Source organism: Mobula hypostoma, chromosome 8 (assembly GCF_963921235.1).
Source record: "Mobula hypostoma chromosome 8, sMobHyp1.1, whole genome shotgun sequence".
Taxonomy (NCBI): Eukaryota; Metazoa; Chordata; class Chondrichthyes; order Myliobatiformes; family Myliobatidae; genus Mobula; species Mobula hypostoma.
Genome location: NC_086104.1, coordinates 64,617,331 through 64,905,688, shown reverse-complemented (window position 1 = coordinate 64,905,688; position 288,358 = coordinate 64,617,331). Strand labels below are relative to the sequence as shown.

The 288,358-nt window shown below is 41.3% G+C and overlaps 2 protein-coding genes across 12 annotated transcripts in view; both read right to left on the bottom strand.

Moving 5' to 3' along the window:
* The window catches only part of ipcef1 (interaction protein for cytohesin exchange factors 1), a 112,429-nt gene extending 26,163 nt beyond the window's left edge, over positions 1 to 86,266 (bottom strand). Inside the window, exons 1-12 of one of the 9 annotated variants that reach the window (XM_063056002.1) lie at positions 47,828 to 47,964; positions 47,313 to 47,424; positions 44,780 to 44,856; positions 43,570 to 43,725; positions 31,556 to 31,606; positions 31,268 to 31,301; positions 30,852 to 31,021; positions 27,289 to 27,362; positions 24,160 to 24,231; positions 18,572 to 18,639; positions 18,364 to 18,455; positions 15,698 to 16,052 (exon numbers count right to left, since the gene is read on the bottom strand). In XM_063056002.1, coding sequence (XP_062912072.1) covers positions 15,698 to 16,052; positions 18,364 to 18,455; positions 18,572 to 18,639; positions 24,160 to 24,231; positions 27,289 to 27,362; positions 30,852 to 31,021; positions 31,268 to 31,301; positions 31,556 to 31,606; positions 43,570 to 43,572 — 919 coding nt within the window. In that variant the 5' untranslated portion in view covers positions 43,573 to 43,725; positions 44,780 to 44,856; positions 47,313 to 47,424; positions 47,828 to 47,964. Of the gene's footprint in view, positions 1 to 15,697; positions 16,053 to 18,363; positions 18,456 to 18,571; positions 18,640 to 24,159; positions 24,232 to 27,288; positions 27,363 to 30,851; positions 31,022 to 31,267; positions 31,302 to 31,555; positions 31,607 to 43,569; positions 43,726 to 44,779; positions 44,857 to 47,312; positions 47,425 to 47,827; positions 47,965 to 48,659; positions 48,675 to 76,545; positions 76,738 to 85,954 lie in introns of those variants that run through there. The other 8 variants (XM_063056003.1, XM_063056005.1, XM_063056004.1 and 5 more) reach the window with 8 other exon arrangements.
* Positions 86,267 to 133,679: 47,413 nt separating this feature from the next.
* cnksr3 (cnksr family member 3) lies at positions 133,680 to 259,514 on the bottom strand. 3 transcript variants are annotated; one of them, XM_063055997.1, is made up of 14 exons: positions 259,118 to 259,514; positions 206,739 to 206,902; positions 188,898 to 189,100; positions 186,154 to 186,241; positions 180,276 to 180,317; positions 178,816 to 178,935; positions 160,926 to 160,985; positions 160,452 to 160,520; positions 156,801 to 156,947; positions 156,348 to 156,472; positions 143,781 to 143,986; positions 136,687 to 136,776; positions 136,321 to 136,556; positions 133,680 to 134,807 (listed from the first exon to the last, which is right to left on the bottom strand). In XM_063055997.1, the coding sequence occupies exons 1-14, from the start codon at positions 259,428 to 259,430 to the stop codon at positions 134,799 to 134,801; spliced, it is 1,872 nt and encodes a 623-aa protein (XP_062912067.1). In that variant the 5' UTR covers positions 259,431 to 259,514; the 3' UTR covers positions 133,680 to 134,798. The 3 variants fall into 3 exon arrangements, with proteins under 3 accessions (XP_062912067.1, XP_062912066.1, XP_062912068.1); XM_063055996.1 differs by having other exon boundaries at positions 133,680 to 136,556; XM_063055998.1 differs by lacking the exon at positions 160,926 to 160,985 and having other exon boundaries at positions 133,680 to 136,556.
* Between the last annotated feature and the right edge of the window lie 28,844 nt (positions 259,515 to 288,358).

Below are 288,358 nucleotides of genomic sequence, written 5' to 3'. Positions count from 1 at the left end.
TCTGATACGTTCTTCAAAGCTGAACTGAGTTTAGTCCTGCAGACTTTCCTTGGTTACTTGGGTGGGCTTCACTAGCATGAAGTCCAAGTTCTGATCACCTATGACCATTGTTCCCAGCTAAGGGTTGACACTTTGGTATAATCAAGGTGCCAAGAATAATAGGCCTGTTGAAAATGACATCAGCTGTGAATCTTGCCACAGTGCATGTAGTGCAAGGATTTGCAACATTAATTCCAGTGTAATTTAAGTGAACTGAAGGATTCCTGCCTCTTCCAGGCAAAATAGATTGTTACTCATATTCTGACCTGTTTGATATGAATATCGGTAAACTGTTCTGTTACTATTGGTTGCTTACAAGAATCTTTGTAGATTCTAGCAGTAATTATTGGAAAATGTAAACGCATACATTGTATTTTCTATGTATTACAATATTTATTCAACAGTATTTCAGTATTTACTCAAATGCACACATTATATTTTCTATATTTACTATGTAACCACTGCTAGCCGAATAGAGGGTATTCACTATGTAGCCATGACTTTTGACCTAATCACTATTAATTCATGAAGAGAACTAGAATGAAACCAAGTAGAAAGATAACGGTGGCGAGTAAGGTAATGAAATATGTGGCAGTATGTCACAACAAGACTAATTAAGAAGTAACTGTGGTTAGGGATGAGGAGACACCTGGTCTAAAATGTAAACTAGGACATAATTAAGTTGGGGAGTAAAACAATAGTGGAAAGTCAAGAGCGGATATATTGATGATATGTAATCACAGGCTGACTAGATATGATAATGTAGCTAAGATAGGAAATTGCTATAAAAATGCTATATACAAGCCTCAAGGGGCAGTCAGCAACTACATTTCTGATTGTCTCAGCTTTGATTTGCAAATTAAAGTTTAAAACTTCTTGAAGGATTTTCTGCGTCTCCTTGTCGTTTGTGAGAAACGAGAAACCACGACATAATCTACTGTAATTATCTTACGTTTCAAATACGTTAAGCAAAAGTCATATCTCTGATTAAATACGGTAAACCTAAATAATATTTTCGAAAAGATAAGTGGCCAATGAGTGAGTGGGCCAGTGAAGGAGTGGAGCTTTGAGGCTTTGACTCGAGAGATTCTGGCAGTTTTGGCAGTTGGACTGTGCAATCAAGTCAATCAAGATTTGAATAGCTCAGCAGAAAGCCGTTGATTAGACAATCAAGATCTGGGCAATCAAGGTCAGGTGACCAAGTGGTTTGAAAAACTCAAACAAATAGAGGCGTAGCTCAAGTGGAGCAGCCTGTGGAAAGCGGCCAGTGAGTGAGTGGGCATGTGAAGGAGTGGAACTTCGAGGTTTTGACAAGAAGAGGCGGAGGACGAGCTTGCTCCCAGTTAGGCTTTACAATGCCTCCTGAGATGGTTATGTGCCTCTCATGTGAGATGTGGCAGTCTTGGGGGAACTCCCCTCTCCCGCAGAGTCACATCTGCCAGAAGTGCATACGGCTGGGCGATCTGGAAGACCGTGCAAGGAATCTGGAGCAGCAGCTGGATAACCTTTGACTCATAAGGGAGAATGAGGCAGTCATAGATGAGAGCTACAGGGAGGTAGTCACACCTAGGTTGCTGGAAGCAGGTTGTTGGGTGACAGTCAGAAGGGGGGAAAGGGAAGGTGAGTAGACAAGTAGTGCAGAGCACCCCTGTAGCCATTCCCCTGAATAATAAGTATACCATCCTGTATATTGTTGGTGGGGACAGCTGACCAGGGGTGAGCCACGGTGGCAGGGCCTCTGGCACTGAGCCTGACCTTGTGGTGCAGAAGGGTGGGATGGAGAAGAGGAGAGCTGTCATCATTGGAGACTCTATTGTCAGGGGAGCAGACAGGAGATTTTATGGACGTGAGAAGGACACCAAAAGTTTTGTTGCCTCCTGGGTGCCAGGGTCTGGGATATCTCTGACTGGTTGCATGACATCCTGGTACAAGAGGGAAAGCAACCAGAAGTCGTGATACATGTTGGGACCAACGACACAGCCAGGAAGAGGGATGAGGTCCTGAAGTGTGAGTTTTGGGAACTAGGCAGAAGGCTGAAGAACAGGACCTCACGGGTGGTGTTCTCAGGATTGCTGCCAGCGCTACGTGATAGTGATGGTAAGAATTGGAGGAGATGACAGTTGGATGTGTGGCTGAGGAGTTGGTACAGGGGGCAGGGTTTTAGATTTTTGGATCATTAGATTTGGGGAAGGTGGGACCTGTACAGATTGGATGGGTTGCACCTGAACTCGAGGGGGAGCAATATTCTTGCGGGTAGGTTAGCTGGGATGGTTTGGGAGGGTTTAAACTAATGTGCAAAGGGGATGGGACTCAGAGCGATAGAACAGTGGAAGAAGTGTATGGAGTAAAGCCAGATCTAACATATAGAGAGGCTTTGAGGAAAGAGAAGCAGAATAAAGTGCATAAAGGTAGAAGGGCTAAAGTGCATGTACTTCAATGCAAGAAGCATCAGGAACAAAGGTGATGAACTGAGAGCTTGGATAGGTACATGGAATTATGATGTAGTGGCCACTACAGAGACTTGGCTGGCACCAGGGCAGGAATGGATTCTCAATATTCCTGGATTTCAGTGTTTTAAAAGGGATTGGGGGGTGGGGAGGGGAGGAGGGGTGGCATTACTGGGCATTCTGTACTATTACAGCTACAGAAAGGGTGGGTAATATAGTAGGATCCTCTTCTGGGTCAGTATGGGTAGAAGTCAGGAACAGGAAGGGAGCAGTTACTCTGTTGGGAGTATTCTATGGGCCCTCTGGTAGCAGCAGAGATACTGAGGAGCAGATTGGGAGGCAGATTTTGGAAAGGTTAAAAAATAACAGGGTTGTTTTCATGGGTGACTTTAACTTCCCTAATATTGATTGGCACCTGAGCAGTTCCAATGGTTCAGATGGGGCAGAGTTTAAGTGTGTCCAGGATGGATTCCTGTCACAGTATGTTGACCAGCCGACTAGAGGGAATGTCATACTAGATCTAGTATTAGGTAACGAACCAGGTCAGGTCACAGATCTCTCAGTGGGTGAGCATCTGTGTGACAGTGACCACCGCTCCCTGGCCTTTAGCATTATCATGGAAAAGGATAGAATCAGAGAGGACAGGAAAATTTTTAATTGGGGAAGGGCAAATTATGAGGCTAGAACTTGTGGGTGTGAATTGGGATGATGTTTTTGCAGGGAAATGTACTATGGACATGTGGTCGATGTTTAGGGATCTCTTGCAGGATGTCAGGGATAAATTTGTCCCGGTGAGGAAGGTAAAGAATGGTAGAGTGAAGGAACCATGGGTGACAAGTGAGGTGGAGAATCTGGTCAGGAGGAAGAAGGCAGCATACATGAGGTTTAGGAAGCAAGGATCAGATGGGTCTATTGAAGAATATAGGGTAGCAAGAAAGGAGCTCAAGAAGGGGCTGAGAAGAGCAAGAAGGGGACATGAGAAGGCCTTGGCGAGTAGGGTAAAGGAAAACCCCAAGGCATTCTTCAATTATGTGAAGAAAAAAAGGATGACAGGAGTGAAGGTAGGACCCATTAGCACAAGGATCAGTTCTGGGACCTCTACTTTTCGTGATTTTTAATAACGACCTGGATGTTGGGGTAGAAGGGCGGGTTGGCAAGTTTTCAGACGACACAATGGTTGGTGGTGTTGTGGATAGTGTAGAGGATTGTCAAAGATTGCAGAGAGACATTGATAGGATGCAGAAGTGGGCTGAGAAGTGGCAGATGGAGTTCAACCCGGAGAAGTGTGAGGTTGTGCACTTTGGACGGACAAACTCCAAGGCAGAGTACAAAGTAAATGGCAGGATACTTGGTAGTGTGGAGGAGCAGAAGGATCTGGGGGTACATGTCCACAGATCCCTGAAAGTTACCTCACAGGTAGACAGGGTAGTTAAGAAAGCTTATGGGGTGTTAGCTTTCATAAGTCGAGGGATAGAGTTTAAGAGTCGCGAGGTAATGATGAAGCTCTATAAAACTCTGGTTAGGCCACACTTGGAGTACTGTGTCCAGTTCTGGTCGTCTCACTATAGGAAGGATGTGGAAGCATTGGAAAGGGTACAGAGGAGATTTACCAGGATGCTGCCTGGTTTAGAGAGTATGGATTATGATCAGAGATTAAGGGAGCTAGGGCTTTACTCTTTGGAGAGAAGGAGGATGAGAGGAGACATGATAGATGTATACAAGATATTAAGAGGAATAGATAGAGTGGACAGCCAACACCTCTTCCCCAGGGCACCACTGCTCAATACAAGAGGACATGGTTTTAAGGTAAGGGGTGGGAAGTTCAAGGGGGATATTAGAGCAACACACATCAAAGTTGCTGGTGAACGCAGCAGGCCAGGAAGCATCTCTAGGAAGAGGTACAGTCGACGTTTCAGGTCGAGACTCTTCGTCAGGACTAACTGAAGGAAGAGTTAGTAAGAGATTAGAGGAAGGTTTTTTTACTCAGAGAGTGGTTGGTGCGTGGAATGCACTGCCTGAGTCAGTGGTGGAGGCAGATACACTAGTGAAATTTAAGAGACTACTAGACAGGTATATGGAGGAATTTAATGTGGAGGCTTATATGGGAGGCAGGGTTTGAGGGTCGGCACAACATTGTGGGCCAAAAGGCCTGTACTGTGCTGTACTATTCTATGTTCTTAATTACATCTGATTTCTGTTCTTGAAACTTCAGGTCATCTGAAGCTTTTACTTTTGGATAGTCTTGGCCACTCTGTGCAGTAACCTTCATTTTGGACTGATGGTTTTCCCCGTACCTCCGAGATTTTATTTATATTTTTATATTTCCATATGACATGGAAAGAGGTCCATTCCTTCTGCATGTCATAGCTGCTTTATCTGATGTTTGAAGCTGCTGACTGCCGCATGCATGCATCATGTTTTAGTTCCTTTTAGTCTGAAAGCCAACCACTGAATTTAACCAACTTCCTGCCAGTGCTGCCACACTTTCTTCAGCAGAATTTGTTTTTATTCTCATATACATCAAAACAATACAAATCTTTCTTGCAGACAAATGAGTGGATTTTACGCTATCAAAACAAATGCGTTGGGGTTGGGTGGGGTATAAAATGCTTTTAAGTCTCAAAATTGTACTTGCTTTGTACCTGGCCCATCTCCAGTTTTGAGCTTTACAATCTCACAGCTTGTAACCGCTCAGTCCATTGAATCTATCCTGTCTCCTGGTGAATCAGTTCCAGTCCTCTCATCCTTGATCTTGACAAACTCTCTCTCAATTGGCTGTCTGCTTCTCTTCAGGCTTTGACATATTTTTGTTTACAGAGTTCCAGATCCAATCTATTCTCTCAGTAAAGAAGCATTTCCTTACACTCCCTTGAATCTCTTCACAAAAATGTTATAACTGTGTCCCTAGTATTTGAACTTTTCACTAATGGCAATAACTTCCCTTCAGTTATCCTACTTGGGGTCACTCATAATATTGTACATATCCTTTAATTCTCCTCTCAAATTCCTTTATTTCCTATGAAAACATGCTCAAACAAAAAGGTGAGTAGTTGCACAACACTTAAAGCTAACAATGTTTGTATTCAAGATTTTTTAAACAATGTATAAGTTAATATGGATTTTATATTTTTGTGTAATTTAAAAATCATAGACATAGATAATGCAAGCAACACACACAAAATGCTGGTGGAATGCAGCAGGCCAGGCCAGGACTACCTGAGGAAGGGTCCTGGCCCGAAATGTCGACTGTACCTCTTCCTATAGATGCTGCCTGGCCTGCTGCGTTCCACCAGCACTTTTTGTGTGTGTTGCTTGTATTTCCAGCATCTGCAGATTCCCTCGTGTCTGCATGGATAATGCAGTTCCTTTTATCTCAGAGGGAAATACATAATTGATATTGCACTTGATTTTCTCTTCAGAAACAGCCAAAGTTAATTGGGGAATGAAACTGATCGGAAAATTGGTTTTCTCTTTATTGTAGATTGTTTGCTGAAATTGGGAGATCTTTATAGGCATCATAGAAGTATACTAATGAATTAGCATCAAAGCAGAAGTATTCCCAACATTGCCAAAAGGTAAATGCATTCTTATTATAAATCTTGCCAATGATCAAATTGCTAGGTGTACTGAAACTTGCCAACAATAATGTTGACTGTGCAAAGCTGATAAAATGAAGGCAACAAGGTTATGCCATTGAGAAGATGATGGATTTATGCAGCATCTTAAATATAAGGAAATCTTAAAATACTTTACAGGAATCAATACAAAAGTGTGAAAATCTGAGGAATTTGGGCAAATCTTGGAGAGAAACGTGATTTCTGAAAATGTTTTAAAAGTGAGGAGAAAGTCTGAGAACTGAAATCTCTGTTACTGCTGCTGGGAGGAAGAGAGAGACAGATACACACACAAGGCTGATGTCAGAAGATCTGAGGTTGTGGACTAAGATCTGACGGTTTTGGATGAGCTGAGGTTGTCACGTATCTGAAGGAGGGAATGACAATTTTCACTCCATGTACATTCATGATTGTGAAGTCAGATTCTGTTCAACTCCATCTTCAATTTTACAGTTGATATCACCGCAGTGTTATATCTGTAATAATGATTCATTGGAGTAAAAGAAGGAGATAGAGCTCAGAAACATGGTGTCATTGCAACAATCTTTCCCTCACTGCCAGCAATACATTGAATTCAGGAAGTGGGGTTGATGCATCTGCTTGTCTCTCCATCAAAGGTGCTGAAATGGAGGAGGTTCAGACCTTCATGCACCTAGGAGTGAACATAACAGTCCAACCATTGTGACAACATGGTCAAGAAAGCTCACCAATACCTCTACTTGCTAAGGATGCTAAAAAAAAAACATAATCTAGCATGCCTCCATTGACCCATAGAAATTTTTATCAATGTACCATAGAAGGCATCCTATCTGGATGCATCGTGGTTTGGTAAGGCAACTGTTTGGCTCATGACTATAAGAAACTGCAGAGAATTTTGGAAGCAAAATTGAGGGTGGTAAAATTTCTGAGGGGTTGAGTGGGGAGATAGTAAAAAAGTGTGAAGATGGTAAAAGCAAAGATAAAGGCTTCAGTGGAACTAGGACGAGGTAGGAATGAGGGTGGACAATACCACATGGATGAAAGAAGTAATTTTGGTGATGATGAAATCACATTTAGGCTACAAGTACTTTTTTCCCTCTGGCTTGGAATGAGCAAACTGTTAAGATGGGAACAGATACAAAGGCAAGGAAAGGCGTTTATGATGGAGAATAAAGTGAACGTTTCAGGCATCCTGATGTTTAGTTGTAGAAGATTTATGACATGCATTTTGATGTCTTTCAGGCAATGCAAGAGCACAAAGTTGATCATGGGATTGATGGAAATGGCGGAATTGATTGTGAATTTCAGGAATGGGAAGTCGAGGGAACACACCAGTCCTCATTGAAGGATCAGAAGTAGAAAGAGTGAACAGTTTCAAGTTCCTGGGTGTCAATATCTCTGAGGAACTATCCTGGGCCCAACATATTGATGCAATTATAAAGAAGGCACAACAGTGGCTATATTTCATTAGGAGTTTGTGGAGGTATAGCAACTCACAAAAGACAGATGTACCTTGGAGGGCACTGTAACTGGTTGCATCCATCTAGTGTGGAGGGGCCACTGCACAGGATTTAAATATGCTGTAGAAACTTGTAAACTCAGCCAGTCCTATCATGGACACTAGCCTCCCCAGCACTGAAGGCACCTTTAAAAGGTGATGTCTCAAAAAGGTGGCATCAATATTGGGGACCCCCATCACCCAGGACATGCCCACTTCTCATTGATACCATCAAGGAGGTGACACAGGAGCCCGAGGACAGGGTCTCAGGAACAGTTTCTTCCCCACTGTCATCAGATTTCTGAAAGGACCATCAACACTACCTCAGTATTATTTTCCCTCTCCTGTTGTGCTATTATTTAATTTATATTCTAATATATACTTACTGTAATTTATGGGTTTTATTATCATGTATTGTAATGTACTGCCAAATAAAGTTCACAAATTATGCCAGTGATATTAAACTGGATTCTGAAAGGTGGGGCTGGGTATAATGGACATACACAATAGCTAATGTTGTATCTGTAATCACTGAGAGGTTGCTTAAAAATGTTGACAAAAACTGGCATAAATAGACCATTAGTTAACCAATCAGTGGCAGCATGAGGTGGAACAAGGAGCCATAGCTGCACGAGTGTATCCAGACATTTGGGAGCTACTGGAAGACAACAGCACATAAACCAATCCTGAAGGCATGTCGCCATTCTTGTAAACAACTGCAGAAAGGACGATGCCAGGGATAATGTAAACTTGAACATGGCCATTACTGAGGGTCAGTTGTTAAATAGAATGAACTAGCCTATGCCTGGACATAGAAGGGAGGCTCATGGTTTGAGATGGAGAGAAGGTACAGTAGCATATGTGCATTATTGGAAGGAGCAAGTGGAGAGCAGTTCACTGGATAGGGTTTAAAATAAAATAAGGCTTCCAAGTTTAGATTATTTATTGGTCAGGTCAAAGAAGAGCACTTGTTAGCTCTCCTTCCACGTAATGTGTGGGACAATGCTGACAGGGTGAGCCAAGAAATTGTTTCATTTCTTGCCTCAATGCCAGCACCAAAGTACGGTCCTACACTAGTGACTCAGTCTAGAAGAACAGTGGTTTGGATTGGAATCTGAATTCACAAACCTATGATTAGGAAGCGATAGTACCACTAATAGACCCATTTAACACATCCTGAGTGCAAGATGGAAGAGGGTGGCTTAGAAAGGGTGGTGGGAAATAAGAGGGAATTTGCAGAGTGGAAGGGTTTCGGAGGTAAGAGTCTGAAGAGAATCCAGGGGAAGTGGAAGCGTTGGCTGAATTTTGGATGGTGACGAGGAGACGTACAGAGGTGAGATAGATCAGCTGGTAGAGTGGTGTCACAACAACAACCTTGCACTCATCATCAGTTAGACCAAGGAATTGATTGTGGAGTTCAGGAAAGGGCAGTCAAAGGAACACACACCAGTTCTCATCCAGGGATCAGCAGTGGATAGGGTGAGCAGTTTCTAGTTCCTGGGAGTCAATATCGCTGAAGATCTATCCTCATATTGATGTAATTACAAACAAGGCATGGCAGCTCTATTTAATTAGGGGCTTTGAGAAGATTTGGTACATCACCAAAGACTCAAAGACGCAAATTTCCACAGATGTACCGTGGGGAGCATTCTAACTGGTTGTATCACCGTCTGGTATGGAGGGGCCACTGCACAGGATTAGAAAAATTCTGCAAAAATTGTAAACTCAGCTCCATCATAGCCTTCCCAACATCAAGGACACCTTCAAAAGAAGATGCCTCAAAAAGGCAGCACCCATCATTGTAGACCCCATCACCCAGGACATGCCCTCTTCTCATTGCTACCATCAGGGAGGTGGTTACAGGAGCCTGAAGACACCCAGACAATGTTTCAGGAACAGCTTCTTCACTTCTGTCATCAGATTTCTGAATGGACAATGAACCCATGAACATGACCTCTCTATTTCCCCCCTCTCTTTTTGCACTACTTACCTAATTGAATTTCCTTTTTTATGCTTCTTGTTGTAATTTATTGTTATCAACATTATGAATTGCAAAGTAGTGCTGCAAAACAACAAATTTCATGATGGATGCCAGTGATATGAAACCTGATTCTGAGAGTGGAGAAGGAGGCAAAAGCTGTGTCCTCAAAATCCAGGAGCTCTTTTCTTTGGGGTTTGAAAGGGAGGCTGGAGAACCAAAAAGCTGGGGAGGCACTTGAGTGATTTTTATTTGGTTGTAAAAATTTCTGATTACAATGATAGTGGGCAAAGTTGTTTTGGGGGTTGGGACGTGCATAGGGTGGGAGTAGGGTTGGTATCCATGTGAACAGGGTCAGTTTTCTGTATCAGGCAGATTCAAGGGGATGGGAACTTGGGCTCACACAAAAAAATCCAGAAGAAATCCAGGGCAAATGTTATCGGTCAGAACCTAACATTATAATACTATGAATGGTGTACTCCAAAGGATCATCAATAAAAATTAAACTAATAACAGAAAATATTCATGAAACAATATTGCTGTAAATTGAGCTTGCTTCCACAGTTTAGAAAACTGCTCAATACATTGTCTCCTGAAGGGTAGCCTTTTGGTAAGTACAAGAAATAAGATTGTTTTTAAAATGGATTTTTCTGCTCTTTCATTAAATCAAACTGAAATATAATGAACTAAGTCATTTAAAAACTTTCAACTCCTAAGATCTCCAACTTCCTCATCAGATGGTCCGCAAACCAAGATAGTTCTTAAGGACTGAAGAGAGTGGTTGTATTCTCAGGCTGAATGTTAAATTCCATTTTCAGTTTGATTGAATGGAATTGACTTTATCACTTACATCCTTCATTACATGAGGAGTAATAATCTTTGTTATGTCTCTGTCTAAATGTGCAATTTATAGTAATTTATAATTAGTATGTACAACAGGACAGTCAATATAACACAGAAATACAGTTGTGTCAGCATGAATTAATCAGTCTGATGGCCCAGTGGAAGAAGATGTCCCAGAGCCTGTTGGTCCTGGCTTTTATGCTGCGGTACCGTTTTCCAGGTGGTAGCAGCTGGAACAGTTTGTGGTTGGGGTGACGCGGGTCCCCAATGATCCTTCGGGCCTTTTTTTTCACACCTGTCTTTCTAAATGTCCTGAGTAGGGGGAAGTTCACATCTACAGATGCACTGGGCTGTCCACACCACTCTCAGCAGAGTCTTGCGATTGAGGGAAGTACAGTTCCCATACCAGGCAGTGATGCAGCCAGTCAGGATGCTCTCAATTGTGCCCCTATAGAATGCTTGTACAGTTCATGAATATTTAATAGCAAATCTTTATTGGGAGTACCTGTTTTGCCTAACTCTGAAGATACCACATAAAAATAGTATCAGAGTGGATTAATTCAGTGCATTAAGAAGAGGCATCATTTTCACTTCACTGATATGAATGCTCTTCATTCCATGCTGTAACTATAATTCACAATGTTTCAAATGTTGAAAGCCAACATTTTCACAGCTACGTGCACTAAAAGGGGTAATCCATTGATCAGTGTTGAGAAAGTGTCCAAGAGGGAGGGTCTAGCAGACATGGGTGAGAAAATGGGGCAGAGACAGCTGCATATCATCAGGAGGACCGGACCAGCAAACATGATAATCAGTCTGAAAAAAATAATGAAAGGAGACAACAAAGTAATAGATTGGGTTCAGTATCGCTTTACCAGTGGTGGGAAGAGTAAAGCATCTTGTGATCAGAGCTCTTTTCAAAAGAAGAACTAATATTTACACTGCATTTATCATTTCAATATCCAAACCTGCTTCACAGCCACTGAAATATTTTTGGAATGTGGTTGATGTTGTAAAGCTGTAAAGAATTCACACAAATGTTATTTTATATATGATGTGCGCTATGAAGGCTTGTACTTTCTTAATAAATATTAACACTTCTGACTGTACTTCACACTGAGCTATCAGGAAGTACAGGACTCTTGTAAATGAGTAACTTCCGGGGGGGGGGGGGAAGGGGAGGCTCGTTGTTGTCATTCTGATTGTGATCTGAATTTCTGTCTATTTATGGTATTCCACTGGAAGTTCAGCTTGTATAACAGAGAGATTTATCATCAGATTTGAGATGTGAAAAGTTAGCTATTAAGCTGGAGTCTCCCAGTGTTTGGGATGTGTGTTTGATTTAGACTTTTCAGTTGAATTCTACCACTCTCTGCGACTTTTGATCATTATGTTGTCTCTTGGGAAATACATATTCTCTTTGCTTCATAGTGTCTCAGAACTTGTGTTGATAAAAAGAAAGCTTTTGCGCAGCTTAAGAAAGAAAAGCTGAAAGCAAGGGAAAGGGGGAACAGAGAAAATTGTACTGATTGGATTGGACAGGGCCAATTATGGTTTTGATGTGGAATGACTATATGATTATCATCTGATCTTGACTCACTGGTGCTTCAACAGGCTACTTCGAAAAGATTAAAGAAGCAATCTTGCAGCAGGGACCAAGTGCCCTTTTGATATAATCAAGGGGCTGTATTGGTACAAGCCCCCCATGACATTCATATTTTGAGTAGTATGGGTGTGTGTCCTGCTCACCAGCTAATGACTGTGGCTATCATAATTCAGAATCACACAAAGGTGGCAGTATGGAAGGAACCATGCAGCTGATGAAGTCTGTGTTGGCACCATGCAAAAGAAATCTAGCTAGATCCATCTTCCTGCTCTCTCCCAAACAGATCTCCAATTCTAGGTAGTTAACCAGTTCACTTTGGGATGTCATGGCTGAACTTCCACCTCCTGGCAGTGAACTCCATATTCTGCTCATTGCCGCATAATAAAAATTTACCACATTCACTTTGTTTTTCCAATCAGCTTTGTTCTATTCTGTGTTTCTTGACACTTTCCTCACTGGATTAGGGTTTCTATTCATCTACTGACACTATGCTTTAAATTTCAGACCTCTCAACCTTCTTTTGTACTGAAGAGAACTATCCCAACTCCTCTGTATAACAAAAGACTCCCATCTCTGATTGTTATGGGTAAAATCTCTTCAGCAACTTTTACATTTCCCTTTGAGCATGGCACACAAAGATGAGCACAATACTTCATTCATGAGAACCAGGCACAATGTTTCAGGTATGTACTACAGAAGATATCTTAAGCAAGACTGAATATGGAATAGTTGTTTATAATATCAGGATCCAACTCAAAGACACTACCAACAAAAACCAAACTAAATTTTAGGGAACAAATAATTTAGAACATTTTGTTACCCTGGAAGAGCAAGAACAAACATGATCAGACAATGCATATTCCTCTTTGAAAAGTAAATACCTTAAACAAAGTTTTCAGTACCAGATGTATGTGGCATGCTCTTACTCAAAATATCCAATTAATTGATGTTGATCAATGCTAAATTTATAAAACCTTTTCTCTACTGAAATCATATGAGAAACTTTTACAAGTAGTTCTATTCATAGTTAAATAGCTGGAGTCTTGTGCCATCAACATCCTTGATTCTACTTTCAATTCCCTACTTGTATAGCAAGGGTACTGCTTTTATAAATCAGTCACTTCATGAACAAGTTGCAGACGTTCTCACGAACCATGAGTGATATTATCCTGTGTTCTGCATGCAATTAAATTATAAAACTCTCCACAAGTCATCTACTTTTGTTTTGCACTTCTTTTGCACACAGAAGTACTTTTCTCTCTAACCCAATCCTCTAGAAATTTTCCCAAAAGTTTTATTGAATTCATTGATGTTACATATATATAGGATAATACTAGGGGTTTCTGTTGTAGTTATGAAGGATAAGATATTAGCTGATCACCAATGTTGATCTTTAGTCATTACCTTCACTCACTTTATTCATATTTGCTTAGTTATTTGTTTATACCCAGCTATAGAATGCACATTCTTTATATTGTTGCTAACGTTTTTAGCTGAAATAAAGAACTGCGGATGCTTGTGGTACAAAACATTGACTCAGTTTCTTCCTTAACAGATGACCCCTCTCATTGACCTGAAATGTTAACTGTTTCTCTCCCCACAGATGCTACCCAATCTACGTGTTTATAGCATTTTCTGTCTTTGTTATTTTAATTAAGCAGGACTAGATCTTTCTTGTTTAATTTTGTGAAATTTGACAATTTTACTTTCTTCATGGCACAAACTTCTACTGCTGATTTCCACAGAAATTAGCTGACTTTGGTTTTATTTGCTACTCATAGTGAAACCATCTGTTCAGCTGACTCTTTGGTTTCCCTTCTTATCCAGCTCACAGGCTAAACCTCCTACTAGATTCTGCTCTGCCTGGAGATCTGAACTTGTGTCTGCTTGGACAGTTCCTGAAAAAGCCTGCCTTATTAAGTAGGAAGTTAAGTGTCCATTACATTTTCTTGAGACTCATTTTCCTCAGTGACTAGCACCACTTAACGCCAGCCTGCACTATTGAAGTGAGATGATCCCTCAGAAGGTTTGGGGTGGGGAAGATGGGTTGTGATGTCAGGTAGGTGCTCAAGATTGCACTCTGACCTCAGAGACATGGGAGGGAGTGAACTCCAGGGTTTAATAACGTCACGGCAAAGGCTTTGGAAAAGGATGTACCAGGTAGAAGAGACTTCTTTTTTATGCACAAGAACCCAGATGTAGATATCTCTTCAAATGATCAGAGGAATACAAGAAATAGAATTGGATGCATCGCTTTACCCTTATGGAGAAGACATTGTTTTTCATTATTGGAGCAAATATTGCAAAGTTTGTAGCAGGTAATGGGGCTGAAATCATTGATGACAATATCCTTTTAAGGAACTCTCCTTCCCACATCTTTGCTGAGTTATTGGTTAACCAGAGAGCAGGAGAACAGGGATGTGCATAAAAATTTCAATATGATCTCTTCTTGAGGCACAAGTCAAATAGTTTTTAATACATGAGGCTACTAAAGCATGTGTTTTTGACATGCTTAATGTTTATTTGATGCAGGGATGGGGGAGTGGTGGGAGATGAGGAAGGGTGGAAGCCATAGCCCTGCTCGATTCTTTTCACATATCATTATTGGAAAGACAACACAATTTCCATGTCCCTCTAAGTAACTCCTATTTCTATGAAATGCAAATAATAAAAGATTTTCAAAGAATACATGCTGTTTGGTGCACACTTAGCAATATTCTTGGTCATGCCTACTCAGGGTTTCATCTACAAGTTCAGAGAGATGCATCCAGATTAGACACTGCTGCAGATTGTCATATATGATTAAATACAACTCGTTCCCACTTTAACTAGAGAATGACAAAGCAAAACCCTGCATTTTGATTTGAAAGGCAGTTGTGTAAATGCGTACAAGTTCTTGTTATACATATAACTTATTTTGTGTTTAAGATTACGCAAAAACCAATCTCTAATATTTAATCATTAAAATTAATAAAATTCATTAAATTACCCTTGACGTATTGCAGACATTCCTCATAATAACTCCAATTAATTCTATGTGTTTTGTACAAACTCCTTAAAACTGCCATTGTGAAGATTTGTTCACAATACAACTAGCCCTAAACCAGCATTTCAGCACCATCTTCACAGTCAAAATGAATCACATCGAAGTAACCACCTTTGGTTTCCAGGTACTTTTAGTTAGTTTTAAATTTGAACTTAATTACTTATCTTTTTTTGCAAACTTTTTGTAAACTGTTTGTAAACTTTTCCCACAATGAAAGACCAAATGCCAAACTGATCATCATGTGCATCTTCTTCATGGAGGGAGAACATGAACAGAAATAAGGCTTAGGCACTCTCACTGGTTGCATACATTTGCTATTATGGATGAAAATGCTCTTTGCAGTCTTAATGTTTTGGTGGATTTAACTAACTGCAGATCATGTCACCATGAATAAATGTTCAGTGAGGCACCACATGTACAGTATATACTGCAATGCTACAATCCATTCACATTGGGAAGACTTGGCCATGATGCCCCAGTAATAATTAAGATACTTCCAGTATTCTTGGCTTTCAGATTCATTCATTAGTGTTTTCAAAGAGCAGCTGCTGCCCATGCAATCTTACTTCCAACAGAAACTTAGACATTCAGAAGCAAATAGAGGAAAGATCTTTGGAAAATAAAATGAACTAAATGGATAGTCTTACCTTTCTCACAAGTGTTTAAAACATCCGAGTGTCCTGAATTTTCAGTACCTTCTCCAGCAACAACAGACTGTGTTATGACTGCAGTCATATTCTCATCTGATCCAGAAGTAATCCTGTTCAGCTCATCTTTAGCATTTTCACATGTTACTTGCTGTAATGATCCCTCACTGTTTTGTACATCAGATATTAAGGACTGTCTTTCAATATCATTATGTGATAAATTAACAACATCAGGCCAGGATCGACTTCCCTGAGAGGAACATTGCGACAGTGAAGCTGCTGGTGTAGATGTGGATGGTGAATAAAACGAAAGTGATGTTTCGCTGGATGCGAATGGAGATTGAAGTGAAGGTTCCTGTGGGGTTGGAAAATTCAGGGCAAAACCCAGTTTATTCTAAATCATGCATATTATCTGCATTATAAAAGGTATTTAATCTATGACCATATGTATTCCTGCAATATCATATCATAATTCTCAAAAAATTTCACATAAACTAAAGTTGGGCGAAAGTTTGGTCAATAAGTTACTACCAAACAGGGTGGAAGGGAAGGATGATTCAGGACAGTAGGTGAAATTTTCTCCTTTGACTGAATGTCTGGAATGTTTTTCATCTAGTGGAACCACAGAAATGAAATCTTAAAATCTTAGTCGAAGACAATAATGTCCAGTTTATAATAGTGCACCTACAGTACACACTCAAGTCTAGGAGTGGAACTCGAATCACTAAGATAGCACTGCTGAGTTTCCTTTCAACTTTGCTCTATTAATGCTGTGATTATCTATTCATTATAAGACAGCTTTACCATTAACATCATATGCCAGTTCAGTACATTTATGATTTTTTTTCTGGTTTACATTAACATGTTTGTTCTCTTCTTGCAAGGTATGGTGTTGCTGCTGCAGGAAGGGTTTTTTCCAAAGAAAGAGCTGCTTTCATTTCTTTCAGTGAATAGTTATCCTATATCCTAATGGTTTTGTTCTTTATGGCTTTTCTACCATGTTGTAGACATTATCATTTCATCTAACCTCATGGTTAGCTCTAGATATTCCTCCACTTCTAAACTGCATTCAAGCTTTGTATAAAAAGCTCATGTAGTGAAACACATATCTTTCAATATTTGCAAAATGCTGTCATCAAGAATATGGCTAATTTCATAAGTACAGTATTACACATATGTGCACAAACACACAACTTGGAGCAGGAGTAGGCCACTCTATTCCTTAGGTCTGTTCCACTTACCCACCTGCAATCTAAACTCTGAATCCCATCTACCAAGGGTACACTTTCACCCTCTTATCTGGAACCTGTCTACCTCTGCCTAAGATAACTCAAAGACTATCTACCTCAAAGTAGATAAGAAGCAAAGTTTAAAAGATCATAATCCTCAGAAATAAAAGAAAATCTGCCTTAAGAGGGGGGAGGGGGGAGGGGGGACTCTTATTGATTGAACCCTGGTTCTTGATTGGCTTCCAAGAGGAAAAATCCTCACCCTTTCCTTCTTGTCAAGGCCCATCAGGATCTTGGGTACCAGCCTAACCTGTCCAATATTTCCCCATAAGTCAATTTGCTTGTTCCAGGTATGAGTCTAGTAAACCCTCTCTTTCCTTGCATAAGGAGACCAATATTATACTTTTCTTGCATTCCTGTATCAGATGTTAGAAAAAGGATGTGTCTGACATGTGAAGTATTGCATTACTACCAGGTTTAAATGGCCTACTTCTATTTCACTTCTTTAGTGCCCTTCATTGTTGTCGTGGTGTCCACTGTAATATTCCCTTGTTCCTCAGAAACGTCCTTTGCACTCACCTTCTTAGCTTCTCATCTCTAAAGCTGAAATTTAAGCCTGCATAATCTCTCACTCAGAGCCTTTTCTATGACCCTTGATGTCAGAGTATTAACTTTCTCAATCTGTCAGTTTTATAACCAAATATCACTAAATACCACAATATCACCAAATCATGAAATCTTGATGACCTGGTTTTAACTTTACATTTTATAACTTTGATTAAGCTATAACTGGGCCAAAAGAAAATTTGTTGCACTGTGATGGCAGATCAATGTAAATCTAAAAGCTTGGGCATGTTCTTCATGAGAATGGCTGAATAAATTTTCCTTCACTAAAATACAGAAGTTTTACATGTTCAAATTGAAAAATAGCAGCAAAATACTTTAGGACTTCAGATAGGCTGGACAAATAGTGACAACCCCAATATGGACTCATTTTGATCAAAGTTGCAAGCTTGGGTGTGACAATGCTGTGGCTAGTAGAATCACTACCTCACAGTACCAGAGAAGCAGGTTACAATCCTGACTTTGGGCACTGCCTGTGTGGAATTTCCATACTTTCACTGTGATTCATCCAGGTGCTCCTGGTTCCTCCCATGTCCCGAGGAGGCGTGGGTTAGGAGATTAACTGGTGACTTTGAAATGTCCCCAGAGTGTCGGAGAGTTGTAGAATATGGATGATATTGTTGGGAACGTTAGAAGAATAAATTGGGATTGATCTACGTGGGTGCTCAATGATTAGCACATACTCGAAGGGATGAAGGGCCTGTTTGTGCGCTTTATCGCTCCGTTCTGCCCAAATCTAAGCAGGAGAAATTCATCTGGGTACTAAAACCGTCATATAGGACTTTCTTCATCTGGACGTAAATTGACACTCACATGATGTACTTGTAGTTGCGATGCCTGTGATGGGGAAGGTGGCTCTGTCGTAGCTTCTCCATCTTCCTGCTCACTCTCACTCCAACATTCTGCTACAAGGAGGAATTCATTTTTTCCAGTCAGCTAGGCTTATAGAACATCAGAAAACAGATAATAAAACATAATGGGAACTTCAGTGATTGTTGTTGTTACCGAAAAGAGCATATACCTTCAGTTTTTGTTTCCGAGGCTGGTAGGACATACTCAATGGCAGCTAATCCCATTTTATTAATCCATCTGAAAGAATAATGAGAATTGTGAGCATCTTCAATGCAACAAAATACTGTCAAGTAGCAATGAATTTACCAACTTACCTCCTAATTGTAAATTTGCTATCAATGAAATAGGTGCATTATTCTCTTTCAAATCTTTAAAAGTCTAGTCAAAAACTTTTGGCATTGTGCCCAGATCTCAGCAATAACAATATCAAACTGTTTGTATGATCAACATACAGTGTGCACCAGGGTTTCTCAACTGGGGTTCTGTGAGAGATGATTAAAAAAAATAAACATTGTTGTTTGAATGCGTGATGTGCAATGCCAGCACTTGCAGTGACCAAGCAGACCTGTTAGCACCCTTGTTAGAAGTCTCTCTGCCCAGTGTGGCAGTCCACAATGGGGCCGTGTTTATTTGGTGAGCACTGTATTGCACAGAGGGGAGGACAGTAGGAATGTGAGGAGCATGAAGTGTGTTTTATGAGCATTGAATGGACTTGCCCTGTTTTTATATTTTATTAACCCCTGTGTTTTACAGACATATCTGATGGTCCAATGTGGCAATTTTTGAATTACAATCTTTTGAGCCATTTCACTGCACTAGTGCAACAACGGATACAAAAAAAGTGTCCGTCTTTACAATGAAAACTACTTATCAATGGGCTTTACATAGACTGGTGACCCAAATTGTCCTATTCCTTTGTGCCTAGTCTGTGACAAATAACTTACGAATGTAGCAATCGCTCCAGCAAAATTGAAAAGACACTTAACTACAAATCATAGCCATATGACAGGTAAAAGTGCTGATTATTTTAAATGGCTATTGGTATCTCAAAACGAACAGAGTAAAGCTTTTGCTAATAAAGTCAGTCAATAAAAAGACCAAGGAAGCAAGTTATTTAGTAGCAGAACTTATTACCGAGAATAGAAAAAGTCACACAATTGGTGAGAACCTAATAATGCCAGCATGTAAATTTATAGTGAGTAAAATGCTAGGACAAAATTCTGTACAAGAAATTTAAAAGGTTTCATGCTCAATGATAAAGACTAATTCTTCACTTGTGAAGATCAGGAGGGAAGAAGATTCCTCAGGAGCAATGGCACAATCATTGGTGACTGTAGAGGCCAGTTTTGGAGCAGTAGGGACAGGAAACAGCTGGTGCTTGGGTAGTAGAATCATTTTCTTTTCAGCAATCACTCTTCTGGATTCCTCAAATTTCTCGGCTGTGTTGTGGATCAGTGTTCTCCAGCAGCCTCCATCAAAAGCCAGCTTCTGCCACTCATTGACCTCTATATTTGCCTGCGAGAGCTGCTGCTTAAGTTGGTCTTTGTGCCTCTTATGCAGGGCACCATGATCTCTCTTGCCCTGAGAGAGTTCTCCATAGTGAACTACTTTTGGTAACCTGGAGCTGTCCATAGCTTGGCCAGCGGAGCTGCCTGAGCAGCAAAGTGGCTTCAATGCTTGGAGGTTGAGCCTTCTCCAGGACCCCGTTGTTGGAGGCACGAACCTTCCAGCTGATAGCCATGATGGAGCGGAGGCAGCACTGATGGAAGCGCTTGAGCAAATGAGCAGGACCCAGGCTTTGGAGCAGTATAGCGATGTTGCGATGGCAGCAGACCTGTACACCTGGATTTTTGTGGACAGACACAGCTGGCGGTTCTTCCGCACATGTTTCTGGAGACACCCGAAGGCACTGCTGGCTCTTCTGAGTCGATTGTTAACGTCCCTTACCACTGTAGCATCGTTGGAGATGAAGCTGCCCAGGTGGGTGAATTTTTTAACTGTGGTGAGAGGGTGGTCGTCATTGATGATCTGTGGTGGGTGGTAATTGCCATGAGGGGTCTTTTGATGGACGATTATTGTTTTCTTCGGATGGACCATTAACCAGAAAGCTCTTGCAGCCTTGGCGAACTGTGACTGCAGCCTGTAGCGTGTCCTCTGTCCTTTGAAGATGAAGAATGGCTGCAGAAACTAGTCTACTTGGCAGAAGAGCATAGTTGTCTGCATGTAGTAGCTCAAGAATGGCTCTTGCATGGATTTTGTTCAGGCGAGAAGGTGGCTACTCTCAAACAGTACGATAAGTTAACATGTTAATGACATCTTACAGGAGGCTGAAGAGGTTTTGGGTGATAAACTGAAAAACAACAGCTTCTCTATCTACGTTAATGAGTCAACAGATTTCAATAAAAATGTCATGTTGTAGTATTTGTAAGATTTGTAAATGATGGTGAAGTTCAATAATTTTTTTTTCTGTTGCAAAGAGCTGCCAGAAACAAGCAAAGTCCAAGATGTACTTAATGCTTTGTCTCATATCTGGAAACAAAAGATTTGTCTTGGAGGAACTGTGTTGGCATCTCTACTGATGGTGCCCCATCAATAGTGGCTTCCATGAGAGGTTTGAATTCTCTTGTGAAAAATCCTGACATTGTCACAACACACTGCTTTCTTCACAGAGAAGTGGTGATGTTAAAAAACTCTTGGAGATGAAATAAAAAAAGTTCTGGATGATGCTACAAAATTGGTTAACTTTATTAAACAAAGAACAGTTCAACTGACAATTTTTTAAAAACTGTGTGAAAACCTGGACAAAGAGCACACCAATCTTCTGCTATATACAGAAATCTGGTGGCTTCGCAGAGGAAGATTTCTCGACAGGGTGTTTTGAAAGGTGAATTGCAGGAGTACTTTCAAGAAAACAGTCAGCCAGATTTTGCTGAGTCCTTTGAAGGTGAAGAATGGCTGCAGAAACTAGTCTACTTAGCAGACATTTTTCATCATACGAACCAGTTAACTAGTCTCTGTAAGGCCCGAGAGAAAATGTTTTGACTTCAAGTGACAACATTCTTGGATTTAAAAGGAAACTGAATCTTTGGAAAAATCATGTTGCAGAAGGAAATCTTGAAATGTTTCTACTGCTGCTTGGGCTTGATGTGAGGAAGGATCAGAAAGTCTGAAGTCTTATTGAAAACCTCCTGGAGGAACTGCAGGACAAAATTGAACAGTATTTTACCTTCCTTTCAACACAAGTGTATGGCTGGGTGAGGGACCCTTTCTCTAAATCTCCTGCTCAGCCTGAGAACTTGACTTTGAAAGAAGAGGAAGAACTTTGTGAGCTGCAGTCTGATCATGCACACAATTTGAGATTTACTGATCTTCCCCCGGACAAGTATTGGATTTCTGTGAAGGAGTATCCTGACATTCATAGGAAAGCAATGAACATTTTGCTGCAGTTTTCAACTTCTTACATGTATGAACAAATTTTTTCTTGTTTAACAAGCATCAAGAGCAAGGATAGAGATCGTCTCATTTCAGTTGAAGGTGAAATCCGTGTGTGCTTATCTCACATTCGGCCCAGAATTGAGCATTTGTGCAGCAAAAAACAAGCACAGGTTTCACATGCTAGGATGATATTTGAGCCTGATCATGTCACTTAGTAAGAAAATGTTTTTCAAAGCCTTGTATAAAATTGTGTCTTAGGCTATATTTTTATTCATATTGCTTTGGCTTCTGGTTTTTAGAAACTTTACTACTTAACATTGTCAATACATTTTCATGTTGTAAGTCGCATGAAGTAAAATCAGTTTACAGCCTTTATTTAAATTAAATCTACTGAGCCTACCTTTAGAAAAATACAATCCCATTTTGCCTTAAGCCAGTTATTTAAAAGAAATTTATTATATTTGCCTCATGAATCATTAAAATTTATGAAAAGGAACAAAGAGATTAATTTTAAGAAAGGTAAACTAAGCTTAACTACCTGTTTTTTTCAAGAAAGGTTGGCTAAAAATTTATTCTCTACTCAAAAGAGCATTGACAATTATTTTTGTATTATTATATCCACAACTTACTGATCACGCTATCATACCAGAAGCTGTAGATTTAATCATTTTTGTGCAGGGGTCCCTGAGACCTGAAACTTATTTCAAGGGTTCCTCCAGGGCAAAAAGGTTGAGAAAGGCTGGTGTATTCTCTTAGAACGCTCTATTGGACACTGAGTATAGACTAAAGGACACTTCTAATGCATCTTAATTTGGATTAACATTTTAAAATTTGCTTGCCAGAAACATTCTATGTTTCCATGGCATTAACTGGGAGTCCAACTGAGTGATCCCTGCAGGGAAATGAATGTGTTTGAACATCAGGTAAAGACAAGACTAGAGTTTTCGGTTTCATTCCCAATATCAGCAGGTACTGGTGTTGTGATGTAAGTCGTGCCTAATTATTGTGATGTCTAAGGACTCTTCTGGACCCTTATTTATTTGGCATTGCTTTGAGGACCTCAACAGCTTCTTTGGCTTTTTCGTTTCCATCAGTAGGTTGTGTAGTATAATTCAGCTGGCAAATGGTAGTGAAGATCAAGGAAGTAAATCTACGAAAACCACGACTATAAGTGCAACAGGAAAAACTTCTGAACAACTACCGTATGCTCATTCTGCCTTTAATCTTACAGAATTATTGCTTTTGCTTGAAAGTAAGATTTCAGCATCATGCACTTCAATCAAGCAACTCCCATTTCACCACCAACCATCAATATTTTGTGAGTGAGTAATTTTTCCCTAAAAATTTCTGTAAAGCCATTTTTCTATTTTTATATTACTTCATCAACAAGTTTTCTTGCTCCTAGTAATCATGGAAATTGGCACAGAGACAAAACTGTGGGATAGACAACAGCCAGCCAAACAAATTGGGTGTCTATGAAGGAGTGGTCCATTCACTGAAATACTAGCACCAATGAGTTGGACAGTAACAAGTTGTACCATTGGGAAAGCTTGCATCAGAAGGGAGTTAAAACTACGGCCCCGTGGGAAGTGTAAACCATGTCACTGCAAGAGCAGGTGGTTCTATCTTTTGTTTTGTTTTATCTAACACATTTCTTGTTAAGACCCAAGCTGCCACAGGGAACAGATTTTTTAAAAAAGGACTTTCATGTAACTATCTATTTAAAGAGATACTTCTGAAGAGAATACTAGAAGAAACTTTTGTCTAAGAGACGATCCTGTCACCTCTAACTTTTATTTTTCTATTATTTACTTTTCATCCTTTTTTTTAATAAAATCTGTCATAACAAACTCACTTTTTTATTGAATTCTATTCTCCTTATTTATTGGTTTCTCAAAAAAAGCATTCATACACAGTATGTAATTTTGAATAAGCAGAGTAATTGTAAGTTTAACTCTGCACTATACATCTTATTAAAATGTTCTGCACAATCTCTTCTCTTCAAATTCTCACTAGTGATGAAATTACGTTTAATTTCGTAGCCAACTCCTCTGATTTATTCTTTTATACAATCTCATTGCCTTGAAAATCTATGCACTTCTCAATCTTCACTCTCCCACTGAATTTTAAGATTGCAAGCTAACAATCCCTAACCACACCATACTTCTCTGTATTTTCCAACTCACCTAAATTGGGTTAGCATGCGCCTTGGACTGCTTAGAACATAGATGAAAACTGAAAGATACACTGAACCCACCATATAATAAACACACTACAGTATTGCCTCCCAACCTACGAAGTGCGTCACCACAGGCTACTCACGTGCTCATGTCTTCAGCATTCTCTGCAGCAAAGTAGAAGCTCTTGAGTTTAGAATGGCTGGCCTTTATTGCACTTGATTTCAAAAAAAAAACATAAATTATATTAAAAGGAAAAACTTTAAGTGGATAGAATTTGTCAAGTTTTACTATTATACCATGGATTGTCAAACTAACAGATTACTTCCAGTATTGGTCTTGACCTAAAAATTAACACAATCTGTAAAAACATTCTGAAATTTGTTTGTTTCAAATGAAATCAAATTGACAATTCCTAAATGTTATAGTTAAAATATCTGCATCAATGTTTATTGCATTTTTATAGGGCTCTTTATTGTCATCACATTTGGACATAAACAAGCTGATCCGGATATGCATTTTATCTTTACCCATGTAGAAATATTGTACTTGTACTTGCCTTACATGGTTTACACTTATTAATCTATTTTTCCAAAAAAATTTGGCAAAGTCTGTTCATTGAGTGTAACTCCTTTCTTCCAGCTTATTTAGGAAATTGATTTTGTATTTGGTTTGAGATAACTCATTGCCTTTGTTTCCTCCCTTGCTGTGACCTGCACCTCCATTTTGCAAAGATGTTGAGAGTATATATATGCACTGTCATTGTGCAGTTGCAGCTCAATTTGCAAGTTGTTTTCAAGTGACACTTAGTTCTGAATAAGCCCAACTCACATCACCATTGCTTTATGTTTATTGTTCCATATTTCCATGCATTCATGATTACGTTATGAAAACCTTACTAGACTCTTCACATTGAGCATAGTAATGACTAATATCACGGGGAGGAACAGCTCTTTGTGAGAAATTGAGCATTATCAGCAGAAACCCACTCGCTGTCTATTGCCTGACCAGTAACATTTATTCTTAACTGTGGCCTGGTTACAAGTAGCTCTATTTTTTTAAAATTTAGAATAATTCCACTTCCAGTTTCATTTTTAGTGTCTTGGTTTCTTTCTGTGGTGGAAAACAACATTACATTAAGTTGTGGATTGATTTTAAAGTTAGAGTGTTACATTGCATTTTAGATTATATACTTCTACCATATTAGTACAGATAGGAGAGCTGCTCCCCTGCAGCTCACGCAATTTAGGTTCAATCCCTGTCTGTGTGGAGTCTGCACGTTTTCCCTGCGATCATGTGGGTTTCATCCAGGTGCTCCAGTTTCATCATGCAGCCATTTTGTGCAGGCAAAAGATAGAATTTGTGGGAAGTTGATGAGATTCATGGGAAGAATGAAACGAGACTAGTGCTCATCTGTGTAAATGTGTTTAGAAGTGGTTAGTGTGAATTTGGTGGGCCAAAGGGACTAATTTGTAGACCATCACTTCAGTACATCTTTGACCCAGAGAATTATTTCTTCATAACTTGACTCTGTCCTTAATATCTCATCTATTCTGCTCCTACCAACGTCTCTGCAGCCTCTGACATCCTCCACAACTCTGACAGCTTCCTGGGCCTAAGAACTCATTTTCATCTTGGACATCCCAGCTCCTTAAACCTCTAAGACCCACAAGGAACCAAACAGGAATGGGCCATTGGGTTCTTCTGTTGACTCTGCTAATCAATATGATCATTCGTGACATTTTACTTCAGTGTCTGTGTAGATATTTAAAGAATCAAAGGATATGGGGTTATTGTAGGAAAGAGATGCTAAGGTAAAGAGTTAGTCATGGTTTTACTGAATATACTCGTGACTGTCTCTCCTCTCCTAGGCATTTCCGAAGACTCACCACTCTCAGAATCAAGATATTTCTTCCCGCCTTGATCATGTATGCCTAGCCCTTGTTCTAAGACCGTGATCTCTGGTTTCAGATACCATTGGTATTTCTACTTTGACAAGTTCCATGAGCATTTTCACGGTTCAAGGAAATCATCTCTGATTTTTCTAAACTAATTGTGATGAGCATCGGTCTGTTTAATCACTCTGGAAAGGACAACTCAGCAAACCCCATCTAATTAATTCTTCATATCAACTGTGAAACTTTGTGTCGCTCTCACTCTAGTAATCATGTTCTTACCTTGGTAAGAAGGCCAGGCTTGGAAAATAATCCAGATTTAGTATTACAAAGTCTCTATACAAAAGGAATATGACACCTTCATTTTAGACTTAGCTTCCATTCATTCTTCCTTGAATAGAAGCCCAGTCAGTCCTCCTCAAAACCAACCTCCTTCACCTAGCTGAACTACTTGCATTACAGCTAGTTATGACAATGCAATCAACATGGACTCTGTTCCTCACTCCAAAGATCGTGCCCAAACAGTATTTCCAGTTTTGTGTTATTATTTTTAAATCAGATTTCCAGCATCTGCATTGTTTTAGTTCTCTAGTGTGCAGTTCCAGCATTCTTTTACCCTCTATCTTTTAAGACCGTAAGATATAAGGGCAGAATTAGGCCATTTGGCCCATCCAGTCTGTTCCACCATTTCATCATGGCTGATCCAATTTTCCTCTCAGCCCCAATCTCCTGCCTTCTCACCCATATTCCTTCATGCCTGACCAATCAAGAATCTATCAACCGCTGCCTTAAATATACATTAAAAACTTGGCCTCCACAGCTGCCCGTTGCAATGAATTCCATAGATTCACCACTCTCTGGCTAAAGAAATTCTTCATCATCTGTGTTCTAAAAGAACAACCCTCTATTCTGAGGCTTTGTCCTCTGGTCCTAGACTCTCCCACTAAAGAAATATTTTCTCCACATCGGTTCTATCGAGGCCTTTCAACATTCAATAGGTTTCAATTAGATCACTCCTCATTCTTCAGAATTCTTCTTCTTTCTCCTCCTGTTTCAATTCAATTCACATTTCGTTTGGGCAGATAATTTACAATTAACAAACCTTCAGTTCCCTCTCTCAGCTGGCATCACCACTACTTATATTATTCAGTCTTTCTTGGTCTCCATAATATGTACACTCCCTTTGTTCTCTCCACCCCTTCCTTCTCTGTAACATAAAAAGAAGTTGGGTTTCTAACTCAGTGAACTGTTACTGATTTAAAATATCAGCTTCTCAGGGGTACAGGATACTGCCTCATATACAGTACTAAGTATTTCCTGTATTTTTTGTTTTCATATAAAACAGTGTGTCTTGCTTTGTAAATCTGTACACAACTTACTGTTTCTTTTTGCACTCTGTGCCTTGATCAATTTTGAACTCTGGTAAATTAATGAAGCCTTCAGCTTTCTCTGCCTGTGGAAAAGGAAAAAAGAATGGCTTGATTTCCTGAAGACAGGCATAATTATTATCTCATTTGTCAAGGCCTGTGTTTCGATTAATTAAAACTTCAAAATTAGTCAAACACAGACTCCTGACCAGAGCAAAAGTTGTGTGAATGCAAATTATACCAAACTTCTATAATGTCAGAAAACTCCCCTTCACCTCACAGTGTAACTGTTTTGTACACATCTATTTTTCACAAATACAGTAGAACAGTCAAAGTCCTTTAATTTTTGCCCATGCCATGCCTTAACAATCCAGAACACAAATACTGATATAAAGTTTTGAATTAATGCTTGTCACACAATTCTCTCCCTCCACAAAGCTCTCTGCAGAGAATTCATCCTGTCGTTTTAAACATAACTTATAGCACTTGTCTCACCCCTTCTTTATGGTTTATGAACTTAATGCTGCATTCAGATGGTAATGAGAGAACCATTTGTAGAACATGTTGAGCGTTATGCAAATATTTTAATAGATGAGGAAGGTAATTATCACGCAAATTAGCATTCATTGGCCAGAGGAATGAATACTATTAACTTTTATGAACTGATCTATTAAGTACATTCAAAATGTTCAAGATAGTCATGGAAGTGAGAAGAATGGGAAGACAACTTTTTCAAAAACAATGCTATCATGGAATATCTTAATTCCTGAATGATATTGCATTCTTAACGACTCTTTATCTGCTTTGTGCATAGGAACATGTATTGTATTAAAATGATAAAATATTATAACTAACATTTTTATAACTTTACACACTTTAAAAGCTTACTCTGTAAGTAATGTGTCTGTTGAAAAATTGAACCATTACCAGAATAAAAACTTGGAAGCTACAAATTCATATCAATAACATTAACACAAAAGATTCTGCAAAAGCTGGAAATCTTGACTAATATACAGAAAATGATTGATGAACTCAGCAAGTCAAGCAGCATCTTTGGAGGTGGCGGTGGGGGGGGGTGCAATAACCAGTCAATAGTTTGGGCCAAGACTTTTCATCAGGAGGGTGAAGAAGGAAGAATAAGAAGGCGGGAGAAGGAGAAGGAGTACAAGTTGGCCAGTGATAGGTGAAGCCAGCTGAGGGGAAAGGTGAGTTGGTGGGGGAGGGAGAATGCAGTAAGAAGCTGGGAAGTGACAGGTGGAAGATCAAATGGTTTGAAGAAGAGGAATCTGATAGGAGAGGATAGTGGACCATGGATGAAAGGGGAGAATGAGGGGCACCAGAAGGAAGTGATGGGCAGTAGAGGAGAACAGAACTGAGAGACAGAAGAGGCCACAGGGGCTGAAATTTTGAGCAACACAGAAAATGTTGGAGCAACTCAGCAGATCAGGCAGCATTTATGGAGAAAAATGGGCAGTCAATGTTTTGGGTCTAGACCCTTCATCTGTTCGCTAGTCCAGATCATTTAGACAGTCCAGACAAAATGTCTCAACCCGAGACATCCACTGTCCATTTCCCTCCAAAGATGCTGCCTGACCCATTATGTGTGTAATTCTCAGAACTAGCATAATTTCCAGAAGATTGACTCGTGAACATGGCAACACTGTCATTAAAGTCATGAGTAATTGGCCTTTGCAATTCTGCCTTCTATCCTGCTATAAAGAGTATGTACACATTACAAATGCTATACCAGTGCGAATGATTTTGCTTCTCACCAAAATCCTACACAAGTGTAAATACAGATTGAATTGACTGTCAAAGCACAATAATTCGGTGGTGAAGTCTCACCTAACATTTTTCTGGTGTTGGTCTGCGCCTGCACACCCTACTTAAACTTTAGATTTAGATCAGGTGTTAGTAACTAATCTGCTTTGCACCATCTTAAACTTCCAAAATCACAATGCATCATTAAAAAAGTGTTCATGTCCGAAAAATCAATTAACTTGTTTGCCTTTTACTTTAAAATTTTGATTTTTGTCTTCTACCTGATAGGGATAACCTACTTACGTAGAATGGTGACTAACCTCAGCTATATGATTTAATATTTAGAAATAAATGAATACCATACTCATTAAATGTGGGAATGCTTATTGTTGGGTATTCTTGAATACTGGAGGTCACAAAAATATATATACACACACACACACACACACACACACTTACATATACATTGCACAAAAACATTGACGTCATTTACCTTTAAAAATCTACAAATCAGGAACCAAATTAGTTTCGTTACTTCACTGTGCTACAGATTTGTCCAATTTTCATGCACCAGACTTCTCAAATTAATTTAAAAGACTCAAAAATGAGCATGGGTTATATGCCCAGTATTCCAGCTAATATTTACTCCTCATTCAACGCCACCAGGACCAATTTTTCAGCTCCTTGTGAGAGTGTTGCCAATGTAAATTGACTGCTGTGTTTATCATGCTGCAATCATAAAGACTGCTTAAAATGACTTATTGGCCTGAATGTACTTTATGGCATCCTGAGGTCCTGCCACGTTCTCTGTAAATGCCAGTCTTTATTTCTATACAAGATATATGGCCAAGCTTCTGGACCTACCTGCATTTGTGGAAACTCTTCATACAAAATATATCTTCCTTGAGTACTTTTTTTTTTTGGTCAGAAACTTGGAGTTTCTGACAAAAGACATGCTCTCTAATCCAGGAGTCATCCTACTTAATTTCCTCTGCACCCTTTTAGAAAGCTTCCACATCCTTCCCATAATGTGGAGACGGGAATTGAACACAAAACTCCAAGTGTGGTCTAACTAGGCTTTTAGAGAGCTGCAACATTACCTTGTGAACTCAATCCCCCAACTAATGAAGGTTAACACCATCTGCCTTCTTAACAACCCAAATAACTTGTGAGGCAACCTTGTGAAACCTGTGGATGTGGTCCCCAAGAGCCCTCTGTTCATCCATACTGCTAAGAATCCTACCTTCAATTTGACTTTCTAAAGCATGTCACATCAAACTTCAGATTGAACGCCATCTGCCACTTCTCAGCCCAGATTTGCATCCTATCAATGTCTCTTTGTAACCCATGGCAACCTTCTACTCTATCCACAACACCACTAATTGTCAAGTCATCTTACTAACCCACCCTTCCACTTCCTCGTCCAAGTCATTTATGAAAATCACAAAGAGCAGTGGTCCCAGAACATGCCCTTGCTGAACACCATTGGCCACCGATCTCCAGGCAGAATACGCTCCATCTACTATCACACTCTGCCTTCCATGAGCAAACCAAACTTGAATCCATGCAGCCAAGTTCTGCTGGATCCCATGCCTCCCGACTTTCTTAATAAGTTTACAATGGGGAACCTTAATCAATCCCTTACTAAAATCCATACACCACATTCGAAACTCTACTTTCAATCAGTTTGCTTTATTCACAGATTAGTTTTTCTTTATATTGACCTTAAAACAGTATATTGCACAGCATAATTCAAGTCTGGACTAAAGGGAAAACACAGGAACATCAGGGCAATTAGAACTGAATATACTCACAGCCTGGTTGGTATACCAATACAGGTAGGTCCCTTTCAGCACAAACCAGTACTTTTTCCATTTGTTGCCAATAAGGCCCTTGTTGGTTTTCTTCTTAAACAGCCATCCCTGGAAGTCTGCACGGCCAAGGTCTTTGCAGGAAATTCTTCTTCTGCTCATTGTTGAGCTTCCTACAAAGAGCAAGTCTGCTTAAGCCCTCTGCAGCTACAGAATTTGAAACCAAATTCACACTTTGAATTTATTCCACTGTGGGTTGAGAAGGTACTTTTAAATAAAACGTTTTTAAATAACCATTTAACTTCAAGCCATTATAATTACAAAAGCAGCTCAAATCAGGCGTATTCAACAGAGCATTTCTTTTTTTTTGTGATCTTTATCAGCTACACTACATGGGATGAGCAGCACAGCAAAGTTACCTCGAGTCTTCCTTCTTGTTGAACGCAGTGAAACCTATGAAGATAAAATGAACAGCATGTATCATTTGCTTTTATGGAGCACTAAATGTTCGAAGCTCTGCTACGCAAGCAGTCAGCACAGTCATGAGCTCTTTTACTAATATCTAGCAGCCGCTACTGTGGCAAAATGCAGAAACAAAATCAATTATGAGGATTGAAGTGAACATCCTGTGGACCGGCCTTCACACTGATCTCACGCTTAGGCTGATATCGGGTCAGAGCACTTTCCAAATGCAAATGCATACTTACGGCTGGGCTGCCATTAGCTGCTCCTGCAGATGAGGCTGAACTCGAGGAAGACTGCAAGGAAAAATAAATTTTAAAGCAACTTCGAAAATGTTAGTTTCAGTTAACACATCATAAACTGAGCTTGGCTGTGAGCTGCAAACAGGAAGCAGAGCAAGGAGGTGGGAAACAATCTGGTGAGTTTGAGTTGTGTTATTATACTTCAAAACACATTGTACTTTATAGCAAGTTTGTTTTCTTTTACAGTCTTAACAATCTTTGCAAAATCATAAAATTGTTGTCCAAATGCAGATGAAAATGAATGATCTAGTCTTTGCAACCTAAAATATCTTTGTTTCCTGACCTTGGAAGTTCATGCAACTTTAAAACTATTTTCTCAGAACTAGCTAAAGCAGATCCCAGTTTGTAGTGTGTCCTTGTAAGCCTCTTAACCAAACATGAACCTCGTTCAACCACCAAGCAAAACACAAATTTGCAAGTTGTTGAAGAACTCCATTAAGTAACTTATTCGAATGCAATGCAATGTTAATGTGCACAGATATTGTGATATTCAGATTTCATTCACTACTTCAACTGGATGATGCCAAGTTCTTTGACAGAGTTTGTTCTGGGTCAAACGTCGGCAAAGCCAAATCAATTTATCCCAAAAGAACTTTAGAGGTTTATGTACTTAGAAGAGTAAAGTTCCTCATTTCTCTGTATTTATTAGTTTTTCCCATTTATAAAGTTCAGATCGTCTTGCAGCATTATGGACCTCGCATCTCTATGTTAAACTACTTCTTCCACAGGTTTTCCCACTCAATTTCTTTAACATCCTTCTGTGATATTCTACCTCCTGAGCATAGTCTTTGCATGACCTTTGATCTTGTCATCTGGCAATGCAGATGTTTGGCACTCGATCCTTTATGAACCTTAGACAGCTGAAGGCTCAACAGAAGTATTTTAGAGTTGCCACCACAATATAGCGTTTATATTTTTTCCTTTCACAATCTCTTGAAATTCCGATGTGGAGGTAATATGTTACCAAGTACTGCAGTATTGCCAAAGTGGACCATAAGTAGTATATACTAATGAGCAGGTAATTAGTTTAAAGATGCTGTTTAAAGGCTAAATGATAGAAAAGTTACAGCACAGAGCTAGCTTTTTAGCCCATAGTCCCTATCGACTCTTTGTAGTGCAGTTAAAGCAGTCCTATTTCCTCACTTGTTTCCTGTAGCACAACAAATAGTTTCTCATAAGTGCCTATCAAATCCTTCCTTAAAAACTTCAGCTGACTGTATTTTCACTAATTTTTCAGAACAAGCCTCTGTTTAAAGAAGTTTTACCTCCATCTATTTTTCACCAGGATATTTGGGATAACTCTACCTTTCCATGAAACAATTCCCATTTGGGTATATATATCCTTTCCCTACCGTCTGACCATAAGTTGTTTGTGTCAATTAATTTATACCTGTTGTGCATCCAGTTTCATGCCTTCATAAAGTTCCACATTAAAAAAAACAAAATTAACAAATACTGTATTATGTTTCCACATTAATATTTGGAACCTTCTCTGTGTTAAATTATTGAAAACTTAACTGATACAAATCCACCTCTCCAATCATTTCTTATTCATTCAGATGTCTAGCAGCTCCTCCATAAACAGCAAACTAATTCACCTATAATTAATTGGTTTCTCTTCCCCCTTCTTAATAAAGTGTGTACCACTGGCAAATTTCCAAACCAAAGTTTTATGAATTGAGATAAGATAAATAGAAAGATATACTTTAATATAAGTATATTAGTGTCATGGTAGCATTACAAGTGCACAGATGTACAAATATTAGAAGAAAAGTAAGAAGGAATAAAAAAAAGTTACCTCAAACAGTCTAACAGGAAGGTCATTATTTTCCCCTGCTATGGGTTGATTTATTATAGAACCTGGCTGAGGGTAAGAATGACCTCATATCACACTATTTGGAGCAGTGTAGTTGTCTTAGTCTTTAACTAAAAGTGCTCCTCTGTTTAGCCAAAGTCACAAGCAGAGGGTGAGATACATTGTCCAGAGTTGCCAGGATATTAAATAAGGTTCTTTGTTTTACCACAGCCTCCAGTGTGTTCAGTTTGAATCCTATAACAGACCCAGCCTTTCTAATCCATTTATTGAGCCTATCAGCATCACACGTTTTGATGCCATTACCCCAACATACCAGCACGGAGAAGATTGTACTGGCAATGACAGACTGGTAGAAGATGTGAAGAAGAGGCCTGCATACTCCAAAGGACCTCCGTCTTCTCAGGAAGTAGAGGTGACTATGGCCCTTCTTATACACAGGCTCTGTGTTGGTGCTCCACTCAAGTCTGTCATCCAGGTGCACCCCCAGATACTTGTAGGTTCTCAACTCATCCATAGTAACATGGAGCAGTGCAGGCTTGGTCTTTCTAAAGTCCATCACAATCTCCTTTGCCTTACTGATGTTGAGCTGCATATGATTCAGCTTGGATAAATTTGACAGATCTAATTTAAATATCTACAATTACATCATAAACTACTTTTACAACTCTGGGTGGAAAACCATCTGGTCCTGGAGATTTGTCCATTTTCAGTCTTATTATTTTGTTAATCACTATTCTTGTTAAGTTATATTATTTTCTCCTATCCCAACCCTGATTTAGATTGCTCTTTCTAGGTGTATATTCAATAGGTACATTTAATGTTAGGGAAATGTATACAATATGAGAGAAAAAAAGACAAATACAACTGCCAAGTGAACAATTTCCAAAACTTTAATTACATCACTTGCTATTTTTCATGAGTTCCAGGTTTCATTCACCATTCTCTATGGGTGGGCTTACCAGTAAACATCTTTAGTATTCTCCTTGAGATCCTTGGTAAGTTTTTCTTCATAATCATTTTTGAAGCTGAAGCATAAACTGACCCTGCTCCTGACTTAGTGCATTTATCACGAGTCCACATCATTGAACTTACCATCTCCTGACATGACAAGCACAATGCAATTCTGACCCGACTCTTCTACTACTAAATTCCAATTGCTCTTAAGTTCTGCTGTTTGAATCTTATCTCTCACAATGTGATACCACTGTCATACTCTCACTGCGCATCCCAGCATTGCCAAACTAAACATGTATCTTTGTTTTTAATCCCTCTGTAATTTTCCTCTTGTTTGCCCTAACCCCATTCAACACAGATATATCTTTCCAAAATCTCAAAGACTTGAATCTACCCATTTTGTGCATTCACTCCATTTAATGCATGATTGGGGCATGTACCTTCTATTGCTCAGGCCCAACTTGGAATTCCCTACTAAAGCCTGTTGATGTCTTTGATTCTATCTCCTGGTTATAAAACCTTTCTAAGCACATTTCTAATACAAGAAAGGTCACCCTGCACCCCTAACTTCATTCAACTTGGATTCTTTATTTCTGATAGTGTCTCTGTGAAATACCGGGCACCTTAAAAGGCATCATGTTAATGCAGGTGGTGAATGTTCCATTTCCATCACTCAACCCTTCATCACTTCCACTACTTCACCATTCTGAATGCACTAAATTCCACCTTCGCCATGTATTCAACCTGAGCCTGAGGCTCCGGAGGGTTCCTGTACTGTGGAAGACGCCGCGCCCCAGCGGCCTCAATGACTACAGACCGGTGGCATTGACCTCCCACATCCTGAAGACCCTGGAGAGACTTGTTCTGGAGCTGCTCCGGCCTATGGTCAGGCCACACTTAGATCCCCTCCAGTTTGCCTACCAGCCCTGACTAGGAGTTGAGGATGCCATCGTCTACCTGCTGAACCGCGTCTATGCCCACCTGGACAAGCCAGCAAGCACAGTGAGGGTCATGTTTTTTGACTTCTCCAGTGCGTTCAACACCATCTGCCCTGCTCTGCTGGGGGAGAAGCTGACAGCGATGCAGGTGGATGCTTCCCTGGTGTCATGGATTCTTGATTACCTGAGTGGCAGACCACAGTACGTGTGCTTGCAACACTGTGTGTCCGACAGAGTGATCAGCAGCACTGGGGCTCCACAGGGGACTGTCTTGTCTCCCTTTCTCCTCACCATTTACACCTCGGACTTCAACTACTGCACAGAGTCTTGTCATCTTCAGAAGTTTTCGGATGACTCTGCCATAGTTGGATGCATCAGCAAGGGAGATGAGGCTGAGTACAGGGCTACAGTAGGAAACTTTGTCACATGGTGTGAGCAGAATTATCTGCAGCTTAATGTGAAAAAGACTAAGGAGCTGGTGGTAGACCTGAGGAGAGCTAAGGTACCGGTGACCCCTGTTTCCATCCAGGGGTCAGTGTGGACATGGTGGAGGATTACAAATACCTGGGAATACGAATTGACAATAAACTGGAGTGGTCTAAGAACACTGAGGCTGTCTACAAGAAGGGTCTGAGCCGTCTCTATTTCCTGAGGAGACTGAGGTCCTTTAACATCTACCGGACGATGCTGAGGATGTTCTACGAGTCTGTGGTGGCCAGTGCTATCATGTTTGCTGTTGTGTGCTGGGGCAGCAGGCTGAGGGTAGCAGACACCAACAGAATCAACAAACTCATTCGTAAGGCCAGTGATGTTGTGGGGTTGGAACTGGACTCTCTGATGGTGGTGTCTGAAAAGAGGATGCTGTCTAAGTTGCATGCCATCTTGGTCAATGTCTCCCAACCACTACATAATGTACTGGGTGGGCACAGGAGTACATTCAGCCAGAGACTCATTCCTCCCAGATGCAGCACAGAGCATCATAGGAAGTCATTCCGGCCTGTGGCCATCAAACTTTACAACTCCTCCCTTGGAGGGCCAGACACCCTGAGCCAATAGGCTGGTCCTGGACTTACTTCATAATTTACATATTACTATTTACTATTTATGGTTCTATTACTATTTATTATTTATGGAGCAACTGTAACGAAAACCAGTTTCCCCCGGGATTAATAAAGTATGACTATGACTTCACCATTCCGAATGCACTAAACTCCACCTTCACCATTCTGAATGCACTAAATTCCATAAATTCAGGAATGGAATCAGCAATTCATGTTGAGCTGTGGTTTGTCAGTAGAAGGAATCCCCCACCATCTGTAAACTCACAACCCAACATATCCTTTACTGTCACTATGAAGCTGAAGAACTAACACAAAGTCAACTAGGATTGCAAAAGTATGCACCAAAAAGGAAATGGATATACTTGAAAATGAGGCTTCTTACTATTGAAGGTACACATTAGTGATAAATGGCATGATTTGAGCTCCACGCCATTAGTGCACAAGATTAGCCTCTGTCCACAAACAGATAGAGGAAAAAGATAAGCTGCCTATCAGTGCATAAAGGTGGGGCTGAATTGTTTTCAGCCACCTTCAGTCAGAAGTGTTGAAGAAATGATACATTTCAACATTATACCCATCAGCACAAATGGCAGCTCCGTCCAGACTGCAGCTTGATTCACTCCGAATGTCACTGTATGTAGTAAAGATTGTGGACCCCAACAAAGTCTTATCTGTATTTCTTTAGACGTATGCACCACTATCCAATGGTTTCAGTGCAGTTACACAAATGGTATCAGCTTGGCCATCTGGAAAGTTGTCAAAAAGTAGTGTAAAATTTAGTTCAGCTAAATATCACCATTCCAGTGATAGAAGCTGTCAGGAGTAAAACTATCAAGCAGCAATGGAATTTCGCAAACTACCATGTGGTCTGGATTCAGGCACAACCACCTGACTCCTGACCTTATTATGATGCTGGAGTCATCCCCAGTGTAAAGGAAAATAGCTTACATTATTGGATGCCAACCCTTCAAGTCCCATGAAATTACATATAGCTTTGGAGCAGTGTGCTAGGGCTAACCCTGTTTAGCTTTTCAAGGAAATTTAGGCAACTATGAAACTAACAATATCTCTTCGATCTATCCTCGGCATTGGAATTCTACTGCCCTTGACAACTATTTCTTCGACACCATTGGTTTATTTTTTTGAAATATTTATTTAGATGTTAAGACCCAATACATTTCCTTCCCTTTGGCAACGTGTAAGGGCAATGCAATCATTAGTAGAAAATACAGAGTGCAGTTACAACCCTGGTCCCAGAAGTAAATGGATACAACATATTTTGATGTATCCTAGTATTGACAGTGAAGTTAAGTGTGAAAGTAGTCAATAACCCAGAGTGTTTCCAGGCTTTAGTGATATAAAATAAATGCTGTTAGAAATAGAGACTTCAAGGAGCTATTTGGCAAAGTCAGTTGTTGATGCCATCCACTTGACCCAAAGAAAATTCTGAAGAAATTCGAAACGTGAAGCAAGTCATCATCAAGAATTAGTTTAATTCATAACCCCTTATTGGCATAGCAACAAACCTTACAAATGCTCGAGTTTGTTGGCAAAACAGGTCAACTTAAAAACCTCCCTCAAGTGCTAATATTGTCAGTCCACTTGTCTGAACCAGGGTCTACAGGAATGATAAATCTCTGGGGCGCTGTGAGCAACAGCAGTAGTGCAAAAACAAACTGAGGCTTACTTAACTAGCTTCTATTATTAATTATGTGAACAAGGCCTGTTTTATTATGCTGGGCTGTGAGAACCTCCTCAGTTGTATTCAAACAGATGATCACCCAACAAAATCAGTTTACTTCTAATTAGCTGGCATTGAACTTTACTTCCAATTCAAGGAACCAGATGCCAGCATCTGCAAGGTGGCAGACAGAGCGGTTGCCTGGCAAGGCAAGAGCCCAATTTAACTGTTACGGATGAGCTCAGTGTCAGACACCAGGCTCTCAGAATCTTAACACAAACATAGGAACAACAAGTGACTCATGCAGGGCAGTGTGATTTTTTTCAGAATTAGAAAATTAAACCCGCACAAAGCACAGGCTTTCATTGGTTGCAATTATACCAAAATGGAACATCTGCAATATCCAAGAATGGCTGACCTAAGCAAGTGCCAGCCACACACATTCTTTACATCTTATGCAAAAAAAAGGGCCCCAGCGATACAGTACGACTGCGCATCGGTTACACAGACAGAGAAAGTGGTTTCATGGCTGTTACTTCTTTCCAGGACAAGCAGTTCATGCATCTATAACAAAGGAAAACCCTAATACTTCCAATATGTATTTTCTAAAAGGAGCTGGTGTAAGAGATTCATAGCTTGTCACCAAATATACAATGTTGATTATCACTAACGTCAAACTGTGCATTTGCTCAGTACTAATTATGGCAATTCCAATGCTTCTAGAATACACGTACTGTTCAGGGTTCAGAGGAGGTTCACAAGAATGACCACATGAATGAAAGGGTTACTGTACGAGGAGCATTTGATGGTACCCACTGGAGTTTAAAAGACTGAGAGAGATCAAAGTTCAAAGTAAACTTATTATCAAAGTACATATATGTTTCCTTATGCAAACCTGATTAACCTCATTGAAACCTTTTGAATATTGAAAGTCCCAGATGGAGTGAATGTGGAGAGTGTGTGTCCTATAGCGGGGGAGTCTAGGAACAGAGGGCACAGCCTCTGAGTGAAAGGTCATTCCTTCGGAAGCTATGTGGAGGCATTTCTTTACCCAGACAGTGGTGAATCTGGAAGCCATTTCCACAGACAGCTGTGGAAACCAAGTTATTGGATATATTTAAAGCGGAAGTTTATAGTCCTTGATTAGTCAGGGTGTCAAAGATGAGGAGGAGCAGGAAGGAGAGTGGGGTTGAGAGGGTGAATAAATCAGCAGTGGTGGAACGGTGGAGCAGACTCCATGGACTGACTGGCTTTATTCTGCTCCAGTGTCTAAACTTCCTTCATCTGACTCCACCCCTCAGCTTTCCTATCAGCTTCCACAATCTCCACCGATCACCTCCCAGCTTCAATCTCCATTCTGCCTTTTCCCACTCTGCTCTTGGATCCAGCTATTGATTTCCAGCTACCGCCTCGCCCTCCCCTGAACCTCTTTATATTGGCTTTCTACCTTTTACTCTCTCAATCATAAATCAGGGTCTTGGGCTGAAACATCACCTCCAGAGACGCTGCCTGGTTCCAGCGCCTGCAATCTCCTGTGTCCTCCAACATACAGTAGCGGCAACAACAAAGAGCCACCAGGCAAGCAATAAAGAAAAGGAAGGTATATTACAAAAGTAAACTAGCACAAATAATAAAAACAGGACGTAAAAACGCTTTGATTATATAAAGCAGAAAAGGGTGGCTAAGGTGATAAGTGGGAATTAATATTGGGTAATGCAACTATTGAGCAACTATTGTGTGTCACTCTTTGTATTAGCAGAAATACCTAACATACCAAAGAGAAATGTATTGATACAATGGGAGGTGACAACCCCAGTATAACCATTATCACTACAGAGGAACACAAATAAAAATTGCTGGTGAACGCAGCAGGCCAGGCAGCATCTATAGGAAGAGGTACAGTCGATGTTTTGGGCCGAGACCCTTCGTCAGGACTAACTGAAAGAAGAGATAGTAAGAGATTTGAAAAATCTTCTATCTTACTATCTCTTCTTTCAGTCAGTCCTGACAAAGGGTCTCGGCCCGAAACATCGACTGTACTTCTTCCTATAGATGCTGCCTGGCCTGCTGTGTTCACCGACATTTTTTATGTGTGTTGCTTGACATTCCAGCATCTGCAGATTTCCTCGTGTTTGCGTTTTTAAAATCACTACAGAAGGAATGCCGAGCAAACTAGTGGGCCTAAAGGTAAACACATCCCTGGTCCTGATGGAATGCATCCCAAAGTACTGAAAGAAATGGTGGAGGTTATATTAGAGGCATTAGTGATAATTTACAAGAATTTTCTGGATTCTGGGCAGGTCCCTGTGGAATGGAAGACAGAGAATGTCACACCACTGTTCAAAAGAAGATGTAGGCAGAAGGCAGTAAGTATAAGGCCAGTTAATTTAACGTCTGCAGTCAGAACAATGCTTGAAGCTATCAGTAAGGAAGAAATAGTGAGACATCTCAATAAATTTACTTCAGTTATTTGAGGATATAGCAAACACAGTGGATAGGAAGGAATAGGTAGATATTGTATACTTGGATTTCCAGAAGGCATTCAATATGGTGCCTGCTTAAAGGACTTATCCATAAGATAAGAATGCATGGAGTTGAGGGTAATGTATTAGCATGGAGAGGTAGTCCATGTAGGTCCATTGCCTCTGCCTGCTCCTGCCCCACTGAACTCGTGTCCTCATACCTCAATTCCATTCTATCCACTCGGCTCAGTCACTTCCCACCTACACCCTCGACACTTCTCATGCTCCCGATCTCCTCACCGGCCTTCAATTCTCTGGCCCTGACTGACCCATCTTCACCATGTATGTCTATTCCCTGCACACTCCTATCCGCCATAAAGAAGGCCTTAAAGCTTTCTGCTTCTTTCTCAATAAAAGAACCAACGAGTTCCCCTCCACCACTACTCTCCTCCGTCTGGCAGAACTGATCCCCACCTCAACAACATTTTCTTCAGCTCCTCCCACTTTCTCCAGACTCAGGGTGTAGCTGTGGGCACTCACATGCGTCCCAGCTATGCCTATGTTTTTGTTGGCTATGTAAAACAGTCCTTCTCCTTTCTTCTTCCACCCACCCCCCCGCAACACTCTGACATCTTACCTCTTCTCATCTCCCTTTCACCTCCCCCTATGTTCCCTCCTCCTTCCCTTTCTCCTATGGTCCACTCTTCTCTCCTATCAGATTCCTTTCTCTCCGGCCCTTTACCTTTCCCACCCACCTGGCTTCACCTATCACTTTCTAGCTATCTCCCCACCTTCCTCTCTCCCACCTTTTTATTCTGGCATCTTCCCCACCCCCTTTCATTTCCAGTCCTGAAGAAGGGTTTTGACCAGAAACGACTGTTTATTCATTTCCATAGATGCTGCCTGACCTGCAGAGTTCCTCCAGCATTTTATGTGTGCTGCATGGATAGAGGACTGGCTAACCATTGGAAAGTAGAGAGTTGAGATGAATGCTTTGTTTTGTGGTTGGCAATCAGCAGTGAGCGGGGTGCTACTGGGGTCAGTGCTGGGCTCACACAACATACTTTAATGATTTGGAAGAGCCCTGACCAAGTGTAGCAAAGCTAAGTTTGCTGACATCACTAAATTGTTGAAATCAACTAGTTCAGATGATGCAGAGAGTCTGCGGAGCGATATAGGTAGGTTAAGTGAATGGGCAAGAGTTTTGACAGATGGAGTACAATGTTGGTGAATGTGAGCTGCTATACTTTGGAAGGAAAAACAGAAGATCAGAGTTTTATTTAAATGCTGTTGTGCCGAGGGACTTGGGAGTGCTGGTGGAAGAATTACAGAAGGCAGGTGCTGGTTTGCAGATGCAATAGGTTAGACCGTAAGACCATAAGACAAAGGAGCAGAAGTCGGCCATTCAGCCCATCGAGTCTGCTCCACCATTTTATCATGAGCTGATCCATTCTCCCATTTAGTCCCACTCCCCCGTCTTCTCACCATAACCTTTGATGCCCTGGCTACTCAGATACCTATCAATCTCTGCCTTAAATACACCCAATGACTTGGCCTCCACTGCTGCCCGTGGCAACAAATTCCATAGATTTACCACCATCTGACTAAAAAAATTTCTTCACATCTCTGTTCTGAATGGGCGCCCTTCAATCCTTAAGTCATGCCCTCTCGTACTAGACTCCCCCAGCATGGGAAACAACTTTGCCACATCCACTCTGTCCATGCCTTTCAACATTCGAAATGTTTCTATGAGGTCCCTCCTCATTCTTCTAAACTCCAAGGAATACAGTCCAAGAGCGGACAAACGTTCCTCATATGTTAACCCTCTCATTCCCAGAATCATTCCAGTGAATCTTCTCTGTACTGTCTCCAACATCAGTACATCCTTTCTTAAATAAGAAGACCAAAACTGCCCACAGTACTCCAAGTGAGGTCTTACCAGCGCCTCATAGATCCTCAACATCACATCCCTGCTCCTATACTCTATTCCTCTCGAAACGAATGCCAACATTGCATTCGCCTTCTTCAAGGAGGCAAATAGAATATTGGCCTTCATTACTAGAGGGATTGGATTGAAGAGCAGGGTTGTTATGCTGATACTCTACAGGGTACTGGTGAGGCTGCACTTGGAGCACTATGTGCAATTCTGGACTCCAAACTTGAGAAAAGATATACTGGCTTTGGACACAGTGCCAGTGAGGTTCACCAGTTTGATTCCAGAAATGAAGGGATTCTGGAAATTAGCCTATGAGGAAAGATAGAGTTGCCCGGCACTATAATCACAGGAATTCAGAAGAATGAGAGGCATGTTATGAAAACATATGGAATTATGAAAAGGATTAATAACATGGAGGCAGAAAAGTTATTTCTGCTGGAGGTGAGACTAGAACTAAGGGCCATAGCCTCAAGATTTTGGAGAATAGATTGGAAATGAAGAGAAATTGCGTTTTCCGATGAGTAGTGTATCTGTGGAATTCTCTGCCTAAGGAAGCAATAGAGGCAACCTCATTAAACAAACTTAAGTCACAAGGAGATAGATTTTTGCATAGTAGGGGAATGAAGGATTATGGGACAGAAGGTAGGTAGGTGGAGCTGAGCCCACGGCCACATCAGCCATGATCTTATTGAATGGTTGTGCAAGCTCACTTGGCCGGAAGGCCTACCCCTGTTCCTATGTCTTACATTCTTATGGCAAATTACCACTTTGGGAGGCCAAACCACCCATTGTGCCTTAAAGGCTTCTTATTACGTTAACTCAAACTCGTCAGCTGATCGGAAATGACAGAAGGTGGTCAGTGGAGAAATTTATTAATGTGGAAAAGGAAGAGTTGTAAATAGAACAGGAGAGTTCTGTAACTGGATTCAAAAGAACCAGAAGCAGAGGTACAAGGGAGCTGGATGATCTCGGATACCGTTAGTAGTGAACCGTTAGTACTCAAGGTTGTGGAGGGCAGAGAGAACTTCAAGATAGCTGATGGGAATGGAGGGAGGAGGGTGAACAGGCACATTTGGATGGCTGAGCTGGTCAGCTGGTTCTGGACTTACCATTGAACAGCAGAGTTCAGGGCTGCACTGCCGCTTCAACAGTTAAACATCGGCAGTACAGTCTGTAGACATTGCCTAGAGAGCTCCAAGCCATCACATTTAGCCGTGTGAGTTAGAGTGGGTTACTGGGCCACTTCAGAGATCAGTTAGGAGTCACTGCAAAACAAATATAGCTCACTTAGGGGAAGGATGGAGGACTTCCTTCCCTAAAGTATATCTCCGAGAAATATATACAGTTCCTTCATCACTTCTCATACACCCTACTCAGCATCAGAAAAACACAAAGCACTTCAAGTGCACAGCTCATCACCAACTTCTCAAGGGCAGTAATGATTGGGCAATGCTCACAGCACAAAATATATAAAGACATTGGTGAATCGGATTGTTTAATGCTAACTTGTAATTCCGTGGTCACTATTACCGATTGGCTGAGTTGAATTCCTGGCATGAGGAGATTTGACATTATGTTTGTAAACCATTTGTTTCGGCTTCTAGATTACCCGCCCAGGGACACAACTAACACACAGAAAATGCTGGAGGAGCTCAGCAGGCAGAAAAGAGTACAGCCAAAGGGTTTCAGCCCAAAATGTCGACTGTACTCTTTTTCATAGATGCTGCCTGGCCTGCTGAGTTCCTTCAGCATTTTGTGCTTGGGTTTCCAGCATCTGTAGATTTTCTCTTGTTTGTGCAGGGACAGAACTAGCTGATATTTATATGTTAATTTGAACTTTGTGGCTGTCGACTGGCTTTCATGAATTGCAGTTCTGAATATTATTTGCTTACTTATATTGTTTGCGCTATTTGTTAATTTGCTGCACATCGGGTGTTTAACGGACTTTTTTTTAAAACGTGGGTTCCACTGGGTTTCTTTATTTTGTGGCTGCCTGTATGAATCTCAAGGTTGTAAATAGCATACATACTTGGAAAATAAATGTACCTTGAATTTTGAATCATTGCCGCTTACTCCATTTCCCCCATGTTACCCTCAACTCCATGAAGCCTTATCTAATGGATAAGTCTTTTAAGCAGGCACCTTATTGAATTCCTTCTGGAAATCTAAATATCTAACATCTATCTGTTCCCTCCTATCCACTCTGTTTGTGATATCCTCAAAGAACTCCAGTAAATTTGTTGAGATGTCTCTCTATTTCTTCCTTAATGATAGCTTCAAGCATTTTCCTGACTCCAAACTAACTGGCCATATCCTTACCTCCTTTTACTTACATCTTTTTTTGAACAGTGGTGTGACATTTTCTGTCTTCCACTCCACAGGGACCTGCCCAGAATCTGGAAGACATTTGTAAATTATCACTAATGCCTCTAATATAATTTCTGCCATTTTTTTTCAGTACTTTGGGATGCATTCCATCAGGACCAGGGATGTGTTTACCTTTAAGCCCACTAGTTTGCTCGGCATTCCCCCTGTAGTGATAAAGGTTGTACTGGGGTTGTCACCTCCCATTGTATCAATAACTTCTCTTTGGTATGTTAGATATTTCCGCCAATACAAAGACTGACAGACAATAGTTGCTCAAAGTGTCAGTCATGTCTGCATTACCCAATATTAATTCCCATTTCTCATCTTCCAAAGAGCATATGATCACTTTAGCCATCCTTTTCTGCTTTATATAATCAAAGCCTTTTTACCACCCTTTTTTATTTTTTGTGCTAGTTTACTTTTGTAATATATCTTCCTCTTCTTTATTGCTTGCTTGGTGGCTCTTTGTTGTTGTGCCATCACTGTATGTTGGGAGACACAGGAGATTGCAGGAGGTGGAATCAGGAGGTGACGTTTCAGGCCAAGACCCTGATTTATGATTGAGAGAGTAAAAGGTAGAAAGCCAATATAATGAGGTTCGGGGGTGGGTGAGGCAGGAACTGGCAATCAGTAGCTGGATCCAAGTGAGGAGGGGCAGATAGAGCAGGGTGGGAAAAGGCAGAATGGAGATTGAAGCTGGGAGCTGATTGTTGGAGATCACAAATGCTGAAGTTTGTAGAAAAGTGCATTCACTAAAAGATATGTAAATTTTAAATTAAAATTGTAGTGCAAAATGTAGTGCCAGTGATTCACTGCTGAACAGCAATTTAAACTCAAACATGCATTCCTCAAAGTTTTTCTTGGAAGCTGGGTCAACCTCAAGAACTTGATGGCAACTGGGATTTAAATGGAAGTCAATAGCTGGAAAAATCTCAGCATTAGTTTACCAATAGAAAGTAAATTTTTGCTTAGACATTATTAAAACGTTGTTTGTAAATCTTTAATATTATTTACTGTCATAGAAAGAGGCCCTTTGGCCCATCTAATCTATACCATCAACCTACATCTGGACCAAAGCTTGTCATACCTCTCCCATTCATGTACCTATCCAAATTTCCATTAAATGCTGAAATCAAAAATGTGGATGCATTTTAATTAATTACAAGAATTTTAATGATAGCATTTTAAGAAATGAATTTCTCATGATTTAAAATGATACTCAACTTTAAGTTTTAAAGTAAAGTGGATTCAATTTAATTGGGACACATCGAGACCAGTACATTTTAGCCCAATTTCATGGCTGCTCCAATTAGCCAAAGTTTCAATGAAATAGTTAAAAGGTATAAAAAAAGACAAACTACTGTCTTACTAAGGAACAAATTATGTATTTAAAAACAAATTAGAACACTATCAATTCTACTGCAGTACTATAAATCTGTGCATTAGTTTCCAATACTTATCGAAGGAAGAAATCATGTGCATTGTGTTCTTCCGACTGTAAGTGAACATAATCAGACACCTAGTACAGACAATTGACTGCCTATACATAATGATAAAAATTAAAAGTGTAAAAGGTAGAAAGCCAATATAAAGAGATTCAGTGCTTTAATTTTCACTGTAACATTCAAGATAATTGATGCAACCTTCAAATTGTTCATAGTTTGTAACCTGAAGAAGTGAACTCATTTCATTTTCACTCCTGGCCAGTTCTGTCATCTCCAAGCCTGAATCCTTGAAAGTGACGTGAACAAAACGGTTCTGAATTGTCTTACTGATTAGTAATCACCAACTAAGTCACTGCATTTTGAACAGGAACACACAAATGTGATGCTAGTTAAAAACTGTACGGTCTGAGCATAGTTAACTGTCGAACAGTCAAATGATAAGCACGTGACCTATGCTCATTAAAAACTTTGGCAACAGGCTCCTGCCCCAGCTAAGCGACATGGTATCCTGAATAAAAAAAGGGAATCCCAGCTGCTTTCTAGATTTTTAAAAAATTTCACAGTTGTCCCAAATAACTAGCTGCCTTGATTAACCAATGGCCCAATTAACCATAATCCACTGTTCTTCCATAGAAAATTCTTGGAATTAATTTATAATTCCAAGAATTTGTTATAAATATAATTTCTAATAGAGTTGAAGTGTTTTTAAGTTCCTTAAGTTTAAAAATATGCATAATTATACATTTCAGTTATTGGTTGAATGGTTTTCAATGTTTTTAGTGTCTCAAAAATATTGAGAGATTCTAAAAATATAAAGGCTGGCAATTCTGGGTATGTGACATTCAGCTGCTGGTCAACTGTCAATTCTCTTTCACAGTTTGTAGGCAGGGCTAGTTTCTCACTACCCATGTGATACTCATTTAAACGTGATGGACTAGGGTCTTACTGTGGAGCATCTTCCCAAGGGCTACCTGCTGGAAACGTAACCAAATGTTAACTTGCTTTTAAACCAAGGTCTGTGGAGAATTGACAATGCTCACCGCTGGTAGAAAACTAAAACCATCCACTTATGCTGCTGATCCCACTGTCTCAAACTGTCCTCACAATAGGCAATTTCAGTAATTTCCTCAATTTGTATTAACCCTGTAAGAACTGAAAGAAAACCAAAATGCAATTAGATACACAGAAAGATATCTGCACAAGATGAACTAATATGCTGCTTTCAGTACTGAATAGTGACAATAGTTTTGTGCAACATTACTATACTGACCACTGCTCACAGTCCTCACCACCATTCCCAACACTGACCACCACTCACAGTCCTCACCACCATTCCCAACACTAACCACCACTCACAGTCCTCACCAGCATTCCCAACACTGACCACCACCCACTGTCCTCACCACCATTCCCAACACTAACCACCACTCACAGTCCTCACCACCATTCCCAACACTGACCACCACTCACAGTCCTCACCACCATTCCCAACACTGACCACCACTCACAGTCCTCACCACCATTCCCAACACTGACCACCACTCACAGTCCTCACCTCCATTCCCAACACTGACCACCACTCGCAGCCTCCATCCTCTGGTGTCTTCTGTAACTCTTCCCCTCTGTCGGCTTCCTTCCTTTGCTATGAATAGTTTACTTCAAATCCCAGGAAGAGGTGGCATGTAGAATTCAAATTAATTAAAGCTGTGTGACAAAGCCATGAGCATAAATACTCAAGTAGTGAGTGCAATGTTAATGAGACAACTGCACTATTGGAGATGGCTTGATGTCCTGTAATTAAATCTTTTAAAATACTTCCAACTGGAGTTGCCAAAAGGTGCCTGTCTCATTTGCTCCCTGTGGAAAGCTTTCAAAATTCCCACTAGAATAATTTCATTTACAGTCTCCAAGGCAATATTTAGCATTTATGTTTGGCCCAAAATCCACAAAAGAAACAAATAAATTGGCATTTTCTCATCACTATGTACCCAATCTTTTCTTCTCATTATTTGATCTTCATTTCCCAAGGAAAGAGAGCATAAATCCATTTTCAGCTCTTTCTGCATTCCGCTAATCACCATCATCTCCACCACTAATATCTAGAAATGTTGGCCTGACAACCTAAAATGGAGTTCTTGAGTCATCTTGCTTTTCCTAACAGCCGCATCCCAATATCAGAGGGGAAATAATTAAGAGGTAGGTTGAGGAATTTGTGCATAACAACATAATGTCTCACAAAGATAGGATTAAAGCAACTGTACTAAAACCAGACCCAACTGAATTGCCAAAAATAGCTGCAAGGCACAATATTAAAAAGTGAGCTAAGATTAAAAATGTATCCACTTTTACATCAGTTATCAATATGGAGTCATCAGCAGAGAACTTACCTAACATAAACTAATAGAGTCCGAACTAAACCTGCAGATGTTCACACAGCATGATTCAATGTGCTGTAAAGTTTCTGTGAAGAAAGTAACTTTATCAGGCTTGCACTCTTCCCCTTTTTTACATTTGGGTGGTGCAATGTATTGAGACAGACAGTTTCAAATTTAATATATAGTGTAAAATAATTTGAAAAAAATGATCAGAATGTAAAAAGATCATTGAGAAAAGAAAGAATGAAAACTACGTACCAAGTCCTTCAAGTCACTGACCCTCTTGAAAGTTATATTGGTTAATGGCACACTATCAAAATGTACAGGAAGCTTTAGCTCAAACTGGTCAGCACTGCAAATAACTTGAGCAGAAAGGAACATGCAAGAACATATTTTCAGACATTGGCTAAAATGCTTTCCTGTAACTGTTAGATAAGTCCTCAACACCAGAAGTGGATCCATTTTTATCTCTTAAAGCAGCCCAAACTTTAAAATACTATTTTGGATTAACATGTGTTGTCTTCTTTGGGCTATTCCTCTTTTCTAGTTTTAACAACCCTTGCAGCTAGATCCAATGTAGAGCTCAGGGCAAAATGGCAAACTTGCTGTGATTCAGTGCAGGAGGAAATTATGAAATCCATCCAGGGGGCACAATTTTGGATTTACGACCTGGTGTGAACAGCAAAATTTGTCAGCCACATAGACTTGGAGACAATGTCTCACCAAGTTCAAAAGGCACAGGATAGATATCTCCTGCAGAATATGAAGTTCTCAAATGGCAGGGGTAGGCAACTGTGGCTGACAAGGGAAGTTAAGGACTGCATAAAAGCCAAGGAAAGAGCATATAAGGTAGCAAAAGTGAGTGGGAAGTTGGATGATTGGGAAGCTTTTAAAATCCAACAAAAGGCAACTAAAAAGCTATAAGGGAAAAGAAGAAATATCAGGGCAAACTAGCCAATAATATAAAGCAGGATACCAAAAAAATTTTTCAGTTATATAAAGGGTAAAAGGGAGGTGAGAGTTGATATTGCATCACTGGAAAATGATACTGGTGAAGTAGTAATTGGGGACTAAGAAATGGCAGATGAACTTAATGGGTACAACAGGAATTCTGCAGATGCTGGAAATTCAAGCAACACACATCAAAGTTGCTGGTGAACGCAGCAGGCCAGGCAGCATCTGTAGGAAGAGGTGCAGTCAACGTTTCAGGCCGAGACCCTTCGTCAGCACTAACTGAAGGAAGAGTGAGTAAGGGATTTGAAAGTTGGAGGGGGAGGGGGAGATGCAAAATGATAGGAGAAGACAGGAGGGGGAGGGATAGAGCCAAGAGCTGGACAGGTGATAGGCAAAAGGGGATAGGAGAGGATCATGGGACAGGAGGTCCGGGAAGAAAGACGGGGGGGGGGGGGACCCAGAGGATGGGCAAGAGGTATATTCAGAGGGACAGAGGGAGAAAAAGGAGAGTGAGAGAAAGAATGTGTGCATAAAAATGAGTAGCAGATGGGGTATGAGGGGGAGGTGGGGCCTTAGCGGAAGTTAGAGAAGTCGATGTTCATGCCATCAGGTTGGAGGCTACCCAGACGGAATATAAGGTGTTGTTCCTCCAACCTGAGTGTGGCTTCATCTTTACAGTAGAGGAGGCCGTGGATGGACATGTCAGAATGGGAATGGGATGTGGAATTAAAATGTGTGGCCCCTGGGAGATCCTGCTTTCTCTGGTGGACAGAGCGTAGACGTTCAGCAAAGTGGTCTCCCAGTCTGCGTCGGGTCTCGCCAATATATAAAAGGCCACATCGGGAGCACCAGACGCAGTATATCACCCAGTCGACTCACAGGTGAAGTGTTGCCTCACCTGGAAGGACTGTTTGGGGCCCTGAATGGTGGTAAGGGAGGAAGTGTAAGGGCATGTGTAGCACTTGTTCCGCTTACACGGATAAGTGCCAGGAGGGAGATCAGTGGGGAGGGATGGGGGGGACGAATGGACAAGGGAGTTGTGTAGGGAGCGATCCCTGCGGAATGCAGAGAGAGCAGGGGAGGGAAAGATGTGCTTAGTGGTGGGATCCCGTTGGAGGTGGCAGAAGTTACGGAGAATAATATGTTGGACCCGGAGGCTGGTGGGGTGGTAGGTGAGGACCAGGGGAACCCTATTCCTAGTGGGGTGGCGGGAGGATGGAGTGAGAGCAGATGTACGTGAAATGGGGGAGATGCGTTTAAGAGCAGTGTTGATAGTGGAGGAAGGGAAGCCCCTTTCTTTAAAAAAGGAAGACATCTCCCTCGTCCTAGAATGAAAAGCCTCATCCTGAGAGCAGATGCGGCGGAGACGGAGGAATTGCGAGAAGGGGATGGCGTTTTTGCAAGAGACAGGGTGAGAAGAATAGTCCAGATAGCTGTGAGACTCAGTAGGCTTATAGTAGACATCAGTGGATAAGCTGTCTCCAGAGACAGAGACAGAAAGATCTAGAAAGGGGAGGGAGGTGTCGGAAATGGACCAGGTAAACTTGAGGGCATCGTGAAACTTAATGGGTACTTTGCATCTGTCTTCACTGTGGAAGACACTAGCAGTGTGCTAGAAGTCCGTGAGTGCCATTGCTATTCCAAAGGGAAAAAGCGCTAGGCAAGCTCAAAGGTCTTAAGATGGATAAGTCATCTGGACCAGATGGACTACATCCCAGAGACCTGAGAGGGGTTGCTGAAGAGATAACGGATACATTGGTCATGTTCTTTCAAGAATCACTTGATTCTGGCATGGTCTCAGAGGACTGGAAGATTGCAAATGTTACTCCACTCTTTAAGAAGGGAGGAAGGCAAAAGCAAGGAAATTATAAGCCAATTAGCCTAATCTCAGTGGCTGGGAAAGTGTTGGAGTCTATTATTAAGGATGAGGTTTTGGGGTACTTGGAGACTAATGATAAACTAAGTCAAAGTCAGCATGGTTTCTGTAAAGGTAAATCTTGCCTGACAAATCTGTTGCAGTTCTTCGACGATGGTGGACAAAGAAAAGGTAGTTGATGTCATTTACTTGGATTTTCAGAAGGCATTTGATAAGGTGCCACACATGAGACTGCTTAACAAGATAAAATCCTATGTCGTTACAGGAAAGATACTGACACGGATAGAGGAATGGCTGACAAGAGGAGGCAGTAAGAAAGAATAAAAGGGGCCTTTTCTGTTTGACTGCCTGTGATTAGTGGTATTCCTCAGGGGTCAGTATTGGGGCCGCTATTTTTCACATTGTTCGTCAATGATTTGGATAATGGAATTGATGGCCTTGTGGCAAAGTTTGCGGATAATATGAAGGTAGGTGGACAGGTAGGTAGTGCTGAGGAAGCAATGCAATTGCAGCAAGACTTAGACAAGTTGGAAGAATAGGGAAAAAGGTGGCAGATGGAATACAGTGTTGGGAAATGTCTGATACTGCATTTTGGTAAAAGGAACAATAGTGCGGACTATTATCGAAATGGGGAGAAGGTTCAAACATCAGAGGTGCAGAGGGACTTAGGAGTCCTCGTGCAAGACTCCCAGAGGGTTAATTTACAGGTTGAGTCTGTGGTAAAGGCGGCAAATTCAGTGTTGGCATTTATTTCAAGGGGAATAGAATATAAAAGCAAGGAGATAATGCTGAGCCTTTATAAGACACTAGACAGGCCTCACTTGGAGTATTGTCAACAGTTTTGGGCCCCATATCTCAGAAACTATGTGATGTCATTGGAGAGAGTCCAGGAGGTTCACAAGGATGATTCCGGGAATGAAGGGGTTAATATATGAGGAGTACTTGGCAGCTTTGGGCCTGTACTGACTGGAATTTAAAAGAATGTGTGGGGATCTCATTGAAACCTACTAAACATTGAAAGGACCAGAGAGGGTGGATGAGGAGAGGATGATTTCTATGGTAGGGGTATCCAGAACTAGAGGGACCTACCTCAAAATTGAGGAGCGACCTTTTAGAATAGAGGCAAGGAGGGATTTTTTTTAGTCAAAGAGTAGTGAATCTGTAGAATGCTCTGCCAGAGACTGTGGTGGAGGTCAAGTTTGTGGGTAAATTTATGGACAAAGTTGATCATTTCCTGATTGGTCAGAGCATCAAAAGATTTGGCAAGAATGCAGGTGTACAGGGTTGAGTGGAATCTGGGATCAGCCATGATGGAATGGTGGAGCAGACTCGATGGGCTGAATGGCCTAATTCTGCTATGTCTTATGGTCTTGCAGCTTATGTCTGGGCTGAATATTTCATACATTTGAAGTCACTTATGAAACAGATTAATTAATTATAACTCAAAACAGAATTGCTTGTTCTAGAAGCAGCTGAGGCCAATCATGAAAATATTGGATTGAGGTAAATTATGTTGGAGATAATCAATATTTCCATTCTTTTTAGGTGCCACAGTCAGCTGAAGTGCATTTAATTACAGCAAGAAAGCTTTGCTTTCAACCAATTTTCTACTTGACCGCAGTTGAAAGGAAACTGAAGCCTATTCTTTCCAGATTAGGGTGAATCTTCTCCTTGCCCTCAACAGATTAGCCAGTTTCCCTGACAGCACTGATAAAGAACCAATTCATATGTGTCACAATAATAGGCAAATTAGTTTTAACTAATAATTTCATTAAATGTTTCTTTTCTTCTGCCTTTTTTTCTGGTCTTCAATGGCCAAGATAATATCTTAGATTAGTCTTTAAATCCCACTCTGAGCAATATTGAGTTCTTTAGCAAGCCAAACCACCCAGATACATTAACTCAACAGAACTAACAAAATACACATTTGCGTTTAAATTGTAAAGAAAAGCATTGCATCAACATCTGTTCAAATTTTTTATTTATTTTTTAATTGATGAAATAAAATGTGAAAACTTAATGTCATTTCCTCAAATTGGTATGAAAAGTTGCAAAACTAAACCTAACATTTCCATAAGCTATTGTATTCACTACACCACTCCTGGCTTCTTACCAGCAGTTTCTTTTAAAATCTACTTGTAGGATAATTGTCTGTTTGCTTTAGCTGCATATAGGACTGAATTACCACATTTATTTTCTTCAGCTCTCCGTCAGCCCCAGAAATAGACAGAACCGACAGCACCAGTGGGCCTGTCCAGTCTTATCCATTACTGAGCCAGCCACTGTCCCTGTATCTACATATTTATTAAAAGCTTCCTCATTCATGTCACCATGGAGATATGTTCACACTGCATGCAAAGCAACAGGTTTGAGATGAAGGCAGCTTTATGAGCTGTTAAATATTGCGCCTCATTAATGAAAGCAGCTGCAGGGTTAGATACCTTATTGAGCCAATTTCCTTTTGTCACAGTATTGGATCCAAATATCTTGAGCACCTATGCATCTTTAGTGATGATTATGCACATGCCCGCAGAATCTATAAGATGGCTCTACGCAGACTTCTAGGCCTGTTGCTGATGGTAATCTATAGAGCTTTGACCAGCAGCCAATCTGGACATCAGAAGTTTGTAGAGAAGGGGACTTCAGTCAGGTCCACTGCCCCAGGATAAAAGGCAGCAGCTGATTGCAGCAGCAAGAAAAGCAGTGACTGGCAACCAACTGGCATTTGGGATTGATTAGTAAGAGCAAATCAAAGAAAGGCAGGAGCAAGCAAATGGTGATCTTAAGGTTTTCGCTCTTCAAGGCTTCCATGAAGAGAGACTTCACTCAGAAAGGGAAGAAAAGCTCAAGTCTTTATCTTCTCTTCTTTATATCTGCTCAGCTCAGACAGGAGAGATGCCAGGCAGGATGGTGAAATGCTCCTCTTGCAGGACGTGGGAAGGCAGGGAGACCTCCATTGTCCCTGACGACTACAACTGAGAGAAGTGCATCCAGCTGCAGTTTCTAACAAATTGCATTAAAGAGTTGGAGTTGGAGCTGGAACTGGATGAACTCTGAATCATTTGGGAGGCTGATGGGGTGATAGAGGGGGAAAGGGGTTAAGGAGACAGTGCAGTGTTCCCCTCTGGCCATTCCCCTCAATAATAGGTATATCACTTTGGAAACTGTTGTGGGGATGACCTAACAGAAGAAAGTCATAGTGGTTGAATCTCTGGCACTGAGCCTGCCTCTGATTCAGAAGGGAAGGAAGAGAAAAGGCATGCTGTGGTGATGGGGGATTTGTTAGGTAGGGGAATGGACAGGATGTTCTGTGGGTGAGAAAGAGATTCCTGGAGAGAGTGTTGCCTCCGGAATGCCAGAGTCCGGGATATCTTGGATCGAGTCCTCAACATTCTTAAGTGGGAGGGTGAACAGCCAGAAGTCGTCATCCATGTAGGTACCAATGACCATAGGTAGGACAAGTGACAAGGTTCTGCATTGGGAGTTCGGGGAATTGGGTGCTAAGTTAAAGGACAGGACCTCCAGGGTTGTGATCTCAGGATTGCTGACCATACCACATACTAGTGTGGCTAGCACTAGGAAGATTATACAGTTTAATATGTGGCTAGGGAGTTGGTGTAGTAGAGCAGGCATAAGATTTTTGGATCATTTGGCTCTCTTCCAGGGAAGGTGGGACCTATACAGAAGGGTTGTTTTGCACCTGAACTGGAGGGGGACTAATATCCTAGTGGGAAGATTTGTTAATTCTGCACAGTGGGATTTAAACTAGAGTTGCAGGGGGATGGGAACCAGAGTGTCAGAACAGTTAGTGGAGAGGTTGTGGAGGCAGATGTTGGTAAGACCTCAGACAAAGTTAGGAATCAAAAGGTTGAGCATGGTGCAACTAGTGTCCTAAGCTGCCTATATTTCAATGTAAGAAGTATCATAGGAAAGCTGGATAATAGCGCTGAAGATCAGGTAGCTGGTTTACAAACTGAGGCAACATGCAGCAATGAGAGGCTGTTGAAAGGGCAAAATTGCAGTCAATATGATGAGTTCTAATGTAAAAGGTGGACAAATTTGAAAAGGGTGAATACAGGACTGAAGGTGTTGTATTTGAATGCACACAGTATACAGAATAAAGTAGATGAACTTGCAGCACAGTTACAGGTCGGCAGGTATGATGTTGTAGGCATCAGTGAATCATGGCTGAAAGATTATATCTAGGAGCTTAATATCCAAGGATACACACCGTATTGAGAAGATAGGCAGGAAGGCAGACTGGGTAGCGTGGCTCTGTTGGTAAAAAAAAATGAAATCAAATCAATGGAGAGAGGTGATATAGGGCTGGAGGGTGTTGAATCATTATGGATAGAGCTGAGGAACTGCAAGGGTAAAAAGACCCTGATGTGAGTTGTATACAGACTCCTGAACAGTAGTAAGGATGTGGTCTACAAGTTACAATGGGAGATTTTAAAAAAATGCTTGGCAAAAGGGCAATGTTACAATTGTCGTGGGAGTCTCCAATATGCAGGTAGATTGGGAAAATCAGACAGCTGCTGAATTATAGGAGGGGAAATTTCCAAAGTGCCTACAAGATGGCTTTTTAGATCAGCTCACGGTCGAGCCAACTAGGGAATCAGCTGTACTGGGCTGGGTGTTGTGCAATGAACCAGAATTGATTGGCGAGTTTAAGATAAAAAAACCCCTCAGGGCAAGTTGCCATAATATGATTAAATTCCCCCTGAAATTTGAGGAGGAGGAGGAGCTAAAATCAGATGTATCAGTATTACAGTGGAGTAAAAGGAATTACAGAGGCATAAGAGAGGAGTTGGCCAGAATTCATTGGAAAATAACACTGGCAGGGATGACTGGCTGGAAATTCTGGAAGCAATGCAGAAGGCACAGGATATATAGTCATAGTCATACTTTATTAATCCCGGGGGAAATTGGTTTTCGTAACTGTTGCTCCATAAATAATAAATAGTAATAGAACCATAAATAGTTAAATAGTAATATGTAAATTATGCCAGTAATTTATGAAATAAGTCCAGGACCAGCCTATTGGCTCAGGATGTCTGACCCTCCAAGGGAGGAGTTGTAAAGTTTGATGGCCACAGGCAGGAATGACTTCCTATGACGCTCTGTGCTGCATCTCAGTGGAAGAGATACATCTCAAAGAAGAAGAAGTATTCTAAAGGAAAGACAATGCAACCGTGGCTAACAAGAGAAGTCTTAGCCACCTTTAAAGCTATAATAGAGCAAAAATTAATGGGAAGTTAGAGGACTGGGAAGCTTTTAGAAACCAAAAGGCGGCAACTAAAAAGTCATTAGGAACGTAAAGATGGAAAATGAAAGTAAGCCAGCCAATGATATAAAAGAGGATACTAAAAGTTTCTTCAGATACATAAAGTGTAAAAGAGATGTGAGAGTGAATATCAGAACACAAACAAGAAAAAAATCTGCAGATGCTGGAAATCCAAGCAACCCACACAAAATGCTGGAGGAACTCAACAGGCCAGGTAGAATCGAACGGAAAAAGCACAGTTGACACTTCGGGCCAAAATGTCGACTGTGCTTTTTACCATAGATGCTGCCTGGCCTACTGAGTTCCTCCAGCAGTTTGAGTTGATGTTGGACCACTAGAAAACAATGCTGGATGATGGAATTGATGGCTTTGCTGCAAAGTTTGAAGACAATATGAAGACAGGTGGAAGGGCAGGTAATTTTGAGAAGGTAGAGAGGCTACAGAAGGACAGGCAAATCAGTAGAATGGGCAAACAAATGGCAGATGGAATAAAGTGTCGGGAAGTGTATGGTCATGCAGTTTGGTAGAAGAAATGAAAGGGGTGACTATTTTCTAAGCAGAGAGCAGATGCAAAAAACTGAGGTGCAAAGGGACATGGGAGACCTTGTACAGGATTCCCTAAAGATTAATTTGCAGGTTGAGCCTGTGGTGAAGGCAGCAAATGCAATGTTAGCATTCATTTCAAGAGGACTAGAATATAAAAACAAGGGTGTAATGTTGAGAATTTATAAAGCACTGGTGAGGCCTCACTTGGATTATTGTGAGCTTGTTTGTGCTCCTTATCTTGGAGAGGATGTGCTGAGACTGGAGAGGGTTCAAAGGAGGTTCATGAAAATGATTCCAGGATTGAATGGTTTGTCATTTGAAGAGTGTTTGATGGCTCAGGGCCTGTATTTACAAGAATTCAGAAGAATGAGGGGTGACATCATTGAAACCTATCGAATGGTGAAAGGCCTTGATAGAGTGGATGTGGAGAGAATGTTTCCCATGGTGGGAGAGTCTAAAACTAGAGTACACAGCCTCAGAACAGAGGGGTGTTCTTTTCGAATGAAGAGGAGGAGGAATTTCTTTAGTCAGAGATTAGTGAACCTGTGGAATTCTTTGCCACAGACAGCTGTGGAGGCCAAGTCTTTATGCATATTTAAGGCAGAGGTTGATAGATTCTTGATTGGTCAGGGCATGAAGGGATATGGGGAGAAGGCAGGAGATTGGGGCTGAGGAGAATTGGATCAGCCATGATGAAATGGCGGAGCAGACTTGATGGGGAAAATGGTCTAATTCTGCTCTTTTGTCTTATGTTCTTAAGATCTGGACCTTACTCCACCAGTAAATGCTGCAAATCTTCAACAGAAATCAATACCATTTAAATTCCTGGTAATGTATAAAAACCACAGAGTCAGCACTGACACAAAATATCAAAGCTTCTTTGGTAGCCTATAGAATTTGTCCAACACTTTGTTTAATATAACAGCTTTTCATAGGATTGTTAAGCTTTCTTGTGTTCTGTCTCAGGTGCATTTTGTGGACCCAAGCCAATTTGCTAAGTAATCAACATTACTTCACAGGCATTTACACAAATATTGTGAATGAAAATTATAACAGCTAGCACAACATCTGAAGTTTTTTCCAAACATCCCCAACAACAATAAGGACACTTGCTCAGCAGTAATGCAGATAATGGTTTGCCTAGATCTTTGCTGTAACCTCACGGGACCCCTGAATGGACTTAGGCAGGTCTGACTTGGTACCTTAGTCCATTACATGCCAGTGATATTTTTCAAGTAGCGTTTTCTATTTCCACAGCTGAGCAAAGGTGCTTACTGGACTTTGCAGGATTTTCCTGGAATGAAGAGCTTTGTTCAAAAGAAACATTGAAAAGATAAAAACCTAGACCAAGCAAACTGAAAACCCAGGATTTAGTCTGACCCACTTGTCTGATTTAATGGAAATTAGGGGATGTAAAGAATATGTTCATCACTCAAGTTTGGACAATGGGAACAGGAACAATGAAAATTGATCCAGGCCAATTGGCTTACAAACATAGAAAACCTACAGCATAATACAGGCCCTTCGGCCCACAATGCTGTGCCAAACATGTACTTACTTTAGAAATTACCTAGCGTTATCCACAGCCCTCTGTTTTTCTAAGCTCCATGAACCTGTCCAGGAGTCTTTTAAAAGACCCTATCGTATCTGCCTCCACCACTGTCGCTGGCAGCCCACTCTACACACTCACCACTCTCTGCATCAAAAACTTACCTTCTGACATCTCCTCTGTACCTGCTTCCAAGCACCTTAAAAATTGGCCTTCTCGTGTTAGCCATTTCAACCCTGGGAAAAAGCCTCTGACTATCCACACGATCAATGCCTGTCATTGTCTTGTACACCTCTATCAGGTCATCTCTCATCCTCCGTTGCTTCAAGGAGAAAAGACCAAGTTCACTCAACCTATTCTCATAAGGCATGTTCCCCAATCCAGGCAACATCCTTGTAAATCTCCTCTGCACCCTTTCTATGGTTTCCACATCCTTCCTGTAGTGAGGTGACCAGAACTGAGCACAGTACTCCAAATGGGGTCTGACCAGAGTCCTAAATAGTTGCAATATTACCTCTCGGCTCCTAAACTCAATCCCATGATTGAAGGCCAATATACTGTATGCCTCCTTAACCACAGAGTCAACCTTCACAGCAGCTTTAAGTGTCCTATGGACTCTATTCCCAAGATTCCACTGATCCTCCACACTGCCAGGAGCCTTACCATTAATGCTATATTCTGCCATCATATTTGACCTACCAAATGAACCACCTCACACTTATCTGGGTTGAATGCCATCTGCTACTTCTCAGCCCAGTTTTCCATTCTATCAATGTCCCACTGTAACCTCTGACAGCCCTCCACACTATCCACAATACCCCCAACCTTGTGTCATCAGCAAATTTACTAACCCATCCCTCCACTTCCTCATCCAGGTCATTTATAAAAATCACAAAGAGAAGGGGTCCCAGAACAGATCCCCGAAGCATACCACTGGTCACCGACCTCCATGCAGAATATGACCTGCCCCTTTCTGTGGGCAAGACAATTCTGGATCCACAAAGCAATGTCCCCTTGGATCCCATGCCTCCTTACTTTCTCAATAAGTCTTGCATGGGGTACCTTATCAAATGCCTTGCTGAAATCCATATACACTACATCTACTGCTCTACCTTTATCAATGTGTTTAGTCACATCCTCAAAAAATTCAATCAGGCTCCTATGGCACAACCTGCCTTTGACAAAGCCATGCTGACTATTCCTAATCATATTATGCCTCTCCAAATGGTCATAAATCCTACCTCTCAGGATCTTCTCCATCAACTTACCAACCACTGAAGTTAAATTCACTGATCTATAATTTTCTGGGCTATCACTACTTCCTTTCCTGAATACGAGGACAACATCTGCAACCCTCCAATCCTCCAGAACCTCTCCTGTCCCCATTGATGATGCAAAGATCATTGCCAGAGGCTCAGCAATCTCCTCCCTCACCTCCCACAGTAGCCTGGAGTACATCTCGCCTGGTCCCGGTGATTTATCCAACTTAATGCTTTCCAAAAGCTCCAGCACATCCTCTTTCTTAATGTCATCCCTACAATTGCCAAGATCCTTTTCCGTAGTGAATACTGAACCTCTGCTATCTCCTCCAGTTCCACTGTCACACTTGATTGGTCCTATTCTCTCATGTCTAATCCTTTTGTTCTTCACATACTTGTAGAATGCCTTGGGGTTTTCTTTAATCCTGCTTGCTAAGGCCTTCTCATGGCCCCTTCTGGCTCTCCTAATTTCATTCTTTAGCTCCTTCCTGCTAGCCTTATAATCTTCCTGATCTCATCCATTATCTAGTTTTTTGAACCCTTTGTAAGCTTTTCTTTTCTTCTTGACTAGATTTTCAACAGCCTTTGTACACCACAGTTCCTATACCCTACCATCCTTTCCCTGTCTCATTGGAATGTACCTATGCAGAACACCATGCAAATGTCCCCTGAATATTTGCCACATTTCTGTTGTACATTTCCCTGAGAACATCTGTTCCCAATTTATGCTTCCAAGATCCTGCCTGATAGCTTCATATTTCTCCATACTCCAATTAAATGTTTTCCCAATCTGTCTGTTCCTACCCCTCTCCAATGCTATCGTAAAGGAGATAGAATTGTGATCACTATCTCCAAAATGCTCTTCTACTGAGAGACCTGATACCTGACCAGGTTCATTTCCCAATACCAGATCAAGAACAGCCTCTCCTCTTGTAGGCTTATATACATATTGTGTCAGGAATCCTTCCTGAACACACACAACAAACTCCACCCCATCTAAACCCCTCACTCTAGGGAGATGCCAATCAATATTTGGGAAATGAAAATGTTCCACCACGACAACCCTGTAATTATTACACCGTTCCAGAATTTGTCTCCATATCTGCTCCTCAATGTCCCTGTTACTATTGGATGGTCTATAAAAAACACCCAGTAGAGTTTTTGACCCCTTCCTATTTCTAACTTCCACACACAGAGACTCAGTAGACAATCCCTCCGTGACTTCCTCCTTTTCTGCAGCCGTGACACTATCTCTGATCAACAGTGCCATGCCCCCACCTCTTTTGCCTCCCTCCCTGTCCTTTCTGAAACATATAAAGCCTGGCACTTGAAGTAACCATTCCTGCCCCTGAGCCATCCAAATCTCTGTAGTGGCCACAACTTCATAGCTCCAAGTACTGATCCATGCTCTAAGCTCATCCGCTTTGTTCATGATACTCCTTGCATTAAAATAGACACATCTCAAACCATCAGACTGAGTGCATCCCTTCCCTATCACCTGCCTATCCTTCTTCTCGTACTGCCTGCAAGCTTTTTCCATTTGTGAGCCAACCGCCCCTTCCTCTGTCTCTTCAGTTCGGTTCCCAACCCGCAGCAATCCTAGTTTAAACTCTCCCCAATAGCCTTAGCAAACCTCCCCACCAGGATATTGGTCCCCTTCGGATTCAAGTGCAACCCGTACTTTTTGTACAAGTCACACCTGCCCCAAAAGTGGTCCCAATGATCCAGAAATCTGAATCCCTGCCCCCTGCTCCAATCCCTCAGCCATGCATTTATCCTCCACCTCATTCTATTTCTATACTCATTGTCATGTGGCACAGGCAGTAATCCCGAGATTACTGCCTTTTGAGGTCCTGCTTCTCAACTTCCTTCCTAACTCCATGTAGTCTTTTTTCAGGACCTCCCCCATTTTCCTACCTATGTTGTTGGTACCAATATGTACCAAGACCTCTGGCTGTTCACCTTCCCACTTCAGGATATTGTGGATGCATTCAGAAACATCCCGGAGTCTGGCACCTGAAAGGCAAGCTACCATCTGTATTTTTTTCCTGCTTCCACAGAATGCCTGACTGACCCTCTAACTATAGAGTTCCCTATCACTGCTGCCATCCTCTTCCTTTCCCTACCCTTCTGAGCCACAGGGCCAGGACTACTTATTGTTAAGGGGGACAGTCACAGGGGTACTCTCTGGTATCGGCCTCTTGCCTGACCCTCTCTAAATGTTACCCACTTATCTGTCTCCAGAGGCCCCGGTCTGACTACTTTCCTATAGCTCCCCTCTATCACCTCCTCACTTTCCCTCATGGCTTCTCCATCATTTATCAAGGTTATGACTTCCTCAACTGCCCAACCTTGTACTAACCAGATGTCATGCATGAGCAAAATAATGTTGGACATTGTGAAAACATGCTCCAAGTTTTGCAATTCAAATAACTTTGGAATTATATACCATGGGTGGCAAATCCCTGGCATAGTTTATTCAGAAGATTACATTCGTACTAAAATTCAATCTTAGTTCATGCAAAAGACATGGCATGTGGTTCCGGAACCATTCAAGAGGGAGTGGGGAGAAGGGAAATGTTGTTATAATTGGTGATAGTATAGCCAGGGATATAGACACAATTCTCTGTCACAAGCATTGAGTTGTGAAGACTGTGTTATCTGTCTGGTGTCTGGAATCTATGCGGGTATCAATGACATAGAACAATGAAAGAAACTCTTCGGAGGGAGTTTCAACATCTGGGGACTACATTAGAAAGCAGAACCAAAAAGATAATACCTCTAGATCGCTACCTGGGCCATGTATAAACTGGCAGGTGGTCAGTAAGTTCAAAGAGTTAAAGACATGGCTCAAAGACTGGTGTGGGAGAAGTGGGTTTGAATTTGTGGGATCTTGGCACCAGTCTTAGGGAAGGAGGGAACTGTTCCAATGGGATGGGCTCCACCTAAACCAGAGCTTGAGTGAATTGCATAGCCCGGCCTCTAGATGGAGCTTTAAACCAAATAGCAGGGGATGAGGGAGTGGGTTCAGCAGATTGGAAAATGTATGGATAACATAAAAGGGAAGGAGAGTGCTGGAAAGGTTACTAAAGTCTCCAGAATAAAAAGTAAGAGAGAATGTCTGGAAAGACAATTTTGAAAAGAGGAATCAGAATCAGGTTTATTATCACCAGCATGTGATGTGAAATTTGCTAACTTGGTGAACACTTGGTGGAAATGGCGAACACTGGAAGAAAGGTGCTATATTTGAATGCACAAAGAATACAAAACACGCGGATGAGCTTAGAGCACAGTTAGATATTTACAGGTAAATGTTATGGGCATCACAGAGTCATAGCTGAAAGATCAGAACTGGGGTCTAAACATACAAGGATATGCATCCTATCGAACCGACAGGCAGAGAGGGAGGGATAGCTCTGTTGGTAAATAAATTTGAAATCAAATCCTTAGCAAGAAGTTACATAGGATTAAAAGCATAAATTGCTTGTAGGTAGAGTTAAGAAACTGTCAGGGTAAGATGACCCTATTGGGAGTTATATACAGGTCTCAGGCAGTAGCTAGGATACCAAAATTTCAAAAATGTCAGAGGGCAGAAGTGAAGGTAGTTACTATTACTAAGGAGGAGATACTTGGGAAGTTGAAAGGTCTGAATATGGCTGAATCACCTGGACCAGATGTACTTTACCTCAGGGTTCTGAAGGAGGTAGCTGAAGAGATTGTCGAAGCATTACTAGTGATTATTGAGGGTCAGGAACGGTTCCAGAGGACTTGAAAAAATGGCAAATGTCACTCCACTGTTTAGGAGAGGGAGGCAAAAGATATGAAATTATAGGTCTTTGACAGAAGACACCAGCAGTGTGCCAGATGTTGAAGGGTGTGAGGGAAGAGAAGTGAGTGCAGTTACTATTACAAGGGAGAAGGTGCTCAAAAAGTTGAAAGACCCAAGGAAAGATAAGTCACACGAATCAGACGAACTGCACCCTAGGGTTCTGAAAGAGGTAGCAGTAGAGATTGTGGAGGCATTAGCAATGATCTTTCAAAAATCATTGGACTCTGGCACGGTGCCAGAGGATGGAAAAATTGCAAATGTCGCTCCACTCTTTAAGAAATGGGGAAGGCAGCAGAAAGGACCAGTTAGACTACACCAGTTAGTCTAATCTCTGTGGATGGGAAGATGTAGGAGTCAATTGTCAATGATGAGATTATGGAGTACTTGGTGACACAGGACAAGATTGTACAAAGTCGACAGGGTTTCCTTAAGGGAAAATCTTGCCTGACGAACCTATTGGAATTCTTTGAGGAGATTACAAGTAAGATGGATAAAGGGGAAGGAGTGGATGTTGTATATTTGGACTTTCAGAAAGCCTTTGACAAGGTGCCACACATGAGGTAGCTTACCAAGTTAAGAGCCCATGGTATTACAGGAAAGTTACTAACATGGTTAGAGCATTGGCTGATTGATAGGAGGCAGCGAGTGGGAATAAAAGGATACTTTTCTGGTTGGCTGCCAGTGACTAGTAGTGTTCCGCAGGGGTTGGTGTTGGAACTGCTTCTTTTTATACTGTATATAAATGATTTAGATGATGGAATATATGGCTTTGTCATCAAGTTTGCAGATGATATGAAGATTGGTGGAGGGGCAGATAGTGTTGAGAAAACAGGTAGGTTGCAGAAAGACAGATTAGGAGAATGGGCAAAAGAGTGGCAAATGAAATATGATGTTAGAAAATGCATGGTCATGCACTTTGGTAGTAGAATTTAGAACTAAGAACACCCCTTTAGAACAGAGATGAGGAAGAATTTCTTTAGCTGGAGAATGGTTAATTAGTGGGATTTATTGCCACAAATAGCTGTGGAGGCCAAGTCATTGGGTATATTTAAAATGGAGTGTGATAGGTTCTTGATAAGTAAGGGCATCAATGTTCATATGGAGAAGGTAAAAGAATGGTGTTGAATGTGAAAACTGAATCAGTCATGATTGAATGGCAGGGCTGACTCAATGGACTAATTGGACAGATTCTGCTCCTGTGTTAATAGTCTCTCTAGTCTGAAGAGATGTGAACAGACGTCTCCGGTCTCTCCAGTCTGAGGAAATGTGAACTAATGCCTCTGTGGGCAGTCCTGCCTTACCGTCATCTGTGAGGCATTTTCTGTGATGTGCAAGGCTCATGGACTAGGAAAGGGTTTAGTAAGTGGGGTTAGAAAGGGATAGGATTCAATGATCAGGGTTCATGGGAGAGAGGAGGAGAAAGATCTCGGGGGGGTAATGGGTTATTGCACACGAAGAGGAAGTGGACTAATGCGTGAAGGATTATGCTAAGCAGCTGGACATGGCTACTGCAGCTCCCCACATCGGTTGTGATTGCCAGACCAACTGATGTGACAGTCATTTTGAAACATATTGAAATATTATTGCCCCCCCCCTCCCCCGGTGTTAAGCAACTAAAAATTAGCATGTGACAAAACTTGCTGTTCGTTTTGAATTTTGTATTTATTAATCTCTTCCCCCACAAATTCTGTGAGGGCAAATTTTTGAATAGTGATTTGTCAAGTCTGCAAGAGTGAATTCCTATTCCCCAAACAGCCATAATGCAGGAATCATCTGCATTTTGAGTCAGTCTATATTGCAGCCTTCAAGCTTAGAGCTGATGGAACAGAGAGGAAGGGGAAGTAGTCTTATATGTGGCTTTCCCTGGCACATAGGCACTCCTCAGAGAAAAGCACCCGCAAAGGAGGGGAAGGTCAGAATGTTTGTCAGCAGAGTATAGGAATCAAGATGGGAGATGGAGCAGGTTCTTCGGACACTCGTGTCTCCTTACAATAAATCTGCTTGCTGTGACATTAAGAGTACAGCTTATGAGGAGAGTGATCAGAATGCCAATAAAGTAGGAGGAGTCCAAGCTGGGCGTGGGGCAATGGAAAAAGAAGAACAAGCAGATTTGAAATGTTAAAGTAACAATAGAGATTTGTTGCTTGGGGAAATGTGCAGTGTCCGGTTTCACCACAACTGCATGTGCGGGGTATGCATAACCAGCTAGAGCAAAGATCAAAGGGATCTCAGAGCAACTGAAGAGGATCTTGGAAAGAGATAATGAACATCTAGTATCCATGGCTAAGGAAATCAAAGTATCTCAAATTAAGATGTGAACTAAATGTAAAATGAACAATACAGTGCATCACAGGTGGCAACCTGGGACTTCAATCCAAGCATTACGATAGTTAGCTTGCTAGTGAAGAAGACTCGTGCAAAATCTGTGTGGGAAGAAGAGGATCTATCTTATAAAAACACTCCAGCTATAATGGAAAAAGAGGGAACTGTGACATTGGATAGGCTCCAGCTAAACTACCGTGGGACCAGTGCTTTAAGCGGAAGAATAAAAAGATCTATTTATAGGTCTTCAAAGTTTTAAGATAGTGGAAACATCAGAAATAGATGACAAAAGATTGAACCAATGCAAGGAACATGTACAACACAAGCTGTAAAATAATTATAAAATACAAATATGAAAGGCAGCGTGGGATATTTAATTAATAACAATCATCATGCTATAAGGCTGAAGAAAAAGATCAAAGAGGTCACAAATATCAAAGTTAGAAACCGGAATAAAGCGACATTAAAGTATTTGAATTGAAACAGAATTATGGAAATGACAGTGATCAAAGAACAATGAAATACTTAAAGAGTAGACCAATAAAATACAGAAAAAATATTCTGTACTACTGAACAGCAAGAAGCAGCCAATTAAAGAAAACAAGGTCAACAACATACACCAAGTGTATGGACAGCAAAGAGATATACAGAAATATCAGGAAAAATAAAAGAGAGAAAATAGAAAGTTTGGAAACAACCTTTTATGCCCACCACCAAGTCAGATGTGTGCAAGTCCCACCGACCAGCTCTTACCAATACCTTCTGGATCCATGTCCTGAGCACTAAAAAATGGAAGCCTCAGAACAAACTTTATAACCTTGTGATGGATAGTTTAAGAATTAGAAATAAGTGAGAATTTCTAGGTGCTAGACCACAATTCTCTGAAAAAAACATGAGAAAGAGAGCATTAAATTAAACCTGCTCAAAATGAAATGAAATATTAATTACGTAGGGGAGTATCTGATAAAGAGAGGCAATAACTCAATCACAGGGATCACCGAGATACTGAAATGACAAATTTAAAGTCAAGCTTGAAGACAGAATGGGGTGCTCTTCAGAGCTGTCTCCCAGCTTACATTTGTTGGGTCCAGCATTTAGGTAAAGATTTAAAAAAAATAGTTGACTGAAAGCAAGAGACGATTAAGAAAGTCAGGGTAAGATCATTGTTCTATACTTCACAAGAGAAACTATCACATCAGAAAATGCAGCAGAAACATATATTCACCTAAAATATATACTCTTTTTGCTCTGTCCTCAAAACCATTCCAGTGATAAAAATTGAGAGAAAAGAATGGATGATGTCCCTTTCTGTTTGTCCAGATATTTTAATTGGAAATAATTAAAACTTCCAAGAACAGATTTTGACATATCTTGAGTAGTGCTGCATTAACCCTCTCAAAGAAATAAACAAATTATCACACTTCAATACAGTATTTACCTCCTCTCCAGTGCACGGGATGTCACCTGCCACTGGTTCAGAGCAAGCCTGGCTAGATGCATCAACAAAATCAGCAGGCAATTTACAGTAAAAACTTCAATATCCCAGACTCACTAATCATTGAAGATGACTAAGTACTGAGTAGCAACAATGTTAAACTAGGTACTGTTACTATCTATGGCGTGGGTCTCCTCCTGGTGGTTGAAATGCTCAGTACATATTAACTTTGACATCTGCCTTAACAGAGTTATATCTGACAATGTGAAATATTGGACTACATGTGGCACTGACATAATCTTATCTACTAAGTTTACTTCTAGTTTGTTATTTCTGATTTATAAATGTCAAATTATTATCACTCTTTGATAAATCCCCAATCAACTGACATTGCACCTTCCATTTACACTGCTGCTTCTGTCGGTGTTATTCCAATAAAAAGGCTGAATCAAATATTTTCATCAGCAATAGACTACCAAAGATCTTAAGATGGACACCAATTGTCAAAAAATTGGTCCTATAAGGATTTTGCTGTGTACGAGTTGTTAAAAATTCATTTCTCACTTTATTTATTCTGCAGTGACATTAAAATAACTGATCACAGACTTAAAAAGTCAACTCTGCATCTTAATTCAACTACTTTATGCAAGTGTGGAATAATACTTTGAAAGTTGAAAGGCCTATACAGAGTAGATGTGGAAAGGAGGTTTCCCATGGTGGGGGAGTCTAGGACAAGAGGGCACAGCCCTCAGATTAGAGGGGCATCCATTTAAAGCAGAGATGCAAAGAAATTTCTTTAGCTAGAGGGTGGTGAATTTGTGGAATGTATTACCACAGGCAGCTATGGAGGCCAGGTCATTTAGGTGTATTTAAGGCAGAGCTTGATAGGTTCTTGATTAGACATGGCATCAAAGGTTATAGGGAGAAGGCTGGGGAGAGGGGCTGAGGAGGGGGAAAAAAGGATCATCCGTGATTAAATGGTGGAGCAGACTCGATGGGCCAAATGGCCTAATTATGCCTCTATGTATTATGGTCTTATGATGCTGCTAAACAAGATTGGATCCCATGATATTGCAGGAAAAGTACCAGCAGGAATAGAAGATTGTCTGACAGAGCAGAGCAGACTCGATGGGCCAAATGGCCTAATTCTGCTATGTCTTATGGAATTAGGGACAGGCAATAAAATGCTGGCCTTTCCAGGAATGCCCAGATCCCTAACAATGAATAAAAATATCCGATTGATGATGAAGGACCTTTGTGAGCTTTCCTCCATCCTAGAAAACAACTATTCATCTTATCTGTCAGTTTACCATCTCAATGCCAATTTTCCCCTTAATAAGGCCCACATCCCATTGTTCCTAATGAGTGGCTGGGAAACAAGACAGAGGTGCTATCAGGGACTGAAGCTTGAGCATGGCTAGGATCAGTTGGCCGGGAGTTGGGGGAAATGTCAGGGGATTGCCACAAACAGGAAAAATGTGTGAAGCAAGGAGGAGGGCAGAGGTAGGGATGAATGTGTGTGCATGTTGCATGAATGTGGGTGGCACAATCTTCCTTTTTTTAAAGAAACAGGTTTCAATTACAATTGACACTCTGCAAAATTACATCATTAAGTAACAGTAAGCAGTGTTAACTTAGTAGCTAATGTGGCTGTCATTGCCCCAAACCAGTTTCATATCTGCATATGTGCTTTCTCTTTAATGGGTTTTGGTAAGTTTCTATGTGATATTTTATTAAAAGTTATATCAATATGTACCAACACTATTCGTTCTTTAACCACTCAACAGCGAGATGTAAACAGACTAGCAGGTGAAAATCATTAGTTGTAGTGAAGGAGAATGAAATTAATATTCTGTGTCATGAAATGTCCCTCCTCATTTCTCTATACCTAATACAGCTAATAAGATTTATTTTGCTAGAGAGGTGTTTAGGGCAGAGTACACGTCTATCATAAAACATTTCAGCAGGTAAACTGATGAGCAGGTTCCAGGCAAACAGAGTAGCACAGCTAGATCTGACCAGAGGAAGGCAGTTTTGATGCTAGTGATTTGGACTAGGTTGAGCCGATTTGCTTGGGTCTTTCATTGAATTAGGCTGAAGAGACATTTTAATGTGACACTGTTAAAGAATTTCTAAAGCTGTAAATTTGCTATGCATGATAAAAGGGAATGAATGTGAATACATATCAGTCCAAAGGGTGTAATTTTCAGGCCCACCTCAGTCTAATCTGCTGATTCATTTAGTGTCCAGACTGAGAATTCAAAGTCTGTTTGATGTATTGGATTTCACATTCAAGAGAGCTTGTAAACAGATACCCACATCTCAATGTGGGAGGAAATCAGGCTAATTGGCTGCTGTAAGTTGCCCCAATAGAATGGGGCGGAGGGGGGGGGTGGGATGTAGGGAAGGTAGGTTACAGGGAAGAATAGTGGGGAACAGATGATACTAATTTGGTATGCACTTGATGGGCTGAATATCCTCCTACTTCAAAAGGAAATATGGACAGGGCTCCACTGGGATGTGGAGGCTGTTCAGTCACTCTGAAAATTCGGTGAAGGATGTCACAATAAGTATGGACAATGTATTGTCTGCCGATGCAAAACAGTCACAGCAGGACTGGAAGCCTCGGAGGGAGTCTGGGAAGTGACTTCATGATTTCAAAAGGAACAGCTGGGAAGAGGAAATACCCAGTGTCTCTGGAAGTTCAGAGTAGGAGCCACACGGTGGGATGGAGAGCAAGGGAGAGTTCAAAGATGGAGAGCCTTCGGAAATTGTTGTGAATCAGTTCACTGTTCCAGGAAAGCAGCAATATGAAGGTTAATTGCAACTACTGATATAGCTGCAACTAGGTGTTATGTGAGCAGCTGATGTTCAGAATGTGGAGTACATCAATATTTAGAATATGTTGAATCAACAATTGCTGAAGAGGGTGTGTGACCAGATGGGTTTGAGTCCTCTCTGGAGAAATGATCCACTGGACTCACTTATGCCTGAAGTGACTAATTCAGAAATTTTAGAAAGTTCTTTGTATTTAAAAGCTTTGAGAAAATGAAAAATGAAGAGGGTGTATAACTAGGGACATATATGTTTCTCTATAACTCATCAATTGTTTTATTTTATTGACATATTCTAATAGTTCTTGGTTTGTATAGGGTTACTTCTATTTTAAATGGGAAAGCAGTATAAATGTGTATTGAAGAATTGAGTGCAGCATGTGACATAACTTTTACTGCATTGTTGTATCAGAGTCTCATGTTTGGTGAGGGTTTACTGCTTTCACTACAGTGTTCTACCACTTGTTTGCTTCAATAAGTGGCAGTACCAAAGCACCATGAAACACTAGCAAATAACAGGATGCCCATCTGGAGAAAAGGCTGTGGAAGAAGCAGTTTTATATAAAATAAAATATTCCAGTGGTTCTGAGGCTGAACCACTAATAGCCTAAGAAAATGCTTACCTTTATTAAGTGATATAGAGCCGAGCAAAAATAATGAAGCCTAAATTAATTGTCATTGTCAACTTGTTTGCTTGATTATTGACAATCAGAGTGGGAAATGGCACAGAAGCTGCGATTTTCTTGGCATAAAGAGGCTAAGAACAGCATGGATTTTGTTACACAGGCATCAGTGGATAAAATGCCAGTGCTCAAGGGAAGCTTTACTTATTCTGAGATTATTAGCAGCTGAATCCAGGAGAAACACCTTTAGCTCCAAGAGTTGATGGACAATCTTAAAACCATGACAATCATTCCTCATAGCCTCCATGTTGAATCGTGTACCAACAGATACAATGAGTAATTTCATTGGGAGTCTGTCGAATTGCACTTCACTAGCAAATATTCCAAGTGAAAGTTGGCAAACAGAAAATAAGTTTGGTACAATTAGAAATTATAAAAGGCAACTTTAATCTTACTAAGATTTCAGCGATAAGTTAGGATGGTTATAAATCCCGTGAAGAGAAAAGGGAAGTACTTCTTGCAATACAACAGGAAGTTTGAATAATATGTGGTTTCATTGCCACATGATGCGTGCACCTGCTACATCAGTTATGTCTCAATTGACTCATGTAACACTCAGCTCACTCTCTACAGTCCTGGATTCCTCTTACTGTGGAACGTGCTGAAAAACCACTTGCAAGCTCAGTGGATAGGGCCTTTACCTCAGATCACTCAGTGGTATTAAATTTTTGCTTTTAAAATATGATTTTTTTCCCCAAAGGAACAATGTATTTTACATGCAACTGAGTTGCACTATAAAAAATAAAGGGGCCCATCTAGGTCAGTAAATACAAAGGTGTTTGATTAAAGCCAGAGTCCAAATTTGGACACGAGCAAAATTTCAGAGGCTGAGGAAGAGACTACTAACTTTACGATGCAGGGAGAAAATGGCTCCCACCTGCACTCATTGTCTAGGCCAGGGGTTCACAATCTTTTCTGTGTCATGGCTCCTACCATTAACTAAGGTGTCTGTGGACCCCAGGTTGGGAACCCATGGTGCAGGCCGTTTAAGTTATTAATATTTATGCAAGTAGCCATGGAAGGGCTATGCAATTACTGCTTTTCAATTTGCACAGTCAGTGCAAGCACTTTAAAGTTTTTTGACTCAATATCTAAAGCATTATCTCAACCTATCTGAGAATTGTCCATTTCTGGTCAAAGTCAACAATCAGTGATATTGGCTCAGTTATAGAGTTATATAGTCAGAACACTGCAGCAGAGAATCAGAACTTTTGGCTTATTTAGTCCTTGCTGAACCATTAATCTGCTTAGTCCCATTGATCTGCACCTGCACCATAGCTTCCATACCCCTCCCAGCCATGTACCTATTCAAATTCATCTTAACTGTTGAAATTGAATCTGCATGCACACCCTTCGCTGACAGCTCATTCCACACTCTCACCACCCTCTGAGCGAAGAGGTTTTCCCTCATGGTCCCCTTCAACATTTCACCTTTCACTATTAACCCATGACCTCTAGTTGTAGCCTCACCTAAACTCAGCTGAAAAAGCCTGCTTGCACTTACCCCATCTATACCCCTCAATTTTATATATGTGTATCAAATTTCTGAATCAATCTTCTACATTCTAGGGGAAAAAAAGTCCTAAACTATTCAACCTTTCCCTATAACTCAGGTCCTCAAGTCCCAGCAGCAATATCCTTATAAATTTTCTTTGCACTCTTTCAAACTTATTTATACAGTATCTTCCCTGTAGGTAGGTGACAAAAACTGAACACAATACTCCAAGTTAGATCTCACCAATGTCTCATACAATTTCAACATAACATCCCAACTCCTATACTCAATACATCAATTTATAAAAGCCAATGTGCCAAATGCTTCCTTTATGAAACTATCTACCTGTGACACAACTTTCAAGGAATCCCTCTGTTCTGCCACATTCCTCTGTGCCCTACTATTCACCATGTTAAGGACTACCCTGGCTTGTCCTCCCAAAGTGCAAAACCTCATTCGTCTCCATTTTTCAGTCCATTTCACCACCTGGTCCAGATCCTGCTGCCTCCAGTCAGAGAGGCAACTATCTACAACCACTCTCTGGCTGCTCACTTGAAGGCAATGTATAATTCAATTTACTACCTCCTCTTGAATGCCAAGTGTGACGGGGTCCTGAATTACCATAGAGATAGAGAGAGAGATAGAGAGAGAGATAGAGAGAGAGATAGAGAGAGAGATAGAGAGAGAGATAGAGAGAGAGATAGAGAGAGAGAGAGATAGAGAGAGAGATAGAGAGAGAGAGAGAGACTAACTAATTAACTGTTAGACTGTCACTTTAAGGAATGAGAAAGAACTGGTTAACTGTCGGATTCCTGCTGAAGTGGAGATAGCACCGAGCAGCTTGGAAGTTGCTATAGTGACCAAAGACAGGTTGTTGATACTTCTCAAGGACAGTTCGCCTGCATGTGCATTTCTTCACAGAGAGAGAAAGGAGGAGTTATTTGAATGACAGTTGATGCTCAGCACGGGAAGATAAAATAGGATGATAGACCTCAGACACGTTCTGGACACTGAATGAACATTGTTGGACCCGCAGGAAAAGTGGGTTTTGGAGGATCGATCAGGCAGATCGATCCGTTGCTCTTGCAATGGAAAAGAAAGGGGTTGACTGATGGGGAGTTGTCCATGTGTCCACTCTCGCCTGGGGGATAGCTCCACCACAGAAAACTGGTCCCCTTTGTTAAAGTCACAGTCGGTGACTTGTAAAAGATTTCGAAGGACAACGAGAAGATCTACGGCGTCAGCTCACCTGAAGACTCAAATCTCTCCCTCTTTCTCTCCATCACTACTCAACTCAATACCACGAACCAAACTGAACTTTACTTATCATCGTAAGACTATCTTTTTACCCCTAGACTTAAAGAAGCTTGGTTTTTCATACATATATATTCCACACTTACTTTTATGTAATCATTGCTAACCTGTTTGATTTATCTACAATTATATTATTGTATTGCGTAGTTACGAACAAATATTAGTAGTTTATAGCAATACTGGACTCCAAAGCGTTTTCTATTTCTTTTGGTTCTTTATTCTCCTCACAGGGTTCGTGACACAAGCGACTGAACCTTCTTGACCAACCTCCCATGTTGGACCATATCAAAGGCCTTGCCAAAGTCCACGTAGACAACATCTGCTGCCTTGCCATCATCAGCTTTTGTGGTAACTTCCTTGAAAAACTCTAAAAGATTGGTTAGACACGACCTAACAAACACCAAGCCATGTTGACTATCCCTAATCAGTCCAAGCGTATCCAAATACTTATATATCCAGTCACTTAGAATACTTTCCAATAACTTTCCCACTGCTGATGTGAGGCTAACCATCCTATAATTTCCTGTTTTATTACCAGAACCTTTCTTAAACAACAGAACGACTTGAACTATCCTTCAATCCTTCCACACTGCACCTGTGTCGAAGGAAGATTTAAATATCTTTGCCAGGGCCCTGGCAATTTCTGTATTTGCCTACTGCAGGGTCCTAGAAAGCACATTGGCAGGCTCTGGAGATTTATCCACCCTAATTTGCCTCAAGACAACAAACACCTCCTCCTCTATAATCTGTATAGGGTCCATGACCTCAGTGCTGCATTGGCTCACATCTTTAGACTCTGTGTCCATCTCCTGAGTAAATATAGATGCTAAAAATCCATTTAAGATCTCCCCCATCTCTGTTGGCTTCATGGATAAGTTACCACTCTGATCGCCCAGAGAACAAATTCTCCTCTTTCCATTTGTTCAGCCTGACCTACTGGGCCTGTCCCAGAGCCCTGCTGTTAGAAACTAACAACTGCAGTTAATGCCTAAATGCGGGGATCTGCTCTCTCACCCAACTGTTGGATTAGGGTCTAAATTCTTATTTTTATTGTCATAGAGTCCTATAGCATACAAACAGGCCTTTCAGCCCATCTCATCTGTGCTGAACTCTATTCAGCCTCGTCCCATCAACCCGAATCTGGACTACAGCCCTGCATGCACCTCCCATTCATATACTTACCAATATTTCTCTTAAATGTTGAAATTGAACCTGCACCACGACCTCTGCTGGCAGCTCGTTCCACATTCTCACCACCCTCTGAGTGAAGGAGTTCCCTCTCATGTTCCCTCTAAATGTTTCAGCATTCACGGATGACCTATGACCTCTAGTTCTTGTCTCATCCAACCTCAATGTTAAAAGCCTGCTCACATTTACGCTTTCTATACCCCTCATAACCGTAGAATAAATGTCTTTATGCTTGCTTATATGTTTGTAGAATCTTCTGTTGGCCTGTAAATGTTCAGGGGATTTTCAATCATTTGTAGTATAGCTTGTCCTGTATTTTTGTACTTGCTTTGTCTGTAAGCCTGAGATGTCAATCAAATCAAAACTGTCCTTGTTTGATCTAGTTTTTAGCATAAAGGGTGACCATGAGTTGGTTACATTTAGAGTTAGTTACCTGCTGCTGTGCTCTACTGTTATTTCTTTTTAATAAACATCTAACAATTGTAATCACACAATTTCAGATTTTGATTTATTTAACAAATGTACATTAAAATGTACAGTGAAATGTGTCATTTGCATTTTCACCCAACTCAACCTAGGATGTGCTGGGAGCAGCCTGCACGTGTTGCCACATATTCTGATGCCTACATAGCTTACCCACAATGTTCACAGAACAACATAGCTGCAACAGTACAACAGAAGAAAACAACAACAGCAAAACAAACCCCTTTCTCGCCCCCCCCCCAGCCCACATTCATACACACAGACAGGCTTCCAGCCCCAGAACAGGCCTCTTGGCCTCCTGTCCTTGGCTCCAAACTCTTTCTTTTTGTGCCTCATTCTTGACTTCCAAAGAGCTTTCTGGACAATAGGCATCCGTTAGTTTCATGAGACCATGGATTTGCACCTTGGAAGCTTTCCAGGGTGCAGGCCAGGGCAAGGTTGTATGGAAGACCGGCAGTTGTCCATGCTGCAAGTCTCCCCTCTCCATGCCACCGATGTTGTCCAAGGGAAGGGCACTAGGGCTGATACAGCTTGGTACCGGTGTCATCGCAGAGCAATGTGTGGTTAAGTGCCTTGCTCAAGGACACAACACGCTGCCTCAGCTGAGGCTCAAACTGGCAACCTTCAGATCACTAGACCAATGCCTTAACCACTTGGCCACGCACCAGCAATATTCTGGAAAATAGTATTTCCTGATCCAACACTACCACAGATAATCTCTCTGTCTTTTCCATCCCTCCTGCTACCTTCTTTGCAACCAGCTTTGCAAATGACATATTTCACAGTATGTTTCGATGTACATGTGACAAATAAAGCTAATCTTTATAAATCTTTATAACCTTACCTCTCTCCCAGTCCTGGCAAAGTGTCTCGGACCTGAAGCATGAACTCTGTTTCTCTTTCCACAGGTGCTGCCTGAACTGGTGAGAGTCTCAGACATTCTCTTGTTTTATTCAGTCAGAGGTGTAATACACGCTTAGTTCCAATGGCTATTTTAGTCCCTTCTAGCAAACATCATCATGCCAAAGAGCAATCCACAAATACCATCCACTCCAAAAACTGAATTATTATAATTACTTGGCTGTTGAGGAAGAACTAGGAGCTTTCTTCAAGGCACAAACAAGATGTTTACTTCACTGGGAGTAAACATATTAACTCCACTGTGATGGCACAGGACCTGATGGGTGGGGAGATTTGTCATACATAAAGGATAAAAGGACTCTGTAAATATCTAAGAATTTGAACAAAGTTATTTTGTTTATGGCCAAGGCATGTAATTTTGCTGAAGGAATCCCCTTCATATTTAAATACCAAGCATGGAAAGATCATGGGTTTCTATTGCAATACTAATTTAACCCATTAGAGGAGTCAGTATGTACTTCTCTGTCCCCATCCCCTGAGGTTACTTCCAAATCCAGAGCATTAGGATTAGCTTCTCCCTATATCCCCACCACAATCATCAGATTAATCTAGCAGGTGGGATCCAAATCCATTCTGGCTACTCAGCCACCAGCCCCCAGCGCAAAGCTCCGTCACATTAAGACAGGCCCTTGTCCTGCTGTACACTTTCTCCCTTTAACACCGCCAAGATCCAGCTATGGTTACTCTGTCACCCCTCCTAAGTGAAAACATTGACAAGCTAACAGACATTGAAAGGCAGAGTTTCAGGAGAAATTATCAAAAAAAAATGTAACCCTGCGCTATCTACAAGGTGGGAGGGAAGTGGCAAATGTGAGTCAATTCAAAAATGGGACATTGAACCATTTTTATTCACTTAGAGTGATAGAGAAATACAGCACAGAAACAGGCTCTTTGGCCCATCTAGACCATGCCAAAACCATTTAATCTGCCTACACACATCGACCTGCACCGGGACCTTATCCCTCCATACATGTACGTATCTACACTTCGCTTAAACATTGAAACAGAGCTTGCATGCACCATTTGTGCTGGCAGCTTGGTCCACACTCTCACGACCCTCTGAGTAAAAAGGTTTCCTCTCATGTTCCCCTTAATCTTCTCACTTTTCACCCTTAACCCATGACCTCTGGTTGCAGTACCACCCAACCTCAATGGAAAAAAACCTGCTTGCATTTACCCCATCTATACGCTTCAAAATTTTGTACACCTCTGTCAAATATCCTCTCAATCTTCTACTTTCTAAGTAATAAGGTCCTAACCTATTCAATCTGTCCTTAGGTCCTCCAGACCTGACAACATCCTTGTAAATTTTCTCTGTACCTTTTCAACCTTATTTACAGCTTTCCTGTCAGTAGGTGACAGGAAGTATTCCAAATTAGGCTTCACCAATGTCTTATACAACTTCAAATAACATCCCATCCTCTGTACTCAATACATTGATTTATGGAGGCCAATGTGCCAAAAGCTTTCTTTAAGTCCTTATCTACCTGTGACACCACTTTCAATAAATGATAGACCTGTATTCCCAGATCCCTTTGTTCTACCGCACTCCTCAGTGCCCCACCATTCACTGTGTAAGCCCTGCCCTGGTTGGTACTACTGAAGTGCAAAACCTCACTCTTGTCTGCATTAAATTCCACCTGCTGTTTTTCAGCCCATTTTTCCAAATGATCCAGTTCTCTCTGCAAGCCATAACAGCCATCCTCGCTATCCACTACACCCCCAGTCTTGGTTTCATCTGCAAATCTGCTGATCCAGTTAACCACATCATTATCCAGATCACTGATATAGGTGACAAACAACAATGAACCCAGCACTGATCCCTGTGGCACTCCACTAGTCCCAGGTTTCCAGTCAGAGAGGAAACCATCTACTACCACTCTCTGGCTTCTCCCACAAAGCCAATGTCCAATACAATTTAGTAGCTCATCGTGAATGTCAAACGACTGAACCTTCTTGACTAACCTCCCATGCTGGACCTTGCCAAATACCTTGCTAAAGTCCATGTAGACAATATCTACTGCTTTGCCTTCATTAACTTTCCTGGTAACTTCCTTGAAAAACTCTGGAAGACTGGTTAGACATGACCTATCATGCATTAAGCCATGCTATCCTTAATCAGTCCACCTCTATCCAAATACTAATATATCCGGCCCCTTAGAATACCTTCCAATAACTTTCCCACAACGGATGTCAGACTCACCGGCCAATGTTTTCCTGGTTTCTGTTTAGAGTCTTTCTTAAACAGCGGAACAACATTGGCTATCCTCCAGTCCTCTGGTACCTCTCCTGTCACTAAGGATGATTTAAATTTCTCTGCTAGGGCACCAGCACTTTCTGTACTCGCCTCCTGTCAGGTCTGAGGGAACAGCTCATCAGGCCCTGGGGATTTATCCACCTGATTTGCCTCAGGACAGCAAACAGCTCCTCCTCTGTAATCTGTACAGGGTCCATGAAATTGATGCTGCTTTGCCTCACTTCTATTGACTCTGTGTCCGTCTCCTGAGTAAATACAGATGCAAAAAAATCATTTAAGATCTCCCCAAATGTTTTGGCTCCACACACGGTTTACCATTCTGATCTTCCAGAGGAAGTATTTTGTCCCTTTCAATCCTTTTGCTCCTAACCTTGTCTGATAGAGCAACTACATGTCTTCTTTTAGCCCTCCTGATTTCTTTCTTAAGCGTTCTCTTGCAGTTCTTATACTCCATAAACACCTCATTTGTTCTGAAAAGCTGTATGAACCTCCTTCTTATTCTTACCCAGAGCCTCAATATCTCTTGAGAACCAAGGTTCTTCTCCAAGGTTTCTTGCTGTTTCATCACTATATTTGCATTTTCTACTCTTCAGTCTACTCGGAAACCCATTGATTGCATAAGATAAATGACTTTTGGTCAAACCTGTTCATGCTAGCCTTTTAGATTCAACACAAGCCATTTACAATTACTATTATATTGGCCAAATTTGCAAAAGGGATACAGTACTTTTGGGCTACAACTTTGTTGCTCACTTGACTGTTTGAAACCATTGTTACAGTCAGTCACTCTGGAATTCTTTCTCGGCAACTACTTTCTTAATTACCAGTCTTAATTGTCTCCAATTGCCTCTGAACTGGGGCAGTGTCTGAAGACAGGGGTGGGAAGGGGAGAAGGTAGTCTGCAGTCACCAAATAAACCAATTAGATAGGGACAGCAGATTTCATTCCCTGAGGGCATACTAAAATTAGTAAGGTTTGTACAATAATTCAGTAGTTTCATGGTTACTATTAACAAGACTTGCTGGTAATTACAGATTTAAATCACTTATATTTAAAGTTCCAGCTGTAATGATGGGATTCAAACTAAGTCTTTGGATCAAGTCATGGACCCTGGCTGCTGGTCGGTAATGTAGCCACTGTTACAGCCGCTGAAATTCATTCAGAAGGGGGTGCCTTTGACATATTACAAACATAAGCTCACGGTTTCTGAGCATGTCCACCCTCCTCTTCTTTCCAGGGCAGCTGCTGTTGACAATAAGAGTTTATTGTACTCCTCTACAAATGGCATGGGTATTCGATGATGCTTTTTGCAGCACTCAACAACTTCCATCCTTTTGTACAGGGCTGCGGAAATCATTCAGGGCAAGCTGAAGAGTACCAACTCTACATGACTCCCTTGTCCACTCATCTCTCCCCACTGATCTCCCTCCTGCCACTTACCCCTGCATGAGTGACAAGTGCTATACCTGCCCCCTACACCTCCTCCTTCACCAACAATAGTCCTTCCAGGTGAGGCAACATATTTCCTGCTAGTCTATCGGAGTCGTCTACTGCATCCAGAGCTCCCAGAGCGGCCGGTGGGACCTGACATAGCTAAGGGGACTGCCTAATCAAGTACCTTCATACCATGTGTCACAAAAGGTGGGATTTACCAGTGTCTACCCATGAAGATGGTGAGAAGCTGGCAGAATCATTCACCATAGGACAACCAGCATCCAATCTATTCTGACAATTTATTTTCATTTTAAGAGTAGGTAGTTTGATTCATTCTTATCAGAAAAGGTCACTATAATGGAGCAAATGTTACCGACCATTTGTCAGCCCATAAACAAATGTTATTCTGCCCTTGCTATAGGCAGGTATGGGCTGCTTCATTTACTGAGACATTGTGAATAGAATTGAATTTCATGCAATCTGTGATCATCCCCACTTCTAACATCATGCTGGAAGGAAGGTTGATGAAGCAGCTGATGGACATTGCCCAGAAGAACTCTATACTAATGCCCTGAAGCTGGGATTATTGCCCTCTAACAACCACAACCATCTTCCTTCTGTGAAGTATGACTCCAAATACTAGAGTATTTTCCTCTTAACTCCCATTATATTTAATTTGACCAAGACCACCATGAGTTCAAATGCTATCAGATTATATCAAGGGTGCTCTCACCTCATATTTGGAATTTAGTTTTCTGGTCCATGTTTGGATCAAGGCCGAGATTCCGAACTGGTGACCAACTGTTGTAGGACAATGGTACAGTACTGCCTTTAACGTAGCAAGGTGCTTGAAGGGTTTTGCAAGACCAGTGAGGTAACAGATCAATCAAAGGCTTTTTTAATTTATCTAAGTTTTGTTCCAGAGGAATCCATGTCAGCAAGCAGAGAGATGGTTTACTTTCAAGACTTGATACATAATTGGATAAAGAAAGCCAGAGTTCTGGATGAAGCTAAATTTTGGGATGGAGGCCATTGTGGTACAATTGCGTTTGGAACTAACTAGGCTTGAGGAAGGATTTAAGTAAGTAGTGATGGAACAGTTCACAATTTAAAATAAATATTTATTAATTATAAATCTATTTCCTAAATAATAGTACATTTTTGCCAACTACTTTTAAAGCAAGAGTAATGCACAATTTTCAAATTTCTTCAAGTTATGTAGGAAGATTGCTTTTCACCAGATATTTCCCTTCTGATATATTCTCTCTATATCAGGGTAAAGAGAAGTCTTTCAATTTAATAGAACTATAATTAAGTCTTCTCGTATGCAAACCAATTTATTCTATTTTTTTTTAATTGGATGAGAAAAAGATCAAATTCCTGGCCAAGTCCACCCTGTGATAAACATCAAACCATCACAGAATGAAATGCTCCATATTTTAACAGTATGCTCAATGCACGTGTTCCAGATTCACCCACAACCATTCTTCTTCTATTCAAATTGCTCTGTGCATGGTTTTGCCATCTACTCTGATCACAATACTTACATTTCACATTCCAACATTACCACCAAAGTCACTCATTAAATACACATTTTAAAAAATTCCGAAATTGTATTTGCAGTAAACAGATATTTCATCCTTTGCAGGGTCTCTCAGTCACTGGAATGAACAAATGTTAAGATGGTAGATATTTCTGCTGTATCCTAGGTAACACAAGTTGCAAAGTTCCAAGACCAGGTGATACTCTGAATGACTATATACGGAAGCTTTTGCTTACTTTGCAATTGAACTTTAAGACCATTAAAGGGATCCACCTTTGCAAAATAATTCATTCTATTTTTCATACCGATCTTTACAATGCTAGTCTCACTTGCCTTAATAAAAGCAACAGCATAGGATTTGTTAAAGTACGTGTGTTATCTTGCACAGTTGTCACACTCCAGTGTGCACACATTGACATAGTTGTTAAACAACTTGAACTATTTAAGTCCTATTTAAGTTCTCCCCTCCTTCCCTTTCCTCCATGGCCCACTGTCCTCGCTATTAGATTCCTTCCTCTTCAGCCCCTTACCTCTTCTACCTGTCACCTCTCAACTTATGTCAACACCCCTTCCCCACCCACCTTCCTCATTTGGTCTTACCAATCATTTGCCAGCTTGTATTCCTTCCCCTCTCTCAGCCTCTTACTCTGCGTTCTGACTCCTTCCTTTCCAGGCCTGATGAAGGGTTGTGGCTCAAAACATCAGCTGTTTATTCCCTTCCAAAGATGCAACCTGACTTGCCGAGTTTCTCCAGCATTATGGGTGCATTGCACAAGGTTGCCAGCATCTGCAGAACCTCGTGTTAACTATTTTAATTACCTCTCTGCATGCTCATTCCAATTCATACAGTCCTCCAAGTAACAATTAAGACTCTGCAGACAAGATGAGCATACATTTGGAAAGCTATAGTGCATTGAAGGATTTTGGATTTTGATGAGATTGGAGATGGAACATCTGCTCATGAGGACAGAGGTGTCAAGGGGAATCATTAAAAGAGTGAAGCAAAAAAGTCGGTATTGGAGAAAGGACTGTCTCAAGGAATAGAATTTTTTTTTCCCCAAACACAGAGATTGTGAATGGAAATTCAGCTGTAAGAATGGGAATTTCAGAAAAGTAAGGGAATTTGCATTTTCAGGGTCAGAACTTAAGATTGCATTTGACCATTGACACAGCGGAAGAGAACAGGTAGAAGCAGCTGAATATATGGTCTCAGATAGTGATAAGCTTCTCATTATTAGTGGTAAAGAGTGGGGGAGATGGAGGAGAGATTTAAGATGTTTGCATTAGAATGAAGAAGAACACAACTAGTCTGCATTCCTGGAGCATTCCTTGGAGCAAAGATGAGAGTTGGACCAAATGGGTCCGTCAGAGTGGGAGGGTGTAATTGCAGGAATAATGGACTCTTTGAAGTTTGTACAAATCAGTAATTAGTCACTCTAAGCTCTTTAGTAATTTGCAATTGTGATTTACTTAGTATAATTGGCTTTAATTTGTGATATGATCCCATGTTCTTAGTTGTTTGTGGAAAGACTGTGAAATGTCTAATAAATATGTTGAGATAAACAAAAAGCTCTCCTTTGTTTTTGACTGTATTTTAAATGATCTCTGTTTATTCCATCATATTACCTCAAGTCTTAATCTTTGCTGCATCTCTCAGTTGTGGCATATTCAAAGGCTTTGAGGAATCCCTGACATGTCTGCATTCTACTTCATCCATCAAGTATTTCCTCATAAAGTGTGACTCAATTAAACATGACGCATTCCATTCTAGTTACAAAGTGGTTTTCCATCTTTCTGTAGGATACAGGCCCTTTCAGTCCTGTCTCAAGTGGCTATCCCATTATTGAATTGATGTTATTAATAACATCCTTCACATACAGGAGTAAAAATGTTACATCTCTGTCTAAATGTGCAATGTATAATAAATATTATGTACAACAGGATAGTCAATATAACAGAGATACAGTTGTGGCAGCATGAATTAAACAGTCTGATGGCCTGGTGGAAGAAGCTGTCCCGGAGCCTGTTGGTCCTGGCTTTTATGCTGTGGGTACTGTTTCCCAGATGGTAGCAGCTGAAACGGTTTGTGGTTGGGGTGGCTCAGGTCCCCAGTGATTCTTCGGGCTCTTTTTACACACCTGTCTTTGTAAATATCCTAAATAGTGGGAAGTTCACGCCTACAGATATGCTGGTCTGTCCGCACCACTCTCTGCAGAGTCCTGCGATTGAGAGAAGTACAGTTCCCATTCCGGGCAGTGATGCAGCCAGTCAGGATGCTCTCAATTGTGCCCCTGTAGAAAGTTCTTATGATTTGGGGGCTCATACCAAACTTCTTTAACTGTCTGAGGTGAAAGAGGCACCGTTGTGCCTTTTACACCATACAGCTGGTATGTACAGACCACATGAGATCCTTGGTGACGGTTATGCAGAGTAATTTAAAGCTGTTCACACTCTAAACCCCAGATCCATTAATGTCAATAGGGGCTAGCTTGTCTGCATTCCTCCCGTAGTCCACAACCAGCTCCTCTATTTTTGCGACATTGAGGGAGAGGTTGTTTTCTTGACACCACTGTGTCAGGGTGGTGATTTCCTCTCTGTAGGCTGCCTCATTATTATTTGGGATTAGGCCAATCAGTGTAGTGTCGTCAGCAACTTTAATGAGCAGATTGGAGCTGTGGGTGGCGACACAGTCATGGGTATACAGAGAGTAAAGGAGGGGGCTTAGTACACAGGCCTGAGGGGCACCGGTGTTGAGGGTCGGAGGGATTCGTTTTCCCCGTAACCTTTTCTCTCCATTAACTCCCCCCAGAATCCACTCCTCACCACCTCGCTCAAGGACAGCTTCTTCCCGCTGTTGTAAGACTATTAAATAGCTCCCTAGTACTCTTGACTTCGCAATCTACCTCATTATGAAGTGCAACTTATTGTTTACCACTTCTATTATTTTACCTTGTTCTACCTCAATGCACTGTCCAGTGATCTGATTTGTCTGAATGGTATGCAAGTCTAGTTTGTCATTGTATCTTGGTGCATGTGCTAATAATAAACCAGTTCCATTAATACAATAGAGACAACTCATCTTCATGTGCACGTTCTTAGGACGCTGGGGGAAACTGGTATATTCAAAAGAAGAATGTGAAAACTGCCATGCACTTAGCACCAGAGTTCAAGATTAAACGTGGCTGCAACTTCATTCACTACACCACTGTGCTGCTTTACATTTCTGAGGCTTACTTCATTATTTTCTGAATAGTTTACAAATGTGATATGGCATCATGTTGCCAGACCCCTACCTCTTCATTTCAGCATAAATATTAATCCATACATCTTAAGATATATTGAAAGTATCAACAAAATTATCTGTATAATTAATAGTTTATTTGCCATTTAAAACATTGGGGTTATTTTCAATGTATAAATCCTAAAATCTACAAATAATATAGATAATTTATGGTAATTTTGACTGGTGGGCTTTAACACACATCAAAAAGAGTCCAGCCATGGCCTCTTCAAGACATTCAAATATTATTAGGACTGAAAAGGTACCATCTTGATACCACCAAATAATGAAACACATGTTCGCATAGTTAAAAGGAAATGGAATACAGTACATTTGCCATGTAGAGTCTGTACACATTCTGTCCCTGATCAGTTTACTCTCACTGCCATACTGTATTCCCATCTATTTAATTTCCTTCAGATGTACCCTCGAACTGAAAGCAGTGTGTTAATACAAGTCATACTCGAGCATCATTGGTAACTGGGCGATTATAGCCAGTGCTTCTGTCATCACATAGAAACAATGGGGGAGCAGAATATCAGGTTAGTGTGGGAAAGAAAAATGAATCCTCCTAAAAAAAATATTTAATAGCAGTTTTAATAAACAAAATGAATTGAGGTTTACTTCACAAGTACAGTGCATATACATCCTCTTCAAGCTTAAGTTGCTGCACTTCCCTTCAAATATTCAAGTAATACACAGGGGAAAACCAGAATTTTAAAACAGGTGTTCCTTTGTGGCTTACAGTAATTAACTATTAAAAAACTTTATGCAACAAGCCTTCATAGTAAATCTCTTGCATGGAATTTAACACTCACCTCAGACTGTTGTCGGGTTTTCGTGCCCCACATTTTGTATTCTCACCAGAAAATGGTGTTATGGGGTTTCGTCCGCAATAGTTCCTCCTGAAAACTGAACATTTTTTTCTGTGTAGGTAGATTGACCAGGGTACGAGGAAGTCACATCATGGCACACTCAGTGAACACAGAAAATCTTCTCTAGAACACGAAACTGCTCAGGGTCAGCTTGCATATCCAACAGCTGTTACTTCACAAGTAATCTGCCTCCGCTCTACTACTTCTCTTTACTAATACCATGGGAATAGTGCATCATACCATGTGGCTAATGGTAATCTGAATGGTTATCTTTGATGCGCTGCTGCAAATCAGGAAGTAGAAAATCTATTAAGAACCTCAATATTGTGCAGCAACATAATTTGGAGAGCATGTAGTAACTTGTCTTTGAGTATCTACTTCCCTATAGTAATTACCAAATTCTTTTGCCATTGCCCTTTGGAAAGTATCTGCTCTGAAATGCAGAACTTGATGTGACTGGTTTGTATCATATCTCTGTAGCCGCACCTGTGATAATATACTGGATAGAAATTAAAATATTACTGTCACAATTGGGAAAGTAACACATGCCAATGTGTTTGGTGGACTCTCTAAACAATCATGTGACATTCAGAAACTTCCTTGTTGGAGGCAGGGACAATTCACTGTGGCTGTTCATACTATAGGCTTATTAGAGCTCATATTTCTTTCTCTTTCATTAAATAATTGATGTTATTGAAAATCAACAGTATTGAAAGACTTAATTTTATACCTATCAAGAGTTTGTGAGAGTGAAGATCAGGGCAGCACTGGGAAAAGTTTGAAAGCATCTTTAGCACAATTCACGCAAGCTAATACAAAATGACTGATCTATTACATGTGCAAACTATGCCCAGCATAAAATGGGTGCCTTCTAGTCCGAAAAGTGATAAGTTTCTTATGGAACTTATGAAACTCACCAGGTCCACAGATCACAACGACAAATATAACATTTCTGCTTATTGGTAGTCCTTCAAAATAAGCATTCAAAACAAAACTGCACCAATGCACTTACGAAGTTAATAGATACTAATTTATTAATAAATCATTCTTGTACACCAGAGAACAGAAGTGATCTGGAGAAGCTTTAAAGTGTTTTTATTTTAAATAACAAAAATACAAGATTCTGAAAGTTTGCAAAGTTAAGGATTGAAAATCCTTAATTTTTGTGACAAACCAATTTTTACTTGACTTAAATCCTTAATTTTAAAAGATTACCATTTTAAAAGTTAAGATTTACACTTCTGTACCACCTCAGGTCATCTAAATATCTTATAACAAGTACCTAAATGTAATTACTGATATTAAGAGGGCACTATGATAGCCAATCAGCAAACCCTCATAAAGACCAGTGTTGAGGAATAAATAATGACTCGGTCAGAACATAACTCCTAACTTCCCATTCAAATCCACAATTTAGCTTCGTAACTAAAAGATGCATGTGAAGATGGTTACATGTTAATGTTTCAAGACCCTTCAAATGAATTCTGCTTTTGCTCTGTGTTTCCAGTATCCATGGTTCTTTGGTATTTGCTTGATAGAAGTATTGGGTTGCACAAGCATGCTTGACAATATTTCCTGCATAATTGCACAATAATTCAAATACAATGATGCACTGAACAGCAGTACATCACATGATACTGAGACATAGAGCACCACAACCCTTTGGTCCAACTAGTCTGTGCCAAAAGATTAATCTGCCAAGTCTCATTGATGTGCACATATCATTCCCTTCCATGTATCTATCCAAGTTTCTCTTAAAATGTTGAAATTGAACCCGCACCCACCACTTCACCTGGCAGCTCATTCCACACTCTCACCACACTCTGAGTGAAGAAGTTCTCCTTCATGCTCCACTTCAACATTTCACCCTTAACCCATGGACTCTAGTTGTAGTCTCATCCAACCTCAGTCCCTATAACTCAAATCCCTCCAATGTCCCGGTAAATTTTCTCTGTACTCTTTCCATTTTATTGATACCTTTCCTGTAGGTAGGTGACTAAACTTCAGCTAGCACTCCAAATTAGACCTCACCAACATCATATACAATTTCAACATAACATCCCATCTCAATACTTTTAGTTATGAAGGCCAATGTGACTCTATCTACCAGTGATGCCACTTTCAAGGAATTGTGGATCTGTATTCCTTGGTCCCTCTGTTTTACCACACTCCTTAGTGTTCTACCTCTCAGCATGAAGGACTACCCTATTGGTCCTCCCATATCTCATACTTGTCTGCATTAAGTTTCACCGGCCATTTTTCAGATCAATTTTCAGCTGGTCCAGGTCTCATTGCAAGCTTGATAGTCTTCCTCACTGTCCACTACACCCTCAATCTCAAAGTTCAAAGGTCAAAATAAATTTATTATCAAAGTACATATATTTCACCATATACAACACAGATTCATTTTCTTGCAGGCATACTCAATAAAACTAATAACCACAATAGAATCAATGAAAGGCCACACCAACAGGGCAGACAACCAATGTGCAAAAGACAACAATCTGTGTGAATACAAAAAGAAAGAAAAGAGATGATAATAATAAATAAATATACAGTAAACATCGAGAACGTGAGGTGAAGAGTTCTTCAAAGTGAGTCCACAAGTTGTGGGAACAGTTCAGTGATGGGACAGGTGAAGATGAGTGAAGTTATCCCCACTGGTTCAAGAGCCTGATAGTTGAGGGGTAATAACTGTTCCTGAACCTGGTGGTGTGGGCCCTGAGGCTCCTGTACTTTCTTCCCGATGGCAGCAGCGAGAAGAGAACATGAGCTGGGTGGGGGGCCATGATGATGGATGCTGCTTTCCCCTGCTGGCACTCTGTGTAGATGTGCTCAGTGGCAGGAGGGCTTTATCTGCGATGTACTGGGCAAAATCCCTTACTGTTTGTGGGATTTTCCATTCAAGGGCTTTGGTGTTTCCATACCAGGCCATGATGCAGCCAGTTAATACATTCTCCACCACACATCTATAGAAGTTTGTCAAAGTTTTAGATGTCATGCCAAACCTTCACAAAATTCTAAGGAAGTAGAGACACTGCTGTACTTTATTTGTAATTGCACTTACATGCTGGGCCTGGGACAGGTCCTCTGGAATAATAATAGAGGAGTTTAGATCTGCTGACTCTTCACTTTACTGCTGCATTGTCTCACTTCGATAGACTGTGTCTGTCTCCCATGTAAATGATGCATAAAAATCGATTAAGATCTCTCCCACCTCTTTTGGCTCCACACAGATTACCACTCTGATCTTCCAGGTGATTAGTTCAGTCCCTTGCTATTCTTTTGCTCTTAATATATCTGTAGAAGTCCTTAAGTGGGAGCCATGTACAGGTGCTGGAAGGGGGGGGGGTGGGTGGGGCACATGTTATATGGGAGGCAGGGTTTGAGGGTAGGTAGAACATTGTGGGCTGAAGGGCCTGTATTGTGCTGTACTATGTTATGTTAGAGTTTGTGAACCACAGAATTTTCTCTATTTCTGCATAAATACGACCAAAAATATGATAAGGTCTTCAAGTCCAAAAACTATATAAAGAGAACCCAATTAAATAAATAACTGCCAGGACACTGGAGCAGGGATCCAATCACAGACCCAGTACCATACACACAGTGAGATTAATTGAGTAACAAATCCCAAGGTGCAAACAAAGTCAGCATCAAAGTTCAGGCAGAGATCAAAACATCCAGAGGAATCCAAAAATCAGAATCAGGAAACAGGCAGAGTCGATATTCAGACGGACAGAGGACAGATACGAACGCCAGAAAGGCTCAGGCAAGTTCTCTAGCACAATCTGGCAACAAACAGGTGAAAACACAGGACTGAAATACACTGAGCAATAAACAGAGAGGCAGATGATAGGTGGAGCACAATGAGACACAGGTGGCAGCAAAACAGGTAATAATGAGAAACAGATGAGAGACGGAGTACACAGTAATACAGGGGCCGGAGTAGAGCAGGAGTGGGGACAGGAGCACATGGCAATACAAAACCACAGACTGACAGTTGGGGGCGGGGGGGTGCACAAAAAGACAGTTCAACAGGAGGTACTGACAGTCCCCCCCCCCCCCCCAACAGACACCTCCTGAAGTCTCAGCAGGTAGAGCTGGGTGCTGGCGATGAAAGTCCCTGATGAGAGAGAGGTCCAACATGTTAGGGGTGGGGACCCAGCACCTCTCCTCAGGACCTTTGCCCTCCCAGTCCACAAGGTACTGGAGGCCACGGCCCTGGCAACCAACGTCCAGCAGTTTCGCAGTGTTAAGGCCTCTGCCCCATCGATGAGCCGTGGGGGAGGGGAGGGTTTGGGGACAGGACACAGGGGGTGGCTCATGAAAGGTTTGATGTGGGACACATAGAAGGTGGGATGAATGCGGCGGAGAGTGGAGGGGAGCTTGAGATGGACGGCAGCAGGGCTGATGACTTTAGCAATGGGAAAGGGGCCAATGAAGCAAGTGGCAAGCTTGCAGGAATCCACTTGAGGGGCAGGTCTCGGGTTGAAAGCTACATACTCTGTCCTTGTCAGTAATGTGGGGCCTTAGAGCAATGGTGGTCAGCTTGACACTTGATCCTAGCAGAGGCACGGAGAAGGGCAGAGCGAGTGCACCTCCAAGTCTGCTGACAACGGCGGATGAATGCCTCGGCAGATGGAACGCCAACCTCCTCCTCCTGGGCAGGAAACAGTGGAGGTTGGTAGCCAAGTCAGCATTTGAAAGGGGACAGACCGGTGGATGAGAATGGATGAGAGTTTATGGTGTACTCGGCCCAGGGTAGCTGCTGACTCCACACAGAGGGGTTCTGGGAGACCAGACACCGCAATACTGTCTCTAGCTGTTGGTTGGCTCGCCCGGTCTGGCTATTGGTCTGTGGGTAGAATCCTGAAGACAGACACAGAGGCATCCAGAAGATTACAGAATGCCCTCCAGAAGATGGATGTGAATTGAGAGCCCGTCTGACATGACACGTAACTTAAAAAACATGCAGTACTAGTAATTTGTCTGTTTCTTTGGCCGAGGGGAGTTTAGGCAAAGGAATGAAGCGTACAGACTTGGAGAAACGATCAACTACTGTGAGAATGGTGGTGTTAGCATCTGGTGGGGGAAGAACCGTGACAAAATCCAGGACAATGTGGGACCAGGGTGTCTTGGAGATAGACAGGGGTTGTAACAGACCAGCGGGTGACCGGTTCGAGTTCTTGCCTTGAGCACAGACCAAGCAGGCTGAGACGAAGTTGCAGATGTCATCTCCCATGGAGGGCCACCAGAACTGCCAACTGATGAAGGCCTGAGTACGCTTGGTTCCAGGGTGACAGGATAACCGGGAAGAATGACCCCACTGCAATACCTGTGAGCGGACAGAGCTGGGAACATAAACACGGTTAGTGGGGAATTGACTTGGGGCTGCCTCTCTCTGTTGAGCAACTTGCACAATGGATTCAATGTCCCATTGCGCTGCACCCACAAGACAGTGAGCAGGGTGGATGACCTTGGGTACCTCAGGGGTCTCAGAGGAAGGAAATCTTCAGGAGAGGGCATCAGGTTTTCCGTTCTTGGAACCAGGACAGAAGGACAGAGTAAACTTGAATCTTGAGAAAAACAGGGACCAATGAGCTTGACGGATATATTCCAGATTCTTGTGATCAGTCCAGACTAAGAAGGGCACCTTGGCTCCCTCCAGCCAATGCCTCCACTCATCCAGAGCCAACATCACAGCCAGCAGCTCCTGGTTTCCAATATCGTATTCCCGCTCTGTGGGAGTGAGGCGGACAGAGAAGGCGGCACAGGGGTGTAGCTTCTCATCCTTGGCTGAGTGCTGAGAGAGAACAGCTCCCACACCAATGTCAGACGCATCCACCTCCACAATGACCTACCGGTCAGTGTCGGGTTGAATCAGGATGGGGGCAGAGGTGAAACATTCCTTCAGGTCAGAGAATGCTTTTTCAGCAGCAGGGGACCAGAAGAATCTGACAGCTGATAAGGTAAGAGCAGTGAGTGGTGCAGCCAGTGCACTGTAATTTCTGAAAAAGTGGCGATAGAAGTTAGTAAAGCCCAAAAAGCGTTGCAACTCCCGACAAGTTGAGGGTTGGGCCATTTGACCACCCCCTTGACCTTCTGTAGGTCCATCTGAATGGAACCGCCTGAAGTTACATACCCCAGGAAAGAGACTGTATTGCGATGAAACTCACATTTCTCAGCCTTCAGAAAAGAACTGGTTCTCCAGAAAGCACTGGAGAACTCTACAGATGTGACCTGTGTGTTCAGCAAGGGACTTAGAAAAAAATCAAAATCTCATCGAGATACACAAAAACAAATTGGTTCAGCATGTCCCTAAGAACGTCATTTACCAGGGCTTGGAAGATGGTGGGGGCATTGGTGAGACTGAATGGCATGACCAGATACTCGTAATGGCCTGAGGTGATTTTGACGGCAGTCTTCCACTCGTCCCCTTCTCAGATGCGGACAAGATGGTAGGCGTTATGGAAATCAAGCTTGGTGAAAACTGAGGCTCCTTGTAGTAGTTCAAATATTGAGGTCATGAACAGAAGAGGGTAATGGTTCTTAACAGTGACTTCATTCCGTCCCCGGTAATCAGTGCCTGGGCACAAGGAGCCGTCCTTCTTTTCAACAAAGAAAAACCGGCACCAGCAGGGGAGGAAGACGGCCGGATGATGCCTGCAGCCAGAGACTCTTGAATGTACTTATTCATGGCTTCTATTTCAGGTACGGACAGGGAATACAGGCAGCCCCTTGGGAGAGATGTGCCAGGCAAGAGGTCAATGGCGCAATCATATGGACGATGAGGTGCAGGGAAGTGGCCCAGGACTTGCTGAACATAGCCTTGAGGTCCATGTATTCAGGAGGGATGGCACTAAGGTCTGGAAGTTCCTCGGGGGGATCTGGGCTTGGAGACAAGGGAATGGCGGAGGCAGTGGGAGTGACAGAATGGGCTTCAGTCTACAATCTTGCGACTGAAGCAATGTGGGGGTTGTGTTTAACTAACTAGGGATGGCCCAGGACAATGGGAGATTGAGGAGGGTCAATAACATAAAGGGATAACTGTTCATGATAGTTGCCGGATAAACTGAGACTCATTGGGGCCCTGACATGGGAGATGTTAGCCAGTCTCTGACTATTCAAGTCATTGGCCATTAATCGTGACTGGAGAGCAGATGTGGGTAGTCCCCACTGGGCAATGCCTTGGGGACAAAAATATCTAGGTATTTTTCTCAACCGTATGTTCTGAGAAAGTAGAATGGAAATGAGAGACAAAAAGGCCAAGAGATGGAACTATGGCAAACTAGGAAACTTGACACACTCTGACTCAAACTGTTTTTGCAGTTCTCTATCTATTCTTCCGCTGTCAGACGCTAGTGTAACGTAGGTCAGTATTGTTTTCCTGCGGTGTTCGCTATTTTCATGCTCTCCTATGTGCACAGCGGCATGTTTCCAGTCGCTAAAGCCAGTTTCGAAGATGGGCTGACAGTTACCATCACTGAAGATGCGGCATGGAAAACAAAACACACAGCCGATGGAAGGGGAACATAAGAGCCATTGCCCTGATACGTACTCACCATTTACGAGCTTGCGTTTGAAGTGAAATTTGGAGAAAAAACATCTCTGCTGTGTGTATACTCATTCCAAAACTTTGATATCCACATCTTTTCTGACAGGACTCCACCTTTTTCTTAGCCCAGTACGCTCAGACTGAATTATCTAACGTTTCCTTTCCCCAGCGAGCAGAATCAGTGCTGTAAGGATCCTCAGTAGTGGTAAAGTTAACATTAATGGCGGCCCGACTTGGTTGTTCGGAAGCCTCTGTGGTTGGGAATCCCAAAGTCATGCTCTCTGCCTCTTCAACATTAGCTGCTGACTGTGGCAAGGACTGTGGTCCTGTGCTAATGCTGGTGCTAGCACTAGCTGTTGAACAAGTCTCCATTTGTCCACCGGTCTCAGACCGTGACAAGAGCGATGTACTGCTGCATCACCTAGAAGAGGTTTAAAAAAATTCTGTCAAATTCAATGTCTTTTTTAGTGCTTCTTTCTCAGTCCTCTTTTTCTGCTTCTTTTTTCTTTTCTGTGCTCCACTCCCGTATTTTTTTTGTCCGCTATGATGATAGCTACCTAGTTTGGGCCCTGCTGGAAAGGCTCAGGAAAAATCACTGAGGGTAAATTTCCTCTTTGACAGGAGTTGATGCAGACCCTTTCTCACTGCTCCCCCACGGCTCTTATTTATTGAGATACAGCATAGAATAGGCCTTTCTGCCCCTTTGAGCTGTACCGCCCAGCAATTCCCCCAGTTTAACCCTAGCCTAATCACAGGACAATTTACAATGCCCATTTAACCTACCAACCAGCAGGTCAATTGGAGCACATGGAGGTAACAACATGGTCATGGGCAGAACATACAAGCTCCTTACAGGCATTGGCAGGAGTTGAACCTGGGTTGCCTGTACTGTAAAGAATTGTGCTAAGCAGTATGCTACCACAGTCCATACCAATCCAGACTTGCTACCACAACCATATATCTTCTCCTCACCTGTTGATCATGTCCCTCCAGTGCCCATTCTTCCTCCCTTTCTCCTATGGTCCACCCTCCTCCTCTATAAATGCCCAGCTGTCTTCACCCACCACCTTCTAGTTAGTCTTTCTCCTTGTCAGAGCGCTGGAGCCCAGATCCAATCACAGACCCAGTACTGTGCACACACTGATATTAATTGAATAACAAATCCCAAGGTCCAAACAAAATCAGCATCAAAGTTCAAGCAGAGATCAAAACAGCCAGAGAAATCAAAAAACCAGAAATGGGAAGCAGATAGCATACAGATATAAATGCTGGAAAGGTTCAAGAAAATTTACTAGTACAATCTGGTAACAAACAGGTGAAAACACAGGACTGAAATACACTGAGCAATAAACAGAGAGGCAGGTGATAGGTGGAGCACAATGAGACACAGGTGGCAGCAATACAGGTAATAATGAGAAACAGATGAGAGACGGAGTACTCAGTAATACAGGGGCCGGAGTAGAGCAGGAGTGGGGACGGGAGCACATGGCAATACAAAACCACAGCCTGACAGCTGGAGGAAACACATGAAAAAACAGAGTTCAACTGGAGTGTTACGTGTCCACAGTTTCATTTTCCTGGGTATCCATAGTTTTGTTTACTGTGGGCGTCACGTGTCCCCAGTTTCGTTTTATTGGGAATCCAGAGTTTTGTTTCTGTGAGCGTTATGCCAACAGTATAAAAGAAATGTGGACATAGTGTTGAGGAGGAGTTGAAGGAAAGGGAGAGAGTGAATATTGCAGTCTTCGGGCTATCAGGGAACAGGTTACGATCGAGAAGGGTAAAGTAATGCTTACCCATACCCAAAGGATTGGGTAAATCAGCAGCACACTGTCCATTGTGGAGACGTGTCTGTCCTTCATATGATCCATGGGTGTGGATTTCATGACAGTCACTTTGTGAAATCGCCCTTCATGGACTTCGGAACAGTATTCCTCGGCTGAGATCTTCAGTAACCGTTTCTTCGTTCGCTAGGCATGGAATCTTTGGAATTCGTCATGATTGCCTCATCGCTGCACTGTGAATCCACAAGTCTCTCCTCTCACCTATTTCATGAATTACTGGGACTTTCTGAACTGCCACTTTAAGACTGTGCTTGGGTAAGATTTGTTAAGAATGGGTTCTAAGTTTGACTGTAAGGAGGCTATAGATGTATAACACTGTTAACTTCTGTTTAAGAAGGTGGTTTATTTAATTTTCTATATTTTTGAGTAGATGTAAATAAACATAGTGGTTTTAATATTAAAACCCGACTCAATTTCTCATCTCTTGCTGCTGGTACATTACAGAATTGTGACAGGAGGTACTGACAATAACACAAAAGCATTACACTTGTTCATCTATTTGTTGAGAAAAATGATCCAATATTATATGTATTTGTTGGAAAAAGTATGTGAACCTTTGCTTTCAGTAATTGGTGTGACCCTCTTGTGCAGCAATAACTTCAGCCGAACATTTACGGTAACTGTTGATCAGTTTTGCACATTGGCTTAGAGCCATTCCTCTTTAGAAAACTGCTTCAATTCTGGGACATTGGTGGGTTTCCTTGCATGAACTGCTTACTTCAGATCCTTCCACGACATTTTCATAGGGTTAAGGTCAGGAGTTTGACTTGGCCTTTCCAAAACACAAATTTTCTTCTTCTTAAACCATTCTGTTGTTAATTTACTTTTGTCATTTGGATCATTGTCTTGTTGCATTATTTAACTTTTATTAAGCTTCTGGTGATAGACTGCTACCCTGACATTCTCCTATAAAATGTGTTCACACAACTTTGAATTTATTGTTCCCTCAATGATTGCAAGCTGTCCAGGCCCTGAGACAGCAAAGCAGCCCCAAACCATGATGCTCCTTCCACCATGATTCACAGTTGGGATGAGGTTTTGGTGTTGGTCTGCAGTATCCATTTCCTCCAAACACAGCAATATGCATTTCTGCCAAAAAGTTCAACTTTTGTCTCATCGGTCCACAGAACATTGGCCCAGAAGCATTGTAGAACATCCAGGTGGTCTTTTGCAAACTTGATGTGCAGAAAAATGTGTAGCAATTTTTTGGGGGGCGAGTAGTGGATTCCTCTGTGGTGTCATTCCATGAAAACCATTCTTGTTCATTGTTTTTATTATAGTGGACACATGAACAGAGACTTTAACAAGTTCTAGAGATTTCTGCAGGTCTTTTGTTGTTACCCTTGTGTTCTTTTTCATCTTCAGCATTGTGCACTGTGCTCTTGGTGTGATCAGTGCAAGATGCCCACTCCTAGGGAGAGTAGCATAATACTGAGTTTCCTCCACTCGTAGAAAATTTCTCTTATTGTGGACAGATGAACACTCAGGTCTTTAGAAATCCTTTTGTGGCCTTTTCCAGCTTTATGCATCTCTACAATTCTTCTTCTAAGGTCCTCTGAAAGTTGTTTTGATCGAGGCATGGTGCAGATAAACAGATCTTTCTTGAGAAAAGCAGGTTCTGTCTGTAACCTGACAAGGTGTGACTTTTTTTTTAAAACAGGACAGGACACCTGTACAACCCACACCTCCAATCTCACTCATCTCATTGACTGGAACACCCGACTCCAAATAGCTTTTGTAGCAGGCATTACCCCAAAGGTTCACATACTTATTCCAACAAATATGTGTAATATTGGATCATTTCTTCTCAACAAACATGTGAACAAGTAGAATGTTTATTGTGTTATTTATTTAATTGGTTTCTCTTTATCTAGTTTTAGGATTTGTGTGAAGATCTGATCACATTTTAGGTCATATTTATGCAGAAGTACGAAAATTCTAAAGGGTTCACAAACTTTATAGCACCAATGCATCTATTTTCTGTCTGTATTGTATTTTGTATTGTGCATTTATTATGGGTTTGGTCATTTGTCATTTGGGTTGGGCATAGGAGATGCAAGTGAGTCTAGTTACATATTCATGCTTTGTCTTAGTTAAGTTAATTTAGTTCAAGGCAGCCAGGAACAGAGTGATTTTTTTGGCTGATCATTTAATTACAGTAAGTTGAATGCTAATTACTCTTAATTCACTATATTACTAATTTAGGTTTTCTAAAATCACTACAAGATCGTTCATCTTTGCTGGTTTTGTAATAAAGGATTGAACGTAGATTTTTCGACACGGAAATAAGTTGTTTGGAAGCGTGTCATACGGTGTCAATTCCTGTACTCAGTCTCTTTACAGTTTTTGGTTTGTTTTTCAAGTAACCATTCCACTTTGTCAACAAAAGAATATAGTTACACCAGACCATGTTAAAGGATTTCCTCGGACCCATTGGCGAAACTGGAACAGCTTGTGGTAGGATTATCTGCAATCTATTGTTGATTCATGCTGTGTATTTAATGGTTTGAATGGTTTTCAATGGTTACTGCTGCCTAGTCATTGTAGACCATTGTTCGTTTACGTGGTGGTTGCCTGAGGGTTTGCTGCTTTTTTTTAATTGAAGTTCTGAAATATTGTCCCAGTTGCTGCCATTTGAATTGAACACTATTTCTTTGGTCTGGTCTAAGCACTGCAGATGTGCAGACAGTCTATTTGTTGCCCATGTTTACTGAACAGACTATCTCCAGTGCATTTTGCAAATGTGCTGCTGGTGAACAGAGTTAATTGTGAGTTGTGCAAAAAGGAGAGTAACATGAGTGAATCAAAGCATGGTACTGACTTCAGCGACCCTGAAGTTGGGGCAGGTAAAAGAGAAATTTATCTTACTTCTAAAGCTAAGTCAAATGAGTATGAGACAAATGTGAACAAAATTAAAGGTTAATATCATCAAATAAGGATCTTATGAAAAACAATATCCTTATTAGTGCAATTGAATCATCAGGACTTGACAAATCTCTGTGAAGCTGTTGCCAAGCAACATCAAACACTTGTCATTATTTCACAAGTTGAATGGGAATAAGCAGAATGAATGTTTGTCAAATATTGATAGCTGTAGCCATGCACTTAGAGATGGTGAAAGAATGGTTGACCCAAACATGTTACATTGAAGGTCATGTCGCTGCAACAAAGGTCATGTCTCACCTTCCATCAGACAATGTTTCTCAAATTCCAAGGCATGTTTTGATTACTAATATAGCAGAGGACCCCACAGGATGACGTGAAACCGAATGACGGCATGTCAAATGTCAATGCTATAAGTTCTACTGCAGGAAGAAAATCTTCTGTATGCAATACCTGCTCTGAATGCATTAAAACAGAGGCTAATTTTGCTGCATGAATAGCATATCAACAATTATGTTAGTACAGCATACTCGCAAGAGCAAGAGAAGCAGCTACAGAAAAGAAAGGAACAGCTACACGAATGGAAGGAATAATTTAAGTTGCAGGAGGAAATTACTGCACATATGGCTAAAGTTAATGTGCTAAGGGCTTCAAGTGTGGTGAGTGCTAAAAGTGCTCCAAAAGGACAGTCCTATGGTGTTAGTTCCTATATTGAAAAGGTATGGAGGAGAACAGAAGCACACAATGTCAATGCTGATTCATTTGTTCCTCAAGTGTTTAAGATGCATGACAAGACCACCCCCCCCCCCCCACAAGAGTTAGCTCAGGGGGTTTACTCTCAGCCTGCACTAATGTGACACTCTGAACCAAAGTCATATCCAGCAGTTCAAAGTGCTCATGAGGACTTTAACCTGCAGCATAGATACACTCTTGTTTTAGATGATCGAGGTCAAAATTTTACTATTGATATTGTGAGGAAGCAAAATGAAATAACAACCATATTGGCTCAACAACAACGCACTTCATCTTTGCTTAAAAGAGAGATACAAATTTTCAACGGTGATCCATTGCAGTATCATGCATTCCTGAAAGCTTTTGAAATCTGTTGAAGGGAAGACTACTATAGTGACTGCCTCTATTTCCTTGAAAAATACACTAGGGTATGCCCTAGAAACTTGTCAGATGTTAAGACAATGAGACCAAAAGATATTGGAGCAGAATTAGGCCATTTGGCCCATCGAGTCTGCTCCTTTACTTCATCATGACTGATCCATTTTCCATCTCATGCAATCTCCTACTTATTTCCTTGTCCTGTCATGTCCTGGCTAATCAAGAATCTATCATCCTTTTCCTTTCTTTCTTTATTAATCTTTTTATTGATTTAAAAGCATAAATACAATCAAGAGGAGAATTATCTCAAATATATATCAGTGACAATACAAACCAAGATTAAGATAGACATTGTCAAAATCATAGATATTGTTAAACTAGTATAAAATATATAATAAAAAATGAAAACAGCAATTCTCTTATCAGTTTATGAAGAGAAAAGAAAAAACAATGAGTTTTAATTGAAGAGAAAAAAAATCCACTACACTATATATATAAAAAACACAAAAAAAGGGACTGGGCAGTCCATTTTGAGGATACGATCAAAAAAAAAAGAAAGACTTTCTGATCAAATCTAAAACTTGAATAAAAAGATCGAAAGAGTAATAAATCAAATTAAATGAAAATTTTGGATAAAAGGTCACCAGATTTGCTCAAATTTAAAGGATGTATCAAATGCCCAATTTCTTATTTTCTCTAAACTTAAACAGGACATAATAGAGGAGAGCCAACAGAAGACCGTGGGTGGGTTAGAGTCCTTCCACTTCAATAAAATGGCTCTCCTAGCCAGCAAGGTCGAAAAGGCTAACATACGTTGAGCGGAAACAGGAATATTTCCTGCTTCTGATGGGATAATCCCACAAATTGCCATAAGCAAATTAGGTTGTAGATCCAGATCCAAAACTTTTGCTAGTATTTTCATTGCTTTATCATTGCTTTATACTTTATTGTTGCCAAACAATAGATAATAGAACGTACAATCATCATAGCGATATTTGATTCTGCACTTCCTGCTCCCTGGATTACAAATAGATAGTAAATATTAAAAATTTAAATTATAAATCATAAATATAAAATAGAAAAATGGAAAGTAAGGTAGTGCAGAGAAACCAAGGTGCAGGTCCGGATATTTGGAGGGTACGGCCCAGATCCAGGTCAGGATCCGTTCAGCAGTCTTATCACAGTTGGAAAGAAGCTGTTCCCAAATCTGGCCGTATGAGTCTTCAAGCTCCTGAGCCTTCTCCTGGAGGGAAGAGGGATGAAAAGTGTGTTGGCTGGCTGGGTCGTGTCCTTGATTTAAGTATTTTAAAAACATCTCTCCAAAAGTTATCTAGCTTTATACAAGACCAATACATACGAGTTAAAGTGGCCAGCTCAGTATTACATCTGTCACAAATAGGATTGATATTGGAGAAAATACGCGCTAGTTTATCCTTTGATATATGGGCCCGATACACTACTTGGAACTGTATCAAGCAATGATGGGCACAAATAGATGAATTGTTAACCAAATGAAAAATTTTACTCCATTGATTATCTGAAAATGACTCTTGAAATTCTGATTCCCAAGCACGTTTAATTTTATCATTAGATATCATTCGTGAGTTCAATAACTGTTTATAGATTATAGCTATCAACCCTTTCTGAAATGGTTTGAACTGAAAAAGAGCATCTGTCATATTAGGTGAATAAGCAGAAGGGTAATTTGGCAACAAACCACATAAAAAATTCCTAATTTGTAAATATCTAAAAAAGTGTATATTAGATAAATCATATTTATTCACTAACTGAGAAAAAGACATTAAACAGTCCCCTAAAAACAAAGCTGAAAAAGTTATTATTCCCTTGGTTTTCCAAATTAAAAAGGCTTTATCCAAAATTGATGGTTTAAAAAAATAATTGAAATGGATATTACTAGAAAGAATAAAATTATTTAACTCAAAAAATCTACGATACTGAAACCAAATTCTTAATGTATGTTTAATAATGGGATTAAAATCTTGTCTACTAATCTTACAAAACAAAAAGGGAAGAGGAGCTCCCAGTAAAGAGGCCAAAGAGAATCCTTTCACCGAGTTTTCCTCCAAATCCAACCATGAAGGACATTCATGTATATCTGAATAGGGAATCCAAAAAGTAATATATTGAATATTAATTCCCCAATAGTACATTCTAAAAACATACATCAAAGTTGCTGGTGAACGCAGCAGGCCAGGCAGCATCTCTAGGAAGAGGCGCAGTCGACGTTTCAGGCCGAGACCCTTCGTGACGAAGGGTCTCGGCCTGAAACGTCGACTGCGCCTCTTCCTAGAGATGCTGCCTGGCCTGCTGCGTTCACCAGCAACTTTGATGTATGTTGCTTGAATTTCCAGCATCTGCAGAATTCCTGTTGTTTTGTACATTCTAAAGTTAGGCAAAGCCATACCACCATCCTTTTTTAATTTCTGCAATAAGGGTTTACTCAATCTAGGATTTTTATTGTTCCAATATAAGATAAGATTATAGAATCTATTCTGTCAAAGAACTTTTTAGGAACAAAGAAAGGAAATGCCTGAAATATATAAAAATTTCGGTAAAACTATCATTTTAATAACATTAATTCAACCTATTAATGATAATGTCATTGGCAACCATTTAGATAGCATTTGTTTGGTGTAGCCAATTAATGGAAAAAAATTATATGTACAGAGATCCTTAAAATTTTTAGTAATTTTAATACCAAGATAGGTAAAGTAATTTTTAGCAATACTAAAAGTTACTTGATGATTTGGATCCAAGTAATTATTAATGGGAAATAACTCACTTTTATGTAAATTTAATTTATACCCAGAAAAACTACTAAATTCAGAAAATATAGATAACATAGAAGGAATAGATTTCCTAGGATCTGAAATATAAACTAACAGGCCATCTGCATATAATGAAACCTTGTGTATTTTGTCCCCTCTCTTAATACCCTGAACAGTGTTAGAATCTCTAAGAGCAATAGCAAGGCCGTTAAATAATAAAGGGCTAAGAGGACAACCCTGCCGAGTACCACTATATAATCTAAAATAGGGAGATTTTTGATTATTAGTTATAACAGCAGCCATAGGAGAATGATAGATCAATTTAATCCAGGAAATAAATCCTGGGCCAAAATTAAATCTTTCCAAAACCTCAAATAAGTAAGACCACTCCACCCTATCAAAGGCTTTCTCTGCATCAGGAGAAACAACACATTCAGATTCTTTAGATGAAGAAGAGTGAATAATATTTAATAATCTTCAAATGTTAAAATGTGAATATCTATTTTTAATAAATCCAGTTTAGTTATTGAAAATAACGGTCGGTAAAATATTCTCAAGTCTATTAGCCAAGATCTTAGAGAGAATTTTAAAATCCACATTCAATAGAGAAATTGGTCTATAAGAGGCGCATTCAGATAAATCTTTATCTTTTTTAGGAATTAAAGAGATTGAAGCTTCATAGAAAGTTTTCGGGAGAGCCCCAGAGGATATAGAATCAGTGAAAATTTGACATAAATGAGGTATAAGCATATCAGTAAAAGTCTTATAAAATTCCACTGTATATCCATCCAGTCCCGGAGCCTTAGCTGATTGGAGAGAGGATATAGCCCTTGCTATTTCCTCTTGTTTAATAGGTGCATCTAATGTATTCATATCTTGAATACAGATTTTAGATATATTCAATTTTTGCAAAAAACTATTCTTAAAGATAATATTTGAAAATTCAGACTCAAAGATTAGAGTAGAAATCCATAAATATCTTATTAATTTACCTTTAATTTAATATCTACCTTTGCAGTTCTATCAGGTCTTCATATTTTCAGGATCTGTCTTCCAGCCGTATTTACTTTTTACTGAACAGCTAATAATTTGCCTGACTTGTCTCCATGTATACAAAATTGGCTTTTGGATTTAAGAAGTTGCTGTTCAATGGGAAAAGTCAAAAGCAAATCATGCTGTGCTTGGAGTTCCACCCTTTCCTTAAAGAGATCTTCACTAGGCATTACTGAATAAAGTTTCTCTATTTCCTTAATCCTATTAGTGATCAGCAAAAGTTCTGCCTTAGTTTTCCTTCTCGAACCTATGGAATATGAAATTATCTGTCCTCCAAGAAAAGATTTCATCGCATCCCAAATAACCAAATTTGACATTCTCTTAGTTGTATTTAATTCAAAAAAGAGAAATTTGCTCTTTAATAAAATTTACAAAAGTTGAGTCTTGTAACAATGAAACATTAAATCTCCACTGAAGTATCTGAATATTATCAGAGAGTTCCAAAGTTAGTTTCATAGGTGCATGATCTGACAATGCAATCACATCATACGCACATTCAACAACAGAGGACACCAATCGCGTATCCAACAAAAAATATTTATGGTATAGATGTGAAAAAAAAAATCTTTTTCTTTAGGATATTTAAATCTCCAAATGTTGACCAGACCATATTCTAATAAAAAATTAATACAAGTCGCAGCTTTATTAGGAAGCAACGGATTGGTGAATGATCTGTCAATCGATGGATTGAGACAACAGTTCAAGTCACCACCCATAATCAACTTATATTCATTTAAATTCAGCAATATAGAAAATAGCTTTTTAAAAAATTCAGGGCCATCTATATTAGGTACACACACACACACACACACACACACACACACACCAAAGCCACCTTTTGACCACATAACCAACCAGTAAGAATTAAATCAGTTACAGTATTAAAATGAACAAAGGGGATTTTAGAATTAATTAAAATAGATAACCCTCTTATTTTATTTACTGATAAAGAATGAAATAAGGGTCCCTTCCAAAATTTAGAAAAGCGATTTTCATCCTCCCTAAGGATATGAGTCTCCCGCGCAAAAATAACATCTGCATGAAGTGTTTTTAATTTCTTAAAAATCTTTCTGCACTTAATAGGTTGGTTCATACTGTTTAAATTCCAAGATATTGTATTAATGTTATTAAGATCCATATTTAAAGTTTAATTTTAAAATGTTATGAAGTAATCTAATGCGCAGGCACAGCCTAAATCGGAAGAAAGGGCGAAGCGTGACTCGATCAGAAAGAGAAGCGAAATGATTGACAAAGAAAAACCTCTCAGGACTGCCCAGTCAAAAAAAAACTAACCTCAGACTCACCCACCTCCCCCAAAGACCCAGAAACCGTCCAATAGGCGAACGGCATGCTAATCTAATAACCTTTAACCCCTGTCTCCAGCTGGCAGCTCATATTTACAAAGTAAAAGGTTGCCACCACCAAAAAGACATAACAAAGAATACATAAAGAAGTAAACAGATTCCAAATATTTTCATATTATGTCTAACAGTAGTTAAGACTGAATTAATGATGGCCATCTTAAATCCATTTAATATACACAGCCATGTATTCAAAAAGGATAAATCCAATCAACTAATAGACTACAACTAATATTTGTTACGAGAATACACATAAAATTAAGATGTTTGCTGGCCTGGGCTAGCATCAGTGGCATCAGCAGTTGGTCTGCCACCTGCCCTCAGGGGAAGGAGAGATAAGGAACAATGGAGCAGCGTCTGGAGATGTGTAATGAAGGGATGTGGGAGGAAGAGCTGTCTGGAGCGGCTCCCCCCTTTGAACCCTGAACTGTTTGAAGTGATGGACAGGCGATACCCCAGCAGGGGGATAAAAAGGGACAGGTTCGCTAAGACAGACACACACGCCACCCGAGGTAACGAGACTCTGGAAGCGGTGCGCTTCTCACGAGTGGGTGAGAAGTACCAGACAACGACCAGGGTGGAAAGGTACGATCAGCGGGAACCCGGTGTGTGTCCGCCCTTGCCTGGGTGCCGGGTTCACTGCAGAGGATCGACCGCATCTGGAGGAGGGGTCACAGTCGGTGACCTCAGGTGACATCACCAAGGACCCGCCCAAATGCTGTTTGTGAGCCATCTCGCTGGTCTGTGAGCCATCCCGCTGGTCTGTGAGTGAAGCTGTGCTGAATGATCAGTTGTTCCTATTCTGTCTCTCTTCCCCCACCTTGTCCATCGCCATGGAAACGATTACTGCAAACTGAACTACAAACTGGACTGAACTTTGAGTCATTTTGAAATTGGTCATTTACCCCTAGACAACGATAGAGCTTGATTGATGCTGTTATCTTAATTCTGTGCACATGTGTGGTTATCATTGTTGAATTGTTGCATTTATTATCCTTTCGATTACTGTGTTGCTTGTTTCTTTAATAAAACTTTCTTAGTTCTAGTACTCCAGACTCCAACTGAGTGATCCATTTCTGCTGGTTTGGCAACCCAGTTACGGGGTACGTAACATATTAAAGACTTACAAATCAAAGAAAAAATAAGTATATATGTGTTAAATTCAAAGCTACATTAGCTGTTAAAACAAACAACAACAGATCTAAGTGAATTAGCCAAATCTGTGTCTGAGCATTGATAAAGCGAAGAGTGGACTTTCATCAATGGCGTTACAAACCACTCTTAGCTAAGGATCAACTTTTCAAATTGCTTACGAAGCAGACTTAAACTGTTTTATAAATTTCCAACCATCTTCTGGAGAGTCAATCCATTTTAGACGAGCATTGGGTGGAGTAATCATCAGACGGGCCGGATAACGCAGCGATGGGCGACAGTTAATTTTAAAAAGTTCCATCACTTCCCGATATTTAATTCTTTCAGCATAAATCTCTGGGGTAAAATCTTCAACTATACAAATCTTAACTTTGTTATAAATTAGCTTATCCCTTTTCCTTGCATTTTGAAGAATAGCTTCTTTGGTTGTAAAATAATGCAGAGAATTACAGGACGTGGGTTTCGGCTGATGGTTTAGGATGCCGAATTTGGTGGGCTCTGTCCAATATCGGACAGGCTTCGAGAATATCACTAAAAAGTGAATATAACATGTTCAAAAAAGACTTTTTAATGGCTCACCGGTTTCCGTATTTTCACGCAAACCCAGTATACGTAGATTCATCCTACGATTTCTGCTTTCCAAATCAATTGTTTTCTTAATTCTTGATAATTCTGAAGTAGTCTCATTAATTTTCTTTTCCATAAAGGACATCTTCAAATCCTGCTCTTGAATCATTTGATTCATTAATTTGAATTCCCTTTCAATTCTATGAGTACTCTGCTTAAGCATCTGATATCGATCTTCCAGCTTCTTCAAAGATTCCTGAACAGCGGGAATGGTGTTTTTAAGTAATTCATTAGTTTTCATCAATTTATCCAGTTTGGTATCCACCGTACCGATATTCACATTAATGGCTTCTATTAAAGAGAGCATTCTTTCTGAAATAGAAACTTCCTCTGATTTCTCTGTTTGTCGAAGTTCAGGAAGAGTTTTGCCACTCCTTAATTTGGTTCCAGCCATTGTAATTAAATCGTAAATCCTTCAGCAAATATAATAAATCTTCAAACTTGAAACAGATCTAGCAGTGAAAAGTAAGTTATAAAAGATGGATCTATGACAAAAAATGTCTTACTCCATATGCTGCCAAATGGAGACCTTTGCCTTAAATATACCCCATGACTTGGCCTCCACAGCCGTCTGTGGCAACAAATTCTACAGATTCACCACTCTGGCTAAAGAAATTCCTCATCTCCATTCTAAAATGATGCTCCTCTATTCTGGTTTTAGATTCCCCAACCATAGGAAGCATCCTCTTCACATCCACTCTGTCGAGGCCTTTCAACATTAGATAGGTTTCAATGAGGTCACCCCTCATTCTTCTGAATTCCAGTGAGCTGAGGCCCAGGACCATCAAATGCTCCTCATTACCCGGAATCATTTTTGTGAACCTCATTTGAGCTCTCTCCAATGTCAGCACATCCTTTCTTAGATAAAGGGCCCAAAACTACTCACAATACTCCAAGTGAAGCCTCACCGGAGCTTTATAAAACCTCAATATTACATCCTTGTTTTTATATTCTAATCCTCTTGAAATGAATGTGAACATCGCATTTGCCTTCCTCACCATCAAACCTGCAAATTAACCTTTAGGGGATCCTGCATGAGGACTCAAAGCTCCTTTGCACCTCAGATATCTGAATTTTCTCTCCATTTAGAAAATAGTATGTTTTTATTTCTTCTACCAAAGTGCATGACCATACACTTCCCAACAGTGTATTCCATCTGATATGTCTTTGCCCATTCTTCTAATCTGTCTCAGTCCTTCTGTAGCTATGTGCTTCCTCAACACTACCTGCCCCTCCACCTTTCTTTGCATCATCCACAAGCCTGGCTACAAAGCCATAAATTCCAACATCCAAATCATTGATACATAATGTAAGAAGAATAGGTCTCAACACAGATCCCCGTGGAACACCACTAGTCACCAGCGGCCAATCAGAAAAAGCTCCCTTTATTTCCACTCTTTGCCTCCCGCCAATCAGCCAGTGCTCAATCCATGCTAGTATACTTCCTGTTACCATGACTCTTAACTTGTTGAACAACTTCATGTATGGCACTTTAGCAAAGGCCTTCTGAAAATTCAAGTACACAACATCCATTGATTCGCCTTGTCTATCCTGCTTGATATTTATTCAAATAATTCCAACATGTTTGTCAGGCAAGGTTTTCCCTTGAGGAAACTGCTTATTTTAACATGTGCCTTCAAGTACCCCCAAAACTACATCCTTAACAATTGACTCCAACAACTTCTCAGCCATTGAGGTCAGGCTAACTGGCTTATAATTTCCTTCTGTCTTTCTCCCTTCTTGGAGAGTGGAGTGACATTTGCACTTTTCTATACTTCTAGAACCATGCCAGAATCAATTGATTCTTGAAAGATCATTACTAATACCTCCACAATCTCTTCAGCCACCTCACAGAACCCTGGGGTATACACTATCTGGTCCAGGTGACTTATCTACCTTCAGACCTTTTTGCTTCCCAAGAACCTTCTCTTTAGTAATGGTAACTTTACACACTACTGCCCCTAGACGTTCTTGAACTTCCGGCATACTGCCAATGCCTTCCACAGTGAAAACTGATGCTAAATATTTATTCAGTTTTCCCGCCATTTCCTTATCCCCATTACTACCCCTGCAGTAGCAGGGTTAGGTATGGTTTTGTAGATCAAGGAAGTACAGCAGTGTTCTACACAGTGAGACTCATGAACATGTTCACCTTCACAGGAAAAAGGACACTCATTCATTTATGCACCAAGGGTCAAGAGAAGGTTGAGGGTAGCTGCACTGTTTCAGGATTGGAATGTATACCTGTCCAAGGAGGGAACATTCCACATCAGAGAGACCTCCAGGATTGTCTCATCTGAGACATGTCCATTTGCCAGAGATTGATTTGGAAACTGAGTTGTTGATAGGGACAAATGTGCTTTGATATTGGAGCCATTACAAGTGATTCACAGTGTCAATAATGGACTTATGTAATCAGAACAATGTTGGGTTGGACTCTGAATGGGCCACTGAAAGGAGACAATAGCCATGGGAGAGACTGTGCACAGCCAGGTCTGACAGTTAATGGGATCTCAGTTTTGAATTTTTTTTTTTTTAAGATTATGAGAAAACTCAGTCCTCTTTTATTGCATTTAGAAATGCATACATGCATTAAGAAATGATACAATGTTTCTCCGGAGTGAGGTCATGGAAAACAGGACAGACCAAAGACTAACACTGATAGAACTACATAATTATAACATATAGCTACAGCAGTGCAAAGCAATACCATAATTTGATAAAGACCATGGGCACAGTAAAAAAAAAGTCTCAAAGTCCCAAGTCGATCGACTCCCGAGTCCCCGATAGCGGGCGGTAAAAGGGAGAAACTCCCTGCCAATAAACCTCCAGGCACCATCAACTTGCCGATACCTTGGAAGCAGCCGACCCCAGCCGACACTGAGTCCATCCATCCGAAAACTCCGAGCTTCCGACCAGCCTCTCCGATACAGCCTCCCCAGCACCATCCTCTGCCGAGCGCCTTTGACCGCTCCCCGGCCGCTGAGACACGCAAAGCCGAGGATTTCAGGGCCTTCTGTTCCGGAGATTCCAGTTACCACACAGTAGCAGCGGCAACGAAGCGGACATTTCAGAAGGTTTCCAGATGTTCCACCGCGCTCTCACGTCTGTCTCCATCAAATCAAAATGGTGCATGGTCCCCTACTTGACAGATAACAGATATTCATCACCGAAGTGGCCGCACGCGCTGCCCTTGTGCCGCCATCTTCTCCCCCCTCCCGGGAGGATATTAGATTAGCTTTAACAGTGGCAGTTGAAGTAGGACTTCCTTGAATGCAGTCAAAAAGCACAGTTTGTCAAGAAAGGTCCCAGTTTCACCTATCACCTTGTACATCCTCCTGAGCTCCATCTTTCTCTGGCTTCTTTTCTTTCCATTTCTGAAGAAAGATCTAGGCCCAAAATGTCGACTGTTCTTTTTTCTATAGATGCTGCCTGGCCTGCTGAGTTCCTCCAGCATTTTGTGTGTGTTGCTTGGATTTCCAGCATGTGCACATTTTCTTCTGTCTACAGAAGAAAGAGATTGGCAGCAATGACACCATACCAACATCAGTTGCTCATGAATGGACAAGCCGGCTGGAAGAAGTCTGCCAGTTGGAAGATTTCAAGGTCATTAGATGTTTGAAGCTCCTGGCTTTTGAAGGAGTTACTGCTAGACAGTTAGCTCACTTTACAGATGCAACTGAAGTTGAATATGGAGCAGCAACCTATTTTTTGTTGCACGGTGCTTTTATCATGGGGAGATCTAAGGTATCTCTGTTGAAGTCAGTTATCATCTCTTATATAGAACTCGCTGCAGATCCTATCTTCTTCACCCTGAAAGAAAATGGCCTGTGAATCCTGATTACTCTGGAGAACTCCTACTAGATGATGTGGAAGTCAAGAGAAGTGTTACAATGAATGCAATGTAGATTGAAAAGGAGGTGGATGCAGTAGCACGTATTATCCATCACTTCTCATTGTGGACCCGTCTGAGAAGATAGTGGCCTGGATTCATAGATTTAAGAACCTGTTGTAGTTTCTTAGTCAGAAGAGAAAGCAATTGAGGTTTGCTATTGCTCAATCTGACTTGGATGAAGAACAACAAGGTTATTCTTTGGGGAGAGATATCGAGAAGGCCAAATGTCAGATTGGCTGAGGTTGTGTCTCAGTGGAGGAGCTCAGACTGAAACGGAGGTCATTGGGCTTCCAGGATGTCAGCAAATGAAAGATCAACCTTTGGACAGGGTCTGTCCAGATGAACCTCTGTTGACACATGTAGGAGTGGACTACTTTGGACCTTTTGAGGTGAAGAGAAGGTGTAGAGTGAAGAGGTATGGGATCATATTTACCTGTCTAGTTTTTCACTGAAGTGGTATCTTCTTCAGACACAGATTTGTTTGTTGTTGCATTTTGACGCTTTATAGCAAGACGAGGACAGGTTCACGAATTGCACTCTGATGATATGACAAACTTTGTTGGAGCTGAGTGTGAATTGTGAGAAGCCATTTAGAAGGAGAATCATTTATGGATCAGTGATGTCCTTCTTCAAAAAGGAATTAAGTGGATTTTAACCGCTGACTGGTTCACATCATGGAGGAAAAAGGGAGAGATTGATTAGGTGTATGTGAAAGGTCCTCAATTCCACCATGAAGGTACTCAATCTTGGACGTAGAATGTTTTCATACAGTCCTTTGTGAAGTATCAACGGTCATTCAATTACTAAGGCATTCACTGATCCCAACGATTTGGAAGCACGAACACCCAACAATCAGTTGCCTCTGAACACGTCACCATCTTTACCACCAGGATAGTTCCAAAAGACAGACTTTTATGCTAATTGTAGATGGAAACAGGTCCAATATATGTCAAACCTGTTTTGGAAATGGTGGGTCAAGAAGTACTTACCACAGTTACAGGAACATCAGCAATGGTCAGGTATAAAATGCATTTTCCTCCCAGGAGACATTATGCTTCTAGATAATGACACAGTGCCTCAAAACTCAAGGATCACGGGAAGAATCATTCAAGTTCTTCCCCAAACAGAAGAGCATATGTGCAGCAGGTGTGCATCAAGACCATGACCATCTGTCTGGACAGGCCTATGACCAAGATCTGTCTGAAGGAGGCAGAGGTTTGAGGAGCTACAGATTTAGAAGCTTCATGATTTACTGACTTGACAGACAGTGATGGTAAAAGTCACTCTGTACTGGGCTAAGTGCTGTAACCTCTGGCCTAGATGACTGTTGCATGACTTGACAGGAAGAAGAGAGAAGCAAGAGGATATTTGCATAAAGGTTAAGATGCTTATCATTGAAGATTTCATGTCTCCTATTTTATGTAGTATTTAGTTATAGTTGTTGTAGTGTAATAATTAGGAACTGGAATGTAGGAGCCATATATCTATTTTCTGTCTGTATTGTATTTTGTGTTACGCATTTATTATAAACTGGACTGGTCTAGAAACTGGTCTGGAAAGTGGCCAGAGCATGAGTGGGCCAGTGAAGGAGTGGAGTTTTGAGGCTTTTACTCGAGAGATTCTGGCAGGTTTGGCAGTTGGTCTGTGCAATCAAGTCAATCAAGATTTGAATAGATCAGCAGAAAGCCATTGATTAGACAATCAAGATTTGAATAGCTCAGACTCAGCAGAAAGCAGCTGATTGGGCAGTCGAGGTCAGGTGACCAAACATTTTGAAAAGCTCAAACAGATAAATAGAGGGATAGCTCAAGCGAAGCGGCCAGAGCGTGAGTGGGCCAGTGAAGGAGTGGAGCTTTGAGGCTTTGACGAGAAGAGGTGGAGGGCAAGCTAGCTCGCAGTTAGTTTTTACAATGTCTCCTGAGACGGTGATGTGCCTCTCATGTGAGATGTGGCAGTCTTGGGGGAACACCCCTCTCCCGCAGAGTCACATCTGCCAGAAGTGCATACGGCTGGGCGATCTGGAAGACCGTGTAAGGAATCTGGAGCAGCAGCTGGATGACCTTCGACTCATAAGGGAGAATGAGGTAGTCAGAGATGAGAGCTACAGGGAGGTAGTCACACCTAGGCTGTCGGAAGCAGGTCATTGGGTGACAGTCAGAGGGGGGGAAGCGAAGGTGAGCAGACAGGTAGTGCAAAGCACCCCTGTAGCCATTCCCCTGAATAATAAGTTTACTGTCCTGGATACTGTCAGTGGGGATGACCGACCAGGTGTGAGCCACGGTGGAGGGCCTCCGGCACTGAGTCTGACCCTGTGGAGCAGAAGGGTGGGACAGAGAAGAGGAGAGCTGTCATCATTGGAGACTCTATAGTCAGGGGAACAGACAGGAGATTTTGTGGACGTGAGAAGGACACCCGCATGGTTTGTTGCCTCCCGGGTGCCAGGGTCCGGGATGTCTCTGACCGGGTGCACGACATCCTGGTACGAGAGGGAAAGCACCCAGAAGTCGTGATACATGTTGGGACCAACGACATAGGCAGGAAGAAGGATGAGGTCCTGAAGTGTGAGTTTCGGGAATTAGACAGAAGGCTGAAGAACAGGACCTCAAAGGTGACGTTCTCAGGATTGCTGCCAGTGCTACGTGACAGAGATGGTAAGAATTGGAGGAGATGGTAGTTAAATGCGTGGCTGAGGAGTTGGTGCAGGGAGCAGCATTTTAGATTTTTAGATCATTGGGATCTCTTCTGGGGAAGGTGGGACCTGTGCAGATTGGATGGGTTGCACCTGAACTCGAGGGGGAGCAATATCCTTGCAGGTAGGTTTGCTAGCATGGTTCGGGAGGGTTTAAACTAATTTGCGAGGGGGATGGGACCCAGAGTGATAGAGCAGTGAAAGAAGTGCATGGAGTAAAGCCAGATCTAACATACAGAGAGGCTTTGAGGAAAGAGAAGCAGAATAAACAGTGTAAAGACATTAAGGTAGAAGGGCTGAAATATGTGTACCTCAATGCAAGAAGCATCAGGAACAAAGGTGATGAACTGAGAGCTTGGATACATACATGGAATTATGATGTAGTGGCCATTACAAAGACTTGGCTGGCACCAGGGCAGGAATGGATTCTCAATATTCCTGGATTTCAGTGCTTTAAAAGGGATAGAGAGGGCAGAAAATGGGGAGGAGGGGTGGCATTACTGGTCAGGGATACTATTACAGCTACAGAAAGGGTGGGTAATGTAGCAGGATCCTCTTTTGAGTCAATATGGGTTGAAGTCAGGAACAGGAAGGGAGCAGTTACTGTACTGGGGGTATTCTATAGGCCCCCTGGTAGCAGCAGAGATACAGAGGAGCAGATTGGGAGGCAGATTTTGGAAAGGTGCAAAACTAACAGGGTTGTTATCATGGGTGACTTTAACTTCCCTAATATTGATTGGCACCTAATCAGTTCCAAGGGTTTAGATGGGGCAGAATTTGTTAAGTGTGTCCAGGATGGATTCCTGTCACAGTATGTGGACAGGCCGACCGGGGGGATGCTATACTAGATCTAGTACTAGGTAATGAACCGGGTCAGGTCACAGATCTCTCAGTGGGTGAGCATCTGGGGGACAGTGACCACCGCTCCCTGGCCTTTATAATTATCATGGAAAAGGATAGAATCAAAGAGGACAGGAAAATTTTTAATTGGGGAAAGGCAAATTATGAGGCTATAAGGCTAGAACTTGTGGGTGTGAATTGGGATGATGTTTTGGCAGGGAAATGTACTATGGACATGTGGTCGATGTTTAGAGATCTCTTGCGGGATGTAAGGGATAAATTTGTCCCGGTGAGGAAGATAAAGAATGGTAGGGTGAAGGAACCATGGGTGACAAGTGAGGTGGAAAATCTAGTCAGGAGGAAGAAGGCAGCATACATGAGGTTTAGGAAGCAAGGATCAGCTGGGTCTATTGAGGAATATAGGGAAGCAAGAAAGGAGCTTAAGAAGGGGCTGAGAAGAGCAAGAAGGGGGCATGAGAAGGCCTTGGTGAGTAGGGTAAAGGAAAACCCCAAGGCATTCTTCAATTATGTGAATTCAAAAAGGAAGACAGGAGCGAAGGTAGGACCGATTCGAGATAAAGGTGGGAAGATGTGCCTGGAGGCTGTGGAAGTGAGCAAGGTCCTCAATGAATACTTCTCTTCGGTATTCACCAATGAGAGGGAACTTGATAATGGTGAGGACAATATGAGTGAGGTTGATGTTCTGGAGCATGCTGATATTAAGGGAGAGGAGGTGTTGGAGTTGTTAAAATACATTAGGACAGATAAGTCCCCGGGGCCTGATGGAATATTCCCCAGGCTGCTCCACGAGGCGAGAGAAGAGATTGCTGAGCCTCTGGCTAGGATCTTTATGTCCTCGTTGTCCACGGGAATGGTACCGGAGGATTGGAGGGAGGCAAATGTTGTTCCCTTGTTCAAAAAAGGTAGTAGGGATAGTCCGAGTAATCATAGACCAGTGAGCCTTATGTCTGTGGTGGGAAAGCTGTTGGAAAAGATTCTTAGAGATAGGATCTATAGGCATTTAGAGAATCATAGTCTGATCAGGGACAGTCAGCATGGCTTTGTGAAGGGCAGATCGTGTCTAATAAGCCTGACAGAGTTCTTTGAGGAGGTGACCAGGCATATAGATGAGGGTAGTGCAGTGGATGTGATCTATATGGATTTTAGTAAGGCATTTGACAAGGTTCCACACGGTAGGCTTATTCAGAAAGTTAGAAGGCATGGGATCTGGGGAAGTTTGGCCAGGTGGATTCAGAATTGGCTTGCCTCCAGAAGGCAGATGGTCGTGGTGGAGGGAGTACATTCAGATTGGAGGATTGTGACTAGTGGTGTCCCACAAGGATCTGTTCTGGGACCTCTACTTTTTGTGATTTTTATTAACGACTTGGATGTGGGGGTAGAAGGGTGGGTTAGCAAGTTTGCAGTCGACACAAAGGTTGGTGGTGTTGTAGATAGTGTGGAGGATTGTCAAAGACTGCAGAGAGACATTGATAGGATGCAGAAGTGGGCTGAGAAGTGGCAGATGGAGTTCAACCTGGAAAAGTGTGAAGTGATACACTTTGGAAGGACAAACTCCAAGGCAGAGTACAAAGTAAATGGCAGGATACTTGGTAGTGTGGAGGAGCAGAGGGATCTCGGGGTACATGTCCACAGATCCCTGAAAGTTGCCTCACAGGTGGATAGGCTAGTTAAGAAAGCTTATGGGGTGTTAGCTTTCATAAGTCGAGGGATAGAGTTTAAGAGTCACGATGTAATGATGCAGCTCTATAAAACTCTGGTTAGGCCACACGGAGTATTGTGTCCAGTTCTGGTCACCTCACTATAGGAAGGATGTGGAAGCATTGGAAAGGGTACAGAGGAGATTTACCAGGATGCTGCCTGGTTTAGAAAGTATGCAGTATGATCAGAGATTAAGGGAGCTAGGGCTTTACTCTTTGGAGAGAAGGAGGATGAGAGGAGACATGATAGATGTGTACAAGATAATAAGAGGAATAGATAGAGTGGATAGCCAGCGCCTCTTCCCCAGGGCACCACTGCTCAATACAAGAGGACATGGCTTTAAGGTAAGGGGTGGGAATTTCAAGGGGGATATTAGAGGAAGGTTTTTTACTCAGAGAGTGGTTAGTGCGTGGAATGCACTGCCTGAGTCAGTGGTGGAGGCAGATACACTAGTGAAGTTTAAGAGACTACTAGACAGGTATATGGAGGAATCCAAGATGGGGACTTATAGGGGAGGCAGGGTTTGAGGGTCGGCACAACATTGTGGGCCAAAGGGCCTGTACTGTGCTGTACTATTCTATGTTCTAAGAACACTGAGGCTGTCTCCAAGAAGTGTCAGAGCCGTCTCTATTTCCTGAGGAGACTAAGGTCCTTTAACATCTGCCGGACGATGCTGAGGATGTTCTACGAGTCTGTGGTGGCCAGTGCTATCATGTTTGCTGTTGTGTGCTGGGGCAGCAGGCTGAGGGTAGCAGACACCAACAGAATCAACAAACTCATTCGTAAGGCCAGTGATGTTGTGGGGTTGGAACTGGACTCTCTGACGGTGGTGTCTGAAAAGAGGATGCTGTCCAAGTTGCATGCCATCTTGGACAATGTCTCCCATCCACTACATAATGTACTGGGTGGGCACAGGAGTACATTCAGCCAGAGACTCATTCCACCGAGATGCAGCACAGAGCGTCATAGGAAGTCATTCCTGCCTGTGGCCACCAAACTTTACAACTCCTCCGTTGGAGAGTCAGACACCCTGAACCGATAGGCTGGTCCTGGACTTATTTCATAATTTACTGGCATAATTCACATATTACTATTTATAATTTCTATGACTATTACTATTTACTAATAGTAATATTACTATTACTATTTATTATTTATGGTGCAACTGTAACAAAAACCAATTTTCCCCAGGATCAATAAAGTATGACTATGACTATTATGGATTTCGGCAATTTGTCACGTGGGTTCGGGACTGGTAGAAGCAAGTTATAGTCGCATATTCATGCTTTGTCTTCGTTTAGTTAGCGGCAGCCAGAGACAGGGTAATATTTTTGTTGACCACTTAATTATGCTAATCTGATTACCAATTACTCTTATTTTGCTATATCACTAATTTAGTTTTTAAAAAAATCACTATAAGATCAATGGTCTTTATTGGTTTCCATAATACCATAAGATATAGGAGCAGAATTAGGCCATTTGGCACATCGAGTCTGCTCTACCATTTCATCATGGCTGATTCAATTTTCCTCTCAACCCCAATCTCCTGCCTTCTCCCTATATCCCTTCATGCCCTGACCAATCAAGAATCTATCAACCTCTGCCATAAATATACATAAAGGCTTGGCCTCCACAGTTGCCTGTGGCAAAGAATTCCACAGGTTCACCACTCTCTAACTAAAGAAATTCCTCCTCATCTCCATGCTAAAAGGATGCCTCTCTATTCTGAGGTTATGTCCTCTGGTCTTAGACTCCTCATCATAGGAAGCATCCTCTCCACACTCACTCTATCAAGGTCTTCCACCATCCGAAAGGTTTCAATGAGGTCACCCCTCAATCTTCTGAGTTCTAGTGAATACAGGCTCTTCATATGACAACCTATTCAATCTCGGAATCATTTTTGTGAACCTCCTTTAAATCCTCTCCAGTTTCAGCACATCCTTTCTAAGATAAGGGGCCCAGAACTGCTCACAATACTCCAAGTGAGTCTTCACTGGTGCTTTATAAATTTTTAACATTACATCCTTGCTTTTATATTCCAGTCCTCTCGAAATTTATGTTAACATTACATTTGCCTTCCTCACTACAGACTCAACCTGCAAACTAACCTTTAGGGAATCCTGCACAATGACACTCAAGTCCTTTTGCACCTCAAGTTTTTGCATTATCTCTCCAGTTAGAAAATAGTAAACCCTTTCATTTCTTCTACCAAAGTGCATGACCATACACTTCCTAACATTGTATTCCATCTGCCACTTCTTTGCCCATTCTCCCAATCTAAATTCTTCTGCAGCATCTCTACTTCCTCAAAACTACCTGCCCCTCCACCTAGCTTCATATTGTCTGCAAACTTTGCAACAAAGCCACCAATTCCATCATCCAAATCAGTGACATAATCGGTCCCAGCACAGATCCCTGTGGATCACCATTAATGACTGGCAGCCATCCAGAAAAGGGTCCCTCTATTCCCACTCTTTGTCTTCTGCCAACCATCCATTGTTTTATACATGCTAGAATCTTTCCTGTCATACCATGGGCATGTACCTTGTTAAGCAGCCTCATGTGTAGCACCTTCTCAAAGGCCTTATGAAAATCCAAGTACACAACATCAGTGGATTTTTCTTTGTCTATCCTGCTTGTTATTTCTTCAAAGAATTCCAAAAGATTTCTCCAGCAAGATTTTCCTTGAGGAAGTGATGATGACTAGGGCCTATCTTATCATGTGCCTCCATGTACCCTGAGACCTTATCCTTAATAATAGACTCCTACATCTTCCCAAACACTGAGGTCAGGCTAACTGGCTTACAGTTTTCTTTTATCTGCCTCTCTCCCTTCTTGAAAAGTGCAATTTTCCGGTCTTCCAGAACCATTCTAAAACCTAGTGATTCCTGAAAGATCTTCACTAATGCCTCCACAATCTCTTCAGCCACCTCTTTCGGAACTCTGGGGCATACACCATCTGTTCCGGTGCTTTAACTACCTTCAGACCTTTCAGTTTCCCCAAGAACCTTCGCTCTAGTAATGGTAACATCACACACTTCATGACCCCTGACACCTGGAACTTCCACCATACAGCTGGTGTTCCAGCATCTGCAGAATTCCTGTTGTTTATTCAGTTCATATGCCATTTTACACTTTATGTATCTGAAGAAACTTTTGGTATCCTCTTTAATATTTTGGCTAGCTTTTGTGTTCCGTCCTTACCTTCTTAATTACTTTTTTAATTGCATTGTTGGTTTTTAAATGTTTCCCAATCCTTGAACTTCCCACTTAAGTTTGTTCTTTTTTTATGCCCTTCCTTTGGTTCTATATTGGCTTTGAATTTGCTTGTTAGCCATGGTTGTGTCATCTTGCCTTTAGAATACTGCTTCCTCTTTGGGACGTATCTATTCTGTACCTTCTGAACTGCTCCTCAAAATTCCAGCCATTGCTGCTCTGCAGTCATCCCTGTTCTTTTCCAGTCGATTCTGGCCAACTCCTCTCATATGCCCCTAACTCTCTTTACTCCTCTGTCATACTGACACATCTGACTTCAGCTTCTCCTTTTCACATTTCAGGCTGAATTCTTTTCAATATTTTTATTAGTTTCTACATAGAAGAATACAGAGTACAAGAAAGTGTATATAAAAGGTCAAAAAAGATTTTTAAAAAACTACCAATCACTTTCCCCTAAAGGTTCTTTTACCTTAAGCTCTCTAATCAATACTGGTTCACTGCACAACACCCAATCCAGTTTAGCTGATACCCAGTGGGCTCAACCACAAACTGCTCTTAAAAAGCCATCTCGTAGCCACTCTAGAAATTCCCCCTCCTGAAATCCAGCATCATCCTGATTTTCCCAATCTACCTGCATATTGAAATCCCCCATGTAACATCGACCTTTTGCTGCGCATTTTCTATCTCCTGTTGTAATCTGTAGGCCTCATCCTTACTACTGTTTGGGGTCTGTATACACCTTCCATCAGGTCTTTTTACTCTTGTGTTTCCTTAGCTCTATCCACAATGATTCAATACCTTCTGACCCTATGTCACCACTTTCACATACTTTTATTTAATTTTTTATTAACTGAGCAACGCCACTCCTTCTGGCAACACACATAAAAGTTGCTGGTGAACGCAGCAGGCCAGGCAGCATCTCTAGGAAGAGGTGCAGTCGACGTTTCAGGCCGAGACCCTTCGTCAGGACTAACTGAAGGAAGAGTTGGCTTCCCACTCCTTCTGTGTTCCTGCCTGTCCTTTTGATACAATGTTTATCCTTGAACATTAAGCTCCCAGCTATAATCTTCTTTCAGCCATGATTCAGTGATGCCTGCATCATACCTGCCAATCTGCAACTGCGCTGCAAGTTCATCGAGCTTATTCCATAAACTGTGCATATTCAAATATAACACCTTCAGTCCTGTATTCACCCATTTTGATTTTCTTCACATTACACATTGCAACTCATCTTGTTGACTGCTGTTTTGCCCTATCAACAGCCTCTCCTCACTACACATTGCCTCTGTTTGTAAACCAGCTACCTCATCACCATCATCCGCCTTCCCTACGACACCTCTTGCAGTGAAATGTAGGCAACTCAGGACACCAGTTGCACCATGCTCAACCTTTTGATTCCTGACTTTGTCTGAGGTCTTACCAACATCTGCCTCCACAATGACTCCACCAACTCTCCTGGCACTCTGGTTCCCATCCCCTGCAACTCCAGTTTAAACCCCACCATGCAGCATCAGCAAACCTTCCTGCTAGGATATTAGATCCCTCCAGTTCAGGTGCAAAACAACCCTTCGGTACAGGTCCCACCTTCCTTGGTAGAGAGCCCAATGATCCAAAAATCTATGCCCTCCCTCCTGCACCAACTCCTTAGCCACATATTAAACTGTATAATCTCTCTAGTTCTGGCCTCACCAGCACGTGGAATGGGTAGCAATCCCGAGATTACTGTCATGGAGGTTCTGCCCTTTAACTAAGCACCTAACTCTCTGAACTTCCTATGAAAGTAGGTCACTTGTCCTACCCATGTCGTTGGTATCTACATGGACCACGACTTCTGGCTGTACACCCTCCCACTTAAGAATGCCGAGGACATGAACCAAGTTATCCCGGGCCCTAGCACCTGGAAGGCAACATACCATCAGGAAATCTCGTTCTCGCACAGAACTGCATATCGATTCCACAAACAAATTTCCTATCACCACAATATGTCTTTTCATAATAAAGGATTGAACAATTCTTTTTTGACTTGGAACTAAGTTATTTGGAAGCATGTCATACATTGTCAATCCCCTTACTCAGACTCCACATGGTTTTGGTTTGTTTTTCAAATAATCACTAAAAGCTTTGGATTCTCTTTCACCTTGTCTGCTAGTGTCACCTCATGCCCTCCTGATTTCCTTCTCAAGTCTTCTCTTGCTTGAATATATTTCTTATACTCAAATACTTCATTTGCCCCTACCTGCCTTTCCCTGCCAAGCATTTCCTTTTTCTTAACCAAGGCCTCAATATCTCTCGAAAACCAAGTTTCCTTAAACCTGTTATCTTTACCGTCTATTCTAACATAAAAACTGCACTCTTAAAATTTCGCATTTGAAAGCCTCCTACTTACCAGGTACACCTTTGCCAGAAAGCAACCTGTCCTCACTCACACCTGCTAGATCCTTTCTGCTACCATCAAAATTGGCCTTTCTCCAATTTAGTATCTCAATCCAAGGACCTCTCCATAATTACCTTGAAGCAAATGGCATTATAATCTCTAGATGCAAAGTGTTCCTCGACACAAACTTCTGTCATCTGTCCTGGTTCATTCCCTAATGGGAGATCTAGTATCACACTCTCCAGTTGGATCTTTGTGCAACTTGGATGTGCAGGTGTTGGTGATGATGAAGAAAGCAGGAAGGTGAAAAGTGAGAAAGACTTATGCCGGTCTTACATAATGTCCATGCAGTGGAGCCTGCTCTCTTCTGGCCACAACCTCAGAGCCACCCCATAATACAGAATTCACAACTATTCTTCACACAGCATGAACAACAGCATCACGAGTATCTCAAACCACAAACAAGAGAAAATCTGCAGATGCTGGAAATCCCAGCAACACACACAAAATGCTGGAGGAACTCATCTATGGAAAGAAGTACAGTTGACGTTTTGGGCCATCCTGCCAAAGGGTTTCGGCCCGAAACATTGACTGTACTTTTTTCCATTGATGCTGCCTGGCCTGTTGAGTTCCTCCAACATTTTGTGTGCTTCATGAGTATCTCTCTACTATTCTAGCTGGGGAATTCAAACACTTAGACATGAACATCTTCACCTTGAGTGACACATAATAGGTAGGAGATTGCCGGCTCTAAAGAGCAAGATTATGGATGAAGAGGGGTAACTTCTTTTCTGTATCCTCCCCAGCTTAACAATGTCTTTTCTACAACAAAATGAGCAGATCTGTGCATAATTTTCCAAATGTAGTCTCACCAGTGACATATAACTGCAGCATAATGTCCTAAACTCAATGCCCTGACTGATGACGGGCAGCATTTCTCACTACCTTGTCTACTTGCACGATCACTTTCAGTGAACTTCACTTGCCTCCCAGCTTCCTCTGTTCCACTTTTGTCAGAGCCCTGCTATTCACTGTATAGGTCCTAACCTTGTTTGGTTGTCCAAAGTGCATCACTTCGCACACAAGTTGAAACCCACTTGTTGTTTCTCAGCCCATCTCCTAGCTGATCAAGATTTCTTGCAATTCATAATTGATAGTGAAGCAGGTTACAAGACCCCCTAATTTGTATCAAACTTGCTAATAGCACTATGTATTCCACATGCAAATAATTTACAAATGTATATAAATAACAAATAACAGAGATTACAACACTGACCCCTGGGCATCCCACTAGTCACCGGCCATCAGTCAGAGATCAACCTTCAATCATCAGCCGACAAGAATTGTGGTCGCTGGACCCGAAGTGCTCCCTAACTGTCACTTCTTCGTCCATCTTGTTCCCTAAGAGGAGGCCCAGTATTACACCTTCCAGAGTAGGTTGGTGCAGTTGATACTAGGAAAGTTTAAATCTCAGAATGATGCACAATTTCTTGATTCATCTGCTCATGTTGCTGCTGACTACTGGGGGTCTATTACATAACCCTACTGACCTGACCACCCCCTTATTTCTATGTTCATCCCAAGTGACCTCATTTGATGATCCCTCAAGAACATTCCCCAAGCATTGCTGTTATGTTCTCCCTCATTGAAAAGGCAACACCCACTCCACTCTTACCTGTTCCTCTGTCACGCCCAAATCATTGGTATCCCAGAAAGTTAAGCATCCAGTATTGCCCTTCTCTCAGTCATGCGTATTATGAGTACAATATCCCAGTGTGAGGCAAACCACACCCACAGTTCATCTGCCTTACCAATAACTTAGATGCATTGAAATATATTTAATTTACTATAAACCTGATTGCTATCTCCCCCCCCCCCCCACCACACCACCATCCAGGCTATGCTCTCTTTTCGCTACCACCAGTGGGCAAGAGGTATGGAAGCCTTAGGTCCAACCCCACCAGCTTCAGGAACAGTTATAATCATCAGGCTCCAGAATTGGCGTCAGTAACATCACTCACCACGACTCTGCACTGATTCTGTGACCCACTGACTCACCTGTACGGATTCTGTGACCCACGGACTCACCTGTACGGATTCTGTGACCCACGGACTCACTTGTACGGATTCTGTGACCCATGGACTCACTTGTACGGATTCTGTGATCCACGGACTCACTTGTACGGATTCTGTGATCCATGGACTCACTTGTATGGATTCTATACAACTTATGGCCTTGATTATTTCTTCTATTTGCATCTTCTTTTGCATGTTGTTTGCTTGTCAGTCTTTGTTTTTTTCCCTAGATTCTATCATATTTCTTTATTTTTCCTGTAAATGCTTGCAAGAAAGGGAATCCCCAGGTAGTATATGATAATTTATACATGTACTTTGAGGGGAATAGCCACAGGGGAACCCTGTATTAAGTGCCTACAGGCCTTGGCTCTCCTGTGGTCACTCAGTTGAAGCCTATACCATGGGTGAGACTACCACGGTAAAGTCTCACCTGTGAGGCCCTCATCTTTCTGAATGAGCTTAAGTTCCTGGACCTGGAGTGTCAGGTGCTGCAGTTGGGAGCACTGCTAACGGATGCAGTCTTCAGGGAGACTCCCAAGATCCCCAACTTCTCATACCTTGCAGAAGGAACATTCCTCTGCCCTAACAACCACCCTGCCTACAAAGAATCAGGGGATAATGAGCAACAACAAACTAAACCTTACCTGTGCTTTCTCAGTGAAGCCCTTTATTTCTGAAGAGTTGCTGTCACTCCACACACCTGGGCTAACTCCACTTCTTTACTCTGAAAGCATGAATCAAAACCTCACCAGTCCATTCTTACAGAAAAATGGCTGCTGCTAAATGGCCACTCCTTGTAACTGACTGCAATGTTTTATTGTCAGCTGTCAATCAGCTAATCAGTTAACTATTAACTAGCAATTTGCAACTTTCTGTATTAGGTCCTGTTAAGTAAAACTCACCAGCAAGTCCCCAGACCTACCTCATGCCTCTTGCTCCAAGTCCTGTCTCCTGATAAGTGAAAACCATAACATAATTCCATAATATGGAGTTATGAAATTCTAAATTTCTTCTGAATCTCCCTCAGCTAACACAGTGCTCTGCAGCACAATTGTTTTGCGTCTCTTATTGGTTGTTTTGAAGATAGTTATTTATTGGGGTTTTGTAATAGTTATTTTTATTTTTTGGTTATTTCATTTACTTCATAAATCAAGGTTGGTTGTTAGGAAGCAATAAGAGGGCTGTTTCTTTTTCGTATTTGCCTTGATGACACAAATATTGAGGACTCCCATGCTGCTTCCCCCTCATTGGCAAAGGTCAGAGATAAGCAGATTTTGATGCAGAAAGAGTAGCGAAACAAAGGTAACAACTCTGGAAAATAAACAAATGAGGTCAAAGAGGATGGTCATCAGACAGGCAAGGGAAAAGCCCACGTGGAGAATGTGCAAATAGGGGATCTTCATCTTCATCTCTGTCTCTTCCTCATAACCTCCTTATGTATCCCATCACTACTCTCTCACCTTGCCCTACCTTTGTCATTTAATCTCTTCAGCCCTTCACACATAAAACTGTGCAACACCCTAGTAAAGATTTTACTGCTAAAGAAGCCCAGTGAAAAGGGATTTCAATTGCTTAAAAGTCAAAACTAAAATACTGCAGGTTTTGAAAATCTGAAAATACTTGGCAGGTCAGGCAGCTAATTTCAAATACCACAGCATGGAAACAGTCACATAGCTGCTCCTCACTTCCTTTCAGTTTTGTTCCTTTGACATTAAACCTATCTCTTTTAGAACCATAGAACATTACAGCAAAGAAACAGGCCTTTTGGCCCTTCTTGGCTGTGCCGAACCATTTTTCTGCCTAGTCCCACTGACCTGCACCTGGACCATATCCCTCTGTACACCTCTCATCCGTGTACCTGTCTTTTAAGTTTTTCTTAAATGTTAAAAGTAAGCCCACATTTACCACTTCATCTGGCAGCTCATTCCACACTCCCACCAGTCTCTGTGTGAAGAAGCCCCCCCCCTAATGTCCCCTTTAAACTTTTCCCCCTTTGCCCTTAATCCATGTCCTCTGGTTTTTTTTTCTCCCCTTGCCTCAGTGGAAAAAGCCTGCTTGCATTCACTCTATCTATACCCATCATAATTTTATATACCTCTATCAAATCTCCCCTCATTCTTCTGTGCTCCAGGGAATAAAGTCCTAACATATTCAACCTTTCTCTGTAACTCAGTTTCTCAAGTCCCAGCAACATCCTTGTAAACCTTCTCTGCACTCTTTCAACCTTATTAATATCCTTCCTGTAATTTGGTGTCCAAAACTGTACATAATACTCCAGATTCAGCCTCACCAATGCCTTATACAACCTCATCATAACATTCCAGCTCTTATAGTCAATACTTTGATTTATAAGGGCCAATGTACCAAAAGCTCTCTTTATGACTCTATCTACCTGTGACGCCACTTTTAGGGAATTTTGTGTCTGTATTCCCAGATCCCTCTGTTCTACTGCACTCCTCAGTACCCTACCGTTTACCTTGTATGTTCTACCTTGTTTTGTCCTTCCAAAGTGCAATACCTCATACTTGTCTGTATTAAACTCCATCTGCCATTTTTCAGCCCAGTTTTCCAGCTGGTCCAAATCCCTCTGCAAGCTTTGAAAACCTTCCTCACTGTCTACTACACCTCCAATCTTTGTATCATAAGCAAATTTGCTGATCCAATTTACCACACTATCATCCAGATCATTGATATAGATGACAAATAACAATGGACCCAGCACTGATCCCTGTGGCACACCACTAGTCACAGGCCTCCACTCAAAGAAGCAATCCTTCACTACCACTCTCTGGCTTCTTCCATTGAGCTAGTTTTTAGTTATAGATTTACTTATCCTGTTTACATCAATTGTGGTGAGGTTGAAAGCTTGAGTGCTTCTAGTTTCTAAGAGTAAATATCACCAATAGCCTGTCTTAGTCCAATCACATAGATTTACAGCCAAGAAAGGTCACAAGATGCCTCTATTTCTTTAGGGGGCTAATGACATTTGGCATTTCCCTGTTGACTCACACCCATTTTTACAGAAACATAGAAACATAGAAAATAGGTGCAGGAGTAGGCCATTCGGCCCTTCGAGCCTGCACCGCCATTTATTATGATCATGGCTGATCATCCAACTCAGAACCCCGCCCCAGCCTTCCCTCCATACCCCCTGACCCCCGTAGCCACAAGGGCCATATCTAACTCCCTCTTAAATATAGCCAATGAACTGGCCTCAACAGTTTCCTGTGGCAGAGAATTCCACAGATTCACCACTCTCTGTGTGAAGAAGTTTTTCCTAATCTCGGTCCTAAAAGGCTTCCCCTCTATCCTCAAACTATGAAAGCATCATTTCTGGATGCATAATGGCTTGGCATGGCAACTGGTTTGCACATGACTGCTAGAAAGGGAAGGGGGCAGAGCTACGATAATGCTTAACAGTGACTCCTTTGAGCTCATCTGCAGAAACAGCTTAATTTCTATCTTTGATGTCCCTCTTCTTCCTCTTCAGGGTGGATGGGGTTCTGTTAGAGGCCCTGACCTGGAGTTACACTCAGACTTCGGTTCTTTGTAGCAGTGGGACCCGCTCTGCACTGCGCTTTCTCTGAACTGTGACACTAGTCTGCATTGTATTTGTTTGAATGCACTGTTGTAATGATTTGATCTGTATGCAAGGCAAGTTTTCCTGCTTGCTACATGTGACAATATACGTATATCAATTTACTATGTGATCCTTGATTTCATACATCTCTACAAGATCACCCAAGTCTCTTAAACCTCTGGGAGATCAAACAAAACCTTATCCAGTCTGCCCTTGTAGCTCTAGCCATCCATATTCTAATAAATATGAATTATGAATGCTTGTGTAACATCCATGCAAATATTTTCCACACTCTTTCCAGCTTAATGATATTCCTCCTATAATCAGTCAAGCAGAAATGCACGTAATATTCCAAGTGCAGTCTTGCCAATGTCTTTTCTTATTGGAACTAATGCTCTCTGGTAATCTGTGTGCACATCCCAACCCTAGAAACTTTGCGAAGGCCATGGAAAAGTTCTATTCCAACCTTGGGGGAGGGGGAAGGGTTAGAATAAATCCTGGTCTGCATCCAAAAGAGACAAACTGATCCTCCCAGGATAGTTAATGCCAGGGTGTAAAGGGGCACAACTGCCTAGCAAAGTTGATAAAGATAGAAGGAGGCGCATACCCAAACTCAAGTAGGGCCACTGACAAAATGCATGGAGAATACAACCTTGTCATAATGAAAACCGTCTGAGAGGAACAAGAATTCATGGCAACATTAAAAGTGAATGAATAAGTGGCAAATGCTAGAAATCTGAAATCAAAATGGAAAATGCAGAATACACTGATGGGTGAGACAGTATCTGAGGAAAGAAAGCTAACATTCAGGTCAAGAACTTCATCAAATAGGGAATGACAGAATTTTTGCTCTTCCAGTGAATTTGGAACATTTTGTAAGATGAGAATGCCCAGTGCAACTAAGTACAAACTTAAAAGAAATACGTAATTTTTTTCCAAGTTCTCCCAACAAATAAAGAACTGTCTATCTGACTATATGACATATTCTTCCCTTCAAAGTTGTTGCTGAACTTCTACCTTTGCTTAATTTTCCTGCACTCCTTATATTACTCTATTCCCTTAATATTCAAAACAGATTTATGAATTTCTGAATGAAATTACTTACTAAGCTACACAGATTCAGCACTCTAATGACTGAAGTTTTTCATAAACTCATTCTTAAATGGCTGTCTCCTTATCTAAAGACTTTGACTCTTGGTTCTTGATTCCCCAGTAAAGAGAAATATCAGCTCTGCATCTGACTTGGTGAGTCTTGCAAAAAGTTTATACAAGTTTGAACGAGAAAAAAGAAGCGAAAGGAGAGAAGATGGCGGTGCGACGGCAGCACACGCAGCCTCTCCGGTAATTGATGTCTGTTATCTGTCAAGTAGGGGACCGTGCACAATTCTAATTTGATGGAGACGTATGTGAGAGTACGGAGGAACACCTGGAAAACTTCTGAAATGCCCACTTCACTGCCGCTGCTACCGTGTGGTAACCGGAATCTCCGGAGCAGAAGGCCCCAAAATCCTTGGCTTTGCTTGTTTCAGCAGCCGGGGCGAGGTTGAAGGCGTTCAGCAGAGGATGGCGCTTGGGAGGCTGTATCGGAGAGGCTGGTGGAAGTTTGAAGTTTGAAGTTTTCGGACCGATGGACTCGGCTGCTTCCAAGGCATCGGCAAGTTGATGGTGCCTGAAGGTTTATTGGCAAGGAGTTTCTCCCTTTTGCTGCCCGCTATCGGGGACTCGGGAGTTGATTGACTCGGGGGCTTTTGAGACTTTATTTACCGTGCCCATGGTTTGTTCTTCATCAAATTATGGTATTGATTTGCACTGCTGTAACTATATGTTATAATTATGTGTTTCTGTCAGTGTTAGTCTTTGGTTTGTCCTGTTTTCTGTGACATCACTCTGGAGAAACATTGTATCATTTCTTAATGAAAATAAAAGAGGACTGAGTGTTCTTTTAATCTAATCTAATCACTTTTCATTCAGTGAAGGGATGGAAACATTCTGGAAAAGGCCAGCAGGGGGCACTGGGTGCACTTTCGTTAACTTACAGTTCATACAGAAAATGTAAGCCATTAACTTAAGTTAAAGAATACATAATAATGAAATGGAATTTAGAGTTGTTGAGTCATGCAATACCTCGTTATAGTCCAAGATGCCCATCAAAGCTAATCCATTTCCCTGTGTTTGGCCTCTATCCCTCTAAACCAATGGTCCCCAACCACCAGGCCTCAAAGATGAGCTACCGGGCTGCGAGGAAACGATGTGATTTGGTGATATGAAATGATATGAGTCAGCTGCACCTTTCCTCATTCCCTGTCACGTACTGTTGAACTTGAGCACCTCCCCCTCAACCCCTGTCAGCCAGTCTGCAAGAATATTGTCAATATTAAACCGGTCCGCTGTGCAAAAAAGGTTGGGGACTCCTGCTCTAAACCCTTCCTAAACTCAAGCCTTTAACAATTCATATCCCAACCCTGGGAAAATGACTGCATTCACACCAACTTGGGGTACTGAAGTTTTAAGTGTGTGCACCCAAATTGGCAATAATCTAAAATTTCTCCTATGTGCCATGGTAATTTTGAGCAGAGATGATCATCGATAAATGAATTAGTAACAATAATTATGGACTACTTTTTTAAAGAAAAAAAAGTCCTATTGCTTATTTATGTACATTCATTACTTTACTATTAATAAAACTATAACAGATGGATGGAAATAAATTTTAGATATATCTGTTCAAAAATTCTTGATATTAATCTTTTTAAAAAGGCAATTGAAAAGTAACATCCTTTCTAAATAGTATTATTACCATATCATATATGAACATAAGAAACGTGAACATGAAATTGTTTAACTAAAATAAATATATATTTATTGTGAAAAACATTCATGGAGGTACTCAACTACACACAGTGTCTACCATCAGTATCACTGAATATCTAGTGCTCACTCACAAGTGACAAAAGAAGAAAAAATATAATAAGAACGAAGCCAAAGGCAACTGGGCAGATGAGTTACTATCCAAGTACTGATATGCAACACCAGGTCATTGAGGATTTCAAAATATATCATCCTATGTCACGTAGTTTTGCAACAGCCTCACTGTTGTCAAAGCCATGAGACATTCCCTGTGAAAATAACTCACTGCTCTTGGGATGTTTATTGGCTGCTTCATTTGGGAATACAGATAATCATTATGTGCCTTTATTAATGGTGGGGTTAAAGAACCAAGTGATGGCACTGTGTGCCACATGCCCAACAATTTATTTATATTTTTTACACATGCCATCCAGGCACAAATGCCATAGGTTACTCACCTCTACTTCAACTATGCCCTTTAATTTTATACACTTCCACAATCACTCCTCATTCTCCTATGTTCCAATGCAAAAAAGCCCCATTCTGTTATATCTGTTTCCATAGCTCAGTCCCTCAAGTATCAGCAACATCCTTTAAAATCTCCTCCACAGTCTTTCCAGTGCAAGGGGGTTTCGTCTTCTATGTTACTGCATAGGCTAATTAAAATGGCTTCTTTGTTATGTTATACTTGGGAATGCTTCTTTGTTATGTTAAATGCTGAGAAAGTTCTTGCGCTAGGAGCTTGTTTTGGGTTAGAGTGTGATAAGAATGTTACGAACCAATTGGGATAGTTGTTATGTTTTTGGTGTATTTGAAGATACTGTATGCGCGGTGTTTTGGGGCAGAAGGCACGAGAGAGAGAGACAGAGGATGGACCAGGTGCTGTGATGTCCGTTAACGGGGTCGGACACTGAGCAGGGCGTTCGGCGAGGAGAGGAGACGGAGACAGACTCGTGTGGAGCATCTGGTCGACCACCGTTGTTGGTCCCAGGCAGCCAGTCGAGGTGGTCCAAGGGGTCACAGGGTGAAGAAGAAGGGTCCTGAGCTCCAACTGTTTGTGCACGAAGAGATTGAACTTCGATGTGTGGCACCTTTTATATTTTATTCTCTATTAATTATATAGTTCCAGTAATATCTATAAACTGTAAATCATTTAATCATATCTGGTGTATTGTCTGTTATTTGGGTGGGGTGGGGTACATCACACAGCATCCAACAAACTAATTACTCAGTTTGGCAGGGCCGAGGGCTGTTTCCCTAGACGACAGAGAGCCGAACGAACCTGAGGCTGGCCAGGGGTGCTACACCAGCTTAGTGGCATCTTTCCTCTAGCAGGGCGTCCAAAATGAACATAATATTCCAAACGCAGCCTCGCCAATATCCCAACTTCCATACACAATACCCTGACTGATGAAGGCCAGAAGCCAAAAGTCAGCTTCACCACTATCTACCTGTGTTGCCACTTTTGAGAAATTATGCACTTGCACTCCTAGGTCCTTGGTCTACAACACTCAAGGCCCTACCTACCATAATGCAAAAGTAAACTGCCTCACATTACACTTCACCCATTGGACTCGTATCAATTTCTGTACAAAGACTGGAGACTCTCAAAGACTGAAATCAGACAGCAGACAGTGCAGCACAAGATTGCCTTGACTTTCCTTTATATGGGGGAGGGACTTGCTCTCTGATTCCATGTCAGGGCAGGGCCTGGTGAAGGATTCACCAACTCAAACATGCTGCCAACAAATTGTTTGAGTTGGTGAATCCTTCACCAGGCCTTGCCCTGACATGGAATCAGAGAGCAAGTCCCTCCCCCATATAAAGGCCCTAAGGAACAAAGACAATACCTGTAATCCACTTCTTCAAATTATGTCTTTAATTGTTCATTCCTGTTCTAAATAGACATCCTCCATTCTGAGTCTGTGTCCTCTGGTTCTAGACTCCCCCACTATAGGAAACATCCTCACATCCACTCTTTCTAGACTTCTAACATTCAACAGGTTTCAGCGAGAATCTCCCCTTATTTTCCTGAACTTTACTGAGTACAGGCCCAGAGCCATCAAATGCTGCCCAGACATTAACCGTTTCATTCTTGGAATCAGTTGCCTGAACCTCCTCTGGACCTTTCCTATGCCAGCACATCTTTTCTTAGATAAGGGGCCCAAAACTTCTCACAATATTCCAAGTGGGGATTGACCAGTGCCTTATAAAGCCTCAGCATTACATCTTTGCTCTTACATTGTAGGATTCTCAAAATGAATGCTTAAAATTGCATTTGTCTTCCTTACGACTGACTCAACCTGCAGGTTAACCTTTAGAGAATCAAGTACGAGGACCTCCAAGTCCCTTTGCATCTCTGATTTTTAAAATGTTTTCCCTGTCTATAGTCTATGCCTTCTACCGAAGTGCATTGTCATACATATCCCATCACTATATTCCATTGGCCACTTCATTGCCCATTCACCCAATCTGTCCAAGTCCTTCTGTAAAATTCCTGCTTCTTCAACACTACCTGCCCCACTGCCTATCTTTGTATCATCTGTAAAGTAGTCTCCCCTTCCAATCAACTTTGGGCAGCTTCTCTCTCATGCCTCTGCAATTCCACTTTCCTGCACTATAATACATTACTTCTGACTTTATCTCCCCCCACCGCCCCCCCCTCAAACTGCAGGATGGATTCTATCATATTATGATCACTGGCTCCTAAGGGTTCCGTTACCTTAAACTTCCTAATCAAATCTGGTTCATTACACAATACCCCATCCAGAATTACCTTTCCCCAGTGGGCTCAACTGCAAGCTGCTCTATGAAGCGATCTCATGGGCACTTCACAAATTCCTTCTCTTGAGATCCTGATTTTCCCCAATCTACCTGTTCTTTGAAATCCTCCTTGATTATTGTAACATTGTCCTTTTACATGCTTTTTCTATCTCCCATTGTAACTTATATTGCACAACCTGGCTGCTGTCTGGGGACCTGTGCTTTACTTCCATCAGGGTATTTTTACCCTTACAGTTTCTTAACTCTACCCACAAGGATTCTACATCTTCTGATCCTTTATCACCTTTAAGGATTTGATTTCATTTTTTAATGAACAGCGCTACCCCACTGTTTCTGCCTACTTACCTGTCCTTTCAATACAATGTGTATCCTTGGTGCTAAGCCTCCAATCCAACTATGATCTTCTTTCAGCCACGACTCAGTGATGCCCACAGTGTCATACCTGCTACTGGGTTACGAGGTCATAGACCTTATTCCGTACACTGTGTGCATTCACATATAACACCTTCAGTCCTTTACTTTGTCCCCAACTCATCCCACTTTTCCCCATCATCTGCCTGTCCTTCCTCGCAGTCTCTCTGCATCTACTTGTATCCCAGCTGCCCCATCCTCAGTTCTATGACTCCAGTTCCCATCCCCTGCCAGATTAGTTTAACCCTCTCCAACAGCTCTAGCAAACTTGCGCGTGAGGATATTGGTCCTCCACACGTCCAGGCAAAACCCACCCTTTTTGTACAGGTCAAACCTTTCCCCAGATGAGATCCCAATGATTCTTAAAGGTATTTAAAGAGATTTTTAAAAAATTAATATTAATGCCTTACATGCAGCTGAATGCCCTAGATCTTCAGTACTTAAAATAAAACTCCTAACAGCTTTGACAAACTCTAGTACTAGGGGTGTGAATTTGCTACCCATCAGAAAATTACAGCAGTGTGGATGAGTTTGTGTATTAGGCTTGTCTACATATCCGAATTACTTCACATTCAATCAAAATATTCATCATCTTAATTCATGATTTCAGTATCAACTCAGTAAGTTGGTCAAATCAAGCAAGTCTGGGTCTAGGAAAATGTAAACAGTGCACTGTGCCATGTTAAAGCCAGCACCTTGCTCTTTTCATGGACACTTGTACTCACATCCCCTAACTCAAAAGAACCACTGATTATTTCCAAACCTGGAGTAAGATTTACTGGGCATAGAAATAGAAACCGTTTTCAATACCTTGGTATCCTCAAAATAAGAGTGCACAATAATTAATAGTTTGTGAAAAATGTTGCATCTTTAATAGACCTGCAAGTTTTAACACCATGTTTTAAACAAAGGTGAAGGCAGTCATGGTGGTTATTTACAATGAAATTTGTTATCATTTCAACACATTTCAAATAGTAAACTCAGTAATCTTTTTACCTAAACTCAAAAATGTGCATAGATATCAGCTCCCCGAGATAGCAATAACAAACCTCTCCTATCTATAAACTATTGAGGTTTATGTAAAAACATTAGACAACCAGAAAATCTGCATAAAAATACTGGCACGTCTTTTCTGTGCAAATTCTGCTAATTTAAACAATTGGGGATATCATGGACTCAGTGTTTCTATCATTACATGTTTTACAGAATATTTATACAATGATAAACAAATTAGAAGTTTTGAATATTGTGCATTAATACAAGCAAAAATCCAGAACCTTAAAATATTTCATATAATTAAATACTCTATTAAAGTCTGAATAGCTGCAAATTCATAAAATCCAGTACTCCAGGTGCATAATTGTCTATTTGGCAAAAAAACTGCCAATGCAGCTTTGCGTCCCATTTCAGAAAAGCATCTTGAGACTTAATTCTTTAAGCTTGCAACCTTGTTAGTCACTATTACAGGTCACCACAGCCCTTAAATGATTCATATTATATGGGTGCCTCTTTTCAGTACACTGTATATTAAAAAAAAATACAGGAAGCTTACTGTCAGCTGCAAAAATTGTAAATCTAAACTCACTGGCTTAATTAGATTAATAAGTTCCATACATTCAGTAAATATGCCCAAAACTTTGGTTATAACAAATGGCTTAATTTTTAAAACATTTATACAGTCCAAATTTGTCATTGAAGTAGCTATTTCAAATTTTATCTTGCTTATTTTTATATATCGGAGAGAAACTTAAACATATTAAATAAAATAATGCCTTAAATAAATCATGCATCAAAATGTATTCCTTAGAGCTATATTTTGATTGCCGTCTTTAAAGGCTGGGAACGAGCACAACTCAGGACAATCAGTAAGGAACTGAAATGTGAATATGGAATTTCCATGATCAAAGTTCTTCAGGTACTTTTAGCCAATCAAAAAAAAACTTCACAGTGCCCCGATCACACATCCAAGCATTAGTCTTCTACAAAACCTACAGAAGGCAGGATGATTGAAGAGGTGGAGAAGCAAAAACAGCAAATAAAAACAGCTCAGTAATAACTAAATTTGGATAATGACAAAATGAAAAATACTTGAATCTAAAAGTAAAATAATTCCAATTTTAAATTGGTACTGACCTCTAGAATAGTTTCGATATGCATGTGGAAACATATTAAACAAGGAGAAATCAGACAATTTTTACCCAAATGCAACTGTACTGGGAACATCCAAATATTGCCAACACTAAAGAAGTGACGAAATGAGGGAATGAAGTGGAATACAACAATTGCCAGGTACCACAAAATGTATCTAATAATACTTGCTCCTGGCATCTCATGGTATGAAATGTACTTAAGTAATTGCCAGTTAAATGAAAGCACATGACACATGCAGCAATCTCAAACTACAATTTGCATTTAACAGTCACCACCTCTTGTGAAGGTATTATAAATGATGTGGTAAGTTTTTCCAACTATGCAGGGTTTGGAAAAGATTCTAAGCCACCAGTCATTAGTTTCAAAGGAATCATTCACAGTGGCTCCTTCGGTTACTATAAGCTTCAAAGACACAAGTAACATTAACAACCATCACTTTCTTGAGCATGGTGGCCATCTCAGTTGCTTGGGAAGGCCTTACATCAATATATCTGTGGATTGGTCCTATCAGGCTACAGCATTTTGATGCTAGATTGCATAATTTCTTCAGCTGTTCAATACATCACAATGTCAAACCAGGAAATTGATGGGAATATGCATAGCTTTTTACAGTAAACTACTTTGGACAAGTTTCATACCTGGAGGGTTGATGACATGACTGGTCAGGTTCTGGGTACAGAAAATTTGCCTTTATTATTTGTTTTGTGAACAGGCGTGTGTATGCCTATTCACCAAGACCCCTAGCTCTCTTTGGTATGTGTACATGAGGCTGGACACCAACTTTCCAAGGACCAACCAAGCCTCAGAAAGGTGACTAAATGTATATAACCATGTACATAAAATGGGTTACATGCCCAGTAACATCAGAATTTTCACTACAATTTCATGTAGGTAACACTCTGTGATGTCCTTTTAGTTCTATTAACATAATTCATTTTAAATTCTGCTAATGATTCAAGAATGAATATGTAGCCATAACTTAGTCTGAACCTAATTTGGGAGGGTTGATGCATACCTTCTCATGCCATTGCACAGTTCAATGCATTCACTCTGTAACAAACTCTTAAGGTACCAGATGAACAAAGCATTTGTACAATCTGACTACATTTATTACCGGGAGATTTTGGAGTAAATGGTGAAAACCAGACTGCAATTGTAACCATTTAGACAGTGTAAGGCACCATTCAAATGATTGTTTAGATTTAATGCAAAAATATGGTAAGTACTTCCACATCTTCCTCAATTTTTACATGAAATACGTAGCTTTGTGTATTGCCCTTGGACACAAGTTGAAATGACTAGGTAAAAATCTCAGTGAGTTAATAATTTAAATCTTGTAATCCAACTGACACGTGATGAATGTTCTGGTGAGTTTTGTCTTGGTGAATTGAAGGTTTTTTTGGGCCCTTCTTGCTGAATAGGAAATGTCACACTTGTGAGATGTTCAGGGCCAACATAATCTTTCCCACTCACAGCTCTTCCGGAGTGGTTGGCAGCTATTGGTCCAGAAATGGGTGTTGCAACACTATCTTCATTCATTGGTGGGATTCTATCATTGCTGAAGTACCTGTAGAGGTAGTCCTTGTCTGAAAGAGATCAGTTTTTCTTTAGAGCCAGGAAGTTAAGAATAATTGTATGAATTACAATCTATATACAGTGCTTTCTTTACAATTTGGCTGTTTCTTAAGCATTGTAAGATTATAGCTTTTGACAAACCTTTCCTTCCTTCCATTCGGGATCTTGGACAAACCTTGACTTCACCCATCCAACTCTTGCCCACAGGCATCGACAGAGGTCGAGGTCTTCCTATTGACAGAAAAGTGTTTTAAATTTGAGACCTGATTTCTGAAATCAAACATTGCTACAAATTCACTTTAAAAATATTGTGAAATTTAGAATTTTAGGAAAAACAAAAAAAAACTCACCACCAACCAGGAAGTGACTTATGAAACTACTTAAAATTGGCCCTTGTAGAGGTTTGGGTTTAAAATAAAACACACAGAACTGAAGTGCAAGATCAAGTTCAACCAGTTTTTAAACAAATTTGCAAAACTAGTGATTTGGAACTAGTCCCATACATGATATTTGACAAACTGTTTTAAGGATTTTACAGTACATTTTGGTGAATGTTCAGCTGGTGATGTATCACACACAGCAGTTTTTTTTAAAAAAACATTTATACAGCATTGTCACAACCTCATCATCCACTACAGGCTAATGAATAAAAGTAGAATCTGATCTATTATGGCAGCCAATTTGTATGAGGCATGATCCAACAACCAACTGTTAAGATAAAAAGAGAAAATGCTAGAAATATTGAAATAAACAGATGAAGGGTCTTCAATCCAAAATGTTCATTTTCACAAATACTGAGTGGCCTGCTGGGTGAATCCAGTATTGTGCTTTTATTTTGTATAGATGCAGAATGTTGGATCTGCAAATGCGCAACTGTAATTCTAAAACTGTAGAATAATTATTCATTAAGATAGATCTCTTTCCCAAAAACAAATTAGAGTTTGAATAGTACATGCTGGCAATGTGATGTATTCACTCCTATTTTAAGTGGATATGAACAAATTAGCTATTCATTTCCCTGGACATGAAGTTTAAGCAAGAACATTCTCAGATCTCAAAAGCTGAGAATCCCATCTTGTCAGCTATATTAGCCTTTGAAGATCTGCTAAACTTATTTTGCCATGTGTTCAAATCTTCAAGAATCAATAATGATTAGATTTACATGCAGCTGTTAACTAGATTTATGGGAAATAAATACTGATTACACATTTTAAGTGATCATTGCCTTCTCTATGAAAAGATTTGAGTAGCTAATATTCTTCCCCCCCCCCCAAAACTGACCAAATATGTCAGCTTCAAGATAATTAGTTAAGTTTTCTAAAACTGCAATAAAATCAGAAGCACAGGATTTACTGGATGCTTCCCGTGATGTTCATGAAGTGTGTAAACTTTTTTAAAAAATTACTGAAAATGGATTTTTATTCGAATTAACCATTCCAAAGTAGTAACTCGCCTTCTCCACACCCAACTTTGGAACGTGAGGCTTTGAGAAATTCTAAAAAAAAATTGCCTGAATGCAACCTTCAGGGTGGTATGGTGGTTAGCGTCATGCTTTACAGTGTCAGTTGTAAGACTGGGGTTCAATTCCCACCGCTGTCGTGAGTTTGTACGTTCTCCCCATGGCCACGTGGGTTTCCTCTGGGTGCTCCAGTTCCCTCCCACATTCCCAAGATGTACGAGCTAGGGTTAGAAAGTTGCGGACATGCTACGTTGGTGCTGTAAGCACGGCAACAGTTCCAGACTTCCTCAGGACACCTTTGGGCTGTGCTGGTCATTGACGCAGTCTATAGTATGCTTCAATGTATTCGATGTACCATATCAGATTGGGTGTGAAGTGCATGCAGAGAATCAACTGGGCCTCCTACACGCGGGATGCACGTTTTTTGGGTTGGCGGTCAAGTGCGCCTGTGTTTTCACCTTGATGGGCCTGGTTCATTGCTCCCTCTGTAAGTTGCCAGCATGTACCACTACTTACATTATTCAGTACAAATCATTTAATCATACTACTCTGTTGTAGTTCTTGCTCCATGCATACAGAACACATGACAAATAAAGCCGATCTTTAGTCTTTAACAATGTACACTAGCTAAGGAAATGAATGAAGATTCAACCCTGAAAATGTAGAATTAATGGTGTGAAGTGACATTCCACTCCAGACAACCAAAACCGGGTTTTCACCTCTGCTTATGCACTATCGTCCAGCACTGATACAAGCATTGATCCCACCAGCAATGAAATCCATTGAAATAATTCATCAGTACACTTAACCCTTAGGAAAAGTTTTCTAATTTCATTTGGCTGCCACATTGCATCAGTTTTTCTTCTATTCATTTGCTTCTCCTGGGAAATGAGGTTGTGAAAAGATTTATAAACAGGCAGGATTCTACAAGACCATAAGACATTGGAGCAAAATTTGGCCATTCGGCCTATCAAGTAGGTTCCACCATTTGATCATGGCTGATCATTTTCCTCTCAACCCCATTCTGCTGATCTTTCCAGAATTTTCACACCCTGACACATCAAAAATCTACCAACCTCCGCTTTAGATACAGTCAATGACCTGGCCTCTACAACCATCAGTGGCAACAAATTCCACAGAATCACCATCCTCTGGCTAAAGAAATACCTCATCTTCATTTTAAATGGACATCCCTCTATTCTAAGATTGTGCCCTCTGGTCCTAGACTCCATATCCACTCTATCTAGGCCTTTCAATATTCAATAGATTTCAATGAGGTTTTCCCTCATTCTTCTAAATTACAGTGAGTACAGGCCCAGAGCCATCAAACGCTCCTATGACAAGCCTTTCATTCCTGGAATCATTTTCGTGAACCCCCTTTGAACCTTCCCCAATGTCGGCACACCCTTTCTTAGCAAAGGGGCCCAAACCTGCTCACAATACTCCAAGTGAGGCCTCACCATTGCCTTACAAAGCCTCGGGGTAACATCATTGTTTTTTATGTTCTAAGTCTCTGGAAATGAATGCTAAAGCTGCATTTGCTTTCCTCACCACCAACTCAACATACACATTAGAGTTTAATTCCTCAATGAGGAAGCCCAAGAATTTTCTTCTCATTTAGAAAGTAGTCCATGCTTTTATTCCTCCTACCAAAGTGCTTGACCATACACTTCCCCACACTGTATTCCACCTGCTACTTATTTGCCCATTTTCCCAAACTGTCTTTTCTTCTGCAACCTCACTGCTTTCCTCAATACTACCTGCCCCTCCACCAATCATATTGTCCACAAACTTTCCCAAAAAGCAATCATTTTCATCAAACAAGTCAGTGACATACGAAATGGTCCCAACATCGACCCCTGTGGAACACCACTCGTCACTGGCAGCCATCCAAAAAACACTCCCCTTATTCCCACTCTTTGCCTTCTGCCAAGCAGCACTGCTTTATCTATGCTAATATCTTGCCTGTAATACCATGGGCGCGTATCTTGCTAAGCAGCCTCATGTGTGGCCTTCTGAAAATCCAAGTAGACTACATCCGATTCTCCTTTGTATATCCTGTTTGTTATTTTTTCAAAGAATTCCAACAGACTTGTCGGGCAAGATTTTCCCTTAAAGAAACCATACTGACTTTGGCTCATTTTATCAGGCGCCTCCAAGTACACTGAAATCTCATAATTAACAATCAACTCCAAAATCTTCCCAATCACTCAGGCCAGGCTAACTGGTCTATAATTTCTTTACTTCTGCCTCCATCCTTTCCTGAAGAGAGGGACATATACAATTTCCCATGTCGTCTGGAACAATGCCAGTATCCAGTGAATTTTTGAGGATCATTACTAATACCTCCAAAACCTCTTCAGCCACCTCTTTTCACACCACGGGGTGTAGACCATCTGGTCCAGGTGACTTATCTACCTTCAGGCGCTTCAGTTTCCCAAGCACCTTCATTCTAGTAAGGGCAATGGCACTCACTTCTGCCCACTGACACTCTCCAACACCCGGCATACTGCTAGTATTTTCCAGTCAAGACTGATATAGAATATTTAATTAGTTCGTCCACCATTTCCTTGTCCCCCATTACTACTTCTCCAGTGGTCTGATATCCACTCTTGCCTCTTTTATTCTTGATGTATCTGAAAATACTCTTGATATCCAGTTTGATAACAATTGGCGAGCTTACCTTCATGTTTCATCTTTTCACTCTTTATGGCTCTTTAGTTGCCTTCTGTTACTTTTTAAAAAGTTTTCCAGTCCTCTAACTTCCCACTAATTTTTGCTCTATTTTACCCTCTGTTTTGCTCATGTTGGCTTTAACTTCCCTTGTGAGCTATGGTTGTGTCATTCTGCCTTCAGAATACTACTACTTCCTTTGGATGTGTCTATCCTGCACCTTATGAATTGCTCCTATAAATTCCAGCCATTGCTGTTAATAATCATCTCTGCTAGTGTCTCTTTCCAATCAACTTTGGCCAGTTCCTCTCAAGCCTCTGTAATTCCCTTTACTCCACTGCAATACTGAAACATCTAACTTCAGCTTCTCCCTCTCAAATTGCAGGGTGAATTCTACCATATTATGATCACTGCCTCCTAAGTGTTTCTTTACCTTATGCTCCCTAATCAAATGTTGTTCATGATACAACACCCATTACAGAATAGCTGATCCCCTAGAGGGCTCAACCACAAGCTGCTTTAAAAAGCCCTATCGTAGGCATTCTACAAATTCTCCTTTGGTCTCTAATATCAGCATAAACCTGATTTTCCCAATATTCCTGCCTTTTAAATCCCCCATAAGTATAGTAACATTGCCCTTTTGACATGCATTTTCTACCTCCCATTGTAATTTGTAGCCCACATCCTGGCTATTGTTTGGAGGCCTGATTATAACTCCTATTCAGGGCCTTTATCCTTGCAAATCCTTAACCCAACCACAATCATTCTACACCTTCTGATCCTTTGTCACCACTTTCTAAGGATGTGATTTCATTTTTACTATCAGAGCCACCCCACGCCCTCTGCCGAACCACCTGTCCTTTTGGTACAATGTGTATCCTTAGATGTTAAGCTTCCAACTATAATCTTCTTTCAGCCAAGACTCAGTGATGCCTACTGACTGCAATTTTGCCCCATCACCTGCCTGTCCTTCCTGACCGCCTCACTACACACTGCCTCTGCTTGTATACCAACTGCCCCATCTTCACCCATCACCCAGTTTTGCAACCCCCTGCCAAATCAGTTTAAACTCTCTGCAACATTTCTAGCAAACCCGCCCACAAGGATATTGGTATCCTTGGGCTCAGGTGTAACCTATCTATTTTGTACAGGTTATACGTTCTCTAACATAGATTCCAATGATCCAGAAATCTCAAAACCAGTTCCTCAGCCATTCATTCATCTGCCAAATCATCCTATTCTTACCCTGGCGTGTGGTACAGGCAGCAATTCAGAATACTACCCTAGATGTCCTGCTTTTCAGCTTTCTACCTAGCTCCCTAAATTTGCTCTTCAGGACCTCTTCCCTTTTCCCACCTACTTATACATTGGTGCCAATATGTATCAAGACTTCGGGCTGCTCACTCTCCCCCTTTAGAACGCCATGGACCTCCTTCCAGGGTCCCTAACCCTGGCACCTGGGAGGCAACATACCATCTGGGTGTCTCTATTGCATCCGCAGAATCTCGTGTTTACTCCTCCAACCATGGAATTCCCTGTGACTACTGGGGTCCTCTTCTACCCCCTTCCCTTCTAAGGCACAGTACTAGACTCAGTACCAGAGACTCAATTGCTGCAGCTTCCCCCAGAGGACTCCTTCCCCTCCACCCCGCACCAACAGGACCCAAAGTGGTACATTTACTATTGAGGGCAATGGCCACAGGGGTACTCTGCACTGGCTGCCCATTTCCTTTCCATCTACTGACAGTCACCCATGTACCTGCCTCCTGCAACTTCGGGGTGACCACCATCTTGTAGCTCCTATTGATCACTTCTTCATTTTTCTGTACCAGCCAGTGGTCATCGAGTTGCAGCTCCAGTTCTAAACATCTTCTCTGAGGAGCTGCAGCTCGGTGCACCTCACACAGATGTGGTCATCTGGAGGCTGGAGGTCTCACAGAATTCCCATAAGCCACACAAAGAACACAATGCAGCCCCCGGGGCCGTCCTCACTGCACCATGTACTAACAGAGGTAGAATGAAGAAACATACCAGATATTTATCTCACCCAAGCTCCCCACTCCAACACTGGTCCTCTCACACAATAGTCACTCTACTTGTCCCTGCCTTATTCTTTTACTAACACAAAATAATCTGCAGATGCTGTTGTCAAAGGAACAGTCACAACTCAGCAGGTCAGTCAGCATCAGTTGAAAAGATTAGTCGACGTTTCGGGCCGAAACCTTTCGTCAGGACTGAAGGAAGAACTTTGGGGAGGGTTTGAAGAATGCCGGTAGTTGAAAAAAAACAGTAATTTGAAAGACAAAGGGATGGGGGAGGGGAAGCAGGGAGGTGATTGGCAGGAGAACAATGCGAAGTAGTAGAAGGAGGCGGAACTATGAGGGAGGTGATGTGAAATAGGGATAGAGGAAGGGAGGGGGAGGGAATTACCGGAAGTTGGAGAATTCTATGTTACCGGAAGTTGGAGAATTCTGTTACCGGAAGTTACTACCAGTATTCTTCAAACCCTCCCCAAAGTTCTTCCTTCAGCCCTGCCGACGGGTTTCGGCCCGAAACGTTGACTAATCTTTTCAACTGATGCTGACTGACCTGCTGAGTTCCTCCAGCACATTGTGAGTGTTCCTTATTCTTTTACTACTTGTCTCAATGTTAAACTTCTAACACATTTCACATACAAGTATTGCGATGCTTCAATTTACTGACTGACAACAATCTCTGCAGCAATAGCTTTAGATTGAAATTATAATACTTAAAAATATCTTGTCGATACATCTTATTTTCACACAGCTTCCCCCCCCCCCGCCAGCAATTACATCACCAACCGTGTAGAAATTGAAATACACCTCATCCATTACTACATTATCAACAAGCGCTTTGGTCATACCCTTAAATAAATCCTCTTTAAAAATCTTTGGTGCTGCTGATGTAAGATATTATCTGAATCCCATATGATAGGAGACATTCAATGCAGCTGATCACAATCTCTGCTAACAGTGATGAACACAATCAACCAAAAGCATCTACCTTCAATGCATTGGAAATAAAGAACACAAACAGGGAAAATGAAGCTCCAGAATTCAGAGTAAAAAAAATGGGAACAAACCATACAACTGTGTTTTGTCCCGCATTCTACTGGGCATTGGCACTTCAAATTTATATGGAGGTAACTGATCATAATCTGCAATGGTAAACCGCCGTCTCAGGTATTCTTGATCCAAGAAAGAGTTGGGCGACTCGGACCCCTTGGGAACCGGCCTGATCGGTCCATGCTTGCTGACCTCTTCGTAATCGAGGTTCCCTTGGTCATCCCTGTATATTGGGATAAAGCATTAACCATCACATTTTTGGATCCATATAATACATTATCAACAAAGCATTAGATGGAGACATAATGTAAAAATTTTTACTCCTCATGTATGTGAAGGATGCAAGTGATAAAGTCAATTCAATTCAACAATTGTCACAATTTACTGAATCCCCATTAGTTACTCCAATTAACTTACTGATTGTGAGGGGGAAGAGAGGACAGAACTTGCACCACATAGCTTCATCCAGAAAGCATGTGCCTTCTACATACTATAAATAACCTTAAATAACAATAGATAAGCAAATTTGATGCTGATTGTGTGAAGCTATGATCTACCAAGCCAAGTAAATGCAATAAATGGAACAAGCAAATCCACCATCAGCATCAGGACTGAAGTATATGGCAGCCTTAAACAGATAAATATGGCATCATGCATTACAAACAGGACTGTCTTGTTATTTTAGAAAAAATAAACACTGCTTTAAGGCAACAAAAAAAAGCCCTGCCACCATAATAATTTCCGTACTTTGAATAGCAAACAATTTTTTTTTAGATGTTCATTCAGGCTGGCAGAATTCCCAAGATTGTACTAATTATTGCAGGAAATTCACTGTTATACAGCAAGAGTTAAAAGCCTTAGAAATCAAGCCAAGCCATCAGTGCCAAACTCCATGCACCCATTACAGCACCTGATAGCATCAATGACAAAACGATATGACAAAATGATAAAATGATTGACTATCAGACTGAATTAAGGTGGGGTTATGACAAAGAATTATTTCAAAATGAAAGGCAACTTTCCACTGAGATATTATGACTAGAAACATGAAAAGTCAATATTCATTCTGCTAAAATATTTGAATCAAACTTTTTTCCCCAAGCTGATGCTATCTTTATGTTGAACAACCTGTTAAATACTCAACTGATTTGTCATCACTACTGAGAACAGAACAGACTGATCACTACTTAGTCTTTTTAGAATCAGATTTCGTATCACTGGCATATGTTGTGAAACTTGTTAACTTTTATTGATCAGCACAGGGTAAAGACTGGGTCAGGACAGCAGGGATAATTCTTTTTCGTTACTTTCAAAAAGTGCCATTGAATCTTTGATATTCACCATTAAATGGCTCAAGTTTCATAATGAGAACATTTACTTGAATAGATTTTTGGCTAACGAAATCTGACTTTATTTTCACAAATGCATACTTGTCCTTTCTTTGCAAGTAATACGTGCCCAGTACAATTTATTGACTTCTGCTGCTGAACTCAATTTGACTGGCAGAGACAAACAAAAAATAAAAGTTTTTTATTCAACCATAATTTTTAAGTGTTCATCCAGCACTGAAATACAGCATCTTCACTAACAGTACACCATTTCAGCAAATGATTAATAAAAAGACTACCCATAAAAGCATGCAGCAAGACCATACAAATACTTTCATGGCTCTCTCCTCACCTTCCTGTTTTATGAATGGACATCCAGAACAGATTAATGAACACCAGGGTATTTGCTGGTCAAAAGCATGACTCCATTACTCAATTTTTTTTTTAAAATCAGGAATTCAGTTCATCACATCTCAATATATAGGTTTCTCACACACAGCTCATGATTATGGTATTGGACAATACAGCTTCACCAAAATCACCACAGGATTAAGTCCTATATCCCTATACATTTATCAGTGCATCTCTCCTCTTTTGCACTGCCATCTATAGGAGGCCCACCAAACACCAGAATCACTAAATTCTGCTGCTTCACTACACCTTCAAAAAGAATTGATTGAAACTTCTCCCGCTTTTGGCTCTGCACGTTAGTTTGCCACCAGATGTTGAATTGAGAACAGGGCATTTCTGGAAATGGCACAACTCAGATCAAAGGAAGGGAATGCTGAGCAGACTCTACGATGGAAATGGTCAGTTTGTTGAAAAGTACTACTCTCAACATAGCCGGTTTCCTTTAAATCAGGAAATGTGAGATGCTCTCAACTGTTCTATGCAAATCAAACCACTGAAGTTGTTAATGGAACTGAGATACCAAGAACAATTAAAAATTATGCTAGGCACTTTTTTCACATTTTGCTTAGTCATTCACATTTACTGCAAACTGAAATTTGAAATTAACTAAGTGTAAATACACAGCGATGCGATAACAATTAGCATACTTGCTGCATAATATGCCTGAAATACACTTTTGAAAATGCACAATTCTTCCAGATTTCTATTTGTATACAAGCAGAACAATTATTTGCAATTTTTTTTATCCTACTGATTTATCTGATGAATCTTCTCTCCTCATTCTTAACTTGTGCACTTATTTTTTTAAAAATATACTATTTTTTTGGAGGAACAGCCTGATAATAGGCCCTTCTGGTCCAATGAGACTGGGTCACCCAGTTACACCTGAGTGACAAATTTACCAAACAACTTGTACATCTTTGGGACGTAGGAGAAAACTGGAGCTTCCGGAGGAAACCTACTGGGTCAAAGGGAGAATGTACAAACGGCGACAGAAATTAACCCAGATCGCTGGCACTGTTATAGTATTATACGAGCTGCTATACTACTGTGTCACCCCCAATCATAAATGAAGGCAAATAAATCTCAATGTTCAGTCAGATAAGAAGGTCCATGCAAGTCAAAGCACGAAAGATCAGCTTGCTGGCCCGAGGCTCCATCATAATGTGTAACGTAATACACCTCTTGCTAAGAAAGCAGCATGCAGGCTTAATAGACTGGAGCTTCTACTGGAGACAGAAGCTGCCTAAGGGAAAATAGTTTTGAACACATAATTGAAGTATCAGACTCAGCACTATTTTGAACAAAATTCACTCCAGATTAGTAATGTACCACACCTTAGAGTCAAAGTTGAACAGCACAGAAACGAGACACACAGCCCAACTTGTCCATGCCAACTGTGATGCACTTCTATGCCAATCACATTTTCCCCATATTCGGCTCATATCCCATAACACCTTTCCTATATTAGGGCTGTCCAAATATCTTTTGAACATTGTAATTTGTACTTGTCTCTGCCACTTTCTCTGGCAACTGATTCCATGTAACTATTCATCTACTGTGCAAATATTTGCTGCTCAAATTTCCTTTAAATTTCTCTCTTCTCAATGTAAACATTTAATCACACTTCTTTTGGAAAAAGATCCTGGCAAACGAAAGCCTGCAACTTCCCTTTTGGAGCTGAGCTTTTGACTCGCCTGTACGACCTGGCATTTTCGTGGTGTGAAATGAAGTCTCGAAGGTGTAGGACATTTGTGGCGTGGCGTGTACGGGCTGAATTGAGGCAGCAGGGGCCGGCCCGAAAACAAAGAGTGAATCTACGTTTGGCCATTGCTGGAGAGCACGAGTCGATTCGAAGCTGCGGAACCAGGGCAGCATGGCCTGGGCCTGAGAGCGAGGAAGAGGCTGACTGATTTAAGTGCAGGGGCAGACTGAAAAGGTCAGGGTGTTGGGGCAAAGGCAAGTTCACTGATCGGCGAGGATTTACTTGTCTCTGCCTTGAACTGAGGCTGTGGCCTGCAACTAACAGGCTTCTGAAGGGACTGCAGGGTTGACTGACTTCATGGCTATGAACCCACTTTTGTGAGCTTTAGTTCTGAATGTTATTTGCTTACTTTTTAATTGTGTGCGTGATTTGTTTTTTTTTTGCACAATGGCTGGCTGACAGTCTTCTTGTTTTAAATGGGTTCCATTGGGCATCTTTGTTTTGTGACTGCCTGTAAGAAGTCGAATCTCAAGCTTGTTAAAAGTATACATACTTTGATAATGAATGTACTTTGAAACTGTACATACACATTACCATACTTTTTCTTGCAGGCATTCACAGAAAAAAAGGAAAAACAAAACAATCTAAAAACTATACATAAACAGAATGACAACGTGCAAGAAAAGACAAACTACGTAAATTACAAATACTGAGAACATGAATTGTAAAGAATTCTTGAACGTGAGTCTGTAGGTCACAGAAAGAGTTCAGTGTTGTGACCGGACCCAATACACAATACTCTAAATGCGCCCTGACCACATTTTGTTCAGCTGTCACACGACATCCCAACTCTTATATGCAACTCCTCAATCTATGAAAACAAGAATGCCAAATGCCATCTTCAATACTTTATACAGTATACCTGTGTTACCATTTTCATTTAGTTGTTATCCCTAGCATTTAACTTTGTCCTCTCTGTACCGGATGCTCCGAAATACATCATTTCACGGTTGCATGGATTTAAATCCATTTGCCACCTCTCCACCCAACTTTCCATCTGATCCATGGCTCTCTTTACACTTTCCTAAGTTTCTTTGATATTGACTATTCCACACATTGTAGGTGTGAATTGGGATAGATTGTTTACTGGCAAATGGATGATGTGTATGAGGGAGGCCTTTAAAATTGAACATACAGAATTTCTGTGTTCCTCTTAGAAACATGGGCTTTAGGGGAATCTTGATTTGAGGAAAATTGAAGCCCTGGTTAAGAAGCAGGAGATGCATGTCATGGATAAGAAGCTAGGATCAAATGAGGCTCTTGAGAATAAGAAATGAAGAAAAACACTTGATAGACATCATGAGGGCTAAAAGATAACACAAGTTCCCTCAGGTAGACAAGGTCAAGAGAATCCCAAGGGTTTCTCCAGATATATTAAGAGCAAAAGACTAAATTGGTCCTCTTGAACATCAGCATGGTTATCTATGCATGGAACTGAAAGAACTGGGAGGTCTTAAATGAAATTTCTGCATCTGTATTACTCAGCAGACATACAAGGGCCCATATAACTGAGGCAAAAAAGTAGTGAGCTCGTAGACCATATCCAGACTACAGTTGAGGAAGTACTTGCTGTCTTCAGGCATATTAGGATTGATAAATACCCAGGTCCTGACAAGGTATCCCCTTGGAACTTGCAGAAGGCTATTGTAAAAATTGCAGAGGCCTAGTCAGAGGTATTTGAAACGTCCTTAGTCACAAGTGAGGAGCTGAAGGACTAGTGGACAGCAAATGTCAGTCATGGGCAAATTACTGGAAAGCACTCTAAGGGACAAGCAGGTCGGTGGTGTAGTGGTATCCACACTGAACATCAAGGCCAGTGGTCCTGGGTTCAAATCCGCCAGCTACTTGCACGCTTTCCATCTGTGCTGGGTTGAGCATCGAGCTAGCAACTCAGCCTTGTAAAAAACAGACAAATGCTAAAGAAAAGGCAAGGTTGTTGCCCGATGCAGAGAGGAACAACATTCTAAGAAACAGTATATACAAATATCTGTGTATAGACAGGACCTGATTAGGGACAGTCACTGTGGTTTTGTGGGTGGTAGGTCATGTTTAGCCAATCTTAAGAAGTTTTTTTGAAGAAGGCTGATGAAGGAAATGTGGTGGGTATTCTCTACAAGACCTCTGACAAAGTCCCAGATGGAAGGCTGGTCCAGAAGGTTAAGTCACTTGGCACTGAAGATGAAGCAGTCAATTTGATTCTACATTGGCTTAGTGGGGGAAGCTAGCGGTTGGTAGTGGATAGTTGTCACCCTGACTGGAGGCCTGTGTGTCACAGGGATTGGTAGTGGATCCATTGTTGTTTATCATCTATATTAATGATCTGGATCATGTGGAAAATGGGAATACCAAGGTGGTAGATGACACCAAGATTGGCGGTATGGGGGACAGCGAAGAAGGCTATCAAAGCTTGCAGCATGATCTGGACCAGCTGGCAAAATGGGCTAAGAAATGGCAGATAGAATTTAATGCAGACAAGTGTGGGGTGTTGCACTTCGCACTTTGGCAGCTGTATTAAATTTTGCAAAACACAATGAATATTAACAGTTCAAAATGACAATTTAACTCTTTCAAAGCTTGCCACAAGTAATGTTTGTAGCAAGTAGACACTGTAGGTTTGTCAATGTCTAATGTTTGTGGATAGCAGCTGGATTTGCTGTTGGTCACCTTGAGAGCTAGGCTGATGGATTCTGGCTTATTGCTTACATGTAATATTAATGTTCTTTGCAAGTCCCAGCAATATTGTGTGCAAAACATTGGTGGACTAATGGATGAGGCGTGACCATTAAAATGTCTAATTGATTTATTTGGATGTGCTGAACACTGTGCAAATGAACACGTACTATTTGAATGAAAGAACCCAGGCTGAGTTAATGACAGGAGAACAAAAAATCAAAGAGTTTGTCTGTTTCTATGGCTACATCCACACTAGACCAGATAATTTTGAAAACGCCGGTTTCGCGTAAAAACCACAGGCGTCCACACTAGGTGTTTTTGAAAATACCTCTGTCCACATTAAAACGGATATTTGGGCGAATTTCTTCCTACTGGGCTTGCACTGGACACACAGAAAACAAGCGAAGAGGAAACAGTATACTTGGTGTGCGTTTGTCCAGTTACAGACGAGAAAGACTTAAAAGGAAATTGCCAAACAAAAGACTTGGTGCGCGTTTGTCCAGAAACATTTCCTACAGTCATAGTCTCTTCACCGATGAAAGGGACAACGGCTACAACTAAATGCAATAAGGCTTGTTACTGGGCAAAAGTGACAATTGCATCTATTGAATGTTTGCACAAGCAATACATGAATAAAGCACCTTGTTAAATGTATAAAACATGAATGCATCAGTGTTATCTTGTATTTCCATACAATGTTACATTAGGCTGTTACACATCTATTGTCAGATATTGTTGTTGTGGTATTGGAGGTTGCGTTCAAGAAAACAATGAAATGCCTTGCTGCCGCCACCATTTGTTCCGGCACGTCATGACAGCGTTTTTAAAAATAGCCGGTTATCCTGTACACACTACGCCAGATATTAGGCTTTTTCAGATTTATTCACTCTGGACAGCGTTTCTGAAAAGCTCTGTTTTCAGGGGAGGAAAACATCGTTTCAATGTGGACAGAGGGTCAAAACGAAGAGAAAAGGCTTTGATTACGGATTTATCCGGTCTAGTGTGGACGTAACCCAAGCATCCCTCTACACTTGTGGAACCTGTATTTATTGGGTACCTTCCCTGGGTTTGTTGGACTTTACTCAAGGACTGGAAATCACAATTGGTGCCTAGGACCCAGGGGTGGTTTCACAAGCGAGTTCAAATTCAGAATTCCCCTGATAACAGCAACAATCAAATAAAGTCTTTGTTACTCGCTATGTCATTTATTGTGTGGTTTATTTGTTTTCTATTTTATGATAATAAATCATGCTTAAGTTACTTTGTTGTGTTGTGACTCAAATATTTAGGGTTGATCAACCCCGCCCATTACAACAGGACAGACTAGGATAGGGCTTATACAATGAATGGTAGAGTGTGGTAGAACAGAGGGACTTGGGAATACAGATCCACAATTCTTTGAAAGAGGCACCACAGGGTCATAAAGAAAGTTTTCCGCACATTGACCCTCATCAATCCTGTGTTTCAGGAGTTTGGATGTTAAGTTGAGGTTGTACAAGGTGGTGCTGAAGCCAGACTTGGAGTACTGCATGTAGTTCTGGTCACTTACCAACAGGAAAGATATCAATAAGCTTGAAAGGGAAAATTTACAAGGATGTTGCTGGGACTTGAGGACCAAATTGTACGGAAAGATTGAATAGGTTAGGGAATTTAGTCCCTGCAGCATAAAAAAATCAGGTGAAATCTTATAGAGGTACACAAAATAGTGGAGACAATGTAGTAAGCAATGTTTTGAAAGAATCATGGAAAAAGGAAAACAAGACCATTTGGCTCACTGAGCCCTTCATCCTTCCAGCAGAACAAGCTAACTACTTCCATTTCTACACTTTTTCCTCAAGGCCTTAGAATCTTCCCCCATCCCACCATGAAGTACTTATCCAATTCCCCTTTAAGTCATGAAGGGATTGCATTCCAACTCAATGCGCAGTGCAATTATGTTATTTCATTACTGATGCCTCTGGTTCTCTGTCAATCATGTTTCATTGGTGTTTTCTAGTTGCATACACTTTTGCCACTGGAAAAAGATTCTCATTTACAACAAATCATTCAAATTTCAACACCACTCAAATCCTCATCCTTCCCTACGGCATAGGGAAAAAAAATCTGCAGCTGCTTCACATGACAGATGTCTATTGCTCCAAATACTATTCCAGTTAAGCTGTTCGATATGGTCTCAAACTCTTGACCTGCTAAATGCAATGCCTAGAACAGAATATGTTAGCAAATCAAACAACTTCTTTTTGTACTTGATGTCTCTGCGAATAAAGACAAGGATTTGTCAAATACCCAAGTTAATAAAATGTCCTGCCAAACCTTTAAGATTTTACCATGTAGTCTCCACTACCTCACTATTCCTCGTGAAAATATTACTTCACTTTGACAAGTTTAATTTCACCTGCTACAGGTCTGCTCATTTTACCAGTCCCTGAAACAGGGAATGTTGGAAACAGGCAGCTGAGTATAAAGAGAAACAATGTTCAAGTGATAGGTCAAATATCTTTTCTCAGAATTGGGTTAGTGGAAACAAGTGGCAGCAATATTGTTTTACTCTTTCCTGGTTTCGATAAACAATCATCAATTTGAAGTACAGTATTAATTCTTGCTTCTTTTACCCCAGTTGCTGACCTGCTGAGTGTTTCCAATATTCCCTACAGTTATTTCAAACTTCCAGATAGGGAAATAGTACAACTAACTCACATATCAGCTATGTAAGGATAGAATGGAGACACAAGAGATGGCAGAACAACACGCACAACACGCTGGAGGAACTCTGCGGGTCGGGCAGCATCCGTGGAAACGAACAGTCAATGATTCAGGCCGAGACCCTTCGTCAGGACTCTTTGGCAGTCTTGACAAAGGGTCTCGGCCTGAATCGTTGACTGTTCGTTTCCACGCATGCTGCCCGACCTGCTGAGTTCCTCCAGCGTGTTGCTTTGACCACAGAATCCGCAGAGTATTTTGTGTTCAAGAGATGGCAGATACTGGCATCTGGATCTGGAGCAACAAAATTTGCTGGGAGAGCTTGGCAGATCAAGCAGCACCTGATACAGGCCTTTGACACAAAATTCCTTCCTTCCTTCTCACAGATGCTACTTGACCTGCTGAGTTCTTCCAGCAGATTGCCTGTCGCAAGCAAGGATAAAGGTCTTCCCAAGTACAGTCTGAGGTCTGGAGCAATACAACATGGACACAGGCCTTCGGCCCCAGTGAGTCCATACTAAACACATTATCCACCTAGCTAACTCCAACTTCCTGTGTTTGGTCCATATCCCTACAGGCCCCACCTTTCCAAGTACCTAAGCAAGTACTTCTTAAATGATACTATTGTACTTGTCTCAACAACCTCCTCTGGCAACTCATTCCATATACTCACACCGTGTGTGGAAAAAGTTAACCCTCAAGTCTCTTTTAAATCTACTCTCAGTGACCACTTTATTAGATGCCTCTTGGACCTACTAAAATGGCGGCTGAGTGCATGTTTATGCTCTTCTGCTGCTACAGACCATCCACTTCAAGGTTTGATGTACTGTACATTCAGAGATGCTGTTCTACACATCACTGTTGTAATGCACGCTTATTTTCACCTTCCTGACAGCTTAAACTAATTCACCCCCAGAACTGCTGGTCGCTGAATTTTTTTATTTGTTTTTTGCACCACTCTTTGTAAACACTACAGAGTTGTGGTGGATGAAAATCCCAAGCAATCAGCAGTTTCTGAGATATTCAAACCACCTCCATCTGGCACCACAATCATTCCATGGTCAAAGTCACAATCACATTTCTTACCCATTCCGATGATTGGTCTGAACAACAACTGAACCTCTTGACCAGGTCTGTTATGCATTTATGCAGCTTTTTTACCACCCCATCTACCTGTGACACTGCCTATGCACTTGTACTCTGAGGTCTCTGTTCCAGAACACCCCCTAGTGCCCTTTCATAGCACAAGTCCTATCTATTCTGCTTTGATTTTTCAAGACATCATCTAATACACATCTATATGGGAATCCAGTTGCCCTCATCACCCCACTTCTTTAACTGATCAAGATTCCTCAATAATCTCCGATAATCTTTTTCACCATCAACACCTCCCAATTATGGTGTCATCTGCAAAGTTGACGATCAAGCCTTCCGCATTCATGTCCACATTGTTATACAAACAACAAGGGTCTCAACACCAACAGCACAGCACTTGTTACCAGTCTCCATTCCAAGAAACCTTCATGCAGGCCCTTGTTGAAGGGCTTGCTAAAGTTTAAATAGAAAACGTCAACTGCTCTACATTCTTTTAACACTTTTGGTTCCCTCCTCAACAATCTCCAAAAGATTCAGCAAGCATGACTTCCCACACGCAAAGCCATGCTGACTCCTCCTAATCAGACAACCTATCCAAATGTTAGTAAATCCTGTCCCTTAGAATTTACTCCAGCAATTTCCCCACGACTTAGGTCAGGCTGACTGGCCTGAAGATCCCTTGCTTGTTCTTGCTACACTTCTTAAGTAACAGAACAACATTAGCCACATTCCTACGTTCAGAAACTTCACCAGTAGCTAATGATGCAGCAAGTATCTGTATAAGGACTCCTACAATTTCTTTTATTACCTTCCACAAAGTCAAAGCACGCACTCAGTCAGGTCCTGATGACCTATGCAATGCAGTGTTGTATATATCTCCTTCCTGACATCATGAACATTCTCTAAAATGTCTCCACTTGTTTCCTATATCTCGGGCAACCCTGATACCACTTTCTTAACTTTACCTATCAGATCTATCTCATACCCTCTTTGATGTCCTGATTTCTCGCATGTGTGTTCTTAACCTTTTTGAAGTCATCAAGGGATTCACTTATCCCCCAGCTCCTAAACCCAGTTTATACTTTCTCCTTTTTTCTTGACCAGAGACTAATATTGCTTGCCAGCCAAGGTGCCCTCTAAGCTTACCAGGTTTAACAGGAACATTTTGTTCCTGGACTCTTGCTATCTCATCTTAGAGGTTTCCTACTTGCCATTCATTTCTTTCTCCTCAAACAGGCTCTACCAACTGACCAGTGACTAATTCCCCCATAATTAGTCCAACGTCAGTTGAAGTCAATAACCAGTGGACCCATCTTATCCTTTTCTTCTTCTACTAATATTGTTCCTTTGCTTAAGTGTATCAAGACAAGCCACAGAGCGAGCTTAAAACTAATAGAATTATCGTTGCTGACACCAAAGTACTTGCTGGTTGCCACTTCAGTTACTTGTCCTGCCTTGTTTGCCGAGAGGGGGCTCAGTATTGCTCCCTCCTGAGCAGGGCCCTCTACATACCAATTCAGGAAACTTTCCTGGACACATTACACAAATATCACCCTGCCTTGTCTCCTAACACCTGGTAGCCCAGTCAATGCCAGGGAAATTAATATCTCTCACTAATACACCCTGTTATTTTTATAACAATGAGCAATTTCTCTGCACACATGCAACACTGAGCAGACAGTTCTGCCTTTCTCTTAGTCATGTCTCTGCTATGGCTTTAACATCCCAGTTCCTCAGAACCAATCTATGTTCCGAGTCCATCACAGTTTAACTAAGTATTCTTCCCCACCACCCCCCCCCCAACTTTACTGTGCTCCTGACTATCATGATTACTAAATTTATTCATGACGGCTACTTTATCCCATGACTTGCTCCTGCTCAAAGCCCCCCACCCCTCCACAGCCAATCTAATTTAAACCCTCCACTGTTGCGCCAACGAACTTCCCTGAAGGAATTTTGGCTCAAGTGCATCTCATCCGTCTTGTATAGGTCACCTCTACCCAGAAGAGACCCCAGCGGGCAGGAACCTGAATCCCTGTCCCTTGTACCAACTCCTCAGCCCCGCATTGACTTCCCCCATCTTTCTATTTTTGACCTCACCAGCATGTGGCACCAGGAGTAATTTGGAGATTACCTCCCTCGAGGTCCTGCTTTTTAACTTCTCACACAGCTCCCTGTCATCATTCTGCAGGACCTCATCATGTGTTTTACCTGTGCTAATTAGGGAATAGTACTCTTATTCACCACCGGAATGCATCACCACCACGGCTGGGTGAAAACATACTTTCAAACCTTCTATTCACCGTTACACCACTGGAAGAGATGTTCAGGATCCAACAAGAGTCCACATCAGGTTTTCTCTCTACGGTTCAGTCTGCAGTGAAGAGACTAAAAGCAATGGCTGAGAACCCAGTTGGGTAGCTGATGGAATTTTACTATACAGGGACTGGAGTTACTACATGTACACGTTGACACTGCTATTCCAAGTGAGCTACTAACGTAGCTGCAGATGTGAAACATCAGTTTTCTTTGACTGGATCTGTTCACATCTGTGTGCCAGCTTTAAAAGATACAGGAAGCCTTTGTTCTGCTCTTTCAAGTGGTTTGCATACCGAGGAGTATATGGAACGACTGGCGGTGGTGGGATGTATAGATCCTTAATGGGAGGCTTTTCTTTCTTTTGAGATATCTCCATTGTGCTGGCTGTTGATGGAGTTGCAGTCTGCGAAGGACTGATCTGTTAAAAAAAAACACAAGGTAGTACAAATATTCAAAGTTTTATGTGCAAGGATGGGGGTGAGTGAAGAGAAAATAAAAAAAGCATTCTCAAATAATTATTATGCCAAGAAGCTTTTCATATCAGCTCTAAATGAATCACAGCCAGTAATAAATATGTCATAACTTTCTCCACATCTGTTCAATAGTCCAACTTCTACAAAACACAGTGGAGTAAATTTTTGGACCTTCATTAAAGCTGACAGTGCACGCTAACCATAATACGATGCAGTATCACCTGCAAATGTTGCCAATAAAATGCAGAAACTCTTAAGGAGTTCTCTTTTTACCTGCACAGCTGGTGGCTTCCAGCGCATATTCTTCAGAGGAGCTGGAGTAATGTTGCATGTGCTTGCTGGCCTTTTTTTCAGCAAAAGCATCACACCAGCAGGGTCTTCACGAAGTTTTCCAACAAGATTTTTTAACTGCCATCCAACCTTTTAACAATAGACAATGGAATGAGATCTGTATTAATAAACCAGTCACTTTATCTTTAGAGATGCTAATTTTTTTGAGAAACCCCACAGTGGCAGTCCTTTATGGAAGAACAAAACAGGATATATTAAGCACGAGGAAATCTGCAGATGCTGGAAATTCAAGCAACACTCAAAGTTGCTGGTGAACGCAGCAGGCCGGGCAGCATCTCTAGGAAGAGGTACAATTGACGTTTTTTTAAAAACGCAAACACGAGGAAATCTGCAGATTTTTTTTAAAAATGCAAACGATAAATCGTTGACTGTACCTCTTCCTAGAGATGCTGCCTGGCCTGCTGCGTTCACCAGCAACTTTGAAGGATATATTAAAAATCTGTGCCATCCAGTTTATGGAGTGCATTAAATTATTTGTAATTATTCATCGCTTTACTCGCCTAATTCACTCCTGGTATTAATTTGCAAGGCACAACTAAGCATTGGGGAAAAAAGGGACATGGAAATGGCAATAAGCAGAGAAGGTCTGTTCAATTGTATTTGGATAACCTGATGCACCAGCTTATGAGAATAGTAAATGCTCACTCATATACTGATCAAGGAACATCAAAATTTCTTTGAGAAAAAGTACCAAACCTCTACACTTCCTTTGGGACTAATGTGTGACAAATAATCACAAAATTTCCTTTCCCTTGATAAATTGTTTAATTTGAGTTGCCATTCACGAAATCTAGTAGTGAAATTAGTTTATTTTAGTTGTTCACATGCTCCCAAAAAACAAAATACTTAAGCATAGTTCCAAAACAATTTGATTTAGGTCACCATATAGAGCAAGTTATGGTGGTTTATGGTCAAAACCTAACAGCCTGTTTGGATTAAAGCAATTCTCAATTTAATTTTGAATTCTGCACTGACAAATTGGAAATAAAAAACTGTTTCTGTTAAATTAAATTTATAGGCACACTGACAATTTATACGTAACCAAAGTTCCTTGGAGAATGGAACTGCAAGTGTATTGAAAGCTTGCTGTATACACCAAAAAGATGACAGGATATTCAAAGTCAGAGTGAGAAACGTTTTATAATGGGGACATGGGGTGGTGGTGAGGTTAAAGAAAAAAGGTGTTAAGGATTTTAAACATTCAATTGGCTTGTGATCTATACAAACATCCAGCAGAACATCCCCAATTATCCCTAGCATAACAGCAGCTGTCAGGTCTGTCCCCATCTACTCCTACTTGTTGCAAGTTCAGGTCATTTGTGAACTAAAATTCTTTAGGTACAGAATGAGCATATTATTATGCTTACATTTGGGAAATGGTCATGTGCCAATCATTTGTATTTAAAGCTGCTTTCAATTTCATATAATAAATAATATTCATAGAACAATACATGCCCTTCAGCCCAATGAGTCCATACTAGCCAGTGCAGACCGAGCCTCTGTCAGATTTTCCTAATTCAGCCCATATCCCTCCAATCCCTGTCCTTCCATGCAACTATGCTTCTTAAATTATACTATTTTATCTGTCTCAATGACCTTCTCTGGCAGTTCACTCCATATACCTTCCAAATGTGTGAAACAAGTTCCCACTTGAGTCCCTTCAAGTCTTGCCATACTCACCTAAGTCAAGCCCCCGAATTCTGGACCCCCTCCCCCAATGTTACCATCAACTAAGGTCAATACATATTTTAAAAGGACACTGGTGTAAGGTGCGCAATACAAACTAAACTGAGCTGGGGAGGCACATTTCAAGAACACATTTGCCACCTCTCACAAGACCATAAGACAGAGGAGCAGAATTAGGCCATTCAGCCCATCAAGTCTGCTCCATCATGGCTGATCCCGAATACCACTCAACCCCATAGATCTGCCTTCTTGCCATATCCTTTGGTGCCCTGACCGATCAGGAAATTATCAACTTCTGCTTTAAATACTCCCACAGACCTAGCAGTGCATTCCACAGATTCGCTACTCTCTGGCTAGAAAAAAAATCCTCCTTACCCCTGTTCTAAAAGGTCGCCCCTCAATTTTGAGGTTGTGCCATCTAGTTCTGGATACCCCACCATAGGAAACATCCTCTCCACATCCACCCTATCTAGTCCTTTCAACATTCAGTAGGTTTCAATGAGATCCCCTCCCCCACATTCTTCTAAATTCCAGTGAGTACAGGCTTAAAGCTGCCAAATGCTCCTCACAGATTAACCCCTTCATTCCCGAAATCATCCTTGTGAACCTCCTCTATACTCTCTCCAATGACAACACATCCATTCTGAGGTATGGGGCCCAAAACTGTTGACAATACTCTTAAGCCAGGCTAGTGTTTTATAAAGGCTCAGCATTATCCCCTTGCTTTTATATTCTAATCCCCTTGAAATAAATGCCAACATTGCATTTGCTTTCTTTACCATAGACTCAACCTGTAGTTTGACCTTCTGGTAGTCTTGCACAAGGATTCCTAAGTGCCTCTGCAGCTCTAATGTTTGAAACTTCTCCCACTGCCCTTTTATCTTGATGCATTATTGTACATTTCTCAGCACTATTTCATCTGCCATTTTTCTGCCCTGTCTTCCAATTTGTCTAAATCCAGCTGCAATTTCATTGCTTCCTCAGCACTACCAACCCCTCCACCTATCTTTGTATCATCCACAAACTTTGCCATAAAGCCATCAATTCCACTGAATTCTCATGTGATTAAGCAATGGAAGGAATGCCAATGAGTGTATTTGATTCCACACTAAGCAACTCCAAACAAATACAGCCAAAAATAAGTAACTGATATGTAAATCAGGAAGAGAATCTTGTTTTAATCTCCTTCTTATTCTCACTGCTTCCTCACTTGGCAGAAGTACAGAGGCCAAACTCAGTAACTTAAACACAGCCCTGACAAAGATCAGATATTCATTCTGGGGTCCATCCATGTCTGTTACATAAGGCAGGGCATTAAGCTATTAAGTAGGTAGCATCAGTTTTCTTTATAAGATACAAGTTAATCAGATATTTAAATGCTAATGCCTGGTTAAAAACTGCAGAATGCAACTTCTCAATGCCAATCAGTTACTTGGAAAATAAAAGAGCAACCCCTCTCATAACCAAGATTAAACAACATACCAGTGTTGTTCTCCTATACCAGCAAGCTGACACAAGCCACTAAAAGTCTGGTCTCCAGCAAGTTTTGAGAGAATTATGTACAAGATAATGACTCTCTGCATAATCCTGGACAAAATTAAATATGTAAGGCTGTAAATAATTATTATTTAACTTGCCTAGCTGTCCACTATTACAAACAGAAAACTTGAATTCTGGTGACACTGAAATTTTGTGCAACTGAAAAGGAGATTGTGCTTTGGAACTCACTATCCTTTACTGTTATCCAGGTAAGAAAATATTACACTCCTGCATTTTCGGAGTTTCTTTCAGATGACTTGATAAACAGAGAATGCAGATCAATTCAGTTATTTTCAGCTTCAAATGATCTGAATAAATCAGTGTTACATTTGTTTGGTCAGTACTTACAACAGTCTGCTGGTTCACCTGAATCACCTCATCACCAGCATGAATCTTCCTTGTTCTATCAGCAGGTGACTGTAAAACAGAATTGAAATGGTTAAAAAGTTAATGATGACTGCCTCCTTGAAGCAGTGAAGTTACTCCTCGCATACCAGAATATTCACATTTTCTTGCATCATTTATCTTGATATTCAGTTCCACCTTCCTTCATAATTATGTTAAGGAATACACAAAGTATAGCTTTGAGATAGAAAGACACTAACCAGATGGTAACTATTTAAAACTACTCTGTTAATGCCCTTTCTGAGCTATGAAATTGGTTACCGAGCAGACACCCAAGGTTGAAGGATACACCAGTATTCTGATCTTTACCTCAGATGCCATCACTTGGCTATGTGACCAAAAAACTTTGAACTTTAGACCTATTAATGCATTCATGATTGCTGTCAAAAAGATTGAAAGACCAAGCATCTTTCTTACATTTTCAGTTGTGCCAGTTACAATGTGTAATCCATCATAGGTTGATTTAATATACATGCCCTAGAAAAATAAAAGGAAAAGTCAATTGGATTGATTAGAAACCAACAAAGCCATTCCAGCACAACATTGTCCATTCTGTAGTTGGAGTACAAGGAGTCGAGCTCTACATCTTGAGGGTTTAAATATCAAAAGGATAAAATTTGTTTCAGGGAAGGGAGGGAATAAAATAACAGGAAGAGGTAATATAAATGGACAAGGCTTGCTTGCATTAGTTTCGACAGAACACCATACATGTATCCGTAGGAACATGGGTTTACACAGCCAGGATCTTTATTCAAGAAAATCAGCAAAATATTTTATAATATTCTTAAATTTGATGAATGACTGCTGCTTCATTAATACTCAAACAGCTCAACACAACATCTAGGACAAAGATGACAATTTGATTGACCCCCTAACATATTCACTTCCTTTCTGAGCATTGCTGCTGCATTATCTACAAAATATACTGTAGACACTCACTTATACTAGCAGCCCATTCGAGACCCAAGTTCCCTACTGTCAAGGAAACCCAAGAGTCAATAAATCCTACTGCAAGGCATGCACGTGACCTTTACCTGGAAAAAAGTATTGTTATGCAGCACTGCTGCTGGGTGTATAACCAGCTCCAGGCAACTCATGATCACCTTCTCAACAGAAGAATAGGCAAAATGTATTGGTTGTTTCATTGACCAATAATGGCCCATCATTAATGACACTCACCATCTCTCTTTTCATTACATGACACTGAAGACACACACTCATTGCCAAGGAGAAGCTGTGCCATCAGCTCTGAACGGACCATGAAGCCATGAACACTACTGCACTTTTTACAGTACTTAACTTTAATATTTCTTATTGCAACTTACAGTAGTTTTTAAACATGTATTGCACTGGTACTGCTGTTGCAAAACAACAAATTCCATGACATCTTTCAGTGAAAATAACCACAATTCTGATTTTCTCATCATGAAGAAAACATCTTTTACACTATACTTCACATATCTATACCTATAATGCTGTAATCTATAATCTATACCTATAGTAATAAAGACAAACAATGCTGACCAAGTAGTCTTCACAACTTAGTGCTTTTAGCACAGTCATGCACTTCAGCGCAAAAAAGCCCCCTTGAGGTTCAATGCCAAAAACTGAACTTTAACTCAAACTAACCATACCCCTAATGTGTATATATCAGAAAGGCTAACATTAATAAGGTCTTGAAGCATTATTTAATTAAAGCATTAAAAATACCCTGATGGGAGTTATGTACAGACCTCCAAACAGTAGCAAAGGTGTGGACTACAAACGACAACAGAAGATAGAAAATGCATGCCAAAAGGGTAATGATGACACTCATGGGGGATTTCAATATGCAGGTAGATTGGGAAAATCAGGTTGGTGCGAGATCCCAAAAGGGGGGATTTGTAGAATGCCTACAACATGACTCTTTAGAGCAGCTCACGGCTGAGCCCACTAAGGGTGTTGAGCAATGAACCAGAATTGATTAGAGAGCTTAAGGTAAAAGAACCCTTTGGGGCCAGTGATCATAATATGATAGATTTCATCTTGCAATTTGAGAATGAGAAACTAAAGTTAGATGTACCAGTATTACAGTGGAGTAAAGGGAAATAGAGGCACTGGAGAGGAGTTGACCAGAATTGTTTGGAAGTGGAACTAGCATATGACAGCAGAGCAGCAATGGCTGGAGTTTTTGGCAGCAATTCAGAAGACACTGGACAGATACATGCCAAAGAAGAAATATTCTAAGGGCAGGATGACACAACAATGGTTGGCAAGAGAAGTTAAAGCCAACATAAAAGCCAAAGAGAGGGCATATAATAGAGCAAAAACAAGTGGAAATTAAAGGACATTCCACAGCATGCAAGGGTAGAGAACTCCAAGGACATAGTTCTCAGAAATCTCTCCTAATCTTGATCATGAACAGGAGATCTCTTTCTTAAATTGTACACCTTATTTCCAGATATCTCCACTGGGGAAAAATCCTGTCAAGGTCCACACTGGGAATGAGCTTCTCTACATACTACCAATCTTTTTTCAATATAGGATTAACAAAATGAACCTTCCTGTGCACAGTCTGCGATGGAATTACATCCTTAAATATGGAGACCAAAACTATGCATAGGACCATAGGGTCTCACCAATGCCATGCAAAATTCTATTCCTCACTTATATTCTATAACACATTTAATAAAGTCCAACAATTCATTGACCTTCTTAATTACCTCAGGACATTTCAGACTACATTTTAGGAGTAATTAATGCAGAAAACCAGGTAATTGGAAAGGGCTCACAAACCTTTTCTTGAACTGTACATTGAACTCATTGGTACAATGTATTCAAATAATCACCATCTAGTGAACAATATATCACATTTAAAAGCTGCTCCTCAAATGCAAAGAAAGCATGCAGATTCCAAAAATTCTTAGCGTTACAAACATCAAGCCTAGGCAGGTTCCTTGGTAAAATGGATTAAATATTAAGTATCAGGTTTATGAGATTTGCAATGTTGATAGTTCTTGCAAAAGATAATGTTGTCTCTAAGAATCCTTGCAATTTTAAAATCTGGGAGTCAACCATCACTGCCAGCAGATTGTCTCAATAGCAATTGATTTCTGTTAACTTGCACTTGAAAAAGAAAAATGAATGAAAGAACTTTCAAATCATTTTCACTGGTGCAGTTTGGCGCAAACATTTTCCAAAATAAAGTTTAAAAATTCAAAAACAGAAGTAGCTGAACTCAAAGATAATCACCTTGACATATTTTGTGCCTGTGTAACAACACTGCACATTGTACTCCATAGAACCAGATTTCAGAAGTAGATTACATTTGAAGCAGTCATGCATGTTTAACAAAGAACCAAGGACAATATTTCTGCCTCCATGTTAAACTTAGTCAAAATTTTCATGTCCATAAGATACAGGAGCAGAAATAGGCCACAAGTCTGCTCCGCTATTTCAACATAGCAAATCCATTTTCCTCTCAGCCCCAAACTCCTGCCTTCTCCCCAGGCTGTAAAAATAGGGGACAAGCTCTCCTCTACAATCACTCTGAGCACTGGTGCCCCACAAGACTGTGTACTCAACCCCATGTTGTACTCACTGTACACCCATGATTGTGTAGCCAAGTTTCCATCGAACTCAATATACAAGTTTGATGATGACACAACAATTGTAGGCCGTATCTCGGGTAATGATGAGTTTGAGTACAGAGAAGAAATTAAGAACCTGGTGGCATGGTACGAAGATAATAACCTATCGCTCAATGTCAGCAAGACAAAGGAATTGGTTGTTAACTTCAGAAGGAGTAGCGGACCGCACGACCGCATTTACATCCGTGGCGCGCAAGTGGGACAGGTCAAAAGCTTTAAGTTCCTCGGGGTCAATATCACAAATGACCTGACTTGGTCGAACCAAGCAGAGTCCACTGCCAAGAAGGCCCACCAGCGCCTTTACTTCCTGAGAAAACTAAAGAAATTTGGCCTGTCCCCTAAAACCCTCACTAATTTTTATAGATGCACCGTAGAAAACATTCTTCTAGGGTGCATCACAACCTGGAATGGAAGTTGTCCTGTCCAAGACCGGAAGAAGCTGCAGAAGATTGTGAACACAGCCCAGCACATCACACAAACCAATCTTCCGTCCGTGGACTCACTTTACCCTGCACGCTGTCGGAGCAGTGCAGCCAGGATAATCAAGGACACGACCTACCCAGCCAACACACTTTTCGTCCCTCTTCCCTCCGGGAGAAGGTTCAGGAGCTTGAAGACTCGTACGGCCAGATTTGAGAACAGCTTCTTTCCAACTGTGATAAGACTGCTGAACGGATCCTGACCCAGATCTGGGCCGTACCCTCCAAATATCTGGACCTGCCTCTCTGTTTTTTGCACTACCTTACTTCCCCTTTTCCATTTTCTATTTATGATTTATAATTTAAATTTTTAATATTTACTATCAATTTGTACTCTAGGGAGCGGGAAGTGCAGAATCACCTATCAGTGTGATGATTGTACGCTCTAGTATCAATTGTTTGGTGACAATAAAGTAACCCTTCATGCCTTGACCAATCAAGAATCTATCAACAACTGCCTTAAATATACATAAAACTTAAGCCTTTACAGAATTCCACAGATTCACGACTCTCTGGCTAAAGAAATTCCTCCTCATCTCCATTCTAATAGGACACCCCTCTTTTCTGAGAATGTGTCCTCTGGTCTTACACTCCCACCATAGGAAACATCCTCTCCACTTCCACTCCATCAAGGCCTTTCACCATCGATGAATTTCAATTAAGTCACCCCTTCTTTTAAATTCCAGTGAATAAAGTCCCAGGGTCATCAAATGTTCTCATACGAAGAGCCATTCACTCCTGGAATCATCCTTGTAAATCTCCTTTCAGCCCTCTCCAGCTTCAGTACAGCCTTTCTACGATAAGGGGCGCAAACTTGCTCAGAATATTCCAAGTGAGGCTTCACCAGTGCTTAATAAAGTCTCAACATTACATCCTTCCTTTTATATTCTAGTCCTCTTGAAATGAATGTGAACTTTGCATTTGCCTTCGTCATCAAAGTCTCAATCTGCAAATTAACCTTTGGGGAATCCTGCACATAGACTCCCAAGTCCCCTTGTGCCTCAGATTTTTGTATTTTCTCTCCACTTAGAAAATAGTCAGCCCTTTCATTTCTTCCACCAAAGTGCATGACCATACACTTCCCAACGCTATTTGCCATTTCTTTGCCCATTCTCTTCATCTGTCCAAGTCCTTCTGTGGCATCTCATAGAAACATAGAAAACCTACAGGCCCACAGAGCTGAGCCGAACATGGGTTACCCATAGCCCTCTATTTTTCTAAGCTCCATGTATCTATCCCGGAGTCTCTTAAAGGACCCTATCATATCCACATCCACCACCCCATTCCACGCACTAACCACTCTCTGCATAAAAAAACTTACCCCTGACATTTCCATTGCACCTACTTCTAAGCACCTTAAAACTGTGTCCTCTCATGCTAGCTATTTCAGCTCTGGGAAAAAGCCTCTGACTATCCAAATGAACAATACCTCTTGTCATCTTATACACCTCTATCAGGTCACCTCTCATCCTCTGTCGCTTCAAGGAGAAAAGGCCAAGTTCACTCAACCTATTCTCATAAGGCATGCTCCCCAATACAGGCAACATCCTTGTAAATCTCCTCTATACCCTTTCTAAGGTTTCCACATCCGTCCTGTAGTGAGGTGACCAGAACTGAGCACAGAACTCCAAGTGGGGTCTGAGCAGAATCCTAATTAGCTGCAACATTACCTCTTGGCTCCTAAACTCAATCCCACGATTGATGAAGGCCGATGCACCATATGCCTTCTTAACCACAGAGTCAACCTGTGCGGCAGCTTTGAGTGCCCTATAGACTCGGAACCCAATATCCCTCTGATCCTCCACACTGCCAAGAGTCTAACCATTAATACTATATTCTGCCATCATATTTGACCTACCAAAATGAACCACCTCACACTTATCTGGGTTGAACTCCATCGGCCACTTCTCAGCCCAGTTTTGCATCCTATCAATGTCCCGCTGTAACCTCCGACAGCCCTCCACACAATATAAAACACCCCCAACCTTTGTGTCATCAGCAAATTTACTAACCCATCCCTCCACTTCCTCACCTAGGTAGTTTATAAAAATCATGAAGAGTAGGGGTCCCAGAACAGATCCCTGAGGCACACCACTGCTCACCGACCTTCATGCAGAATATGACCTGTCTAGAACCACTCTTTAACTTCTGTGGGCAAGCCAGTTCTGGATCCACAAAGCAATGTCTCCTTGGATCCCATGCCTCCTTACTTTCTCAATAAGTCTTGCATGGGGTACCTTATCAAATGCCTTGCTGAAATCCATATACACTACATCTACTGCTCTACCTTCATCAATGTGTGTAGTCACATCCTCAAAAATTTCAATCAGGCTCATAAGGCACGACCTGCCTTTGACAAAGCCATGCTGACTATTTCCAATCATATTAAGCCTCTCCAAATGTTCATAAATCCTGCCTCTCAGGATCTTCTCCATCAACTTACCAACCACTGAAGTAAGACTCTCTGGTGTATAATTTCCTGGGCCATCTCTACTCCCTTTCTTGAATAAGCCAACAACATCTGCAACCCTCCAATCTCCCAGAACCTCTCCCATCACCATTGATGATGCAAGAATCATTGCCAGAGGCTCAGCAATCTCCTCCCTCACCTCTCATAGTAGCCTGGGGTACATCTCGTCCAGTCCCCGTGACTTATCCAACTTGATGCTTTCCAAAAGCTCCAGCACATCGTCTTACTTAATATCTACATGCTCAAGCTTTTTAGTCCGCTGCAAGTCATCCCTGCAATCGCCAAGATCCTTTTCCGCAGTGAATACTGCAGCAAAGTACTCATTAAGTATCTCTGCTATCACTTCCGGTTCCACACACACTTTTGTACTGTCACATTTGATTGGTCCTATTCTCTCACCATCTTACCCTCTTGCTCTTCACATACCTGTAGAATGCCTTGGGGTTTTCCTTAATCATGTTCGCCAAGGCCTTTTTGTGGCCCCTTCTGGTTCTCCTAATTTCTTTCTTAAGCTCCTTCCTGCTAGCCTTATAATCTTCTAGACCTCTATCATTACCTAGTTTTTTTTTAAACCTTTTGTAAGCTCTTCTTTTTCTTCCTGACTAGATTTACAACAGCCTTTGTACACCATGGTTCCTGTACCTGACCATCCTTTCCCTGTCTCATTGGAACGTACTTATGCAGAACTCCACGCAAATATCCCCTGAACATTTGCCACATTTCTTCTGTACATTTCCCCGAGAACATTTGTTCCCAATTTATGCTTCCAAGCTCCTGCCTGATAGCCTCATATTTCCTCTTACTCTAATTAATCGCTTTCCTAACTTGTCTGTTCCTATCCCTCTCCAATGCTTTGGTAAAAGATATAGAATTGTGATCACTAGCTCAAAAATGTTCTCCCACTGAGCGATCTGACACCCGACCAGGTTCATTTCCCAATACCAGATCAAGGACAGCCTTTTCTCTGGTAGGCTTTTCTACATATTGTGTCAGGAAACCTTCCTGAACATACTTAACAAACTCCACTCCATCTAAACCCCTTACTCTAGGGAAATGCCAATCAACATTTGGGAAGTTAAAATCTCCCACCATGACAACTCTGTTATTATTACACCTTTCCAGAATCTGTCTCCATATCTGCTCCTCAATGTCCTTGTTACTATTGGGTGGTCTATAAAAAACATCCAGTAGAGTTATTGACCCTTTCCTGTTCCTAACTTCCACCCACAGAGACTCTGCAGAAAATCCCTCCATGACTTCTTCCTTTTCTGCAGTTGTGACACTATCTCTGATCAACAGTGCCACTCCCCCACCTCTTTTGCCTCCCTCCCTGTCCTTTCTGAAACATCTAAAGCATGGCACTCAAAGTAACCATTCCTGCCCCTAAGCCATCCAAGTCTCTGTAATGGCCACAATATCATAGCTCCAAGTGCTGATCCACGCTCTAAGCTCATCTGTTTTGTTCATAATACTCCTTGCATTGAAATAGACACATCTCAAACCATCGGTCTGAGTGCGACCCTTCTCTATCACCTGCCTATCCTCCCTCTCGCACTGTCTCAAAGTTTTCTCTATTCAGTTCAGTTCCCACCCTCCGGCAATTCTAGTTTAAACTCTCCCCAATAGTCTTAGCAAACCTCCCCACCAGGATATTGGTCCCCCTGGGATTCAAGTGCAACCAGTCTTTTTTGTACAGGTCACACCTGTCCCAAAAGAGGTCCCAATGATCCAGAAATCCGAATCCCTGCCGCCTGCTCCAATCACTCAGCCACATATTTATCCTCCACCTCATTTCTGTTCTTGTACTCACTGTCACGTGGCACAGGCATTAATCCCGAGATTACTACCTTTGAGGTCCTGCTTCTCACTTTCCCTCCTAACTCCCCATAGTCTGTTTTCAGGACCTTCTCCCTTTTCTTACCTATATCATTGGTACCAATATGTACTACGGCCTCTGGCTGTTCTCCTTCCTACTTCACTTCAGGATATCGTGGACGCCATCAGAAACATCACAGACCCTAGCACCTGGGAGGCAAACTACCATCCGTGTTTCTTTCCTGTGTCCACAGAATCGCCTGTCTGACCCCCTAACTACAGTCCCCTATCACTGCTACTATCCTCTTTCTTTCCGCAGGAGTACTCTCTAGCATCTGACTTCTCTTCTTCCCTCTCCTGACTGTTACCCACTTCTCTGTCTCCCAAGGCCCGGGTGTGACTACCTGCCTACAATGCCTATGTATCACCTCCTCACTCTCCCTGACCAGACGAAGGTCATTGAACTGCATCTCCAGTTCCCTAATACGGTCCCTAAGGAGCCGCAGCTCGATGCAGCTGGCGCAAATGTGGTTGATAAGGAGTCTGGGAGTCTCCAGGACTTCCCACATCTGACACCGAGCACAGAACATTGGCCTCACACACATACTTTCTGTCTGTATTCTACAAATGCAACCTACCTCACCTCAGTGCGTTATTGTTGAAGCCTGCTCATCCAACGCCCGTTCTATAAAGCAGTCTCCTTTTAAACTTTTCTCACTGTTGTAACTCTACTTCCTCAAAACTACCTGCCCCTCCACCCATAATAACTTTGGTGAAATAATAACTTCCATATTTTTCTTTAAAGTGAGAGGTATCTGTGAACTGCTTCTGTATGAGAGATGAATGTGTTCCTACACTGTGATGGGGAGAGAGAAAGTGAGATGAAGATTTTGATCCAGCCATATGAAAAGGTTGATAACAGGCATTTAAAGAAAGATGCTGACAGTGCGAGATCTGACATTGTCCATGCTGCATTAGCTGTAGTAGTAGTAGTGCGATCACGCGGCATGAGTATGATGTTCTTCTAAGGGGGTTGTCGGTTGTCTATTCTCTCCGGTGGCTGTAGAGGCCAATCAAGGATCCACACATTCCTGTGCAGTCAGGGTAGTTGTGTCTTCTGGTTATTCAGTTCTTCCTTTCAAAGCTGCCACTTATTCGCTGTGGCACAATGGAGGTCGTTCTCATTTCGCACAGCTCCCTCCAATAGATTTCCTCCAGATGTGTCCATTGAGTGCCATGTCCTTCCAATTCAGATATAATCTTGCATTTCTTCATGTTGATTTGATGGCATCTTCAAAGCATTTCCTTTGCCCATGAGGTCCTTGCTAACCTTCCTTCATCTGGGAGTAAAGGTTCTGTTTGGGGAGATGTGAGTTATGCATATGAATAACATGACCTATCCATCAGATTTGGTATTGGTTTGTTGAGGTAGAAACGCTGTTTCACGTTGGCCTCCTCCAGTACGCTGGTGTTAGTGGATCTGTCCCTCTAGCTGATCCTCAAACTCTTTTGTAAGGATTCAAAAAAACACCACATTATACAACAGATCACCGCTACTGTGAATAATAATGATCATCCTTCATAAATTTATGGTATACATATGTTACATAACTAGCCCAAGCCTTGCTGCACATGTACACCTACTAATTAATTACACAGAGCCAAACAGTGCAAGTGTGTGAGATGCTGTCACTTCCAGCATGAATGAGTTATGGCTTTGCATTAGACAGCAACTGGCGGTGGCAATGGACTGAGAAATTATCCTGTTATTCACTTTATAACTTACGTAATTTTACAGATAACCATGGGTAGATTGTTCAGTAAAATTGGTAAATTGGTTTATTATTGTCACATATACCAAGGTACAGTGAAAAAAAACCTGCATTATATACCAGCCACGTAGTCAATATCCCCTTGATAACAGAAACAGTTAGATGGTGGAATACTAATCTATGGTGAATGATGCTGAGAACAAGTGGCCTGGAAAGATTATCCTTGCAGACTTTCTGGCTGCCCAAGGATAAACCATTTTTGGTTATGGATTACCACCATTGATCTTGGATGTTGACTCATCATACACCATATAGCTCAGCTGCCCAATCCAAGCCCGTTTCGCTTCCAAACCCTCTTCCCCCACCCTGGTTTGAGCCAGATGCATATTCTGATGAAATATTTGGTTTCAGGTTATACTCAGTGACCTCAGCCTAGCAGGGTGCCCTGCTGAATTTTAATCACGTCTGGCTTTCTTTTGATCAATTTTGTTTCATTCTCAAATATGTCAGATATTATATTTATTGCAACAATTGGATAGAGTATGGAGCTAATAAGTGCTTGTGTTTGGAACAGCCTGGCCTTGATTAGGTTCAAGTTGAGATCTCTGCATTCACAAAGGCCTTGGTGGAGTGCAAGAGTTTTGGTTCAACTTGTTGCCTATGAGATTATTTAGCTCTTTTTAGTCTGAGTTAAATGGCACAAAAGGAGGCCCTTTGACCCACCAAATCCATGCTGATCATTAAGCACACATTTGCACACGTGAATCCTATTTTATTCTCCATACATTCCCATGAATTCTCTCACTCTCCTATACACAATGGCCATTAACCTATCAAGCTGCACAACTCTGGGATGTTACTGGAACCTAATGCACCAAGAAAGCACACCCTTACACTGTACCAAGTTAGTTCAATCTCTACTGTAACCCAACAGATACACTGAAAATTCTTCTCAATGTTAACACAGGAGTCAGTCATCAGAAGCTGTCAGGTAATATGCAACATGTACATCTGTGACAATAAAGCTATTCTCTTGTTTGTCTCATACCCCAATGTCAAAGTCAGCTGACTTCCAGCACATTGCCAACTTGGATAATGCTGGTAGTATTGTCTATACTCAAGCTCCCCTTCAGTGTATGTTTTGTGCTGTTGCTGCCTTCTGACCTTCCTTCTGGTTCGATTCAAAATTAAGGAGCACTGTTTCACTAGGCAAGGAGAGATTTACGTACCAAGTACAAGGAGGTGATTTTGTTATTACAAAGATACTACAGATGCTGGAAATCATGCACAACACACACAAAATAATAGATTTCTGGTTACCCTCTCACCTCTCTGGCTACCTTCCTTCTTCCCTTGATTTCATGGCTCATTGGCCTCTCCAATTAGATTTCTTCTTCTTCTGCCCTATACCAGTTCCACCTATCACCTTCCAGCTTCTTGTTTAATCTCTCTTCCCCCACCACCCACCTCACATGGTCCTACCCATCGCCTAGAAACTGGGAGAGGGAGAGGGAGAGGGAGAGGGAGAGGGAGAGGGAGAGGGAGAGGGAGATATAGATAGATAGATAGATAGATAGATATTAACTCCAAGTGGAGTCATCGGGATGCCAGTGTTTTTAATTTTTTAGCAGGCTTTCTTCTTTTTATGAGGTCGAGTTGCTAGCTCGACGCTCAGCCCAGCATGGATGGAAAGTGTGCAAGGGAGCCGGCTGGATTCGAACTCGGGAGCCTTTGCTCTGAAGTCTGGCGCTGATGCCACCACGCTTTCTTACTACCTTCCTATTCTACTTCTGCCCCCTTCCTTTCCAGTTCTGATGAATGGTCTTGGGCTGAAATGTCAACTGTTTATTTCCTGCCAATAGAGGCTGCTTTCTTGCTGAGTTGCTTCAGTATTTTGTGAAATAATGTTTTATCCCTTTAACTTGAAGCTGTGGACATTTAATGGAATCAATACAGAGTGCACTATTCCCTTCAAGTCCTTGTCAACACACCTATCCGACAATCACTGGGCCCACACTCCTAATGCAATGTGAAAAGTTATCCAGTGGAATTTACATAAAGCCATGCAACGCTGAAACCAAATGATTATTCAATCCATACAAAAGCTTGATTAAAAACACCTGTCAGACAAATTATTTATTTTTCCAAAATCTATAAAGTTCAAAATCTCCATGGAAGTAAAACATTCAGATAATACTTAGTGGAATATGTGTTGGATCTCCAAAGTAATTTGGCAAGACCCCAGGATGCCAAACAGATGTTAGCTAGTCTTTTTTGGCCAAGACTGAGTGAATCCTACAGATTGATATGTCCTGTTTTTGTTTTTGTTTTTGTCAATGATCGTGAGTACCAATAGCTTTCAATCCTCTTTAAATGTTTACCCACAAAGAATGGAAATGAAATTAATCGCTATCCCTTTTCTTCACTTTGAATCATTATACACAGAGCTACAGATTTACTTGGTGTTCCTTCCCAAGAACTAGTCTGGTTCAGCACATAATTTGACTTGGCAATTGAAAAAAAATCAAATAAGTCTTGGACTGACTAGTTTAGCATGAAATTCAGTACATTTAATTTTGGATATCCTAAGAATATGCTTCCCCATTATTTATATTCACCTTACTTAACATTCCTAAAGCACAAAAAAATTTTGTCCCAAAATTCAGAAAAACGAAAGGCTACTTAATCAAAATACCTTCCCTGCAAATGTCACTAAAACAAAAGTCCTATTGAAAATAATGGAAACAATGCAGATACCTAAAATTCTTTCAGTCTATAAAGTTGCAATTCCACACAGACAATTTGGATCTTTCCCAATATCCTAATACAATCAGGGTCTATGTGAATTGCAAGTACAGCTGTGAACTTCTTTCATTTTTGAACCATAACGAAGAGCCAGAGTATCAGCCACACGCAAGAGTTCTGAAAATATTTAACTTAATGCATACATTCTGCAGAAACTCTCGAACATTAGTTATTTTACACAGAGAGCAGGGAAATGGGTGGAAAAAAAGGTTCTTTTCAGTTTTGCTTTCTGAGATACTGGCAGTTGGGTATTATAAATGACTGACACCATCATAGAATGAGATATTACATATAACTGTGAGAAAAAAAATCAACACATTTTCAAAACTGAAATTAGGAACAAAGTATTAAAATTCTCTAATTTAGAAATAAAAATGCTGGTAAACCATAGTAATTAATTTGTCAAGAACACAGGCAGAAAAGACACAAGGAAATACCCTTTTCTTGAGTACTCTTTGAAACTGCAGGTTCCCAAGTTATCAACTCCCTCACAACTTAACACACACAGCTTTGTCCCAAAATTCAGAAAAATGAAACGCTACTTTAAATTCCAGCTTGCCTTGATCATTTCTTGCATACTACACACTTAGTAAAAGATCACAAATAAGAAATGAAGTTGATCAAATTTATTAAACAGCCTGCTTTTTAAAACAAGTGAAGCACAAGAAGCTTGGATGGAAAGGACATTGGTGAAGTACACTTTAAAGGCAGAAGAAGTTTGAACAACTATGCCAGTTGCTCTTTCTTAGTGTCATAGCAAATCGGGGAAATGCATATAAGCAACGTCAAAATGGTTTTCACTGGGAATCAAAAGTGGGTCATTATTTTGCAGCAATACAGAGAGGTACCAACTACAGAAGGGGCAGTGTTGGACCTCCTGTTAGGGAATGAGATAGGTCAGGTGACGGAGGTATGTGTTGGGGAGCACTTCAGGTCCAGTGATCACAATGCTATTAGTTTCAATATAGTTATGGAGAAGGATGGGTCTGGATTTTTGATTGGAGAAAGGCTAACTTTGAGGAGATGCAAAAGGATTTAGAAGGAGTGGATTGGGACAATTTGTTTTATGGGAAGAATGTAATAGAGAAATGGAGGTCATTTAAAGGTGAAATTTTGAGGGTACAAAATCTTTATGTTCCTGTTAGGTTGAAAAGAAAGGTTAAAAGTTTGAGCGAGCCATGGTTTTCAAGGGATATTGAAACTTGCTTCGGAAAAAGAGAGACATCTACAATAAATATAGGAAGCATGGAGTAAATGAAGCGCTCGAGGAATATAAAGAATGTAAAAAGAATCTTAAGAAAGAAATTAGAAAAGCTAAAAGATATGAGGTTGCTTTGGCAAGTAAGGTGAAAATAAATCCCAAGGGTTTCTACAGTTATATTAATAGCAAAAGGATAGTGAGGGATAGAATTGGTCCCTTACAGAATCAGAGTGGACAGCTATGTGTGGAGCCAAAAGAGATGGGGGAGATTCTGAACAATTTCTTTTCTTCGGTATTCACTAAGGAGAAGGATATTGAATTGTGAAAGATAAGGGAAACAGGTAGGGAAGTTATGGAAACTACGATGATTAAAGAAGAGGAAGTACTGGTGCTTTTAAGGAACATAAAAGTGGATAAGTCTCCGGGTCCTGACAGGATATTCCCTAGGACCTTGAGGGATGTTAGTGTGGAAATAGCAGGGGCTCTGACAGAAATATTTCAAATGTCATTAGAAACAGAGATGGTGCTGGAGGATTGGCATATTGCTCATGTGGTTCTATTGTATTAAAAAAGGTTCTAAGAGTAAACCTAGCAGTTATCGGCCTGTGAGTTTGACATCAGTGGTGGGTAAATTGATGGAAAGTATTCTTAGAGATGTTGACTTCTCCAGTGCGTTCAACACCACCCGCCCTGCTCTGCTGGGGGAGAAGCTGACAGCAATGCAGTTTGATGCTTTCCTGGTGTCATGGATTCTTGATTACCTGACTGGCAGACCACAGTACGTGTGCTTGCAACACTGTGTGTCCGACAGAGTGATCAGCAGCACTGGGGCTCCACAGGGGACTGTCTTCTCTCCCTTTCTTTTCACCATTTACACCTCGGACTTCAACTACTGCACAGAGTCTTGTCATCTTCAGAAGTTGTCTGATGACTCTGCCATAGTTGGATGCATCAGCAAGGGAGATGAGGCTGAGTACAGAGCTACGGTAGGAAACTTTGTCACATGGTGTGAGCAGAATTATCTGCAGCTTAATGTGAAAAAGACTAAGGAGCTGGTGGTAGACCTGAGGAGAGCTAAGGTACCGGTGACCCCTGTTTCCATCCAGGGGGTCAGTGTGGACATGGTGGAGGATTACAAATACCTGGGGATACAAACTGACAATAAACTGGACTGGTCAAAGAACACTGCGGCTGTCTACAAGAAGGGTCAGAGCCGTCTCTATTTCCTGAGGAGACTGAGGTCCTTTCACATCTGTCAGATGATGCTGAGGATGTTCTACGAGTCTGTGGTGGCCAGTGCTATCATGTTTGCTGTTGTGTGCTGGGGCAGCAGGCTGAGGGTAGCAGACACCAACAGAATCAACAAACTCGTTCGTAAGGCCAGTGATGTTGTGGGGATGGAACTGGACTCTCTGACGGTGGTGTCTGAAAAGAGGGTGCTGTCCAAGTTGCATGCCATCTTGGACAATGTCTCCCACCCACTACATAAAATGTACTGGGTGGGCACAGGAGTACATTCAGCCAGAGACTCATTCCACCGAGATGCAACACTGAGCATCATAGGAAGTCATTCCTACCTGTGGCCATCAAACTTTACAACTCCTCCCTTGGAGGGTCAGACACCCTGAGCCAATAGGCTGGTCCTGGACATATCCTGGCATAATTTACATATTACTATTTAATTTAATTATTTATGGTTTTATTACTATTTAATTATTTATGGTGCAACTGTAATGAAAACCAATTTGACCCAGGATCAATAAAGTATGACTATGACTACTATGACTGTATATATAATTATCTGGATAGACAGGGTCTGATTAGGAACAGTCAACATGGATTTGTGCGTGGAAGGTCATGTTTGACAAATCTTATTGAATTTTTTTGAAGAGGTTACTAGGAAAGTTGACGAGGGTAAAGCGGTGGATGATCTCATGCCCCATGCAGCACAGAACATCGCATATCATTTGTGAAAGAAGGCTCCAAGTCAAGGGTGTACAGCACAGGCTCACGATCAAGCATATTTTCTTCAGCCAACGATTGGTGTGTCAAGGTTGACCTGGATGGGAGAGGCAGTTTCCCGGAGCAAATAGCTTTCACAACACTGCGTCCAGATATAGTCGTATGGTCTGACACCAATAGAGAAGTGGTTATTGGTGAACTCAGTCCCCTGGGAAGACAACATCGATGAAGCCCATGAGCGCAAGTTAACGAAGTACGCAGAATTAAGATCAGAGTGCAGAGACAGAGGGTGGAAGGTCTCATGCTATCCATTCGAAGTAGGCTGCCGTGGGTTTATTGTGTTTACTCTCCAGAAGTGGCTGCGTGACCTTGGCTTCACTAGAAGAGAGATCAAGTCAACCAGCAGGGCTGTAGCTGAGGCAGCAGGGAAAAGATCAGCATGGGTATGGACCAATTATGTCCAGAGGGGCAGATAGTCAGACAATGTATACATCTTTTGCAAACCCTTCAGTAGTTGCATAGACACCTGAAGAGTAGAATATCTATTCGATGGAAGTGACCAACAACTCTGATAGAGGCAGATGCCAAGTTTTTAAGCTCACCAGTGGGAGGTGGTGCTTTAGCACTGCTGGCCTACCACCTTGAGGCAGTCATGATCATAAGCGGGCCGAAACTCCGGAAGACAGGTGGCAGATCAACTGATGATCCCACTGGTGATAGCACGGGACAGTTAACATCTTAGTCTACGTGTATTTCGTAACTCTTTGTCTATATGGACTTCAGTAAGGCCTTTGACAAGGTTCCACACGGAAGGTTAGTTAGGAAGGTTCAATCGTTAGGTATTAAGATTGAAGTAGTAAAATGGATTCAGCAGTGGCTGGATGGGAGATGCCAGAGAGTAGTGGTGGATAACTGTTTGTCAGATTGGAGGCTGGTGACTAGTGGTGTGCCTCAGGGATCTGTACTGGGTCCAATGTTGTTTGTCATATACATTAATGATCTGAATGATGGGGTGGTAAATTGGATGAGTAAGTATGCAGATGATACTAAGATAGGTGGAGTTGTGGACAATGAAGTAGGTTTTCAAAGCTTGCACAGAGATTTAGGCCAGTTAGAAGAGTGGGCTGAAAGATGGCAGATGGAGTTTAATGCTGATAAATGTGATGTGCTACATTTTGGTAGGACTAAACAAAATAGGACATACATGGTAAATGGTAGGGCATTGAAGAATGCAGTAGAACAGAGGGATCTAGGAATGATGCTGCATAGTTCCCTGAAGGTGGAATTTCATGTGGATAGGGTGGTGAAGAAAGCTTTTGGTATGCTGGCCTTTATAAATCAGAGCATTGAGTATAGGAGTTGGGATGTAATATTGAAATTGTACAAGGCATTGGTGAGGTCAAATTTGGAGTATTGTGTACAGTTTTGGTCACCAAATTATAGGAAAGATGTCAACAAAATAGAGAGAGTACAGAGAAAGATTTACGGGAATGTTACCTGGGTTTCATCACCTAAGTTACAGAGAAAGGTTGAACAAGTTGGGTCTTTATTCTTTGGAATGTAGAAGGTTGAGGGGGGAACTTGATAGAGGTATTTAAAATTATGAGGGGGATAGATAGAGTTGACGTGGATAGGCTTTTTCCATTGAGAGTGGGGGAGATTCAAACAAGAGGACATGAGTGAAGAGTTAAAGGGCAAAAGTTTAGGGGTAACATGAGGGGGAACTTCTTTACTCAGAGAGTGGTAGCTGTGTGGAACGAGCTTCCAGCAGAAGTGGTTGAGGCAGGTTTGATGTTGTCGTTTAAAGTTAAATTGGACAGCTATATGGACAGGAAAGGAATGGAGGGTTGTGGGCTGAGTGCAGGTCAGTGGGACTAGGTGAGAGTAAGAGTTCGGCACGGACTAGAAGAGCCGAGGTGGCCTGTTTCCGTGCTGTAATTGTTATATGGTTGTATGGTTATATTACTAACTAGCTAATTGCTTTTTTTCTGCAATGCAGCTGAAATGTGTTTTTAGGGTATAAAGATGATTGGAGCAAGATTGTGGAATATGAAAGATAATTCTAGGTAGGATACATTTACAAGGTAGACTTGTGGAAAAAACACAAATGAAAATAGCTACGATAGGGATGATAGACAAGAAAGTATATTGGAGAAAGTAAAAAGCCCACTTACCAATCCTTCATTTGGTTTGATGTTTACCAACTGAACTTCCTCTAGACAAGCACTCTGGCTTAATAATGGATCTGAAGTTGATCTAATTGTTTGATCACAAATACCATGAAGAACTTTACACTAGAAAAAAAAGAGAATTGAATTATGATGTATAGCTGAAGCAGATCAAAAACAAATATCCTAATACAGGAGGGGGTGAAAAACCTTCAAATACTAATATAATTTAGTAAAATGTAGCTGATAGATTTTTCCTATTAACATTAGTATTTTATAACTCTGCTGGCTTATAGTTTTGTTTGCCGTCCTCTAATATTTTCCTACTAAATAAATTTCTGTCTTATAAAATGTAGGAATAAACAACCGGACTCAACTCAGATTTGTAAAGGCGCTTTAATTACATTAGGCTACTAAAACCAGAGGCAGAGCAATGTTGGCATGTTATGCTGTTTTCATCATGATGCTGTAACGGGAAGATGAGATTGAAAATGTTCATCAAAAGCATCCAGAAGGTATCACAAATTTGAATTCTAAGTGCCAGATTTAATACTTCAGATAATCTTCCAAATTAAAACAAATCTGGGCCGTACCCTCCAAATATCTGGACCTGCCTCTCGGTTTTTTTGCACTACCTTACTTTCCATTTTTCTATTTATGATTTATAATTTAAATTTTTAATATTTACTATCGATTTGTAATCCAGGGAGCAGGAAGCACAGAATCAAATATCGCTGTGATGATTGTACGTTCTAGTATCAATTGCTTGGTGACAATAAAGTATAAAAAAATCCTGCAAGTTCAGAGAGGTAGGCTAGGCAAATCTAATTTGAAAAGTACGTAATATTTCAATTTTGTAAAATAAATTTAGACTATTAACATAGCATGCCTTAACTGTAAAGTCCCATTGTAAAACAATCATGCCATCTGCAAGTAGCATAATACTATGATTGCTTAATTTCTTTAACTACATCCAATGACGTAACAATTAACTACTGTTATTTTAAAACAGCCATGATTTTATTGTGAAGCACACGATTTAAAAACATCAATATGCTCTTGAAATTCACTAGAAAATAAGAGTATAGAATTAGAGATCTTGAACTAGGATCAACCATTAAAGTATGACTGAGATTTTCTTCTACTTAGAACACAAATAGGAGAAACTCTATCGAGTATTGCTGATAGATGGGTTTACCAAATCGTACTGCACACAATATGAAATGGGCAACTTGTAATGTATTTGTTAATGTTGGGAATAGTTGGTCTTTGTTGTAGAGGAGTTAATTGGTAGTGGAAATCACATGGGTTCACCAGGGGTACTTTCTCTAAAAGTAGCCAGAATTCATGCTGATATGTGAATTTCCTTGCTCTCCTATTGTTTCAACTTGTGGGACAAGGGTACATTGTTTGTTTTACCTCAATACTTAACATTGGCAGTGCAAATAAATAGAATGAACACTTACAACATTAATAACACGATCTTCCATTTCAAAAACAGTGAAGTCCTAGCATAAAAGTGAACATGAAATAAAAATTAGTGAAATTATATTGAAATAAAAAGCCATAAATTTTAGACCTTCAGAAAGGTTCAAATCATTAACTCTTTCTGTTATTCATTAATATATAGAGCAGTTTTAACAGTGCACCCCAAGTTATTCCTTCATGCAATTTCCCAACTAATTTTCCTATTCCTCAACTTACTTAAACTGGCTCTTGTGAAAGGAATATAGTGGTGCAAAGATTGTAAGCACGAACATTGGCAGTAATTCAATATTTCAATGACAATTTCAAACAACTGTTCAGACTTGAGGGAGCAAGGAATTGATAAAATACTATTATGGAGAGGTTGGTAAGATATCAAGAGCAGAACCATGGTGGTGTCCAAGTACTTTTTTGTTTAGAATTTAGGCAAATCATTTACATGCTTCAAATACAACCTTCTCATCTTGAAGCCCTGGTAAAAATTAACTAGACATATACTCAATCATTTGCACACATATTCGCTTTGATATTCCTTACTCAAGAGTTCTATCAAGGAAAATAATTTATAATGCCATGGAAATTTCCTTATTGGTGACTCCAGGAATATTGAAATGCTCTACCCGAGTGACTCCCATCTTGTACACATATTCAGTTCACTAGATGCTGATGACCATATGACAGTAGTTTCAGAATTACAGTGCCATTGAGCACAGAGATAGATGTTGTGTTACAAATGGTCCATGCCAAACAAATTCGCATTTGCCTGGATATGGTCCATATCCCTATAAACCTTTCCTATCCATCTACATGTTTAAGTGTCTTTTAACAAGCATGTTTAATAGCAACATTTCTAACACAAAAATACCGAAGATCGTAGATCGAACAGTAACAAGGGACAGACATAGTGAGTTAACATTACAAGGCCATGACCTTTCACCCACTTCCTCGCTGCATAGATGCTGCCTAGCAAAACAAATAGCTGAAGCATTTTCTGATTTTATTTCATATTTCTAGAATCTGTTGTCTTTATGTTTTAATATGTTTAATGGATGCAAAATGAGCATTAAAATATTTTAGGAATAGGATTGATACAAGCTTCTTTTTATGAATTCTCTACAAATTACCATACAATTCAACTCTAAAGATAGCAACATCGGTATAATGTTAACATATGCACTCTACAAAAGGCAACCTCCATTTGCCTCTTCAACCATCTATTTACATTCCTTCCAAAAATTCTCAGTGGAATATTACATGTCTACATTGCAAATGAACATTGCTCCAGGCAACTTTGACATCCAAACAGATGATGCAACTATTAATAAAACAATTTCATTAGTCAAACATGCATTAAAACCACCCTGATATACATCCTCTAACTGGCTATTTTACAGACCACACTTCCCCCTCACCCCACCCTTCCATCTCATCCCAGCTCCAGTTCACTCAATAGTACTTCAGAGTTCAAAACAGTTACTGGCATAGTGCCTGAATTTAGCAACCCCACTAATTTTGTAAAATGTACTGAAAAATAAGTAACGATGGTGTATGACTCCTTTAAACATTGTCTAAAATATGTTCATGTCCAGTTTGTGGTTCGTCCAATTATTTCTATCCAATGATTCTTGGCCCATTATAACAATTAAAATACTTTCAAAGACATGCTTGTGATAAATAATTCTACAAGCCCATTGACATTATTTACACAATGCATGCCATTTGGACCAGATTTCCAGGAAAATTCCATTGAATAAATGTTAGTGTTCCATGAGCAGTCCTTTTTCTGCATCAAAGCTAAATTAGAAACTCGTGCTGTAAAGCATTAATGCCAAAAACTGCTCTAGACAACTTTAACAGTCAGCAGGATTTCAACAATCTGCCAAATTTCCTCTGGGCCATTATAGCCATGTGCCAAATGCAGTCTAGATGTTTTTTCCACTTCAGAGATTGCTATAAACATCATGCTTTGATCACCTTTGGCACTAAGATGAGGGAATATGTATACAATTATGGCTATCCTTTCACAAGGCTCGTTCCCTATCACTGCAGTATATGAATAGAAGACTTAAAGAAATAAACAATAACTGACTTTAGATAAAAATTTAAATATTGCTTAAATATTTTAAACATTCTTCCAGTAAGATAGCAACGTGCATCGTTGCAGTGGCCTCTCTAGGTTCAACAAACGGTGCAAATGTGTACGTGTCTGTTTCAAACATTGTAAGACCCTGAAGGACACTGGCAATATAATATATGGCAAGTCTAGTTCACTGGCGAGACAGACAAGCCGGGGTGCTGTGTGGCCTTGGTTGTTGTGCAGATTGTGCACGCATGCCATGGTGTCGCCTGTTACAGCCACCCAGGGAGGACGTTCTGAAGGTGGTGTGGGAGAGAACAGAGGCGCATCTGGTGTGCTGGAAATATCATCCATGCTGGGTTGGGGAGTGGCCCTCCCAGTGCTGCTCTGTAGTGTTTTTTTTTTCACTTCTGAGATCGCTACAAACATGCTTTGATCACTTTTGGCACTGAGACATGAGGGAATATGCATACAATTATGGCTACCCTTTCACAAGCCTCTTTCCTTATCATTGCACTGCATGGATAGAAGACTTAAAGACTCCGTGGAAGGGAAGCTAGATTGCCTGCAGCTGACATGACCCAGAGTGAGATGAACCATTTTGCCTTCGTAGGCTGAACCAGCGTGAGATGAAGAACTGCTGCGTACCTGTTCCTGCAGAAACATGGCTCCAGGACAACATCCCATGCATAGTCATTCTTAGGTCATGCCACACAGGGACTTGTGCTAACACTATTTTTTCTGTGGCTGTATTATTTTTGTGACTGCATGTGCTATCATAACTACCTACATGAGCTGTGTGTGATGCTATGTACTGTGTTTTGCACCTAGGCTCTGGAGGAACTGTGTTTCATTTAGTTGTACAATTGGGTATGGCTGAATGACAATTGAGCTTGAACTTGAAATACTTCTCCATTGCACTGTATGAAAAACTGAACACAGAAATAATGTTTCCAATGATTTCCATAACAGGTCAGGTTTATGATTTGAATATAGAATGACAAGTATCAAGACCAAGTTGGTAAATGCTTTCCACGGTGTATCACAAGGGATTGAAGTGAATAATAATAAAACAAGGTCAGGATATGGACAAAATGGGAAGGATGTGACTCCAGTGTGCTACTCATAAATGTAAAGATCCCAGGTCAATACATAAATCTGCTGGAGGAACTCAGCAGGTCAGGATGGGCTGAGACCCTTCATCAGGTGCTTATTCCCACCCAGAGATGCCGCCTGGCCTGCTGAGTTCCTCCAGCATATTGTGTGTATTGCTCTAGAGTTCCAGTATCTGCAGAACCTCTTGCACTTAAGATCCCAGTCAATATCCTTATCATAAATGTCACGTGGACAGGGAAACCGCATACTGCAGCAGACTGAAACAGTTTCCCCATCATTGCTATTTGAAGCTAATAAATCTAGACCCATGAAATGATTAACAGTTGCAGTGACTTAAATATCAATCCAAAATCTACAGGCCCACAATACCATGGCATTCTTTGTGCAAGTAGATAGGTTTTAATATTTAATAATTTCTAAATATATTAAACACTAGATGCCAGTCCCTTGACAGCCTTGCATCGTTGATCAGGAAGATAAATCATTTCAAGGTGGAACATGCAGGTTAAGATAATATTTAAAATCAGCCTCTTCTGAAGTAGATAAAGAAACCACAGCCATTTGGCACAGCAAAAATAATTCATCTAAACAAAAAGAGAACTGCTAAAAGTAGGAAGAAATGACAAATAAATTACCTGCACAAGACTGTCATGACTAACAGCACTGTAGTGACCATACATGGTGTTTGGGGGGCGGTGGGGGGGGGGAGAGAGACAAATAATTTTACCCTGGCTTGCTACAGCAACATCTCTTGAAGAAGGCTGCACACAATGACAAATGCCAGAGCAATAAATTATTAAGGCATTATGTATGTATAAGTCACAAACCTTTCCTAGGTTCTCGTATTTTGCAGGAGAGATCAGCACAATTGAGACACTGTACCCTAATCCAACAGAACATTGTTTCTTTCCAGACTGAAAAGAGATGCTGACCCGACACTCGTACAAACCTTACAGGAACAGCGGAAGAACATTCCACAGAATTCAATTCACATAGAAAACATAGAAAATAGGTGCAGGAGTAGGCCATTCGGCCCTTCGAGCCTGCACCGCCATTTAATATGATCATGGCTGATCATCCAACTCAGAACCCTGCACCAGCCTTCCCTCCATACCCTCTGATCCCCCTAGCCACAAGGGCCATATCTAACTCCCTCTTAAATATAGCCAATGAACTGGCCTCAAATGTTTCCTGTGGCAGAGAATTCCACAGACTCACCACTCTCCGTGTGAAGTTTTTCCTAATCTCAGTCCTAAAAGGCTTCGCCTTTATCCTCAAACTGTGACCCCTCATTCTGGACTTCCCCAACATCAGGAACAATCTTCCTGCATCTAGCCTGTCCAATCCCTTTAGGATTTTATACGTTTCAATCAGATCCCCCCTCAATCTTCTAAATTCCAACGAGTACAAGCCTAGTTCATCCAGTCTTTCATCATATGAAAATCCTGCCATCCCAGGAATCAATCTGGTGAACCTTCTTTGTACTCCCTCTATGGCAAGGATGTCTTTCCTCAGATTAGGGGACCAAACCTGCACACAATACTCCAGGTGTGGTCTCACCAAGGCCTTGTACAGCTGCAGTAGTACCTCCCTGCTCCTGTACTCGAATCCTCTTGCTATAAATGCCAGCATACCATTCGCCTTTTTCACCGCCTGCTGTACCTGCATGCCCACTTTCAATGACTGGTGTATAATGACACCCAGGTCTCGTTGCACCTCCCCTTTTCCTAATCGGCCACCATTCAGATAATGATCTGTTTTCCTATTTTTGCCACCAAAGTGGATAACTTCACATTTATCCACATTAAATCCACATGTCAGAACATAATTCAAAACCTGCTACTACTTCAACCCATCATCTGTTGATGAAAATAAATCGTTTTGATAAAACTAAACAATATTTAGAAACTTACCAATATGGACAGCAGATCCCAATGTCCATGGGTCTAGTGAATAATTTATTCCTAATCTCATCAATATAACTTTTGTTATCAGTTCTGTTAAAGGTAACCACTACACTGAGAAACCAATAGGCAACCTTAAATATCACCAGACACAACTGCAAAGCTTCACAGATAACAGACAAAACCTAATTATTACCTATTGAACATTGGCTTGGGATTGAGCCTCTTTTCTTGAACACCAGTTTCTGGAATTTCTTAACTGAGAAAGAAATGTTACGTTGCTTTTACTGGGTAACAACCTCCTTCTGAGCCTGTATATATTGATTTCACACAGCATACTGGGACAAAAAGATTCAAATGACGTTTTTTCCTTTGATTAACAAAGCCTAACTTCATGATGGAATTTCTACTTCGAGTTTAAGCATTTTCTGAAGGACAAAAAGAAATCCTTGGAAAATCATGGCAACTGCTCAGGTATGATTCACTTTTAGCTGTAAGTACAAACTATTTAATTTGTTCTTATGACGCTTTTAAAAACAGTTTTGAACATAGGATTAAAGCATACTATTGGATCATTTCTTTGTGGCAACTGATATCTGGTAGAATCACAATTATAAGCAAAAATCTCTGTTCATTTGAGGACATGTTACTGTATTTGTCTGGAAGCAATGATAAAAAACAGATTTCTCACTTCCTTAGTTTCTCCCCACCAGTGCCCACCCCAAATGTGACCCTGTGCAAGACCACATTATTAAATCAGACCTGTTGAACAATGGTTGTCAAATCCAAGCACAGCTGTATAATCTTGTTTTTCATTATTGAGTAATCACTGATCCCTGTAAATGGTGATCTGCAATAAAATAACATTTTTTAGAACATCATGGAAGCAATCTCTCTATAAAACTTAAGATTATACAGATGCTTACACCAGTATTGCTTTGAACTCGCCTGAATGAGTTTACGTGCAGTTTCAAAAACACATCCAAATAATAACATGGGCAAAAATTCAATAGAAAAAAAATCAGTTTAAGTATCATTATATTGGTACAAAATATAATCATGTAAATTGAATTTAGTGAATAATTTATTGAATGGAAAGGAGTAAAGAATCGATGTTTCGGGCCAAGGCCCTTCTTCAGACTGAAGGAAGAGGAAAGATGTCAGAATAAAAAGGTGGGGGGAGGGAAGAGAGGTTTGCTGGAAGGTGATAGGTGAAGCCAGGTGAGAAGGAAAGGTCAAGGGCTAGAGAAGAAGGAATGTGATAGAAGAGAAGAGTGGACAATAGGAGAAAAAGAAGGGGGGGGGGACCCAGGAGTAAGTAACAGGCAGTTGAGAAGAAGTGAAAGGTCAGAGTGGAGAATAGAGGAAGTGGGGAAAATTTTTTTTAACCGGAAAAGAAAAATCGATATTCGTGCATCATGGATTGGCATATTGGATTGGGAACGGGAATTGGAATTAAAATGCTTGGCCACTGGAAGTCCTGTTTGTGCCAGGTGGTGCAGAGGTGTTCGCTGAAGCGGTCCCCCAATTTGTGGTGTGTTTCACCAATGTAGAGGAGCACCGGACACAACAAACAACCCCAGCTGATTCACAGGTGAAGTTTTGCCTCACCTGGAAGGACTGATTGGGGCCCGGAATTGAGGTGAGGGAGGAGATACATGGGTGGGTGTAGCACTTTGGCTGCTTGCAGAATTAAGGGAGATTAGTGGGGAGGGACGAATGGATAAAGGAATTGCAGAGAGAGCAATTCCTGAGGAAAGTGGAGAGGGAGAGGGGAGGTAAAGATATGTTTAGTGCCAAGATCCCTTTGGAGATGAAGGAAGTTGCAGTGGGTAATGTGTTGGATATAGAGAACAGTGCTATGATGCATCTAATAAAACTGACTGGGCTCGGTTCAGTCCTTTAAAAAGATATTGCAACCAACAGATCTGTAGCACAAAGTTTATACACTAAAGTGAAGTAGAGCTGATATGTTAACTGGAAGATTTATAGTGCAGTCTCTTTCAAGATATGATCAGCTAACTGAAGCAGCCTACATCAGTCTGTTTTGGACTTCACCTGGGCATACACATCAATGGATGAAGCATGCAATTTCCATAAACTTAATTATCATGACAATTAAAAAATGGACAACAAGCATGAGCAATTGCGAGGAGGACCAGATGATAATAATGCCCATTCTAAAGACAGATCAATTAAGAAAACTGCCTTATCTCTTCTGTAATTGTAAACTGGAACCAAAGATAAAAATGATTCAGAAATTCAACACGATTCCCGTAACTGGCACACTTCCACCATAGCTGAACAATCCAAAACTGACTCTGCTCAAAACTTGTCCTGGTTTTAGAGCCAAATGTTATTGTGAATATGGTGCACCTTGTAGAGTTTTAATACAAATGCAAATGGTTAATTTATTTTACTACATAGTCAAGAAAGTGCTTAGAGCATAGAAATAGACAGCTTTCAATGTCCCAAGAATGCTCCAACAGACAATGCTTTGGAGTAGCAACTACAATCATAATCCCCTCCTCTTTACCCTAGGATTCTCTGATCAATTCTAATCAGAATGGGAAAGCTTCCTGGGTCCTCAGCAGGAAGTGATAACATTCAAAAAAAGGAAAGTCACTTGATGCTAACTTCAGTACCAATGAAAAACACGACAATAAAACAAAAAAAAAATTACAAGTGGACATCAGGTTGGCAAACCAAGTACACTTGACGTGCTCAAAGAAACACACCGTTCAGAGTGATAAATGCAATAATGAAAAGGAGCAGTTTCAAGGCCAGTGATTGCAGAGAGAATTTGCACAAATGTAGACATGGCTAAGTGTTCATATATTGAGCAAAGCAAAGCAATATGGAACTAGTTTTTGGAAACTGCAGCTGACTAATGTTAAATTAAACAGTCCACCAACCACCCTTATCCCCTAATCAGCAGCACTTGCAGCAGGGTTTAATGTAGGTGTATATTTAATACTGTCTTACTTATTGTGAGTGACAGGCTCTGACAGATCCAAATAGTTGAAAATCAACCAAACATCAGTGGATCTTAACTGATATTATAAATACAACAATGATTATCCAAGATGGTACCAGGAATTTAAGGATACGTTTTGAAGAATAATGACATGATGCATTCAGTAGAATTTAAGATGGTCATGTTTTGATCAAAATATTACATTGACATCCCCAGCAGTTAGAGAGCACAGCATTTTAAGAGATAGAAATCTAAACCTCTTCCACGATTGCCAATTGATGGGATCTTAATTGTTCATTTTTAACTCTGAAATTGAACTTTGTTTCAGTTTGATAAATCAACATCAGCTACATTCTCAAAAAAATAAATTAACAAACAAAAGCCCACAATGCTTTTACAAACATTTGTACATCTCTTATACAGGAATAAAATTTATCAATTGTTGGCCATTAACTTCAACCTATTCCACAGCAACTATCATTTTCACAGTATCCAGTAGGACACTAGTTTACATTAACGCTTAGATTACCTGTCCAGCCAAGCCAACAAAGCCTTAGCAGCAGCAATGAGGTCCACAACTGAGGTAAGGAATTCATTAGGAGGTTTGCGCGAAGTTGCACCATCATAAGTAACACCTTTTCTTCTTGCGCTGATAAAATTCTGGAGGCCACTTGTTGTAATCCGTAATTTCAGGGCCAAATTCTTCATACTTTCTGTTTCCAATCCAAAATTCTACAATTGAAAACAAACTGTCAGAACAAAAGAAGTCAAAAAGACCCTGAATTTCCCAATCTCCCTTGGATATGAGGATGGAGCCAGGGCACATTTAAGAATGGGAATAGAACCAGCTTAGCAACTGCAGTTAGTGGTAGGAAAGCTTTTTATTAGAGATGAGCAAAGTTAATTGACATTGGAAAGGCATGGCTAATGAAAATTGAATCAATCAATCAGAGAAGATTTGCATTAATGTAATGGAGTTCTCTGATTAAGCAATGGTGAGTATTGAAGGCAAGACTGTGCAGTTGTTGTGTTTGACTAATGGACTGTTCAAACCATTTGATAACATACCACATTAAAGACATTAACAAGTATAAAGCTATGGGAATAAAGAGATAGTATTTTTTTTATTAAGGGACAGGAATATTGCGCAAGGATGTTTTTCTCAAGTGAAAGGATGTATTCAGTGATGTTCACCAGGTTAGCAGTGGGTCTTCTGCTCCTTTTGATACACAGAAAAAGCAGGTCTTTAGTACAAGAGCAAAACTTCAAGTTCTTCATATGATAACTAGAGTAGGAAATACGATTGCAAATGGTCAGAAATAGAAAATGAACTTTAGAGCAGATAAATTGATGCAGGAGTAAAGTGGTAGATTTTTGGAGTGTTGTTAGGATGAGAAGACGCTTGTACATGCAAGAAGGGCCAGACAGCCTTCTCCAGTTGCAGTTGTTAGCAAAATAGTTTTGTATTATGAAAGGTAATCGAAACTTAGGCACATACATGTAGCTAGGGTGCCTATTTGTGCATAGTACTGTAGTAATTTTATGTAATGTGCTGTCACAAAAAAAAAATTCATGACATATATAAGTGATGATAAATCTGATTTTGATTTGGGTCTCTATTGGGGAATGAGTGCAAATGGGGCAGGGAGAGGAAAATTATGGTTGGGAAAAGGGTGGGGGGGGGGATAGGGGAGGGAGCAGCAAGCACCAGAGAGATTCTATAATGATCAATAAACCAATTGTTTGGAATCAAATGACCTTGCCTGGTGTCTCAGGGCTGGGTGTGTCTGCACCCAAGCCAACCCCACCTTGGCACTCCTCCTCCACCACCTGTCCCATTGTGTGTGTGTGTGTGTGTGTGTGTGTGTGCGCGCACAAACACACACACACACACCCACCCCCCTAGGTACATTTACGTATTCACACACACAATTTCTACACAGTACTGCATATGGATAAAAATCCTTGAAGATAAGAATACATGAGACTTGCACGGAAAATTCCAATGAGAATGCATTGCTTTACAAGAATTTAAAAAAACAAGGAAATATTAACTTTAAGACAGATACTTCAGCTAGAGTGAAATATTAATTAATAGGTAATCCATTTTCCAGTATGCAACTCAGAAGGAAATTTTGTTTGATGATATGCCTTCTTTATGCATATATTTTTGTTATGACTGCTACTGCAAATACTCCATATGAAAGAAACTGCAGAATGCCGGTTGCTTTTAAGCCACTCAGACCAGTACTCTGAAAATACTGGGAACAACAATTCTTGTCTCTTTCGGCCACAGAAATTTGCTCCAGAGAAAATACCATATTCCATTTAAATCCCATTCCCCAAAATGAAATCACTGGTGTGTTCTGATTATCTGGTCATTACTGCCCCTCAGTACTTGGTAAAACCATCACCTTGAGGACTGACTGTGCTATCTATCTACTTCAGTATGTACATAATACATTGGACTATCCAGAGGACACAAAACTGCCCAATGATTGTAATTCCTCCCCTGTTAATATAAACCGCATAATGACAGGGAGGATCAAAATGCAGTAAAACTATGCTCAGATTGTTCCGAAATCTCATTTAGCACCTAGCTTACAGGCTGATGCTCCCATCCAATTCACCAAGGCCCGGATTCCTGCACTCACACTCAACTTGCCACTGTTTGTTTTTCCACACTCTTCAAATATCATCTGATTCACTAAAAAGTGTATTACACTGTTTACCATAAAAAACAAGAACTAAAAATGAGTTGGAAAATTCAGTCCGGAAGTGGATCTGCATTTACTGGAGTTTAGAAGAATGGGGTGCGGAGGTGGGGTTGGATCTCAATGAAATCTACTGAATATTGAAAGGCCTAGATAAAGTGTACATGGAGAGCATATTTCCAATAGTGGGACCTGAAGGCAGCTTCAGAATAAAAGAAAATCCCTTTAGAACAGATAAAGATATTATCTTTAACCAGAAGGTAGTAAATCTGTGGAATTCATTGCCACAGACAGCTGTGCAGGCCAAGTCATTAGGTATATTTAAAGCAGAGGTTGATGGGTTCTTGATTAGTGAGGCCAAAGGTCACAGGGAGAATCCTGGAGAACCGGGGCGAGGGAAAAATGAATCAGCCATGATTGAATGGCAGAGCAGTCAGTGGGTCGATTAGCCCAATTCTGCTCTTAGGTCTTATGGTCTAAAATCTGCCAGTCCAGTACGAAAAACCTGAGAATGTCAGATTAATGCAGTTATATTGTACATAGAAAATAAATTCATCATCTGTTTCAACAAAATATAGATACGATATGCAGCACAATGTGCCAGCTGGTGTTTACAACATATTAATACAAACTGGTCTAAGCATGAAAGTTACCTGGAGGTTTATGTCAGCATCAATTCAAAACACATTCAGATTTGAGCACACCCAACATGAAATGAATACTGAGGTAACTGGTTTGTAGAGTGAAAACACAGCAGCCACGTCCAATCTGCACAAGCTGCTACATTATGTAACAAGCTGTATTCAGAAGTTTGCAAATTAACTGCTTAAGGTGGAGCAGTAGGTGCAATGCCAAAACGTACATGTAATAATAATTGTTTTTACATTTCCATAAAGAATTATTATTAGCACCTGAAATTTAGAGCATTCCCACAATGATTACTGTGGTGCCAGCACACACACAGGCAAAAGTGAATTTAAGGTCTGACGCAAAAGTAGTTAAATCAAGACCTCACAAGTACCAAAAGCTGATTGTTTAATAAACAGAAGTGATTTCTGAACTCCTATAACACTCCTGCAATAGATTTCCTAGAGCAGACATTGCAAAGCAGTGAATATGAGCAACACTCTCCACAAGGCCCTCCAAATCTACTGGCAGGATAATCAAATCAATGTTAGTGCCCTCTCACAGACTTGTATGCCAGCTATAGACGTAATTATATTCAGTCTGCTCGAATACAGCATCCGTATTCCAATACTGAACTTCTGAAACAAGCAGTGATTACTCCAAAATCACGGTAAGAGATATTAAGGTTGATAGCTAAAAGGATTCATCCTCAAAGCGACAGTACAAGAAGCACAAGGAATTCCAATGAAATATGGTGGAAATAATGTCCCACCTCCCAAACCAAGTAGCCCATTAAACACTTCTAGCCACACATTAGGAAGAGTCTGGGGACCCACATCATCCTCGTTGGCATTTTGGAATCACAGAAATTGGAACAAGTACATCTTTGGCATTGATGGACTGCTCCAGAATAAGAAGGGAAGAAAATCTGCTGGAGAACCTCAGTGAATCAAGCAGCGTCTGTGGGGAAAACAACTGCCAAGGTTTTGGGCTGAAACCCTGCATCAGGACTCAAGAAGAATGAGAATTCCTGTTTAGTAAACAAAAACATAACTGACACTAGGAACATCAACAACCTGTAAATGAAGGAAAAATAATTTCCAGTTCCTCTCCCTCTATTACAATATTGCCTTCCTTTCTCCACTTTTCTACAAGCTTTAAACCTCAGGAATTTTGGAGTCTTCCAGAATCTACACCATTCCCATCTGCCCACAATAGGTCCTTATCTTTCTACGCATTGCCTGTTTAGATGATCGTTTCTTAAACTTAGTGACTGTATTAGATTACATCACCACCTCTGGCAGCAAGTTCCAGATATGAACCACTTTCTGTTTAAGCAAAACCTCTCCCTCAATTCACCCCAAAAACTCTTTCTTACCATCTTAAACCTATCCCCTGTTTTTTCGATATTCACTTGTCATGTGGGGGAAAAGCCTCAAGCCAAGGCTAAATGGAAAAGGGATGAAACTCAGGTGTTATGCATTGGACCATGGCTGGCCGCATTAGGAGCATCTGTGTACATTACTGACCACTATATTCCAGATTTACAAGAATATGGCTTCACCATTCCACTAAATCATTTAAAAAACAAAACACAGCCTCAAGATATTCAGTCCCATCAGTTAGTGTCTATTTTTTGAGAAGCTGAATTCATGAAGTAGATACTTCCATTTGAAAAATAACGAAGACCCGATATACAGTCACCTTGGAGCTCCTTGTCTGTACCAACTGTGACATCACCTTATTAACAAGCTCCTGCACCCTCTGAGATGGAAGTTCTCTGAAAGTTTTGAACATCAATACAATAGACAATAGGTGCAGGAGTAGGCCATTCGGCCCTTCGAGCCAGCACCGCCATTCACTGTGATCATGGCTGATCATCCACAATCAGTACCCCATTCCTGCCTTCTCCCCATATCCCTTCACTCCGCTATCATTAAAAGCTCTATCTAACTCTTTCTTGAAAGCATCCAGAGAATTAGCCTCCATTGCCTTCTGAGGCAGAGCATTCCACACATCCACCTCTCTCTGGGTGAAAAAGTTTTTCCTCAACTCCGTTCTAAATGGCCTACCCCTTATTCTCAAATTGTGGCCTCTGGTTCTGGATCCCCCCCCCTGCCCCCCAACATCAGGAACATGTTTCCTGCCTCTAGCATGTCCAATCCCTTAATAATCTTATATGTTTCAATCAGATCCCCTCTCATCCTTCTAAATTCCGGTGTATTCTCATCCTTCTAAAATCGTAAGATTTTTATGCACAAAGTTGTAATGCCGAGACCTCAACTACAAACTTCATTCTGCATATTCAACACCTGCTCTGATTGACTGCTGCTGCACAGACTCCTGCTCATCACCTTCATACACTGTTACTGCTAACATCATTGCACTGTTTGCACACTGTCTGCTTTTTTTTCCAAAAAAAACATAGAACTATGCATTTGTGCTAGTGAAGCAGCAGTACCAAGAAAAGGGAGAAGGGAGGGGAACATCGAGGGAGGGAACGTCGACTCAGACCATGAGAGGCCTGCGTTGGGCATTTTCATGCCTTACAAGGCGCAGACTGGAAGTCTGTGTGGGGCGCCATTCCTCGCACAGAAAAAGAAATACCAAGAAAAATAAATCTCAATAACTGCTCAGCTTTGAAATTAACAGTAACAAGACTGACAACTGAAAAGCAATGAGGATAAGTTGAAAAGAACCCAGATATTTTAAACATATAATAAACTTTGAATATTAGTAAGTGCCTGGAATTGCAATACTTAAATAGCTCCATTTCTATGAAGTGCAAGAATTGGTCAGCATTGAACATCTTCATTCTCAGTCTTATGAAAATTATCCGCTTGGGTTTGATTTTTTTTTAAGATTATGAGGACACGCAGTCCTCTTTTATTGTCATTTAGTAATGCATGCATTAAGAAATGATACAATATTCCTCCGGTGTGATAACACAGAAACACAGGACAGACCAAGACCAAAAAACTAACAAAAAACACATAATTATAACATATAGTTACAACAGTGCAACAATACCATAACTTGATGAAGAACAGGCCATGGTCACAGTAAAAAAGTTCAAAGTCTCTCGAAAGTCTCACATCTCACGCAGACGGGAGAAGGAAGAAAACTCTCCCTGCCATGCCTGACCACAGTCCGACTCTGAGTTGTCCGAAAACTTCAAGCCTCCGATCAGCCCTCCGACACAGAGTACCATCTCTGCCGAACGCTCTGACCCCAGGCTCGGTCGCCAGCAGCAGACAAAGCCGGGGATTTTGGGGCCTTCCCTCCGGAGATTCTCGATCGCACAGTAGCAGTGGCAGCAAACCGGGCATTTCAGAAGTTTTCTCCAGATGTTCCTCTGTGCTTCACACGTCTGTCTCCATCATATTAGAATTGTGCACGGCATCCTACTTACAAATACGATATCATTTCACAGGAGAGCTGCGTGCGCTGCGTCGCGCCGCCATCTTCTCCTTCCGATTTGTAAACGCATGGAGAAAAATAATTACAAAATGGTGCAGAAATACTTATACCCTTTTGCAGTACATTTTTTGAAGCTTTTATACAAAATAATCAGCTCAACATGGTGGGTGTTTGGATGACAAGTTTGGAACGTGGAGTCAGTTTCAAAACAATGGGTAGTCCAATTGCGACTGGAATAAGATATCACTTCACTAGATGGCAAATCTTTGGAATTCCCTAGCCAGAGACACGTGGAAGCTCAGTTATCAACTTCATTGAAACTAAGATCCGTCCACCTCTGAGTATTAAAGGAATTAAGAGGTATGGAGAAAGCACAGAAAAACAGCACTGAAGAAATACATCAGCCATGATCTTGATAAATGACAGAAAAGGGTTAAGGGTCAGATAGCTTACTTGTGTTCCCAATACTCAAGTTGTTGTAACATTAACGATTATGACAATATACAATCTAAGTATTCATCCATTGATGTAGTTTTCAGCAACCGCTATGAGCCAAGGAATTAGCTGGAAGGAATGCTAATCTCAAGGCACTTTTATAAAAGTTTGAGTTTTTACTGGCAGAACACAGGGGGAAAAAAAGAGAGAAAAAAGTCTGCCAGATAATATAACAGGAATACCGGAGACAGAATCCAAGCAGACAGTTAGCTTTTTATAGTGAAGGAACAAGAGTTATATTTAGCACGGCTGGTTTTTGTTTTAGTTCAAATGATGCACTTGAGTAACTGGTTCTACGATCCCATCTGCAATTCCACAACAGGAGAAAATACCAAAAGCATTCCAGCCAGAATAGTCTGCCCAATGCAGCAGTAACACTGGTTACATAGACAAAGAAATATTTATCCACAGCATATACTTTTTATAGTTAGTGTTTCTGTTAAGTACACAACTATGCCTGACATACATCTAGCTTCTGATTCCTAAAATCCAAAGTAGCAGAACTTTTAAAGTAGAACTCACCAGTCTAGTTACTGTATAAATCCAAAGTAGAAACTAATAATTAAAATTACAACATTAAATCAATGCTTAAAAATATCTATAAAACTTCTAAATTTCTTCCAGATAGCCTGTTACTTTGCATCTCATTGAAAAATATTGTTATTCAAGAGTTCCTACTACAAAATCCATTACTCCTAACCCCGTCAGTAATAACATGTTATTTAATAAAAATACCTTCATAATTTCAAAACAGGTATTCAAATGAGTGCAATAAGGATCAGTTCAAATCACTACAGTGACCTGATATTTAAAAGAGATGGGAATGGACCAACAGGACTTGTCAGAAAGTCGACATTGACCTAATGGCTTCCTCTTGTGTTGCAGCGATTTCAGGAAACAGACGAAAATAAGATTTGGTCACTGAATGTGAGGTATTCTTTTGACAATTGAAGTAATCAACCAAAATGACATGTTAACAAAACAAAGAAAAAACATAAATAAACCACTAACAAAAGTAGAAGGTGCAGAGAGCCAAAAGGCCTCAGTTTGCATGAATCAACACATCTCACATTTGGTCAGTTGGCTTGATTACTTGTTGCAAGAATTGAGGAGATAAGCGGCTTTTTTCTTCATTTCTCCTTTTAGAGACGAGGTGCGTAAAGGCCACCAGGATCCACTTCTCGACATTTCATAAAGTCACGTACAAATTTCATCCCCTCAGCCTCAGTGACAAAGATTAGATTAGACAAAAATGTTCTAAAGTCACAAGCAAACTAGCTAAAAGATCTGTCAAAATTGTCCCTAGTATTGATCTTTCATATAGGAAAGTCTCTTAACCCCACATGCACAAACCTCAGAAAATGAGGATGAGGATTTTTGACACACAGAAAATAACGTAACTGTGGTCATAAGGATTAGTAGGAATAGTCTTTAGAATAGACTTGCTCTCAATCTACAAAGATGGCTAGGTAAATAACAGATAATTATAGATTGCTTCTTTATAGTTAGCATCTTCCCTCTGCAAAGGAAAAATCTAAAAATTCCACTGCAGTACTAAGTTAGGATATGGAATGAAACAAAAGATTCCACTCATTGTTACAACGTAAATGTATCTTAAACCTCCAGTCGAGATAGCAAGATATGACTTTGATTCAATGTTCATGAATAGTGTCAAAACTTTCCAATACATTTTGGCACGAGTTAGTTGTTAAATGGGTCAAACAGTATCTCTCATTATAATTTAGTCCCAACCTATCAAAAGTACCGAAGACATAAACAGAAAAGATGCTGAAGATAATTCACATCCTAAGTATTTCTATGCCAATTGAACGACTTCCATGTTCAACTTTTAAAAAAAGATTCACTCAAAGTCAGTACAACAGATAACTTAAGCTGATGTTCTTTTGGAGACAAACCAGCTTCTCAGAGCCAACAACTGAAATCACATTTCTGTTCTAGTATTATTCTTGTACGGGGTCTTTCTTTTGTTACATTTAAAATGGCGACTTTGTTATATTAATCTGGGGAATGCGGCTTTGTTGTGCTTTAACGCTGAAGAGAGTTTGCACTAACAGTTTGTTTTACTTTAAAATGAGATAACAGAGTTCTACTAGCCAATGGGTGGTTATGTATCGTTTTGTTTTCGGATACCATGCTGTATGATATGACTGTGGACTGAGTTTTGGCGGGGAGTCGGAGGAGAGACGAGGAAGACTGCGGACGTGTGGAGAGGCTCCGGTTGATCACTCAGGGTGGTCCCGAGCCGTGAGTCGACGGAATTCGGGTGGTCGTCTGAAGTCGAATTGAGCTCCAACGTAGCGCGCAAAGAACTTGGACTTTGATAAGTGTTGGCGCCTTTTTTTTTCATTACTTTCCTCTCTGTATCAAATGTATATTAATGTCATAGAATTAGTAATATCTATAAAGTGTATTTGTTAAAATTTACTGGGTGTGCTGGCTGATGATTGATGTTTGTGATTGATTCGGGCGGCAACCGACCCTGTGGGGAGTGTTGAGGCAGGTGCTGGGCTGGATTTCCCCTAGACATACACGAGCCAATATAACTGAATGTTACAAGTGGGGGCTCGTCCGGGATTTGGACTTTTCGGGAAAGTTGTACTTGTCGTTGTGGTAAGTGGTGTGAAGATGGATCGAGATAAGATTGTAAGTTGGTGTGAATTGGAGGAGGTACCGGTGAATCATGCATGTGTGGTAAGCAGGGTCGATTATCACATTCCGGCAGAGGTACTGGTGCAAGGGTTAAGTTTAATTAAAGGTATCGGGCAGGTAGAACTTATAGCTAGAAGAGGTGGGAAAGAACTGGAGGCTAGCTGGATGTTGGTGCGGACGAGTGCCGACGTCATGACTTTGGAACTACCAGCGACAGTCCATGCCCCGGGGGAGGCGGGGCCATGGGGTCTCCACACTCCCCCCGAGGACACAAGTGAGGAGGTGCCAGAGGAGGAGGAGCTAGATGAGGCCCCAAGGGAGGTGCCAGTAGCCAGGGGTGGAGGTGTGGAGTGGGAAGGTTTGGCCAGGCCCGGCCCCCATGGGCGGGATGAGACTGCCGAGTTAACGGCTGCCATTACCTCCCTGGCGAGAAGGGTTGAGAGGCACTGCCCGAAGCTGAGAATTTTCTCGGGAGCCAAGCCCACCCCGGAAGGGGGGGATGACTATGATACCTAGGTTGAAGATACATCCCAATTGTTAGAGGTGTGGCCAGTTTCGGATGTGGAAAAGAGACAGCGATTGGTGGAAAGCTTAAGGGGCGGGGTGGCCCGGGTGGTCCGCGATCTGAGAGCGGCATGCCCCTTGGCTTCCCTATCGGAGTGTTTGGACGCTTTGGAGGAAGTGTTTGGACTGTCAGGGGATCCCTGGCGGCACTTAGCAGAGTTTCAACGGATGGGGCAGAGAAGAGGGGAAAAGTTCTCAGACTATGCTTTCAGGCTGGAAGGAAAGCTTACGGGGTTGCTGTGACGAGGGGTAGTGAAGGAGGACGAAGTGGCGGAGTCAAGGATGAGCCAGATATGTAGCGGTTCCCGGGAGGATGACAGAGTGGCTTGGAGTGTACGGCAGTCACTTAAGCAGAGCCCCCCTCCATCATTTGGACAGCTGATCCGACAGGTACGGGCCAAGGAGTGTGCTTTGGGCCGACCAGGGGGCTCGGACCCTCAGGGACGGTCTTCAGCGGTTCAGGAGGTGGTAGTCGGGGTGAGACCAGAGAAATCCAAGGGGTCTCCGGGGGGCCTGTCAAGGTACTCCATTGGAACCACCTGTTGCCTCTGGGTCGAGAGGTGAAGATGGACCCAGAGCCCGAATGGGAGTTTACTCCTATTACGAGGACTCTGCGAGGGCGCGGGGCGTGGAAAGAGCCCACTGCGAAGAAAACGGGGCCGGTCCCCACCTCGAGAAGGGATACGTCATCGGAAGATGATGAGTCGGACGTGTGGTACCTGCTTCTGTTCGCTGATTCCCTGGTGCCGGGAGAAGAGACTCTTGGCCCTTCCATCACTGAGTTAGGGGAACCGAGGGAGGGTGTTGCAGAGCCGCCTGTATTACAGCCGGGATTGGGGGAGGAGAGGGTGGAGGCAGAACCCGAGCCAGAGGGCTCACAGGGGCTGAGGGATCCCAGTGAGGGGGAGGGTCCGACAGATAGGCCCGAGGGGTCAACTGGGGTGTCTGAACAGGGAGAGTCAGCAGAGGAAGTACAGAGGCCTCAGAGGAGTGGGCATCCCCCGGAGAGACTAACTTATACAGCGCCGGGAGAGCAGGGTGTGATCTCTACTGCGCTGGAAAGTTATGTCACTGCTTTATGCACCTGGGTTGGGTTTTGTGTTTTACAAGGAGCACTGGTGAACTCTGTTAACGTCATGAGGGCATGACTTCTTGTGGTGGGGGGACAGTGTACGGGGTCTTTCTTTTGTTACATTTAAAATGGCGACTTTGTTATGTTAATCTGGGGAATGCGGCTTTGTTGTGCTTTAACGCTGAAGAGAGTTTGCGCTAACAGTTTGTTTTACTTTAAAATGAGATAACAGAGTTCTATTAGCCAATGGGTGGTTATGTATCGTTTTGTTTTCGGATACCATGCTGTATGATATGACTGTGGACTGAGTTTTGGCGGGGAGTCGGAGGAGAGACGAGGAAGACCGCAGATGTGTGGAGAGGCTCCGGTTGATCACTCAGGGTGGTCCCGAGCCGTGAGTCGACGGAATTCGGGTGGTCGTTTGAAGTCGAATTGAGCTCCAACGTAGCGCGCAAAGAACTTGGACTTTGATAAGTGTTGGCGCCTTTTTTTTCATTACTTTCCTCTCTGTATCAAATGTATATTAATGTCATAGAATTAGTAATATCTATAAAGTGTATTTGTTAAAATTTACTGGGTGTGCTGGCTGATGATTGATGTTTGTGATTGATTTGGGCGGCAACCGACCCTGTGGGGAGTGTTGAGGCGGGTGCTGGGCTGGATTTCCCCTAGACATACACGAGCCAATATAACTGAACGTTACATTCTCATCTCACCACACAATTACTTTCCTTTTTACATACACTTGGGCTTCAGCCTGTGACAAATTTACCCACTGACCTTCAAGTTATCTTCAATAGGAGCGAATGTTCTCAACACATCCTGCTCAAATGGAAACAGAATCCGTTCTTTCAAATATGAAAAAATTTCCACATTCAAGAGCCAGCATCACTACTGTATCCACCAAAACAATCGTTTGGGATGATTAGCAGCACTGTTTGCATGCTTAGTGAACTTCCTCCATTTTCCTTCCTTTTCATCTTCTAAGTTTCAAGAATGTTAAAAATAGTGTGGGCCACCCAAACCAGAATGCATACAGATATTGTCCTAATTCAACAAGAATTTATCGATTGTGGAAAAATTCTAGTCTAATTAATAAGTTTTTATTAAATGGTTCTCAGTGCACCTTTGGTATGCAATTTTCTGCCAGTGAGTCATGATGTTTACAGTGCATGCAACATTTTATTGTCCAGTGAGAACGTGTTCAAGCTAACAGCCTCCATATGTTCGGTGTTAGACTTTAACTTGAGATATAAAGTTAGTTCCTTTTGCAGAACGTTATTTTCTCAGAGAGCTTTCCTTCTCCATGGGCTTCAACTCAATTGTTTACGGATGTTTTTAAGGAGGAGAATTTCCTTAAATTTCTTAAGTTGATTGCTGTGGGGCAAAAGTAGCAGGGAAGGAAAAAGTTTTAAAAAAGTATTTATTTTTAGTAATGCAATACTACACATAAAATGCTGAAGTGGGAGAGGAACACTGTGTGGGAAAAAGGACTGTGTGTATTTACGCTGTGCCTGTCACAGCCTTGGGATGTTGCATAACAAATGTGAAGCATCTCTGAGGAAGAATGCGATCATGTAACACTGACTAAACTGCAACATCAATTCAGCAGTTACACTAGAATGTGCAAATCTCTAGCAGGGAACGTGGCTCTTTAACTTTTTACTTCATGTGCACAATATAATTTAATAGGAATGCTGTACAGTCTAAACAGCTTGATAAAGGATAGGGAATCCCAAGAAAAGTGGTTCAGCTCCATCATATTTTCAAAAATTCCACAGACAGACTGCACACGGGAAATTCTCCTAATATATCAAATGTTAGGCTGAAGTAAAACCCAATGAGAACAACTGGTGATCTGAAGTCCATTTGACAGTTGAGTGAATAACCGCTTCTTAGCAAAATACTGGAACCTTTAAACCAAAGATTCCAATAGATGCCTGGATCAGACAGCTTGCAGCCTACGATGCATTAAACCAGATTCAGAAAAGGTGTTTACTGAAAAGGGCTTAACCGAGCATTACTCTTTTCAGATGATCACCTTTCCCTGTTGGAAAGTATCCTTTTGGTATTGGGTGGAGACTGGATTAGATACTGGTATGCTTCAAATTTAAAGTGCGCAAACATTTATTGCCCGATCTGCATGTCCACTGTACAAAGACACTTGATGAACCCAACATCTATAGATATAGACTGCTGGTTGGCAAGTTAAACAAGATTCAAAGTACAAGGTATAAATTATACAACCTTCAGCCACTGAACAAGAAATCCAAAAGGACACAATTTTTAAAAGTGACCAATACCCAATGCACAGAGAGGAAAGAAAAATGGACCATGTCGACAATAAAGCAAGCATCAGCATTCTAAACAAAATGGAGTCTATTTAGCCTGAAGCCTGGAGTAGCCGGTGTGGTCCCATAACTTCAATCTGTGAAAATTGCTACGAAGCCCAGAGACCATAGGAGCAGCCAGGGCATGACCACCTCAGTGCCAAAGGTGAGTGGAGTAAAATGTTGCAAAGCAGAACCAGCCCCAACCCTCGCCTCCTGTCCTGGCACTCTGTCTTTTAAGTCCCTCAGGCCCAGTGTTTAAACTGTCCAAGCACCGGATTGTCCCCCGCACTAGGACCCAGGGCCTGCCGCAACAATACAATCTGGCCTAAGCCCCATGTTCCGGCCTGTGTCTGACCTTTCTAAATCGACCTGGCGCTTAGATTTATCCAACCTTACTCCTGCTTTCGGTGGACGGGCTCCGAAACCACTCTACTCCAACTTTTTTCCGTTCCGTTCTCTTCATCTCCATCTCACATATTCCTCAACCTTGCTCCAGCCACTTGAACACGTCTCGACTACACTCAAGACTCTGTCTTCCACCCGTGCGCCTCGACCCTACAATCAGCGTCTCTTTTGGTCACCTCTTCATTGTTACCGGTGATCATTTACCACAATTTTCCACATAAAGTGTTACAATAGAGAATTCAGTCGTATTTCTTGCTTTGAAAACCACCAGTGAGCTGTTGCCCACCTTCAGTAGTGCCATCTTAAACTGGAAGAAAGGATTGCTTGAAAAGCATCATTTAGGATTAAGGAAGAAGTAAAATCCACAAACACATCACAGCAAAACTGTCTTAGTTTTAGAACTATTCAAAATTAAACATCGCAGATTAAAAGGTCAACTGCAACACAATTCATACATCTGAAGTTTTAAATACGAGCTTACAAAAAAAAGGCTAATGGATTTAGGTTACTGTTAGCAGTACTTAATTGGAAGATGGGTTCGGAAATCCAAGTCAATGCAGCTATTCATCAACCGCACTGAACTTCAACTGGTGACTGAATTTTGAATAATGTTCAAATTAAAACGCGGATTGAATTCAACTGCAATTACAACTTCCTATTAATGAAAGCAAGTGACCTTCTGATTTCCTCCTTTCACACAAGAAAAACAGTTTACAACAATCCAGTTGAGTGGCTATCACTTCAAGGAAAAATGTGTAAAGGAATTGCTTAATTGCAAGAGAAACCACTACTGAGCACTCAAGTTTTGAACAGCAACTTCAACAGAAATTTTTTCTGCCTCGGGAATGCCAATCTTTCTGGAACGTCGCCTGCCAACGTTAGTGGCTTATGTAAGTGTGTATAAACTTTTGGATGTCTTTCCCATGTTAAACACATACCAAGTCACTTGTCCCTTATTAAAAAGGAAAAGTAACATGTCTCCAATGGATTCAAAAACTGCACAGGCTGACATTTCTATTTAGTCTGGATATCTCTTATTGTTTTCTTGGAAAACAGGCTTAAGATACAAGCTTGTTTTTAAATCATTTCCAGTACACAACTGTACAGGAGAAGGAAACAATTATTACTCTGAATCTGATTCAGCGCAAAAAAAAATGAAGAACACAATAATAAAAAGCACAATAAAGACACAAACAAGAGGAATTCTGCAGATGCTGGAAATTCAACCAATGCACATCAAAGTTGCTGGTGAACGCACACAAGATAGCTTATGGATTAATTGTATGTCCATAAAGTGATACAAGGTACAGGATTGTCTGTACATAAGGTGACTGACAGGAAATGATCCTTCAGACTTCATTCATCCATTCTTCAGAGATTCATCTTTGAGTCTAAATGAATACACCCCAGTTGTCACTGACCTCATCAAGACCCATGTGTATGAGTGCACACTTTCAAAAACATACCGAACATGGCCAAACCAAAACTGTGGATAAACCAGGAGATTTGTAGTCTGCAGAGGGCTAGGTTTGTCGCATTCAAGAATTATACAAGTAGTCCTGATGCAACCCATGGAAGTCTATTTTGGTGGGGGGGAGGGCGGGGGAACAATTCCAATTGAGTTTAGAGTCTAAATCAGATGCCCATCTGCTCTGGCAGGGTTTGCAGGCCATTACTTCCCTACAAGGCGAAACCTAGCATCATGAATAGCTGTAATAAATTCAATGCTTTTATGCATGCTTTGAAAGAGAGAACAAAACTATACCTGTGTGAATCCCTGCAGCATCTGGCAATGTTGTGATCTCTACCTCAGAAACCAAAGTCAGAACATCTTTAAAGAGGGTGAACTGTTGCAAGGCATCAGGCACCAATGGTGTACCTGGTGAGGCTCTGAAATACTGCGCCAAACAATTGGCAGGAGTGTTCAAGGACGACTTCAATCTCTCACTGCTGCAGTTGGAGCAAAAGGGCAACAATCATACCAGTGCCCAAGAAGAGAAGGGAGAGCTGCCTCAGTGACAATTGTCCAGTGGCATCATATTTACTATGATGAAGTGCTTTGAGCGATTCGTTATGGCTAAGCAACTCCGGCCTAAGCAAGGACTTGGACCCGTTGCAATTTGCCAATTGCCACAATAGGTCTACAGTGGATACAATCTCACTGGCTCTCCACTCAGCCTTGAATCACCTGGACAGTAGCAAAGCTTACGTTAGGTTGCTCTTTATTGATTACAGCTCAGCTTTCAACACAATCATACCCTCAGTTCAAATCATCCAGGTCCAAAACCTAGGCCTCTGTACCTCTCTCTACAACTGAGCCCTTGACTTCCTCACTGGGTACCCATGGTCTGTGCGGATTGGAAATAGTATCTCCTCCTCAGTGAGGATCAACACTGGTGCACTTCAAGGATGTGTGCTTAGCCCACTTTTCTACTCTCCCTATACCCAGGATTGTGTGGTAGGCACAGCTCAAATGCCATCTATAAACTTGCCAACAACTCAACTATCGTTGGCAGAATTTCAGATGGTGATGAGGCGGCGTACAAGAGTGAGATAGATCATTTGACTGAGTGATGTCACGCAACAATCTTGCAATCCATGTCAATAAGACCAAGGAATTGATTGCAGACTTCAGGAAGGGGAAATCAAAGGAGTACACACCGGTCCTGAGAGGGATCAGAAGTAGAAAGGATCAACAGTTGCAGGTTCCTGGGTGTCAAATCTCTGAAGATCTATGTTTAAGGAGAATTAATATGTCACCAGTGACTTTTGCAAATTTCTACAGATGTACCGTGGAGTATTCTAACTGGTTGTATCACCATCTGGTACAGAGGGGCCATTGAGCAGGAATTAGTATCCTGTGGAACCACTCAGGCATTGAAAGTAAATGTACAAATGATGTGAATTTCACATTCTTACAGTAAAAAAAAACTAAATTCCTTCACAAATCCACAAGTGATTACCAGAAATGCTTGATTTTTACCCTTCAGCAATAATGCAAATCTTTCTCTACACCCCTCTCAGACCCCTTTGAAGTTTTTAAACATTGAACAGGACCATTTTCACCACACCCGTCCTTTATTACGAAGAATCCAGTTGATCAAACTATCCTGACATTTAATTCATTGACATGTCCCAAATAAAGCTTCTGCAGTCAGAACAGATGAAGAATTGCTATAGGCAGAAAAATAATCTTACATTGGAGATATCTCAGGAAATTAAATGTTTAAATCAGTTGAGAAGCTGAAAGTCCATTAAAAATGCAGAGATTTTAAATGTCTAAGCTTTTAAAGTAATTATACTTAACTTTTATTTCCCTCCCCAGTCACACTCCAATAGTTGATGAACAATGGAAAGATGACAGGATTGCAAAGAGTAGTGGGATATGGATTTCTCAGACCAACTTAAATCCACTGGGCAGAACACAAATTAAGCAGACATTGGAAAGGGAAATGAGCCAGCAGAAAGGTATTAGAAACAAGAAAACATACAGCACAATACAGGCCCTTCGGCCCACAGAGTTGTGCCGAACATGTCCCTAACTTAGAAATTACTAGGGTTACCCATAGCCCTCTATCTTTCTAAGCTCCCTGTACCTATACAAAAGTCTCTTAAAAGACCCTATCGTATCCGCCTCCACCACCATTGCCGGCAGCCCATTCCACGCACTCACCACCCTCTGCGTAAAAAATTTACCCGACATCTCCTCTTTACCTACTCCCAAGCACCTTAAAGCTGTGCCTGCTTGTGGGAGCCATTTCAGCCCTGGGAAAAAGCCTTTGACTATCTACACGATAGTTTTATTTCAGGTAATTATCCTTCAGCATTCTTTTATTAATATCTGCCTACAATGTCAATGAAAAATTTCCCACAAACGTACACTTTAAACCAACTTTACTTTGGCATCTCAAAATTTCTCATTCTACTTTGATTAAGTCTCAATCACTTTATAGTTTAGGGCTTTTACTGCTTGGCATCTAAGCCTTAGATTGTGTCCATGCTGGCATACAGCATTTTTTTTAAAAAGAGTAACCATTTTCAAGAGAGTTTAATGAATAAGTTAAACTTACCAAAGCACAAAGTAGATCCACAGCCTCTAGGATTAGTTCCTGGTGACCAATGCGTGTAACTCTCAATTCTTCAAGATCCTGATGAGTAATCTGGAGAAGCTGCTCACCATTTATTTTCTCCCGTTCAAAATTGTGAACATAGCATTGTAGGCAATCATCCAATCCTACACAAGAAGAAATACCATATGAAACATTCCATTGCAATTTTCTCATAATTTGTATAGAGTTTAAAATCACTATCATATTAACATTCTTGGTTAACTCACTTTAATGGAAAATTACAAGATAAGTTGCAAGACCCAAGCATGAATATTTAATAAGGAATACAAAATCAAATGGCTTTCATCTCAGAAGGTGCTGTGGTACCTTACCAGAGATTTTGCCTAAACAAGCTGAAAATCAGCAGAGGTTGCTTTAAATAGCTGATCCAAAACTTAAACAGTGACAGGGTTTGAAAAGAACAGACAGATAATAAGCCAGAGATTTATGTAGATCATGACAGCCTGAGAGGCAAAGGTATAGTCCACATTTGTTTACAATATATATTAATGACTTGGATGAGGGAATTAAATGCAGCATCTCCAAGTTTGCGGATGACACGAAGCTGGGCGGCAGTGTTAGCTGTGAGGAGGATGCTAAGAGGATGCAGGGTGACTTGGATAGGTTAGGTGAGTGGGCAAATTAATGGCACATGCAATTTAATGTGGATAAATGTGAAGTTATCCACTTTGGTGGCAAAAACAGGAAAACAGATTATTATCTGAATGGTGGCCGATTAGGAAAAGGGGAGGTGCAACGAGACCTGGGTGTCATTATACACCAGTCATTGAAAGTGGGCATGGAGGTACAGCAGGCGGTGAAAAAGGCGAATGGTATGCTGGCATTTATAGCAAGAGGATTCGAGAACAGGAGCAGGGAGGTACTACTGCAGTTGTACAAGGCCTTGGTGAGACCACACCTGGAGTATTGTGTGCAGTTTTGGTCCCCTAATCTGAGGAAAGACATCCTTGCCATAGAGGGAGTACAAAGAAGGTTCACCAGATTGATTCCTGGGATGGCAGGACTTTCATATGATGAAAGACTGGATTAACTAGGCTTATACTCGTTGGAATTTAGAAGATTGAGGGGGGGATCTGATTGAAACATATAAAATCCTAAAGGGATTGGACAGGCTAGATGCAGGAAGATTGTTCCCGATGTTGGGGAAGTCCAGAACGAGGGGTCACAGTTTGAGGATAAAGGGGAAGCCTTTTAGGACCGAGATTAGGAAAAACTTCTTCACACAGAGAGTGGTGAATCTGTGGAATTCTCTGCCACAGGAAACATTTGAGGCCAGTTCATTGGCTATATTTAAGAGGGAGTTAGATATGGCCCTTGTGGCTAAAGAGATCAGGGGGTATGGAGGGAAGGCTGGTACGGGGTTCTGAGTTGGATGATCAGCCATGATCATACTGAATGGCGGTGCAGGCTCGAAGGGCCGAATGGCCTACTCCTGCACCTATTTTCTATGTTTCTATTACTGAGGCAGCTGAGGACCGTAAGCAGGAAGAAAGGCAAGCCATTCAGTCCCAAGTCTGAGTTTTCAGCTAGCTGCAGTCACTGCGAGAAATTGCTCATTGGTGAGGCAGCACGAGACTTAATAAGAGCTTGGGGCCTTTTGAACTCATGATGATCACAGGTATTTAGCAGCAGCCAATTAAAAAGCAGCAAGGTGTATGTGGAAGCAGACACTGTTGGAGTGGACAATGCTAGAGTAGCCAGGTTTTGGTTCAACAGGTGCAGGCTAGAGTGGAAGCTTAAGAAGTTAGAGGTATAACAAGTGTAGTCAGGATGGTAGTTAAGACAGTGGAATACTTCTCCTGTGAGATGTAGGATTTCAAGATACATCACAGTCTCTCTGATGACTACAGCTTCAGGAAGTGCACTCAACTGCAGCTCCTGACTGACAAGGTCAAGGAAGTAGAGCTGGAGCTGTACGTACATACTCAGGATCATCCAGGAGGCAAAAACCACAAAAATTAAACTTTTACTGGGGTAGTCACACCCAGAGTACAGGCTTCAGGAGACCACCAGGAGTAGAAAGGGGAGTAAGCAGCCAATCCAGGGTTAACCTGTAGTCATTCCGCACAGCAACACACTAAACTTGGACGGAGGGAGATGACCCATCAGGACAAAGCACCAGCAGGCAGGCCAGTGGCACTTTGGCTGGCTCAAAGGATCAGCAGGGAAAAGCAAATTGAGACAGAACGAGTATGATAAGAGATTCTGAGGCTGCGAGAAAATACAAGATGGTGTGTTGTCTCCCATGTGCTGGGGTCCAGGAAGATTTTCATGAGGGAAGGTGAGCAGCCAGAGGTTGTGACGCACATTAACATCGATGACACAGGCAGAAGGGAGGAAGAGGGAGTTAAGGAAGAGGCTGAAGAGCTGGACTTCTTCAGGTCACTGGCTAATCTCTTCCATATCTTACAATATTTAATATTAATGCGCTTTATTTTGTTATTTATGTGTGATGAAGGCAAGGATAAAATCTAGACATAAATAAGTTATCCTGTGTTATCAAATCACAACAAAAGAAAATCTGCAGATGCTGGAAATCCAAGCCCCACACACACACACACACACACACACACACACACACACACACAAAATGCTGGAGGAACTCGTAGGCCAGGCAGCATCTATGGAGAAAAGTACAGTCAATGAGATAGCATTTTGAGCCTACTGGGGGATCGGTTATTCTGGAATGGGTGTTATGTAATGAACTGGATATGAGATGGGAGCTTAAGGTGAAGGGACCTGAAGGAGACAATGATCATAGCATGACAGAATTTACCCTGCAATTTGAGAAGGAGAAGCTAAAGTCAGATGTATCAGTATTACAGTGGAGTAAGGGGAATTACAGAGCCATGAGAGAGAAGGTGGCCAAAGTTGACTGGAAGGGACCACGAGCAGAGATGATGGGAGAACAGCAATGGCTGGAGTTTCTGGGGCAATATAGAAGATGCAGGATAGATACATCCCAAAGATGAAGAAGTATTCTAAAGGGAGGAGGAAGCAACCATGGCTGACAAGGGAAGTCAAAGACAGCATAAAAGCTAAAGAGCATATAATATAGCAAAACTTAGAAGTTAGAGGTTTGGGAAGCTTTTATTTTAAAAAAGGTAACTAAAAAAGCCATAAGGAGAGAAAAGATAAAATATGAATATAAGCTAGCTAATAATATAAAAGAGAATACCATTTTTTACATATTAATATAAAGAATAAAAGAGGTGAGAGGGATATTGGACAACTGCAAAATAATGCTGTCCAGGTAATAAAGAGGGACAAAGAAATGACAGACAAACTTAATAAATATTTTGCACCATTCTTCTCTGTGGAACTCACCAGCAGTATGCCAGAAAATCAAGAGTGTCTGGGGGCAGAAGTGAGTGTAGTTGCTATTACTAAGGAGAAGGTATTTGGGAAGCTGAAAGGTCTAAAGATAGATAAGACACCTGGAGGAGATGGACTACACCCCAGGGTTCTGAAAGTGGTAGCTGAAGAGATTGTGGAGGCATTGGTAATGATATTTTAATAATCACTCGATTCTGGAATGGTTTTGGAGGACTGAAAATTGCAGATGTCACTAACTCTTTAAGAAAGGAGGGAAGCAGAAGGAAGGAAATTATAGGCCAGCTAGTCTATTTATTTATTTAATTACTGTGAAACAGCGTGGAATGGGTACTTTGAGCCGTGCCACCCAGCAACCCCTCCCCCAATTTAAACACTAGCCTACTTACCGGACAATTTACAATGCCCAATTAATCTACCAACTGGTAAGTCTTTGGACTATAGTAGGAAACCGGAGCACCCAGAGGAAACCCACGTGATCACGGGGAGAACGTACAAACTCGTTACAGGCAGCGGCAGGAATTGAACACAGGTCACTGGTACTGTAAAGCATTGTGCTAACCACTACGTTATCCATCTGCCCCACTTCATGGGACTGCAGTGGTCGGGAAGGTGTTGGAATCTGTTATTAACGATGAGGTTTTGGGGTATGTGAAGGTACAGGATAAAAGTAGGTCATAGTCAACATGTTTGCAGGGGTTCCCAGCCCGGGGTCCATGGCACAAAAATGGTCGGGAACCCCCGACTTAAGGGAAAATCGACTTGAATTCTTCGAGGAAATAATAGGCAGGAAGACAAAGGAGAGCCAGTGGATGTTGTTTACTTAGATTTTCAGAAGGCCTTTGATATTGTTTCAACACATGAGGCTGCTTAACAAGATATGTTAAGACAAGATGAGGGTATTACAGGCAAGGTACTAACATGGAGAGAAGATTGGCGACTAGCAAGAGGCAAAGAATAGGGGAAAAAATTCTAGCTGGCTGCCGGTGACTCATGGTGTTCTGCAGGAGTCAGTATGGGGACTGCTTCTTTTCACATTGTACATCAACAGATGATGGATTTGATGGCTTTGTGGCCAAAATGGCGGACAACACAAACATTGGTGAAGAGGCAGTTAGTTTTGAGAAAGCAGGGAGTCTGAAGAAGGATTTGGACAGTTTAGGAGAATGGGCAAAAAGTGGTAGAATAAATAGTGTTGGGAATTGTACAGTCATGCTCTTTGGTAGGTAGACAGAATAAGGCATAAACTACTTTCTAAATGGGGAGAAAATTCAAAAATCAGGGGTGTAAAGGGATTTGGGCCTGTACTCGCTGGAGTTTAGAAGAATGAGGAGAGATCTTACTGAAACTTACCGAATATTGAAAGGCCTAGGTAGTGTGGATGTAGAGAGGATGTTTTCTTTTGTGGGGGGATTCTAGGACCAGAGGGCAGAGCTTCTGAATAGAGGGATGTCCATGTAGAACAGAGATGAGAAGGAATTTATTTAGCCAGAGGGTGGTGAATCTGTGGAACTCAATGCCATGGAGAGCTATGGAGGCCAGGTCATTGAGTATATTTAAATTGGAGGTTGATCATTTCTTGATTAGCAAAGATTATGGGGAAAGGCAGGAGAATGGGGATGGAGAGGGATAATAAATCAGCCATGATGGAATGGCAGAGCAGACTCAATGGGCCAAATGGCCCATTCAGCACCCATGTCTTATGGCCTTCTGGTCTTGCTATTATCTTACTTATACAAGGCCTGCTGGGTGGGTTGGAAAACCTTACTATTAACAACTCATTTCCTAGACCAAAAAAAAATGTGCTGGTAAATGGCCCCATTATGCCATTTCAAGCTGTGCTATCAGATATTCCTGTTGTTTGGACACATTCTACCCCCCAACTTCTTTCCTGTTGTTAATCAAATACATGAAACATTGACTGTTTCTACTTAACCTGTTGAGTTTTCCAGCATCTTCCAAGCATATTGACTTCCAAGTCTTACACTCTCCAAGTTCACTTAAACCCTTCCCTACCCTCCCCCCCCAATATATCCAAACCCTTATTGTCCATTTTTATTCTTAATACTCACTTTCCCAGAGTTCATTTTCTATTACTTTATTTTTGGCCTCACTGGATCGATTCTGAACTTTTGGACCCAACGTTAACTTTCACCTTCTTATATAATCCCCTTCTAATTAAGGCCACTCCTTAACATAGTTGGTTAACTACAGCTGGTTTATTGCTCACTTACAGATTTTCCTCCTTAGTGGTTGTTTTTGCTATTGGTCATGCACTTAATTAAATTTTTGCCTCTGCTTGTCTACACTCTTATCTGTTAATATTTTAATTTCAGTCATCTCTATCCCCATTCCATTGCAATTCCCTGAAATTAAACAGTGGTTTCTAATTCAGGGTTTCTCACTCTCAAATGGATCCAATATTACTCTCAAGTCATCAGTAAACCTGCCTCATCACCCATTTCCAAATTCATCATTACTTTTTCCTTGGCTGGCTCAAGGGAATGATCCCAAAAGACTTTTATCAACTTGTTCACATAGGAAACTTATTTAACGCTATTTATATGATGAGCAGAGCAGTCTCCCCACCTCTCTTTTTACATGTAATGCCTCCAATCCTTTGTTGATTTATACCTTTTCCCACGGCAAAAAAATCTATGTTATTTCTACCAGTACCTTCTTCCCCTACCTTCTTGCAACTTCCTACCAAATGGAAGTGTCTTCAGAGTCTCTCAACTGCACTTCTCTTATTAACAGTGCTGGCCCACATTTACCTTCTCACCTGTCCTTCCTGAAAAGTAAGTACCCTTGTATGCTCAGCTCCCAGCTCCGAAACTTTTGCAAACAGGAGTCAGCAATGCCATCACATGAAACCAATTTACTTCATTGTGCTGTTGTTTATTCAAGTTATTACAAATAATAATAATAGTTTATTGATGACATCACTGTTGTAGGCAGAATCAAAGGTGGTGATGAATCAGCACATAAGAGGGCAATTGAAAATCTGGCTGAATGGTGCCATAACAACAACTTCTTACTCAACATCAGCAAAACCAAGGAGCTGATTATTGACATCAGCAGAAGGAAACCAAGAGTTCATGAGCCAGTCCTCCGAGGATCAGCAACTTTAAACTCCTCCATGTTATTATTTCAAAGGACCCATCCCAGGACCAGCACGCAAGAAAGCATAGCAGCACCACTACTTACTTAGGAGTTTTCAGAAATTCAGCATGACATCTAAAACTTTGACAAACTTCTAGAGCTCTGCAGTGGTGAGTATATTGACTGGCTACATCACAGCCTGATATGGAAGCACCAATGCCCTCGAACAGAAAGTCCTCCAAAAAATAGTGGATGCAGCCCAGTCCATCACAGGCAAAGCCCTCCCCACCACTGAGCACATCTACATGAAACGCTGTTGTAGGAAAGCAGCATCCATCATCTGGGAACCCCACCGCCCACTGCCGCCACCAAGGAAGGTAGTACAGGAGCTTTAGGGCTCACACCACCAGGTTCAGGAACAGTTACTGCCTCTCAACCATCAGACTCTGAAATGTATCCACAACTAGTGGACTTACTTTCAAGCACTCTTCATTTCAAGTTCTCAATATTTGTGTTTTATCATTTCTTTCTTTTTGTATTTGCTGTTTGTTGTCTTCTGCACTCTGGTTGAATGCCCAAGTAAGTGCAGTCTTTCACTGGTTCTGTTACGGTCATCATTCTATAGATTTACTGAGTATTCTCACAATAAAATGAATCTCAAGGTTATATATGGAGGCATATTTACTTCAAAATTTGAACAAATGTCCCATGTATTAAGATACAATCCCTTTATCACAAATGTGGTCCCATCTGCAGAAATAAGAAATAACAAAGGAAAGGATGGAGGATGGAGGCAAGCACTCTCACAACATTTTAATATTATTTGGATGAGTAGCTGATGTAGAAGGCCATAGGCCTAGTGTTGGAAAACAAGATTAATACAGATAGCATCCGATGCCTGACACGGGCACAGTGGAGGTACTGTGCGACTCCGATAAAGCCGGTTGTGTATTTAATATTCCAGTCATATTTGAGTAATACTGTAAATATATTTTTGCGTTGGCATTCTTGTATTTAAATATTTAGATAAATGGGTTAGCAAACCACCATGTGATAATGCACACCTCTCTCAAAGTAAAATACGAAGTTAGACTCAGATTTTAGACTCCCGTGTCTTCTTTTGAATTAGTTTAATGTTTTGAATGTACAAAATATAACACTGCCAATTCCCTAACTATGCAGCAATTGTAAAATATTGGAGTCAGTGGCGTAGGAAGAAGGAAACTTCTGAACGAAGACTAATTTTATGCGATTTTTGCAAAATTAGTTTAGAGACCATGCTTTCATAATTGGGCCAAGTACAGCTCATAAATGCTTAAATTAAAAACATATGGGTTACAGTGTCTGCAATATCAAAACTTATCAGTGCAGCCTTTTTTGCAGCAAAATTCATTTTCAAAAGAACTCCATCCATGGGCCCTAAACACGAACTGCATGTACTGTACATTTCTCTTATGGAATTTCACACTGCAGTTCACTTTCTCTTTGAATGTGTCCAATTAAGAGTCAAAGCAAAATTATTCAAGATACTAACAAGAACATGCTCTGTATTAATCCTCCACTTATGCCACAATACCTAGTCAGACCCAAGCTGTAGGAGAAATCTGAGTCTAGATTCTTAGTATGCAGTTACCTACCTGCCCAGGGAAAACTGGTAGGTAACCAGATGCATAGATGATTGCAAGTCCATCCATTATGCAATGGAGTGAATGAATGACGAAAGATTATCACCCCGAAGAATAAAAATAATGCATACTGGACTACTGCCAGCATTCAGAACAAATCTGACATGGATTGCTCAGAAAGAACACTAACACGTACAGTCTGGTATCCTCTATGCCAGGGGTAGGCAACCTTAAGCACAAATGATTTTCTAGCATGTGCTATTCATTAATTTGAGATGTATTTAAATGGATAATTCCCATATTTCAAGTTTTTTATGGCATTTATCTGGCCCACTGTCCGCTCGTTAATACGCGATACAACCCACAGAGGCAAAAAGGTTTCCGAGCCCTGTTCTATGCTATCTAATTAGCACCAGTCATTGAGAAATCTCCAAAAAGCAAGAGCATTACATAATGTCCCCAACCATCCATTTAACTAATTACTGCTTAGTCCCATGGCACTTTTTTTCTGCTAAGTTACTCTCTAAGCTACTGGATCCCTCTATTTCACCCCACCACTCCACCAGAGAAGTTCTCATTCCAAAGTTCCCTTGTAAAAATTCTAACATGGAGAGAAAACATAATATGGGAACATTACAATACTGTAACTCTGATTTGTGTAGCATTAAGTGAGCTCTGCCGAAGGGTTTTGTCTGAAAACGTCGACTGTACTTTTTTTTCCCATAGATGCTGCCTGGCCTGCTGAGTTCCTCCACCATTTTGTGTGTGTTGCTTAGATTTCTAGCATCTGCAGATTTTCTCTTGTGATTAAATGAAATTGAATGAAATTGATTGACTTACTGTCCTAACTAAAATATATTACCCTTTAGATTCCAAATAACAATAAATTTTTCAAAAACTGTTGCATAACATGATGAACTAAATTTAGATCCTGATATGGAACTCTCAAAAACTGAATTGGATACGCATGGATAAATATTAAATCATTATGAACTGAACATTCTAGCTTACAATTTAAAAAAAATACAGGACGTGGATGGGATTCTTTTCTCTTATTCCCAAACAAAATTTGCAGTCAAATTTTAAATTCCATCTCCACGAACAGGATACTTAAATCAGTAAGATGGTCAACGGACAAGAGTTTTAGTGGCCACCAATGGAACCCTTGCTTGGTGTGTTCCCTCCCAGGTGTAAGGTTTGGGATGTCTTAGAGCAGCTGCAGGCTTCTGGAAGAGCCGGATGAACAGCCAGTTGTTGCGCTGCTCGCAGGTACCAATGGTATGAGAACAAGTGGGAACAGCTCCCACGAGTTGAATTTTGGAAGCTAGGAGAAAAATTAAAATCCCAGATCTCAAAAGGTAATAATCTCAGGACTGCTGTCTGTGCCACATGCTAGCCAAAGTAGGGATAGCAGAATATTTAGGATGAATATGGATTGAGCAGTGGTGCGGGAGGGAGGGCTTCAGATTCCCGGGGCATTGGAACCAGTTTTGGGAAAAGTGAGACTAATGCATATGGTATAGTCTACACCTGGGCAGGATCAGAATCAATGACCTGGGGTGTTTGTTTGCTTGTACTGTTATGAGGGAATATGGCAGGGGTTGGGAATACAAAGGGAAGCAATGCAGAACAAAGGTTGGAAAAGAAGAGTGGAGTACAGAAAGATCAAATGCAAAGGACACAAAGGTTAATGAGTGTAAGGGCACTATCTGAATGCCCACAGTATTCAATGGGGAACAGAATAATAACATTACAGTAGCACAGGTAATAAACAAAAAAAAATCTGCTCTGGTCTTCATTTAAGTCACAATAATAGACAAACACAATCCACCGAAACAAATAACACACAAACAATGGAATATTTCATGTCTTTATTGAATACATTGTATAATCATTCACAGTCCAGGCTGGAAAAAGTATGTGAATCTTTATATTTAATAACTGCTAGAAGCTGCTTTAGCTGCAATAACCTCCACCAAGCATTTCCTATAGCTGCTGATCAGACATGCACAACGGTGAAGAGGAACTGTAGACCATTCCTCAGTACAAAACTGAGATACCTTGCATGAACAGCCCTCTTCAGGTCATGACATAGTATCTCAATTTGGTTAACATCTTGACTCTGACTTAGCCATTCCAAAACATGAATTTTCTTCTTTTTAAACCATTCTGTTGTTGATTTACTCTTGTGTTTTGGATCATTGTTTTGCTGCATCATCCAACTTCTACAAGCTTCAGGTGACAGACCGCTACCCTGACAATCTGCTATAAAATGCGTTGATACAATTTTTAATTCATAGTTCCTTCAATGGTTGCAAGATGTCCAAGCCCTGAGGCAGCAGAGTAGCCCCATACCATGATGTGCCTGTTACCATACTTCATGGCTGGGATGAGATTTTGCTGTTGGTATGCAGTGCCCTTTTTTCTCCAAGCATAGCATATGCACCACTGCCAAAAAGTTCAACTTTTGTCTCATCTGTCCACAGCAACATTGTCCCAGAAGTGTTGTGGAACATCCGGTTGATTTTCTGCAAACTTGAGATGTGCAGCAATATTTTTTTTTTGGCGAGCAGTAGTTTCCTCCTTGGTGCCCTTCCATGAACATTATTTTTGTTCTGTGCTTTTCTTATATTGGACACATGAACAGAGACTTTAGCAAGCTCTAGAGATTTCTCAAGGTCCTTTGCTTTTGCCCTTGGGTTCTTTTTCACCTCCTTCAGCATTACAGGTTGTGCTCTTGATGTGATCTGTGTGAACTTTGCAAGATGCCCACTCCTAGGGAGAGTAGCAACAGTACTGAGTTTCCTCCATTTGTAGGCAATTTCTCTTACTGTGGACTGATAAACACACAAGTCTCATGCATCTCTACAAATCTTCATCTAAGATCATCTGAAAGTTGTTTTGATCAAGGCATGATGTACAGAAACAGATCTTTCTTGAGAAGAACAAGCTCTGTCAGTAACATGACTTTGTATGAATGGTTTATAAAGCAAGGCCCCTCTACAACCCACACCTCCAATCTCATCTCATTGATTGGAACACCTGACTCCAAATAGCTTTTGTAGAAGGCATTACCCCAGAGGCTCACATACTTTTTTGAACCTCAACTGTGACTGTTTAAATGGTGTACTCAGTATTGGCAAGAACTACAATTGTTTACGTGTTATTAGTTTAGGCAGATTGTGTTTGTCTATTATTCTGACTTAGTAAAATCAGACCACACTTCATGAGTAATTAATGCAGAAAACCAGCTAATTGCAAAGGATTCACAAACTTTTTCTTGCAACTGTATATATGGAACAACAGTTGTTATGGAGGACATAAACTTCCACATAGTTTTGGTGAATCAAATTGGTTGAGGAAGTCTTGAGGACTTCATGGAATACATCCAATAATAGCTTTCCTGTACAAAGGAAAATGTTGTCTTAGACCTGGTCCTGTGGAATGAAACAGGTAAAATTAACCAGAATGCAGCTCAGGATCCACTTGGAAAAAGTGATCACAATACGATTGATTTCTCACAAGAATGGAGGGTGCTATAGTTTGATCTAAAAGCATTGTATTATGCCGTAACAAGGGAAATTGCAATGGGATGAGGGAGAAGCTGACTTGCATGGACTGGAAACACGTGCTATATTGGGAGACAGTAAGGGTGGGGAGAGACAGCCTTGTATAACTAAGGAAATAAAAGATGGCATCAAACTACAAGATCATGACAAAGTCACCAAGAGTAGCGGGAACCTGAAAAAATAGGGAAAACCCTAAGAAGCAACAAAGAACCAGTAAGCAAGAATAATGAAAGGGAAGATAGATTATGAAAATAAACTAGCACAAAATATGAAAACAGACAGTAAAAGATTTCCCTTCCCTCTTTCTTTCTCTGCCATCAGGTTCTTGAACGAACAATAAACCCTTGTACACTATCTCACTATTATTTTTCCCTTTTTTGTACTACTTAAGTTTTTTAATATATATTTCTTATTGTACTATATAGTTTTTTAATTCCATATTGCAATGTAGTGCTGCAGCAAAGCAGCCAATTTCACAACATATTAAACCTGATTGCAATTCAATTCTCCACACTGGCTCCACTCTTACATCTTTTCTTCTCCACACCTTCCCTTTCTCCCATCATCCACTTTCCTCAGAATCAGAATCAGGTTTATATCACCGGCATATGTTATGAAATATCTAAAAAATATACATTTAAAACTGTAAGTTACTACAAGAAATATATATATATTAATTAAGTAATGCAAAAAGGGAATAATAGAGAAAACATTGATGAGGTACTGTACACAGGTTCACTGTTTATTCAGAAATCTGATGGTGATGGGGAAGAAACTATTCCTAAAACACTGAGTGCGCCTTCAAGCTCTTCCTTGATGGTAACAATGAGAAGAGGACAAGTCTTGGATGATGGGGGTCCTTAATGATGGATGCCACCTTTTTGAGGCATCTCCTGAAAATGTCCTCGATATAGGAGAAGACTAGTTCCCATGAGGGAGATGGCTGAGATGGTAACTTTTGCAATTCTTTTTTTCTCTTCCATCCTGTGCAATGACTCCTCCACACCAGATGGTGATGCAACCGGGTAGAATGCTCTCTATGGAATATCTATAGAAATTTGAGAGTATTTGGTGACGTGCCAAGTCTCCGCAAACTCCTGCTGCAATATAGCTGCTGCTGCCTTCTTTGCAATTGCATCAATGTTGGGCCCAGGATATGTTGATACCCATGAATTCTCCGATTCCTTCTTCTCCAGCCCTTTACTTTTTCTACCCATCAACTCCGAGCGCCTTACTTCATCCCCCTTTCCCCCCCATCTGGCTTCACCCATCATCTTCAAACTTGCAATTCCCACCCCCCACCTTATTCCTTGAACATTCCGATCAACTCTGCTCAGATTTTTCCAGTTGCTTGCATTCTAGGGCCAATTTACAGTGGACAATTAGATTATTAACCCACACATTTTTGGGGTGTGGGAGGAAAGTAGGGAGAAGAAAAGCAGTCACAGGAAAAGACCGTGCAAGCCCTACAAGGACAGCAACAGAAACTCTCGATTAATATTTTCCAGATATAATGCCATTATGACCCACTGAACAAAATTTAGTACCAGGAAACATGGCTGATTAATCGTTTCCTAAATAAAATATGAAATTTACCAATCCACCTCGACAGGCAGAAACACACTAATTATATCCTCATGAATGACAACTTCAGGTTCTGACTGGCAAATTTAGAGATGTAGCATTTTCAGATTGCCTGACATGTTCTGTTTGTTCAATTTTCTTTCAAAAGCAAGCAGACCAAATAAAAAGAAAAATTATACTGTATAATTTTTCCCTATTATGTGGAATACTGTGAATAGAGAACATACTGTTCTCAGTGAGATATTTATCTTTAGGGTAATTAAATTTTGGTGTTTAATAATGTACATATACCAGCATAACATTTGTATTGAATTTCTATATGCAAGGAGAAAATTCAGTGTTTGCCTTTCCTTGGACTTGCTTCATGAGGCTCAAACATAACATTTAGTTGAATGCTCCGTTGCAGTACCAGGGGAAAATAAAGCTGATTCCGAAGTGCCTCTTCTTCAGCTGAGACACTAAACCAATACCCAGTCAACAATTTCACTGATATCCCACAGCAAGAGTCAAAGGCAGGTTAATTAGATTAGATTAGATTAGTTTAGATTATGAGGACACTCAGTCCTCACTTATTGTCATTTAGAAATGCATGCATGCATTAAGAAATGATATAATGTTCCTGCAGAGTGATATCACAAAAAAACCAAGACAAACCAAAGACTAACACTGACAAGACCACATAATTATAACATATAGTTACAGCAGTGCAAAGCGACACCATAATTTGATAAAGAGCAGACCATGGGAACGGTAAAAAAAAAGTCTCCAAGTTCCAATCGATTCCCGATAGTCCCCGATAGCAGGCGGCAGAAGGGAGAAACTCTCTCTGCCATAAACCTCCGGGCACCGACAACTGTCGATGCATTGGAAGCACCCGACCACAGCTGACTCCGAAAACTTCGAGCCTCCGACCAGCCCTTCGACACCGAGCACCATCTCTGCCGAGTGCTTCAACCCTGCCCAGGCCGCCGAGCAACAAGCAAAGCTGAGGACTCGGGGCCTTCCCCTCTGGAGATTCTGGATCACACAGTAACAGCGGCAGTGAAAAAGGCATTTCAGAAGTTTCTCCAGATGTTCCTCCATTCTCTCACGTCTGTCTCCATCAAATCAGGATTGTGCATGGCACCCTACTTGACAGATTACAGATATCATTCACCGGAGTGGCCGCGCAAGCTGCGACGGGCCGCCATCTTCTCCTCCTCCTTTACTGATTGTTTGAGGTTGCTGTACATAAATTGTCTGCATTCATTAAAGTTACAGTTCCAAAGTACTGTACTTTACAGGCAGTAAAATATTTTGGATCATTCTGAGGTAAATACAAAATTCCAAGTTACATCAATAACATTGCAGGAACAATAACATATCCAAAGTAAATTGAAGATTGTTCCTCTTCATTTTAAAAGGAGCCACATAGCCTCAAGAGGTCACATATTGGAGTATAATTAGAGGATGTCCAGTTATTACCAATAGAAATTTGGAAATAATTAATGATCTGAGTTGCTTCAATACAACAACTCTGCAAATTAGAAAAGGACAATCCGTGAAGCTAACTTCCAATTAGGCCATTTGACATGGACATTTATTTAGTTCAACTCAACAGAAGAATGCAACACCCAAGGAAATTTGAATGCTGTTTCAACATTCAGATTTGGTTCTTGCAGCAAGTGGGGATCATGGAAAAATCTAACATTTTCCTCAACACAACAGAAAATGACAGCAAAGCAAAAAATAACAAAATCACTATGTGTCAGTGATATTAAATGCAATTCTGATTCTGAAATACATTTACAAGTTGAAACTAGTTTTATATTTGGAGATGTGTCAAAGATTAAAAGATATACTGTGATAAATGCACACAGCTTAATACTATCAAACTTACTGTCCTTCATTCATGGAATTTAAACCACAGCTGCTAATCCATTTTCTTTGAAGATTTACTTAGATGGAACAAAGGAAATAATTGTTCCAAAAATTCACTCCAAATTGCAGCTGCAAGTCTTTCATGATTTTACATATCTAGACAACTAAAACCAGCTCAATCTGAACAGCAGCAAGTTTGGATCTCTGGGTGCCATTTAATCCAGAAAAAAAATCTTGTATGTACTGTTGAATTCCCAAATAAGTAATAATGATCAAAAACATGAAACTACAAATAGCTTCAGATGGTACCTTAATTACACAGCTGCCAAACAATGCTGAGTAACATGAATAAACATGACCTTCTCCTGTTGGCATTGGGTTTAACGGTCTTTTTTTGGCTTGGATAGGCTACAGTAAAATAATATTCCCACTCAGTTCAATTCCAACTAACCATTCAAGCAATGGGATTTGAATGCCAATGCATCAATGTGGATTCTTTTATCACAGGGCTCATTGGAAGGGTGGAAAGTTGCACTGGGAAGATGCATTTCTGGCAAAAATATTTGCATATGACTGAAAGCTCTGGAAAACCACTCATGCATTGAGCACATGAGAGGTCTGTGCAATCAGAAACTCAGCTTGATATTAAGTAGTTACTTTTGAAAGCTGAGGCTGTGGAAGTTTTATAATGCACTGCAAATGAAGTAACAATGGAGAGACTGGTATTTAACTCAATTGGTTAATACACTGGTCTAGCAGCCTGAAATCTGGTGAAAGGGTTCATTGATAAAAGGGGCAAGCAGATAAATACACCTCGGCAGTTGGGGAAATTAAATTCAAACCAAATAAATGTGGAATTTAAAAAGCTCGTCTCAGACAGAAGTCAAGATCACTGAAAATGCTGATGCAGTATCATAAAGGTCCTTCAAGAAAGGAACTTAGCTTACCAGCATGGTATATATATATATATCCTCCTTTGAGTACACCAAGAAATTGGTAAATTTATAATACATCTTATTTTGTGCTATATTAAAAGCTTGTTGAAAGTACTGTACAAAAAGAATGATAAGCAGCAAAAAACACACTGAAAAAGTGGAATGGTTGGAGTACAAAAAATATCAAGCAAAAGGCATGCTCTGGTAAGTAAATGTAGCTGCAACAATCATTACAGAATCTCAGCTGGTGACAAGAAAGCGTACAGGAGTGACAGATGGGCTGGTTGAGTGGTGGCACAACAACCTTGTACTCAACATCAGTAAGACAAAGGAATTGACTGTGGTCTTCAGGAAGGAGAACACATAGCAGCTCTTATCGAGGGGGCCATTAGTGGAAAGGGTGAGCAGCTTCAAGTTCTTGGGTGTCAACATCACTCTCAAGATCTATCCTAGGCCAGCGTACTGATGCAATTACAAAGAAGGCACACCAGCCACCATATTTCCTTAGGAGGTTGCGGAGATTTGGTATGCCACCAAAGACTGGCAAATTTCAACTGGTAATGAGGCATTCTGACTGGTGACATTACTGTCTGGTATGGGGGCACCAATGTGCAGGACCGGAAAAGGCTAAAGGGTTGTAAACTCAGCCAGTTATCATGGGCACTAGCCTCTCCATCACATCTTCAAAAGGCAATGCTTCAAGAAGACTAATGAGGAGAGGAGAAGATGGCGGCACAACGCAGCGGGCGCGGCCACTCCGGTGGTGAATATCTGTTATTTGTCAAGTAGGATGCCGTGCACAATTCTGACTTGATGAAGGCAGATGTGAGAGCACGGAGGAACATCTGGTGAAACTTCTGAAATGCCTGTTTCACTGCTGCTGCTACTGTGTGATCCTAAATCTCAGGAGGGGAAGGCCCCGAGTCCTCGGCTTTGCTTGTTGCTCGGCGGCCGGGGTGGGGTCGAAGCGCTGGTCGGAAGCTCGAAGTTTTCAGACGGACTCAGGGCCGGCTGTGGTCGGGTGCTTCCAGGATCCTGCATCAGCAAGTTTGCGGCGCTGGAGGCTCACGGCAGGGAGATTTTCTCCCTTCTACCGTCTGCCTGAGATGTTGGGGCTATCGGGACTTTGAGACTAATTTTTTAACCGTGCCCAAAGTCTGCTCTTATCAAATTACGGTATTGTTTTGTACTGTTGTAACTATAGGGTATAAGTATGTGGTTTTTGTCAGTTTTAGTCTTGGTCTGTCCTGTGTTTTTCAGTGGTGTCATACTGGAGGAACATTGTATCATTTTTTAATGCATGCATTTCTAAATGACAATAAACGAGGACTGAGTGTCCTCATAATCTCATCTAATCTAATCCTTTGTTAAGGACCCTCACTATCCAGGACATGCCCTCCTCTCATTACTACCATCGAGGTAGTGGTCCAGGAGCCTGAAGACACACTCAACGTTTTAGAAACAGCATCTTCCCCTCCACCACCACATTTCTGAATGGTCCATGAACACTACCTCACTACGTTGCTCTTTCTGCACTACATATTTATATTCCTTATTGTAACTTGCAGAATTTTTATACAATGCACTGTAATACTGCCACAAATTTCACAATATATTTCAGTGATAATAAATCTGATTCTGATAACATTGAGAAAGGCTGTTACATTGGCATACTCAAAAAATGTAGTTCAGGCAACACAAGATAAGCATCAAAGCAAACACCCTGATGGAAAAAGTTACATTACACAGATAGTCCTGGGAACCTGGGAAGGAAATGGAACATTTGCTTACAAAGATCTGTACTATCTGTGACTGAATGATGGCCATTGTGATCTTAACTATATACTGCAGCAAGTTTAAAAAGTCACCCATTCTGATGCAATTTTAGGCTAAATATGTAAAAAACACACAAATTCTGTTTAATAGTCAATTACATCGTTGGATTCCCCTTCTTCAGATGTTTGTTATTTTAGTATACTTAAAATAGAAAACAAATAAAATGGCAGGCTTTGCCAGAGCATAGAACTTAAAAAACAATTATTTTAACATCTGGTTTCAACTAGAGATAAGGAGGAATGGCTATATTGAATAGAGTGGGAACAAACCTGTTGCATGAAGAAAATTATCTAAAGGTACAACATTGTGCAAAACCAAATTTATATTTTATTTAAGGGTTCTTGTCCCCATACACAAAATGCATTATTAAAAGTGAATCCATTATACAGGTTTCAAAGGTACAGCGTTCCTATGAAACGGTTTGCAAGCCGCAATGTCGTAAAGTGAAGAAGCAATTACTGTTTATTTATATGGGAAAATTTTGTGAGCATTCGCAGACCCAAAAATAACCTCCCAACTCATGCCAAACAACACATAAGACCTAAAATAACAGTAACACATAGTAAAAGCAGGAATGATATGATAAATACACAGCCTATATAAAGTAGAAATACTTTTCCACAATCATTACTGCACTGCTCTCCGTAGCAAAAATCGCACGCAAGCGCCGTCGGCAGAAAATCTCACGCAAGCGCTCTCCAGTAACCTTTAAGCTATGAAGCTGCCAAATCATACCAAATAACACGTAAAAATACACAGCCGATATAAAGTAGAAATAATGTATGTACAGTGTAGTATCACTTACTGGAATTGGGAAGACAGCACCGAGCACACCGATGATGGTGTGTTAGACTGAGTCATCGCAGGTTGGGGTGGTGCAGTGGCCCACACCCTCCAAGCCACTGAGCGATACATTGCCGTGAAGCACACAGGGGTCCAGCGGTAGCCGGGAGGTACACAGTACATCTTTAAGAAAAAAGCCGAAACAAACATGCTAATTAATTAGGTGCCGCTCGTAATTGTCGGCCCAGATCAGTGCCGGTTTCCGATTGCGTCGTCTCTGATCTGGGCCGACAATTACGTGTTGGCGGCACCTAATTAATTAGCATGTTTATTTCGTTTTTTTTCTTAAAGATGTGCTGTGTGCCTCCTGGCTACCTTTGCATTCTCCGCGAATCGGTATCTGTCCGTGGCCTGGGGGTTGGGGTGGTGGGACACTGGGGTGTCATCTCATCGTCTGTTTCCATTAGGGCAGGCAGCTTATCTTCTCCTATGTCTGCCTGCCTTGATGTCGAAGGTTGAGGTTTGTCGTCTGCTGTGGCTGATGTGGAAGGCTTGCTTGACTGCTGAGCCTCGCGCATTTTTCTATCATACAGTTGTTTGTAAGGACTCAAACCATCCTGCAAATATCCCCTAAACCGACGTACCCTTTCAAAATTAAAGTCGTACTTTATCATTACTCATTCGGTTTCGATTGTTATCCTTTTTTCTTCCAATTGCATCAGCTCTTCATCTGTCAGTTCTTGGTAATGGGATGCCAAAACCTCTTCAACATCATGTTCGTCAGCTTCCACAAGCCAAACTCACGTTGTCCTTACTTCGTTCACCATGATCAAAATGCTTAATTATGTCTAGTTTTACCATAAATGTAACACCCTTACGAGCTCTTTCAGGCTTTTCCGATACCATAGAACTCATCTTGCAAACGGCTGTTTACAGGCTCGTGTTTAAGCAATGCCGGCGAGAATGGCATTCCGAATCCGGGGGAGAGCAGCTGCTCGGGGCGCGCGCTGCCTTTTATCACGTGCTGATTTTTTATCGTGCGCTGTTTTTTTTCCGTAACAGTGAGGTTTCGTAAAGCGAACGTTTGAAAAGCGGGGGACACCTGTACTGCAAAAAAGATGTTAGCCATGTCTTAATATAGGGGAAAATGAGTTTCACCCAAAATTGAAGTAGGCACAGTCATATCACATCACAACTTCACAAATTCAACATAGTAAGGTATTCCAAGGGTCATAGCCAAAACGCTGACTGTTCAGTCTTTTCCATAAATGCTGCCTGACCTTCGGAGTTCCTCCAGCATTTAGGTGTGTGGTGCTTTGGATTTCCACATCTGCAGAATTTCTTGTGACTACATTTATCAGTTAAAAGATTTGCTATGGTTATGAATATAACAAAAGTTTTAATTGCACTTCAACAGCACATTGATTGAAAGACGGAAATCAACAAATTGCATGTGCTAGAAATCCGAAATAAAAGCCAAAAGTGCTGGAAACACTCCACAGGTTCTAAAAGTGCAATATTTTATGAGATGGGTAGAACAAAGGGAATATGTCAGATAGCAAAAGACTGCATTAGTCAATGTAACTGTTAGTCAACTTTAATTCTTTGACAACGCAATATGAATCAGAATCATGTTTAATAGCACTGGAATATGTAGTGAAATTTAAGGTAGTGTTAATGGGCTCATGAACCATTCAGAAATCTGATGACAGAGGGGAAGAAGCCGTTCTTAGACATTGAGTGTGTGTCTTCAGGCTCCTGTACCACCACGTTGATGGTAGCAATGAGTATGTTGCTCAATAACTAGACTTTGGGACATGCCCACACTAACTGAACAAAAGCTCAGTCAAGATTATGACAGGCAGAAGTGGCCAGTTCTGCTAAAGACACAAGACATATGCCCCAAAACTGCAAAGTTCAATATCCGTTCAGAAGGCCGGTAGTGTGCTTGGACAGATAATAGATTTTCAAGTTTGTATTTTGTCTGCTTGCAACAGTGCAGGCAGCCACAGACAGAAGTATCAACTGCAAATTCAAATTACAGGCAACCAAAAGCCTAGGGTCACTCCTGTGAACCGAAGATAAGCACTGTGCAAAGAGATCACCAATCTGAGTTTGGTTTCTCCAATGCAGCGGAGACCACATTGTGAAGAATGAACATGGCACATTAGAATGGAAATACAAGTGAATTACTTCTTCTCCCAGACAGACTTGGGTCTCTGGGTTGTGGAAAGGGGAGAGGTGAAAAAAATACTGCGTTTTCTGCAGTTATGAGGTAAGATTTGATCATATTCATTTAAAATCAATTGCACTGGGCTAGCAGCTCTAAATTTCTCAACGGATTCACTGTAGGTGGCACTATATGGAGCTTACAACTTTCAAGTAAAGTTTATAATCTGTGCTTGGTTAGCAGAAAAGTCCTCAGCTTCTTTAATCAATTCAATTCATTTTGTATACATTAACTTTGAGAAATTCGTCCATATACAAGTTCAACAGGGAGAAGTTAACTTCTGGAATGAAAATTGGTCAAATGAATTAATTACATTATTATTTGCTCATGGAGAATATTTTTTTTCATCCAGACCGTAACAGAAAGAAACATGAGAATTTTACGCAGAATACTGGAAGAGAGGCAGGGCTACCGAAGTTTGTCCAGCTCTCGCACTGTGTACTAGTTCAGGAGTACTTCCACACACACTGACATCAATGTTGAAGCAATACAAAATACTCTATCAAATTCCTTTCTCATGAGCTGCCCAGGACACCGTCCTGCAAAATATTTAAACTTGGCTGCAAAATGCATAAACTGCAAGATACACAATAGCCGCTCACCAAAAACTTTGATTATGCCTCCCAAACATGCAAATTCCAAAATCTACAGAACAAAGAACATAGGTCATAGCTCCATCTGATCACTAGAAATATCAAGTAACATTTTTTTTGACAAACTCAGAGTGAATAAAGCCAACTATGTAAATTCATTGCAGATTCAAACAATTTGCCATTATGGTATGCCAAGTCTTGTAGAATTTTTGTAAAATGTGCAATATCACATTTCCCATGTTACTTATACTGCAGAGTTTAAATATCAGTTTATTCTATTGTGTATTTGGAGGTGGGGGTGGGGGTGGGGAGGGGAAAAGAAAAGGCAGAAGAGAAATGAATTTGATCTGGCGCTGCAAGTATTAAATAATTCCTAAAAATAACTAATAAAACTCAAAAACAGAAACAGTAAAAAATTAATAACAACAGATAAAAGACTAAAATGTTTTGAACAAAATATATCTGAACACAAGAAACGTCACAGAAGCTTAAAATGCAGAGTAACACACACAAAATGCAGGTTAGGAAGCAGGTCATATTTGAAGATAGGTATAAGAAAGAATTTTATCAGTTAGCAAGTACATTAACATTTTTTCTTAGGATAAAAGAGTCTTCAGAATTAATAAATTAACTTTTTTTTGCTCAAGTGAAATTTGGAATCAACATTATTAGCAAATTAAAAAGGGGGATGAATAGTACATGATTGATAAACTACTTAGACCAGTGGTCTCCAACCACCGGGCTACAAAGCATGTGCTACCGGGCCGCGAGGAAATGATATGAGTCAGTCGCACCGTTCCTCATTTCCTGTCACGCACTGTTGAACTCGAACATAGGGCTGCCAACTGTCCTGTATTTGCCGGGACATCCCGTATATTGGGCTAAATTGGTTTGCCCCATACGGGACCACCCTTGTCCCGTATTTCCCCCGCTAAGGTAGAGCGTTCCTATGAAACTGTTTGTGAGCGGAAATGGCGTAAAGCGAAGAAGCAATTACTATTAATTTATACGGGAAAAATTTTTGAGCGTTCCCAGACCCAAATAATAACCTACCAAATCATACCAAATAACACATAAAACCTAAAATAACACTAACATAGAGTAAAAGCAGGAATGATATGATAAATACACAAGCTATATAAAGTAGAAATAATGTATGTACAGTGTAGTTTCACTTAATAGAATTGGGAAGACTAAACCAAAACTGATTTGTAGAGGGAAAAAAAAAATCGGCACGTACACACATGCGCACATCACATAGGCGCACGTCACGCGTGTGCACACAGGTGCTCATGCAAGGCTTCATGGTCATGGTAGTCTTTCCTGGGGTAAAGTGTCCCGGGATTTGACTGCTACTTTTGTCCCTTATTTGGGAGTGAGAAAGTTGGCAACTCTAACTGTAAAAGACATGTTGAGGTGAGTTTAACCCTACTTGAAACCCAACCCCCACTCTCCACAACCCCCCCCCCCCGGGGTCGGCCGGTCCGCGATGCAAAAAAGGTTGGGGACCCCCGATATAGACTGAAGAAATAGTTTCCGGATCCGGCCTGCCATTATTGCCGTTCACTACTGTAGTACAGATTTAGCTTCTATTTTCCCATACTCTGATCATGCAGTGACGTAATTCCTGTCAATTAGGGAATGGTGTTGATTGTACTTTTCTAGCCCATGGCCCAACTGAGATATTCCTGCCCCACTTTATGTACAGCTTCAAGAAAGGTTTGAGAACCCTTTGCAGTTAGCTGGTTTTCTGTACAGACCTACCCAGAACTGCATAAAGTGCACAAAACAGTGCAGGCATTCATCGTTCTTGCTGCTGAGACCCATCAGGATTGTGTCATCTGCGAACTTGATGATGTGGTTCGAGCTGTGTGTTGCAGCACAGTCGTGGGTCAACAGAGTGAACAACAGTGGACTGAACACACAGCCCTGGGGGGCCCCCATGCTCAGTGTGATGGTGTTGGAGATGTTGCTTCCAATCCTGACTGACTGAGGTCTCCCAGTCAGGAAATCTAGGATCCAGTTGCAGAGGGAGGTGTTCAGGTCCAGTAGGCTCAGCTTTCCAATCAGCTTCTGAGGAATGATTGTGTTGAATGCTGAACTGAAGTCTATGAACAGCATTCAAACGTACGTGTCTTTTTTGTCCAGGTGGGTTAGGGCCAGGTGGAGGGTGATGGCAATGGCATCGTCTGTTGAAAGTTTGGGACGTACGCGAACTGCAGGGGGTCCAGTGAGGGGGGCAGCAGGGTTTTGATGTGCCTCATGACGAGCCTCTCGAAACACTTCATGATGATGGATATGAGTGCAATGGGACGGTAGTCGTTGAGGCAGGACACGGAAGACTTCTTCGGCACGTGGACTATGGTGGCAGCCTTGAAGCATGTAGGAACGATGGCGCTGCTCAGGGAGATGTTGAAAGTGTCAGTGAAAATCTCAGCTAGCTGGTCTGCACATCCTCTAAGCACTCTGCCAGGAATATTGTCTGGTCCAGCAGCCTCCGTGGGTTGACCCTGCACAGGGTTCTTCTCACATCGGCCATGGTAAGACACAGCACCTGGTCATTTGGAGGAGGGGTGGTCTTCCTCGCTGCCACGTCATTTTCCGCCTCAAAATGAGCGTAGAAGTTATTCAACGCATCTGGGAGGGAGGCATCACCAGCACAGGCAGCTGGTGTTGTTTTGTAGTTGGTGATGTCCTGAATGCCCTTCCACATGTGCCGTGTGTTGCCGCTGTCCTGGAAGTGGCTGTGGATTTGCTGGGCGTATGCAGTTTGCCTCTCTGATGGCCCGAGACAGTTTGGCCTTCGTTGTTGTCAGGGCTGCCTTGTTGCCTGCTCTGAAGGTAGAGTTACGGGTCCTCAGCAGCGCACATACCTCCACGGTCATCCATAGCTTCTGGTTAGCTCATGTAATGATGGTCTTGGACACAGCGACGTCATCAATGCACTTGCTGATGTAGCTAGTCACTGATGCCGTGTACTCCTCTAAGTTGGTAGAGTCACCATCGGTTGCAGCCTCCCTGATCATGTGCCAGTCAGTGTGCTCAAGGCAGTCTTGAAGAGCAGAGATGGCTCCTGCTGGCCAGGTTTTCACCTGCTTCTCAACTGGTCTGGAGCACTTCATTCAGTAATCAACTCAAGAATATTAGGCATGACATTGCTTATTTGTCGGATTTATTCACATAAATGAAATCAAACCTCATTTTCAAGGAAATGATGTGACTTGAATCAAAGCCAACAGTATTCTCCATATTCCTGTCCATGTTAACCCCATTTAAGCCCATAACAAAGTCACAAGGCATAGGAGCCGAATTAGGCCATTTGGCCCATCGATTCTGCTCCACCATTCCATCAAGGCTGATTTATTATCTGTCTCAACCCCATCAGTCTGCCTTCTCCCTGTCACCTTTGATGTCATAATTAATCAAGAACCTATAAACCTCCGCTTTAAATATACTCATCGACTTTACCTCCAATGGATTCCAGATTCAACACACTCTGGTGAAATAAATTCCTTCTCATCTTTGTTCTGAATGGACATCCCTCTATTCTGAGGCTGTGCCGTCCAGTCCTAGACTCACCCACTATAGGAAACCTCCTCTCCTCATCTACTGTATCATGGCCAGGGATTCCTAACCTTCTTAATGCCATGGACTAATACCATTAATTATGGGGCCCATCGACCTGAGTTTGGGAATCCCTGATCTAGGCCTTTCAATATTCAAAAGGTTTCCAATCAGATCGCCACCCATTCTTTTAAACTCTAACAAGTTCAGGCCAAGAGCCATCAAATACTCCTCATGCCTTAACCCGGGGGTCGGCAACCTTTTTGCCTCTGTGGGCTGGATCGCGTATTAATGAGCAGATGGTGGGCCAGATAAATGCCATTAAAATCTTGAAATATGGGAATTATCTGTTTAAATACATCTAATTATGTTTTGCTTCAAATTAATGAATAATGCATGCTAGAAAATCATTTGTGCTTAAGGTTGCCTACCCCTGCCTTAATCCTTTCATTCCCAGAATAACTCTCTTTCTTTATTAATCTTTTTATTGATTTAAAAGGATCATAAATACAATCAAGAGGAGAATATATCAGTAACAATATAAACCAAGATTAAGATAGACATTGTCAAAATCATAGATATTGTTAAACTGGTGTAAAATATATAAATAAAAAAAATGAAAATAGCAATTCTCCTATCATCAGTTTATGAAGAGAAAAGAACATAGAACATAGAATAGTACAGCACAGTACAGGCCCTTCGGCCCACAATGTTGTGCTGACCCTCAAACCCTGCCTCCCATATAAGCCCCCACCTTAGATTTCTCCATATACCTGTCTAGTAGTCTCTTAAACTTCACTAGTGTATCTGCCTCCACCATTGACTCAGGCAGTGCATTCCACGCACCAACCACTCTCTGAGTAAAAAACCTTCCTCTAATATCCCCCTTGAACTTCCCACCCCTTACCTTAAAGCCATGTCCTCTTGTATTGAGCAGTGGTGCCCTGGGGAAGAGGCGCTGGCTACCCACTCTATCTATTCCTCTTATTATCTTGTACACCTCTATCATGTCTCCTCTCATCCTCCTTCTCTCCAAAGAGTAAAGCCCTAGCTCCCTTAATCTCTGATCATAATGCATACTTTCTAAACCAGGCAGCATCCTGGTAAATCTCCTCTGTACCCTTTCCAATGCTTCCACATCCTTCTGGTGACCAGTGACCAGTTTATGAAGAGAAAAGAAAAAACATTGAATTTTAAATGAAGAGAAAAAAAAACACTACACTATATATAAAAAAAACAAAAAAAAAAGGGACTGGGCAGTCCATTTTGAGGATATAACCAAAAAGAAGAAAGACTTTCTGATCAAATCTAAAACTTCGGAAAAAAAGATTGAAAGAGTAATAAATCAAATTAAATGAAAATATCGGATAAAAGGCCGCCATATTTGCTCAAATTTAAAGGATGTATCAAATGCCCGACTTATTTTCTTTAAACTTAAACAGGACATAATGGAAGACAGCCAGTAAAAGACCGTAGGTGGATTAGAATCCTTCCACTTCAATAGCCAGTAAGGTCGGAAAGGCTATCTATCATACGTTGAGCGGAAACAGGAATATTTCCTGCTTCCGATGAGATAATCCCAAAAATTCTGTAAGCAAGTGAGGTTGTATATCCAGATCCAAAACTCTTGATAGTGTTTTAAAAACATCTCTCCAAAAGTTATCTAGCTTTATCCAAGACCAATACATATGAGTTAAAGTGGCCAACTTTAATGATAAAATTAAACACGACTGGGAATTGGAATTTCAAGAGTCATTTTTAGATTATCAATGGAGTAAAATTTTTCATTTGGTTAACAACTCATCTATTTGTGCCCGTCATTCCCTGATACAGTTCAATGTAGTACATCAGGCCCATATGTCAAAAGATAAACTAGCGCTTATTTTCCCCAATATTAATCATGTTTGTGACAGATATAATACTGAGTTGCCCAGAATCATTCTCAAGTACCTCTTCCTGACCCTCTCCAAAGCCAGCACATTTTTTTTTAAGGGGTCAAAAACTACTCACAGTAATCCAAGGCCTCATAAAGCCTCACCATCACATCTTTGGTCTTATATTCTAGTTCTCTGTGCCCCCCTGGGTGAGTTGCACCACGTCAGCAGGATTTCAGGATCCTCTCTCAATCCAAATTTCGGTTTGGGTAATAAATCAATCCCTGAACACTTCTAATGAGTAATTAACAGGAAGGACGAAGTAAAAACTGATCTCGCTGCAAAATTACTGAGTTGAAGCAAAAGTTCAAATACAAGACATGAAGACTTCTAGTTGCAGAAAGCAATCTCTGAATGCTATGCTGTACTGTGGAAAAAGGTCAAGATGTCCTTCATTGCCTTTCCAACACAATGTTTAGTGGAGCGGGGTTTCAATGCAGTTGCCCAACTTCATTCAATGAATGAAAAAGACTGCAAATTACTGAACATGGAGATATGAGACTCCTGAGTGACATTCAACCTGATACTGAGATGCTGGTATCACTGCACCAAGCCCATCCATATCATTGAAACGTGAAAAAGCACTGAAGTAGTGAATACTTGTACAGGTGTTCCCCACTTTTCGAAACCTCGCTGTTACGAAAGACCTACATTAGTTACCTGTTTTCACTAACAGAAGGTGCTTTCACTATTACGATAAAAGGCAGCACGTGAGAAAAAGCAGCGTGCACCCCGAGCAGCCTAGCTCCTCCCCCGGAACTGCATTCTAGCCGGCATTGCTTAAACACGTGCCTGTGAGCAGCCGTTAGCAAGATGAGTTCTATGGTATCAGAAAAGCCTAAGAGAGCTCGTAAGGGTGTTACACTTAACATAAAACTAGACATAATTAAGCGTTTCGATCGTGGTGAACGAAGTAAGGACAAAGTGAGTTTGGCTTGTGGAAGTTGACGAAGATGATGTTGAAGAGGTTTTGGCATCCCATGACCAAGAACCGATAGATGAAGAGCTGATGCAATTGGAAGAGGAAAGGATAACAATCGAAACCGAATGTAGTAGCGAATGGACCGAAAGTGAAGTCGTCCAGGAACTGAATGTGAAGCAACTGCATGAGATGATAGAAAAATGCGCGAGGCTAAGCAGTCAAGCATGCCTTCCACATCAGCTACAGCAGACGATGAACCTCAACCTTCGACATTGAGGCAGGCAGACATAAAAGAAGATGACCTGCCTGCCCTGATGGAAACAGATGATGATGAGATGACACCCTAGTGTCCCACCACCCCAACCCCCGGGCCGCGGAACGATACATTGCCGTCGAGAATGCAGCGGTAGCCGGGACGCACCCAGCACATCTTTAAGAAAAAAAGCCAAAATAAACAAGCTAATCAATTAGGTGCCGTTCGGCATGTAAATGTCGGCCCAGATCAGAGGTGAACACTCCACCTTTGGATGGCGGGGGAAACCTGTACTACTAAAGTACACCAAAATAGTTGATGAAAATTGCTTTCACTATAATTAAAGGATTTTGTAGCTCTAGTTTTGTTTTTTTTTGCAATTATTTGTCACTCAAATCAAAATTCTTCATAGTTTTTATGTAATGGTCAGAGCCTGGCGGGGGGGGGGTGGTTGGGGTTGCAGTCTGGGAGCTAAGGGGGCAGTAAACCAAAAATATTTGCAAACCACTGCTCTGCATCTTGTAAACATTCACAAGCTCAACAGGGACTTTCAGAATAACCAACCACTGCATTAATTACAGCAGAACTCAACACAGCTGAGCTTATACACAAACAAACTTAACGCAAAAGTGTACTGTCAAAGTGTTGCCAGGAATGGAAAGAAAGCAAACAGCCTTTAAGTAATCAAACAAATGAACTGGTATGCCCAGTCTGAAAGAAGAACACTGGTTACAAAGGAAAACAACTTTAGCAAAAGCAAAATGGAACAATCACCAGAGTTTTAACCACAATTGGGCACTTGACAAACTGCTATCACAGAGGCCAGGTTACCAAGCTTTGGTCCATTTGGAGATATGCAAGGAATTCCAGACAAGGCTAGATTCAAAAGAAAATGCAGTTTTGCTAATAAACTAAAATTTGCATATATTCATGATGGGGATGATTTTTTTTTGAAGAAGTAGGGCTTCCCTGGGTTACAGAATACAGGCTTACAGAAATCCAACTCAATGTGTTAGGAGAATGGGTAAAGAATTTTAAGATAATAGTTAATGGTATTCATTATCAAGTGGACAGTTTATATTCCATTAATATGGGGCATGAATATTGGTTGAGATGAAACTGTATGAAGTGTATGCACAACTGATGCTATATGGATAGCTAAAGAAACAGAAACAGTTATGGACAGTTCAACAATTGAATACTTATACAACCCAGGGACTGCTGGCATGTTTCTTCATTTTATTTGACTGACTTTAATTTCACTAAATTCAAGAAGCTGGCACAAAAAAGGGCAAATGCATAACTTTCAGCCAAAGCCCTCACTGATATTGCCACTTTGTTGACCTCATGCAACCTAATTAGCTGCATACTTCAGTGGTAAAAGTAGCTTTCACATTTTTCAGAGATAAATATGAAGTTGTGTGCAGTTACAAAGATCAGTGATTTTCAATTCCCAGAAATGAAATCCAGTAGGACTCATTAAGTAATTGTCACTTTCCTTCCTTCTCCACAAGGAGAATAGAGGAAGAAAAAAAACTGCAAAAGAAATCTGACGCAATTCATAACCCAGTGAACGTCTGCAAACTGGTGAACGTTATGACCCTTGCCACTTTCACATCTGAAGTGGAGATTCAGAGGAGAAACACAGAAGAGTGAAGAGCTGGTGAAAAAGAAGCAGAGAGGGAAATGCAGAAATGAAGTCTGAAAGGGTCAGAAATGAAGATTGAAAATTGAAGCACCAGATGTGTCAAAATTTTGTTTGTTACCCCCGCACCCACGTGAGACACCTCAGACATTTAACTCTTAACTCCATAGCAGAGCTCCATTTCAGAGCAACAATAGCAGTAAAGAATTGGGTTTAACTAACTGTGTTATTCAAACAGTTGTAACTCATGATGGGTCAAGTACCACCATATCCCACCAGTGAAAATTATATTCAGTAGCAGACTGTACTTTCTGGATTTCACTGTCAAAAAGAAATTTCGTCACTATTCCTGGCATGAAAATGGCTGGAAAACACCTGCACTTCATCAAATCTCATAACTCAGTACACAGATGTAGCACTACAAAATCTAAATGAAAACACACTTTAAAACATACCTCAACCTTTTCTCATATTTACTTGAAACAAATGGAATAAACAAGAGAACTACAGCTAAGGATATGCTAGATATTCCAATGCAATTCTTTTACTTGCTGCCATCCTCCAAATCTCATCTGAGTGGATTTGGAGAATGGTGGCAAATAAAACAATTGCATTGGAGTAGGTCTTAAAATATTGAAACCTTCAGGATGCTCTCAGTAGCACTCAATTCTTCTGTAATCTAAAGTTGTTCTACTGGTTTCAATAGCATAGAGATGACAAATGGGTGCAAAATGACACTTGCTGCATTTAAACCATTAATTTGACACCATTTCAGCTTTTGTTTTATACAAAAAAGCGGCTTAATAACTCACATGCCTATACCTTGTCATTTCTCCACTCAATAGCAATAGCTGTTAGTGTCAACAGATGACGTGTACCAATAAAAACAAGGCTATATATAAAAATTGTTAACATTTTGCAAAGTAGTCCATGAACAATAAAGTTTCCCTTTAATTTGAGCTTTAGGAATTTCACACCCAACTAGGTTAATCATAATTTTTAAAAAATGATAAAAACCCATACAGTTCTTACAGAAAAACTTTGTTGGAAATCAAAAATATTACAAAAATGTGGGGGGGCTGGGCAGCATCTGTGGAGAGAGAAGTAGAATTAAATGTTTTGGGTCAAAAGATTTTTGTCAAAGCTTGAAAGGATTTATTTCCAGTTCTGAAGTTCTTTGACCTGAAGTATTTTTTGCAGACCTTGCCTGAACAGCAATGTTTCCAGCACATTTTCATCTCATATAGTACTAACTTCTATAGAAAAATATGACACTCAGAGAAAGATCTCGCGATTTAGAATAAGCAGCTTAAAATAAAACTTCAGGCAATTTCAAATGCATAAATCCACAGCTGGTCCATTGAGGAAAATACTTTGCAGTTTAACTAACTTCAGCTCATTAAAACAAGACTTCAGAATAGTTAAAGAAACGTATGGATTCAGTTTCAAGGATTTTTCATCTCTTGCTCGTTATGTATTGGTTAGAAACAAAGAAAACCAACAACACAATACAGGCCCTTTGGTCCACAATGCTGTGCCAAACATGTACTTACTTTAGAAATTACCTAGGGTTACCCATAGCCCTCTATTTCTCTAAGCTCCATGTACCTATCCAGGAATCTCTTAAAAGGTTGTTTGTTATTATTTCTTCTGCATTTGAACAGTTTGTAGTCTTCTGCACAGAGTTTGTTTGTCCACCCTGTTGGATGCGGTCTTGCCCTGATTCTATTGTGGTTCTTGGATTTATGAGTACGCCCACAAGTAAACCAATCTCAACATTGTATATGGTGACATATATGTACTTTAATAATAAATTTATTTTGGACAAGCTTTCAGCATGCAAAGAAAAAAGCATACTTGTTACTGTAACTTTGAGTTGCCATGACAATCCTCAGCTAAATTTTGTCGACTTCGAACTTTGCTCTTACACATGTATTGTTGACATAGGAATACAGTGCTGCTAATTTCAACAAAGGATCTATACATCAAAAAGCTCACTGTTTACATTCAAGTCCCCATTCCCCCCCCCCCACTTCTATTATAAAAGGGCATAATGCAGTCTGGGCCTTCAAATATTCTTTATTCCATTAGTTCATAATTTTCAGTAACATTTAAATGTGCTTTAACTCAATGCATTAAGAGACTTAGAACCTAAAATTTAGCTTCCCGGTAGCTAGTGATAAATTTTAGTTACTCAAGTAGAAATAGACTGAAAACTTACAAAATTTCAAATTTAGCTTACAATTTTACTAGCTCATTTCTGAATTGTGAACTTCCAAAAGCATCGATAATTCAATCTTGGGGACTATCATGCTTACACATGTAAAAACAAAAGCAGCTGGATCTCTGGCTGCAGAAAGAGTCATACTCCAGCTCTTCTGGCCAAATGGCCTCTGCATCCTTCTTATGATTCCATAAGGTCATGACTGAACTCACTTTCTGTTCAGACCCAAAATCCCTCAGTCAAACATCCACCTCTGTCCACCAGAGAAAGCAAGATTTCCCAGTGGCCACACATTTTAATTCCACGTCCCATTCCCATTCTGATATGTCTATCTACGGCCTCCTCTACTGTCAAGATGAAGCCACACTCAGGTTGGAGGAACAACACCTCATATTCCGTCTGGGTGGCCTCCATCCTGACGGCATGAACATTGACTTCTCTAACTTCCGTTAATGCCCCTCCTCCCCTTCACACCACATCCCTTAATTATTTATTTAATATTTTTTTAATTCCCCCCCCCCTTTTTTTCCCTCTCTCTTTTTTCTCCCTCTGTCCCTCTCACTAACTCCTTGCCTGCTCTCCACCTTCCAGGCTCCCATCCCCCCTTCTCTCTCTCTCTCTCCCCAGGCTTTCCGTCCCATGATCCCTTCTCCAGTCTGGTATCCCTTTTGCCAATCTACTTTCCAGTTCTTAGATCCACCCCTCCCCTCCTGTCTTCTCCTATCATTTCAGATCTCCCCCCCCACTTTCAAATCTCTTACTATCTCTTCTTGCAGTTAGTCCTAACGAAGGGTCCCCGCCTGAAACGTCAACTGTACCTCTTCCTATAGATGCTGCCTGGCCTGCTGTGTTCCACCAGCACTTTCTGTGTGTGTTGCTTAAACATCCACCAATTCCTGTTTTGAATATACTTAAACATGGCACCTGACCTCCAGAGGCCAGGTAAAACTTTCCTCAATCTGACATGAATGTCTCCTTATCCTGAGAGTAAGGGGACTAATTATTCATTTGGCACCTCGTACAGACAGTCACTCGGCATTCACACCGTCAACCAAACTTAACTAAATTAGTAAATACTCATTCCTCCAATGGAAACCTTGATAGTCAGCAACATTCGCTTATTCCCTGTCACAAAATGTGCATCTCAGTCTATTTGGGCTGCTGTGTTATTTTAGGGAGGTTGGAAATAGAGCTGAATTGGCAATGACTGGACTTCTGCCTGTGCCACATGCCAGTAGGGGCAAGAATATGATCTGGCAGGTGAATGTGTGCCTGAGGAACTGGTGCAGGGGGCAGGGGTTCAGATTTATGGATAACTGTGATCTCTTCTGGGGAAGGTATGACCTGTACAAAAGCAACGGGTTACATCTGAACCCGAGGGGGTCCAATATCCTTGTGGGCAGGTTGGTTAGAGTTGTTCAAGTGGGTTTAAACTAATTTGACAAGGGAATGGGAACAGAGTGATAGTGTTGATTATGAGGTAGTTTGTTTACAAACAGAGGCAGTGTGTAGTGAGCCTCTCAGCAAGTAAAAAAAATGGCAGTCAAAGGATGTGTCGCAGTGTAAAAGGCAGACAAAATCTAAATGGGTGAACACAGGACTGAAGGGGTTATATTTGAATGTGCACAGTATATGGAATAAGGTCAATGAACTTGCAGCACAGTGACAGTTTGGCATGTATGATGTTGTAGGTATCAGTGAATCATGGCTGAAAGATTATAGCTGAGAGCTTAATGTCCAAGGAGACACATTGTATTGAAAGGACAGGCAGGAGCGCAGAAGGGGTGGCTTGCTTTGTTGGTAAAAATTAAATAAAATCACTAGAAAGAGATGACATAGGATTGGAAGATGTTGAATCATCGTGAATAGATCTAAGGAACTGCAAGGGTAAAAAGACCCTGATGGGCGTTATATACAGACCCCCAAACAGTCGTAAGAATGTGGTCTATAAGTTAAAATGGGAGATAGAAAATGCATGCCAAAGGGCAATATTACAATCGTCATGGGGGATTTCAATATGCAGGTCGATTGGGAAAATCAGATAGCTGCTGGATTCCAAGAGGAGGAATTTCTAGAATGCCTACAAGATGGCTTTTTAGAGCAGGTTGTGGTTCAGCCCACAAGGAGATCAGCTATTCTGGATCGGGTGTTGTGCAATCAACCAGAGTTGATTAAGGTAAAGGGAAAGGGATCATAATATGATCAAATTCACCCTGAATTTTGAGAAGGAGAAGCTGAAGTCAGATGTATCATTATTACAGTGGAGGAAAGAGAATTAGAGGCACAAGGCAGGAGCTGGCCAGAATTGATTGGAAAAGAATACTGGCAGGGATGAGGGCAGAGCAGCAATGGCTGAAATTTCTGGAAGAAATTCAGAAGGCACAGGTTAGACACATCCCAAAGAAGTAGTAGTATTCTAAAGGCAAGATAGCACAACTGTGGCTAACAAAAAAAGTCAAAGACAACATAAAAGCCAAAGAGAGAGCATATGACAGAGCAAAAGTTAGAGAGAAGTTAAAGGATTTGTAAGTTTTCAAATACCAGAGAAGTCAACTAAAAGTCATTAAGGTAAAGATGGGATACAAAAGCTCGCCAATAATATTAAAGAGGATACCAAAAGTTCCTTCAGATACATAAAGTGTAATAGAGAGGTGAGAGTGGATAATATCAGACCACTGGAAAACGATGCTGGAGAGATAGTAATGAAGGACAAGGAAATGGCAGATGAACGGAGTAAGTATCTTGCACCAGTCTTCACTGTGGAAGGTACTACTAGCAGTGTGCTGGAAGTAACATGTGTCAGGGATCACGAAGTGTGTGAAGCTACCATTACTAGGGAGATGGGTCAAGGGAAACAGAAAGGTCTTAGTCACCCCCTGGACCAGACGGACCACACCCCAGGGTTCTAAATTGAAATGGGTGAACACAGGGTTCTAAAATAGGTGGCTGAATAGATTGTAGAGCCATTAGTAATGATCTTTCAAGAATTACTACATTCCGAAATGGTTCCGGAAGACTGGAAAATTACAAATGTCACTCCACTCTTCAAGAAGGGAGAGAGGCAGAAGAAAGGAAATTATAGGCTAGTTAGTCTGACCTCAAAGTTTGGAAAGATGTTGGAGTCAATTGTTAAGGATGTGGTTTCAGGGTACTTGGAGGCACATGGTAAAATAGGCTGAAGTCAAGCATGGTATCCTCAAGGGAAAATCTTACCTGACAAATCTGTTGGAATTCTTTGAAGAAATAATAAGCAGGATAGACAAAGGTGGGGTGGGGGGGAGGGAGAAGGAAAAAAAAAATAAATCGGTTGATGTGCATTTGAATTTTCAGAGGCCTTTGACAAGGAGCAACAGATGAGACTACTTAACAAGCTATAAGCCCATCGTATTACATGGAAGATTCTAGCAACGATAAAGCAGTGATTGGCAGGAGGCAAAAAGTGGGGGAAAAAGGGAGCCTTTTCTGGTTGGCTGCCAGTGACTAGTAGCAAATGTAATGTTAGCATTCGTTTCAAGAGGGCTTGAATATAAAAGCAAAAATGTAATGTTGAGACTTTATAAAGCACTGGCGAGGCCTCACTTGGAGCACTGAGAGCAGATTTGGGCCCCTTATCTTAGAAAGTATGTACTGAAACTGGAGAGGGTTCAAAGGAGTTAACAAAAATGAAAGATTGAATGGCTTGTCATATGAAAAGTATTTGATGGCTCTGGGCCTGTACTCACTAGAATTCAGCAGAATGAGGGGTGACCTCATTGAAACATATCAAATGGTGAAAGGCTTTGATAGAGTGGATGTGAAAGGATGTTTCCTCTGGTGGGAGAGTCTAAGACCAGAGGACACAGCCTCAGAATAGAGGGGCGTCCTTTTAGAACTGAGATGAGGAGCAATTTCTTTAGCCAGAGGGTGGTGAATCTGTGGAATCAGTCAACTGTGGAGGCCAAGTTTTTATGTATATTTAAGGCAGAGGTTGATAAATTCTTGATTGGTCAGGACATGAAGCGATATGAAGAGAAGGCAGGAGATTGGGGTTGAAAGAAAAACTGGATCAGCAATGATGTAATGTTGGAGCAGATTCGATAGGCCAGATGGCCTAATTCTGCTTCTATATCTTATGGTTTAACCACTGATACTGTAAATCATCAAATTAGATACTACACTACCATGACATCCCAAGTGAACCCTGCTAAATCAACATTGTAGTTCTGTCATTACCTGAAAATGGGGGTGCTTGACTGTTTATCAGTTTTCTATCGGGATACTGTTAGGCAAAATAGCTTGTGATAGCAACAATTTGCATAATTTAAAAAAGAATCTCCTTCCCAATTTGAATATTACTCTTTTCCTCAAAGACTGGTAGGACCAGTTGATTTCAAGTCTCATCAAAATAAAAGGGCCATAACTGTTAGTGGAAATAGGAAATAGTATATGCTCAGTACTGGTGTCTTGTAGTATCGCTGGGGAAAAAGTGAGCTTTTAATTTGCTAACAAATTCAGGTTGGGGATAGGGATAATGATGTCCGTTTCCATAAAACTCCCTAATGACCTGTACGCATCTTCCAACACTTGCTTTAGTTAAGACAGCAACCTTGACTGTGGAAAATGGTGTATATGTGCCATAATTCTATTACTCTGCACACTGGAACACCCAGTTTTAATGATCAATATCATTATACAAATGGCAAGACAAAGAATAGTTTTCATTGGAATGGGAAGCAAATGTACAAAAAGAGCCTATTGTTTCACTAAATCTATAATTAGTAGCAAATGAATCCTGGGGAAAATGGAATTTATTCTAGAATAGACCTTCTGCAAATAATCATTACTTAATTTGGAATATACTGGCACATTTAATACTTAAACTGTTTGGGTAGTTCTTTGTTTCTGCTCTGCTGGTAGCTTGAGGTAGAGTAATCAGTTGTACATACTTTCAGGTTAGTGACTTACTGTTTTGAGCTTTGAAATGCCATAAGACATAGGAGCTGAATTAGGCCATTTGGCCCATCGAGTCTTTTTATGCCATTTCATCATGGATGATCCATTTATCCTCTCGGCCCCATTTTGCTGCCTTCTCCCCATATCCCTTCGTGCCTTGACCAATCAAGAATAAACCTCTGCCTTAAATATACATAGTGACGGCCTCCATAAAGAATTCCACACATCCACCACTCTCTGGCTCTGGCTAAAGAGATTCTTCCTCAACATTCTAAAAGGATGCCCTCTATTCCGAGGCTGGGCCCTCTGGTCTTAGACCCTCCCACTATAGGAAACATCCTCTCCACATCCATCAAGGCATTTCACCAGTTCATAGGTTTCAATGAAGTCACATTCATTCTTCTGAATTCTAGTAAACACAGGCCCAGAATCGTCAAATGCTCTTCATATGACAAGCTGTTAAAACCGGGAATCATTTTATTGAACCTCCTTTCACTCCTCTCCAAATTTAAGCACATTCTTTCTAAGATGTGAGCAGCCCAAAACTGCTCACAATACTCCAAGTGAGGCCTCACTAGTGTTTTATGAAGTCTCAACATTACATCCTTGTTTTTATATTCTAGTCCTCTCGAAATGAATGCTAATTTTGTATTTGCTTTCCTCACCACAGACTCAACCTGCAAATTAATCTTCAGGGAATCCTGCACGAGGACTCCCAAGTTCCTTTGCACCTCAGTTATTTTTGTATTTTCTCATCACTTTAAAGAATAGTCAACCCTTTCATTTCTTCTACCAAAGTGCATGACCATACACTTCCCAACACTGTATACCATCTTCCATTTCTTTACCCATTCTCCTAATCTGTCTAAGTCCTTCTGTAGCCTCTCTACTTCCTCAAAACTACCTGGCCCTCCACCTATCTTCATATCATCTGAATACTTTGCAACAAAGCCATCAATTCCATCATCCAAATCATTAACATACAATGTAAAAAGAATCACGAGTGGAAGAGAAAAAGCCCAGTTATATACATTAGTCCTCGAGTGACCATGTCCCGGCTCTCTTTTTCACAAGACCAGAGATTTGATACAGGAAGTAACATCACCTTTTTTTTGCTTCAGCTGGATGCAGAGCAGCCTGTTCCAAATTTTAAAGGCAGATATGCAAATTAGAATGTATATCAGTAAGACAAGTTTTCTACTTTTTAAAATTGCACAAATTAAGGCAACTTTTATTAAATATTAACATAGTAAAATTCTGTTTAAAAACACAAAAGAGGCAGAGGCAATCTGAACTGGTTCTCAAATTCATCAACTCCAAATCAACAGTATCCTTAGTTGATATCATAGTCCATACTTAAACCTCATGGGAACAGGTTATGAAGAAGATCTGTGAATGCCTCAGTTGCAGACTTATTATTGACAGCAAGAGATAAAATGCCCATGTCCCAAGGGTTACTCAACTTACGTAACTGTTGCGTAGCATGGTGGTACAGTGATACATGGGCTTGGAGTTCAGTTCTGGCAGAAAGTTTGTGCATTCTTCCCCTGTGTTGTGTGGATTTTCTCCCAAAGACAAACTGGTTCTTAGGTTAACTGCTCATTATAAACTGTCTCGTGGCTAGGCTCGGGTTACATCAGTTGGTTGCTTGGCAATGCAGGTCAGTGGGCCGGAAGAGTCAGTTCCACGCTCCATCTCTAAATAAAATAAATACAGCAAGTGGTGTTGCCGCTTTGCAACACGGTTTCAATCTGAATCTCAGGTTCTCCCAGTGACCTCATGGGGTTCAGCTGCATGCTCCATTTGTGCAAATTCTTAAGTGTCCTGAATGACTTGTGTCTTCATAAAATAAGACCCACACAAAAACTTAATCTAACTTAATTGATCATACTAACAATTTCACATATTCCCAAAGAATCACATTACATCATTAGAAATTTGTGCATTTGAACCTCATCCTAGGGATGAGCAAAGAAAAAAATCAAGCATGATATTCCAGTAATAAAGATTTGCTTATTTGGAAGTGCCCACTTTCACAGAACATGTTAAACTTGATCTAATCTTCTTATTCAGGTGGACATAAAAGATCATAAGCGCCCTCTTTGAAGAGTAAACATTCTATTACAGGTATTCTGCTCAATATGTATCACTTCATCACCTTAACTTAAAAACAGCAGATCTTATTGGTCAGGCAAGAAGGCCAGATCTTCATCTGGACAAGTTGGGTGTAGAGTCCGGTCCAGTCCAAATCGGTTGGGTTCACTCCAAACCGGTCGGGTCCAAAATATAATTTTACAATATAATCCAACCTCCTCATACCACAATACAAATCCCATAAAGACATGATTACATGGATATATTTTTCTCTGATTTTATGATGGGATAGTTTAAAAATAATCAGACTTATTTATTTTATTGAGATACTGCATGGAATATGCCCTTTGAGCTGTGTCATGCAGCAGTCTCCTGATTTAATCCTAGCCTAGCAATGGGACAATTTACAATGACCAATTTACCTACCGACCAGTACATCTTTGGTCTGTGGGAGGAAATGGGAGCACCTGGAGGAATCCCACGTACAAACCCCTTACAGGCAGTGGCAGGAAATGAATCCGGGTCACCTGTACTGTAAAGTGGTGTGTTAACCACATCAGCAGAGACAGCAAGTGCATGATGGCGTCCAAGCAATTAAAAAAACAATTAAAATACACAACTCATTTTATCCAAATCTCTCCACCAGATTACCAACACTTGTGTTCTAGAATTTAACCCATTTCATTTTAGAATGGACCACTAAACCGCAAGGTCAAGAAACCCCACAAGAGTGGAACGGGGAAATAAAAGTGATCTGGCCGGTGTTGCTGGAACTACAAAGCAACACCACTTGCTGTATTTACTGGCAGAGAAATACTGAATGGCCTAGAAAAGACTAAATATTTTAAAAGAATATGCATTTTTTAAACTTCTGATCACAATAATATAACTAGAAACACGTAGTAGCAGAAATCATTGGTCATACCCTACAGCAGATTTTATTTTTTATATAATGAGCAGCACATATTGTTACTCTTCTCCGTGGATTGTCACCTTGTCGTGGTGGAGAAGCCTGTGTGGTCCTGAGATCCCAAGAGCGATGCTGTCTGGAGCTATGCTCCTGGTAGGGTCACCCATGCCGGTAAGGTTGACGGTGAGATCCTTGACAAAGAACAATCCAACCAAGACCTCAATGGTGGAACAGGCGGACAAAGTTACTTCGATCTCAACGGCTGTGAAGGCGGATGAAGGCTGCAACAAATCCATCAGCTCCAATCGTCGTGGTTTCCGTGCCATTGGAATCAGTTGGTTGATTTGTGAAGTATCGTGTGCTTCTTGGAGTGCAACATCAAGTGCACGTTAAACAAATACACGCACAGGCGTCTTCACTCTCTACAGAAAGACCATCATCCTCGACCTCGAGGGATAGCCACAACAACGAATGTTACTAACCAGTCCAAAAAGTAAATGAAGTTGCACATGCAACAACAAAGGACTGTTGTCAGTGCTTATTTGCTCTCTGAAATACCTAAAAGGTTACTTGGTTCAAGGGCAACTGGGAACAGGAATTGAGTTCTGCCCTTGCTACCAGCATCTGATTCTTATAAATGAACTTGCAGAAACAAGGTTCACTGAACAAGGAATTTAAATATTGCTACAATAGTTTGACGCGAGCAGTTTCAAAAGGGGGAGAAAAGTCCAAAAGTAAACAAAAAAAATCAGTACATTTTAAACTATCCCTAGTCCCTACCAAATTTTTAAAACAAAATACGCATCACAAACTACAGCAGTTCAAGAAAAGTTTTGCAAAGACTGACGTGCAACAAATGACAGCCTTGGTGACAACACAGGATTAATTTAAGAAAAAGTGCTGAACGAAAGCATTTAGCAGTGGATCTGAACATACTGTACACCAGTCAGTTGTAACAATTATAGCAAATTTACTTCATTTTTGCTGTCAACTGCACAATGACAGCTTCACGCAGTATGTCAACATCTGCACACTAGTTTTAAATATCAAGTACGGAAACAAATTGAATTCTTAATTAGATCAAAGGGTATTTTATCAAACAACATGCCACCTAATATTTAATTAGCCTTTACTTAATTTACCTTTCATCGTCTACACTGCATATTTTCGCACCAACTGCTTATTCCCTGCAGCATTGAACCAAAACAGTGATGTTTAAAGGACAGACAAAAATTTGCTTTTGCTTTCCAAACCTCTATTTGGAAGTGGATCATTCATTACAAAACATGGGACTGCTGCAAATGAGAGTTTCTTATTTATATTCCAAATTGAAGCCGAAATTTTTCCCACAACAAGTGTCTTCTTTCCACTTCACTTTCAGGCAGTTATATGATACACATTACTTCGCAATCATGCCTTTAAATCCATCTAATTCTGATACAAAGTCAATATAATTGTATTCATTAATTCATATTACAGTATATTTGTTCAGACATGGTCTATAACAACAAACGTTTTGAGCAAGAGCAAGGCATACAAATTGGACAGGTAATATTATTCCTCCAATGTAAACATGGCTAAGTAATGCCTCAAAATCCATACCCTTACTGTATAATATTCAAAAAAAAATCAATCTACTTTGACAACTTTAGAGTGCAAAGAATTCTAGATTGGCTTATGAAGGAAATTAGATTTAAGTAATGACTATTTTAATTGCCTTATTTGAAATATTCAATAAACAAAGAACTTTTTAAAAAACTCACCAATCCATAATACAATTTTATTGGGTAAAAATTGCAAGTTTCTGCTTCTTTTCAAAAGAAATTATCATCAATATTAAACAATACAGTGGTAACTTAGCACTGGAAAATACAAAGCAGCTGTCAAGTTTTCAATTTCAGCAAATAGATTAGTAAAACTTGTTACATTAACTAGTTGAATTTAAAGTAACAATATTCAAAATGAGAGCCAAGTTGATGAACAAAAGTACCCATTTATTAATTAGTAAAGCCAAAATAAAATGACCCAATGACTACAAATACAAATCTTTGCCCTCTGCCTCAACTGAATAATAAAATGCTCAATTTGCATCTGTGGAAAGAGAAACAGTCAATATTTTAGTCCAAAGACTTTTGACCTGCTACTTCCAGCATATTCTGTGTTTATTTCAACTTCCAGCATCTACATTTTTTAAAAAAATTTCATTCTTAACCAGAAATACTGACTGCTCATAGACATCTGGACCCTGGGAGTCAACGCCCCTCCCCCCTACAAATGGATCCTTGGCTTTCTGACTAACAAAATGCAATTAAGAAAAGGCAGCAACACCTCCACCACCATTACTCTAAACACCACTGCTCCACAAGGTTGCATTCTGAGCCTCCTACTCTGCTCCCTAAACACTCATGACTGTGTGGAGAGAGAGTCTGCTCATACGCCATCAGTTCACATATGATACAACTGTAATGGGCAATATCTAAAGTAATGACGAGTCAGACAGAATACATGAAGGAGATACAGAGCATGGTGTCATGACAACAATCTTTCCCTCAATGTAGTAAGTCAATAGAGCTGGTTTGACTTCAGGGTGGGAGGGTGAGGGAGGAGGTGCACAATCTGCTGTGCTTTACATATCAACTGCAAACTTAATATTAGTGTAGTTTCTAGTACCCAGAGCATTCTGGAAAGAATATAATGGCACACTTATATGATACATTGCTCACAGAAACACATTCAGCCACGTTTTCAGTCTGCAGAGACAGGCAATACACAATCAGAAACAAGCTGGAACTAAGTACTATTGGGAGCATATGTTTACACTGCTGTTAAACCACACTAACACAACTGGGGTTGGATTCCTATGGAAAAAGTAGACTCATTTATTCTGCATTGCATGGCAAAAGTTCTACAAAGTAGATTCAGTATTACTATTGACTCCTAATCCAACTTCAAAAGTGACCAAGTATTGGAAGCTCCATCTCAAAAGTTATACTATAGAGTGTTTAATAGCAATAAATATAAGTGGTTTTGTTCCCATTCAAAAAGAAACAATTTTTTTTACCCAATAAAGTTCATGTATCAGGGATTGAAGTGAGATTTTTAATGTTTTGATCACTGAATATTTCAAATAAAGGTAATAAAAAGTCATTACTTAATCCAATTTCCTCATAGAACAATCTAGAATTCTTTGCACTATAAGGGCTGTCAATGCAGGACGATTTTTTTTAAATGTTGTACAGTAAGGATATGAAGTTGAGGAATAGATGGTGACTAGGAGGCGTATCGAGGTAAGATAGATCAGCGCTAGCTGAGTGGCATCACAACAACAACCTTGCACTCAACGTCAATAAGACCCAAGGAATTGATTGTGGACTTCAGGAAGGGGAGGTCAAGAGAACACACATCAGTCCTCAGAGGGATCAGCAGTGGAAAAGGTGAACAGTTTTAAGTTCCTGGGTGTCAACATCTCTGAAGATCTATCCTGGGCCCAAAAAATTGATGTACAGGTGTCCCCCGCTTTTCAAACGTTCACTTTACGAAACCTCACTGTTACGAAAGACCTACATTAGTACCCTGTTTTCGCTTTCAGGTGTTTTCACTGTTATGAAAAAAAAGCAGCGCGCGATAAAAGGCAGCCGCTCTCCCCAGATTCGGAATGGCATTGCTTTAACACGTGCCTGTGAGCAGCCCTTTGCAAGATGAGTTCTATAGTATCGGAAAAGCCTAAAAAAGCTCATAAGGGTGTTACACTTAGCATAAAACTACACATAATTAAGCGTTTCGATCGTGGTGAACGAAGTAAGGACACAGTGAGTTTGGCTTGTGGAAGCTGACGAACATGATGTTGAAGAGGTTTTGGCATCCCATGACCAAGAACTGATAGATGAAGAGCTGATGCAATTGGAAGAGGAAACGATAACAATTGAAACTGAATGCAATAGTGAATGGACTGAAAGTGAAGTCGTCCAGGAACTGAACATGAAGCAACTGCGTGAGATTTTAGCTGCAATGATAAAGTACAACTTTAATTTTGAAAGGGTACGTTGGTTTAGGGGATATTTGCAGAATGGTTTGAGTCCTTACAAAGAACTGTGTGATAGAAAAATGCGCGAGGCTCAGCAGTCAAGCAAGCCTTCCGCATCAGCCACAGCAGACGACGAACCTCGATCTTCGACATCGAGGCAGGCAGTCATAGAAAAAGACGAGCTGCCTGTTCTAAAGGAAACAGACGACGAGATGACACCCCAGTGTCCTACCACCCCAACCCCCAGGCCGCGGACAGATACTGATTCGCGGAGAATGCAGCGGTAGCCGGGAGGCACACAGCACATTTTTAAGAAAAAGACCGAAATAAACATGCTAATTAATTAGGTGCCGCCGACACGTTATTGTCGGCCCAGATCAGAGACGACGCAATCGGAATTTGGCACTGATCTGGGCCGACAATTACGTGTCGGGCGGCACCTAATTAATTAGCATGTTTATTTCGGCTTTTTTCTTAAAGATGTGCTGTGTGCCTTCCGGCCACCACTGCACCCCTGCATCCTTCGCGGCAATGTATCACTCGGTGGCCTGGAGGCTGGGGTCCACTGCACCACCCAACCTGTGACGACTCAGTCTAACACACCATCATCAGTGTGCTTGGCGCTGTCTTCCCAATTCTGGTAAGTGATACTACACTGTACATACATTATTTCTACTTTATATAGACTGTGTATTTTTACGTGTTATTTGGTATGATTTGGCAGCTTCATAGCTTAAAGGTTACTGGAGAGCGCTTGCGTGAGATTTTCTGCCGACGGCGCTTGCGTGAGATTTTCGCTCCGGAGAACAGTTCAGTAATGGTTGTGGAAAAGTATTTCTACTTTATATAGGCTGTGTATTTATCATATCATTCCTGCTTTTACTATATGTTACTGTTATTTTAGGTTTTATGTGTTATTTGGCATGATTTGGTAGGTTATTTCTGGGTCTGCGAACACTCACAAAATTTTCCCATATAAATAAATGGTAATTGCTTCTTCGCTTTATGACATTTTGGCTTACGAACCGTTTCATAGGAACGCTCCACCTTTGGATGGCGGGGGAAACCTGTAATTACAAAAGAATGACAGCAGCTAAATTTCATTAGGAGTTTGCGAAGACTTGGTATGTTACCAAAGACACTCTCAGATTTCTACAGTTATACCATAGGGAGCATTCTGACTGGTTGCATCACTGTGTCTGGTATGGAGAATCTCTGTAGAGGATTGAAGAAAGTTTCAAACTCAGCCAGCTCCACCTTCAGCACTAGTCTCCTCAGCACCAAGAACATCTTCAAAAGGCAATGCCTCAAATAGGCGGTATCCATCATTAAGAAGCCCCACCACCTCTTCTCATTGCTACTGTCAAAGTGGTGGTCCAGGGGTTTGAAGACACATACCTAATGCTTTAGGAACAGCTTCTCCTACTCCACCCTCAGATTTCTGACTGGACAGTAAGCCCACAAACTCTACCTCACTATTTTTTTCTTACTGCAACTTGTAGTACTGCTGCGACAAATCAATTTTCACGACATATGCCAGTGATATTAAACCCGACTCTGATCCTAGAGAGCAAAAGAGTTTAAATTATTTTTTACCACCCCATTCGCATCAGCAAGCCCATGGTCCAGAACTAAATGTTGACCCCAATTATAGTAAGTTTAAATAGGTTTAGCCATGTTTACCTTTCAGTTAATTTCAAAAACCTAGCCTCTTTACACAGTTCAGAACTATGGCATGAATCTTGATTTCACACAAATTCTGAACTGAGCCAGACATGGACTATAAACCATCTTTTCTGAATTAGATGAAAAACATAGCTGGAATGCATCAAGCTGGAGTTGTGGAGTCACTAGAGTCAGAATCATACAACACAGAAACAGGCCCTTTGGCTCAACTGGTCTACACTGACCAAAACTTCCTCTCTGCTAGTCTCAGTTTCCCACAATCAACTCAGAATCCTTCAAGCCCTTCCCCTCCATATACCTATTTAAATCCTTTTAAGCACTGCAATTCTACCTGCCTCAACTACTTCTTGTGGCTGCTCATCCCAGAAAGTCACCACTCTACATAAAGTTACCTCTTAGATTTCTTAAACCTCTTCACTCTTAACTTTTACCTGTGCTCTCTAGTTTTGGACTTATCCATCCCTGGGAGGGGAACTATGACCAACCATCTGATGCATACTCATGATTTTACAAACTTCTATAAGGTCACCCTCCAGCAGTCCAAGGAATAAAGATCCTTCGTGGCCAACCTCTCCTTGTAATTCAGATCCTCTAGTTCAGGCAGTATCCCCATAAACCTCTTCTCCGCCCTGGGGAAAATATTCTGACAGTCAACCCATCTATACCTACAACAATTTTAAAAACAACTCTCATAACTCTGCTCGGCCTTTAATGCTCTATTAGTATTGACATTGGTTTATTATTGTTACATGTACCAAGATACAGTGAAAAGCTTGTTTTACATCATTACACAATGCAATGAGGTAAAACACGAATAATACAGAATAAAGTATAAATGCTACCAAAAGGGTGCAGTAAATGGTAAAAATGAAAAATGGTAATGAGGTAGACTGAAAGTCCATTTTACTACACAAGAGGCCTGTTCAAGATCTGGTAACAGTGGGATAGGAGCTGTCCTCAACTCTGGTGGTAGTACTTTCAGGCATTTGTATCTGCTGTCCAGTGGGAGAGGGGAGAGCCAATGTCTGGGGTGGGTGGAGTCTTTGACTACACTGCTGCTTTACTGAGGCTGTTAGAGGTATAGTCCATAGAGGGAAGGCTGGTTATTGTGATATGCTGGGTTATGTCCAGAACTCTCTGCAGTTTCTTGTGGTCACGTGCAGAGCGGTTGCCATACCAATCCGTTATGCTTCCCATGATGCAACAATGAAAACTGGTAAGAGTCGATGGGGATATGGGCGTCCCGAGGAAGTAGAGGTGTTGTTGAACTTTCTTGGCCCAACATCTATGTGGCTGGACCAGGACTATGCTATTGGTGATGTTCACACCTAGGATGTAGACAGGAACATGTGCAATACACCCCCCCACCCCCAAAATCAATAGCCAGGTCTTTTGTTAGTTGACAAAGAGGGAAAGGTCACTAAGCTCTGTCACCTTCCTGTACTCTGATTCATTCCTGTACTCTGATTCATTACTTGAGATGCGGCCCACTACAGCGGTATCATCTGCAAGCTTGTATATGGAGTTGGAGCAGAATCTGGCCACACAGTCATGAACATACAGAGCGTACAGTAGGAAGCTACCTGGTGGAGCACAAGTGTTTGGAATAATCAGCAAAGACTGCTTCCTATCCTTTCTTATTGCCATCTGTTGGACAGAAAGTCAAGGATCCAGTTGCAGAGGAAGGCATCAACTCCCAGGGTCTGCAGTTTGGTGATGAGTTTGCTTGGAACAATAGTCTAATGTAGGTGAATTTACTGTCCGGATACTCTTTATAAAGAGTGTCGGGCCAGGGAGATGGCATCCACCATAGACCAGTTTCCACAATAGGCAAATCGCAGTGGGTCAAGATTGGCTGGAAAGCTGGAATTGATGCGTGCAATGACCTGCCTCTCAAAATGCTTCACGATGGTAATTGTTACAGCCACTGCACAGTAATCATTAAGGCACGCTACTGCGCTTTTTTTTGGTATCATAATGATAGTGGTCTTCTTAATGCAGGAGAACACCACAGCCTGAGTAGGGAGAGATTAAAAATATCTGCAAATATCCTAGCCCCACTGCCAGGGACACCAACCAGGCTCAATGCTTTCTGTGGGTTCACACTCCAGAAGACTGATTTCTGTCTGCAACAGTGACTATGGCTTCAGGTGCACTGTAGATTGTCAGGGTAGTGGCATACCTATTCCCTACAGCTCAAAACATGCATAGAATGTATTAAGCTCACATTGTCGATGCAACTTTGTTTTGTAACCCATTATAGTAGGCAAGACCTGTCCCAGCTGATCAGAATCAGATTTAATATCACTGGCATATGTCGTGAAATTTGTTAACTTTGCGGCAAGAGTACAATGCAATACATACTAATATAGAATAAATAAATAGCTAAATTAAAAATAGTGCAAAATCAGAAATAATAAATGTGAGGTAGTGTTCATGGGTTTAATGTCCATTTAGGAATCATATGGCAGAGGGGAGGAAGCTGTTCCTGAATCACTGAGTGTGTGCCTTCAGGCTTCTGTACCTCCTTCCTTACAGTAACTGATGGCTGGACTGAGAATTGATTGTCTCTTGGCATCTGATAGCTTTACATACATCTTATCTCAATTTGGCGATCCGACTGATTGAATCCAAAACTGACTTGAGGATAGGAAGCAGAGTGGTGGTGGTGGAGGAAGTATGTGGTCAGTGGTAAACTGCCAAGATTGGGATTGACCCCTGTTGAATGCTGCAGACCTGGATTCCTAGTTCATCCATGGTTTCCAGTTTGGAAACAGCCAGATTGTCCTCCTTGATACACGGTCCTCAACGCAGCGTTAATAAATGTTGAGATGGTAAAGACACACTCATCTAGGCTGAGTCTTTGAACATGAAAGCAGTCCCGTAGAATTTCATCTGTTTCCTCAGACTAGCACTGCACGACTTTCTTTTCTGGATTTTCCAATTTCAGCTTTTGCTTGTATGCAGGGAGTAGGGGCACAGCCTGGTGCTCCTAAGGAGAACACAACCTAGGCAAGTTTCTCCAAACTTTTCTTGCAGCTCATACCCTCTAATCCAGACAGCATCCCGATAAAACGCTTCTGTGCCCTTTCTACAGTCTCAACAAACTTCCTATAATGAGGTGATCAGAACTATGCACAATACTCCAAGTGTGGTTTGACTGAAGTTTTATATAGCTGCAACATGACTTCTGTACTCTAATACTCAACAGTCCTACCATTCAAGGCAAGCATTCCATGACTTCATTCAAACCTTATCCACTTCTGTAGCCCCTTTCAGTGAACTACAGACCTGGACCCAAGATCCCTCTGTACCTGCATACTATTAAATACTGTTAACTGTTCACCTTCTCCCTTCATTTGACTCCAAACTACAAGGTTTCTCCAAGTCATTGTCATTCCTTAGTGTCTTAACATTTACTGACTAAGATCTACTCTTATGACTTCCCAAAAAGTATCAGCTTGAAATCACAGATTAGCGAGATAGGTCACCCTTTGGCCAAGGTCTACACATACTATCCTATAATAACATAATTTATTCTCCTCGGATATCCTTCAGTTTTCATTGTTCGTCTGCTATTCACCTGCACACTAGGGACAACTTACACCAGCCAACTAACCTATCAACCTACACGTCTTTGGGATGTGAGAGAAATGCAGAAGAAGAGCTCCACGTTTATCACAGGGAGAAGATCCAAACTCCATGCAAACAGTACCAGAGGTTACCAACGTTCAGACTTTTTTTTTCCCCATAGCTGCATGGGCCAACTGTTGCTGAGGCCTGAAAACTGCGTAACACTTCAAATGTTTTTCTTTATAATATGCAAACAAACCACAACTCACAACACAAGCAAACAATGTCAGGCAGTCAAAACAACTGGCAGGCACAATGGTTAAGTAAAATATTTTGACTAGACAGCGTTGGCATTCAGGGGACCTGGTTTATTAACAAGCTACTGACTTCCATTCTGTGTTCATTGTTACAATTTGTAAGTCTTGTAACTTTAAACACCGACAATGTAAATATGTTGAAGCTCTGAATTTAGAAAATTTATGGATTATATTCATTAACAAAATTACAGGATATTTCATAATTATACTAACATAGACTTCAAAATTATATTTGCAATATGTAAAGGAAAATTCTAGCTGTCGGCAAGAAAGGCTACACGCATGGTAGCATTCAGTTACTGTGCGGCTGTGCAACCACGCAGCTTAGAGAGGGCACTTGGACCCTTCCGTCAAATTTACTTGGTCCATTTCCGACACCTCCCTTGATCTCTCTTTCTCAATCTCTGGAGCCAGTTTATCTACTGACATCTGCTATAAACACTGACTCCCACAGCTACCCAGACTATACCTCTTCCTGACCTGTTACTTGTAAAAATGCCATCCCCTTCACTCAATTCCTCGGTTTCTGCTGCATCTGCTCTCAGGATGAAGCTTTTCATTCCAGAACTAGAGATGCCCTCCTTCTTCAAAAAAAAAGGGGTTTCCCTTCCTCCACCATCAACGCTGCCCTCAACTGCATTTCTCACATTTCGTACATGTCTGCCCTCACTCCACTGTCCTCCCACCACACCAGGGATAGGATTCCTCTTGTACTCACCTCACTAGCTTCCGCGTCCAGCACATAATTCTCTGTAACTTCCACCATCTCCAACAGGATACCACCAGCAAGGACATCTTTCCCTTCCCCCGCCCCAGCTTTCTGCTTTCCACAGGGATTGCTCCCTGCATGACTCCCTTGTCCAATTATCCCTCCCAACTTATCTCCCTCCTGGTATTTATCCTTGCAAGTGGAAGAAGTGCCATACCTGCCCCTACACCTCCTCCCTCACTACCCCAAAAAGTCCTTTCAGGTGAGACAACACTTCACCTGTGAGTATTTTGGGGTCATCAACTGTATCCGGCATTCCTGGTGTGTTCTCCTGTATATCAGGGAGACCTGATGCAGATTGGGAGACCGCTTCACCGAACACCTAGCTACATCTCCCAGTAGCCACCCATTTCTATTTGACTTCCCATTCCACCATGCCTGTCCATGGCCTCCTCTACTGTCGCAATGAAGCCATACTCAGGTTGGATCAGCAACACCTTATATTCTGTCTGGGTAGCCTCCAACCCAATGGCATTAACATGAATTTCTCCAGCCACCGATAACTGCCCTCCCCCATCTCCTTCACTATTCCCCATTTCTGTTTCCCACTCTCACCTTAACTCCCTACCTGGCCATCACCTCTCTCTGGTTCTCCTCATCTTTCCCTTTCTTCCATGGCCTTCTATCCTCTCCTATTAGATTTCTCCTTCTACAGCCCCTTAACTCTTTCACCAATCAATTTCTTAGCTCTTTACTTCACCCCTCCCCTCTCCTGGTTTCAACTATCACCTATAAGAGAGCAACACACACAAACTTCCAGTAATGCCTCCACCCCCCTTCACCATTTCCCATACCCTTGTCCCTCTCATGTTATTTCCTTGCCCGCCCATCGCCTCCCTCTGGTGCTCCTCCCCCTCCCTTTTTTCCTCTTTCTTCTGTCTCTTTCACATCGACTGTACTTTTTTCTATAGATGCTGCCTGGCTTCTTGAGTTCCTCCAGCATTTTATGTGTGTTGTTCACCTATCACCTACCACCTTGTACTACTTCCTCCCCTCCCCACTTTGCCTCCTCCTCTTTTGCAGTGCTGATGGAGAGTCTTGGCCCGAAACGTCGACTGTTTGGTCTTTTTCATAGATGCTGCCTGGCCTGTTGAGATCCTCCTGCATTTGTGTGTGTTGCCTTAAAAGGCACAGTGCTGATCAAGCACCAGTGGCCTGGATATCACTTTACCAAAGTAAAAAAGATATTGATAATCATCTTGTCATCTGCCCTCGATACTCGTACGTGCACATTTTCTGACAGGAGATGCCAGGCCGCAGTGAACAGTGGATAATTCCCTGGTGCCCCAGGTTGCCGAGATCTAAAGAACAGGTCAGCCATAGATCAGCTGACTCGGCACTGGGACTGAAACAGCGTTTGCGTGACTCAAAACCAAGCGAATAATAATATTCAAAACTTTTCTTTATAACTAATGAAAGTTTGCCGATTTAATACATTGTACGATGCCAGGACTTAGTGACTAAACGAGCGTTAGGAAAACTTCATATTCTTTTTTAGAAGTAACAGACTATCTTTTAACCCCTAAGTAAAATTCGTCGATCCCAAGTGACGTGCTCAAATATGCAACCGCGACCGAATGTACGCTATCAATGTGTTATTTCGTTAAGCCGACACGACTCTATAACATACAGCTCGTATAAAAAAAACACTTCATGGAGAATCGCCACAGATTCCAATCAAGTTCATACTAAATTAGAAAGGGCGAGCGGCGTGACAAGTTTAAAAACTGAAGAAAGTGGGTACAAAGAAATACTGAAGTGCAACAAAATTAAACTCTTGGTGGGAAAGTAACAACGGCACAGAAGCAATGAAGCGAAATCGATTTCTAAAGGAAAACACGACACTAATTTTAAGACGTGTCAGGTCAGTTTAAACACTGCCACGGAGTGATCAGCTGGTGGAAACAAGGGCATTCTATTTCACTGCTGTAAAAGAACAATAGTAACTCCTGACATCTATCTCCGGCTAAAGCGAAACAGTTGTCATGAAGCCCCATGGCCAACAGTTGAAAGTTATTTTACCTTTAATCCACTCCACCACTTGCTTCGGGGTCCACTTCGTGACGGGTTCCATTGGCTTGAGACAGATGGAAAGGACAACAGGGAATTGAATGCAAGTTGTTGCGCTGTATCTGCACAAAGGAGACAGAGAGAGCGCGGCGACGGAATGAGCGTGTCCCGATGCGAGTTTTCCCGACGGATCCGCGCTCACATGCTGCTCGCGCACCGCCCCGGGCCGCGCTCCACTCCAGATGTGTCCCGGGCAAACTCGCGCTCCGGCTTCACGGTGGTCCTGTTCGCAAGTACTCCCTCGCAGTGCGGCATCAGGTTGCATACGCCGGGACTTCCGTCGAAACTCCTTAAAGGCAAAGGATTGCTGCACCCAGAGTGCTTTGCTTATTTATTATTACTGTCGTCGCTATTTGCCGACTTAAAAGTGCGCAGGGAAGGCAAACAATCCTTACTGAGCCCTTCCCATTACAGTCTCGGTAATTATCAGTGAAAAACAATCAATCTAGTCTCAGTATCACTGCTTACAGACCACATGTGAGCCAAAGCGGGACCCCCGCTCCGCAGGATAGGCTGCTCGGTTTGTAGTTCTGCATTACTCTCTTAAAGGCGTATCGCACCACGTGTAAATAGTACTGTATTGAGAAGCTCTCCCACGCGCCCATAATGGAGATGTAAACAATGGTGACGAATGATGAATAACAGCGCAGAAACTAAATAACGAGACTTCTTAGTCATTTCAAAACAATGGCAAATCTGGAACGTTAACTCCCTTCCCCTTTACGAATGCCACCTGATTTATGGAATATTCCCAACTTTTTCTTTGTTTCAGATTTCAAATTTACCGCCCACGGAATATTTCGCTTGGACAACACATTTTCAATGCAAAACCATTGCGCTTCCATAGTGCCGCTACAGAAAGTAGTTTCAAGACACCTTAGTAGTATTGAAAAACGAAATCGGGAGCAGATGATTGATGATTTACATCTAAATCTAAACTGAAAATAATAGCATAGAAATTAATAGTTTTTAATTATATACCGATTGTGCACAACAGCCAGGGACCACCTGCTAGAATCGGGAGCAAAGACAAAAGGCTTCTGCTGGAGCTCAGCGGCCAAGCTGCATCTGTGGGAGGTGACGGTGGGGTAGGGAGCAGTCGTTGACGTTTTGTTCAAAACCCTGCCTCAGGAAAGGAGCTGCTGGTTTGCCCAGCCAGAGCCACAGTGGAAAAGTCTTGCATAATGCAACAAAATATACTTCCAACCCGATCCTTCAGAAAACTCTCTGAAGGCAAAGAATCTCTAGAAGAGAAACCACACACAGTTGGGGGGGGGAGGAGACTGGAAAATTCTCATTGGAAGGTGTATATTTTCACATCTATTTCCCGACCGTCCGTTCATGTGCCCATGACCAACTCCTAATACTCTCACCAGCCATCTACATTCAGGATAACTTACTGTTCTCGGTTAACGAACTGCACATTCTCAGGATGTGGGAGGAAACGGAAGCACCCAGGATTAGACTAAAGCCTGCTGAAACAATGAGACATCAGCACTACTTGCAGACTCACCCAGGTGATCAAGTTAAGTAACCAGTCCTCATTGGGCGATGATTAAAGTTGTAGCATATGAAGCTGTGGAGCTCTCTGCCAGCTAAGGATCTTTGAACAGAATTCAGTAGATTAACATTCAGCACAGATGCTGGCAACCAGTTCCTGAGGCTCAGATCCTCTGGAAGAACCACTGCCTCCAAATTGATTCTAACCTCCCACAACTTAACATTGCATCTCCGCTCCATCTTAACCCGTTGGTTAAAATACTGTCTGCACAAGAATCCTTTAATCCTCTTGTAAAACTGATTGAATTCTGTTGAGTCTATGCTTCTGCAAGCATAAATTTTTAACGAAATGCATACACTGCAACAGTCTGAATACATTGAGAAGCGCATGAGTTTGCTTGTGGGACAAGTTTTTGCTATGATAATTCCTCTGTTCTTCTTCAACAGCTGTGATGGGGCTTTTGCATCCATTGGATGGGAAAAGTAGGGATGTCATTTACATCAATACATAGCAGCAAAAATTGAACACTGTAAATTAAATTATTTTATTGTAATTTCTGAAAAGTGTTCTAAAGCACAAACCTTTCTGTATTGGAAATGTGAGGCTCCTCCCCAAAACCTCCTGGTGAGGGTAACAACTTTAGCAGGCAAGGAGGGTACTGCCCCAAAAAATTCCACAGCTTTGTTCCTCTATTATCATAATTCCACTAGATAAACATCACTGCCAGGAACAGCAAAGCCTTCCTGACTTTTAGGAGGAAGGAGGCTTTTGGGCAAGGGACTCTTAGCTTGGTAATACCTGCATTTTTGAACCAGAATCCGTGTGTTCTTTTTTCAAAGTGCAAACATAATATAGAATTACACCACGTGTGAATATATTTATGCTCAGATGAATTAGAAGCTTGATATTGGCCAGCAAAGGTGAATGTCTCACTAGCAGGGGTCAAGAGTTCTGTAGGAAGGGGGTTTTTAAATTTCAGCAGCACAACCTCGCTATATAACTATCTCCATGGTAAACTGAGAGGTACCCTTTATGTTGTAACTACCCAAAACAGAGCCACACAAAACTGTGACTGGGAAATACAAAAATCTTTATTCACAGATAAAACCTCCAGAAAAGAGAGCAAGAAGAAGAGGGAGAGGGAATGGAAATCTCTCGCTCCTGACATAATGTTTTATACTTTTTCAACACAAAGATAACAATAGATGATTAATTACATTTTCAATCGGAATATAGGCAGGAAAATTTACAGAATTACACATTTACAATGGGTAGCACATCCCAACTTGTAGAACCCCCTTGAATATTTAATACAGGTGTCTGTTCCAAAAACCTTAGTACAAACTCCAGACACCCAAAATATACCCCTTTCATTTCAGCGCTAAAGGATGGTGCTATGAATATACAACTAACCAGGAGGTTAAGTGAAAAACAGATCAGGACTGAACTATGCCTTAAGAGACAGAGATATACCTTTAACAATGTGTTTATAGCAGGAACGTTCATATCACAACAAGTGAAAATCTGCAGATGCTGGAAATCCAAGCAATGCACACAAACTGCTAGAGGAACTCAGCAGGCCAGGCAGCATCAATGGAAAAATGTAAACAGACAAGTTTCGAGCCAAGACCCTTCATCAGGACTGGAGAAAAAATATGAGAAAGAGAGTAAAAAGGTGGGGAGGGGAGGAAGAAATACAAGGTAGTAGGTGATAGGTGAAACCGGGAGACGGGGAGAGGTGAAGTAAAGAACTGGGAAATCAATTGGTAAAAGAGATAAAGGGCTGGAGAAGGGGGAATCTGATAGGAGAGGATTGAAGGCTATGGAAGAAAGGGAAGGGGAAGAGTATCAGAGGGAGGTTATGGATAGGTAAGGAGATAAAGTCAGAGAGGGAAATAGGAATGGGGAATGGTGAACGAGAAGGTGAGGGGCAAGTTCGAGAAATTGATATCCGTGCCATCAGGTTGGAGGCTACCCAGACAAAATATAAGATGTTGCTCCTCCAACTTGAGTGTGGCCTCATTGCGACAGTAGAGGAGGCCATGGACCAACATATCGGAATGGGAAGGGGAAGTAGAATTAAAATTGGTGGCCACTGGGAGATCCTGCTTTCTCTGACGGGTGGAGCATAGGTGCTTGGTGAAGCAGTCTCCTATTCTATGTTGGTTACCACCTCCCTCACTGCCTGTCATGGGCCCAAACAGTCCTTCCAGGTGAGGCGACACTTCACCTGTGCGTCTGTTGGGGTCATCCACTGTATCCGGTGCTTCCAGCATGGCCTCCTGTCTATCAGTGAGACCTGATGGAGATTGGAAGGCTGCTTTCCTGAGCATCTACCAGAAAAAGTGGGATCTTCCAGTGCCCACCTATTTCAATTCCACTTCCCATTCCCATTCCGACATGTCAGTCCAATGCCTCCTCTACTGTCATGATGAGGCCACACTCAAGTTAGAGCAGCAACAACTTATATTCCGTCTTTGTAGCCTCCAACTTGTTGTGGCATGGATGAAATCACCGGAGGGAGTTACTGGTAGATACAAAGCAGCTTTTTTATTCGACACAACAAGGTACAACAGGCATCATATGGATGAAGACACTTTCAGTAGAAAGTCCTGCTAGCCCAAAGTGGGCTCGATATTTATATGCTAAACACAAAAGGCAATCGCTACTTACAAAGTTATAGACAATGCTTCCTTTTGAAGCTACATACGAAACATCACACCATCCTTTCCTCCTGACGCCAACATGTCTGTGTTGGTACTCACAGCCTTTAGGAGTGCAAGTCAAATGCGCAATACATTTATTTGGTATTTTACGTGCTAACATAGAGGACAAATAATATTTATAAAGTATAGATAAGGCTGTCTTCGAAACTACCTGTAAACTTCACACTTCTATCCGCAGCGTCTGGCTCGTATTCTGATATGCACAGCTTTTAGGAAATGCATTGTTGTGAACTCAATCCACAGTACTTTGTCAAACAGAAGGCTGGTGGCCAGAGTCATTTAAGTGTAAATGAATCATCTACCCAAAAACTCACTCTAACACAACCTAATGGCATTAACATTGATTTCTTGAACTTCCGGTACAATATTGCCCCCCCCCTTCACTATTACCCATTCCCATTTCCCTCTCTCACTTTATCTCCTCAGCAGCACATCACCTCCCTCTGGTGCTCCTCCTCCTTCCATTTCTTCCATGGTCTTCTATTCTCCCCTATTAGATTCCCTCTTCTCCAGCCCTTTATCTCTTTCACCAATCAAGCTCCCAGCTCTTTACTTCACCCCTCCCCTTGTATCACATACTACCTTGCATTTCTCTCTCCCCTCCCCCCAGCTTCATTCTCTGACTTCTCATCTTTTTTTCCCAATCCTGATGAAGGGTCTTGGCCCAAAACATCGACTGTTTACTCTTTTCCAAAGATGCTGCCTGGCCTGCTGAGTTCCTCCAGCATTTTGTGTGAGGAACATTCACATATTGTCTTTCCTACGTAGTTTTAATGGGACAGAATCAGAATGTCCCAAACCCAGAGAATGGTTTCACCAGCCACAAAGTATTAGTGGAAGTTGTGTACATGTTTTATTTCCTGAAGACTAGTTCTCATCTTAGTTAATTCATTATTATGATATCCATAATTTCATAATCCTGAAATGATCCCTAAGAAGTTAGATTGAGCTAATGAAGAAGCATCTAAGTATTCAAAGACTATTTGGGAAAAGCAAAGAAATGCTATGGTTGAATAGTAGGGAAGAAAGAATAATATGGACCTGTGCAATCCATGTGTGCTGCGCTTGTGCATGGGTCTGTGAATGGTCACGAGTGAGAACTCTATAAACCCAAGCAAACAAATGCATTGTTGAAATCCACCACAAATGACAATCAACAAACTCATCATTCGTAAGGCCAGTGATGCTGTGGGGATGGAACTGGACTCTCTGACCGTGGTGTCTGAAAAGAGGATGCTGTCTAAGTTGCATGCCCTTGGACAATGTCTCCCATCCACTACATAATGTACTGGGTGGGCACAGGAGTACATTCAGCCAGAGACTCATTCCACCGAGATGCAGCACAGAGCGTCATAGGAAGTCATTCCTGCCTGTGGCCATCAAACTTTACAACTCCTCCCTTGGAGGGTCAGACATCCTGAGACAATAGGCTGGTCCTGGACTTATTTCCTGCATAATTTACATATTACTATTTAATTATTTATGGTGCAACTGTAACGAAAACCAATTTCCCCCGGGATCAATAAAGTATGACTATGACTACACATACTGGCATTTCCAAATACAACAGAAAAATACAATACCCTTCATGGTATTAGATGGTAGGATAATGCTTAGCTTAGAGTCGAAGGCCTTTGGTAGCAACTTTATTCAGTGTTTTAAAATTTGTAGTACATATAACATACCTCCATATGAAGGGCCTCAGCCTGAAATATCGACTGTTTATTCCTCTCCATAGATGCTGCCTGCCCTGCTGAACTCCTCCAGTATTTTTTTGTGTGTTGCTTGAGATTTCCTATATCTGCCAAATCTTTTGTGTTTGTGTAACATACCAGCTCTTTCATCCTTGGTTCCTTGCTTTTCTCCATTTCAGAAATCCAGGTAGTTTAAGAATGTAAGATCAGTAGATCTACAGCATGCAATAAGCACAATGAATTCCTTCTACCAGATGAGATTGTTGACAATGCCATTTGCCATTGGACTGTTGCAATCAGGATATGTGACATTTAACTCCATAGTACAAGGAGGAGAAAATGCCATAATTGACTTCCATTCTGGCCTTTCAAGAAGGGGATGAGCCAAGCAATAGAGTTGTTCCCACTCAGTAAGCATATTTATCTCTAGTACATCATAGCACTGGGTATCAAGATATTCAATAATATCAACATACATCAAAGTTGCTGGTGAACGCAGCAGGCCAGGCAGCATCTATAGGAAGAGGCGCAGTCGACGTTTCAGGCCGAGACCCTTCGTCAGAACTAACTGAAGGAAGAGTGAGTAAGGGATTTGAAAGCTGGAGGGGGAGGGGGAGATGCAAAATGATAGGAGAAGACAGGAGGGGGAGGGATAGAGCCGAGAGCTGGACAGGTGATAGGCAAAAGAGGATACGAGAGGATCATGGGACAGGAGGTCCGGGAAGAAAGACAAGGGGGGGGGTGACCCAGAGGATGGGCAAGAGGTATATTCAGAGGGACAGAGGGAGAAAAAGGAGAGTGGGAGAAAGAATGTGTGCATAAAAATGAGTAACAGATGGGGTACGAGGGGGAGGTGGGGCCTTAGCGAAAGTTAGAGAAGTCGATGTTCATGCCATCAGGTTGGAGGCTACCCAGACGGAATATAAGGTGTTGTTCCTCCAACCTGAGTGTGGCTTCATCTCCACAGTAGAGGAGGCCGTGGACAGACATGTCAGAATGGGAATGGGATGTGGAATTAAAATGTGTGGCCACTGGGAGATCCTGCTTTCTCTGGCGGACAGAGCGTAGATGTTCAGCAAAGCGGTCTCCCAGTCTGCGTCGGGTCTCACCAATATATAAAAGGCCACATCGGGAGCACCGGATGCAGTATATCACCCCAGTCGACTCACAGGTGAAGTGATGCCTCACCTGGAAGGACTGTTTGGGGCCCTGAACGGTGGTAAGGGAGGAAGTGTAAGGGCATGTGTAGCACTTGTTCCGCTTACACGGATAAGTGCCAGGAGGGAGATCAGTGGGGAGGGATGGGGGGGAACGAATGGACAAGGGAGTTGTGTAGGGAGTGATCCCTGCGGAATGCAGAGAGAGGGGGGGAGGGAAAGATGTGCTTCGTGGTGGGATCCCGTTGGAGGTGGCGGAAGTTACGGAGAATAATATGTTGGACCCGGAGGCTGCTGGGGTGATAGGTGAGAACCAGGGGAACCCTATTCCTAGTGGGGTGGTGGGAGGATGGAGTGAGAGCAGATGTACGTGAAATGGGGGAGATACGTTTAAGAGCAGAGTTGGTAGTGGAGGAAGGGAAGCCCCCTTCTTTAAAAAAGAAAGATATCTCCCTCGTCCTAGAATGAAAAGCCTATCTGTCCCCCACTTTTCCTTCGCTACATCGACGACTGCATTGGCGCTGCTTCCTGCACGCATGCAGAACTCTTTGACTTTATTAACTTTGCCTCCAACTTTCACCCTGCCCTCAAGTTTACCTGGTCCATTTCCGACACCTCCCTCCCCTTTCTAGATCTTTCTGTCTCTGTCTCTGGAGACAGCTTATCCACTGATGTCTACTATAAGCCTACTGACTCTCACAGATATCTGGACTATTCCTCTTCTCACCCTGTCTCTTGCAAAAACGCCATCCCCTTCTCGCAATTCCTCCGTCTCCGCCGCATCTGCTCTCAGGATGAGGCTTTTCATTCTAGGACGAGGGAGATGTCTTCCTTTTTTAAAGAAAGGGGCTTCCCTTCCTCCACTATCAACTCTGCTCTTAAACGTATCTCCCCCATTTCACGTACATCTGCTCTCACTCCATCCTCCCACCACCCCATGAGGAATAGGGTTCCCCTGGTCCTCACCTACCACCCCACCAGCCTCCGGGTCCAACATATTATTCTCCGTAACTTCCGCCACCTCCAACGGGATCCCACCACTAAGCACATCTTTCCCTCCCCCCCTCTCTCTGCATTCCGCAGGGATCACTCCCTACACAACTCCCTTGTCCATTCGTCCCCCCCATCCCTCCCCACTGATCTCCCTCCTGGCACTTATCCGTGTAAGTGGAACAAGTGCTACACATGCCCTTACACTTCCTCCCTTACCACCATTCAGGGCCCCAAACAGTCCTTCCAGGTGAGGCATCACTTCACCTGTGAGTCGACTGGGGTGATATACTGCGTCCGGTGCTCCCGATGTGGCCTTTTATATATTGGTGAGACCCGACGCAGACTGGGAGACCGCTTTGCTGAACATCTACGCTCTGTCCGCCAGAGAAAGCAGGATCTCCCAGTGGCCACACATTTTAATTCCACATCCCATTCCCATTCTGACATGTCTGTCCACGGCCTCCTCTACTGTGGAGATGAAGCCACACTCAGGTTGGAGGAACAACACCTTATATTCCGTCTGGGTAGCCTCCAACCTGATGGCATGAACATCGACTTCTCTAACTTCCGCTAAGGCCCCACCTCCCCCTCGTACCCCATCTGTTACTCATTTTTATGCACACATTCTTTCTCTCACTCTCCTTTTTCTCCCTCTGTCCCTCTGAATATACCTATTGCCCATCCTCTGGGTCACCCCCCCCCCCCCGTCTTTCTTCCCGGACCTCCTGTCCCATGATCCTCTCGTATCCCCTTTTGCCTATCACCTGTCCAGCTCTCGGCTCTATCCCTCCCCCTCCAGCTTTCAAATCCCTTACTCACTCTTCCTTCAGTTAGTCCTGACGAAGGGTCTCGGCCTGAAACGTCGACTGCTCCTCTTCCTATAGATGCTGCTTGGCTTGCTGCGTTCACCAGCAACTTTGATGTGTGTTGCTTGAATTTCCAGCATCTGCAGAATTCCTGTTGTTTGCGTTCAATAATATCAGGTGACTTTGGTAAAAGGGGTCAGAATTCCTTGGTCATACATTTTTATCTGTGGATAGATCCTGAATTTATAATGCAAAAATAATGTTGCCTCCCGGGATACATGGATGATATTCACATCCTGTCATGTACGGTATCTCCTTACTGACAGTAGCACTGAGAAGAAGGCACAAACTGGAAGGAGAGCTTGCAGAAGTAATTTACAAGGTTATTGCCAGGACTGTAAAGTTTTAACTATGAAGTAGGATTGTATAGACAAGGACCGGGATGGGTAAATTTAATTGATGTGTATAAAATTTTGAAGAACCTAGGTTGAAACGGAGACATCTCTTTTTCCCTTATTAAGGAGAGAGAGAGTCTGTGGTATGTTGAATGGGTGAATGAGTAGTCTTTGGGTTACTGCAAGTCTGTGTCTTTACTGATGCTTTGCTGCACACAAGTGTTTAGCAGAGGGCTTTTTTTTGCTAGTGGGGGGAATTGTTGCTTTGCTGCAGCTTACGCGTGGGAGGAGGGAGCTGGGGGGGGGCTTTGGAGTTCTAACATTTAACTGCCATTCATTCTTTGGGGCACTCCTCTGTTTTTGTGGATGCTTGCAAAGAAAAAGAATTTCAGGATGTATATTGTATATATTTCTCTGACATTAAATATACCTTTGAAACCTTTGAATAAATAGGAAGAGTCTTCTTCTCTTGGCTGAGGAATCAAAAGACTGGAAAAATAAATGTAAAATAATTGGCAGAATAATTTGATAGGAGATGAGCAAGATATTTTTAGCCAGAGATTGATGGGGTTCTGGAATTCACTGCTTGAAAGACAAAAACACTCATCACATTTAATAGGATCATGTAACCGTTCTTGAAAAGCCATTACCCACAGAGCTACAGACGAAGTACAGTAATGTGAGATTAGGCTGCTAGCCCTTTATTGATCAGTGAAAATACAATGGGTTGAATGGCTTCCTATGTCATAAATTTTCTATAATTTTATAAATTCTTCTTAGTCACCGTTCTCATTTTTTCTAGCTGCAATTACTTTCTGATGTCGTTTTGATTAAAGCTACTAGATAACGGCAGCCTGCTGTTTCCATTTGCAAACAACGTGGGACTGACTGGAGCCAGACCTGAATGCCCACTGTTCCTGAAAGCCTTCAAGATCCACATTTTCTTCTCGGGACTTATGTTGCTTCTGCCTTCAGCTACTTTTTCCTTGCAATTGATATTTTCAATCACTTTGTTCAAATCTCCATATTCAAGCCTACACATCTTTTCGCTTCCACATTTCTCACAGAGTGAGATTCTTGGATCTGTCCAACCCCTTCATGAAGAAAGACAACCTTCACACTTACTCAGGGGAACACTGACGTATAACCACTCCAGATGGAGAAAGAGTGTTTGGGATGATACTGGGGGTCTCAAAGCCATTTGCTGGGAGCACACAGAAGCTGCAGAAGGATCAACTTGTAAACTACCCGTGTGCCTGCGCCAAAAGCCAGTCTTGCTTCAACTGTTCCATATTAGCTTCACTTAGCATAGCTAATGCAAGCATGACATTGATTTCAAAGGTCTGTCTTGGGGACGATATACCTCCTTTCTCAATCATCCAAAGCTGAGTCTCTTCTCAATGGCTGGTCATTTACTCTAAGCACCATCCTCTGTATGGACTGCAGCTTGCATCATTGGCTCTGTCTCACAGTCTGAAGTGTTTATTCAAGTGTTTCGCTCTGTAAAACAAAACCTCAGTTATCCTACAGGACGTAAGTTATCTTATCTAAAGTAATCTAAGAAAGGACTTTCGTATGAGGAGCGTTTGATGGCTTGGGCTCACTGGAATTCCGTAGAATGAGAGGTCACCTCATTGAAACCTATCGAATGTTGAAAGGCCTCGGTAGCATGGATGTGGAGATGCTGTTTCAAGTGGTGGAAGAAGTCTAAGACCAGAGGACACAGTCCCAGAATAGAGGGGCGTCTTTTTAGAATGGAGATGAGGAGGAATTTCTTTAGCCAGAGCATGCTGAATCTGTGGAATATGTTGCCACAGGTGGCTATGGAGGCCAAGTCATTGGATATATCTAAGGCAGAGGTTGATAGATTCTTGATTCATCAAGGCATGATAGGATATGGGGAGAAGGCAGGAAATTGGGTCTGAGAGGGAAAATGGATCAGTCATGATGAAATGATGACTCAAAGGGCCAAATGGCCTAATTCTGCTCCCTATATCTTATGGTCTTATCCTTTACTCATCTTTAATAGGCTTCAAAACCTGCCTCTTTTAGGCTCTGTGCTTTCCCATCATTTCTTGGAATCTAGTAACATGTCTACAAAGTGATTTGGTGCAATCATAATATTAAAGGCTTCAGATCAGTACAAATGTTTGTGAAAGTAGTAAAAATATCACAAACTTTGAAATAGTATTTGAGTAGCTGGTACAAAATGCTGGAGGAACTCAGCAAGTGGAGCTGCATCTATGGAGGTGAATATGTAGTCAACGCTTCAGGCCAAGACCCTTCACCGGGACTGGAAAGGCGGGGTCAGAAGCCCAAATAAAAAGGTGGGGGTGGGGGAGGGGAAGGAATACAAGCTGGCAGGTGATAGTTGAAACCAGGTGAGAGGGAAGCTGGATGGGTGGGAGAGGGGGAATAAAGTAAAAATCTGGGAGGTGATAGGTGGAAGACGTAAGGGACTGAAGAAGAAGGGATCTGATAGGAGGAGGCAGTGGAAGGAAGGGTAAAAGGAGGTGATGGACAGGTGAGCAGAAGAGAAGGTGTCAGAGGAGAACAGGAATGGGGATTGAAGAAAAAGAGAAGGCGAGGGGGAGAAATTACTGGATGTTAGAGAAATCGATGTTCGTGCCATCAGGTTGTAGGCTACCCTGATGGAATATGAGGTGTTGCTCCATCAACCTGAATGTGTGCTCATCTTGGTGGTGCAGGAGGCCAGGGACAAACATATCTGCACGGGAATGGGAAATTGAATCAAAATTGGTGACCATAAGACAATAAGATATAGGAGCAGAAGTAGCCATTCAGCCCATCAAGTTCTCCACCATTCATTCATGGGCTGATCCAATTCTTCCAGTCATCCCCACTCCCCTGCCTTCTCCCAATATCCTTTGATGCCCTGGCTAAACAAGAACCTAAAAAGGCCACCAGGAATCCTACCTTTTCCCTTATCTACTGCCTCCCTCTCCCTGCCCCTTCTTATTACCTTATTATTCTGGTTTCTGCTCTTTTCCTTTACAGTCCTGATGAAGGTTCTTGGCCCAAAACATCGACTGTGTCATAGTCCAGTCCCTGAAGTCCATATTCCGGTTCATGGTCCGGTCCATCGACCCTTGCTCCAGGTTTTCCCATCTACCCTGTTTCTGTCCTTGTTGAGCTAATTGAGGCAGCGGATGATAGTTGGGGCTGGCTGTATGAATACCTCTGGAGATCAGAGCGTGGTTGCTGGATTGTTCTTGTCCTTACTCCTTGTATCCCTTCCCCTGCCTTCTGTTTCATTGCCTGAAGCCCTGCCTTGTCTTGCCAGTAACTCTCGCCTCGCCTGAAGTTCTTGTCTTGCCTTGCTTTGCCTGTAGCCTTGCCTTGTCTTGCCGTCTGGTCCTGGAGCCACCCTGTCCCTTGCCTCTGCCCAGGTAAGCTAGGCTGTCTTGCCGTTACCTGGGATTGGTTCTGTCCCTTCCTGTCCCTTGCCTCCGCCCAGGTAAACCAGGCCGTCATGCCGTTACCTGGGGTTGGTTCTGTCCCTTCCTGTCCCTCGCCTCTGTCAGGATGTGTTCCGCACCCTGCCCAGGTGATCCGCGCCCTGCCCAGGAGGAGCCAAGCCTCGCCTCAAGTCTCAAGTCTCCTGTCTCCAGCCTCACCTCGCCTCAAGTCTCCTGCCTCCAGCCCCGCCTCACCTCAAGTCTCCTGCCTCCAACCTCCAGCCTCGCCTCGTCTCCTGCCTCCAGCCTCCAGCCTCGCCTCAAGTCTCCTGCCTCCAGCCTCCAGCCTCGCCTCAAGTCTCCTGCCTCCAGCATCCAGCCTCCAGCCAAGCCCCACCTCGTCTCTTGCCTAGCCTCGAGCCTGTAGACTCCAGCCTCTAGCCTCGAGCCTCTTGCCTAGCCAAGCCAGGTCTCTAGCCTCGAGACTCTTGCCTAGCCAAGCTAAGTTTCTAGCCTCGAGCCTCTTGCCAAGCCAAGCCAAGTCTCTAGCCTCTAGCTTCTAGCCTGAAGACTCCAGCCTCGTCCTGCTTACCTATCAAGCCTCGTCCTTGCCTAGTTCTGGGGTCCGAGCCAAAGGCAAGACCCAGGTACTGGGTCCTTGTCCAGTCTCTGGCTCGGAGTCCAAGCCCTGGATCCTAGCTCTTTTGTCCAGTCCTGTTCCAGGTTCCTGGTTTTCCTGTCCATGTCCTTGCCATCGCCCTGTATCCTTGTCCTGTGCCTAATACTTCAGTGTCTGTGTCTTGCACTTGGGTCCGTTCCCAGCCACCACCCTATGACAGACTGTTTACTTCCCTCCATCAATGCTGCCTGAATTGCTGAGTTGCTTCAGTATTTTGAAAGTGTTACGCAAGATTTCCAGTATTTGCAGTAGCTCCTGTATTTCTGAGAGCCAATGATTTCCTTTCTTTGAACTGGGTGGATTGAAGGTTATTGCTATTTGTTTTAAAAGCTGTGTTATTCATGTGCTTTTTTAGCAACATGAAATCTATGGATGAATTAAACATTAAAACATTGCAGATATCGTCAAGGGACAGAGCTGGCAGTTACTATTTTAGAACAATGGATTAGATAACGGCTTTATTTAAACACAATTATATTGTATGTTTCTTTGCTTCTGGGAATAATGGTTTCATTAGTTTTCGTTAAATCTCAGGCTCCAAGAGAGGGGGCGGGAAACAAGTTTCTGTGCAACACTTCTGCACATGGATTTCTAATCTGTAAGCGAGATAAGAAGTTACAATGGAGAGTAAAACTGAACAAAACAACTTCACTGATGATCCCAAAAGATTTAACAATCGGTATGGCTGATAACCACAGAATGTAAAACAATGTTATCCTTCATTTAGATACTTCTTAAAGTCGTTTACAAGGTTTACTTCACCTTTTCCATGTGGTAGTAATCCAACTTCACTGTAATAATATGATTACTGTGCATAAGGCTCGCAAGTGCTGATCCAATTTGAGTATTATGTAGGTAGTACAATATGGAAACAAACTTGTTTGTCCAATCAGTGGGACTAATCTCAGTAAATATACCTGTATTCTCATAAGTACATTTGGAAATAAATTCACACTCTATGTGGTAGGATATGGAACCTCAGCATGGGAGCTGAGGAATTTGAAATAAAATAATGATATATACCTGGAACTGTATGCCAGTGGCCCAGGTTTCATCCCACAGATGATAGCAATGAATGAGCTCTCTGGATGTCTCTGCCATTTTATTCTTCTACAATGTAATTAGTGCTAAAAACCTAGTGATGTACCACCAAGCAAGTAATAGTAATAGTCCCATAGTAATTGGATTGTTGTGGGCTGTATCAAAGGTGGTGATGAATCAGCATACAGGAGGGGGAATGAAAATTTGGTCGTTATAACAACAACCTCTCATTCAATGTCAATAAGACCAAGGAATTGATTGTAGACTTCAGGGGAGGGAAATCAGACGTCCATGAGCCAGTAATCATTGGAGTATCAGAGCAGGAGAGGGTCAGTAAATTTAAATTCCTGGGTGTCACTAACTCAGAGGACCTGTCCTGAACACTTCATAAAATATAATCGTAAAGAAAGCACAATAGCACCTCCACTTCCTCAGGAGTCCAGAGAGATTTGGCACATATCAAAAACCTTGGCAAATTTCCATGGATGTATGGTGGAAAGTGTGCTGACTGGCCGCATTATGGCCTGGTATGCGAATACCAATGTCTTTAAGTGGAAAATCGTACAAAAAGTAGTGGATTCAACCCAGTACATCATGGGTAAAACCCTCCCAACTATTGAGCACATCTGCATGAAATGGTGTAGAAAAGCAGCATCCATTGCCACCCAGGCCATGCTCTTTTCTCGCTGCTGCCATCAGGTAGAAGGAAGAAGAGCCTCAGGACCCGCAGCACCAGGTTCAAGAACGGTTACTACCTCTCAACCATGGAGCTCTCGAACAAAAGGGGATAACTACACTCCTTCTATTTCTGGTGTTTCCATAACAATGGTCTCACTGTATGAACTCTTTGTCTTGTTATTTCATACTAGTCATTGATTGCTATTTATTTTTATTTACATTTGCACAGTTTGTTGTTTATTGATCCTGTTCACAGGTACTTTTCTGTAGATTTGCTGAGTATGCCTGCAGGGAAAAAAAGAAGCTCGTGTGGTGACATGTATGTACTCTGATAATAAATTTTACTTTGAACTTTGAATTGCTGTGAGAATCACTTGTTTTCAGCACCTACCATCAAACAATTTCTAGCATGTACCTCAAAGATAACTTGCACATGTACTACCATATTCCAGATTCATTCACTGGGAGACAATGGATGAAAATTTCAAATTAGGTTGGGATAAAGTTAGGATTAGCAGTTTCATTCACTGTTATGCCCTATGCTACTCCTTTCCAATGAAAGTGCTGCGGTGGAAAGTAATATAGAATGAAGGGAGACAAAAACAGGGATTTTGCTAAAGCCCATTACATGCCTTTATAAAAGTCTCTGGGTTTATGCATGGTCCTATAGAATGACGTTTTGTGCAGCTGATTAACTAACCTTATTAATATTGAGAACTATGGATCATACCAACAAGATCAGAGACTTCTCAGGGTGTTGTAATCTAAGCGTAACAATGGGACTGAGACTGAGCTTTGCTTTTAATGCACTGCATGAGAATCAACTTGCTTACGTTCATTTCGCGGGTCATTCAGTACATAGGTTAGATAACTGAGACCTGATTGTGTCCCTTCTATCGTTTTATCAGTGATACGTCACTTCGCATTACTTTCATATCAGCCTGAGAGGGCTGCAAGTTCAAAATTCTGAACAGGCCTTCCAGTGTAGAACTGCATGAATATGGCAATGTTGTCAATCAAGTTAGTACTTTCCATATCACTGTCTTAGCTAATATTTAACCTTAAAACCAAGTCAAGAAGAAAGAGAATTTTAATACTATTATTGTTCAGGAAAACTTGCTAGGTTCAAATTCACAGTCTTATTTCCTTCATTAGTCTTCAAAAGAACGCTAATGCTTGAAAGCTACTTTGAAATGTCCTGTCACCCTATAAATTAAAAAAAGTTTTATCTCCTTCCAGCATCACACTGACTGCTTTCATGAGAAAATGGAGCAAAAAAAGACATTAAAAGAAAATTAAAAAGAGTAGGTAAACAGCAACACCTAATTATGTTGACAGATGATGTTACTTATTGAATCTTTGGACAGAGACATTGCCGGTATTTTATGGTTAAATGTGTATCCTGCATCTTGCCAGGAGATGAACCAATCTGTTGCTGAACAAATCCCAATTTATGCAGATGCCTTTGTAAATCCTATTAGTCTCGGGTGTGATTACATTACGGTGTTTACTTGTTGGAACAATATCACATTCTTTCCAAAAACTGAAGGGCTAAATTACGACAGTGCTGTTTCCATACCAGCTAACGTAACAAGGTTATTAATCCACTGAACATTATTTCAGTTTGCTAATCTCTCATTTTGCTTTTAGGAAGCATTCAATCAACAATAAACTTCCGTGATCAGCAGTATAATAGGAAATAACTTTTCACTTTCGCTGCCTGGGAAATGATTAGTTCCTCTTATCTGTTGTAGAAGTAATCAGATTTTTCACTGATTAATTTCAACCAAAGCTGGGTGTTCTCTTTGTCGGTTTACTGCACCTGGATGTAAAGCAAAAGGCGAACACAAGAGTTTTATTTCAATTTGACAACTTCTCTTTCCACTAAAGGTATTGACTTGCACTGGGATAATATTACCGGAAGCTGGTACTTTCTCATGTTCATGCTCCATTCAGCTCGAAAGATGATTGGCTAGATCTATTGCAGAGCGGATCATAGTGAAACACTTACCTTTTATCTTTTCCCATACATATGCACTTTCCAGATCAAGCTTCTGTCTAGCAGTCAAGAAGGCGAACTGATTTTACCTCTTTCTTAGCTGGGGTTCTGAGGTTAAATGAAACACTGCCCCTGCCACCTTAGTGTGTTGACGGAATTTGTCATATACCAAGAACAGAGCCTGTACTGTTCTGCTCAGGTTGTGCTTCACACTGTAACAATATCTGAGCTGGCAAGGAAAATATTTTACAGTATTTATTTTAATTATGCTTCATACCACATTGGACTATAACTTGCTCACAGATCCATAATCTGGTAAATAAGTGCCCAATAGCTTGATGATGAATGCTACAGCCTCAGTTCAGATGTTTTTTAACCTGGCAGTAACAGTGATTCCCATGTGAAGCAATGCTTCTTTGCCAAAACTCACGACACAGAGTAATTTGAAGTGTTAAGGTGAGAATCATTATTGACAACCTATTTGTCTTATGTTGGTTTTTAATTGATACTCTACACCTTGATTTATAATCACAGTTTCTGCAGATGGACATCACTTTATTTCACTGAAGGACGAAAGAAATGGAAGCAGAGGAAGGCTGTACCAAAGACCAGCCTTATGGACCTGATAAGACCATGCTTCTCTCCGTGCTTTGCTCACTTTCCCAGCAAACCCATATCACACCGATTCCCGTAATGTCCAAAAAATCAATCCCTCTTTGATTATACGCAACAAATGAACATTCATAACAATCTGAGCTGAAGACACTTAAATAATTATTATCTATGGGTGCAAAATGTTTTCCCCATCTCAGTCCTAAATGGCTGCCCTCTTATCCTAAGGCAGTAGATGTATACAAAACCTCAATCTAATGGTCTCCAAAAGGCTCCCAGTTCATGGAAATATGACATTAGGGACTAACTTTGTTGTCAATTGGTTTACATTTCCCCGTGGTCGTGGTTTTAAAAAAGTTGCAACTTGTTTATTTTGCTTTACCAACGGCGACTTTTTTCATCACTGTATTCATCACCATCTTGCAGGCAAACGTACAGTCTCTGGTAAATAAAATCGAAGATCTCAGAGCTAGAGTGCTGTACCAGAGGGACATTAAAAACTGTTGCGTTTCTAGCTTCACGGAATCTTGGTTAACCCCTTCCATTCTGGATGCAGTGATACAGTTTGATAGGGTCACAATACATTGCCAGGATAGGACTGCTGAGGCTTTCAAAGACAGAGGAGGAGGAGTATGATTCATGATCTACTCCCTGTGGTGTGCAGATGTGCTGGTTCTACCTCAGTCCTGTTCACCAGACCTGGAACACCTTGCAGTCTGCTCTGGCAGGGTTTGCAGGCCATTACTTCCTACAAAGCGAAACCTAACGCCATGAATTGCAGAGATGCTTCATTCCCAGATGCCTTTTATGCTCACTTTGAAAGGGAGAATAAAACTACAGCTATGAGGATCTCTGCAGCACCTGGTGACCCTGTGATCCCTGTCTTGGAGGCCAACGTCAAGCTGTCTTTCAAGAGCATGAACCTTCGCAAGGTGGCAGGCGCCTGAGAAAGCTCTGAAAACCTGTGCCAACCAATTGGCGGGGGTGTTCAAAGACATTTTCAATCTCTCATTGCTAATGTAGGAAATTCACATCTGCTTCAAAAAGACAACAATTAGACCAATGCCCAAGAAGAGCAGGGTAATCTGCTTTGTTTCAGCAGAGCTCACATCTAGAGTGATGAAGTGCTTTGAGAGGTTGGTTATGGCTAAAGTTGTCTCCTGCCACAGCAAGTAGTTGGACCCACTGCAATTTGCCTATTTCCACAATAGGTCTACAGCAGACACAATCTCATTGGCTTTTCAATCACCTGGACAATGCGAATACCTATGTCAGGATGCTGTTTATTGACTACATCTCAGTGTTTAATAAAATCATTTCTACAGTGCTGATCAAAAAGCTCCAGAACCTGGGCCACTGTACCTCCCTCTGCAACAGTGTCCTCAACTGAACCTCCTAACTGGAAGACTACAACCTGTGTGGATTGAAAATAACATCTCCACCTCCCTGACAATCAGCACTGGTTCACCTCAGGGATGTGTGCTTAGCCCACTGTTCTACTCTCTCTACCCTCATGAATGTGTGGCTAGGCATGGCTCAAATGCTATTTATAAATTTGCTGACAATACAACTATTGTTGGCAGAATTTCAGATGGTGACGAGAAGGAGCGAGATAGATCAGCTAGTTGAGTGGTGTCACAGCAACAACCTGGCACTCAACGTCAGTAAGACCAAAGAACTGATTGTGGACTTCAGAAAGGGTAAGATGAGGGAACATGCACCAGTCCTCATAGAGGGTTAAGAAATGGAAAGAGTGAGCAATTTCAAGTTCCTGGGGGTCAATATCTCTGAGGACCTAACCTGCACCCAACATATTGATGCAGCTATAAAGAAAGCAAGACAGCGGCAATATTTGATTAGGAGTTTGAGGAGGTTTGGAATGTCACCAAAGACACAAGTTTCTACAGATGTACTGTGGAGAGCATTCTAACTGGGGGCATCACTGTCTGGTATGGGGGTGGGGGCTACTGCACAGGATTGAAGTGAGCTGCAGAGAGTTGTAAACGCAGTCAGCTCCATCATGGGCACTAGCCTCCGTAGGAGCCAAGACATCTTCAAGGAGTAGTGCCTCAAAAAGGTGTCGTCCATCTAAAGGACCCCCCCATCACCTAGGTCATGCCTCTTCTTATTCTTACAATCAGGAAGGAGGTACAGAAGTGTGAAGGCACACACTCAGCGATTCAGGAACAGCTTCTTCCTCTCTGCCATCCATTTTCTGAATGGAAATTGAACTCATGATCACTATGTCTCTACTTCTTTTAATTTATTATTCATGAAATGTAAAGGATTGTAGAAGCTAAACAGAAGGAATGTAAATAACATTGCACTTGTTTTGTACCAGTTCTTGACATCTCTGGTGCATAATTTCCCTATGTGACTATGTGACAGGATGCATTAAACTGAATCTGTAACATAAAATGTAACGCCTCTGCTTCTCCAGGGTGGTCCACTGCTGGCTGAAACTGATTGTTAGCTAACAATATGGCTGAATGATTTTGGAAGAGATTGAAAGCAGAAATAGATAATAATGATTGTGATGAACAACCAAGATAACACTACACTGCTTACTACAGATAAAACGAATCTGTAGTAAGCAGTGTATTGTTATCTTGGTTACAGGAATATTTGGAAAATTACCTATCCAAAACAATCAATGGTTGAAATTGAAGAAGAGGAAACCGATGATCTACCTTTCTATAAATTCTTTCACCCACAAATGAAGAAAATAATGAAATATAGGTGTTATTTCCTTTCAGACTTACATGCATAATATTCAGTATGTGTGTGCTTTCAATGAGAAAGAGTATGTTAGCCAATAGGTTTCTTCACACTAAAATGCAAAACTGCAAAAGTTAAGAATCTGAAATGAAACCAAAAAGTGGTGGGGTTCCTGCCACATATGGCCTAAAAGCTCAGGGAGACATGGAATGCCAAAATACTCAATAATGAATCAAGGGGCAGAGCAGTAACACCTGCGTAGCAGTATGCAGGCTCGAGTATCTGGGATGCACTGCTGCATGCACTGCAGTTAGTCAGTGACTACACAGTTCATTACTTCTACATCTATCACCACTAATGCCATCTCGTCCAAGAATTTTCTGAATGTTTTGTTTTTTATCTCAGATTTTTCCAGAAGTCTGTTTTTGTACTGTTAGGCAGAGCATGATGTTTGAAACTCAAATTTGAGTAAGTTTAAGCATAATCAAAATAGTCCCGTTTCATTTGGTCAACCTGTTTGAGACCTTCAGAATTTTAAAGAGCATCAGAATAATTCGTTTAAAGAGTTAGGGTTAGTGCAAAGTGGTATCAAAAAAGGAGTTGATAGATACAAACTGCTTATCAGGGATTCCAGTATTTGGGAATACAACTCAAATTAGAATCAAACTTTTCAGATATAGAACTAGGAAACACAAACATATGAAAGACTGTTGGGATTTATTTATTTATTTAGGATCACTCCTCTTCACATTGATGCTACATCGTTATACATTTCAAATATGATTTTCATACAACCAAGGTATTAAAAAAGAGTTTGATGGATAAAATTAGATCATAAATGAAACATGATCTTATTGAATGCAGAACAAACTCAAGGGACTATATGTTTTTTTCTCCTTCCATGTACCTAAACACTAACATATCATCTGAGAATCCATGTGATTCTGCTATTGCACAGAGATTGACCAGGTCTAAAATGAATAAAATTGATCTTGGCATGTTTGTTCTAAGAATACCCTCTGTAGGATAGAATGAAATCTGCCTTTGTATACTTGCAATTGGCAAAGGAGCGGGTGTAGCCAATTACACACCCAACCACAATTGGTTCTTCATTCCATGGGCTTTACTAAGTATTTATTATAATGTAGTTTTTCAAAGTCTATACACTTGTTTCATTACCAGCATAAAAAAAACTGAATGAGGTAAGTAAAATATTCCTGCCTGTGGTGGCTGGCATTTATGAACCCATACTTCATAAATTTCCAGTTCCTTTGTATTTCAAGTTACTATCAATTACCACAGACACGGGTACTCTTTAGACATTGTCAAAGCTGACTATTGTATGATTCAATTTTCCCTTTAAGAATAAAGTCCTTTTGACAAACACCTGGCATTCAGTTTTGCTACTTGGAACTAGCTCAAATAGGCATCTTGGTTGGCATGAATGAGAAGGGCTGAAGGGCCTGTTTCTGCGCTGTATAACTCAATAACTCTACATTATTTCTTACATGTAAGCTGGGTGATATCACAGAATGAACCCTCTATAGAGTTTATTTTTATGTATTTGCATTTATTTAGAGATGCAGCCTTTCTGCCTAATGATTTCGCGCCCTCCAATTACACCCATGTGACTTCCTAACTTCCTAACCTGTACATCTTTGGACTGTGGGAGGAAACTGGAGCAAATGAGGTACAGGAAGAATGTATAATCTCCTTGCAGATAGTGGTGGAATTGAACCCGGGTCACTAGCACTGTAATAATGTTACAGTAACCGCTACACTATCATGCCTCCCTAAAATACTTCTTAATAATTTTAATAATAGTTTAAAAAAACCTTTCTCTATTAAAAATGAAGTAGATGTTGGATGACTCATTATTGTCCTAAAAGTGTGTACAGTTAGTGAGGATTATGTAATAATCTGGAAAGGTCAATAGGAAGCAAGAGAAACAGATAATTGTAACGTCAGTTTTCTTTGTTCAATGTCCAATAGAGATAGTAGAGCAGTACTCTCTGGGTGGTAATCCCCTCCTAGTGATTTCATCAATGGAATTGTAACACTGAAGGCTGGTTATGTTGTGACTTGTGACTCACGTAAAGGAGACAGCAATGATGTAACCACCAATAAAGTGATGCTTAGGACAGTACTCCAAGCTTAGCTGCACAATAATAGAACTGCTTTAGGTGTTCTCATTGGTGAACTCATTCAGCTCTATTCATTGAATCACAGCTTTTCTCTTCCCTTTATGATATGCAGAGCTATCAATTACAAGGTAGTTGGCTCTAGTTCTTCCTTATGCCATGGAACATTTCATGTAAATATTCTGCCTAATGCATTTTTGCAATTAGTTTAAAAGCGGTTGGGAGTGAATCATAACCAAGTTTGCTTATTCACCAGAAGAAATTACTATGTTATAAAACAGAACTGTATACTTGATATCTTTAGTTCCAAAACCAATCTTGATTTTTTTCCATGATCTGTTAGCCCAGGCTACTTTAATTTACATTTTAATCTTGTCGCAACTCTTATTGCATAAAATAAAATATTGAGCTTAGGTTTCCCAAACTGGAGTGAAATGCAAATGAAAAGATGTTGCATCTTTGATTTTATTTGGTTCGTGTTGGAGATTGTTGGCTTCACTGCTCGATAACCTCGTGGCAAGTTGTTTGAAGCAACAGCTTAGGTAACTTCACTGCAAAGGAGGAGCCACGGGCTTTGGTATTGGAATATGGGAGGGCTGACAACCTTCTTGTAGTCCTTGCTCAGTACAGATCCAGGTGCTGATTATAATTCTGGCAAATTTGGAGATGATGGGAAGTGGCTTAGAAACTGAGAAGTGAGTTAGAAATTTTTCTCTGCTCTATAATATTTTAATGGGTTTAGATTGGATTAGATTAGAATAGATTCAACTTTATTGTCATTGTGCCGAGTACAGATACAAAACCAATGAAATGCAGTTAGCATCTGACCAGAAATGAAAAGAATGGTGTTATCTACAAAATAACTGCGAATAAAAAGTAAGTGCTACAGCACACAAATATAAAAGTACTGAGACAGTACAATATGGGTGCAATACTGCTTAGCGCTGTGATGTGAGATTCAGCAGGGTCACAGCCTCAGGGAAGAAGCTCTTCCTGTGCCTGCTGGTGCGGGAGCAGAGGCTCCTGTAGCACCTACCAGATGGGAGGAGAGTAAAAAGTCCAGGGTTAGGGTGAGATGCATCCTTGATAATGCTTTTCGCCCTGCCCAGGCAGCGTTTACAGTAAATGTTCTCAATAGTGGGCAATTGGGTGCCGATAATCCGCTGGGCAGTTTTCACCACAGGCTGGAGTGCTTTGCGGTCTGATACGGGACAATTGCCATACCACACCGAGACGCATTTGGTGAGTATGCTCTCAATGGTACAGCGGTAAAAGTCCGTCAATATCCTGGGACAGAGGTGAGCTTTCTTGATGCTCCGCAGGAAATAAAGGCGCTGTTGTGCCTTTTTGATCAGGACGGAGGAGTTCAGGGACCAGGTGAGATCCTCGGAAATGTGGACACCAAGGAATTTGAAGCTTGATACACACTACACTACAGCTCTGTTGATGTAGATGGGGATGTGAGTGTGGCTCCTAGCATGCCTGAAGTCTACAATGATCTCATTGGTCTTCTGGGTGTTAAGGGCCAGGTTGTTGTCGGCACACCACGCGGCCAGGTGCTGGACCTCATCCCTGTAGACTGTCTCGTTATCCTCCCTGATCAGGCCAACCACTGTGGTGTCATCTGTGAACTTGATTATGGAGTTAGAACCATGTACAGGAACGCAGTCATAGGTGAAAAGAGAGTACAGAAGAGGGCTCAGCACACAGCCTTGAGGCACGCCGATATTCAGGGTGAGAGTGGAGGAGGAGAGGTTGTCTAACTTAACTGACTGGGGTCTGTTAGGCAGAAAGTCCAAGGTCCAGTTACAGAGGGATGAGCTGATACCAAGCTGGCAAAGTTTGGCGATCAGCTTGGAGGGGATCACAGTATTGAATGTCGAACTAAAGCCAATGAACAGCATTCTGACGTAAGAGTTGGGGCTGTCCAGGTAGGTCAGGGCAGAGTGAAGTGCCGTGGAGATGGCGTCCTCTGTTGATCTGTTGGTGCCATAGGCAAAATGATGGGGGTCCAGGGTACTGGGCAGACAGGATTTCAGATGTGATCGAACTGGTTTAATTTAAATCTTGCTGGCAACTCAGATTCATTTAGTCCACAAGAAAAATAATTGGGATAATTCTGATCTCATACTTTCCCGTGGCTTCCTTCAGCTACTGGGGTAGGTATTGTGGTGGGTTAGAGTGATTTCTCAGTGATACAAGTGAATCTCAATGCTGCCCTGAGAACCTGATGTGCAAATGTATGAAAGGTTCTGCTGAAGGGTTTCGGCCCCAGACGTCAACTGTACTTTTTTTCTATAGATGCTGCCTGGCCTGCTGAGTTCCTTCAGCATTTTGTGCTTATTGCTTGGATTTCCAGTTTCCGCAAATTTTCTCTTGTTTGTGCAAATGTATTAGGCGGGTTTCCATGTTGTCTTTTAAATACAGCAGGTTAAAATTGACACAGCCCAGTTCTCAGCAGCTTCAAGGCAGAGTGAGTTTGTTGGATAATGACTCATAGCCTTTCATTTTGTCACCTTGTTGGTACTTTATTGGAATAAAAGAAGCTTTTGGGATTGGCAAATTACATTTATCATTGGAGCTGATACGGGAAAGTTACCAAGAAAACAGTATAGCTAGAGTCTGGTTAGTCTCTACTCTTCATAACAGTGAGACTTTTCATCAGATATTTACCTTAGAATTATACATTATCAGCTGACACTCTGGGTGGGATAGGATGCAACTCAAAGTTTTCATTGCATTAGCAAAGACTAGGGAATAAACCAGAATGAAAATTGATAACAAAGGACACAAAGTTAAATTGCTACAATCCCATTGTTTTGTTTTGTCTCCTGATAGATGGACAGATGTGGGACCATGTTGTGTAGCTGAAAACAGAAGAATATCAGCAGAGAACGTTTCCAAAAGCGTTGTATAAATGAGCTGTCAGATTAAAGTCTTAGATATTTTGCAAACAGCTCAGAACGAATTGCAACTGACCTCAGAATGCGGCAAAATAGTGTTGCAGTTAGTGGAACACTTTGCAGCACCAGCGATCAGCAACTGGGGCTCAATACCTGCTGCGGTCTGTAAGTAGTCTGTACATTCTCCCCATGACCACATGGGTTTCCTCCAGCTGCCCCGGTGTCTGCCCGAATTCCAAAGACGTATGTGTTAATAAGTTGTGGGCATGCTATGTTAGCACCAGAAGCATGGTGACACTTAAGGTCTGCACCCCCCCCCGCCCCCCAGCACACCCTCAGACTGCATTGATCACTGATGCAAACAACGCATAATCTGAAGATAAATGTTGCCCTTCTATCTCTCGTTATATGTGTGGACAAACTGTTGGAGTTGTTCCAGTCCTGCTGGGTGTTCCTGAAATGGAAATTGTGACACTGATCTCTTTGTATTTGTGTTATTTTACTTTTTACCCACAAGCACAAACGCATACTCTGATGTTAGCATGGTAAACGTTTTAAAATGTCTTGACCTTAAGAAGCAGCAAGAACGGATTTCTTCCAATAACATAGCTAGCAGACTAGTATGATCCCACATTCATTATCCAGACAGTGAGACTTGGCAAATGTCAGCTGTGGCAACACATTGACTCCAACAATTGGTCTCACTGTCTACAAGTGAATCTTGGAAAAATAACACATTTTAATGGGCTAACATATGCCCACAGAAAACCTGTTCTGACCGTTAAATGTTTGCCTTTAGGCCCAAAGCTAGGTTTTCCAAAATGAATAAGTAATTGTCGTTTAGAAACCAGGAAGAATGGTCTCCTTGCAGTCTAGGCTCCATAAAATTATCACTGTTTTCCAAGCTCAAGATTCCCATTGTTCAGGTGTAAATGTTTGACAACAGGTTTAGCTGCAACGTTGAGGTGAGCTGCTGGGTGGAAGGAGGGGTCCCCTTGGTTCTGTAAAAGTTCTCCAAAGCTGCTCTTTTCTTTCATTTAAATATATAGTTTGCCACCACGCCCATTGTCCTGCCACCTGGAAATCCTGGAGAAGGTTGGCTGGAGTCTACTTTTGGAAGGTCAAAATTTGAACATCTTATCTGCAGCCCATCTACTTGACTATGATGGTTAAATCCCCTACAGGCTATGTAAGTGTGAATCCACAAAGTAATATTATTTTCCGCATAGGTTCCCTGTTGAAAGCCAATCTGGTAGGTAGACTTGCCGCCATTTTAGGTTAGTCATAGTCATAGTCATACTTTATTGATCCCGGGGGAAATTGGTTTTCGTTACAGTTGCACCATATATTTATATAAATAGTAATAAAACCATAAATAGTTAAATAGTAATATGTAAATTATGCCAGGAAATAAGTCCAGGACCAGCCTATTGGAGACATTGTGATGGTTATGTTTAGTGGATGGATCTGGCAGGGCAGTTCTTGTTGCACTACTTACACTGCTTGGAGATGTTAGACATAAAGTGTCTCCTCTCATATACTTCAGTGAAAGTGCTGAAGAAGACTTGGGGCCTGGCCAGTGAGCATGCACAAGGCAGGGAGCTCCATGCAATTCAACCGTGGGGTTTTGGGTAGCCTTGATTTTGGAATGCGGTTGTCCTAGGTTGAACATCTTCCCAATTATTAGACTGACTATCTCTTCCACAGCAGAAGGTTTGTAGGAGTGAGATACAATATTGCAGTAAGGAAGATTAAAAAATATGTTGGGGCAATCACCAGTCTTGTTTGATGCTGGTCATCACTGATATTAGTTCTACTGTAGATTATTTGTGACCTTACTGTAGAAGTATCCAGGATTAAACACAAAATGGAGAAAAATTTAGATCGGCAGCTGAAGTTGAGGAGGGTGTTTCATTGTGTCTGTCCTTTGATAGAATAAAGGCTTCAGTGAAGTAAATGGGGTTGAAAAAGGCCATGTATAATGGCTGGTGCTGTGGCCTCAGTTTTTCTTTGGGTGCTTGTGCAGGGCAGATTTCATTCACTGGTCTTCTGGGTGGACAGAATTCCCACTGTCATTCAGGAAGAAGCTGGTATGGAGGTAAGTTGCAGAGTCTGAGGACAGCTGAATGAAATGCATGGAGAATAGTCACTAGTAAAATTAATGGGTACTGCCCTGTGAGGCGGTGTATAAGTGATGGACTGAAATCACCTATCCCATTAATAATACGGAAATATTGAAAAATTGGAATGTTTGATGTGCTGGATAATTAGGGACACCAGGCTGTTGTGCAATGTTAACAACTTGCATTTTGATAATGGTTTTTATGAGAATCTAAATCCAGAGACACAAATACAAAGGGTCTTTGACATGAAACCTTATCTCTTTCTGCATATGTTGTCTGACCTGCTATATTTCAAATTTCCAACATCTGTAGTGACTGAATCTAAAAAAATCCCCTGGAAAAATAAGGAGAAATGTTTTAAGTCTGGCAGTGATTAGAATTTGCTACTGAGCACATGGTTGAGTAAAATAGCTTACAAAGGAAACTAAATGATTATGCTGGAGAAAAATGGATGAAAAATATGATTGAAAGGTTGTGATGAGGGTTAGAATAGGTGGAGACTAAGGTAACATATAAACCATATAGAATAGCTTTGTCAAATGGTCAATGCTACACATTTGATGTAATCTGATCAAACTTTAATGAATTATGATCTCCGATTTTCTCTGCAGTATTGCTAAGATTTATGTATCAGAAATAATAAACTGCTTTTGAAAAAAAAATGATCAACACTGAATCAAAATGCAGTGAGGTTAATAAAAAAACGCTTAATTTCACAGAGAGCCTCAAGGAAAAAATTGCTCATGTAATTGATCCGGACTCCTCCTTTCATAAGGTACTGGCACATGTTGTAACATGAATCAAAAGTGATCAAAATGTGCTGAGATTAGTTAACCTTAAAAATAGAATGTATAATTTTTGAAAGTAAAATTTAGAACACCAGAATATTGCTTCTACATCTTCATATCTTGCATTACCTTTTTAAAATATGTGGGAATACTTCACCACACGAGGTATAGGCTGCAAATCCATTTAAGCCTGTCCTAAAGCATTCAAAAACAAAAGTGTTCTTCTTTACAAACAATGCAGTGACTAAGTCAGAAGATAGTAATCATTAATATTGTGAGTAGTAGTGTGCATTTTTTTTGTACATTTGATTGTTTTCTGCTTTTCCTGATGGTTAGGGAATAGTTCCAAAGTTATCGGCAATTATAACCAATCCTGTGGCCAACCTGCAAGAGTAGTAAAGATCAAAGTAAGATGTTGAATTATAAATGCAGAGGGAAGCAGTATCCCAAAGCCCAGGCCAATCTGAAGGAGATGCAGCTGTACATTCCCAACAATCTGCTGGTTGACCCCATTTCCTTAGAAGTACATCATACATGGGTCTGCATCCTCCTCTTCACTTTGTGCAGTAATAATCGGAAAAATGGGACTTGGCTGACTGTAGTGCGCTGGTCCAAGTAAATTAATTATAACTGTTTCAAAAGGGTTGTTCTTCTGTATGCATCTATCTGACTTTGACATGTATTCACCTTCTGAGACATTAGAAGGGTACATTAAGCAGTGGCAGACAACAACAGTGACAATAAGCAAAAATGACAATAAGCAGAAGCAGATATTTGCCTCCATTTACCATCCACCCGCCACAGTCTGTCAGTTCCACCC

Bases quoted from the DNA above. Each gene is read 5' to 3' on its own strand.
- cnksr3 (XM_063055996.1), bottom strand. From the start codon at position 259,430: ATGCAACCTGATGCCGCACTGCGAGGGAGTACTTGCGAACAGGACCAC. The intron at 206,903-259,117 runs GTAAAATAACTT...CTTCTTGTGTAG, and splicing joins AGTGGTGGAGTGGATTAAAG to GATTGGATGATTGCCTACAA. The intron at 160,986-178,815 runs GTAAGTGGGCTT...TTATTTTTCTAG, and splicing joins TCAAACCAAATGAAGGATTG to GGCATGTATATTAAATCAAC.